Source organism: Anomaloglossus baeobatrachus, chromosome 2 (assembly GCF_048569485.1).
Source record: "Anomaloglossus baeobatrachus isolate aAnoBae1 chromosome 2, aAnoBae1.hap1, whole genome shotgun sequence".
Taxonomy (NCBI): Eukaryota; Metazoa; Chordata; class Amphibia; order Anura; family Aromobatidae; genus Anomaloglossus; species Anomaloglossus baeobatrachus.
This window is the reverse complement of record NC_134354.1, coordinates 381,673,707-381,926,193: the sequence shown is the minus strand read 5'-3', so window position 1 is coordinate 381,926,193 and position 252,487 is coordinate 381,673,707. Positions and strand designations below refer to the sequence as shown.

The 252,487-nt window shown below is 45.8% G+C and overlaps 1 protein-coding gene across 1 annotated transcript; it reads left to right on the top strand.

Annotated features, from left to right (window-relative positions):
• Nucleotides 1-19,250: 19,250 nt before the first annotated feature.
• On the top strand, nt 19,251-222,674 carry LOC142290139 (uncharacterized). The gene is made up of 9 exons (XM_075334076.1): nt 19,251-19,339; nt 48,162-48,274; nt 66,491-66,547; nt 68,474-68,561; nt 89,662-89,843; nt 95,987-96,113; nt 114,800-114,923; nt 120,291-120,527; nt 221,994-222,674. The coding sequence occupies exons 2-9, from the start codon at nt 48,200-48,202 to the stop codon at nt 222,049-222,051; spliced, it is 948 nt and encodes a 315-aa protein (XP_075190191.1). The 5' UTR covers nt 19,251-19,339; nt 48,162-48,199; the 3' UTR covers nt 222,052-222,674.
• The last annotated feature ends 29,813 nt before the right edge of the window (nt 222,675-252,487 follow it).

Below are 252,487 nucleotides of genomic sequence, written 5' to 3'. Positions count from 1 at the left end.
CAAGTATGAAGGAATGCGGCACTCAGTTGTGAATAAAGTTTTTAAAGGGAACCTGTCACCACTTTTTTTTGCCCTATAAGCTGCGGCCACCACCACCAGGCTCTTATATACAGCATGTTAGAATGCTCTATATAAGAGCCCAGGCCACTCTGAGTACATAAAAAAACACTTTATAATGCTTACCCAGTGGTCGCGCGGTTGGCCATATGGGCGTGTGTTGTCTGGTGCTGGCGCCGCCTCTTTCGGCCATCTTCGTCCTCCATCTTCTGAAGCCGCGGTGCATGACGCATCCTACGTCATCCACACTCGCCGGCATTCAGGTCCTGAGCAGGGCAGATCAAAGTATTGTATTGTTGCTGCGCAGGATCGTGTGTTTGTCGTAGACGCGTCATGCACACAGGCTTCAGAAAGAGGACGAAGATGGCCGAAAGAGGCGGCGCCGGCACCAGAGAACAGAGACTCCTATATGGCCAACCGCGAGACCGTTAGGTAAGTTTTCTAAAGTGTTTATGTTCTCACAGCGGCCTGGGCTCTTAAATACAGTATGTTACAATGCTGTATATAAGAGCCCGGTGGTGGTGGCCACAGCTTTTACGCCAAAAAAGTGGTGACATGTTCCCTTTAATAGCTTATTTTGGTGGTCCACAAGAAAACTAATACTTGTCCTTTGTGAAATCAGACCTTTTTTATACCAGTAGAATCCAAACCTGGCCACCTGGTTGGATATAATTGTATAGCCGCTCTACTATACAAGTCTATCCAACCAGGTGGCCAGGTCTAGATTGTGTATGGTTGAAAAGTGTCTCTTTAGAATGAAACGTCATTTACTAAATACAGTTTTCTTGTGGACCACCAAAATATACTAATCACTACTTTATTCCTAATTGTGTGCCACAATCTTTCAGACGAGTTGGTGTGAAAAACCCTGCGTAAAATGTATTTTATTTTTGCATATTTTTCCCCACTCATTTAGTATAGGTAACAGAGGCGAGAATTGACCTGCTGCAGACTTGAATCTGCTGTAAATCTGCAAAGAAAAAAAATACACGTGCATAAGATTTGAAAAACTGATAAACGCAACGTGTGCACATCCCCCAAGTGTGAAAGCTGTTTAAAGCTTTAGTAATCATCGCTTATTCCTCCATCTAAGACATTCATACAAGATGTAGAGGCCATATGTGGTGAGTTCATGTCAGGAAACGTGCGGCTGGTTCTAAAATCGCAGTATTTACATGTGCTCCAACAATTTGTCAGACTTTGAATTGGCCTAAATGTGGTGCAATGAATAAATTTTATTTATTTTTTTTTAATTTTTTTTTTCCCACAGATGAAATGGTTTCTTGCACATTTGACTTATTAAATCCGACCCAATATGTTATCTCTGACTTTTTACAGTTTGTCTATCTCTATTATTTTTGTGATTCATACATGCCTATTCACTGTGGATCTACAAAATAATTAAAAAAAAAAAGTTTGCTAGTTCCTTGTTCTGTGTACGTTACTTGACCCATTCAATACATTTGTTTGACTATCACTGCTACATGAATGAGGTTTATTTTTGTAAAAGATGTTACATAAACTGAAGAACTGATTTAGCTTACATTGAAGACGAGATGGAAATGTCATTAGACCTTTGGGGTTATTCTTCTGCTGGCAAGTGTTACTAAATCATTGCAAATTAGGTTTTTCTTTTTTTCCTTTTTGGAAAAATCTCAACAGGGTCTTTTACACGTTTTAAAGGCATCTTGTGGTATATGTCACCAATACATAATCGGCTGATTCTTAAAGGAGTATTCTTTTCAATCTCCATCATCCTATCCCAATATGTAGTAGGTGTAATATTAGCAAATACCTTCAATTAAGAATGTGGTATAGTTATCCTGATATAGCCATGTCTCTTGCCTCATGTGCAGGGCATTGCAGCAGCTTAGGTATCCATGGTTATGACCACAAACTGTCACTGAGTGGCTGTAACTATGGATACCTAAGCTACTGCAATGCCCTGCACATCAAGTGAAAGAGCTAATCAGGAGAACTAACTAGGTTTGTTTCTAATTGGAGGCATTTGCTAATATTACACCCATCACATATTGGATAAGATCTTGGAGATGGGAATTCCCCTTAACCTCTTATTACATACTATGTACGTCATAGGTCTTTCCCCTCCCTTTTGATGTGGGCTCGCACACTAAGCCCATATCTTTCCCAGAGATAAAGGCTGACCCCCTCATCGGTGTGATTGTGGTATGTAGGTGAAACCACCTGATGAAGACCGCAATCAGCTGTTGAAATGCGTATTGGCCATTAGAGGGTTTTTAACCCCTTCAGCCCCCAGCCTGTTTTCACCTTAAAGACCCGGCCATTTTTTGCAATTCTGACCAGTGTCACTTTGACAGGTTATAACTCTGGAACACTTCAACGGATTCTGGCGATTCTGACATTGTTTTTTCGTGACATATTGTACTTCATGTCAGTGGTAAATTTAGGCCGATATGTTTTGCGTTTTATTTGTGAAAATTTTGGAAATTTGGCGAAAATTTTGAAAATTTCGCAATTTTCAAAATTTGAACTTTTATGCCCATAAATCTGAGAGATATGTCACACAAAATAGTTACTAAATAACATTTCCCACTTGTCTGCTTTACACCAGTGCAATTTTTGAAAAAAAAAAAAATTCCGTTGGGAAGTTAGAAGGGTTTAAAGTTCATCAGCAATTTCTCATTTTTCCAACAAAATATACAAAAAAAAAATTTGTTTAGGTACCACATCACATTTGGAGTGATTTGAGAAACCTAGGCGACAGAAAATACCCAAAAGTGACCCCATTCTAAAATCTGCACCCCTCACTCTGCTCAAAACCACATCCAAGAAGTTTATTAACCCTCTAGGAGCTTCACAGCAACCAAAGCAATGTAGAAGAAAAAATGAAAATTTTACTTTAACACAAAAATGTTACTTTAGCCAAAAAAATTAGTATTTTCACAAGGGTATCAGGAAAAATGCATCATAAAATGTATCGTGCATTTTCTCCTGAGTACGCAGATACCTCATATGTGGTGTAAATCAAATGTTTGGGCACACGGCAGGACTCGGAAGGCAAGGAGCGCCATTTCACAGCAAAATTGGTTGTCATTATTAGCGGACGCCATGTTGCGTTTGGAGACCCCCTTGAAGTGCCTAAACAATGGAGCTCCCCCACAATTGACCCCATTTTGCAAACTAGACCCCTCATGGAATTTATCTAGCTGTTTAGTGAGCACTTTGAACCCCTGGAGGCTTCACAAACATTTGTAATGTTCAGCCGTGAAAATATTTTATTCTTTTTTTTTTTTTTTTTTTTTTTTTTTTTTTTTTACCACAAAATTTGTTTTTTTTTAAACAGGTAGCTTTTTTCACAAGGGTATCAGGAAAAAATGCACCATAAAATGTATTGTGCAATTTCTCCTGAGTACACAGGTACCTCATATGTGGTGGAAATCAATTGTTTGGGCGTACGGCGGGGCTCAGAAGAGAAGGAGCGCCATTTCACAGTAAAATTGATTGGAATTATTAGCAGACACCATGTTGCATTTGGAGACCCCCTGAGGTGCCTAAACAATGGAGCTCCCCCACATGTGATCCCATTTTGGAAACTAGACCCCCCCCCCATACAAAAAAATTAGTTTGGCGAAATAAAAAATACAGACATCAGTAAAAAAAAAAAAAATCAGCGCCTGCCACTAAGACCAGTGCCAAACGTGAGAGTAATGCACGAGTCTCGCATCGCATCATCCACTCCAGTCTGGAAGCGAGCAACTGCGTTGGATAATGCGATGCGAGAGGGCGGGGCGGCAGATGAGAAAGGGCGCAGCGGATGGATGATGGGAAATGGCGCAGCGGATGGAGGAGCGGCGGAGGATGGGGGGGAGGGAGGTGAGATGGGGATACCTACCTTACAGGATGGATCTAGGCAGCAGGATCACAGCAGACAGAAGAGGCAGCAGATGAAGGAGGCAACAGATTGAGGAGTGTGAGAGGGGGCAGTAGATGAAGAGGATGGGAGAGAGCAGGCAGCAGATCGGGGAAGGGGGCAGAGTCTGATGGGAGAGAAAGATGGCACATCTCACACAGGGGGCCCCCCCAGAACATGGAGGGGGGAGGGTGGCTTGCAGCACATGGAGGGGGAGAAGGTGTAGTGGCGATGGAGAAGGTGCGGCCGATCGGGAACAGTGGGGGCCGATTCGGGGGCAGCAGCGGCTGAAAAAGGTGGGTGCGACGGCGGCGGGGACAGCGGTGGATCGGGAGCAGCGGCGGGGCGATCGGAGACGGCGGCGGGGCTGCCGGTGGCAATCAGAGCTGCGGCGGGGCTGGCGGTGGCGGGGCGATCGGAGACAGCGGCGGGGCGATCGGAGACAGCGGCAGGGCTAGCGGTGGCGGGCGGGGCGATCGGAGACAGCGGCGGGGCTGGCGCTGACGGGCGGGGCGATCGGAGACAGCGGCGGTTCTGGCGCTGGCGTGCGTGGCGATCGGAGACAGTGGCGGGGCTGGCGGTGGTGGGCGGGGTGATCGGAGACAGCGGCGGGGCTGGCGGTGGTGGGCGGGGTGATCGGAGACAGCGGCGGGGCTGGCGGTGGTGGGCGGGGCGATAAACAGCGGCGGGGCTGGCAGGGCGATCGGGGACAGGGGCGGGCGATCGGGGGCAGCAACTTACCAATGGGCACCCGCAGAGACCGCTCTCCTCGGCTTTCAGGGATGGACACAGGTCACCGGCCCCAGATCCACGGTGATTGGAGAGATCGGTCACAAGACCTGTCTCTCCAATCAGAGCTGGGGGCGGGTGAAGCACCGATCACCCAGCTCCAGCCAATGGCCAGCATGGCTACAGCAATGGCTACAGCCAATGGCTACAGCCAATGGCTACAGCAGCACTGATCAGGGCTGGATTTCAATGTTCCAGCCATTTTCAATGGCTGGAACATTAGTGACTGTAATTGGCTGAGCCAATCACATCCTCTGTAAGTTCGGGGAGGAGGCACCACCCCTCCTGAGGTCAGGCAGAGGTCCCCTCCTTCCCGAATCTACAGTTTAATTAAATTGGACTCCCCGGGGCTCCGGGACCGCGATTTCGCCATGACGTACTGGGTACGTCATGGGTCGTTTAGCACCATGTCACCGTGACGTACCCAGTACGTCAAGGGTCGTTAAGGGGTTAAATTTAAATAAAAGGTTTGTAATTTTAAAATCCTCCCTGTCCTCCTGCTCCCTAGCGCTCCTATCTGACCGCCACTCCGATATCTCCACATACATCAACCCCTTGAGGGATTAACGGCATTAGCAGCTCTGGGAGCGGCGAGCCTCCACAACATTTACCAGGACCCACGTTTGCTGCGACATCGGGTTGCTCTGACTGCACAGGACCTGCGGTGACGCACTTCGGGGTGCTCGCAGTCACGTGACCAACCCGGAAGGATTCGCTCCACTCTGTTCCCCAGGATTTCAGACAGCTCCAGGCTTCAGCGGGACCCCGTGGATCCTTTATTGCAACAACCGGGGTTGTGCACGGGTGCACCATCTTTTGGAGGTGAGCAGCCTCCAGGCATTGCCAGAATCCCCTTCACCACCAGGTGCTACTCAGCGCATCTCCCTCTCTCTTTTGTAACGATTAAATGGTTTTGGCACACTCTTATCCTTCATGGTATTCCAAAGTTTCTGGTGTTCAATACAGTCAACAGCTTTGTTGTAGTCAATGAGGCAAAAATAGAGCTCCTTGTTATTCCTTTGGCCTTTTCCATTATTTCCTGAATCATGCTTGTTCCTCTGGCAGCACTTTGTCAAAGTCAGGCCTGTTTCACCGGTCAGTGAAGAAAGACGTTTTTCGCTAATGTGTTTAAAAACGCATATGTCCCTCCGTATGCCGTGGGTTGTCCATGTGCAATCCTTGATACGTGATCCCTAATTATACTATACATAGATGTATACTCGCCTGTCCCCACTCCTGCTGTCCGTGGTGCTGAACTCTTCAGCTCTGCTGTGTTTCCACACCCGCTGCAGCTACTTCCGGAATGCATGCCAGTAATTAGCCAGTTCTGAAGCAGAGGACGGAGACGAGCAACGCTGGAGAAGGTGAGTATAAAAAGCTTTTTTTTTTTTCAATGTACGTGTTTTTCTGGTACGTATTTCACGGATCACACCATAGTGCGGACCGTGGGACATCTGTGATGCCAGAAAAAACTGACATGTCTCCATGCGTAGCACACACACACGCGTGTTTGCAGCACGGAGACATGGTCAGTGAAAAATCACTGATGTCTGCACAGACCCATTGATTATAATGGGTCTGCGTATGTCCGTGATTCTGGTCCATATAGAAACGGTCACATACGTACCAGAATCACTGACGTGTGAAAGAGGCCTAAGGCTGTATCCGTGTTGTAGGATCTTCATAGTCTTATTTTGTTGGCATGAGGTCTAAACCCAGTAGTCCGCTAGTTTCCACAGTCAGTAGCATCTACCTTCTTCAGAATAGGAATACACACCGATCTTGTCCAGTCCTTGGGCCATTTACCAGTTCTCCATATCTGTTGACACAGGCTTGTGAAGGCATGAACTGCTGTTTCAGAAAATTTTTAGTTCTATTGGAATATTGTCACATACAGATGCTTTGTTTTTTGACAGAAGCTTTATTGCAGAACCACTTCATTTAAGATTTCGGTTTGCTATCATTTTCAGGCTTTGTTTTTTTTGGGTTTTTTTTCTATTTAATTCTATTGTTGTAGAGGTAAAATATTATAGATTATGGTAAAAAGCAATCTTGTTTAACCATGGACCATGTAGAGCAGAAGTCGGGAACCTATGGCTTGCGAGCCAGATGTGGCTTTTTTGATGGCTGCATTTGGCTCAGACAAATCTTTAAAAAAAAAAAAACAAAAAAAAAAACCTATTTTCCGAATTGTAAGACTCACTCCCCCCCAAAAAAAACAGGGGCAAAAATGGGAGTGCGACTTACAAACCGCGTAAGGCTTACCGGGGCAGCAGTGGTGGCGCAGGCTCGGCGTTACCGTGCGGTGTCGAGGCGGCGGGCGCTGTTGATCTGTGGGCTGCTTTGAATCTCCCGCAGTTGATCAGATCGACTTCAAGAAAATGGCCGCGGAGGCCACGCGTGCACAGATAGGACTCCGCAGCCGTTTTCTTGAAGTCCATCACATTGATCTGCTCACACGCCGCAGCCATTTTCTTGAAGTCGATCTTGTCAACTGCGGGAGATTCAAAGCAGCCAGCTGGCACATCAATGGTCCTCACTGCTGTGACACCCCACGAGCCTGCAGTATCGCTGACCCTCCCCGGCTGCACACTGAGCCACAACACCCCCTCTTCCGAGATCGCCGAAAGACTAATGGTGCCCTCTGTCGTGACACCCAAAGAGCTCACAGCAATATTGTCGACCCTCTGCACAATGACCCTCTTGAGCCGCGACACCCTCTCCTCCGTGCCTGCAGCATCGCCTACCCTGCCACCTGGGACCTTCTGAGCCGCTCCACCACCATAGCTCCCCCTGGTGAGTATGGCCAAAGAATTACATTTTAAAATATGTGGCATTCATGGCTCTCAGCCAAAAAGGTTCCCAACCCCTGATCTAGACCAATAGCCTGGAGATATTCATTGAGTTCTACAAAATAATGTTGCAGGCATGCTCTATAACTAAGCTTTGTCAATCACTTATTGTTAGTAAAGGATCTTGTTATGATAACGAGATGACTGATACCTCACACTTTTCATTGTCAGCCCTCTTGTTATGCAAGTTGAATAGTCTCTAAAATGCCTGATAAATATGGTGCATGGCATGTACATGCAGCTCACTTAATCCCCCTTTATGTCTATGCTTATATTTATTCATATTTAAGACTGTTCACTACTCGAACAACCCCTTCTCAATCACAATGTTCCCTGACTCTCCTGGAGCTCGTGTGACATACAGTTAGGTCCAGAAATATTTGGACAGTGACACAATTTTCGCGAGTTGGGCTCTGCATGCCACCACATTGGATTTGAAATGAAATCTCTACAACAGAATTCAAGTGCAGATTGTAACATTTAATTTGAAGGTTTGAACAAAAATATCTGATAGAAATTGTAGGAATTGTACACATTTCTTTACAAACACTCCACATTTTAGGAGGTCAAAAGTAATTGGACAAATAAACCAAACCCAAACAAAATATTTTTATTTTCAATATTTTGTTGCGACTCCTTTGGAGGCAATCACTACCTTAAGTCTGGAACCCATGGACATCACCAAACGCTGGGTTTCCTCCTTCTTAATGCTTTGCCAGGCCTTTACAGCAGCAGCCTTCAGGTCTTGCTTGTTTGTGGGTCTTTCCGTCTTAAGTCTGGATTTGAGCAAGTGAAATGCATGCTCAATTGGGTTAAGATCTGGTGATTGACTTGGCCATTGCAGAATGTTCCACTTTTTTGCACTCATGAACTCCTGTGTAGCTTTGGCTGTATGCTTGGGGTCATTGTCCATCTGTACTATGAAGCGCCGTCCGATCAACTTTGCGGCATTTGGCTGAATCTGGGCTGAAAGTATATCCCGGTACACTTCAGAATTCATCCGGCTACTCTTGTCTGCTGTTATGTCATCAATAAACACAAGTGACCCAGTGCCATTGAAAGCCATGCATGCCCATGCCATCACGTTGCCTCCACCATGTTTTACAGAGGATGTGGTGTGCCTTGGATCATGTGCCGTTCCCTTTCTTCTCCAAACTTTTTTCTTCCCATCATTCTGGTACAGGTTGATCTTTGTCTCATCTGTCCAGAGAATACTTTTCCAGAACTGAGCTGGCTTTATGAGGTGTTTTTCAGCAAATTTAACTCTGGCCTGTCTATTTTTGGAATTGATGAATGGTTTGCATCTAGATGTGAACCATTTGTATTTACTTTCATGGAGTCTTCTCTTTACTGTTGACTTAGAGACAGATACACCTACTTCACTGAGAGTGTTCTGGACTTCAGTTGATGTTGTGAACGGGTTCTTCTTCACCAAAGAAAGTATGCGGCGATCATCCACCACTGTTGTCATCCGTGGACGCCCAGGCCTTTTTGAGTTCCCAAGCTCACCAGTCAATTCCTTTTTTCTCAGAATGTACCCAACTGTTGATTTTGCTACTCCAAGCATGTCTGCTATCTCTCTGATGGATTTTTTCTTTTTTTTCAGCCTCAGGATGTTCTGCTTCACCTGAATTGAGAGTTCCTTAGACTGGATGTTGTCTGGTCACAGCAACAGCTTCCAAATGCAAAACCACACACCTGTAATCAACCCCAGACCTTTTAACTACTTCATTGATTACAGGTTAACGAGGGAGACACCTTCAGAGTTAATTGCAGCCCTTAGAGTCCCTTGTCCAATTACTTTTGGTCCCTTGAAAAAGAGGAGGCTATGCATTACAGAGCTATGATTCCTAAACCCTTTCTCCGATTTGGATGTGAAAACTCTCATATTGCAGCTGGGAGTGTGCACTTTCAGCCCATATTATATATATAATTGTATTTCTGAACATGTTTTTGTAAACAGCTAAAATAACAAAACTTGTGTCACTGTCCAAATATTTCTGGCCCTGACTGTAGTTGTTACACAAGCCATGCAGCTAATTAGCTGCCACTTCACTCCTCCCTCCTTTTAGAACGTATCTGACATCCATAGGAGGAAGTGAGAAAGCGGCCACTGATCTCACTTCCTCTAGATCTGTTAAGCAAGAGGGAAGTGGCTGGGGATTGGCTGCAGGGGCTGTGTAACATAACCATGTCATGCAAGCCCCAGGAGAGCCATGGAACATTGTGATTGAGAAGGGGTTGTTCGAGTAGTGGACAGTCTTAAATATGAATAAATATATCTTTGTCGTCCTTCTGAAGCTCGTGTGGATGACACGTCTATGTAATCTACACTCGCTGACAGTGAGGTCCTGCACAGGCGCACTTTGATCTGCCCTGCTCAGGGCAGATCAATGTGCGCCTGCGCAGGCCCTCACTGTCGGCGAGTGTAGATGACCTAAAACGCGTCATCCACTCTAGCTTCAGAAGAAAAAAAGGGAACCAGCACGATCTGAAATTGGCATGCATCATATAAAAAGTGAAAATTCACAAATTTATTCCAACTGTACTATAATAAAAAAATGATATTTTTAGCAAATAATTGATCAATTTTTTGAGCCACCCCTGCCAACATCACGGCAAATCTCAATAGGGGGGTCCTACTCTATATTCTGTATTTCATGTGCCATGCGGCCTCCTAGATAAAGTTAAAAGCAGAACCATAATAGAGCACACATACCTGCAACCTGTATATAGCCGCTTCCATGTTGCAAAAAAGGCACTTGTGGATAGAGACCAGCCCAGGTCCCAGCATGTGGAGCAAGCCCTACACATACCAGGACTATATCAGAACTGATCCTCCCAGTGTCAAACAGCAACCATTGATAAAGGCGGACCAGATCCAAGAATGGTGCTTAATTAGCATTGCCTGTGGAAAGGGGTGAGGTAACTGAGTCTGAACAGCTACGAACAGGAGGAATATATTGCAAACCAAAATCAGGCGTGCATGGTATGGTGTTGGTCAGACACCAGATTTGTAGCATAACTACGGTCAAAACAGAGAAAAAAAGGGAACCAGCACGATCTGAAATTGGCATGCATCATATAAAAAGTGAAAATTCACAAATTTATTCCAACTGTACTATAATAAAAAAATGAGATTTTTAGCAAATAATTGATCAATTTTTTGAGCCACCCCTGCCAACATCACGGCAAATCTCAATAGGGGGGTCCTACTCTATATTCTGTATTTCATGTGCCATGCGGCCTCCTAGATAAAGTTAAAAGCAGAACCATAATAGAGCACACATACCTGCAACCTGTATATAGCCGCTTCCATGTTGCAAAAAAGGCAATTGTGGATAGAGACCAGCCCAGGTCCCAGCATGTGGAGCAAGCTCTGCACATACCAGGTCTATATCAGAACTGATCCTCCCAGTGCCAGACAGCAACCATTGATAAAGGCGGACCAGATCCAAGATGGTGCTTAATTAGCATTGCCTGTGGAAAGGGGTGAGGTAACTGAATCTGAACAGCTACCAACAATCGATCAATTATTTGCTAAAAATCTCATTTTTTTTTATTGTAGTACAGTTGGAATAAATCTGTGAATTTTCACTTTTTATATTATGCATGCCAATTTCAGATCATGCTGGCTCCCCTCTCTCTCTGTTTGGTCGTAGTTATGCTACAAATTCTGGTGGCCGGTCACCACCATGCCATGCATGCCTGATTTTGGTTTGCTATGTATTCCTCCTGTTGGTAGCTGTTCAGATTCAGTTACCTCACCCCTTTCCACAGGCAATGCTAATTAAGCACCATCTTGGATCTGGTTCGCCTTTATCAATGGTTGCTGTTTGGCACTGGGAGGATCAGTTCTGATATAGTCCTGGTATGGTGCAGAGCTTGCTCCACATGCTGGGACCTGGGCTGGTCTCTATCCACAAGTGCCTTTTTTGCAACATAGAAGCGGTTATATACAGGTTACAGGTATGTGTGCTCTATTATGGTTCTGCTTTTAACTTTATCTAGGAGGCCGCATGGCACATGAAATACAGAATGTAGAGTAGGACCCCTCTATTGAGATTTGCCGTGACGTTGGCAGGGGTGGTGTGAAGCCCCACAAGTGTTGTCGGTGCATTACCTTCAGGGACTCCACATGGATGGAACAGTCTTGTCACAGGTAGGGAACCTTCTTCTAGGATTGTCGTGACGCCACTCTCAGAATTGCGGTCAGTGGAGACCGCCACTGCAGGTTAGGGGTGCCTGGGGCTGATGGTAGGTGCAGTCAGTTGTAGTAGCCTCCTGAGAGTGAGGCATGCCCCAGGGTCCCGTGTAGGTGTGTAGAACCACAAGGCGCAGAATAACTCAACACAAGCAGGATGTCTTTCAGGGGTTTTACTCACGGAAGGTGGCAGGGTGAGTAACCCGGGCGTAGCTGGGATGAACCAGGCTGGAACCAGGTGTCCTTCAGGCTGACTGATGAGGGTGGCTACCGACTCGCCTTCCTTAGCCCTTTACGTTTTGGGGTAACCCCGACTTTTAGTCCCTATGGGGGTCACCCAGGGAAGTTGCTGGCGCCTCTCTCCCCTTCTTTTTGGCCCGTTTGCTTGTAGCCTGGACCAGGACACTCCGGCTGCTTGCCTCCTGTGAACTATGGGCCCTAACTGTGGCTACGTGGCTGCGGACTCTGTAGTGTTGTCTTGGGGGTGTAAAGTGCCCCCTCATGCAGGTTTGGCAAAGGAAAGGTGAATCTATCCCTGCACTGGGACCTGCTACCCGTTTGGGCCTGGTTCTCCCTGACAGTCTCCTTACTTTCCACTCCGTTGCTCTCTCTTTAGCTGTGTGTGGATTTCGGGTAGCACTCCCAGGTGACCGTTCTCCCCCGTCGGTAGTCACTGCGCGGACGCTGTTAGACTGCCACAGCTCCAGGGTCTGCTCCTCACGTCTGCTTTCCCTGAGCTGCACACTAAACCGGCTCACTCATGGGACCTGCACTGCTGCTCCTGTCTGAGCTCCACTTCCATGCTCCTCACTCCTCCACACTCTGCTTCAGACTGCTCTTCTCCTCCTCCTTCCTCTTTTCCCTTTTGTGCCTGCCTACGCCACCTAGCAACCACAGGCTCTCTACCACACCCCTTGAGTGGAGATGGAGGCTTCGCCCCCTCCACCCCTCGGGTGGAGGTGGAGGCTTCGCCCCCTCCTGGGATCCCCAGGGGTCCTCTCAAAGGTACATGTGTGAGACCTGATCACTATGCGCCTGTGTAGTCACACCTCGGTCAGCCTTCTGGATTACCTGTTTGTACTGTCCCCAGCATGGGTGCAGTACTCAGTGGTGCCTGACCAGGTCAGGGGCGCCACATTCCCCCTTAGTTATCACCAGCACGTCCTCGGGCTGCAAGACAACATTTTAAAATGCATAAAACAGTAAAACATGGTAAAACGTTTTAAAACCATCAGGTACCATACATCACCACCCTCCACCCACAAGTCCGTTAACCCACCCTAAACCCTCTCTCGTTGGCCGCGCCTTCAGCCACTTCTGGCAGGATGTAGAGGCGGCTTTCATGGTCTGGTGGTTTCAGGGTATACCTGGCCTGGTGGAGCCGCGCCTTCAGCCTCTTCTGGCAGGATGTAGAGGCGGCCTCCACAGTTGGTGCTGACCAGGTACCCTGTTTGTGGTGGAGAGCCAGGCCCCATAAACAGGCATGCTCCCTGGTTGCAGGCGAGCCAGGCCCCTAAACAGGCTGGCTCTGGTGGTGGTACCTCTGGGATAACTATTTACACTGCGAGAGTTTGTGGCTATAGCCAGTTCATAGCCTTAAGGTTCATTTTTCAAAGTGCAAAAATAGGTTTCTCACATTAGTTCATGTGGGCACATTTCTTGAACATGTAAACGTTGCAAAACTTCAAACTTTAACTTCTGTACTTTACTTTACTTTACATGCTTTACACAGATTCCTCCTTACCAGGGCTTGGGCCTGTAGGGCTGCGGCACCTGTTGCTTTCTCCATCTCTGTCATCATCTGTAGTGGTCTCATCAATGGGTTCTTTGTCTTTTCTTTCCTCTTCTTCTGTGTCTGTTTCTTTTTCTGTGTCTGTTTCTTTTACAGGATTACTGTAGGGATTTCTGGGACATGGTGTAACATCTAGTGCGTACCATCCGCGTTCTCCTTGGTGCATGGTGAATTCCACTGAGTCTCCCATCTGTAAGTTTCTTCCTGGATGTCCTCTAGGCAAATGGGCTCTAACGTCCCTTCTGTTTACAAAGATACCTTCTCTCATGCCAGGTGCAACTATGAAACCATATCCACTCTTCAAGCTGAAGTCTTCCACAACTCCACGACAAAGTGGGCCTCTGACCTGTGATTTGGCTCTTCTTAAAGACCGTTTCTCTTCCAAGTCTCTGGCTGTTACTTCATCCTTCCTATTCGGAGATTGCTGTGCGGGGGAAAACTTTGTTCTGCTGCGGCGCCGTGTCTTGCGGGCTGGATTCTGCTGGGTTGCTACTTCACTGCTTGCAGGCTCCCAGGTGAGGTTTCTGGACAAATCTTCCTCAGCGGAGGGTGTCGGGCTCTCTTCATCCCAGCGGGAATATGGCAACATCTCTGGCTCTGGGCATGGATCCACTGCTGATGGCTCCGGGGTCAGCTCCTCAGCCTTCTGTTCTCCTCTCCCCCTTAGTTCTTCTGAGCACTCCTGTTGTGGCAGCGCTGGGGATGGGTGTTCATCAGCCGGCCAGGGCAATGGACTTTTTGGCGTGGATATTGCCTGAATCCTTCTGGGGGTGTGCGGAGGGAGCAGATACCGGTCCACCATCTCCTGTGGGAACTGGGCCTCTAGGTCAGCCTTCAGCTTCCAGTATTCGGGGTCCTCTCCCAGCAGGGACTTCCTAGCAGGGACTTCCTTGGACTGGGGAGCGGTGTCTGCTCTGGCCTTGCAGGCCGGGGTAAACAGTGGTACAGTCTTGTCTTGGCGGGCCGCGCCTGACATGGCGGCGGCCTGGTCTTGGCGGGCCGCGCCTGACATGGCGGCGGCCTGGTCTTGGCGGGCCGGGCAGGGCCTCGCTGCGGCGGCCTGAGTCAGCGTCACACCTGCGGCGTGGATGAGGGTCGCGGCGGCAGCCGGATCTTTGCGGGCCGGGCAGGGCATCGTTGCGGCGGCCTGGGCTTGGCGGGCCGCACCTGGCGTGGCTGCGGCCTGATTCAGCGTCGCCGCGCCGGGCGCCTCTTCAGGGACCGCGGGCGTGGCAGCAGGGGTCGGGGCACTCGCGCTGGCAGGGGCAACACTGGACTCGCCCATCGGTGGCATCATCGGGGTCTGAGTCGTCGCCGCTCGGTCTGGCACTCGTCGCGTGGCTCTCCCCTCGTAGGCCTGAACCGCCGCAGCCATCTCCAGAAGCTCCGTGCGTCCCTCTCTGATCTGCTGCACGATCCTCGCCTCCAGTCGGTCACTGAACTGGGCAAGCTCCCGGGCCCACCAGGCAGCGGAACCCGGCTCTGGGCTCCTATCTTCAGACGCCATCTTCACCGCGTCGTCGCTGCTCTCCAGGTCTTCTCTCAGCAGCAGACTTCTGACTTCTTCTTGCAGCCGAAGTGCCAATTCCTTCACTTCCTGCAACTCCTTTCCCAGCAGCAGGCTTCTGGCTCCCTTTCTGTCCCGACGTCTCTGAACGCCTCCGCTCTCATCACTTGCGAGGTCAGGACTCTGCAGGGGATCTCTGGGTAGCCACACCTCTTCGTGGGTGGTAACTTCTCCCAGCGCGGGCTGCTGTTGTTTTTCAGCGCGCTTTTCATGGTGGCAATATGGCGGCGCTTCCAATTTTCCAAGCGGACCGCCCAGGCACATGGTCACCTGTCTGAACAGGTCTAGTCCTTATCCTGTTCGTGACGCCAGATGTGAAGCCCCACAAGTGTTGTGTCGGTGCATTACCTTCAGGGACTCCACATGGATGGAACAGTCTGGTCACAGGTAGGGAACCTTCTTCTAGGATTGTCGTGACGCCACTCTCAGAATTGCGGTCAGTGGAGACCGCCACTGCAGGTTAGGGGTGCCTGGGGCTGATGGTAGGTGCAGTCAGTTGTAGTAGCCTCCTGAGAGTGAGGCATGCCCCAGGGTCCTGTGTAGGTGTGTAGAACCACAAGGCGCAGAATAACTCAACACAAGCAGGATGTCTTTCAGGGGTTTTACTCACGGAAGGTGGCAGGGTGAGTAACCTGGGCGTAGCTGGGATGAACCAGGCTGGAACCAGGTGTCCTTCAGGCTGACTGATGAGGGTGGCTACCGACTCGCCTTCCTTAGCCCTTTACGTTTTGGGGTAACCCCGACTTTTAGTCCCTATGGGGGTCACCCAGGGAAGTTGCTGGCGCCTCTCTCCCCTTCTTTTTGGCCCGTTTGCTTGTAGCCTGGACCAGGACACTCCGGCTGCTTGCCTCCTGTGAACTATGGGCCCTAACTGTGGCTACGTGGCTGCGGACTCTGTAGTGTTGTCTTGGGGGTGTAAAGTGCCCCCTCATGCAGGTTTGGCAAAGGAAAGGTGAATCTATCCCTGCACTGGGACCTGCTACCCGTTTGGGCCTGGTTCTCCCTGACAGTCTCCTTACTTTCCACTCCGTTGCTCTCTCTTTAGCTGTGTGTGGATTTCGGGTAGCACTCCCAGGTGACCGTTCTCCCCCGTCGGTAGTCACTGCGCGGACGCTGTTAGACTGCCACAGCTCCAGGGTCTGCTCCTCACGTCTGCTTTCCCTGAGCTGCACACTAAACCGGCTCACTCATGGGACCTGCACTGCTGCTCCTGTCTGAGCTCCACTTCCATGCTCCTCACTCCTCCACACTCTGCTTCAGACTGCTCTTCTCCTCCTCCTTCCTCTTTTCCCTTTTGTGCCTGCCTACGCCACCTAGCAACCAGGCTCTCTACCACACCCCTTGAGTGGAGATGGAGGCTTCGCCCCCTCCACCCCTCGGGTGGAGGTGGAGGCTTCGCCCCCTCCTGGGATCCCCAGGGGTCCTCTCAAAGGTACATGTGTGAGACCTGATCACTATGCGCCTGTGTAGTCACACCTCGGTCAGCCTTCTGGATTACCTGTTTGTACTGTCCCCAGCATGGGTGCAGTACTCAGTGGTGCCTGACCAGGTCAGGGGCGCCACAGTGGCTCAAAAAATTGATCAATTATTTGCTAAAAATCTCATTTTTTTTTCTTGTAGTACAGTTGGAATAAATCTGTGAATTTTCACTTTTTATATTATGCATGCCAATTTCAGATCATGCTGGCTCCCCTCTCTCTCTGTTTGGTCGTAGTTATGCTACAAATTCTGGTGGCCGGTCACCACCATGCCATGCATGCCTGATTTTGGTTTGCTATGTATTCCTCCTGTTGGTAGCTGTTCAGATTCAGTTACCTCACCCCTTTCCACAGGCAATGCTAATTAAGCACCATCTTGGATCTGGTTCGCCTTTATCAATGGTTGCTGTTTGGCACTGGGAGGATCAGTTCTGATATAGTCCTGGTATGGTGCAGAGCTTGCTCCACATGCTGGGACCTGGGCTGGTCTCTATCCACAAGTGCCTTTTTTGCAACATAGAAGCGGTTATATACAGGTTACAGGTATGTGTGCTCTATTATGGTTCTGCTTTTAACTTTATCTAGGAGGCCGCATGGCACATGAAATACAGAATATAGAGTAAGACCCCCCTATTGAGATTTGCCGTGACGTTGGCAGGGGTGGCTCAAAAAATTGATCAATTATTTGCTAAAAATCTCATTTTTTTTTATTGTAGTACAGTTGGAATAAATCTGTGAATTTTCACTTTTTATATTATGCATGCCAATTTCAGATCATGCTGGCTCCCCTCTCTAGCTTCAGAAGGACAAAGATGGCCGAAAGAGGAGGCCCGTGGTTAGCACTGCAGTCTTACAGCGCTGGGATCCTGGGTTCAAACCCCACCAAGGACACAATCTGCAAGGAGTTTGTATGTTCTCCCCGTGTTTGTGTGGGTTACCTGTTACCCCCGGGTACTCCGGTTTCCTCCCACAATGCGGAATATGTTAGCGCTATATAAAAATAAATATTTATTTTATTTTTTTTTTTGTTTCCACGTGTTAAGCTGCGCTTTGTAGGGAAATATATATATTTCCCTACAAAGCAAAACTTCACAGTTTCATCAACTATATAGTGGCCACAGTGGGGCACAGCAGATCCACCACTATTCACTTGAATAGGAGTGGAGGTACAGTACCAGACTGCGGTCTCTATATTCAGTTGACAAAGCAGTACAAGTTCTGCTCTGCAACTGATCACTTCTGTCTGGCACCAAGAATAGCTGATCAGCAGGGGGTGCCTGGACTTACATACCCACCAATTTGATATTGATCACCTGTAGTGATGAGTGAGCACTACCATGCTCTAGTGCTCGATACTCGTAACAGGCAGTTGGATGCGCAGATGGGAGTGATTCTAGTACCAAGTATAATGGAAATCAATGTGGAACAGTTCCTAACAAAATGCTCGTGTTCCCCATTGATTTCCATTATGCTTGGGTGCTCAAGTGGTGTCCGTCTGAACATTAACTGCTCATTACGAGTACCAAGCACCCGAGCATGGTAGTGCTCTCTCATCATTAATCACTTGTCCTAAGGATGAGCCATCTATATAAAATACTGGACAACCCCTTAAGGCCATGTGTGCGCAGTGCAGTTTTTGATGCGTTTTGGGTGCAGTTTGTTACCTTAAACTGCATGCATTTCCTTCCCCAGCAAAGTCTATGGGAATTCAGAAAGGTTGTGTGCACATTTCTCTTTTTCCTGCAGTTTGGGTTCAAAAAAGATGCAGCATGTAAATTATTTTTGTATTTTTTTTCCTGCGTTTTCCATTGACTATAGGGGGAAAAAAAGGAATGCGCAAAAAACGCATCAAATGCATGCGTTGTTTTTATGCCTTTTTTCTGGCCAGAGGTGCGTTTTGTTTTTTTTTTGTTTTTTTTTTGCTGAAGAAACAAAACTGCAGAGTGCGCGCATAGCCTTTAACACTAGAACTACTGAGGTAGTCATTTTGACTACTTTGCACCATGTATTTCTATATAGGTGTCACGAGTCCAGTAGTTCTAGTGTTAATCTGCCAGACAAGGAGTCTGGGATTGCACATACAATACGTGTGTGATACTACTCTAAAATAACAAATCACAGAGTGTACAAACCAGGAAAACTCTAGGAAGGTTACAATAGGCTAATGATAAATCCATGTATGTATGTATGTATGTATGTGTATATATGTATGTATGTATGTATGTATGTGTATGTGTGTATATATATATATATATATATATATATATATATATATATATATATATATATATATATATATATATATATATATATATATATATATTATATATATATATATATATATATATATATCTCTATCTCTATTATATCCATAAATCCACACAATTTCCATAAGTTTCTAGTATGGAATTGTGTAGCCTGTGATGTGTATTTGTAGAGATCATTTGTGTATTGTACTATGCGTGTGGTTTCTATGTATCCTCTGGTAAATGCTCTTTTTCTTGTGATGTGTAGTAATGCATGTTGTGCTTGGGCAGTGAGTAATGTCACTGTATGTAGTAGCTGAGAGGTTTATCCTAGCAACATTGCTTGTAAACATATCGGAGGGGAAGAATAGACAGCACATTCCTGAATGGGATCGGTGTCCTGCCACTGCGAAGCATTCACTCATACTATGGTTTTAATTGGACCTGCTCAGGAAACAACAGGTAAGTGACCGCTGCATCTGTGTGAACTATTGGGCTACATTTCCACCATCAGTATTTGTTGAGTTTTCTACGCTTCTTAATTTCTGCACTGTACCTTAGTCTACTTGCCTTTTTTTTTATTGTGCTTTTGATACTGCCTTTTATCATTTTTTTTTATTTTTTTACTTTTATTAACAAACCTAATCGATCAAACATAATACAGCATCTATGGTTTATAGCAGCATACAAGCAGAACATAGGAGGGTCTGTAGATAATCATAAACAGAATGGTAAGATGTCACAAAGCCTCCATAGCTTCAGAATTATTAAAGCAGAATTATTTTCTATGCACTTTAGCACTTGACTATCCGATGGATATTAATATGAGAGCTTCCGTGCAAGAGCATCACAAGTGATATGCTAATGACCCTCTGCTGCGAGCATCAGCCGAGAGTCTTGCGACTGATATGATCTTGTGATCGCATTACAGGAGCGGAGAAGATGGAGGCAACACTTTCTCCCATCTCCTCAGTTGTCTGTGTGTACCGCACTGCAGTCGCATAACCTGCGAGTGCAGTGCGATGTTTCACATGCTCCCGTAGACTTGTCTAGGGTGCGTGAGCCGAGACTCTCTGCCAAACGTGGCATGTTAAGATTGCATTGAGAGCACGATTCGTGTCAAGAAATAACAGGAAAGGGGACACTGCCTCATTGATTAACACTGGTGCGAATTGATGTTTCATCGGATTACACTCGAACATGAAAATCGCAGTGGAAAAGAGCCCTTAAACACACAAACAACTCAGTTCAATATACTCTAAGATAACTAAAATAAAAGAAGAAAAACAGTGACCAGTTCATATCAACTTAACCCCTTAACGACCCATGACGTACTGGGTACGTCATGGATCATGTGCCGGTAAGTCCCGCCCCCTGCCACCGGCAGGCGGCCGTGATCCGCGCACATATCAGCTGTTATCAACAGCTGACGTGTGCCTGCTAGCCGCGGGTGGAATCGCTTCCACCCGCGGCCATTAACCCCTTACATTTCGCTACCAAAATGTGGCAGCGATATGTATATGGGCGCCGCCATGACAGTCACTTACCCCGCCCCCGCCGGAAGTCACGTGACATGATCACGTGACTTTCGGTGGTTGCCATGGTAGCACAGGGTCATGTGATGACGCCTGTAGCTAACATGACTCACTTCCTCTCAATGCCGGAATACAGCCGGCATTGAAAGTAAAGCACCAAATCTGCAGTTCTCAGCTCTGTAGCTGAGATCTGCAGATAGTGCAGAGCGATCGGATTGCTGATCGCTATAGCCCCCTAGGGGGACTAGTAAAATAAAAAAAAAAAAAGTAAAAAAATATAAAAAAACCTAAAAGTTCAAATCACCCCCCTTTCACCCCATTGAAAATTAAAGGGTTAAAAAAATACAAAATACACACATATTTGGTATCGCCACGTTCAGAAATGCCCGATCTATCAAAATTTAAAATCAATTACTCTGATCAGTAAACTGCGTAGCGGCAAAAAAATTCCAAACTCCAAAATTACGTTTTTTGGTTGCCGCAAATTTTGCGCAAAATGCAATAACAGGCGATCAAAATGTAGCATCTGCGCAAAAATGGTACCGTTAAAAACGTCAGGTCGAGACGCAAAAAATAAGCCATCACTGAGCCTCAGATCCTAAAAAATGAGAACGCTACGGATTTTGGAAAATGGTGCAAAACGTGCGCCACGTTTTTTGGACAAGCATGTGAATTGTTTTTAACCCCTTAGATACAAGTAAACCTATACATGTTTGGTGTCTACAAACTCGCACTGACCTGAGGCATCACATAGATATCTCAGTTTTACCATATAGTGAACACAGTGAATAAAATATCCCAAAAACTATTGTACGATCACTTTTTTTGCAATTTTTCCGCACTTGGAATTTTTTTGCCGTTTTCCAGTACACTATATGGTAAAACTTATGGTTTCATTTAAAAGTACAACTCGTCCCGCAAAAAACAAGCCCTCATATGGAAAGATTGATGGAAAAAAATAAAAAAGTTACGCCTCTCGGAAGAAGGGGAGCAAAAAACAAAAACGCAAAAACTGAAAGTGCCCGGGGGATGAAGGAGTTAATATACCACTAGGAGATGCTCCAAATTCTAACACCAAGAGGGGCTCTATCTGTATCTCATCTATCGCATTAATTTCCTGATAGTGTACTGGAAGAGGAGTTCCACAGCTCCCAAATTTTATTTAATTTTTCTGGATGCCCCCTATTGTAATATACTACCCGTTCATAAGGTATAGTTGAGTTGACCAGCTTAACCCAGGAATAGTGATGAGCGAGTATGCTTGTTACTACTCGGCACTCGCACGAGTATCAATGTACTCGGGCTACTCGGCGGGGACCGAGTAATCTCGCGATACTCGTGCTGTACTCGTGGTCTTCATGTTGGCGCTCTTTTTACAGCCATCCCTTATGCAGGGATTGACTGGCAGACCACTGCAATGCCACAGCCCTGTTACTTGTTGAATTGCAGTGATTGGCCGGCCCGCACAGCATGACCGTGCCTTTAGCCCGACACTTCCCCGCTCGGCTACGGCCCCTCCCGCACTCAACTCCGCGTCTATATATATATATATATATATATATATATATATATATATGCACGCTTACACACACACGCACGTTTTTTTTTTAATTTACAGTTTTATGGTTTCTACATGCTGCCGTGGGTCATTTCAGAATAATACTCGGGTCTCCCATAGGATAACATTGGGCTCGGTGCTCGGGCCGAGTACACGAGTATTTTGAGATGCTCGGCCCGAGCCTCGAGCTCCCGAGCATTTTAGTACTCGCTCATCACTACCCAGGATCTTACAGTCTGATCTGAACCAGCAATCCACCTCAGGGCCATCCATTTCTTAGCTATGAACAAGGTTTCCCTAAGCAATATTTTCATATGATCCCATGACCCTCCTCCATTACCCTAAACAGACAAAGCAAGGGGTCACATGGAACAGATATCGATACAATGGATGATAACCAAGATGTCACCTCCTGCCAGAAAGAGGATATAATTGGGCAGCCCCATATCATATGTATAAAGTTTTCCCCTGAAAGGTGGCATCACAAACATTCCGATGTATGGGACTGACCACTAGTAACCAGGTGGGTGGGCGTGAGATATGCTTGATGGACAATATAGCACTCAATCAGCCTATTAGTGGATGGGGATACTGTAACCAAGGATTCCAGCACCTCCTCTCCCTGTATGGAAGGAATTAAGAGTTTCCATTTTTCATGAACTAGCAAGGAGGCCGACTCCACCCCCTTCTTTGTTGTTTTTTTTTGTATCATCCGTGATAGCTGTTTTGTTTTTGAAACTCCCTGATATTGACATCAAGTGTTTTTGATGCGTTTCTGCAGCCTAAATGCACCAAAAATGCATGTACGTTTTTTACCTGTCCGAATTTCAGCACCTAATTCAAGTCTATGGTGAAATTCTGCACAAAAGACTCAGTGTTACCCCCAAGAGCAATTGACATGCTGCTAATTTGAAAAACTCTCCGTAGGTACGCTTATGCAGCGTGAAACATAACAGTGGACATGAGATTTCCAGAAATCTCCACTTTGCTTGTACTGTAAAATGCTGAGTTATTAGAGCAGAGAAAATAGTGTCAAGCAAGAGTAAAACTTATTTTGAGTACATGGCCTAACCACTTCAGTACAGTGTCTTGCGCAAGTATTCGCCCCCCTTGAATTTTTCAACCTTTTCCCACATTTCAGGCTTCAAACATAAAGATAAAAAAATTTAATGTTATGGTGAAGAATCAACAAGTCGGACACAATTGTGAAGGTGAACGAAATTCATTGCTTATTTTAAACTTTTGTAAAAAAAAATAAATAACTGAAAATTGGGTCTCACAATATTATTCGTCCCCTTTAAGTTAATACTTTGTAGCGCCACCTTTTGCTGCGATTACAGCTTCAAGTCGCTTGGGGTATGTGTCTATCAGTTTTGCACATCGAGAGACTAAAATTCTTTCCCATTCTTCCTTTGCAAACAGCTCGAGCTGAGTGAGGTTGGATGGAGAGTGTTTGTGAACAGCAGTTTTCAGCTCTTTCCACAGATTCTTGATTGGATTCAGGTCTGGACTTTGACTTGGCAATTCTAACACCTGGATACGTTTATTTGTGAACCATTGCATTATAGATTTTGCTTTGTTTTGGATCATTTGTCTTGTTGGAAGACAAATCTCCGTCCCAGTCTCAGGTCTTTTACAGACTCCAACAGATTTTCTTCAAGAATGGTCCTGTATTTGGCTCCATCCATCTTCCCATCAATTTTAACCATCTTCCCTGTCCCCGCTGAAGAAAAGCAGGCCAAAACCATGATGCTGCCACCACCATGTTTGACAGTGGGGATGGTGTGTTCAGGGTGATGAGCTGTGTTGCTTTTACGCCAAACATATCGTTTGGCATTGTGCCCAAAAAGTTCGATTTTTGGTTTAATCTGACCCAGAGCACCTTCTTCCACATGTTTGGTGTCTCTCTCAGGTGGCTTTAAACAACACTTTTTATGAATATCTTTGAGAAATGGCTTTCTTCTTGCCACTTTTCCATAAAGGCCAGATTTGTGCAGTGTACGACTGATTGTTGTCCTATGGACAGACTCTCCCACCTCAGCTGTAGCTCTCTGCAGTTCATCCAGAATGACCATGGGCCTCTTGGCTGCATCTCTGATCAGTCTTCTCCTTGCTCAAGATTAAATTTTTGATGGACGGCCGGGTCTTGGTATTTTTGCAGTGGTATGATACTCCTTCCATTTCAATATGATCGCTTGCAGGGTGCTTCTTCAGATGTTTAAAGTTGTGGAAATTTTTTTGTAACCAAATCCAGCTTTAAACTTTTCTACAACAGTATCACGGACCTGCCTGTTGTGTTCCTTGGTCTTCATGATGCTCTCTGTGCTTTAAACAGAACCCTGAGACTATCACAGAGCAGGTGCATTTATACGGAGACTTGATTACACACAGGTGGCTTATATTTATCATCATCAGTCATTTAGGACAACATTGGATCATTCAGAGATCCTCAATGAACTTCTGGAGTGAGTTTGCTGCACTGAAAGTAAAGGGGATGAATAATATTGCACGCCCAATTTTCAGTTTATTCTTTTTTACAAAAGTTTAAAATAAGCAATAAATTTCATTCAACTTCACAATTGTGTCCCACTTGTTGTTGTTTCTTCACCATAACATGACATTTTTTATCTTTATGTTTGAAGCCTGAAATGTGGGAAAAGGTTGAAAAATTCAAGGGGGCCTAATACTTTCGCAAGGCACTGTACGTTTTGCTTCCATCCATATGTTAACATTTTTAGTTCACACTTTTGCTTCATAGGTCACAAAAAAAAAATCTGCTTTAAAATCCACCAAAAACTGTGAACGTGGAGTGTAGAAGGAAATGATCCGGCACAAAATCTCCTTGTTCAATCTGCTCGTATTATAAGAGATATATGAAGTCCCACTTCAGCAGCTATCCGAAATGTGCCCGATCTGCTTGTATTACAGAGGATGTATATACTCTCATTTCAGCAATGATCAGAAATCTGCCCGATCTGCTCGTATTATAGGGGATATATAGATATTTACAGGGTAGTTTTTGATGGGCCCCCCTAATCCTCCCCAATATAAGGATACGATTAATCTGATTATTTTTCCAGGTTATTCCCTACCCACTTTCCCCCTTCCCCCCCCCCCCCCATACAGATCGAAGGGAGATTTATGCACACACATATGAATAGTGTCGATCCCCGTATGGGTGTTGATTATATATATATTCATATTAGATTATGTGAATGATTTAATACAGATTTTATACATTGGACATATAAATCTCACTATCCAAAACCCATCTAACCAATTGGTACCATTTTGTTGTTATTTTTACCTTTATTCCCACTTTTATATTTATATTTGTATTTATTTTCATTTCATTTTCATATTTATATTCATATTTATTTTTACACATCTGTTTTTCCCCCCTTTCTGTTTTTCTTTATATACAATTAATCTCACATATTAAACACATATTCCCAATTGAAGGGTGACTCCATCAATCCTGACTTCCACCTGATGATTGCATGTGATTAGCATACCTCCACTCCTCCCTCTTACTTACTCTTCAGATCAGTCTATTTTAGTAGCTCTGCAGTGTTCATGAGACACTTATGATTAAGGACTTTTTTTGCTTTTATAACAGTCCGAAACGCGTTAAGTTATCATGATCCCCATGCCTACCATCTGAGTGGATACTTGGTCTTCACGCTGTTTTTTTTTTTTTTTTTTTAATGATTTTGTGCCGGATCATTTCCTTCTACACTCCACGTTGCCTGTTACCGGTTGGGATAAACCGAAGGATCCTAGGCACCCGCAAGGCTGAGCAGTCTGGGCAGCAGGTGAGCTGAAGTTTCCATTCTATTTACCTCACCAAAAACTGTGAACATGAAGTACCCTTTGGCTGTGTGCACACATTGTGTTTTTGCTGCGTCTTTTTGTTGCTTTTCTTTTTTCATGCAGATTTTCACAAATCTGAAAGGATATCCTGATATCCAACAAAGTCTATGAAAATTCTGAAGTGTTGCACACATGTTCAGGATTTTTTTTTCCCTGCAGATTTGGTTGCGAAAAAAAATCTGCAGCATGTCAATTCTTTGAGTTTTCACCAATGAAAAGAATACAAAAAAACAAAACAAATCGTGTGTAATATATCAGTTGTTCAACACTAAAATTGACTTGCAGAGTAGATTCTAAATCTGCAATATGTCGCTATATGCTGTGGATTTTCACTGCGATTTTATTCGTTGCGAAACGAATGCAAAATTAGCATATAGCAAAATTTTGTTGTTTTTTCATATTTCTTTATGGTTTTTTTTTTATTCCTTCTATGATTTAGCATTTTGTGGACATTCTCTCGCTGTATAATTAGCAATGCTAGATAATGACTTAATTTTATATTTTTGCGTGAACATTGATTTTGACTATAAATTCTGAATTCTGTACCATGAAGAGTTGGTGACTATCACAGGTGAACAAAAACCTTGTGCAGGCTAAGGCTATGGACGCACGTTGCCTTTTTATTGTGACCACAAAGATGCAGCGTTTTTGTTCCTGTGTCCTCTTCGTTTCTTCCAATGCTTTGCATGGGTGGAAAACCACAGAAAAAAATTGACCTGTTGTTTTGTTTTGTTTTTTTTTTTACCTCAAACGCAGCTAAAAAAAACAACAACAAAACACCGTGTGGATAGCAAAAAATTAAAACTCATAGACTTTGCTGGTGAAGCAAAGTCATGCATTTCTGACCAAAAACGCGGCAAAATTCGCAGCATGCGCACATAGCCTAATGATCCTGTATCTACTTTGGTATCCCTCACAGCTAGATTTCTTTGATTTAGGCCCCCTTCACACGTCAGTGATTCTGGTACGTATGTGCTTTTTTTTTTGTACGTACCAGAATCACTGACATACGCAGACCCATTATAATCAATGGGTCTGCTCACACATCAGTGATTTTTGACTGAACGTGTCTCCGTGCAGCGTACACGCGTGTCCATGATTCTGCATGGAGAAAAGTCGATTCATATTGAGTTGATGATGCCCTACAATTTTGTAATTCACTTTTTTTTCTCTGTCTCATTCCGTTTTCGACATAAAAATGCTAACTCCGTTGTTTTCCACCAGGTGGCGTAATAGGTGGTTTCATTGCGTAGCGCATGGATACTTTACTATACCTAGACACCACTTATATGCCTATAGCTGTCGCCATTCTCAAGTTAATGGCGATGGACAGGATATGGGTGGAAACACTGTATAATGTGGGGAGGTGTGGCTTGGCATGTGACCGGCTGCATAGCAGGAGAGCTCCGGAGGTAATCACTTGCCTGTAAGCTCTGCTGGGTCCACGCATTATACTATACGGCTTAGTAGGACTGGGAAGGTCTGCACCCATTAGAGCTGACAGTAAGGCTGGAAGAGTGACCAGGAGGCTGCGGCGCACGCAGAAGAGGAGCCCCAAGATGCCGCCGCTGGCCGATTCCAGGGTAGGAAGGACTGCTGCCGTAAATGATGTTGCAAAGCTGGTTAGTTTTGCCAAAACCCCTCTTAACAGCTTTACCTCCCCCCCCCCAGCATGTTTTCACTTTCATGACCAATTTTTTTTATTTCTGACCAGTGTCGCTTTATGAGGTTATAACTCTGAAATACTTCAACAAATCCCAGTGATTCTGGGACTGTTTTTCGTGATCTATTGTACTCATGATGGTGGTAAAATTTAGGACTATCATATTTGTGAAAATATCGAAAAGTTTTGAAAATTTCTCGAGTTTTTATGCCCTTAAACCAGATGATAATGTCACACAAAATAGTTAATAAATAACATTTCCCACATGTCTACTTTAAATCACCGCAATTTTTTTTTTTTTTTCTGTTAGGTTCAAAGTTTTATCAGCAATTTCTCATTCATAGTATCATAGTTTTTAAGGTTGAAGGGAGACTCTAAGGGCGGCTTTGCACACTACGACATCGCAGGTGCGATGTTGGTGGGGTCAAATCGAAAGTGACGCATATCCGGCGTCACTTGCGATGTCGTAGTGTGTAAATCCTAGATGATATGATGAACGAGCGCAAAAGCGTCGTTATCGTATCATCGGTGCAGGCTCCGACATTTCCATAATGCCGGTGCCGCGACAGGTACGATGTAGTTCCTCGTTCCTGTGGCAGCACACATCGCTGTGTGTGAAGCCGCAGGAACGAGGAACATCTCCTTACCTGCCGCCAGCGGCTATACGGAAGGAAGGAGGTGGGCGGGATGTTTACATCCTGCTCATCTCCACCCCTCCGCCGCCATTGGCCGCCTGCCGTGTGACGTCGCTGTGACGCCGCACGACCCGCCCCCTTAGGAAGGAGGCGGGTCGCCGGCCAGAGCGACGGTCGCAGGGCAGGTGAGTGCATGTGAAGCTGGCGTAGCGATAATTATCGCTACGCCAGCTATCACAAGATATCGTACCTGCGACAGGGGCGGGGACTATCGCGTGCGACATCGCAGCATCGGCTTGCGATGTCGCAACGTGCAAAGCCCGCCCAAGTCCATCTTGTTCAACCCGTAGCCTAACATGTTGATCCAGAGGAAGGCAAAAAAAAAAACAAACAATGTGGCAAACAAGTTCCAATGGGGAAAAAAATTCCTTCCTGACTCCACATCCGGCAATCAGACTAGTTCCCTGGATCAACACCCTGTCATAAAATCTAATACACATAACTGGTAATATTAAATTTTTCAAGAAAGACGTCCAGGCTCTGCTTAAATGTTAGTAGTGAATCACTCATTACAACATCATGCGGCAGAGAGTTCCATAGTCTCACTGCTCGTACAGTAAAGAATCCTCATCTGTACTTATGATTAAACCTTCTTTCCTCAAGACGTAGCGGATGCCCCCGTGTTCCAGTCGCAGGCCTAGGTGTAAAAAGATCTTTGGAAAGGTCTCTGTACTGTCCCCTCATATATTTATACATTGTGATTAGATCCCCCTAAGCCTTCGTTTTTCCAAACTAAATAACCCCAAGTTTAATAACCTGTCTTGGTATTGCAGCCCACCCATTCCTCTAATAATCTTGGTCGCTCTTCTCTGCACCCTCTCCAGTTCAGCTACGTCATTCTCATTTTTCAAACAAAATTTACAAAACCATTTTTTTTTAGGGACCACATCATATTTGAAGTGACTTTGAGAGGCTGAGGTGACAGAAAATACCCAAAAGTGACCCCATTCTAAAAACCGTACCCCTCACACTGCTCAAAACCACATCCAAGAAGTTTATTAACCCTTCAGGTGATTCACAGCAGCTAAAGCAATGTGGAAGGAAGAAATGAAAATGTTACTTTTTCCCCAAAAAATATTATTTTAGGCCCAAATCTTTAATTTGCACAAGGGCAACAAGAGAAAATCTACTTGTTGGGTGCATGGCAGTGCTCAGAAGGGAAAGAGCACAATTTTACTTTTTGAATGCAAATTTGGCTGGAATCTTTCGCGATACAGGATGAAAAAAGAATCGCGGATGGACACTGCCCCAAAGTTTTATACTGGAGCAAATGCAATTCAATAAAACACTTGTCTATGTGAAACGCAAGTGGAGCCGAGATTATAGAGACAGAAACAAAAGTAAAAGAGATGAGCAGGAAAGAGACAACATGAAAGAAGTTACAGATAGAGACAGCAGACAAGAGAGACAGAATACAAGAAAGAGACAGCAGACAAAAGAGAGAATACAAGAAAGAGACAGCAGTCAAAAGAGACCAGATACTGTAATGCCTGCCTGGATCCACAGACTCAGACGAGCTGTAATGGACAGGCTAGAGGGAAGCCACTCACCAAGCAGGACCCCCAAAACCCTGAAACCCTTTAACCCCTATACAGGGATTTGGAATTACACAGGGCCCTGGAGATCACTACCTGAGGAAGGCTGCAGTCCGAGAGAGTAGCAGTCAGGCAAGGTCAAACCAGGAATTTTGGAACAGGGACAAAATCGGCAGGCAAGGATGTAATCAGAAACAAGCAGAGGTCAAAACCGGATCTGGCAGCGAGGTACAAAAAGAGCAGGCAGGCGGGTAGGGAGAAACAAGTGGTAATCAGCACACAAAATCACAGAACAGGACGAAACAGGAGCCAGAATTTTCAGAACTATCTCTGGCAGAGGTCAGCAGACAGGAGGGGCATTAAAAAGGGTAAGGTGTCTTCCCATAAGCTGTAGCTGAATGATGGTACTTCAGCTGGGAGACACCCGCCACCTACAGTTAGCCAGTGGCATTGCAGATCACAAGGAAACTCAGACCAGTGGATGAGCGGAGCCTGCGCCCACCGGCACCGCTGGCATCAACTCCTCTCCCATCACCAGCACCATCCACGGCAGGAACACGGCAGCGCCTGGCGATCGGAGTAGAAGTCGATGGAGTGAACTCCGGTGGTGACGTAACAGATACAAGAAAGGGACAGCAGACAAAAGAGAGACAGGATACAAGAAAGAGACAGCAGACAAAAGAGACAGGATACAAGAAAGAGGAGACAAAAGAGAGACAGAATACAAGAAAGAGAGCACATAAAAGGATACAAGAAAGAGACAGCAGACAAAAGAGACATGATGCAAGAAAGAGAGAAGACAAAACAGAGACAGAATACAAGAAAGCAGACAAGAGGTACAAAAAAAGAGCAGACAAAAGAGACAGAATACAAGAAAGACAGCACACAAGAGAGACCGGATACAAGAAAGAGAGCAAACAAGAGAGAAATAGGATACAAGAAAGAGACAGCAGACAAAAGAGACACAGGATAAAAGAGAGAGACAGCAGTCAAAAGAGAGACAGGATACAAGAAAGACAGCAGACAAAAGAGAGACAGAATACAAGAAAGAGACAGCAGACAAAAGAGACGGGATACAAGAAAGAGGAGACAAAAGAGACATAATACAAGAAAGACAGCACATAAAAGAGAGACAGGATACAAGAAAGAGACAGCAGACAAAAGAGACAGGATACAAGAAAGAGAGCAGACAAAAGAGAGACCGAATACAAGAAAGACAGCACACAAGAGAGACCGGATACAAGAAAGAGAGCAGACAAGAGAGACGGGATACAAGAAAGGGACAGCAGACAAAAGAGAGACAGAATACAAGAAAGAGGAGACAAAAGAGAGACAGAATACAAGAAAGACAGCAGACAAAAGAGAGACAGAATACAAGAAAGATACCAGCAGACAAGAGACAGGATACAAGAAAGAGACCGCAGACAAAAGAGAGGATACAAGAAAGAGACAGCAGACAAAAGAGAGACAGAATACAAGAAAGCAGACAAAAGAGAGACAGAATACAAGAAAGACAGCACATAAAAGAGACAGGATACAAGAAAGAGACCAGTAGACAAGAGAGACAGGATACAAGAAGGAGACAGCAGACAAAAGAAAGGATACGAGAAAGACCACAGACAAGAGATGGGATACAAGAAAGAGCAGACAAAAGAGAGACAGAATACAAGAATGAGAGCAGACAAAAGAGAGGATACAAGAAAGAGACAGCAGACAAAAGAGACAGGATACAAGAAAGAGAGCAGACAAAAGAGAGACAGAATACAAGAAAGAGAGCAGACAAAAGAGAGACAGAATACAAGAAAGAGAGCAGACAAAAGAGACGGGTACAAGAGACAGGATACAAGAAAGAGACAGCAGACAAAAGAGCGGATACAAGAAAGAGACAGCAGACAAAAGAGACGGGTACAAGAAAGATAGCAGAACAACCAAAACTAACTCCAATAGAGGATCAAGATGCAAAAAAATCCCCCAAAATATTAAAATTTATTTTATTCAGTTTGTTAAAATTAAAACAATTAAAAATAAGCAAGGTATCCTCATACTTGAAGACAATTCACACAATTAAATTATGCCGGTGTTAAAAAAAACAAAAAACAACAATTCAATTAATTTTTATATGCTATCCTTTGTTATAGTAAACCCAAAATATTATATAGATAACACTATTATGAGCCCTGCTTTATAAGGTTGTATTCAACGGCTATGATTACATGTAGATGTATTTATAAATTATATTCAGTACATATAAACAATTTTCCACTACCTGTAATATATGTATTATGAACTACCTAGCACATATAAGTGACTACATACAACAAATTATTAACTGCCTGTGAATGTTATAAACTACCTAGCCATACATTTTTTTTTTAATTTAAGATTTCTTCACTAAATTATTTTACAGTAAAAATTAATTGTAATTTGTGTTTTAAGGTCAGAACTGTTACTATTATTCATTAATTTTGATATATTGAGTGTTTTTCAACCATTTACCACCAATGTGAATTGCATACAGTTATTTTGGTGACTATTTGTTGTGTCTTGTAACTCATTAGTGTACAAATTGCATGTCCTTTTAAATTACTTCATGCCACTGGGATATAATTTTGTGTGAATAGTCTTCAAGTATGAGGACTCTTTGCTTATTTTTAATATTGTAATTGTGTTCATTTTAACAAATTATAAATAAAATTTAGTTTTAATATTTTTTTTTTTGCATCTTGTTCCCTTTTTAGGCTAGGTTCACATTTCCGTTTTGCATCAGTCACGTGCATTGCTTGACGCATGTGACTGATGCGTTGTACAACGGATGACAAAGAACAGACTTCCTTGTCGGACTCCGTTGTGTGCTGGGGGCGGAGCGTGAGGGGGGCGGAGTTCGGGGTGGGTGGAGCCGAGCGGGGCCGTGGCACTGAGGACGTCAGTGCCGTGGGGACTGCATGGCCTGGGACAGGTGTGTGTGTGTCTGTATGTGTATATATATGCGGAGTGCGGGAGGGGGCGAAGCCGAGCGGGGAAGTGTCGGCCTCCCTGCACACGTAACCAGTGTAAATATCGGGTAACTAACCAAAGCGCATTGCTTAGTAACCCGATGTGTATCCTGGTTACATGTGCAGGGAGCCAGAGAGAGCATGTGCAGCGAAATTCTACGGATTGCGCTGCTCAAAAAACGTTACAGGCTGCGTTCCTTCGCCCCGCGGTCAGTCGTTCCACAACTGATCAGTCGGGCGAAGGGTGCAACGCAGCATCATCAGTCACAATCCGCCGCTCATACAAGTCTATGGGAACAACGGAATCCGCTAAACGGATTCCGTTGTTTACCAGAGCAGCGGATTGTGACTGATACAATTTAACGGAAGAGTTAATTTTGGTTGTTATGCTTATGGTGCAGAGGCGTATCTAGTGGGGGCTGGCGGGACATCTCCCCCGGGCGCAGTGTCGGGGGGGGGGCGCTGTCGGGCCGACTGATTCAGCTCTCTGAGTCTCACCAGCGGCCAGGGTCAGCGTCAGCACCTTTCAGCAAGGGCAGCCCTCAGCGCTCATGCCGGCATCCGCACTTCCCTGGCTGATGGCTCTTAGGCTATGTTCACATTTCCATTGTTTTGCCTCAGTCACAATCCGTCGCCTTGAGGAATTACGGCATCCTGCAAAATATTTAGCAGGAATCCGTTTTTTCCCCATAGACTTCTATTAGCAACGGATTGCTGATGGCCCTGCATTGTTTACTGACTGACCGTCAGGCGGGAGCAACGCTAAATGCAACGGGGTTTTTTTTGTGCAGCAGATCGATTTTTTTTTTTTTTACTGTGAGCATGCGCACAGTAAAAAACCATGATCCACTGTAAATGTAGTTCCAGCGGCCGGAAAGATCAGCTGTTCGCCCGGCGGCTGGCTTTTGAGAGCAATCAGCAAATCGTTCTCTCTCTCGTTTTTATACTGAAATCATTTCACGGAATCCGCTTTCTCATGACAGATTCCATTTCTTGCCACCTGTTGTACAACGCATCAGTCACAAGTGTCAAGCAACGCAGGGGACTGATGCAAAAAAACGGAAATGTGAACATAGCCTTACATCCACACCTGAATGCAGCCTTCTCTGCGGTCTGTAGGGCCTAAGTTCGTCTGTGGGTGGAGTTAGCATGCAGTGTGAACTGCATCCAATAGAAAAGTTAGATACTAGACTGTACGGGTTCCTTCCAGGTATGACTTGTCATGAAGCTGGTCACGCCCACTAACCTGGAAGGAACCCATACATTCTAGGCTCAACCCACAGATGAAGACTCTGTCAGACATTAGCCGAAGCATCAACTTCACGCTGAGCTGTATGTCCTGTCCCCCACTCCAGTCCTGTATACCCCCAGAACTATCTATTCATCCCACCGCAGTGCTATATGCCCCCAGAACTGTCTATTCACCCCACCCTAGTGCTATATACCCCAGGACTCTCTATTCACCCCACTCCCAGTGCTATATACCCCAGAACTGTCTATTCACCCCACCCAAGTGATTTATAACCCCAGAACTGTCTATTCACCCCACCTCAGTGCTGTATACCCCTCAGAACTGTCTGTCCCCTGACCCCAGTGCTGTTCCCCCACTCCAGAGCTATATACCTCCCAGAGCTGTATCCCCCCCACCCCACAAAGCTGTATACCCCCAAAGCTGTTTGTCCCCCACTCCAATGCTGTATACCCCCCTGAGCTGTTTGTCCTCCACTCCAGTGCTGTATAACCCCAGAGCTGTATGTCGTCCCCCCCACTCCAGTGCGGTATAGCACCCCAGAACTGTATACCCCCTCTCCAGTGCAGTATACCACCCTAGAGCTGTATACCCCCCAGATCTGTATGTCCCCCACCCCAGTGCTGTATACCCCCCAGATCTGTATGTCCCCCACCCCAGTGCTGTATACCCCCCAGAGCTGTATGTGTGGCGCCCCAGGACCTGGTCGCCACAACAGCATTGCCCTCCCAAAGGGTTAATGCTGAGCCTGGAGGTAATTGGGAGATCTATTGGCCAGTAAGTTTAACATCCAACGCAGTTCTCCCTCCGGCCAGCAGGGGGAGCTCTGAACCTGGAATTCCAGGGAGCATTCCTTAAGTCTGACCTGAGGGAGGAAGTAGTGTTCAGTCTGTAGAAAGGAAGCAAAGAGAGCAGACGCAGAGTAGTGCTGCCTTGTGGAACTGGGGCCTAGAGCTGGAATAGCTTGGCCCAGTGAAGCAAGAAGTGCAGAGAGGCACAGAAGAGACTCGAACATCGGAGTCTGTGGTTGCCAGGGTATAAAATCCTTCCCTGGTAGCCGAATCCGGAGGGCAGGAGAGCTGCAAGCCCCCTGGCCCAGAAGCAATCTGAAGGTACAGCTGCATCCCAAGGGCCCGGTGTGGACTCCAGCAGAGAAGCACCAGAGAGGGCCTGCGCAGTCTACCACACAGAAAAAGGGACGAACCACTGGTCCCAGCAGCAGGAGGGCCTTTGCTAAATTCAGAGTGCAAGGTCCTATAGAAGAAAAGAAAGATTAGGGAGTAGGCCTCATACTCAACTGGCCAAAGATCACCCCCAGGCACTTCCAGGCCGGCCGGACCATCTTTACCATCTGTGACGGTCTCCCTGGACTAAACTGCTGCCGAGTAAAAGAGGAGAAGGTAAAGAGACTACTGTTTGTGCCTGTTTCTTTCACTGCCTGTCGGCTCTGCACCGTGTTTTCCACACAACACCATAGACTTTCACGAGCACCAACAGTGTCCCCGGGGCACCGCTCCACCTGTGGGGAGCAGTACCACCATTGCTGCCGCATCATCACCCCGGAGGCCTCACACAGCAGCGGCGGCTTAATAGCAGCAAACCACAGGTGGCGTCACGAAACAAATACTTTAATTGCTCCCAAGTCACCAGCGATATTTACTGACACCCACCAGGGCCACGGTGTCGGGCCCCACCACCACTGACTACCCCCGGACTAGTCCGGCCCGGCACCGGGTGTCCCATAGCCCTGGGGTGGGCGAGTCAACTTTGGCGTCACGAACAGGATTTCGTGCCCGGCGCCCACCGGGTACTGTGCGCCTTTGAAAAGACTGTGTGTTTACTGTTTGAAGACTGCCGCCGCCATTAGCTTCGCTGAGTGCAGGAAGAAGGGTGGTGTGCCCGAAAAAGAGCGCGAAGGGAGCGCGCCATCAGAGCGGAGGGTCGTTAACCCCGCGCTACCCGGAAGAGATTGTAAAAAGAAAGCGGAGCCTGGCAAGGTTCACTAAGGGGGAGGAAGATGTCCGACACCGAGGGAGAGCCGGTGGCTGTAGTAGTTCAAGACGCAGCAGCACCGGCCGATGTAATCCCAGCCGCCGTCGCCCCAGCCCCCGCGGTAGCGCCGGTAATGCCGATCACAATGCCGTACATCCCGGGAGCAGAATGGCTGCCGCAGTACTCCGGGGAGTCACATACCCTGAGCGACTTCAGAGAAAGGCTGCACAGCTTGTTCCGGGTGTATCCGCTGACTGAGAGCCAGAAGGTGGGCATATTAATGGGGCAGCTAGCCGGTGCGGCCCAGCGTGAAGTCCTGGCCTGATACAGATAAAGGGACAGCAACCCAGATACTGGCCAAGTTAAAGAGTACTTTTGACACCCGCACTGCAGCAGAAATAAAGATGAGATTCTTTTGGTGCAAACAACGGGCCAGAGACAGCATAAGGGACTATGCCTTAAACTTGCAGGAGGCCCTGAAAGCAATTAAACAGGTGGACCCAGAGAGTGTACGTGAAGAAGACAAACTCCTAACTGAGCAGTTCATAGAAGGGCTCCTGTCAGATGCCCACAGGACCCAGCTGCTTATCATGGTCCTGCAGAACCCTGCTCTGGACTTTGCAAAGTTTAAGGACCAGGCCATCCGGGTACTGAGGGAATCTACACCGAATGACCCAGTACCCCTCCGGCCTCTTGCTATCACGTACCCAGGGGTGGTGCCTGCAACACGAGCCGCTGCAGGGGCTGAGGCGCAGTCCCTGGATAAGGATCCCACTGCAGAGCTCAGACAGCAGGTCCAGGAGCTGACCAAGACTGTAGCTGCCCTTGCCAGGACCGTGCAGTCTCTACAAGTGACCCCATCGCCTGCAAGAATCGAGTTGGCCTCCAGCCCAGATGACGTCCCATGGATGCGACAGAGGAGGATTCCGCCGACCCGAGGAAAAGACACAGATCGGTATGATTCAACGGGACAACCGATCTGCCGCCGCTGCAGCCAGGCGGGCCATATTGCAAGACACTGTCCATTAAATGGGCCGAGCCTGGGGCCAGGAGCCGACCCCCAGGTGTAAGGAAGCCCGGCTCAACCCCCAGTCACAGCAAGTATGTGGGAGGACGCCCGGTCCTTCCTATTGTGCTGGATGGGGATCCCTTTGAATGCCCTCCTGGATACGGGGTCCCAGGTAACAACCATCCCTTATAAACTGTACAAAAGATATTGGGCTGATTCAGACATTGACCATGGCCCAGATGATGATTTAACAATTGTGGCCAGTAATGGTCAGCCCTTACCTCAAATTGGGTATAAAGAAGTAACCATTAAAGTGGGGCGGGTAGAATTGCCATGTCAGGGGATGATAATTGTAGATATTGATCGCAAAGAATCTGACCCACTGCTAACCATTGGTACAAATGTGATAGAAAATTGTATTGCCGAAGTGATAATTTTGTTGCAACAGGCGTCTGAAACTGCCAGCTCCGGGCAGCAGCGTGCCCTACAGAGGGAGATCAGAGCCCTGATGAGGAGGCAGCAGGTAGAGCTGGCCGGAGGAGAAATTGGCAGTGTGAGGGTAAGTGACCCCCTCCCCATTGCAATACCCCCAAGAAGGGAAATGTTGATATGGTGTCGGGCAGCAATAGGCCTCAAGGGTCAGGATTACCAGGCCTTGGTAGAACCGGTGTATTCAGACAGTAGGCCTGGAGTCCTGATAGCCAGAGGGGTAGCAGACGTCCGCAAGGGGAGAGTGCCCGTCCGTGTCCTGAATTGTGGGGAGGAGGAAGCCAAATTTCCCCGGTACGCCACTGTAGCAAAACTGTACACTGTCAGTAACAATACCATCAAAGCAGTGGAACCCTTGATCCCGTCCGACCAGGCGGAAGACAATGGCTCCAAGGGGCAGCTGGAAGACTGGTGCCAAAAATTACATGTGGGCACCGACTCCACCCCCTCACACCAAAAGCATGGGGTTTACCGGGTGGTACAGGAGTACGAGCGGGTCTTCAGCAAACACCCCCTAGATTTTGGGCAGGTAAAAGGGGTTAAACATCAAATCCCCACGGGTGATCATCATCCCATTAAAGAGAGATACCGCCCTGTACCCCCAGCACAGTATCAGCGTGCCAAAGAAATGTTACGGGAAATGAAGGAGGCTGGGGTTATCAGAGATAGCTGTAGCCCTTGGGCAGCTCCACTAGTGCTCGTAAAGAAAAAAGATGGTACAATGAGAATGTGCGTAGATTACAGACAAATTAACCGCATTACACATAAAGATGCTTATCCACTACCCAGAATAGAAGAGTCACTAACGGCCTTAAAATCAGCTAATTATTTCTCCACCCTGGATCTCACCAGTGGGTATTGGCAGGTTCCCGTGGCAGAGGCGGACAAAGAGAAGACTGCATTCACGACACCAATGGGTCTCTGCGAGTTCAATTGTATGCCGTTCGGGCTCTACAAGGCCCCAGGGACATATCAGAGATTGATGGAGTGCTGCTTGGGCCATCACAATTTTGAAACCGTGCTATTGTACCTGGATGACGTCATAGTCTACTCCAAGACCTACGAAGATCACCTGAGGCACTTAGCAGAAGTGTTTGAGTCCCTGTCGGAGTATGGCCTGAAGATAAAGCCGTCCAAATGTCACCTCTTGAAGCCAAAGGTACAGTACCTGGGTCATGTGGTCAGCGCAGAAGGTGTGGCACCTGATCCGGAGAAAGTCACCGTAATCAAGGACTGGCCAAGACCCACCACGGTAAAGGAGGTGCGGCAGTTCCTTGGGCTGGTGGGCTACTACCGAAGGTTCATTGATGGTTTCACAAAGATAGCAGCGCCTCTTCAAGATCTCCTGATGGGCCAGCCAAAGGAGGCTAAGAAGCAGAGCCCTCCATTTGAATGGAACAGCCAAATAGAAACATCTTTTGTCCGGCTGAAAGGGGCTCTCACAGGAGAAGAAATTCTGGCCTACCCTGACTACAGCCAGCCGTTTGTACTGTATACAGACGCCAGCAACGTGGGACTGGGAGCAGTTCTGTCCCAGGTGCAGGGAGGCAGAGAGAAGGTGATAGCTTGCACCAGTAGGAAGCTTCGGCCCACAGAAAGGAATCCAGAAAACTACAGTTCCTTCAAGCTGGAGTTCCTCGCTATTGTTTGGGCAGTGACTGAACGCTTCAAGCACTATCTGGCATCGGACAAGTTCACCATCTTCACGGACAACAATCCGTTGACACATCTGGCAACAGCCAAGTTAGGTGCGTTGGAACAGCGATGGATGGCCCGGCTGTCTAACTTTGACTTTACCATCAAGTACCGGGCTGGCAAGAAGAATAACAATGCTGATGCGCTGTCCAGAATGCCTCACTTACCCGAGTCTGGAGAAGACCTGGATGAACTCGAAGAGATAGAGTTACCGGCTTTCCATCACCAAGGTGTTTCCCAGTGTGAGCATGCTGTAGGAGTGAAGCGCTCGAGCCAGCACGAGGTCTCGGTCAACCCATTACTCCACCAAAATTGGGAAGAGACACAGAACGATGACCCGGCCGTGCGATTGGTCAAAGAAAAGCTAGCACAAGCTGAGACCCATCTCGGTCCAGATGCTCCACAAGAAGCCCAGCAGTTGTGGAAGGAGAGGGGACGACTGTTCACCTACCAAGGCAAGCTCTGCAAGAGATATGTCAACTGGCGAACGAATGAACTCGTCTGGCAGATAGTGGTCCCACAGAGGGATGCTCCTAGCAGCTTACCATGATAAAGCAGGACACTTCGGGTGGAAGAAGTTGGAGACCCTACTCCGCGATCGGTTCTACTGGGTGCACATGAGAAAGATGATCGAGAAGTGGTGCCGAGACTGTGGTCCGTGTAACCTGAGGCGGAAGGATGATGCCAGCCAGAGGTCTCCCCTACAGCCAATTGTCACGAAGCAGCCCCTGGAGTTGGTGGCCCTGGACCACGTGAAGTTAACACCAAGCCGGTCAGGCTATGTGTACGCCCTCACCATTGTGGACCATTACTCTTGTTTCCTGGTAGTAGTGCCTGTGAAGGACCAGACAGTCAGAACAGCAGCTAGAGCATTCCAGGCATACTTTTGTCGGCCTCACGGTTATCCGGAAAGGGTACTGACTGATCAAGGTCCTGCATTCGAGGCCGAAGTGTTCCAAGAGTTCTGTAACATGTACGGCTGTAAGAAAATCCGAACAACACCGTACCACCCCCAAACCAATGGATTGTGCGAGAAGATGAACCATGTGGTTATTGATATGCTGAAGACTCTACCTCTGGAAGAAAGAAACCAATGGCCTGAGAAGTTACCAGATCTGGTAGACCTGTACAACCATATCCCAGTAAATTCGACCAACTGCAGCCCTGCTTACCTGATGCGAGCAAGACCTGGCAAGTTACCTGTAGACTTTGAGATGGGGACTGTGTCACTTGAAGTGGTTCAGGAGATAGAAGATTGGGATACAGAGCGACAACAGCAGTACCGCAAGGTCCAGGAATGCGTAGAAAGGAGCCTGTCCCAAGCAAGAACAAGACAAGAGCAGAACTACAATCAAACAGCCCCAGCAACTCCCTTAGCACCTGGAGAACAGGTCCTCAAGAAAAAGCGGAGGGCGCATAAATTAGATGATCAGTGGGAGAATGAACCCTACACCATTATCCCCTCCAACTTTGACAATAGTAAGGTATGCCTCATAAGCAAAGATGAAGGCAAGACCTATCAAGCAGTTTCTCGAGACCGCCTGAAAGCGTGCCCTGAACGGTGCAGAACCCAAAAAGAAGTAGAAGTACAAGAAAGTCCCCAAAGTCAAGAAAAAGAGGAAGAGATGATCCAAACAATCCTTGGAAAATTCCCCAAAACTTGGACCCGAATAAACAATGCCATAGTGGTACCAGTCTTGACGTTCCCGCAGTTGGTCGAGCCAGAAACAGAAGAGGTTCCAGATCCACCTAAAGAACCGTCCGCTCCAACACAAGCTGACACGCCAGCAGTAGAACAGGAGGCTCAATCCCCTGCCAGTGGTGACCCTGCCGTACCCTTGGCGAATCTGAGACCCCGTAGGCAACCAACATGCATCCCTGTCAGGGTTAGGCCTACCAATAACACGGGGGGGGCAGACACTCCAAGTAGTCAGGGACAAACCCCAGAGCTACGCCGGTCCCAACGTAGCACTCGGGGACAGTCCCCTCCAAGGTATAGAACATATAAAGTAAAATACCTAACAGAGCGTAAATAGTTATGTGAAAATGTCTTGTATGTAATGTTTTGTTTTAAGTGATTAAGTAAATGGACAATTGGGCCACTGGACTATGGGTGGCCAACACTCTAATTGTACATAGTTAGCACCAGTGTGCTCAACACCCCTGAAGAAAAACCCGTCCGGCGTGCATAGAGTGGGGTCATCAATGCTCTGACGCACGCCCAGAGCCTACGTTGGGGGTTTGATCGCGGCGGGTCCCCCATGGAGCAGTGTAATGGACACCCGGCAGGGAACCACACTGGACTCTTATAGTAGTGTTTAAGTTTGTAACGTTTAAGTAATGCGCCTCCCATAATGGGATGAAATGTTCTAACATGTTTTGTTTGTTTCTACAGTCCGGGAGTACTGAATTTAACTAAGGGGGAGTGTGGCGCCCCAGGACCTGGTCGCCACAACAGCATTGCCCTCCCAAAGGGTTAATGCTGAGCCTGGAGGTAATTGGGAGATCTATTGGCCAGTAAGTTTAACATCCAACGCAGTTCTCCCTCCGGCCAGCAGGGGGAGCTCTGAACCTGGAATTCCAGGGAGCATTCCTTAAGTCTGACCTGAGGGAGGAAGTAGTGTTCAGTCTGTAGAAAGGAAGCAAAGAGAGCAGACGCAGAGTAGTGCTGCCTTGTGGAACTGGGGCCTAGAGCTGGAATAGCTTGGCCCAGTGAAGCAAGAAGTGCAGAGAGGCACAGAAGAGACTCGGACATCGGAGTCTGTGGTTGCCAGGGTATAAAATCCTTCCCTGGTAGCCGAATCCGGAGGGCAGGAGAGCTGCAAGCCCCCTGGCCCAGAAGCAATCTGAAGGTACAGCTGCATCCCAAGGGCCCGGTGTGGATTCCAGCAGAGAAGCACCAGAGAGGGCCTGCGCAGTCTACCACACAGAAAAAGGGACGAACCACTGGTCCCAGCAGCAGGAGGGCCTTTGCTAAATTCAGAGTGCAAGGTCCTATAGAAGAAAAGAAAGATTAGGGAGTAGGCCTCATACTCAACTGGCCAAAGATCACCCCCAGGCACTTCCAGGCCGGCCGGACCATCTTTACCATCTGTGACGGTCTCCCTGGACTAAACTGCTGCCGAGTAAAAGTGGAGAAGGTAAAGAGACTACTGTTTGTGCCTGTTTCTTTCACTGCCTGTCGGCTCTGCACCGTGTTTTCCACACAACACCATAGACTTTCACGAGCACCAACAGTGTCCCCGGGGCACCGCTCCACCTGTGGGGAGCAGTACCACCATTGCTGCCGTATCATCACCCCGGAGGCCTCACACAGCAGCGGCGGCTTAATAGCCGCAAACCACAGGTGGCGTCACGAAACAAATACTTTAATTGCTCCCAAATCACCAGCGATACTTACTGACACCCACCAGGGCCACGGTGTCGGGCCCCACCACCACTGACTACCCCCGGACTAGTCCGGCCCGGCACCGGGTGTCCCATAGCCCTGGGGTGGGCAAGTCAACTTTGGCGTCACGAACAGGATTTCGTGCCCGGCGCCCACCGGGTACTGTGCGCCTTTGAAAAGACTGTGTGTTTACTGTTTGAAGACTGCCGCCGCCATTAGCTTCGCTGAGTGCAGGAAGAAGGGGGGTGACTACCCCCGGACTAGTCCGGCCCGGCACCGGGTGTCCCATAGCCCAGGGGTGGGCGAGTCATATGTCCTCCATCCCAGTGCTATATTCCCCCCAGAGCTGTATTTCCCCCATCCCAGTGCTGTATACCACTTCAGATCTGAATGCCCACCTCTAGGGCTGTATGTCCCCCCATTGTTGTACGTCCCTAGCCTCTCCTGTCATATATATACAGCAGTGTCAGTGTGCTCTGTGTGTGTCCATGTCTGTTAGTCATGGCCACCAATCAGAGCGCAACAGCCACATGCCGAGGAGGAGCTGGACGGAGACAAGTGGGGGAGGTGAACATGCCGAGGAGGAGCTGGACGGAGACAAGCGGGGGAGGTGAGTGAGGCGGCTGCCGGCTTCCCCATATTAATAAACCACCAACCTATACTGGGAGAAGCTGCAGCCGGCTGCGGGCCCCGTTCATCACTCCGTTTGGTTTACCAGAGACTCCAGTGTGTTGTGTCAGAGTGAGTACACCAGTGCCATCAGGCACCGCACTGCACCGCACCGCACCACAACACTTCACCCTGCACCCCGGCCCTCAGCAACCGGGTCCCGGGACCAACACCCCCTACCCACGGAGGGGTCAACACCTAGCTGCGCCATTACACCGCTCCCGGGAGCCCCCATACCTTCACCGCAGCGGTGGTGTCTACAATCACCACAACCCATGGGTGGCGTCACAAACTTACATCCCAAATCAAACCACCGCGGCCCCTGCCGTGGAACACCTCACCCAAATCCCCGCGTGTAGCGCCAACTCCCTTGCAGAGCGACGTGACCCCTGGGTCCGTGAGAGGCTCGAGCCACCACCCGCAGTACGAGCACGGATCCGAGCGGCTCGGCAGTCGCAGCCGAGCCCGCAGGGTGGTACAGTCGCAACTGCCTTTTCTCCCCTTTCTGGCCTGTTTGCTGACAGCGTGGACCAAGTAAAGATGGCTTCTTGCCCTATCTCACTTATGGGCCCCCTCGTTGCTGCTGATGCTGTGGACTCTGTATTGGTTGGTGAGGCACATCCAGCACCCTCACCGGCAGGTTTAGCAGACCGAATAATTGGATTGCTGCTCTAGGGACCTATTTCCCCATTCGGGCCTGGTCTACTAGGATTCCCCGTACTCAATCCCCTCGCTCCTTCCTGAGGTGTCTTTCAGGCTGACTGTGTGGCAACCAAACTCCCCCGCCGACAGCCACCACACGTGCAGGGTTTGACTAGTGACACCACGGACGTCCTCCTTCTGCGACTGCACACTGCGCTTCCTCACTTCAGACTGGTTCACTACTGCCCCCCCTCTGTGCCTGCCACTGCAACCTAGCAACCAGCTTCTCTACCGCACCCCATGAATGGAGGTGGAGTCCACACCCCCTCCTGGGTCTGCCCAGGGGTCCCTTCAAGGTATGTGTGAGACCTGGTCACTATGTGTCTGTGTGTCTCCACCCTATTCCAGCCATCAGGATTACCTGTTTGCACTCACGCTCACATGTAGTACTCAGTGGCGCCTGACCAGGTCAGGGGTGCCACACGCGTCATATTGCTGCAGATATACTGCATAATGGATGCAGTTTTCTTGTACAAAAAAAGCTGATTTCATGCGCTATGGCTGCTGCCCCCACCATAGACAGAGTGGGAGCTGCAACCATAGCGTACGGAATAATTGCCATGCTCATTTTATGAACGTACGGATTTGGGTCAAAATTTTAGCACTCAAATCGCTGTGTTCATAAAAGCAACGTGCGCACGTCTCATACACAGTCTACATAGATTGTGCTGAGGACGCATGCTTTATGCTGCACTGCTATACCATAGAGGGGAGAACAAGCGTTTTTCAGGTGCAAAAATACAAATTTTTATTAGACATAGTAGGGGTGAACATCCATTGGGTCATTAAAAACACATTAAAAAGTTAATGACGGGTTACCCCCATGCATGATAGTAACATAGGCTGAGGTGTACAAATACAGAACATATAAATATAGCACTGTCAATTTACAGGGAAGACATATGGGCATTACATATCAACACGCTGTCTCTCTTAAAATCATACAGCCCATAAACAATGTGGCACAGTACTGAACGCAGCCCGTATTAGACTAATGGCCCCACTGAAATCCCTGCGCAGGCATGTATTAACAATACCTATGGTGGAAGTAAACACCAAATATCAGCCAAAGGAGGTAAAAAGGAGGGGGACTCCGTCAGAAAAGAGCCTCAAGATAACCTACGTACGTTTCGATTCTTATTAAATGGCAATCTTCATCAGGGAGGAGGTGTCTCGTACCGCTCACCCCCAATAGCAGGCTTTATATGTGTGGTGGCAATCATCACAGACCCGGAAATCTCGCTGTCGGCGATCGCGTCAGTGTACCGGGCGAGATCCCGCGAGACGCCGACCGTCAAATCACAATCGCGCATGCGCGGGAGTGGAGACGCGTCACCAAGGCTCCCGCGCATGCGCGTAACACTTAGATGGCCGCGACTACACACGCACGACCCCCGCACCAGGCGCGATCGCACGGAGACAACCGCAAGCCACAACAGAAAAAGTAAATACAATCATCTGTCCCTATACATATAATACAAATCTTATGATATTCAGTATTTTTGAAACATGACAGCGTCATGTAGAGTCCATCCTTAGATTTCTGTATTTGTCAGAAAGATCTTAATTTTCAGATGGCGGGTCATGTGGTTAATTTCTATATCCTATTAATAAAAGGATATATAAGAATTACATAAGCCTGAACGTCAGGGGGAGATGCACGAAAACATAAGAAGTTAAAAAAGTTAAAAGGATTAAAAAGACAAAGGATGCAGGTGAGGGAAAGATGGCAAATTCACAATGTCCTCAGATCATACAAATAAATTTCATATATAATAAAATATGCATAGATATGATCGCATAAACTAGATGCTATGGAGGTCAATGGTCCCCAGGAGTGAAGAGATATGGTCAGTGTCATAATATATTTATAAAAAAGGAACTAGCTCACTGATTCATTTAGACCTTTAGGAATTAATGTATCCAGAGTCACTATCCATTTGGTCTCACACTGCGCCAGGCGTTTCTTAAGATCACCACCCCTGATCCCCCCTGTTACCACATCAATTCCCCTTATCTTTAATTTGGAGGGATCACAGGAGAGGTATAATCTAAAATGCCTGGGCAGTGTTTTGAGTATTGTCGGATCTTCCTCTGTTTTGGCCGCAGCAATATCCCTCACGTGCTACCTGACCCCAACCAGCTTCTCTACCGCACCCCATGAATGGAGGTGGAGTCCACGCCCCCTCCTGGGTCTGCCCAGGGGTCCCTTCACGGTATGTGTGAGACCTGGTCACTATGTGTCTGTGTGTCCACACCCTATTCCAGCCATCAGGATTACCTGTTTGCACTCACCCAGCGTGGGTGCAGTACTCAATGGCACCTGACCAGGTCAGGGGCGCCACACGCGTCATATCACTGCAGATATACTGCATAATAGATGCAGTTTTCTTGTACAAAAAAAGCTGATTTCATGCGCTATGACTGCTGCCCCCACCATAGACAGAGTGGGAGCTGCATCCATAGCGTACGGAATAATTGACATGCTCATTTTATGAACGTACGGATTTGGGTCAAAATTTTAGCACCCAAATCGCTGCGGTCATAAAAGCATCGTGCGCACGTCTCATTCACAGTCTACGTAGATTGTGCTGGGGATGCAGGATGCATGCTTTACACTGCAGTGCTATACGCAGCGTAAATGCATGCAATTTCGCAACGTGCGCCCGAGCCCTTAATCTAAAAATTTTGATTGTGTCAGAATGACTGCAACCAATACTCTAAGTGATACATTGTTGGATTCAGAGTCTCTTTGCCTAAATCATGCTGCTCTCAGATGAAGTAGCAAAAACCATTCTTTACGTTTTTCTGCCTACTTCTGGGTCATGACAACCTCACGGTACACAATGCTTTCTCAATAACCAAGCACTTGGTGTAAATACTCCCTTTTTTTGCTATTGCAGGGTGAACAGTAAGGGCTCATGCGCACGTTGTGTACTGACATGCATTTACGGTGCGTATTGCACTGCAGCGTAAATGCATGCGTCCTGCGTCCCCTACACAATCTAGGTAGATTGTGCATGACACGTGCACACAATGCTTTTATGAACGCAGCGATTTGGGTGCTAAAATTTTGACCCAAATCTGTGCGTTCATAAAATGATCATGTATTATAATATATTGTAATATATTGTAATATATATAATATAATATATTGTAATATAATGTATATGCATACAGTTGCACACTGAAAAAAGCCAAAAATGTACGAGGGAAAATATAGCACTACATTACTGCAAAAGAGAGATATTTAGTTTATGTATTGGCCAATGCATGTAAGCCCAAAAACCATGGCATTTTGCCCAGACACGGATGTTTTTAACCTAGATAGGGGCATTTAAGTTAGGTTCCCGGATTATAGAGATATACCTTGCCGTTGGTTTCCGGGCTTACATGCATTGGCCAATACATAAACTAAATATCTCTCTTTTGCAGTAATGCAGTGCCATATTTTCCCTTGTACATTTTTGGCTTTTTCAGTGTGTGACTGTATGTATTTATAGTTACTATGTTTTTTCAGTTAGCACCTGTTCACATTTGTTGGATGTGCGGATTTTTAGATATTTCATAAAATGAGCATGTCAATTAATTTGTGCGCTATGGATGCAGCTCCCACTCTGTCTATAGTGGGGACAGCAGCCAGAGTGCATGAAATTGGCTTTTTTTTTTAACAAAAAAACTGCATCCATTATGCAGTGTTTCTGCAGCGATTTGATGCGCACATGTGCTGTCAAATTGCTGCAGAATATTCAGCAGTTACATGCACATGAGCCCTTACTGTCAGTAGTAAGATCTTTCTTCTAGATAAACATAGGGGCCTGGTGCATTGGGAAACCAGTCTTTACTAAGGATTCTGCTTCTGAACTGCCATGCTTTGGTAAGCCTGTAATACACATGCTAGGCGTTTCAGCCAATGACTTATAGTAAAGCTTTAGCACGATGCCTTGCACTGCCCCTTTAAGCAGCTTACAGAAAAGACTTGTTGCGAAAAAACATTTCCCCATAATTAAAGGATTTGCTTGCAGTAGCCCATTATGTGCAGTTCATGGAATAAGTGGAAACAGGAGTGAGAAAAGATCTGTGAATACAATGCAAGGTGCGTATTCTGTACCGGCGAGCAATTAGTCTTACATGCTGTGTAAATGTACAAAGCGTAGACCCGCAGTGATCTGTGCTGCCTTGTTACCTAATGTGAGTCCTATAGATAATTCTTGCTTTGTTCTTGTTTCCCTTTTACAGTACTAAGATGATGGCTTAATGACCCTGCTCCTCTAAAGATGGGCATTATTCACTTCTTGTGTCGGCTAAAGAAGATATTCTGCAGTATCCTCAGCCTCTGTAGCATGGCATGGGTAATTTTTATTGCTTCATATTACATAGCCTAGTATAACAGTGTAAACTATTGCCTGATATAAGACAAGAGGGGCCACAAAGATTGAAATGGAATATCTCCTCTCATTTTAGTGTCATTAGGAGGAATTCTGTAGAACAGATATGATTGTTATGCATTCAGTGTTGTTACTATTTTTTATTTTACTCTGCGTCCTGAAGGCCACAAAACTGGGAGTCAGACACTTCCTTCCTATACTGCCTATGTAGACGGGAAAGCAGGCAGTGTCAGACTCGCATGCGCACCAGTAAAATTCTAGGTGCCCCCTCTACAGCTCCACTACATGCATAGACTACTTGTTTTAGGGTACGGTTCCACTAGCGAATAGCTTCCGGTGCGAGATCATCAGAAGCGATATGCTAATGACCCTCTGCTGCAAGCGTCAGCCAAGGGTCATGGTGTGGAGAAGAGGGAGGGAGCACTTTCTTCCCATCTCCTCCGCTGATTGTCTCTGCGTACATTGCACTGCACTCGGATTACATGTGATGTATAGGGGTGCGTGAGCTGAGACTCGCTGCAAAACTCAGCATGCTGCGATTCATTCCGCATGCCGCTATGGCATGAGAATCAATCACAGATGGACACTTTCCCATAGTTTTGCACTCGTGCAAGTGCAATCCGATGTTTATCAGATTGCACTCGTCCGTGCAAATCTCAAGTGGAACCAAACCCTTATGATTGCTCTTTATGCTCACAAAGCATGCAGTAGACAACTGTATTTTGCACTGGACTGGAAATTAGGTTTTAGAAATAGTTTTCCCTAAGGGTGCTTTCACATTGCGTTGTTCCTCACGTTCAGTGGTCCTGTTGAGGCTTACATATGCAGCCCCTACAAAATGGAATTTGGACGTATGCACTGACGGGGCCATTGATTATAATGGTTCAGATAGCATGACCATGTACCCTACCGTGCAACATTTTTGGATGTATACGTTTACTGGAGGTGGACATCCAGATGTAGTCTACTAAAAATGGACCACGACAGGGCACACAATGACTCCGTCTGCACTATTATAGTCAATGGCCCTGTCAGCGCATATGTCCGAATCCCGTTTTGCAGGGGGTTCAGATGTAAGCCCTAATGAGACCACTGAACATAGGGAACAACACAATGTGGAAGCACCCTTAAAGAGAAACAACCACCAGGATTTTGCGATATGAACTAAAGGCAGTGCCATACAGGCGCTAAGATGCTGAATCCAGGCAGACCTGTTGTTGAAAGATCCAGTGCTTTGTTGATGAAATAGCTTTAATCAAAGTTGCAGAAATACATTGCACTTTGATTGATGAGTGCAACGGGGGGGGGCTTTGTGGGTCAAATCCTCAGCGTTTATTCCTCCTCCAGCATCCTCCAGACTTGCCCCCTTTTATTTATTTGAATATCGCACTGTGCTGCCATTGCTGTTGTTTGTGGTGTGTGCACATTGCCACAGTAATTCCTTATTCATTAAAATGGCGTCAGAGTCTGCACATGCGCAAACTGCAATCTCCATTGCCATTTTATTGAAGACTCTGCGGGGAAGACTGAGAGGCATTGGTGCTTGTGTAGATTTTTTTTTTACATCTGTGCATGTGCCCCTACCACTCCTAGTCTTCACCACAGTGTCTTCAATAAAATGGCACCAAAGATCACAGTACACGTATGTGTGGAATCTGTCACCATTTTAATGAACACAGAATTATCGTGGGAATTAGCACTCGCCGCCAACAATATCAATGGCGGCACGATATTCAAACAAAGAAAAGGGGGCACATCATAGAGGAAGATGGAGGAGGATTTAACAATGAGGACCCAACCAACAAAGACCTCCCCCCCGCCGTTACACCCGTCAATCAAAGTGCAGTGTATTTTTGCAACTTTGATTAAAGATATTTCATCAACCAAGCATCGGATCTTTCTACAACAGGTATGCCTGGATTCAGCATCTTAGTGCCAGTATGGCACTGCCTTTAGTTCATATTGCAAAATCCTGGTGGTTGCTTCTCCCTTAATGATCGAGGACGTAGCGGTATGACCTAAATCATGAAGGGGTTAACACCGCCGGCTGCTGTTGTGAGCCAGCTGTGATCTCCGCACATGCCTGCTGATTTGAACAGCACACGTGTGCCTCACACACGTGTGCCTCACAGGCGCAGGTGGATCCACGATCCACCCACTCCTGTTAACCCCTTAAATCATTCTGTCAAAATGTGACAGCATGATTTAAGTCACTGCAGCTGGGAATGCGCCTTTCTCGCTGCCATCGCAGGCCCCGTGATGCGATCACTAGGAGCCGATGGTTGTCATGGTAGCACAGGGTCATGTGATGACTTCTGTTGCTATCAGGACGTAGTTCCTGTTACAGCTGGCAGACCAGCAGCTGAAACAGGGGAACAGCATTTCTGATATCAGAATGACGGAGCTCTGATCAACACAAATGAATCAGCGATCAGACTGCTGATCCATATTGTCCCCTAGGGGGCCTAGTAAAATAAATAAAAGTTAAAAAAATTAAAAACATTTAAAAATGAAACAAAAAAAACCCCTAAAACTTCAAATCACCCCCCCATTCGCTCTATTGAAAATGAAAGAGTTAAAAAATAAAAAATATATACACATTTAGTATCGCCACATTCAGAAATGCCCGATCTAGCAAAATATAAAATCAATTAATCTGATCAGTAAACGGCGTAGTAGCAAAAAAAAAAAATCCAAGTGCATAAATTATGTTTTTTGTCCGTCGCAAATTTTGCGCAAAATGCACTAACAGGCAATAAAAATGTACCATCTGTGTAAAAATGGTACTATTAAAAATGTCATCTGGAGATGCAAAAAATAAGTAGTCACTGAGCCCATATCCTGGAAAATGAGAACGCTACGAGTCACGGAATATGGAGCAAAAAGTGCGTCACTTTTTTTTGGATAAACTTCAGAATTTTTTTAACCCCTTAGATAAAGGTAAACCTATACATGTTATCTACAAACTTGTACTGACCTAAAGCGTCACACCGATACATCAGTTATACCATATTATGAACACAGTAAATTATATATCCCAAAAACAAGTGTGCAATCGCACTTTTTTGCAATTTTTCTGCACTTGGGATTTTTTTTGCCTATTTCCAGTACACTATATGGTAAAACTCATGGTTGCATTTGAAAGTACAGCTCGTCCCACAAAAAACAAGCCCTCATGTGACAAGATGATATACCTGAATTAAATATTCATTACCATTACCTCTCTATTTTCCTGCTTATTTATTATTGCTATTTACAGTTATTTTTTTTTAGTTTCGTTTTGATGATGTTTCATTTGAGAATCCTCACTGTTTGCTGGAATGCTCAAACAAGATGTCACCAGGGGGCCAGGGTTACAGTCATTACCACAGCTGCTTTCCCCACTCTGCAACAAAGCGTCACCAGTGATGTCTGTTTCAGCGGCTATGCTAGTCCCTGCTCTATTGAGCATGTGTTGGTTGTGAATTCGCACTCTCAGTATACCCTAACTTGCTACCTTACTGTATATTTCTTTGAATTCACAGAGACAGTGCGCACCCTTGCCAGCTCTCATAAGAAGCAAGGAGCCGCCAAGAGAGCACACTGTCACTGTGCATTGAAAAAGAGACAGTGCACCAAGTTAGGGGAGCAGAGACTAGCCAAGACCTTACCACTGCAACATCTGTCATTTGTTTTGGGGTTAGGCTGATCTCTGCTACCCTTGCTTGCCATGCCCTCTCCTTTTCAATGCACACAGACAGTGTGCTCTCTTGGCAGCTTGTCGCTTCTCATGAGAGGGAGCACACTATCGCTGTGTATTCAAAGGAATATAGAGCAAGGTAGCAGGTTAGTGCATACTGAGCGTGATCGATCATTAAAATTCAAATTTGGTTTTGGACCACCCCGTTAAGAAGCAGAAGTTCCGGTTTGGCAGTGTAACACCTTCAAAATTCTCCTTTTTAACAGTAGCACTCCTAGCCTGTTTTTCATGGAATTGCAATACTTTGCTTTATTTTTTCCTCATTTTATTTTTTATTTCTTCATTACTACAAATTTCAAGTAAGTATTCCAATATATTTTACATTATTTTGTCATCTAAGGCCGCTTTCACATTGCATTTTCACCTACGTTCACTGGTCCCGTCGGGGCATCCGTCCGAGCCCCCCTCCCACAAACACAAAATGTCTTTCGGACGCATGCGCCGACGGGGAAATTGACTGTAATGGAGTAGATGAAGTCAGCGTGTGCTCTGTCTTGCACCATTTACGTTTTCTGCAGGTGGACATCCGAATCTGGGTATCTGCCTGCAGAAAACGTATATGCCAGAAAATAGTGCAAGACAGAGCACACGCATGCTCTATTATAGTCAATGGCCCCGACGGCGCATGCGTCCGAAACATTTTTTGCGGGGAGGAGGGGGGTTTAATTAACGTAGGTGAAACCGCAATGGGAAAACGGCCTAACTCAGTAGCCCAAAATCCAAGCTCTATGTTATGTCTCTGCTTTGCCCAAGAGTTCCACTTTCGAGCTTTGCTCCTTTTAGTGGCCTAACAGTAAACACTAAATTATATATTTAAACATTAATGTTGCGGGCAGGGGGACAGACCGCGGCAGGGGGGCTGTTCGAGACGCTCGGATCCGTGGTCATTGCGGTGGCTCGAGTGGAAGCCGGACCTGGGCCCGAGCACCCGTCTGTCGCCCGCAAGGGAAAAAGGGTGATTTATATATATAGGGGAGGTTTGTCAGTGACGCCACCCATGATGTGCGGTGATTGTTGGTGACACCGCCGCTGAAGGTGATACCCGGGACCGATGGAGTGGGGCAGCTGGATGTTATCCCCTCCACGGGTAGGGGTGGTGTTGTCCCGGGGCCCCATTACAGGTAGGATGGTGCTGCGGAGCACAACTTGCAGGGTCGGACCCAATGGTGTAGGTGTACTCACAGTTCCTGAATAAATTCACATAGAATCCAGATGGTAAACCAAATTGCCAGTGACCGGTGACCTCCGGCGGGTGTGTTCGGATCCCGCTCCCTGGTACAGCAGATAGGGGGCCCTTCCTCCTGCAATTAGTGTTTGTGTCCTTTTTGTTAACTACTCCGCATGAAATGGGGAAGTCCACTCCCGGTGATACTGTGTGTTGGGAGCTGTGGCCCGCGAGAACTGACCCGTGGGATCTTAGCAGGCAATTGCAGAGCCCTATCCCCCTCCTTGGGCTTCCGTCTCGCTCTATGTGTGCCTCCTGTGGGACAAGACCTGAAATCTTGTCCCCGGCTGGTCAAATAGTAAGGTGTGTGAAGCTGTCCTTGCTCTAGGATCCAGGTACCCTGTCGTACATGGCTCCAGACCGGATTCCCGCTGTCGGTACTGGCGGGCTACAACCCTGCCCCGGTCCACTTAAGGTCTCCCGCGACCAGATCTCCGTCGCCTGTGGCCCTGTCTGCCGACTGCCACCTAGTCACTTGTCAGTAGTCCGGTAATCCAGGAGTTCCAACCTCTGACTACCCTGTCACTTCACACTCCTCACCCCGTCTCTCTCACTGTCTCCTTCTCACTCCTTGTGTCTGACTGTTTCTGACTGACTGACTGTTCTGTCTCTGCCCTACACACAACACGTCAGAACCCTTAGATGGGTGTCACCATCCGCTTGGCCCCGCTCACTGGTGTGTCCCTATTGTCATGGTGGGTGACTAGGGTTTGCTGGCTGGTGTTGTGTACCTGGATGGGGATTGTGATGGTGACTCAAGGAGGAGGGAATCCTGCACCTAGAAGAGGGGTGCAGTCATCTGTGACACCCTGATTTTGTCAGGGTGTCACATTAAATCAACCAGATCACTTTTTTTCTCTGATAGCTATAAATTGTTCAATTTATGAGGGTTGTCCCATAAACATCACATATCACTCATTCAGAATAGGTGATAAATATGATTGTTGGGAGTCCGACTACTGGGACTGTAGTCCAAACGTTTGCTGTGTGACTGAAAAAGAAGTGAACATGTGTGACCTTTTCTGCTCCCTTAAAGGGGTTATCCGCTTATTTTGCCTTTTTCTTGTCATTACACTATTGGGCTACATTGGGGCAGGTAAGTAGATAGTGACTACTTACCTACCCTGCTGTCAGCCCTTCTCCCCCAGCTCAGAGCGGTCATGTGACCTCTCCTGCTGGAATTTTGCTTCTTCCTGTGGTGTCACAACGACAAGTGCAGGAGCTTATGCTCGCCTTGTAGATGGGCATCACAGGAGACGTCATGTAGCCGCCCTGCTGAGCAGGTACAGTGTGTAGCGTCCCCGCTCCCCTTCCCTGCACCCTCCCACACATCCCATAGTGCAGGGGTCTCGCTGCCGGTATGCTGCATGCAGCCCCCATGCTGCTAGTGGCGCACAGACTAATGGCCCCCTTGCTAAACGCTGCCTGTGCTGGGGGCCCGTGCAGTCAGCGCTGTATATTAGATGACTGATTCACTGGCGCTGTGCAGATGGGAGCGCTGTATACAGCTATGATCAGCCACCAGCCATTCAGAAGCCAGCAGCGGATGGATCATTGCAGTAGCAGTATACAGAGCTCGGCTCTGCAGATCACCCGGGAATCTGTCAACTGATATAAAGCGCTGTCAGCTGCAGCCCCTGATTCTGCTTGTGGCGTGCAGGCCCCTTGCTGATCGTGGCCTCTGCAGGGGGCTGTGCAGTCAGCGCTTTATAACAGATGACAGATTCCCAGGTGCTCTGCAGAGCCGAGCTCTGTACACAACTATGATCAGCCGCAGGCAATTCAGAAGCCAGCAGCAGATCACTGGAGAAGCTGCATAGAGAGTGCATCCCTGCACAGCGCCTGGAAATCAGTCCTCTGCTATAAAGCGCTGACTGCACGGCTCCGGCAGAGGCCGTGATCAGTAATAAGGGGGCTGCGGCCGCAAGAGGCAGGACACCGAGGGAACAAGGACAAGTGAGAAAGAATTGTGTTTGTGGGTTTTTTTGTGTGTGTGAATGGCAGACTATGGGGCAATTCTACAGGACAGAGCATTACTACAAGAAGAGGAGCCCAAGGGCACATTACTATATACAGCATGGGCACAAGGTAAGGGGACATTGCTACAGGAAGGGCACAAGGAAAGGGGACATTACTATATTATGGGAACAGGGATGGGCATGTTACTACATTATTTGTGAGGTGATTGTGCTGTCACAGATGAGAGAAGCAGGATCACTGCTCTGTATTTCCAATGATTGAATATACAGAGCAATGATGTCTCATCTGTGCAGCACAATCACCTCACATCCACCGCACATATAATATAGTTATGTGCCCATCTTTGCAGGTTGCGGAGCTGGACAGTGAGGCCGGGCAGTGCCAGCTCTGACTGTGATGTATGGCATAGGAAGATGTCATGTTTGGTTGACCTGAATGTAAACAAAGAGCTGCAGAGAATAAAGGGATAATTCAAGAGGAACAAAAAAAATAATGTAGGGATGTTTTATATGACAATACAGCACAGATTAGCTTAAAAAATGTTTGGGACTTTATGTCGGACAACTCCTTAAGGCTATGTTCGCACATACCTGCTGAGATTTCTGCAGTGATTTGACAGCACATGTGCGCTTCAAATCGCTGCAGAAACACTGTGTAATGGATGCAGTGTTTCAGCAGAATAAAAGTCGATTTCATGCGCTATGGCTGCTGCCCCACCATAGACAGAGTGGGAGCTGCATCCAAAGCACACGGAATAATTGACATGCTGCTTTTATGAACGCACGGATTTGGGTCAAAATTTTAGCACCCAAATCGCTGCGTTCATAAAAGCAACGTGCGCACGTATCATGCACAATCTACATAGATTGTGCAGGGGACGCAGGACGCATGCAATTACGCTGCAGTTCTAAACGCAGCGTAAAAGCATGCAACACGCACATGTGCGCACACAGCCTTAATGTTCCGGTGAAAAGGTGATAAATACATGATGACAAAGTCCTTCATGCGAGTGGAATAGCAGTGAGCATGTGTAACAATTGCTCAATTTTTTCCAGATCTCTCCTTGTTTACTGGACAACAATTTTAACATATTCTGTATAGAAAGAATCACTATCTCAAAACTTGTATTTTGCCACAGATTCTGTTTGTTCTCCAGTTACTATGAAACTTCCGCAATTCTTTACGAGCCTCTCCTTTCTTCAAATTTTTGTGGAGTACCAGAAACCTAGGCTCCTAACTATACAATTTCTAACCCAAGGGCTGTGCCTTCTTGACTGCTTTTTCTATTACCTATGAAGATTGATGCACTTATAGGAGTAACACCTGTAGTAGACCTGTAGCACCTATCCATAGGACAGGTGATCAATGTTTGATCACTGTAGGCCCTGCTGGATATGAAATCTGGGTTCCTGAACATTTCAACTACTTCCTTCTCTTCACTAAAGGATTTCCATATAAATTAAGCTCAGATTTACTTCTTAAAGAGAACCTTTCCCCAGTTTCAGCACGGCTACATCATGGAAAAAAGCCTGCTGAGCTGAGTAAAACATAGTACAGTGGAACCTTGGATTAAGAGTAGCTTGATTTGAGAGTGTTTTGCAAGACAAGCAAAGCTTATTAAAAATTTGTAACTTGGTTTAAGAACAATGATTTGCAATAAGAGCAAATACTCACTGTGTACACTTCCGGTTCTGTCCTTTCACCACTCTCTGACACGCTATGGAGGTAGCTTTCTGTACATATGTAGTGTATACAGTATACCATTGTGCAGTATATACTATAAAACATGTCTATCAGTTTGTATTTGTGGATATAGTATTGTACTTTCTTTCTGCTAACCAGTGCAGCATATTGCTTATCCTGTAATCTGCCTGAGCAGTTTTTCTTCCCCACATTTGGCTTAGTTCTGCCCTTATTTTGGGGAGAATAGATTTGGGGTGTGGTTGTTTTTTGTGTATTGTAGTAGAATAAAGGTTGTCATGTTTATATGTCGCGGGCGGAGGAGGGGACGCCGCGCTCTCCCACTGCTCGGGTCCGGCTGCCGCTGCGGCTGCTGCGGCCTGCTGCTGCTGCTGCTGCTCGGTGGCTCGAGCGATGGGCCGGATCCCGGGGACTCGAGCGGCGCTCCTCGCCCGTGAGTGAAAGGGGATTGGAATTTGGGGATAGTTTATTGTCCGTGACGCCACCTACGGTTGTGGTGATTGAATGTACACCACCGCTGCTCTGGCTGGGGATCCCGGGAATGATGGTGTGGAGCAGCCAGTTGTTGTGTTGCCCCTCCGTGGGAAGGGGTTGGTGATCCCGGGGCCCAGTGATGGGGTTGGGATGGTGGACAGGCGGGTATGGGGCCTGTGGAGGTGCAGGGGCGCGGGGACAGCGCTGTGCCGCACGGCACGGAGGTACTCACTCAGCCAGTAAACACGACACAGTTCTCGGTAAACAAACGGCTGGTTGGACGGGACCTTCGGACGGTTACGGTGCTGACTTCCCCTGCAGTTGACGGTGACGGTCTCTTCCCTGCACCTATGTGTTGTTGTTTGGTAGCGATGGGTTCCCACCGTTAACCCGCTCCCCAGCTTGGATATGAGCCGGAGGAGCTCCACTCTTGCCCGCGGGCGCTGGCCCTGGGAAACTGGTGCCTTGGCGGTGGCGGTGTCTCCCCTTAACGGTTGGACTGTTGCCTTCAAACGGGACTTGGTTGTTGGGAGACAGTCGTCCCCTTCACTGACGGATTTGGCAAATTCGGCGACTCCTAGCCTTGCCGGGATCCGAAAGGCCCCTGCCCTGGTGCTGACTAATCTTCGTATACCGCTCCGGTACCGCCGGGTCACCACCCGTCCACGGTCCTTTCGGCAACCTCCAATCAGTCTCGCCTGCAGACGGTCACCGCCGTCTGCCAACCTTGCTGTCTCAGTCCAGGGCACACACCCGGACTAACTTCAGGCTTCTTTCTGTCACTTTCCCTGTTGCTCTTACTTTAGCTCCTCTACCACTTCCACTCACTTTGAACTCCCTAGCTGGACTCCGTTCTCACTCAAGCTCTGCCTGAGCTCAACTGCCTGGTTCTCCCGCCTCCAGGGCTGTGAACTCCTTGGTGGGCAGAGCCAACCGCCTGGCCCACCCCCTGGTGTGGACACCAGCCCCTGGAGGAAGGCAACAAGGATTTTAGATTTGACCTTGTGTGTACCTGCAGGGAATGTGGGGTGCTTGTGGTGTTGTGACCTGTGACCCCTGGCTTGCCCAGGGCGTCACATATACATCACTTCCTCTCTCTATAGTGTACCTCCCGCACACCAACAATTCTACTGTAAGCTAACGTGCAGTTTGATTTGCTTTATATGTTTTTTACTGTACTGTACAGTATGTTGTATTAGTGTACTGTAATAATTGTATATGCATACAGTACATTATTTTGTATTACTGTAGTAAGTTTGTATAAATACAGTAAATATTTTTGGGTTGTAGAACAAATTGTCTGCGTTTTCAATTATTTCTTATGGGAAAATTTGCTTTGATATAAGAGTAACTTGGTTTAAGAGCACACTGCTGGAACCAATTATGCTCATAAGCCAAGGTTCCACTGTAGTTAATTTCTCCTCTACTTTCTGGATATACTTGCTTTTACAGTTTATTTAGGTTATAATTTATGTTGTAATTCAACTGTGTGTTACCAGAGATGTTATGATATAGAACTCAGCTCTGCTGCATCTCTCCACAAAAAAATAAAACAAAGTGCATCTCCAAATAGAACATAGCAAATGTGAGCAGGTGCCGTCTGCTATAACTACACAAAACACAAGGAAAAGAAAAAAAAGCAGCACTTTGTAAATGCTAATATACCGTATTTGCAAACAATGAATAAATGAAATATAAACTGCTTTAATCAGTGTCCAGAAAGTAGAAATCTACGGCATAAACCATCCACTATTCCAAAGTGCTTTATTTCATTGTAAAGTGCAGTTGAAAGTAGCGTGAAGAGAGCCGGGTGCAGGCCCCCTATGAACGACGGCTGTTTCGCACCTTCATGTGTTTCAACGATTGGACCCATTGAACCACAAGGAGGTGCGAAACGGCAGTTGTCCATAGGGGGCCTGCACCCAGCTCTCTCCCCGCTACTTTTAACTGCACTTTACGATGGAATAAAGCACTTTGGATTACTGGATGGTGTATGCTGTAAACTTCAACTTCCTGGACACTGGTTTGGAATTTTTCTTCCTTTGTCTACGTGCACCCATGACCACTGTTTCCATAAGGAGGACTGAAGCTGACCTATAAATCCAGTGACAAGGTATTGCATGGTTTGGGGCAGAAACCGCTTCTGCATAGTATATTTTATAAACTGCTTTAATGCTATATAGAATATACTTAAAAAAAATGAATTTACTTAGCGCACAAATTGGGCAATTCATGTCTGCCCATCAACCGTGGCAAGGTTCCTTTTCTTTTTTTGGAGCCTATTCTAGTTTCATGCCTCTCCTGGACTAAAAGTCTACAAATACAGTTGTACTCAAAAGTTTACATACCCCGGCAGATTTTTTGCTTTCTTGGCCTTTTTTTGGGGAATATGAATGATAACAGAAAATCTTTTTTTCCCACTCATGGTTAGTGGTTGGGTGAAGTCATTTATTGTCAAACTACTGTGTTTTCTCTTTTTAAATCATAATGACAACCAAAAACATCCAAAAGACCCTGAGCAAAAGTTTACATACCCCAGTTCTTAATACTGTGCTCACATACCCCTTCTAACATCAATGACAGCTTGAAGTCTTTCTGGTAGTTGTGAATGAGGCTCTTTATTTTGTCAGATGGTAAAGCTGCCCCTTCTTCTTGGCAGAAAGGCTCCAGTTCCTGTAAATTCCTGGGCTTTCTTGCATGAAATGCGTTCTTTGATTTCTTCACAGAGTGGCTCAATGATATTGAGGTCAGGAGGCTGAGATGGCCACTCCAGAACCTTCACTTTGTTCTGCTGTAGCCAATGACGACTTGGCCTTGTGTTTTGGATCGTTATCATGTTGGAACGTCCAAGTACATCCCATGCGCATCTTCTTTGCTGATGAGTGCAAATTTGCCTCCACTATTTGCTGATAACGTGCTGCATTCATCTTTTTTTCAACTTTGACCAATCTTCCTGTGCCGTTGTAGCTCACACATACCCACATCATCAATGATCCACCTCCATGCTTTAGAGTAGGAATGGTATTCCTTTCATCATATTCCTTGTTAACACCTTTACACATGTAAATGTGAAGCCCCTGAACTATCAGGCCATCACACGGTACTGCACAAACTGCCCTTCCGGGCAATATTCGAGTCCCTCATGGTTCTGGGTCCCTATCTTACAGTGTTGCCTCCAACAATAAATCAAATCCTAGAGACACACTGCACCACACCCACCTGGAACACCAGTGGACGGCTTGAGCGGAATAGAGTCGCCCATCTGGGAGCCTTTATGATCTGTTCCCACCCGCTCCAGAATCGGGGCACTAGCACGAGGGGGATAAGGCCTTCCATACAAGCAGCCCAAGAAAATCCCAAGCGTGAGCCCTGAGAGCAGGCTCCTACACTTAGCCACAGTGTGGAGCGGGGCCCAGCAAGTTCCAGACTACTGGGCCACCAGGTTGAAGTTAAACTTTGTGCCAGGAGGAAGGTCATGGATCACCAGGAAACACTGTAGGGGACGGGACCCGGACGAGCTCCCCTCTGAGAGACAACGGCAGTCAGAGACTTGGTTTACTCAATTGTCAACGTCTGCTTAATAACTGAGTGAGTGCCTGAGTGACCCCTGCATCCCACGGCATCCCACCGAGTCCCGAGGCCTTCCCCTACCCGTGGAGGGCAACGACACCTTGCTGCCCCACTCCATCACCCCGGGTACTCCCAACGGCAGCGGCGGTATCCCTTTATTACCACACACCACGGGTGACGTCACGAAATATAACTACCCTGTAAATAATCCCCCATCACATTTAGAGTGGCCCCAAGCCCTCAGGTCTAGAGACCCTTGAGCCACAAGTAGCCACATGGATCCAATCGGTTTGATCCGCTGTCGGGGCGGTACATAATGTTTATTGTTGTGGCCAAAAATTTTGATTTTGGTCTCATCACTCCAACTGACCTTGTTCCTGAAGTTTGGAGGCTTGTCTCTGTGCTGTTTGGCATATTGTAGGCGAGATACTTTGTGGCATTTGCATAGTAATGGCTTTCTTCTGGCGACTCGACCATGCAGCCCATTTTTCTTCAAGTACCTCCTTATTGTATTTCTTGAAACAGCCTCACCGCTAGTTTTCAGTGAGTCCTGTATTTCAGCTGATATTATTTGTGGGGTTTTTTTTGCATCCCGAACAATTTTCCTGGCAGTTGTGGCCGAAATTTTTGTTGGTCTACCTGATCATGGTTTGTATTTTACAGAGCCACTGAATTTCCATTTCATAATCACAGTTGGGAGGGGCAGACTGTGGAGAGTAGTGAGACAAGTGTCAGACAAGCGAGGAGTGAAGGTGGAAGAAAAGTGAAGTCCTGACTCTAGTTGACAGTGACCTGGTACCCAGCAGAGTAGTTGCCGGTGGAGTACGGTGGAGTACTCCCGGAACTACGCACCGACTGGGTACAGGACCCTAGTACAGGAAAGAGCTTCAAGCTGACCAGTTAACACCTGCACAGCGAGGGGACCATCAAGGACCTCGCTGACCCTAAGAATCCAACCTCTCAGGTTTCACGCTACCGTCAGGCGGACAGAAGTGAACAAATGACCGGACGGGGACCCCCAGTTGCTCTACACCATGGTGACCCATTTACCAGAAACAGGTGCAGGGGAAGAAGGTACCAGATTACTACACTGGCACTGGGACGAAGGTGATCTAGAGGTGAAACCACCTGGCCTCGGGTAACCTGTTACCACCTACCAGCAGTGAGTAAAAACCAGTTGCACTATACCTCTGTGTGGACTATCTTCTTCCGACCCCCATCACACCCTCTGGGGCCTGGCCCTGCTTGCGGAGGGCCTACCATCCAGGCTGCAATTACCACCAACCCCAGTAGTGACATTCTGCAGCGGCGGCTCCACATACATAGCTGCAACACTGCAAGTGGCGTCAAGTATGAACACTAACCTAAATCCCCTCTAAATGCACCCCATTACAAAAAGGACCCAGGGCACGCAAACAGGCAACGGCCACCACCATGAAATTTCCAAGAGAGACAGTGCCCGGGACCGAGTACCCCATATCTCTGGGCGCAACACACACACACACTGATTACAAGCAAACAGGTCACAGGTGAGAATGTTACCTTTATTAGCCATTCAAACCCATTTTAGTCAACTTCTGTGCAGGTTACCAGGCCAAAATCACCAGGGTATGTGATCAGGGTGAGTGGAAAAAAAAGTTTTTGTGTTATCATTCATATTCTCTGGAAAAAAAGGCCAAGAAAATAAAAACAACTGCTGGGGTATGTAAAATTTTGAGCACAACTGTATATGAGCAAATAGGATCTGTGACTAATTTTTCTTTTGTGTATCTCTCTACAGTAGCTGCATAGTTATATATCATTATAAACACTTCTAGCTCTCATCTGCCAATGCAGTCCGCTTTCACACTCTTCCCACATTAAATGCTGTGAGATGAGATGAGATCTGGAAAGGATTGTAATGATACATATCTCAGCTCTTCTGTATAGCTACACTGTAGCTGCCAAGTTATATATCATTACAAACACTTCCAGATATCATCTTGCAGCATGGTCATCTCTTACTTTCCACTCACACAAACTGCTGTGAGATGAAATCTGCAAGTGTTTGTATTGATAACTCAGCTGTGCTGTATCACTACACAGTAGTTGCAGAGATCAGTGAGTAGAGGAGGGCGTGATCTATTTTCCCCCTGCATGAGGCTGCCTGCTTATGATTGGTCAACTTCATAGATGGAAGAAGTACATGCCGCCAGACACAAATCTCTGGTAACACCCAGATGAACCATGACATAAATTATAACCTGAACTTTACTAGCTAATTTCTCCACTATGGAGGGTAGAAATTATAAAATAAAAACTGTATTTTGCTCTGCAATCACTATGCCATGATGTGATCAGTTTAACATGCTCAAACAGGTGAAAGGTCCTCTTGAAAGGAGTGATTAACAAATCTTTCTACCACTTAGCTTGTATCAAAAAACTGGAAAAAACCTCCATGGACAGAGCTGCCTTTGTCCTATAACATTTACATTTTGTTAACATATCAGATTTTAAGAGAATCTCTTCAAAATGCTCTCCAGGGGGATTAGAACAGCAAACTTAACTTACAAAATTAATGTAACCCTCTCAAAAACATATTAATGCATTGCTGTCCACCCATGGCAGTATGGCATTTACGGTATCTAGTAGGAGTTCCCTTAACTCCTTAATTATTGCAAATAAGAAACATATCTCATGTAAAATTTGTAGCGAGCGCATTTTTCTTTCTACATCACTGTGGGGATATTTGGGGGCTTACTAACACACCTTCTTGCTAAAAGAATATGAGGAACCAGAAAAAATCCAGCTGGGTCTCTGTAATAGCTGATAAAACCAGATGCTTTATTCCAATCCAGGTAAAATATGTAACAGACATTTAACACATGAACATATATCAGCAGTCTCCTCAGACTACGCGTTTCAGTGTAAGAATGCCTTCTTCCAGGTCTTTCTTTATATATTATAATGGTTTGTATAGTTAATCTATCCATGAATCATGTATATATTTTTACTATCCGATATAGGTTAAAGTTTGGCAGCTTCTTGATATTAAGAGACCTGGAAGAAGGTGTTCTTACGCCGAAACATGTAGTCTGAGGAGACTGCCGATATATGAATAAAGCAACTGGTTTTATCAGCTATTATGGAGACCAAGCTAGATTTTTTCTGGTTCCTCACATTCATCTAGTTTGTCCGGTTGGCTGCTGCCTTATCCATGTCGGGTAGTGTTGAGCGAGTAGTTGACTATTCGTACCCGCTATGTTGTTAGCGAGTACTGTCCGCTACACGAATATTCGTTATGAGTAACGGGCACAATGTAAGTCAGTTGGAAATACTCGCTAAGTAGCGAGTAACCTGAAAGCCGTACTATTCGCTACTCGCACAAAAAATACGGCTTTCGGATTACTCGCTACTTTGCAAGTATTTCCCATTGACTTACATTGCGCCCGCTACTCATAAAGAATATGCGAGTAGCAGACAGTGCTCGCTAACAGCATAGCGAATACGAATAGTCAACCACTCGCTCAACACTAATGTTGGGCTCCGAAGCTTCAAGTTAAGAGGAAATTACAGACTACCTCCGGTGTGGTGTGCTGTTCTATTTTACTATGGTGTACTATCTATGGTGTGCTATACTATTTTTTTTTTCTTTCTGCCCTAGAAGAGATCACTTATCAACATGTTTAAAGTAGCAAAGTCGTTAATATTACTGTTTTGATTAGAGTAGCAAAGTCGTTAATATTACTGTTTTGGAAAACCCAAGACCCTCCCTCTCTCAAACAATGGGATTAATTCAAATGGGCTTTTAGTGTAAAATTGAACTTGCTTCATAGGCATTTTTTTTACCTTGGGTGGCTTTCCAATACAGCACAAATTTTAGTTCTCCTACTCGCTCCCCATTAGGCCAGGTTCAGGTGGTTGTTGTTAAAGGGAACCTGTCAGAACCCATATGCGTTCTAACATATAAGCAGGGTATTGTGTGGCCTAGAAACACCTTCCTACCCATCCCTGTGTTGTAATATTGTGTAATATGAATGTATAAAAAACGTTTTATTACTTACATGTTCCCCATGTAAATGATCAGAGGCTCTAGTCCCCTGGGTGTCGCATCGCCCTGTGGGCGTGAAACTATGGATTTACATGGGCGACGTCACCGTTACCACCTAGAAATCCCGCTCGTGTGCGCTTCTCTTTCGCACAGCCTTCTTAGCCGGGTGCACCTTACAAATATGTCCTCTCCGTTTGGTCTTTGGTTCCGCAGTATACTTGAGCCAGGTTAGAGGTTCTGGTCATGCGCTGTGTCGGGTGTTTGCTTGATGGCTTTAGACACGCTCTGTGAATGACCGGAGCCTCTAACCTGGCTCAAGTACACTGCGGAACCAAAGACCAAACGTAGAGGACATATTTGTAAGGTGCACTCGGCTAAGAAGGCTGCGCGAATGAGAAGCGCACACGCGCTGGATTTCTAGGCGGTAACGGTGACGTCGCTCAAGTAAATCCATAGTATCACGCTCGCAGGGCGATGCGACGCCCAGGGGACTAGAGCCTCTGATCATTTACATAGGGAACATGTAAGTAATAAAACTTGTTTTTATACATTCATATTACACAATATTACAACACAGGGATGTGTAGGAAGGGGTTTATAGGCCACACATCACCCTGCTTGTAGGTTAGAACGCATATGGGACCTGACAGGTTTCCTTTAAAATCGAGCTTGTAGCAATTCTGCTCATAAATGTCTCCATGTGCCTTTCATTCTTTACAAAAATGTGAATTTCCAATGGTCTGTGTGAAAAATTACTCTTGTAAACTTAGTAAACTTGCACATTGGTTAAGCTTGGCCAGGGTGCAGTCCATGTGTTGTCCATGGTCCGCACCATTACCAACAATAAGTTTATCTTAACTACTTCATTTAACAATATCTAGACTTGCAATCCCTTGACCCGATTCACTGTTCCATGAACTCAATCTCCTCCATTCAACTTCCTAGCTAGCCATCAAGACATGTCTACTAGTCTGTCCATCTTTCCTACCCCTACATACAAGTGGGGACTTTATTAATCCCTGTATGCCATTTTTGTGGCATCATTTATTTTTTTTCTAAATTGTCTGACTTTAATTACCACCCCACACAAAAAATATCGTTTCAATGCATATGCCTCCCCCTGCAGAAAACTCATCTGAAAAAAAATGTTTTTCAAATGTTTTTGTTGACAGAAAGTTGCTCTCAGAACTCAATGATGCAAAATGTGCAAACAATTACAGTGCCTCTTTTAACCTAGGTTTCATAAATGTCCCCCACAATGCTGCTATAGTAATATGCAGTGGATTAGTCCATAACCACTATGTATGATGGATGTGAACCTACTCTATGGAGTGAAGGGATACATTTCAGATTGTTTTTATAAAGGCAGTATCGCTCCTTGACAGAAATTCTAATAAACATGGATAACTTATCGGTTTGCTATTTCCCACCTGTGTTCTTTTTCTTCCATTCTTTTCCTAGAATCCATTCTTTTGGTACAAATTGACTTGGCGTTTATTTCTGCTTCTTTCTGAAGAGGTAACATCATACATTTTTCTGTCCTTGTTTTCTACCTCCATTCCTCCCTTTTTCTGTGTCTCATATCTGAAGTGGCAGTCTAGAGCAAGGGTAGACTTAGGGGTACTTTGCACACTACGACATCGCAAGCCGATGCTGCGATGTCGAGTGCGATAGTCCCGCCTCCATCGCAGCAGCGATATCTTGTGATTCCTGGCGTAGCGAACATTATCGCTACGGCAGCTTCACATGCACTCACCTGCCCTGCGACGTCGCTCTAGCCGGCAACCTGCCTCCTTCCTAAGGGAGCGGGTCGTGCGGTGTCACAGCGACGTCACACGGCAGGCGGCCAATAGAAGCGGAGGGGCGGAGATGAGCGGGACGTAAACATCACGCCCACCTCCATCCTTCCGCATAGCCGGCGTGAGCCTCGGTGACGTAGGTAAGCTGATGTTCCTCGCTCCTGCGGCTTCTCACACAGCGATGTTTGCTGCCGCAGGAACGAGGAACAACATCGTACCGTCGCTGCAGCGGCATTATGAAAATGTCGGACACTACACCGATGATACGATTACGACGCTTTTGCGCTCGTTAATCGTATCATAAAGGATTTACACACTACGATATCGACAGCGACGCCGGAAGTGCGTCACTTTCAATTTGACCCCACCGACATCGCACCTGCAATATCGTAGTGTGCAAAGTACCCCTTAGATATCAATATTTAAACAAAATGGAAATAAGGTTTAAAGTGAATTTGGAATGATAAAATTCCATTAAACAAGTATATAAATAGTAAATATATGGTCTAATCTCTGTTTCACCATCTTGCCTATAGTTAAGCATTAACCAGATTAATGAGGTTGTCCTATCCGGGACATTGATCGCTTATTGATAGAATATCCCATTAGTATCCAATAGATGAGCGTACCACCAATATATTATATAAAGCTGTATGTGTGTGTCTGTGTATATGTATGTATGTCCACTATTTACATCATATAGGGAACATCATAGACTATGTTTTGACAGGAAATTGTAACCCTGCGCTTTAGTTATTCGCCAAAAAAACCTGCTTACATTTAAGTCAATGGAGCTGAGAGCTACAGCTCACTAATAGCAGCTGTGATTGGTTGCTATAGGCAACAAAGGACACTCTTACTATAAGACAGCTTATGTGTGAGGTAATATGATATCGGTAAAGACACAGAGACCGAGACACACACAGAGACCAAGACATACACAGAGACACACACAGGGACAGAGACACACACAGAGACACAGACAGACACACAGAATCATAGAGATACAGAGACACAAAGAGACACACAAACAGAGACACACAGAGACACACAGAGACACACAGACATGCAGAGACACGCACACAGAGACAGAGAGAGGCACACAGAGACAGAGACACACAGAGAGGCACACAGAGACAGAGGCACACAGAGACACAGAGAGAGAAACACACAGAAAGACAGAGAGACACACACAGACGCACACAGAGAGACACAGAGACGCACACATAGAGACACAGAAATACACAGAGACACAGACACACAGAGACAGACAGAGACACACAAAGAAAAAAAACACACTTACGCACAGAGATCCACACATAGACAGAGACACACAGACAGAGACACATAGAGACACATATAGACACAGACAGAGACATACACATACAGAGACAAACACACATAGAGACACAGAAACAGAGACACACAGACACACACATAGAGTGAAATAGAGGCAGACAGACAGGGAGACAGACAGACACAGAGACATTTAGTTACTCTCCTGGGCAACACCAGGTACGACAGCTAGTATGCTATTGATGTCACAGGTGAAAACAACCCCTTTAAGCTGGAATGAGGAAGCTAAAATTACACATGCATGTGTTTTATGTTAATAAAATAATATATATTTTTATGTATTTCTTAGATCACATCAATTCTACCATTTGGACCAAAGTCATCTCCAGAGGAAAATACACATATGCTATCTATTAATCAGGATAAACTGCAATTAGGTATAGATCATTCCATATTTCTACCATTGGGAAGGCATTGTGAAATAATATTTGACTATACACATGGTATGAATGTCACCTGACCACTCCAGTTTCAACCTGGGAAGAGTCAATGGGGACCTTCTTATTGTCTCTTGGTAGAACATGTGGAGGAAAAGATAGATCACTTATGTTGGAGTTCAATATGTCCAATTCTTTGTCCACATAAAATAAGCTGCTGAGATTTGTCTCCCACTCCACTATACCTAAAAGATTCCCCCTCTGCAGCTCCTGGGCTGCATTCTAGCAATGTTCCTGTTGTTTATGTGCCCCCTTTCTGGCCAAAATAAAGACTTTTGTAAAGTGGTACCTTTTTGTATTCAGATCTTGATAATGGTACACGGGGGCGGGCTCTCTGGTGGCCGTTAGTCTGCCTCCCTGTCGCTTTAGGCCGTCCCCTATCGTGCAATTTCAAAGAGGTGACGTAAGGTAAGCTGGCCAGCGCTTGCGCAGAACGGTGGAGGCGGCGGTGAAAGCGAGCATGAGATTATGGGCGGGTACTTGCTGATGAAAGTCACAACGCCGCCCATAATCTCGCGCATGTGCAGCACGTCACCAGCGGTCACACTGTGCACATTGCACAGTCCCGCGAGAGTGGCACGGCGTATACGCGAGATTATGGGCGGCCATAATCTCGCGCATTCACCGTGCCACTCTCGCAGGACTGCAATGTGCAGTGACCGCTGGTAATGTGTTGCGCATGCGCGCACAAAAAGGTACCACTTTACAAAGTCTTTATTTTGGTCAGAAAGGGGGCACATAAACAACAGGAACATTGCTAGAATGCAGCCCAGGAGCTGCAGAGGGGGAATCTTTTAGGTATAGTGCAAAATTTCTGATGACAGGTTCCCTTTAAGAAAAATGTAATGTAGAAGTTATATGAATATCAGCCTTGAACTGCATGGCAAGGGGGGTGTCTGAAGACATTGATTCTTCCCAGTACATTGACACACCTCAGTGCACTTCCAATCTGATTTACATATGGCTTTTACAATAGATTTCTCATTTTTATTACGGAACAAGTGCCTGTACATTACTTCTATATGTAAAAATGTACTCACAGGTTTCATTTGGGTATACAGTATGTTCACCTTAAAGAGATTCTCCAATACCTAAACATTGATGGCCTATCCTTAGGATGAGTCATGAGCTGTTCCTGGTGCTGGCAGCATAGCAGGCGGCCAGAAATGCTCAGTTCTGGAGCTGTCTCGTCTTCTGATACCGGTTGCTGCGGGGTAAGGCTGCTTACACACATCCGGTTTTTGCCGTCAGGCACAACCTGGTGAATACTGGATAAAACTGATCCAGCGCCGGATGCGTTTTTATCCTCATTGAATTGTATTAGCACTGAATTGTGCCTGACGCCCTTGCGTTTCATCCGGCGTGTCCGGCTGCTGGAAAGGACGCACAAGGTAATGTTTTTTGTCACTGGAAAAAAACTGCCCTGCACCGGATCTGGCGACATGCGGCGTGTTGTAAAATGAAAGCCTATGGGCGCCAAATCCGTTGTAATGAGGCAAAAAACGCATTCCACCGACAGATCAGTTTTTTTTAACTAAGCATGCACAGATGTGTAAATTCCTTTCTGGTTAGAAAATATCTCTCTCTCTCTGTCTGTCGGTCTCTCTCTGTCTGTCGGTCTCTCTCTGTCTGTCGGTCTCTCTCTGTCTGTCGGTCTCTCTCTGTCTGTCGGTCTCTCTCTGTCTGTCGGTCTCTCTCTGTCTGTCGGTCTCTCTCTGTCTGTCGGTCCCTCTCTGTCTGTCGGTCCCTCTCTGTCTGTCGGTCCCTCTCTGTCTGTCGGTCTCTCTCTGTCTGTCGGTCTCTTTCTGTCTGTCGGTCAGTCCCTCTCTCTCTGTCTGTCGGTCTCTCTCTCATCCCCTCTCTAATATTCACCGATCACCGGCGCGGCTTGGCGCTGCACAGCTGTTACGAAGCTCCCGCGACTTCTCCTGCTTTGAAAATGCCATCCACTCATTATTCCATTTCGTATTCGCTGCATCCCCCGCCCACCAGCGCCTATGATTTGTGGCAGTCAGACAAGCCCCCACGCTGAGTGACAGTTATCTCACTGCAACCAATCACAGCTGCTGGTGGGCGGGTCTAAATCTTGCTGTTGAAGAAATAAATAATTAAATAAAACCGGCGTGCGGTCCCCCCCCCAAATTTGATTCCAGCCAAGGTAAAACCACACGGCGAAAGGCTGGTATTCTCAGGATGGGGAGCCCCACATTATGGGGAGCTCCCCAGCCTAAAAATATCAGCCAACAGCTGCCCAGAGTTGCCGCATACATTAGATGCGACAGTCCCAGGACTGTACCCGGCTCATCCCGAATTGCCCTGGTGTGGTGGCAATCGGGGTAATAAGGAGTTAATGGCAGCCCATAGCTGCCACTAAGTCCTAGGTTAATTATGGCAGGCATCTATGAGACACCTTCCATGATTAATATGTAGTGAGAGTAAATAAACACAAACACCGAAAAATTCTTTAATTGAAATAAAAAACAAAATAACACCCTCTTTCACCACTTTATTAGAATTCCCAAATACCCCTCCATTTCCGACGTAATCCACAGGAGGTCCCACAACGCTTTTAGCTCTGCTACATCAGAAACTGAGAGGAGCAGCCATAGAGCACTGCCACTCGCTGTGAACTCCATGGAGCAACTGAAGTGAGTCGTGCTTGTCAGCGGTGATACTCAGGATACACGCAGCCACTGCTGAATTCTCGGTACAAATTGCTACAACGGATCTGTTTTTTTTAGTGGATCAGTCCATCTGTTTTACCACAATCTGTGCCGGATCCATTGCATCAGGCACACACCAGATTGTGCCTGACGTCAAAAACTGGATGTGGCAAGGCGGTCTAATACACATCCGCCTCCCATTCAAATCCATAGGAGGCAGATGTTTAGTACTCGTCCGCCGCCACTATCAGAAGACGGAGCAGCTTCAGAACTAAGCAATTGTGGCCACCTGCTACTGCTGCCAGCACCGAGAATAACTGATCAGTGTGGGTTCTGCATATCGGACATTGATGACCCATCTTAAGGATAGGCCATCAATGTTAAAGTAGTGGACAACCTCTTTAAGAGCTTTGCCATTCTTTTAAATATAGAATATGATCTTAGTCTGTAAATTGATTGAATTGTTGGGTTTTGTTTTTTCGTAGACTTAGCATTATATTATCTGTTACTTTAAATATTCACTCCAATCTTAAGGGTATATACAGATGCAACTGATGTGCTGTAGAAATTTCTACAACGGTTCCATTCAACCAAATGGTGTGGTTCTACAACAGTTCCATTCAACCAAATGGTGTGGTTTTAGCAACAAGCAACAAGCAATTCTGCACACTTTGTGCAGAATTATTAGGCAAGTTGTATTGTAGAGGATTTTTTTTATTATTGATCAACAACTATGTTCTCAATCAACCCAAAAGACTAATAAATATCAAAGCTTAATAGTTTTGGAAGTTGGAGTGGTTTTTTTTAGATTTGGCTATCTTAGGAGGATATCTGTTTCTGCAGGTAACTATTACTGTGCAGAATTATTAGGCAACTTAATAAAAACCAAATATATTCCCATCTCACTTGTTTATTTTCCCCAGGTAAACCAATATAACTTCACAAAATTTAGAAATAAACATTTCTGACATGCAAAAACAAAACCCAAAAAGTTAGTGACCAATATAGCCACTTTTCTTTATGATGACACTCAACAGCCTACCATCCATAGATTCTGTCAGTTGCTTGATCTGTTTACGATCAACATTGCGTGCAGCAGCCACCACAGCCTCCCAGATACTGTTCCGAGAGGTGTACTGTTTTCCCTCCCTGTAGATCTTACATTTTATGAGGGACCACAGGTTCTCTATGGGGTTCAGATCAGGTGAACAAGGGGGCCATGTCATTATTTTTTCATCTTTTAGACCTTTACTGGCAAGCTGTGGAGTAGTTGAATGCATTGTCTTGCATGAAAATCATGTTTTTCTTGAACATTACCGACTTTTTCCTGTACCACTGCTTGAAGAGGTTGTCTTCCAGAGACTGGCAGTAGGTCTGGGAGTTGAGCTTCACTCCATCTTCAACCTGAAAAGGTCCCACAAGTTCATGTTTGATTATACCAGCCCATACCAGCACCCCACCTCCACCTTGCTGGTGTCTGAGTTGGAGTTGAGCTCTCTGCCCTTTACTGATCCAGCCTCTGGCTCATCCATCTGGCCCATCAAGAGTCACTCTTTCATTTCATCAGTCCATAAAACCTTTGAAAAATCAGTCTTAAGATATTTCTTGGCCCAGTCTTGATGTTTTATCTTATGTTTCTTGTTCAAAGGTGGTTGTTTTTCAGCCTTCCTTACCTTGGCCATGTCCCGGAGTATGGAACACCTTGTGCTTTTTGATACTCCAGTAACGTTACAGCACTGAAATATGGCTAAACTGGTGGCAAATAGCATCTTGGCAGCTTCATGCTTGATTTTCCTCAATTCATGGGCAGTTATTTTGCGCATTTTTTTGCCCAACACGCTTCTTGCGACTCCTTTGGCTATTTGCCATGAAACGCTTGATTGTTCAGTGATCACGCTTCAAAAGGTTGGCAATTTCAAGGCTGCTGCATCTCTCTGCAAGACATCTCACAATTTTGGACTTTTCAGAGCCCGTCAAATCTCTCTTCTGACCCATTTTGCCAAAGGAAAGGAAGTTGCCTAATAATTAAGCACACCTTATATAGGGTGTTGATATCATTACACCACACCCCTCCTCATTACAGAGATGCACATCACCTGATTAACTTAATTGGTAGTTGGCTCTCAAGCCTATACAGCTTGGAGTAGGACAACATGTATAAAAATTATCATGTGATCAAAATACTAATTTGCCTAATAATTCTGCACACAGTATAGATTTCTGCTAGATCTATTCACCTTATCGAGTGCACTAATATAGTGCTGGGTAACTCACCTGATATAATGCTAGGAGCGTTATCAATAAGCTGTAAGCCAGACACTGCATCACACGTACCTGTGTGACTAGCACCCTATGCAAACCTATCTGTGTGCATGTCTAATACTAGGTAACCACCTTCTCCATGAATGGACGGCTTGTCAGTGGTTGTGTCATCAGTATTTTGCACCTGAGCTACCCTCATCTTTATCATGGGGGTTTCCTTCAACCTGCAATGCACTGGTATTGTGGCATTGGTAAGGAAGGATGCTATCTTTTTCTGTAATGTTTTCAGAAATGTTCATGCCAGATTTCTCTGCAAATCTATGACATATCCATAATGCAATTCCCATGTTTTACCTGTGGATTTTTCAGTAGTCTTGGATGCAGATTTCACCTTCATTTTTTTTTACTCCTCATTACATAGTTTAAAATCCACTTTAGGATTATTTAACCCCTTAAACAATAATGTACATTTTCATCATAGGCCACTGAGGATTGTACACGTGCCTCTCAATAAATTAGAATATTCTCAAAAAATTAATTTATTTCAGTAATTCAATACAAAAAGAGAAACCCATATATTATATAAAGTCATTACAGGCAGAGTGATCGGTTACAATTGTTTATTTCTGTTGATGTTGTGGATTATAGCTTACAGCCAATGAAAACCCAAAAGTCATTATCTCAGATAATTATAAAATTATATAAGACCAACTGAAGAAATTATTTTAAACTCAGAAATGTTGGCCTACTGAAAAGTATGTACAGTAAATGCACTCTATGCTTGGTCAGGGCTCCTTTTGCATGAATTACTGCATCGATGCGGTGTGGCATGGAGGTGATCAGTCTGTGGTACTGCTGAGGTGTTATGGAAGCCCAGGTTGTTTTGATAGCAGCTTTCAGCTTGTCTGCATTGTTGGGTCTGGTGTCTCCCATCTTCCTTTTGACAATACCCTATAGATTTTCCATGTGGTTTAGATCAGGTGAGTTTGCTGGCCAATCAAGCACAGTGATACTATGGTTATAGAACCAATTATTGGTACTTTTTGCAGTGTGGACAGGTGCCACGTCATGCCGGAAAATGAAATGTCCATCTCCAAAAAGCTTGTTGGCAGAAGGATGCATAAGGTGCTTTAAACTTTCTTGGTAGATAACTGTACTGACTTTGGTCTTGAAAAAACACAGTGGACCTACACCAGCAGATGACATGGCTCCCCAAACTATCATTGATCGTGCAAACTTCCCACTAGAGCTCAAGCAGCTTGGATTGTGGCCTCTTCACTCTTCCTCCAGACTCTGGCACCTTGATGTCCAAATTAAATGCAAAATTTACTTTCCTCTGAAAACAAAACTTTGGACCACTGAGCAATAGTCCAGTTCTTCTTCTCTTCAGACCACTTAAGATGCTTGTGCTCATGAGTAGCTTGACACAAGGAATGCGAAAGTTGTAGCCCATGTCCTGGATACATCTGTGTGTGGTGGCTCTTGAAGCACTCACTCCAGCCGCAGTCCACTTCTTGTGAATCTCCCTCAAATTTTTGAATGGCCTTTTCCTAACAATCCTATTAAGGCTGCTTCCCAGTTGCTTGTGCAACTTTTTTCTACCACACTTTTTCCTTCCACTCAACTTCCATTAATATGCTTGGATACAGCACTCTGTGAACAGCCAGCTTCTTTACCAATGACCTTTTATGGCTTACCCTCCTTGTGGAGTGTGTCAGTGACTGCCTTCTGGACATTTGTCAAGTCAGCAGTCTTCCCCATGATTGTGTAGCCTACTGAACCAGACTAAGGGAGATAACTTTTCTGAGATAACTTTTGGGCTTTTATTGGTTGTAAGCTATAATCATCAACATTAACAGAAATAAACACTTGAAATAGGTCACTCTGTGTGTAATGACTATATAATATATGCGTTTCCATTTTTGTATTGAATTACTGAAATAAATTAACTTTTTGAGGATATTCTAATTTCTTGAGATGTACTTGTATGAAGTGGGCTGTGGGGCAATGCTACATAGCCAGAATTTGCCTGTACCTACAGTGACCAGAGCTTGCTCCAATCACTCTTGCTTAACCTATTAAATGCCCCTGTCAATCTCTAACAGCAGCATTTAAATTACATAAGTGACAGTGCGTCCCTGCTTCTTTTGGCTACCTGTCAGTCAATCCGCCCCAATAACTGCCATGTTAGTGCTCCTATCAAGTACAGCCAGAAGCTAAGCTCCATAGGAAAACTGAGGTACTACAGAATATATTATAAGCGATCAAACAAGCCCAAGTTCAAGTCTTCTAAGGAAAATAAAAAAATAAAAAAATGTTTAAAAAAAAAAAAAAACAAATAGAAAAATTTGAATCACCCACCTTTTCCTCATTAAAAAAAATAATTAAAAAACATTTTTGGCATCATCGTGTCTAGACTTGATGGATTGATTTGTGGGACTCCAATCCATTGGCCAGAACCCTAGTCTCTGGCCGCTGGATTGGATCTCCGAAAATCCCATATCTTTTGGGATCCCCAGCATGACTTTTGAACCTGCATGACGTCCTCATTGCAGAATGATGCCCCGATGATGTCACACCAGTCCGGATAATCAAGAGCCATACTGGGAATTCCAAAAGGTAAGAGATTCGCAGAGCTCCTGTCCAACTGCCATAGACTACTGAGCTAGCTGATGTACCGGAGTCCTACAAATCAATTCACCCACCTCTACCATGTACTAAAATATCAGAGTTTCATCAGCTTTTCTCAGATGAAAAAAAAATGTAGGCTAGCAGTCATTATTTTCTTGAGCTAGAGGCAGCTGAGCTGTTTTTTTAGAGTGGATGCCGAGTTCAGAAGGCAGGAAGATGGAAGAAGTGTCTGAGAAATGGAGAAAGATCTAAATTGCTTTGATAACTTAGATTACAAAGTATATTATATTTACCTGTATAATTGATTTATGCAGTTTGTTGAAAGTGTAGCAGTTTCCCTTAAAGTATTACTGTCCACCACTTATGTACCACTTTAAGCTCTGCTAGCATTGAGTTGCTGGTAGCAGTTAACTCTACAGAGTTAGGCTATGGCTATGTGCGCACTTTGCAGTTCAATTCCGCAGCGTGTAAAGTCACTGCGATTGCGTCTCAGAACGCAGCCGAAAAAGCTGCGTTCTGAGACGCATTCGGCAGAACGCAAAGTGCGGACATTCCTGGAGAGAATTCATGCGTACTGGATGCTTGCTCTGCCATAGATAGAGTGGGAAAAGCATCCAGAACGCACATTTTTCTCAGCACACACCTGCTTGGCTCTGCAGCATCCCCGTAGACTTGCAGCAGAGCCGAGTGGGACCTCACTGTCACTGTCATGGCTGGCTGCGGGACAGTGCTGCGCGATCAGAATGAACTCTGATGAACTTCACACGACTTCATTGTGATCGTGTGGCTTTGTGCCTGAGCCGTGGCTTGATTTGCGGTCACACGTGAAGGACTCACCTGTGATCGCAAATCCCCTGAGTGACTGCAGTGAGCCGCGCCATCAGCTGTGCTTTCACTCAGGTTACTCGCGGCCACAGCTGCAGTCCTCCACCTGAGAGCGGTGGCTGCGAGTAACCTCAGTGACAGCACAGCTGATCGGGCGACTCACTTCAGTTGCTGCATGGAGCTTACAGGAGCGGCGGTGTTCTAGTGCCGCTCCTGTCAGCTTCCGATGTAGCAGAGCTGGGACCTTGCGTGGATTACGTCGGACCTGGAGGTGTTTTTGAGGGATTAATAAAGTGGTGAAAGAGGCTGTTTTTTTGTCTTTCATTTCAAATAAATGATTTTTTGGATGTGTGTGTTTATTTACATTAACTTTCAGGTTCATCATGGAAGGTATCTCGGGGAGATGCCTGCCATGATTAACCTAGGACCTTAGTGGCATCTATGGGCTGCTACCACTAACTCCTTATTACCCCATTTGCCACCGCACCAAGGCAATTCGGGATGAGCTGGTAAAGTCTCGGGACTGTCGCATCTAATGGATGCGGCAATTCCAGGCGGCCGCTGGCTGATATTGTTAGGCTGGGGAGCTCCCCATAACGTGGAGCTCCCCATCCTGAAATTACCAGCCTTCAGCCATGTGGCTTTACCCTGGCTGGTATCCAAATGGTTGGGGCCGCACGTTGTTTTTTTTTTTCATTTATTTATTTTTTTTTAACTGCTTGATATAGACACACCCACCGGCAGCTGTGATTGGTTGCAGTGAGACAGCTGTCACTCAGCGTGGGGGCGTGTCTGACTGCAACCAATCATAGGCGCCGGTGGGCGGGGGAAGCAGGGAATTCGTAATGGATTAATGAGCGGCCGGCATTTTCAAAAGAGAAGAAGCCACCACAGTGTGAACGCCGTGTAGCACAGCGCCGGTGATCGCGGATCGGTAAGTATGAGAGAGGGGGTGGGAGGGAGAGACCGACATGGACAAAGAGAGAGATAGAGTCATAGAGTGAGAGAGATAGACCAACAGAGTGAGAGATACCGACCGACAGAGAGAGAAAGACGAAAGACCTGCCTTTGTTATGTTAAATAACAACATGTGGATCGCAATAATAATGCAATGCAAGCGCACTGCTTAACATTTTGGCAGCGATTTGATTTCAATGGGTGTAGAACGCAGCCAAAATGACAAAAACAATTGACATGCTGCTTCTTTGAACGCATGGTTTTTGACCAAAATTATGCAAATTAAACGCAGCGTTTGGAAACGCAAAGTGTGGACAAGAAATTCACATTTTCCATAGACTTTGCTGGAAAATCAAAACGCATGCCTTTTGGCATGAAAACGCTGCAGTTCAAAACGGACCTAAAAAGCAGCTGAAAAGCAGGTAGAAACGCAAAGTGCGCACATAGCCTAAGTGTGCAGGCTGAGTATTTGGTGCAGACATTTTCAGCCTCAAATCTGCACCTAAGGGCTAAAAACCGCAGGCAAAAGCATACCAACAATTGACATTCTCCAGATTACCAAATCTGCAAGGAAAAATATAAGGGGTAACACATTTTTTTAAACACAGGTGGGGGGAATCCAAACAGTCTTTTAAAAACATTAAAAACATGAATGGCGGTTATCCCCTACATTAGGGCATGGTACAGAAATTAGATTGTCAATACATAAAGTAAATGGACAGCACGTATTCAATGGTGCAACAATAACACCTAAGTAGTATTTAGACAGGCCACAAAGAAAACAGTGATGGTACTTTAACAGGCAGGATAATTATAGTGTTCCATATTTAACACCTGACCCCGGAGTGCATCTGTATAGGAAATGCGGATATAACAAAATTATTTGTGCAAAGGCACTATGTAAATACCAATTAGTATGCTGCCAGAACACTCCCTGGTCATGTTGCCGGAAAAGCACACTACAATGTATATTTGCAGCCGTAAATGAATATTGAGCCCCAATCAGAGCCTGCACACATGAAAAAAGTGCCGAGAAAACCCATTACCAGTCCAACCAAATGAGGGGGAAAGGTCCGCCAGTAACTGCAGCCTCTGGAAGACCTACGTACGTTTCGATATTAAATATATTGAATCTTCATCAGGGAGGAGGCATGAGGTGCCAGCTCTCCCCTGTCACTGGCTTTTAAATGTGCCATAATGATTGCCGCGGACCCGGAAGTCTCGCCCGCGGCAATCACACCTGGCGCCGGACGAAAACGCGCGAGATGACGGCCATCACGTCAACCTCGCGCATGCGCGGGAGCGGGGACGCGTCACCAAGGCTCCCGCGCATGCGCGCGACGTATAGATGGCCCCAGCTACGCGCGCACGAGCGGCACCAGATGCGATCGCACCAAGACAACCGGATACCGCGGCAAGTATAAACAAATCTCACTATAATATAGAACAACAAGATAACATTAATGAATTTGAAAAAGGTGAAACCAAAATCGTGTAAAGGGGTCCATCTTTGGTTGTTCATATGATTTAGGAGAAATGATGAGTCTCAAGCGGCAGGCATGTAATCATTTTCTAGGTCCTATTAAAAAAGGACATGCATAAATCAATAAATAAGCCAGAACAGTAGGGATTACATGCCTGCCGCTTGAGACTCATCATTTCTCCTAAATCACATGAACAACCAAAGATGGACCCCTTTACACGATTTTGGTTTCACCTTTTTCAAATTCATTAATGTTATCTTGTTGTTCTATATTATAGTGAGATTTGTTTATACTTGCCGCGGTATCCGGTTGTCTTGGTGCGATCGCATCTGGTGCCGCTCGTGCGCGCGTAGCTGGGGCCATCTATACGTCGCGCGCATGCGCGGGAGCCTTGGTGACGCGTCCCCGCTCCCGCGCATGCGCGAAGTTGACGTGATGGCCGTCATCTCGCGCGTTTTCGTCCGGCGCCAGGTGTGATTGCCGCGGGCGAGACTTCCGGGTCCGCGGCAATCATTATGGCACATTTAAAAGCCAGTGACAGGGGAGAGCTGGCACCTCATGCCTCCTCCCTGATGAAGATTCAATATATTTAATATCGAAACGTACGTAGGTCTTCCAGAGGCTGCAGTTACTGGCGGACCTTTCCCCCTCATTTGGTTGGACTGGTAATGGTTTTTCTCGGCACTTTTTTCATGTGTGCAGGCTCTGATTGGGGCTCAATATTCATTTACGGCTGCAAATATACATTGTAGTGTGCTTTTCCGGCAACATGACCAGGGAGTGTTCTGGCAGCATACCAATTGGTATTTACATAGTGCCTTTGCACAAATAATTTTGTTATATCCGCATTTCCTATACAGATGCACTCCGGGGTCAGGTGTTAAATATGGAACACTATAATTATCCTGCCTGTTAAAGTACCATCACTGTTTTCTTTGTGGCCTGTCTAAATACTACTTAGGTGTTATTGTTGCACCATTGAATACGTGCTGTCCATTTACTTTATGTATTGACAATCTAATTTCTGTACCATGCCCTAATGTAGGGGATAACCGCCATTCATGTTTTTAATGTTTTTAAAAGACTGTTTGGATTCCCCCCACCTGTGTTTAATAAAATTTGTTACCCCTTGCACTATAAAAACTCTTGTTCTCTTTTTCTAAAAAGTTTATGAGTTTGTGCCATTTGGGCTGGGTCCCAGAAAAGTCTGGGCCCACCCCTACTGTTGTGATGGTATTTTGGAGTATTCCTCCCCTAAGGAAAAATATAAACAACGTGCACACAGCACTTCAATATTCTCATTGACTTTTCTGGCATAAAGATAGGCATGCATATTTGTGCCAAATCTGGACCAAATGTGCATAAAAAAATGCATCACATCAAACCCGCACTGTGCACACACATAGAAAAATTCTCAAAAAATGAGTCATTAAGGTGGACACGATATCCGTATAAATGCAACTGAATTTGTGTCTGCACTACTCAAAAATTAATCAAAAACCAAGAGGATTGCGAGTAATTGTGCAAAATACAGAAATTTTATTAAAGATCACACACAACATAACACAATATCACAGAATAAAATCCTAGGATCTTCCTCCTTGAGAAAGCAACAGTACCACCGCGAAATGCGCGTTGGTGGTGATCCTGCATTCTTCTATGGGCAGTTTGTACTGATGTTTTGACTGGACCTGGGATCCCCTTTTTCTGCACCTGCACTTTAGGTAATTACGATTTTTTTGACATCTATAATTTAATCATGGTTATACTGGAGACCTTGTCCAGCCTTGTGCACATGCACTTTAAAAAAATTCTTTGGTGGGCTTTCATGAAAATTTTTTAGTCTTTCCCTCCCCTCTCTACCCCTTAATTCAACCCTTATCCTGGGTCTTGTCTTATGTCCAACCCACTAGTGCTTTGTGGATTGATGAGAGGTGAATGGGAATTTCTTGCCACCTGTTATTTACTGACCTATCATACATCCTGTACTCCCCCTATATCTCTTGGTAGATTTTATTCTGGAATATTGTGTTATGTTGTGTGTGATCTTTAATAAAATTTCTGTATTTTGCATAATTAAGCGGACTTTACACGCTGCGACATCGCTAGTGATGTCGCGAGGGATAGCACCCGCCCATGTTGGTGGCGCGTCACGGGGTGATCGCTGCCGTAGCGAACAATATTGCTACGGCAGCATCACACGCAATTACCTGTTCACCGACGTCGCTGTGGCCGCTGTACAATCTCTCCTTTAAGGGGGAGGTTCGTTTGGCGACACAGCGGCATCACTAAGTGGCCTCCCAATAGAAGCGGAGGGGTTGAGATGAGCGGCCGGAACATCCCGCCCACCTCCTTGCTTCCTCATTGCCGGCAGCCGCAGGTACGATGTTATTCCTCGTTCCTGCAGTGTCACACAAAGCAATGTGTGCTGCCGCAGGAATGACAACCTGCGTTCCAAACGAGGAACGATTTTTTAAAAATGAATGACGTGTACACGACGAACAATTTGACACCTTTTTGTGATCTTTACTGATTGCAAAAAGGTGTCACACACAACGACATCGCTAACGAGGCCAGATGTGCGTCACCAACACCGTGATCCCGACGATATCTCGTTAGCGATATCATTGTGTGTAAATGGGCCTTTACTCACAATCCTCTCGGTTGTTGACTGTGCACACACAAACTTATACAATTGAAACCAGAAGTTTACATCCACTCTCTAAGAAGACACATCTGCATATTTTTCTCACTATCTGACATGAAATCAGAATAAACCTTTCCTGTGTTAGGTCAATTAGGAACTAAAATTACAGTATTTATGCTTGCCAAATCCCAGAATAATGAGAGAGAATGTTTTAAGGCATTTTTATTACTTTCTGCAAAGTCAAACATTTACATATATCTCAATAATATTTAGTATAATTGCCCTTAAACTGTATGCCTTGAGTCAAATGTTTTTCGTATTCTTCCACAAGTGTCTCACAATAGTTGGTAGGAATTTGGGCCCATTCCTCATTACAGAATTGGTGTACCTGAGCAATGTTTGTAGGTCGCATTGCTCGCCTTTTCATCTTTGCCCATACATTTTCCATAGGAATGAGATCAGGGCTTTGCGATGGCCACGTCAAAACATTGACTTTATTATCCTTAAGCCACTTTGTAACCAGTTTGGCAGTATGCTTTTGTATCATTGTTCATTTGGAAGACCCATTTCCGCCCAAGCTTTAAGTTCCTGGCTGATGTCTTGAAATGTTGCTTCAGTATTGCCACAATATCTTCTTTCCTTATGATGCCATCTATTTTGTGAAGTGCACCAGTCCCTCCTACCGCAAGACAACCCCACAGCATGATGCTTCCACCCTCGTGTTTCACAGTTGAGAAGGTGTTCTTAGGCTTCAAAGCTTCCCCCTTTTTCCCCCAAACATAATAGCCAAACAGTTCATTTTTTTTTGTCAGACCACAGTTCATATCTCCAAAACTTAAGGTCTTTGTTCATGTGTGCATTTACAAACATTAATCTAGCTTTTTTTTCTGTTCCTTTGGAGTAATGGCTTCTTTCTGACAGAGTGGCCTTTCAGCCCATGATGATACAGTACTTGTTTCACTGTGGATAATGACACAATCTTATCAGCTTCTACCAGCATTTTCACAAGGTCTTTTGCTTTTCTTCTTGGGTTGATAAGTGTAACGTGGCGCGGGGTGGTAGTCATGGGCGAGGTAATTGTCTGCTGCACCCCGGCACGCTACATAAAAATGGGGGTCCTGGCTGGGTGTGTGGTGCACTACAGGAGCGATACACCTTTGCAGGCCGTATATTGCCGATGGCTTTGGCAGGCCAGGACCAGATGGTACACAGTTCCAGAGAGGAAACCACAACTTCTTTATAAACACAAAGTCATTACTGAACAGACAGCTGATGATAACACTATACACATGAAAGTGGGCACATTGCTTCTCGGACGTTTCATATGCATTCCTGCAGTGTGTTCATTCTCATATGTCCTTACACTTCCACATAGGTCTGAGCAATTCACCACCACCCAGCTCCACCTGACATCACAGTCCTCTAGAGTCTCTCCGTCCTCTCTGCGGCTCCGCGTCATATTCCTCTCCTGTAGAGATTGTGCCAATATGGCCGGACAAGGCTAACCGCCTCCTGTCGCTTCTGGATCTGCCGCCCAGGACTCTCTATTCGACTCACGCACTGTTTCTTCTAGGCCCGTCCCTTCTTAAGCTATAAGCCATTAAGGGCCATACTGCTCAGCGTCTCCCTTACGGATCAGTCTCTTGGTCACTCACTCACTCAGTGAATTCAGACTCGACTCTAGTCACTCTGTATTGTAGATGGCTCTATTCTCTACTCAGAATCTCACTTTCGTGGCTCTTTGTCTCCTCTCCTTCTACAGGACACCCATATCATGCGGCTCTGCTTCTCCTCAGACCTGACGTCTGTTCCGGTCACAGGCTGGGCCCTAACTGACGTTTCCACAGCAACCGTTTCTCTCCCTCAGCAGTAGCTCTTTCCCTATTGGCTAATCCTAGAATCCCAGCTGTCACCTGTCTGTCACCGGGCAGATTTAACTTTTCACCTGCACCTATAACACCAATAATACCTTATTAAGCATTATTCATTATATACTACATAACATTACACCTTATACCAATACACATACTGTACATTACATCTTCAATACTGCTACACCTCTACATAGTAACATTCTGTACTCTGCTACATCTTCTACATTACAATATGCATAAAACTCTAATACATCCTTATACTATAAAGATTAATAAACACGTTTTAGAACCATGTTATGTCTTCTGGGGGGTTTCTTCTCACGGGGGCTCGACCACCCCCTTACATACCTCCCCTCTTTGACCTTAGCCGTCCCGGCAAGGTCCAGACCTGGAAGACATCACAAAACAAAAACGTACACAGATGCAATATATATACAGTTTTCAAAACATTTCATCAAGTCCTGGATTTTCCGCCCGGATTCCTTCCTGGGAGATCCTGGTCTTTCGTAGGAAAACACCAAGGAAAATGTCCAAATGTCCCAGACATTAATATTTAACACCGTTCCACGAATACTTGAACAGTCTCAGGGAGAGTCCATACAAAGTTCAATATCACCCTCTTCTCGGGCACAGTCTTTCTTTAACATTTCCAACTGTAGATCACAGGGAGCTCAAGTCACATGTGAGTCCTCTCCCTGGGCAAATTTTCTTAAACGTTACAAACTGTTTAACACGCAAATGTCCTGCAGCACCTGTTTAAGTGCTCAGTCCAACCTAGGGGTCGGTCCCTTTAACATTGACCGACACAAACAGGGTTCCACAGTAAGGATCTCACCTCAAGTTGATGTGGTGTTCCTCCTCTGGAAGAGCTTCATTTTCCAGCGCACGCCACGTGGTCTTCTGGGGAGGGCATCTCCCCTCTTTGGGCGGTCCACATCTTCTCGCCTGGACCACTGGCTCCGCTCATGGTAAGTCAATATTTTCCTCTTTTCGGCGCTATGACTTTCCGCCATTGTTGTTTCCATGAAGCTGGCCGCCATAGTACAGGGCTCCTCAAATACCACATAGTCTCTTGAGCGCATTCTTACCAACTGTTACGGGGGAACCGGCAGATTAGGACTAGGGGGTATATATCCTAATCGCCAGTCGGGGCCCACCCTGCTCCAGATGACAATGGAGCTGCTGGCACCTGAGGGTTAGGCAGAGACTATAGAGCTGGATGGCTCTGAGATAACCCAGGAACTCTGGGAACCAGTCACGTGTGTTGGGACATGTCAGACCGGACGACAACCCGATTAGCGTTTTGGTGCACCTAGCGCTACACCAACCACGTGTGCAGGAAACACGTCAGGCCGGGTGGTAACCAGGTAGCGTTGACCGGAAGACCGCCACGAAAGCGCCCTGTCGGCCACGTGTGTAGGACACGTCAGGCCGAGCGGTCCTCCGATTAGCGTTTCTGGCCACCTCTCGACTGGCCACGTGTGTGTAGGACACGTCAGGCCAGATGGGTACACCAGTAGCGTTGACCGGGAAGCCGAGGAGGATAAGGAACACCCTGTTAACTCCACAGGGGTCCTGGGGTACGCTGTCCGTGCGCGTAGGGGGCACAACCAGACAGGTGGCGCAGCAGGTGCGTTGTCCGTGTGCGTAGGGGGCACAATCGGACAGGTAGCACAGCAGCCGCAGCCCAGTTAAAGCCACTGGGCTGCTATAGCAAGACTGGAACGGCAGGAGGGAAGCACGGCGCCTGACCCTGATATGCCGAGCCACGAATCTTGGCGTGACAGGCACCGTTCGCCTAACCCTACCTACTGCTTCCCAACATAGGCTTATGCCGCAATGAGGCTCTAACATGGAGGTGTGCTCTGACTGAGCAAAAGTGAAGACTGCGCACCTCCATGTTGTCTCCAGCCCCTTTTATAACCTGGGTCCGCCCCAAACCCAGGGTGGAACCACCAAGGTCCAATAGCAGAGTGCCGTGTCATCAGTGACGTCACATGCGACCTATCCGGAACCGCCACGTCATTGATGACCTCATGGCAGCCACGCCCCAAACACTTCACCAGTCATCGTCTGACGACCAATACTGAGGTGCCAGATCATAGGGGCGGGCCTCTGCGAGCCAGTCCGGAGTTGCCACGTCATCAGGACACCTGACACCCTCTGCCCTATCAGGGCCTGCCACCTCACGGACATGCTCAGTGAGGTCCATACCGGACCTAGCCTCTGATGCACTAAGTGCCTGAGCATGCCCAGTAGCCTGAGCAACAGGCTCAGAAAGCAGACTATCAGTTTGAGCATGCTCAGTAGGCACATCCCAGAACTTAGACACAGCACGAAGTCCAAGTACCTGTGCAAAGAGGCTGTTAGGGTTAATTGTGGGAGCATGCTCAGTAGCCTGAACTGAGGACTTAGTCTCAGACATAACACAATCAGGCTGAGCATGCTCACTAGGCAAAACACCGGGCTTAAACTCTGGCTGGGGTAAATCGGCGCACGCATGCACACTAGCCGCCTCTCCACACTTAGACGTGGTGGAAGGAACAGCCAACTGGACGACCCGAGGCACGGCCAAGAACGGCAGCTGGCGCCTTGGCGCAACAGGAACTGCAGCAGGCTGCTTGCGGCTATGGCGGCGCCGGTTCGTAACACCATCAGGGTCGCCAAGCTCAGTCCTCCTGACCCCGTGGCAACATCAAAGTCTGTCACTGGGGGCTCGTTCTCCCCGTTTTCAAGCATGATGATCCAATCCTGCCGACTATGCCAAGAGTAACGTGGCGCGGGGTGGTAGTCATGGGCGAGGTAATTGTCTGCTGCACCCCGGCACGCTACATAAAAATGGGGGTCCTGGCTGGGTGTGTGGTGCACTACAGGAGCGATACACCTTTGCAGGCCGCATATTGCCGATGGCTTTGGCAGGCCAGGACCAGATGGTACACAGTTCCAGAGAGGAAACCACAACTTCTTTATAAACACAAAGTCATTACTGAACAGACAGCTGATGATAACACTATACACATGAAAGTGGGCACATTGCTTCTCGGACGTTTCATATGCAATAAAGAGTAACTCCAGACATATTCCTGCAGCGTGTTCATTCTCATATGTCGTTACACTTCCACATAGGTCTGAGCAATTCACCACCACCCAACTCCACCTGACATCACAGTCCTCTAGAGTCCCTCCGTCCTCTCTGCGGCTCCGCGTCATATTCCTCTCCTGTAGAGATTGTGCCAATATGGCCGGACAAGGCTACTCGCCTCCTGACGCTTCTGGATCTGCCGCCCAGGACTCTCTATTCGACTCACGCACTGTTTCTTCTAGGCCCGTCCCTTCTTAAGCTATAAGCCATTAAGGGCCATACTGCTCAGCGTCTCCCTTACGGATCAGTCTCTTGGTCACTCACTCACTCAGTGAATTCAGACTCGACTCTAGTCACTCTGTATTGTAGATGGCTCTATTCTCTACTCAGAATCTCACTTTCGTGGCTCTTTGTCTCCTCTCCTTCTACAGGACACCCATATCATGCGGCTCTGCTTCTCCTCAGACCTGACGTCTGTTCCGGTCACAGGCTGGGCCCTAACTGACGTTTCCACAGCAACCGTTTCTCTCCCTCAGCAGTAGCTCTTTAACCTATTGGCTAATCCTAGAATCCCAGCTGTCACCTGTCTGTCACCGGGCAGATTTAACTTTTCACCTGCACCTATAACACCAATAATACCTTATTAAGCATTATTCATTATATACTACATAACATTACACCTTATACCAATACACATACTGTACATTACATCTTCAATACTGCTACACCTCTACATAGTAACATTCTGTACTCTGCTACATCTTCTACATTACAATATGCATAAAACTCTAATACATCCTTATACTATAAAGATTAATAAACACGTTTTAGAACCATGTTATGTCTTCTGGGGGGTTTCTTCTCACGGGGGCTCGACCACCCCCTTACATATGCACATGTCTGCCCAAGCACGTTCATCTCTGGTACACAGAGCACGTCTCCTTCCTGAGCATTATGGTGGCTGGACATTCCTTTCTTGTTTTTAATTGCATATAATTGTTTGAACAGATGAACGAGGCACCTTCAGGTATCTGGAACTTGCACCCAAGGATGAACCAGACTTGTGCAGGTCCACAATTCTCTTCCTGAGATCTTGGCGGATTTATCTTGATTTTCACATGATGCAGTGTGTTTCAGGTGTGCATTAAAATATATCCACAGGTGTGTCTCTAATTAACTCAGATGTTGCCAATAAACCTATCAGAAGTTTCCAAAGACATGACATCATCCTATGGGCTGTCTGATATTGTTTAAAGGCATATAACTCTTACTGTATGTGTGCCGCCCCTGCAGCGGTCGAACCGCTCGGATCCAGGGGTGATGATTACTCATGGCTCGAGGGTCTCCGGACCCGGGGGCTAGGGGCCACACTCAAATGAAGAAGGGGGTTATTTACAGAAGACTTGATATAGTTTGTGATGCCACCCGTGGTGTACTGTAATTGGGAGTACCGCCGCTGACGTTGGGAGTACCCGGGGTGATGGAGTGGGGTAGCAAGATGATGTTACCCTCCACAGATAGGGGTTGGTTCCTGGGACTCTGTATGGTGATGCGGTGGTGTAGCGCAGGGGTCAGTTGGGTACTCACTCAGCAATGAAGCAGACGCTGACAACAGGGTAAACTAAGTCTCTGGCTGCCGTTGCCTCCTGAGGGGAGCTCGTTTGGGTCCCGTCCCCTGCAGCACTGCCGGTGGTCTGTACCTGCCTTCCTTGCACCAATTTAGATTGTCTGTTGAGGCCAAGTAGCTTGGAGCTTTCTGGGCCCCGCTCCCCACTGTGGCTAAGTGAAGGAGCCTGCTCTCAGGAGCTCACGCTTGTGATTTCAGTGGGATGCTTGCTAGGAAATCCCTATCCCCCTTGTTGCGCTAGTGCCCCCAATCTCTGAGCTTGGGTGGGAACAGTCCATAAAGACCCTGTCCTCCGCAGGTTAATTGTCAGGTCGCCTGAAGCTTCTCCCCGACCTAGGGTCCGTGTACCCCAATGTGCCTTTGGTCCCGGATTGGTAATAGGACCAGGCTGCTGACCGTCCTCCTTGACGGGTTCCAGGCACCTAGTCTCAATCCCTTGTGACCGGGGGTCCGACTCCTCTAAGTCCAGACCACCGTCTGCGACTTAGTCTGCTTCTCCCCTGTGAGCTGCAACTCCCAGCTTCCTCAGATTTCCTCTTAGCTCGAAGGTTCCTACTCGACTCTCTTGACACCTCCCACCTCCCTGCCTGACCACCAGGTGAGCAGCCCTATGCCTGCTTAAGCAGCCCACTGGTGTGCCTGACAGGTGTTGTGCAAAGTGTATCTAGGATTTGTGAATGCTGATGGAGGCAGTACTGCAGGCTAGGTTCCCAGAACCATGAGGGTTTGAATACTGCACGGGGAGGGCAAATTGTGCAGAACCCTGTGACGACCCGAATAGTCCAGGGCGTCACATATGTAAACTTTTGACTTTTCAGAAAGTAATAAAAATGCCTTAAAACATTCTCTCTCTCTTTATTTCAATCATGCATATGTGTCTTTTCAGATAGTGTATGTAAACCTCTGGTTTCAACTGTATGTATTCTTCGTAATTAAATGAGAACTCCGCTTATATTGTCTTTTTTTGTTTTTCAATTGTTGCACAAAGATGATGAGGAACTGAGAGATCAACTGAAAAGGATACAAGATATCAACACATCTTCCATTAGCAGGATAAATACATTTCATGAGAAAGTTGAAAACCTGGAAACGGACCTTTCAGGAGAGAAAGAATTGTGGAGAACAAGATTTCAAGAGCTCTCCTTAGACCAGCAAACACTGAAAGAGCAGGTAATTGTGAAGAAGATAGAAAAGGAAGGCGAATATGAGCTACTCACAGGATTCTTTGTGATTCTTTGTGATTGTTTTATCTCAATCTTTCCAACCCTTTCTTTCTCTTATTACAGTCCACCAGAAATCCAAAGCTATAACAGTATGCTTTTGTTAGCATAAGGGGCCTAGATATGCCACTCTACAGTTTATAGTAACAGACCTATATCGGGAGTTATGTTTGGCCCATATGGCAGATAATTTCCCCAGTGTATACACACAATGTAAGGTCTAAAAATACTATGAGCCCAATGAGCAAGGTTAATTGCTATTTGCATTAATTGTGATATGTATAGATTTATTATTATTTATTAATTATGCATTGATTATTTAGCACACTTAATTCCACAGTGCTTTACAGAAATAATCACTTTCCCTATAGGGGCTCACAATCTAAACGCCCTATCAGTATGTCTTTGGAGTCTGGGAGGAAACTCACCTAAACACAGGGAGAACATACAAACTCCTTGTAGATGTTGTCCTGGGTGGGATTTAAACCCAGGAGCCTAGGCAGTACCAACCAGTGAGCCACAGTGATGCCCACAGATTTAAAGGGAAGCAATAATCAGAAAATAACTGATTGTTTAAATCAGATTTTCATGTCGAATGTGTTTTTGTCCCTATCGCAATCTGAATTTTCAACTGGCATACTGGATATTGTTTTAGACTTTTCTTCTTTCAGGAAACAACGCATGTACATTGCCAAAATGAACAGAACGTGACCCTAGGTTTTATTATTGAAGTGTCTAATGAAGGTTATTGTGAAGTGAGGGTAGCCAGGGTCAGCTGTAGTGGCGTAAATAGAGTTGATGGGCCCCGGTGCAAAGTTTGGACCTGGGTCCCCATTCTCAAGTACACAGACACTCAGGGTACGGACTAAAGATGCCGACACTCGGGGAATGGGATAATGACGCTGACACTTGGCTCTTTCCCACAGCACCCAGGTTTCCCATGATCTGAAATCCCTCTTTCTATCAGCACCCAGCTTTCCTATGTTCTGATATCCATCTTGTTCTCAACACTCAGCTTCCCCATACTCTGCTATACATCTTTCCTTCAGCACCCAGCTTTACCATATCAGAGCATAGTAAAGCTGGGTGCTGAGAGAAGATATATAGCAGAGTATGGAAAAGCTGGGTGCCGAGGACAAGATAGATATCAGAACATGGGAAAGCAGTGTGCTGATAGAAAGAGGGATTTCAGATTATGGGAAACCTCATTCCCTCAGCACAAAACTCTCTGATTCCTTGCTTATATCTTTGTCCTCCCTCGTATATAGTTCTCCACATACAATAATGGCTCCCACATAACCTTCCATATAGCATAAAGGGTCCCACATAACCTATCATATATTATATGCACCCTCATAGTCCTCCATGTATTATAATTTTTTTACCATAGTCCTCCATGTATAAAGTAGCCCTCATAGCCCTCCAAATATTATAATGCAACTCCCATAGTCCTCCATGTATAATAAATCCCCCCATATTTCTCCATATCTTATACTGCACTCCATATGTTATTCTGCCCCACACATGAATTATAATGCCCCCCATAGTCCTCCATGTTTTATAATGCACCATAGGTTAGCCCGTATAATCCTCCATATATTATAATGCAGCCCCCATAGTTCTATATGTATTTAAATGCAGCCTTATAGACCTTCATATTGTATTATGCAGCCCCATAGTCATCCATGTATAATGCACCCATATAGTCCATGTATATGGGGTCCTTCATATTGTATTATGCAGCCCCATGGTCCTCCATGTATAATGCACCCCTATAGTCCATGTATAATGTGGCCTTCATATTGTATTATGTAGCCCCATACTCCTCCATGTATAATGCATCCCTATAGTCCAAGTGTAAGGTGTGCTTCATATTACATTGTGCAGTACCATACTCCTCCATGTATAATGCACCCCTATAGCCATGTATACGATGTGCTTCATATTGTATTATGCAGCCCCATAGTCTTCCATGTATAATGCGCCCCTATAGTCCATGTATATGGGGTCCTTCATATTGTATTATGCAGTCCCATACTCCTCCATGTATAATGCACCCCTATAGTCCATGTATAATGTGTCCTTCATATTGTATTATGTAGCCCCATACTCCTCCATGTAAAATGCATCCCTATAGTTCAAGTGTAAGGTGTGCTTCATATTACATTGTGCAGTACCATACTCCTCCATGTATAATGCACCCCTATAGCCATGTATACAATGTGCTTCATATTGTATTATGCAGCCCCATAGTCTTCCATGTATAATGCGCCCCTATAGTCCATGTATATGGGGTCCTTCATATTGTATTATGCAGTCCCATACTCCTCCATGTATAATGCACCCCTATAGCCATGTATAAGGTGTCCTTCATATTGTATTAAGCAACCTCATACTCCTCCATGTATAATGTACCCCTATAGTCCATGAATAAGGTGTTGTTCATATTGTATTATGCAGCCCCATACTCCTCCATGCAGAATTCACCCATATAGTCCATGTATAAGGTGCCCTTGATATTTGTATTATGCAGCCCCATAGCCCTCCATGTATAATGCACCTCTACACTGTGTGCAGAATTATTAGGCAAATGAGTATTTTGATCACATGATAATTCTTAGACATGTTGTCCTACTCCAAGCTGTACAGGCTTGAGAGCAAACTACCAATTAAGTAAATCAGGTGATGTGCATCTCTGTAATGAGGATGGGTGTGGTGTAATGACATCAATACCCTATATAAGGTGTGTTTAATTATTAGGCAACTTCCTTTCCTTTGGTCAGAAGAGAGATTTGACGGGCTCTGAAAAGTCCAAAATTGTGAGATGTCTTGCAGAGGGATGCAGCAGTCTTAAAATTGACAAACTTTTGAAGCGTGATCACCGAACAATCAAGTGTTTCATGGCAAATAGCCAACAGGGTCAAAAGAAGCGTGTTGGGCAAAAAAGGCACAAAATAACTGCCCATGAATTAAGGAAAATCAAGCGTGAAGCTGCCAAGATGCCATTTGCCACCAGTTTGGCCATATTTCAGAGCAGCAACGTTACTGGAGTATCAAAGAGCACAAGGTGTGCCATACTCAAAGATATGGCCAAGGTAAGAAAGGCAGAAAAACTACCACCTTTGAACAAGAAACATAAGATAAAACGTCAAGACTGGGCCAAGAAATATCTTAAGACTGATTTTTCAAAGGTTTTATGTACTGATGAAATGAAAGAGTGACTCTTGATGGGCCAGATGGATGGGCCAGAGGCTGGATCAGTTAAGGGCAGAGAGCTCCACTCTGACTCAGACGCCAGCAAGGTGGAGGTGGGGTGCTGGTATGGGCTGGTATCATCAAAGATGAACTTGTGGGACCTTTTCGGGTTGAGGATGGAGTGAAGCTCAACTCCCAGACCTACTGCCAGTTTCTGGAATACAACTTCTTCAAGCAGTGGTACAGGAAAAAGTTGGTATTGTTCAAGAAAAACATGATTTTCATGCAGGACAATGCTCCATCACATGCATCCAACTACTCCACAGCGTGGCTGGCCTGTAAAGGTTTAAAAGATGAAAAAATAATGACATGGCCCCCTTGTTCACCTGATCTGAACCCTAGAGAGAACCTGTGGTCCCTCAAAAAATGTAAGATCTACAGGGAGGGAAAACAGTACACCTCTCGGAACAGTGTCTGGGAGGCTGTGGTGGCTGCTGCATGCAATGTTGATCGTAAACAGATCAAGCTACTGACAGAATCTATGGATGGTAGGCTGTTCAATGTCATCATAAAGAAAGGTGGCTATATTGGTTACTATTTTTTGTGGGTTTTGTTTTTGCATGTCAGAAATGTTTATTTCTAAATTTTGTGCAGTTATATTGGTTTACCTTGTGAAAATAAACAAGTGAGATGGGAATATATTTGTTTTTTATTAAGTTGCCTAATAATTCTGCACAGTAATAGTTACCTGCACAAACAGATATCCTCCTAAGATAGCCAAATCTAAAAAAAACCCACTCCAACTTCCAAAAATATTAAGCTTTGATATTTATGAGTTTTTTGGGTTGATTGAGAATATAGTTGTTAATCAATAATAAAAAAAATCCTCTAAAATACAACTTGCCTAATAATTCTGCACACAGTGTATAGTCATGTATAAGGTTTATTTCATGTTGTATTATGCCGCCCCATAGACCTCCATCTATAATGCAGCCCTATATGCCTCTAGCCACTGTGTACTCTCTGATTGATTAAAAAAAACAACAAGTACTCACCTCTCATCGTTCTCCTGCTGCTCTGGTCAGAGTGTCCTCCCGTCCCGCGCTGTGCAGTCTCAGCTCAGCAGTCGTGCAGTGGTGATGTCACTGTGCTCTGCTGCACTGAGATATCAATCACAGGAACTGGGGGAGAATGAGGAAGGATGGAGTGGAGCGCTCCGCTTCATGCTTCATCATTCCTGAGTGCGATGACGGGCTAGGGCCCATGGGTGAGGGGGTCTGGTGTCACTGGTGGCACCAAGCCCCCCTAACTCACGGGCCCTATAGTGGCCGCGTGGTCTGCCACAGAATAACGCAGCCCCTCTCTCACTTAGAGGAGCCGACTTCTCCGCAGGGCGAGCACAGGGACCCTAATCCTGCCGGGCCTGGTCACAACGGCGACCTCTGTGACCATGGTCGTTTTGCCCCTTGTCAGCTGTGACTCCACCTATTGTGATTGGTGAATCCTATGATATCAGTGGTGAATGGAGGTATTACCTGCCATTATAATCTGCCTCTGATAATATGGAGGCGATTACTGAAAGGAAGTATGAGTCTAAAAACATCTGAGTGGTCTGTGTTAACATTCCAAGAATATGAATAATAAAAATTGTGATATGAAACAAAAAAAAAACCTGTGGCAATTTTTTCAAAAATATGTGTAACATAAAAAAATTGATTTAAACTACCGTATGTCATTTTCTGGTGAAAGCCTATTAGATGCAGGCACAACGGCAGATTATAGACTATTAGATGCAGGCACAACGGCAGATTATAGACTATTAGATGCAGGCACAACGGCAGATTATAGACTATTAGATGCAGGTACAACGGCAGATTATAAACTTTTATGCGGGCGTCACACGATGCGATCTATCGTGCGATCACATGTGCGATCGTACCCGCCCCTGTCGTTTGTGCGTCATGGGCAAATCGCTGCCCGTGTCGCACAAAGTCGTTTAACCCCCGTCACACGTACTTACGTGCTGAGCGACGTCGCTGTGGGCGGCGAACATCCACTTTCTGAAGGGGGTGGGACGTTTGGCGTCACAGCGATGTCACACAGCAGCTGGCTAATAGAAGCGGAGGGGCGGAGATGAGCGGGACGTAAACATCCCTCCCACCTCCTTCCTTCCGCATTGCCGGCGGGAGCCGCGGGACACAGGTAAGCTGTGTTCATCGTTCCTGGGGTGTCGCATGGAGCGATGTATGCTACCCCGGATACGATGAACAACCGGCGCAAAGTAAAATAAACGATTTTTTAAAAATAAATGATGAGTACACGATTTGTCACCGATTTGCAATCGCTCTTAGGTGTCACACGGGACGACGTCGCCAATGAAGCCAGACGTGCGTCACGAAAACCGTGACCCCGACGACCTATCGCACAATAGATCGCCTCGTGTGACGCCCGCATTAGATGCAGGCACAACGGCAGACTTTAGACTATTAAGGCCCTGTCACACACAGAGATAAATCTGTGGCAGATCTGTGGTTGCAGTGAAATTGTGGACAATCAGTGCCAGGTTTGTGGCTGTGTACAAATGGAACAATATGTCCAAGATTTCACTGCAACCACAGATCTGCCAAAGATTTATCTCTGTGTGTGACAGGGCCTTTAGATGCAGGCACAACGGCAGGTTGATGTATTGTATACTCTCAAGTCCAACCATAGAAAACATTAAATCTAGTTGAAAAGATAAACAAGGTAAAGGAACAATGCATTAAGAAAATGTGAAAAACTAGTAGCTATGCAAAATGGTGTCAAATAGCACATTTAGTACTTTTTGCATAACGTGTATTACCATTATTTTTCTAATTTTTTTTTAGTATTGTTCTATTTATTTCTTGTGTCCCTCAGCAGCAGAAATGTGTTCATCTTGAAGAATGTAGAAGATCGGATAATCTAATGCCTCAATATACGGATGCTGCTGATGGCATAATTGAATCAAATGTGAACATGAATGATAGTTTGCACAGACGACTTGGTAAGTGCTGTCGAGTTACGAACATGTATTGTTTACACAGATTTTGTATACGTTTTCTTCCAGCAAAGAGAAAGATTCCTTTTTACATTTTTGGAGGTTTAGATTCTACTTCACTTATATTGCAGCCATATTCCTGGCGGATGGTGAGTAAAATTCATAGCGATCCATTCCAAAATCTTGAATGCATTCTAATTGGAATCTGTCAACAGGATTTCACCCCCCAAACTATTCATATGAGCATGTAGCTCTTTCAAAGACGAGTCCAGCAATACCGTTACATGGCTAGACCATTCCTCTGTTACTGAGAAATCAGTATTCAAATTGATATGCAAAGAGGGCTGATGTACTATATGTAGATCTGAAACCCCTGTCACTCCAGCTTAATCACCACCCAGCACTGGCTTTGCCTACTTGACTGACACAACCTGTGTCTCTTCAGGCAAAGGAGATGTCAGTTAAGCAGGAAAAGGCAGCGCTGAGTGGGGAATAGAGCTGGAGTGACAAAGGCTTCAGTTCTATCATAGTCCTCCAGCCTCATTTGCAGATCAGTTCAAGCACTGATTTCTCAGAAACGGAGGAACAAACTAGCCATGTAAGGATATTGCTGCACTTTTCTTTTAACGAGCTATGTGTGCATGTGTGAAATCCTGCTGACAGATTCCCTTTAAATTATTCTTTCACCCACAATTCTATATACATGAAGAATAACAATTAGAGATGGTGAATAGTCACATATTCGGGTTCGGATTCTTTGTGCTGAATAATTATTATCATTCGTGTATTAAAAAAACAAACCTAATGTAAGCCAAAGAGAAACTGGAATCATTTTATGGTGGACCTTGGAAGTAGGTCTGGGATGACTGTAAAAATGCTGCAATGGATGGGAAAAGTGTTGAAACTGAATGGGAATGGCAAGGGGAAGATGCCTGGATGCATTTCTGACTCACAGTTGGTTTTCGGGAATATGATTGTCAGGGTATTATGGTGATTCTCGCAGGAGAATCATACTTCTTACTGAGTTTCCTAAAGGCTGTCACACTGCTTCTGGGTCTGATGATTAAAGTTCATGAATATGCACTGCTTCCACCCCCACCCTCTGTAACAGTGTTTGTGATTGGTTACAGTACTGCTGCCCCCACCCACCCTCTGTGCCGGTGTGTGTGATTGGTTGCTCTCACATTAGCTGACTAGACCCCAAAGTGAAGTGTAAAAATAAATAATTTGAAAAAAAATGGCCCCCGTTTTTTGATACTTAGGACAGATCAAGCAGACACCTGCAGCTTTTTAAAATTATTTAAATAAATATTTTTTTAAAAATATTGTGAGATTCCCTCCCAATTTTGATACCCAGTCAAGATAAAGCAGACAGCTGGGGTTGGTATTATCAGCCTCAGGAGGCCAATGGTTATAGAGCCCTCCCCAGCCTAAAAATAGCGCTCAGTCACCAAAGAAGTGGCACATCCTTTAGATGTGCCAGTTTCGCCACTTGGCCCTGCTCATCCTGATTGCTCTGGTTGTGGTGGCAATTGGGGTAATATAAGGGGTTAATGACAGTTGTGATTTTTTTTTTTCCACTGCTCCTGCCAATCATGGTAATGCTAGTAGCAAAGATAGTTACAGCATTATTATGATTGGCAGGCAATCCCAGCATGTTTAGTGGCTGAAAATCAGGTGCCAAACATGCTGAGGGGGTGACTTGAAACTCAGGAGGCAAATACCAAACTACTTGTCAAGTAACGGATGTTACAAATACCTTAATATTCGTGTGAGTAACAAATATTGCCAAATAAATTTTGCTCATCACTAATATTACATCCATAATGTTCCCAAGCTTGATGCAAAATTTATCACAGTATTTATGTAATATATACAGATGTGTCACAATGAAGATATAATAAACATTTTCTTTTTGGCTTTTCATTGCAGGACGCAAGAATCTTGGTTGTTGGCTGCTGCTAAAAAAAGAGTCTGACACTATGACATATAAAAAAATTGGCTCCTCCTTCTCCACAGGCTACACCCATGTACTGCCACCAAATTAACAGCTGTTTAGCCCAGTGTTGCACATATCTGAAATTCCCAGATCTGTTTCTATCTAGATTTTTTATTAATTGTTCCTTCCCCCCCCCATTTTTATGTATCTTGTGTCTTTTAGGTTGGGTAGGGTAACAGAGTATGATAGGTCACTTGGTTTACTCAATGCAGATAGAGGAAACAGTGCTGAATCAGTCATACAGTCACCCCTTTTATTTCAGACGGCAGGACCACTACACCTGCATCCACAGGCTTCATCATTCCAAACAGTCAGTCCTTACCTTTGTTATTGCTCACCTGCACCACAGAGAGTGAAGCATAGCAGTTAGTGAAGACAAGAAGCAACCACTGTTCCTGGCTTCAAGATAGTCAAGTACACTTTCTCGTTCTTCCCACCATTCACTTGCTCCCTGCACCCCTGCTTCCCGAATGCTCACTGATTCAGCTGCACAAAGGGGCTTTTGCATCTCCTACAGTTCTCTGAACTCCTCTTTCCTTTTCATAACAGTGTGAGCACCAATGCCAGGCCTCAATGGGAAATTATCCCCTGGCTTTGTGACATACTCAGTCCTCCTCCCACTTTGTCTATTTTATTTTCACTGGACCAGCAGTGCAGCCTTTTCCATTGATCATCCAAAAATGGAAGGTGTATGGCACAACTGCCAACCTTCCAAGACATGGCCATCCACCTAAAGTGACATCCCAAGCAAGGAGAGCACTAATCAGAAAAGTAGCCAAGAGCCCCATAGTAACTCTAGAGGATCTGCAAAGATCCACAGCTCAAGTGGAAGAATATGCACAACTATTAGGCCACAGTTACACGGCCTTATAACTTGTCCGAGGATCGCATCACAATGCTCGGACTGGCTGTCGGCTCTCCTGACAATGTATTTCTATGTCATGCTATGTATTTCTATGCTATGTATTTCTATGTCATTCTATGTCATGCTTGGGTTGGGAGGTCCGCCGGCGAGTGCAAGCATTGCGATGCAATCGTTGAATGAGTTATATGGCTGTATGACTGCTCCCTTAGTCATATACTCCACAAATCTAATTTTAATGGAATACTGGCAAGAAGAAAGCCATAATTGAAAGCAAGCCATAAGAGGTCCAATTTGCAGTTGCAAAAAGCTATATAGGGGGCTCAATTATCATGTGGAAGAAAGTGCTTTGGTCAGATGGGACCAAAGTAAACTTATTGGGTTAAATACAAAACACTATGCACATGGCATAGCACCCTTGCCCTGAAAATAACATTCTCACCACCAAACATGGTGGTGTCAGCATCATGCTGTGGGGATGCTTTTCTTCAGCAGAGACAGGGAAGCTGGCGAGAATTGATGGGAAGATGATTGGAGCTAAACAGGGCAATCTGTGAGGAAAAACATGTTAGATGCTTCAAAAGACGAGACTGCGGTGTAGGTTCACATTCCAGCTGGATGACATCCCTAAATACTCTGCCAGAGCTACAATAGAATGGTTTAGATTAAACAATATTCATGTGTTTGGATGGCCCAGTCAGAGTCCAGATCCAAATCCCATTGAGAATCTGTGGCAAGACTTGAAAATTGCTGTTCACAAACGCTCTGCATCCGATCTCACTAAGCATGATTCCATAGTTTTAAAGAGAACCAACCAGTATTTTCATATATAAAGTAAAGCCAGTGCTATACTGCACTAAGATACTGAATGTAAGCTTACCTTTTGTTCAGAAATTGAATGTTTTATTTCAGAAATATATTTAAGTAAAGTTCCAGCAATGCACTGCTATTTGCTTGACAGGTGCAACAGGGGTGGAAATATGTGTGTCTAATTTAGCTATCTATTCCCGCCCCTGTCTGCCTTCCTGGTCTTGGTAGTGCTAGACTATATGGGCTCCTTACAGGTATGATGTAATTTCTGACATGTGATAGGGGCATGTCAAAATTCAGCCCATACAGTGTAGCATCTACCAAGGCCTATAGCCTAACTGGTTGATCCAGAGGAAGGCAAAAACCCCATGGGGTAGACACTAAAAATGTCTTCCCGACTCCACATACAGCAATCAGACTAGTTCTCTGGATCAATGCCCAATCTAATGCACGTAACTAGTAATGTTATGTTCTAAGAAAGACATCCAGGCCTCTCTAAATTTTTAGTAGTGCATTAACCATTACAACATCATGTGGCAGAGCGTTCCATAGTCTCACTGCTCTTACAATACTCTTACAATATCTGTGTCTGTGATTATGAGTAAACCACCTTTCCTCTAACCGTAGTGGATCCCCCCAGGTCATCGTTGCAGGCCAAGGTGTAAAAAGATCATTAGAAAGGTCTCTACTGTCCCCTCATATATTTGTACATTGTAATAAGATCATCCCTAAGCCTTTGTTTTTCCAAACTGAATGACCCCAAGTTTAATAACCTTTCTTGGTATTATAGTCCACTCATTCCCGTAATAACGTTGGTTGCTCTTCTCTGCACCCGGTATAGTTTGGCTATGTCCTTCTTATGCACTGGAGACCAAAATGGTACAGAGTATTGTGTGTGTGGTCGCACTAGTAACTTGTATAGAGGCAAAACTATGTTTTTCTCAAGAACATCTACACCTCTTGTAATGCATCCTATTATTTTAGAAGCTTTTGCAGAAGCTGCCTGACACAGGTCAGTAAAATTGACTTTGCTGTGCACCCATACACATAAGTCTTTTTTAGCGTCAGTTTTACCCAATGTTTTACAATTAAGTACATAATTCCACATTTTATTTCTTCTACCCAAGTGCATTACCTTACATTTATCCACATTAATCTTCAATTGCCATTTCTTATCCCAACTCTCCAGCCCATAAATCCTTCTGTAATATTAAATTATTCTCCTCTGTATTGATTACCCTGCAGAGTTTAGTATCATCTACAAATATCGAAATTCTACTCTGTATTCCCACTCCAAGGTCATTAATAAATATGCTAAAAAGTAGACCTAATACTGACCCCTGTGGTACCCCACTGTTAACTGTGACCCAGTCCAAGTGTGTTCCATTAATAACCACCCTTTGTTTCCTGCCACTAAACCAGTTCTTAACCCATTTACACATTTTTTCCCCTATTCCCATTATTGTCATTTTGTATGCCAACCTTTTGTGTGGCACAATATCAAATGCTTTTGAATAGTCCACATAGGCAATATCCACTGCATTTCCCCAGTCCAGTCTGGATATGACCTCTTCACAGAATATGATCCAATTAGTTTGACAGGAATTATCCCACATAATTTCATGTTGACACTGGGTCATGAGGTTATTCCTCTTGAGATACTCCAAGGTAGCAGCAAACCCTTAAGTATTTTACCGACACTAGAGGTTATACTTAGAGGCTTATAGTTGCAAGGCTCAAATTTTGCCCCCTTTTTGAATATTGGCACCACCTTTGCTATGCGTCAGTCCTGTGGAACAGTTTAGGTTATTATGAACTGTTTGAATATTAAAATTAATGGGTTATCTATCCCCGTACATAATTCCTGCAGTACTCATGGGTTTATGCCACCAGGGCCTGGGGATTTATCTACTTTAGTGATTTTGAGGCAGTGCCATATTCAGGGCCGCCGTTTGGAATTTCAGGGCCCCATACTGGCAAACGTTTTGGGCCCTCTTGAGACTCCACTCAGACTCCAATACAGCTCCACCTCCACCCCTCAAGCCTTCTACACTCTGCACTCTCACTGCCATTCTTGGAAAAATGTGTGCGTTATATATATATATATATATATATAATAGATAGATATAACCCCCACACACTGCCTCTCTGTATAATATACCCACACATATTGCGCCATTGTATAATATCCCTGACACACACTGCTCCTTTGTATAATATCCTCCCATACACATTGCTCCTCTGTATAATATCCCCTCTCACCCCTCACACACACTGCTCCTCTGTATAATATCCTCCCACGCACTGCTCCTCTGTATAATATCCCCCCACACACTGATCCTCTGTATAATATCCCCCACACACTGCTCCTCTGTATAATATCCTCCCACACACTGCTCCTCTGTATAATATGCCCCACACACTGCTCCTCTGTATAATTACCCCCCCACACACTGCTCCTCTGTATAATATCCACAGACACACTGCTCCTCTGTATAATATTCCCATACAGACACTGGTCCTCTGCGCAATATCCTCTCTCACACACACTTCCCCTCTGTATACTATCCCCCACAAACATTGCCCCTTAGCATAATATCATCCTGGTATATATGTACTCCTCCTGGTATATATGTCCCCCTCCTGGAATATATATCCCCATTCTGGTATATATGTTGCCATACTCAGCCCTTCCTGATATGTATGTCCCCATTCTAGGCCTTTCCTGGTATGTATGTCCCCACCTGGTCTATTGTCCCCTTGCTAGCATATATGTCATCCTCCTGGTATGTATGTCTCCATGCTTGAACCCTCCTGGTATATATGTCCACATCCTGGTTTATTTGTCCCCATCCTGGTAAATATATCCCATCCGTGGCCCATCCTGGTATGTACATCCCCTCCTGAGCACATTCTGGTATATATGTCCCCATCATAATTTTTGTCCCCTTCCTTATATATTTGTCCTCCTTCTTGTATATATGTCCCCTTTCAGGGTCCCTACTGGTGTATATATATCACCCTTCTGGGCACATTCTAGTATAATGTCCCCATCCTGGTTTTTATCCCCTTCCTGGTACATATTACTTCCTTCTTGTATATATGTCTCTTCCAGGGCCCCTCCTATGTATATATATCCCCTCCTGAGTACATTCTGGTATAATGTCCCCATCCTGATTTCTGCCCCCTTCCTGGTATATATGTCCTCCTTGTATATTTGTCTGCAAGAAGAAAAAAACATTTTACCCTCCCTGGCTACCATGTCACCCAGCGTCCTCTTTGAGTTGCGATGCATTTCAGCTAGATGGGCCTCCTCACCAACCCTCGCGATCTTCAGCTCACGGAGTGCCTACCTTTCCCCGCTGGATGTCGCATCCTTCCACTTCTATTAAGCGTTGCTCGCAGCACTGTGATGAGGTCGCAGAGCGAGACCTCATCACGCTGGGCCGCGGGATGATGCACTGCCTCCCTGCTCTGCTCCATTCATCTTGCTTCTGGCCACATGGCTAATTTGTATGCGATGCCCTAGAAGGGCTTTGTATGCAATTTAGCTATGTGTGCTGTGTATGAAGCAACACTCTCGGGTCCCTCTGCTGCGGCTGTGATTGGGGCCTGGTGAAGAGGGAGGCCTGGTTGAGGCTTAATAAAGCTAAGTAATTAACCTGGGCCCGGCCAAGTCTCCCTCTTCACCGGGCCCTAATTACCAGTCATGGTTGTAATGCACTTATGGCGGCCCTATCCGTACTTCATGCTGAGTTTAGCAGGTGACATTAAATAGAGAATTTATGCTATCTCTGATCACGTCATCTATTTGTTTTTTTGCATAAATACTGTAGAGACTAAAGCATTTAGAGATTGGCCTTTTTTTCATCCTCTTCCACCATTTCACCCAGAGTATTATTAGGAGGCCAACACTATAATTTTTGAGTTTCTTACTGTTTATGTAGTTAAAGAATAATTTTGGATTATTTTTATTTTATCTGGCAATGAGTCTCTCTGTCTCAATCTTTGCTGCCTTGATTTGGTTTTTTTTCCTCAGAATTTATTCAATTTTTTATGTGTTTAATGCCTCTTTACTACACTCTTGCTTTAATTCTCTAAATGCTTTCTTTTTGTCATTTATTGCTCCCTTACAGTTCTATTTAGCCATAGTGGTTTCCTCCTATTTCTTGTTTATTCCCATAGGGTATATATTGTGCACATGCCCTATTCAGGATGCTTATAAAAGGGTCACATTTGCTTTGTGTACTTTTATTTCTCAGGAAATTGTTCCAATTTATGGCATTATGTTCATATCTTATACTTTGGAAATTTGCCTTCCTGAAGTTAATTGTCCTTGTATCCCCTCTACTTAATAAAGGATACATGAAAACTTATTATTTTGTGATCACTACTAAGTGTCCCCCTACCAGTATATTTGATATGCGGTTCGGTCTATTGGTTAATATTAGGTCCTTGGATCCTTGTTGGGTCCTGATCCAGTTGGGAAAGGTAAGTGTCCTTCATTGTTGTCATAAACCTGTTTCCTTTGCTTGACCTGCAGGTTTCTGCTCCCCAATTTATATCAGGGTAGCTGAAGTCCTCCATAGTAATGACTCATCCCTGATTTGCTGCCTCATATATTTGCTTTATGAAAATATTTTCTGACGCTTCCATTCTAACAAACCCCTATCAATATTTTATTACTCTTTCACCGTTTCCTAATCTCCACTCATTGGGACTCCACATGTTCATTAGCTTTACATATATGATTACATAGGTTTATTTGTAAGTTCATTCCTGAACAGACTGAATCCACAGCCCAGTCACCCAGTCATAGCTATCATCCAGCCATGTCTCTGTTATCCACACTATATCATCATTTATTTTTCAACAATTTTAATTCTAATTCCTACATCTTGTTGGTGAGGCGTCTGGTATTAGTGCACTTGCATGTATTTCTCTGTACGTATTCTTGTGTAGTGCATTCACTATCTGAACCCCTGCCCCCATGCTACCCCCAATTTCATTACTTATGCCAAGGTCACTATCTTACCCTCCTGTACAGTAATTACCCTCCTTGATTCCTCCTTCCTTGATTAAACACTCCTATATACTCCTAGCCATTTTCCCCCAGCACAGTTGCACCCTCCCCATTGAGGTGCAGCCCATCCCTAGTGTGGAGCCTGTAGCCAACAGAGAATTTGGCACAGTTCTCAAGAAACCCCAAACTTTCCTTCCTACACCAATTCATGAGACACTTATATGCCTTTATAATTACCCACTGCCTTTCCCACGTGGCGTGGCACGTGGGAAAGGCAGTATTTCAGAAAATACCACCTGAGGTCCTTGCCTTCAGCTTACAGCCTAATTCCATGAAATCATGTTTACACCTACCTTTAAATCATGTTTACACCTACCTTTAAATTTGTCATTTGTGCCAAAGTGTAACATGACCACTGGGTCCTCACCAGCCCCTCCTAGTTCTCTATTAACCCTATCAACGATGTGCTAAACTCGAGCACCAGGAAGATGGCACACTGTTTAGCTATCTATTCCCCTAATGGTGTCCCCCACTACCAGCGCATGGTCTGCCTTGCGCTCCTATTTCCCTCCTTACTGAAGCAGACACTCTTCCGGCTTACAGAGGATGTGTCTTGCTACAGAAGTGCTACTTCTGAACTGACACCCTCTCATCTGTCAACAGTGCAAACTTTTTGGGATGTACCAGATCAGGACTAAACTCCCTTGCACACTTCTCTTTACCCTACATTCTGTGACCCAGCTAGCTGCCTCCCGTTCCTGCAGTTCCATACAATGATCCTCCCCCACATCTACCTCAGCAAGCAGCAATCTTCTCTTCATACTATCTATGGGTTTCAGTGTTGCCAGCTGTTCATTTAGATCCAGTACCTGGGCTTCCTCTAAAGGGCAAGATCAGGAAGAAATACCAAAAGATCAAAAAGATATGACAAATGTTACAACCAAGACTGGAAATGTTGAAAGACACCCAAAAGATCAACAAAAGATGGAAAGAGTAGGAAGGAGCATCGCTACAAGAATGACTCTGTGATATGGGAAGAAACAGAGATTTGAATTGGTAGCGAGCCAAACATCTTAAAAAACAGTCGTTGCTGAGATAAAGCTTCTGATAATGAACAAAGCACCTGGATGTGACAATATTCTATTGCAACTAATAAAGTCTTCTGAAGAAGCAGCTGATGTCATCACAAGCCTGTGTCAACAGATATGGACAACTGGTAAATAGCCCAAAGACTGGACAAGATCGGTGTTTGTTCCTATTCTGAAAAAGGGAGATGCTACTGATTGTGGAAACTATCAGACTATGACGCTCATAGCTTATGCCAGCAAAATACTATTGGAGATCCTACAAAGATGGCTACAGCTTTACTCTGACAAAGAGCTGCCAGAGGAATAGGCAGGATTCAGAAAAGGCAGAGGAACAAGAGATGTAATTGCTAACATTAAATGGGTAATGGAAAAGGGCAAGGAATATAACAAGGAGCTCTATATTTGGTCCTTCGACTATAGCAAAGCCTTTGACTGTACTGATCACTAGAAACTTTGGAATACCATGAAGGATATGGATGTGACAAACCATCTGATCAGCCTCATTAGGAACCTTTACATGGACCAAGAAGCAGCAGTCTGAACAGAACATGATGAAAGAGCATGGTACAAAGTAGAAAGAGGCGTCAGACCTGTCACCATTTCTCATCAATTTTTATGCAAAAGCTATTTTCAGGAAGGCTGGACTTGCCACAAAAGAAGGAATCAAAATTGCTGGAGGAATCACCAACAATCTTAAATACGCAGACAATCCAAATTGATAGCAACAAGCATAGATGAAATGAAGGACTTATTTTGGAGTGTCAGGATGGAAAGCTCAAACGTGAGACTCTTACTCAATACAAAGAAGACAGAGATATTTATTAATGCCAGGTACGACTGGGACACGTTTGATATGAATGACAATGAACTGGAAGTTGTAAAAGACTTCAACCTTCTTGGATCAATGATCTCACTTAACCCCTTCAGCCCCGGGGCACTTTCCGTTTTTGCGTTATTGTTTTTTGCTCCCCTTCTTCCGAGAGCCGTAACTTTTTTATTTTTCAGTCAATCATGCCATATGAGGGCTTGTTTTTTGCGGGGCAAGTTGTACTTTTAAATTAAACCATATGTTTTACCATATGGTGTACTGGAAAACAGCAAAAAAATTCCAAGTATGGAAAAACTGCAAAAAAAGTGTGATGGCACATTAGTTTTTGGGATGTTTTATTCACGGTGTTCACTATATGGTAAAACTGATGTGTGGGTATGATGCCTGAGGTCGGTGCGAGTTTGTTGACACCAAAAACATGTATAGGGTTACTTGTATCTAAGGGGTTAAAAAAATTCACAATCTTGTCCAATAAAAGTGGCGTACGTTTTGCGCCATTTTCCGAAACCCGTAGAGTTCTCATTTTTTAGGATCTATGGCTCAGTGACTGCTTATTTTTCTCATCTCGAGCTGATGTTTCTAATGTTACCATTTTTGCGCAGATGCTACGTTTTGATCGCCTGTTATTGCATTTTGCGTAAAACTTGCGGTGACCAAAAGACGTAATTTTGGCGTTTGAAATTTTTTTGCCACTACGCCATTTACCAATCATCTTAATTGATTTTATATTTTGATAGATCGGGCATTTCTGAACGCGGCGATACCAAATATGTGTATATTTATTTATTTTTTATCCCTTTAATTTTCAAAGGGGGGAAAGGGGGGTGATTTGTACTTTTAAGCTTTTTTTTTTTTTTTTTAAACTTTTTTTTACTTTTTTTTTTTATTTTACTAGTCCCCCTAAGGGGCTATAGCGATCAGCAATCCGATCGCTCTTATCTATCTGCTGATCACAGCTATACAGCTGTAAACAGCAGATACAGTCACTTCCTGCGTCCCTGGCCTCCGGGCCGGGTGAAAACGAAATTGAAACCTCATATCTGCAGGCGTCATCACATGACCCTGTGCTACCATGGCAACCACCGAAAGTCACGTGATCATGTCACGTGACTTCTGATGGGGGCTGGGTAAGTCACTAATGGCGGTGTGCATATACATCTCGCTGCCAGATTTTGGCAGCGAGATGTAAGGGGTTAATGTTACGGGTGGAATGAGCTTCCACTCGTAACATGCAGGCACACATGTCAGCTGTTGAAAACAGCTGATATGTGTGGCGATCAATGCCGCCTGCCCGTGACAGGGGGCGGGGCTTAACGGGACACGCTCCATGACGGATATATCTGTCCATGGTCGGGAAGGGGTTAACAGACCGCAATGACACCAGAAGTAAATAGGAGAATAGCTATGGGCAAAACAACATTGAAGTCACTGGACCCTTAAATCGAGGAACATGCCACTGGTGACAAAGACATGACTCGTACATAGTCTGGTCTTTTCTTTAGTAATATATGAATGCAAAACCTGGACAGTAAAGAAACAAGACAGAAGAAGAATAAACGCCTTTGAAATGTGGTGCTGGAGAAGGATGTTATCAATACCATGGATGGCAAGAAGAACAAGCAAATCAATTTGAAACAAATCAAGCCAGTCATTTAACTTGAACCAAGGATCACCAAGCTATGGCTTGACTAATCTGGACACATCATACAAAGACAACAATCACTGGAGAATGACAATATGGTCGGAAGAATAGAAGAAACAAGGCGAAGAGGAAGACCAGAAAGTCGAGGGCTTGATATGATCAAGAAAAACTGTGAAGAAGACCCTGATGAATCTATCTAAGCTTACACAAGTTTGATCTTCCTACAGAGCATTCATACATCAAGTCCCCATGGTTCGAGATTGAGAAAGCTGTTAAATAATATTATTGCATGGGCTTCCAAATACACAACATGCATACATCTCACACAGCACTATGCAACCTCAAATAGATGTTCAAGGATTGTATACAATTGACAAGATGTACCGTCGATGGCATTACCAATAATGAAGCACATTTTCCTAATAATTCTGTCTTGTACAATTCCTATTAAGTAATTAAACAAATAAATACAATCAGCGATTCAGTATTAATTACTTCCTTCTAGACTCTCTGAATGCAAACTCACTGAATTACAAGTCACACTTAATCCAATTCACACTTAGAAACAAATCACACTCGCTTGCTCTTTCACGCTCAGAACGGAAGATGATTTAAAAAGTTTCCTTTTCCCTTAGCTGGAATACAACCTGCATATCACTGCAATACTTCCAAAAGACTTGCAGCAGTAATTGCATCAGAAAGCGTTCCTACAAAGTATTGACGCGGGGGCTAAATAGAAAATGCACATCACAATTTTCAGATTTATATTTTTAAAATGTTTAGAAAGCAATGCCTCATTTCCTTTACACTTCACAAATACTTGCTACTTAGTGCTGTTATATCCCATAAAATCCCAATAAAATACATGTATTGTGGGTGTAACATGAAAAAATGTGGAAAAGTTCAAAGAATATGAATACTTTTTGAAAGCACTGTACATACATTGCATAGTACCACTTCTCCTGTCCTATATACTGGGTGTAATTCTCTATATCTGTATTATTCTGTATATATACACTGTTCAGTACCACTTCTCCTGTCCAGTAAATTGGGTGTAATTCTTAGTATCTGTATTATTCTGTATATATACACTGCACAGTACCACTTCTCCCATCTTGTATACTGGGTGTAATACTTAGTAACTGTATTATTCAGTGTATATATACACTGCACAGTACCACTTCTCCTGTCCTGTATACTGGGTGTAATTCTCAGTACAGTAACTGTATTTTTCTGTATATATACACTGCACAGTACCCCGTCCACTGTACTGTATACTGGTTGTAAGTCCCAGTATCTGTATTATTCTGTATATATACACTGCACAGTACCACTTCTCCTGTACTGTACCTTGGGTGTAATTCTCAGTATCTGTATATTATTCTCTTAGGAAGTGTGGTCATTTTCACAGGTGTATTCTTTTCAATTGACCAAGATCTTGAGGGTAATAGTAGGTGTTCATAAAATGTTGGTCCACCTGTGAATTTTGGGCCACCTATGAAAAAAAAAAATTGAATAGTAGGTTGGCAACCCTGCTACCTGGCATTAGCTAGGTCCTGTAGATGGGAGAGGAAGCCAACTTTTTTTATATCTTAGTGTCAGCCTCCTGAAGGCAGCAGCAAACATCTATGGTTTCTGTGTCCCATAATGATGGTTACAAGAAAGAGATTTTAGGGTGAGTAATAAATATCCGTTTTTTCTGTTCAAAAATTATAGAGATTGTGATTAGGTCTAAAAATTAAAAATAAAGAAATGAAAAGTATATATTATTAACCTGACAATCTTCTCTGGCTGCAGGCCTTAAAGGTCATTAGAGAGAACTCTAAACTGTCCAATAATGTTTTTCTACATCGTAATAAGATCACCCCTAAGCTATTGCTTTTCTGAACTGAATAACCCCAAGTTTAATAACCTTGGTACTACAATTCACCTATTCCTTCAACCTTGGTTGTTCTTCTCTGCACCCACTCTAGTTCAGATATGTCCTTCTACACTACACTGGAGACCAGAATTGTATTCAATAGTCTAAGTATGGACTAACTACTGACTTGTATGGAGCTAAACTATGTTCTTGTTATTAGCATCTGTACCCATTTTAATGTATCCCATTATTTTATTTGTCTGGTCAGCATCTCCTTAGCATTGGTCGCTAAAGTTGCGTTTACCACTAATATACCCAAGTCTTTTTCACTGACTCCTATATACAATATTTTAGTTTTGAATATATATGTGAATATTTTATTTCCTTGGCCCAAGTGCATGACCTTGTATATATCTATTCTAAATTTAACATGCATTTTCTCTATACAAGTCTCCAGATTCCCTGGTAGTATTAAAAAGTACCTTTCCTAAAGAATAACATTTCATTTTTTAATTACTATATTTTTGGACTATAAGACAAACTTTTTAGCAAGAAACAAAATATTGTTAAAGTTTGCACACCTTTCGTCTAGAGGTTCCTATGATCAAGCAGAATTCTGACACAGCGTCATTTCCGATCCCTGAGAGACTGCCTTACCAGTAAGGGTCAGGAGAGAAAGCTATTGGGAATTTCATGAATGGTGCATGTCCTGAGTAGTTGAAGGACCTTTCTTTTTTGATGACCTGTATACTGTATGTGTTCGACCCCATGCAATAATGTCCCCCATCATGGGCTCCTGCCTATAATACTATCCTAAGTCCTGGACCCCAGCCTGTAATAATGTCCTCCATCCATTCTGTAGGAAATGTTCCCCACCTTCTGCACTTTTTTATGAAAGAACAATCTAAATAAATAAGGGTGTCAAATTGAAGACCTCTTTAAAACAGAATTTTTATTATTTTCAATTAAAATACATAAAAAAAATTACATACACCTGTGTGAAAACGACAACAAAACAAGTACGTAATTATATAGTCAGAGGGGAGGGACCGTGAGCAAGATTCCCCAGTTTATCCCTTCCTATCTGCGAAGGTTGGCACCCTAAGTAATGCGAGATGGCGCCCCCGCTCAATGAAGGCATTGAAGACAATGAAGTGCATGACATCACTGCTATGCACTATTGCAATACCTGCCTGGATGCACAGACTCAGACGGGCTGTAATGGACAGGCTAGAGGGAAGACACTCGCCAAGCAGAACCCCTAGAACCCTGCAACCCTTTAAACCCTATACAGGGATTTGGAATTACACAGGGCCCCAGTGATCACTAATTGTGAAAGGCTGCAGTCCGAGAGAGTAGCAGTCAGGCAAGGTCAAACCAGGAATTGTAGAACAGGGACAGAATCACACAGGCAAGGACATAATCAGAAAACAAAGCAGAGGTCAAATCCGGATCGGCCAGTGAGGTACATAAACAGCAGGCAGGAGGATAGTCAGGAAACAAGCAGAAGTCAGAACACCAGAATCACTAAACAGAACAGGGCAGGACAGGAACCAGGAATACAAAACTATCTCTGGCAGTGGTCAGCAGACAGGAGGGGAATAAAGAAGTGTGTGGTGTCTTCCCATTGGTTGTAGCTGAATGATGGTAACTTCAGCTGGAAGACACACGCCACCTACACTCAGCCAGTGGTACTACAGATTCCAAGGAAACTCAGCCCAGTGGATGAGCGGAGCCTGTGCCCACCAGCGCCGCTGGCATTGACTCCTCTCCTATCACCAGCACTATCCACGGCAGGAACCCGGCGTCACCTGGTGATCGAAGCATAAGTCGCTGGAGCAGACTCCGGTGGGGACGTAACAACTACTTGCTCACCAATGTCAGCTGCCGGCCTTTATTAGCAAGTAACGTGTATTGCAATGCAGTGAGTAAGTGGGTCTCTGCACCGCAATACATTTCAGCTGAATGTGTGTCCTCAGACACATGTCCAGCTAAAGTAGCCAGTGACATTGGTGATCCCTTTCCAGAATGGGCCCAGTTGCAGTTGCGCCATCTGCAACCCGATCTTTATGCCCCTGTGTCTGACTCCTTGATCGCTCTTTTTTGTCACATATCTTTATTTAATCAGATAATTTTTTCTTATGTTTTTGACGTTTGCGAAACTTTATATATTGCAAAGCATAATCACCATTTATACCAAGACATAACAACTCCCCTCGCCCCTACCCTCCCATTTCTGATCGACAGTCACACACGTACGGGAGCCCAGCTCCCCACTCTCCTCTTAGCCTTAATCATCCTATAGGTATTCATATCTTTAGTTCTTAGAATCTGTAGAAAATATGATTATATGTGAAAATGAATTGTGTTTTTTTTGTTTTTGTTTTGTTTTGTTTTTTTTTTACAAAGTTTAAAGAGTAATTCCCCATAGATATCAAAGAGAAGGTGGGCTTTACACGCTACAACAAATCTAACGATGTGTCGGCGGGGTCACGTCGTAAGTGACGCACATCCTGGCATCATTAGTGTTGTTGTAGCGTGTGACAGCTACGTGCGATTGAACGTAAAACCGTTCATCGCATACACGTCGTTCATTTCCTTAAAATTGCACGTCGGGTTGTTCAATGTTCCTGAGGTACCACACATCGCAGTGTGTGACACCCCGGGAATGATGAACAGATCTTACCTGCATCCCGTGGCTCCCGCCGGCAATGCGGAAGGAAGGAGGTGGGCGGGATGTTTACTTCCCGCTCATCTCCGCCCCCTCCGCTTCTATTGGTCGGCTGCCGCGTGACGTCGCTGTGACACCGAACATCCCTCCCACTCCAGGAAGTGGATGTTCGCCGCCCACATCGAGGTCGTATCGAAGGGTAAGTACGTGTGACGGGAAATAATCATTTGTGCGACACGGTCAACAAATTGAACGTGCCGCACATATGATGGGGTCGGGTACGATCGCATACGATATCGTATGTGATATCGTAAGGTGTAAAGCAGCCTTATGGGGTGCCATCCATTAACCAAAATAAAAGCACACACACTGGCAGATGTGGTGCATTTATTTACAACCTCATAATGATCCATTGGTTTCATCATTTACTCATCAAGAATTCATAGGTGCATGGGAATATTGAATGTTAGGGTAGGTGCACGTGGAGTTTTGTTAAGGCGGTGATGACAACCTCTAGTGGAAATGCTTCAGGAATTGCACTTTCTTTGAGGAGTTTTTCATTTCATAAAGGGGTTTTAAATTTTTTTAAAGACTTTTAGAACAGTTATTTTACCTGAAGCAAATTTTGAAGGCTGTTGATTTTATGGACTCCGTGTGAATTGTATCCCATGGGAAACCGCTTCAAATAAGTGACATTCACATTTTCACATATTTTTCCCGCTTAAAATGGAAAAAATGCTTCATATTCTTGTTGTTAAGTTTTCCCAGGCTCCTTTAGCTTAGATTATTTTCACAGTTTTGGTAAAAAAGAAATGCGTATACAAATGGCACATAAAATGAGTTTACCAGGAAGCTCTCCTTGTCAGCAGTGTGCCAGGTAATGTGTCCTGCACTACTTGAAGAATATCTAACAACCGATGTGACCCATTGACTTTACTGTGAGCTTGTTTTATGTTTCACATATACTGATCCCATTTCACTGAAGATTCTGTCAATGGCTTTTTTCTACAATGACGTGCCCAACCAAAGTCTCACATCGAATTACCCCAGCACGACCGCACACTCTCCTGATAGGAGTGGGTCAGCTGCATGTATGCATCTAAGACCTTCCTCTCCAGAGAGCATCAATCAGGCCATGCTGGGTGATGGGATGCGAGTCACTCGCAAGTATGACTCAGGCCTAAGGGAACTGCCGCCATTTCCGCTTTATTTTGTTCAGATTAGCATAATATGCCTAAAATATAGCTGTAAAATCCTTCCTGAGATTGTATGTATTGGGAAATATGTGAAATAGTACAATGAGCAATGAGATCCCAAAAACCTAATGTCCAAAAAAAAAAATGCACAAATATATTCCTCTCAATATAATGGACATTAATTAATGCCTTAAATCTCTCACCAACAGAATGGCCTTATTCCAGGTAGGAAACTAAGGACTATAAGTGCAATAACTGTAGCAGTGGAGAATGCTAAGGGATACCTATATTTTGGAAGCATCTTCTTTAGTCATATAGAAAAATTGGAAGCACTCAGCCCCCGCATGAGCGTTTGCAGTCTTTGATCCTGTACATGGCTCAGTTCACATGTTCATCTAGGAGTTGAGTGCTTTTGTTGCTTGCAATGAGTGCTCCAAAGAGTTTAATTGATCACTCGGGGTCCCAGGACCCTGACTTCCACCAATCTGCAGAACGTTTAGGGAGATACACTTTAAAATCTCAGAACTGTCTGATTGCAAAGGTAAATCTAAAAAAAGAAAACATTTTATACCATGTGGACATTGTGAATTGAAACATAAACAGATAGTAGAAACCATCTATGAGTGACCAGCTACATTTTTTATTGTGTGAAGTTGACAGATAATGTTCATTATTTTCATATTGACGTCTTAATGTATTTTGTATATGCAGGGGAGCAAGTGAAATCCTCATATCCCGGGAACTGGCCCTTTCTGAATAACGGCCTAGAAGAACCTTCTTCTCCCAAATACTCTTCGTTACCGTCACCATGTTCTTGCATGTTCTCTCCTGAATGGTAAAGTAATAACTAGTTTTCTATTAAATGACACTATCACAGAATTTATAAGATAGGTTTATACACCTCTAGTAGTAATGAGTGAGTACTAAAATGCTCTGGGCTGTGGAGGCAGGAAATCACTGATTTAGATGGAAATAGCGCTCAAATGGAATGGGAACAGCATGGGGACAACACCTGGACACATCTCTGATGCACAAGTTGTTACTGGGAAGAATGTTGTCAGAGTATTACTCCACTTTGGTGAACTGACAATAAAATATACAAAACATAACATGGATTTTACAGGAAAATATATTAGGAAACATTCTCTCCTGTATAATGACTTGTATATAAGGGAAATTTGAAAAGAGAAAAAAACCCACGTCTCCTCCATTCCTTAGGGTATGTGCATACGTGTTGGTTCAGGCTTTTACGTAGCTGAATTTCTGTATGAATCCCATACCTCCAATCAAGTTCATTTTTACTTGTTTTTTTTTTTTTAAGTGTTTTTGTTGCATTTTTGACGCATGCACTTTTCTGTCATTAAAGTTGGTTGAAAGACATGAAGCCGATCAAACAGGAACTTGACCAGAGCGAAGTAATATCCCGCCCCCCTATATATTATACACTTGCATCCTTTAACCCCTTTCATGTGGCACTAAAGGGTGCCTAGCCTGGTTCAACCTAATAAATAATTTAAATAAAATGCATGTGGTTCCCTCTATGTTTGATAACCAGCAAAGGTAAAGCAGAGAGCAAGTGGCTGATATTATCAGACTGGGAAGATCCATGTTTATTGGGCTCTTCCCAGCCTAAAAATAGCAGTCTGCAACCTCTCCAGAAGTGGCACATCTCATTAGATGCCCAGTTCTATCGCTTCACCTTGTGCCCTCCCAATTGCCCTGGTGCTGTGGCAATCGGGGTAATTGTAGTTATGGTTTATGTCAGTTGTGTAGCTGACATTAAGCCCAGGGGTTAGTAATGGAGAATGTCCATCAGACAACCCCATTACTAACCCAGTAGGTAAAAAGAAAAAACACACAAGAATACTTTATTTTCAAAACCACACCCCAACACTAGCCCTTTTTTTCACCAATTTATTTAAAAAAAATTAAAGAAAATTCAGATCCATAATAGTCCACTGAATCTGACATAGTACACAAGTAGGAACCTGACAGACATAAAAAGAAAGACAGAATACTGTCCCTCGTTCACCAAGATATTGTTGTAAAAATAATCCCTTCAGCTCTGACATAGTCCATGACATTCCCATGATGTCCACCGATTCTGTAGTACAACCAATGGAGCCTGTTCTGAGAATTGACGCTTCATAAATCACTACCGGTCAGACAGCGCTCTGCACTTCCTGGCGACTTTGACTATTAGTGATTATGTCAGTAATGTTACCACTCATTATTGCTCACTGGGTCACACAGATGGCAGCATGAGACCCAGAATGTCTGACGGACGGTGAAGTCACTGAGTTACTGATGTTACTGTGCCGCCCCCACGCCTATAGCAGCCGGGCTCCTCGGATCCGGACCCGCTGTATGGCTCAAGGGATCCTCCGGACCCGGGGGTCACGCGGACATGCCAAATGAAAAGGGGGACGTAGTTGTACGGCCTCGGCCGTATTCAGTTCTTGACGCCACCCACAGTGTGTGGTAAAGTGGGACACCACCGTTGCTGTTGTGGGACACCCGGGGGAGATGTAGTGGCAGCTGGATGTTAACCCCTCCGTGAGTAGGGATGGTTGCCCCGGGACCCAGTGTCTCTGTGCAGGGTATGGTGATGGCAAGGGCCTGTGCGCCCAGATGTACCAGGGGATGTTTGGTTACTCACAATTAAATGAATCACACAAGTCTTTTGGTAAACCAAGGTGCTGGTGGCCGGCCGCCATGGCCGGTTGTACTCTTGTCCCTCACCCGGGCTGGTGGTCGCCGTCTTTTCCCTCTGCACTGTGTTTGCTTGTGTTGGACTTCCCGGTATGGAACACGGGATTCCGCTCCTGGCTTGTTGTGTAGCTGAGGAGCCATGCCCGCTGACGCTGACCCATGGGATCTATGGGCCCTGGCGGTTGCCCTATCTCTCTCTGTGGGTGTTTGTCTGCTTTTGGAACTTTGGTTGGGACAGGACCTATAATCCTGCCCTCAATCGGTTGATTAGCTAGGCCATTGGTTCCGGTCCTGGCTTCAGGGTTTGGGTACCCCATCTGTGCACGGTTTCCGGGTCGGGTCTCTGGTTCGGTACCGGCGGGCTCCAACCCTGTCCCGGTCCACCTCGGATCTCCGACTGCCGTCTTCCCGTCGCCTGCCGACGGAGACCACCGTCTTCCACCTAGCCAAGGTACTAGGGCTGCAAACCTGGCACAATTCAACTTGAGCTTCTCCTCTGCTGGAGCTACACCTAGCCCCAGCCTCCACTCCTCTCAACTTGTAATCCAAACGTGATCTGACTCAAATCTGCTGTTTTCCCACCCCGGGCTGTCTAGACCCCTAGGTGATAACAGAGAGTGATAGAAGAAGGGTCTTAATTCCGCGCCAAGGACTCAATGGATCCAGGAAGAGATTAATGCTTCTTTAATAACATGCACAAGTCTACGCGTTTCTGGAGACACAGCTCCCTTCATCAGGACATTGGCAAGAGAACATCAAATCTGGTTTCAAGTGAGATGGTGAAGTATAAAAGCATGCAATGATGTCATTGGAAACACCCATCCTGAAAAAAACTTTGAAAGCGGGCGGGATCCAGATCATTCTAGAAATCTGTATGTTCCAAAAGTTCCCTGAATATTGAATTATGATCAAAAACAGTTATATACACTTCTACTAACATACAGTAAACATGTACAATAATCCTGACAAAGGAAAAACAAAATAGATATATAATAGATATACTGAACGACATACACGGGGTTAGAACCTGGTGTAAAAGGAAGAAAAACAGCACGATGTCATGGAGGAGCAGAGACATCAACCACAGGACTACTGCCCCAGGTCGTAATTTATCATCGTCCTAAGGTGGTTTGTAGTCCTGTGGTTGATGTCTCTGCTCCTCCATGACATCGTGCTGTTTTTCTTCCTTTTACACCAGGTTCTAACCCCGTGTATGTCGTTCAGTATATCTATTATATATCTATTTTGTTTTTCCTTTGTCAGGATTATTGTACATGTTTACTGTATGTTAGTAGAAGGGTATATAACTGTTTTTGATCATAATTCAATATTCAGGGAACTGTTGGAACATACAGATTTCTAGAATGATCAGGATCCCGCCCGCTTTCAAAGTTTTTTTCAGGATGGGTGTTTCCTATGACATCATTGCATGCTTTTATACTTCACCATCTCACTTGAAACCAGATTTGATGTTCTCTTGCCAATGTCCTGATGAAGGGAGCTGTCTCTCCAGAAACGCGTAGACTTGTGCATGTTATTAAAGAAGCATTAATCTCTTCCTGGATCCATTGAGTCCTTGGCGCGGAATTAAGACCCTTCTTCTATCACTCTCTGTTATCAGCCAACTTTGGGACTGCTGCCTGGACCTGGATCTTATATATGCCTGTATAGTGGTTGTGACTGGCACAACCATTATAGGTGAGTGTGTTTTTATTACATATTTTCCTCCCTTTTTGGGGTAAGACCCTATTGCGCTTTTCTTTCCACAGTTTCTCATCTAGACCCCTAGGTGGGCATTTCCTAACCGCCTGGTCCCACCCACTGGTGTACCTGTCTTGCCTTGAGGGGGGTGACTAGGATTTCAGGTCGGCTGTATGTAACCCTGTGAGGGATGGTGTTATGCGGGGGCCTAATGTGGGACTACCTGGTTTTGCCAGGGCGTCACATTACCTCTTGTTAGACATTCCGTGAACTGCAGTAGTCTGACTCAACCTGTGTTAACCTCAGACACCAGACAAACCATTGGGGGAAGTGTCAGAATCTATAATGTCATGACAGTCAGAGAAGTTTGTGAAAAACTCTGTGTGACAGAAGCCTATTCTAAAAATGATGCACAAGAAAGCATGCAAAAAGTTTGTTAAAGACAAGCAGACTAAGGGCATGGATTACTGGAACCATGTCCTGTGGTCTGAGACCAAAATAAACTTATTTGGTTCAGATGGTGTCAAGTGTGTGTGGCAGCAACAAGGGGAGGAGTACAAAGACAAGTGTGTCTTTCCTACAGTCAAGCATGGTGGGAGTTTAATATCTTGGGGCTGCTTGACTGCTGCTGGCTATAGACAACTACAGTTCATTAAGGGTATCATGAATGCCATCATGTACTGTGACATACTGAGGCAGAGCATGATCCTGTCCTTTAGAAATCTGGGACGCAGGGCAGTATTCCAACATAATAATGACTCCAAACACATCTCCAAGATGACTACTGACTTGCTAAGTAAACTGAGGGGAAAAGTCCTGCACTACTAAGCATGCCTCCAGACCTAAACCCTATTGCATCTATGGGTATCCTCAAATGGAAGGTGGAGGAGCGCAAGGTTTCTAACATCCACCAGATCTGTGATGTTATCATGGAAGAGTGGAACAGAATTTCAGTGGCAAACTGTGAAGCTCGAGTAAACTCCATGCCCAAGAGAGTTAAATGGACTCTGTCACCAGGTTTATGCTCCCTCATCTGAGAGCAGCATAATGTACATAATTTAGAGACAGAGACCATCATTCAAGTGATGAGTACCTTACTGAGCTGTTTGCTGTCATTTTGACAAAGATATGCTGGACTATCTGGCAGCATGCTAAGTAGTCCTCTAATGATAAACTACTGATTAATTAGTGATTTTATCAAAACTACACTAAGCAGCCCAGTAAGTGACACATCACTGGAATCAGGGTCTTTGCCCCTACATTATGTTGCTCTCAGAATAGGTGGCAAAAACCTAGTGACAGATTCCCTTAAAGGCAATGTTACACATGGTGGCCACACAAAATATGACTACTTTATATTGTATCAAAGTGTCATATCCTCAGTGTTGTCCCATGAAAATATACTTTAAAATATTTCTAAAATGTCAGGTGTGTACTCACTTTTGTGATATATTTCCTTTAAACTGATGTGTCAACACTGCCTCAAGGTTACCATATGCATGAAATATAACTGTTCAGCCGATAGTTGTTTCTACCAACTTCAGCATCAGTTGGGCACTGAGGGAGACTGCCCTCGTAATATTGGTCTCTGTTTATATGACTATAAATATTGTCCTATTTCTGACATGTTTGTATTTTGTATATTGGGTACATCTATGGCCCCCGCTCAGCATCTGCCCATATTAAATCCACAGCCATATGCGATACATGTAATATAACCTACCTTTTCTCTCTTGCACCATAACTAAACACTGAATAGTTTCACAATTGTCAATTATTTTAATTGCAGTATCAATGCCCAGAAGGCTTCTAAATGTTTCCATGTATTTGTCCCTCGTTCACCCATCGATCTGAACTACGGGAGCAGAGTGAAAGTTCTTTTACCCTCTGGTCAAGTTGGCACTGGGGTAGTTTATAAAGTCGGACACCTGCCTGGAAAAGATGAATTTCAAGTGGCTGTGGACCTAGAGCCTCAAGAGTGCTGGCAACATCGTAGCAAGTTTAAAGCGCAATGCAAGTTCCTCAGGTAAACACAACCCTTTTGTTTACTTATCTTTTCCTGAGACGTCTCAACAGTATTGCCTTTCTTTGATGTAGGTATGAATGAGTGGTAAGTGACCAACTCCTCCATAGGGGCCCACCAGGAGATTCACCTCTCCCCCTGTGGGCAAGTCCAAGCTTACTACAAGGAAAAACCATATTTATTTGTGTAATATTTGCACTTAGATAAGTCAGGTGATGGAAAAATATTCTGAAATACAAATAAATTACATATCAAAATAAAATTCCAAACAAGCATGGCTATGGTAAATGCCCTGCAAAAGATGATATATACAGAGCATAACTCCAGAACAATTAATGAAATGCAGGAGAAAATGGAGTAAAAAATGCATATCAGTAAACAATGTTCAATAGACAATTACACATTTTTATTAATAATATCATTAAAATGAGAATCCACAACCATAGAACAACCAATGTCCATATTTAACAGTAAGTGATCCGTATATTGCAATACATAGATAAGGCAAAGGATGCAAATAAAATAAGCGGACCAGAAATGCAGTCAGATGGTAATGACTTAATACTCCACGTAGAGAGTAAAAGGGGGACAATCTGATCAAAGGTCAAAAAAATTATTGTAGGTACACCAAAACATTACAGCAGCGAACCCTAACTAGCATCATGGAGGTTCAAGCAAACTGACAATATGACCAAATAACCGTCTGTGATTAATCAAATATGACCAAGTAAATGCAGAGACCCCCATGCATGCTAACCAATTAGGTATAAATGTCACCCATTTACTCAGTGTTGGGTAGTAAGAGGACAAAGGTTATCCAGAGCAAAAGAAGACAGGAGACCTAATGTACGTTTCGCTTCTTAAAAATAACCAAATACATGGCTTCATCAGAGGTCATGAAATAAATAACATAGTAGACATGAATCAAGTGGCGTTATCTTTCTAGCATATTCTCTACAATTTTGTTTTTTTAAAAAAAAATAACATTAACCCCTTCACCAACCAGCCTGTGTTTTGAGACAAGGGCAATTTTTTCCATTTCTGACCAGTGTCAATTTATGAGTTAATAACTCTGAAACACTTCAACAGATCCAAGTGATTCTAAGAAAATTTTTTCATGACATATATACTTCTTGATAGTGGTAAATTTAGAATATTTTTTGTGTTTATTTGAGAAAATATCCAAAATTTGGCAAAAAGTTCAAAATTTTCACATTTTGAATTTTTATGCCCTTAAGGCCACTTTACACACAGAGATAAATCTTTGGCAGATCTGTGGTTGCAGTGAAATCATGGACATATTGTTCCATTTGTACACAGCCACAAACCTGGCACTGATTGTCCACAATTTCACTGCAACCACAGATCTGCCGCAGATTTATCTCTGTGTCTAAAGTGGCCTTTAAACCAGAGAGTTACCATGTTTTGCGGATTATAAGATGCACCGTATTATAATACACACTCCAAATTTAGAGGAAGAAAATAGGAAAAAAAATAAAAGAGGGGGTTCGTCTTAAAATTCAAGTCCATTTTATAATCTGAATATAGCTTACTGGGGGGCACAGTGGAGCGGGGTTACGGGGAACAGGGTTGCAGCTGAGAGAAGTTGTCGGCAGCATGGCCTTTCTGCAGGGTCAAGGCTGGGAGGAGGGGGTGTCGCGGCAGCGTGATACAGGCACCATTGATCTCCGGTCAGTGGACAAGATGAACCTCAGGATAAAGGCTGCGCAGGTAGCGCACCCACACATGGAGATCTCAGAGAGCCAAACTCTCAATCTGCGCATGCACCGCCTTTGCAGCCATTTTCCTAAAGTCCATCATGCCGGAACCGTTGCATGCATAGATTGCAAGCTCGGCTCTCTGAGATCTCAATTTGTGCATTCGCTACCTCCACAGCCATTACCCTGAAGCACATCTCGACCACTGACCAGAGATCAATGGCGCCCATATCATGCCACCACGACACTCCCTCCTTCCAGCCTCAGGCCTGCAACATGTCATGCCACCACCGACTTCTTTCAGCTACGACCCTGCCTCCTGTGACCCCGCTCCACCGCACCCCATCAGTAAACTATATCTGCATTATAAGATGCATCCCCACTTTCCCCTAATTTTTGGGGGAAAAAAGTTCATCTTATAATCCAAAAAATATGGTATATCACACAAAATAGTTAATAAATAACATTTACCCCATATCTACTTTATATCAGCGCAATTTCTGAAACACACACACACACACACACACATATATATATATATATATATATATATATATATATATATATATAAGTTCATCGGCAATTTTTCATTTTCCCGACAAAATTTACAAAACCATTTTTTTAGGGATCACATCATATTTGAAGTGACTTTGAGAGTCCTTTATGATAGAAATTCTTCCCAAAGCGACAGTATTTTAAAAACTACACCCCTCAAATTGCTTAAAACCACATTGAAGAAATGTATTAACCCTTTAGGTACTTCACAGGAAATATAACATTGCAGAACGAATGAGTGAAAGTGATACTTTTTCACACAAAAGTTTTATTTAGCCCCAAATTTTGTATTTTCACAAGAGTAACAAGAGAAAATGCACTGTATACGTTCTTTAGAAATTTCTCATGAGTATACTGATACCCCATATGGGTTGGAAAACTACGGTTTGGGTGCACGGCAGGGCTCAGAAAAGAAGGAGCACCATTTGAATTTTGGAACACAAAATTGGATTGAGTCGATAGCGGACGCCATGTTGCATTTGAAGAGCCGCTGATGTGTCTAAACAGTGGAAATCTTCCACAAGTGACCCTATTTTGTAAATTAGACCCCACAAGTAATTTATACAGATCTTTCACGAGCATCTTGAACCGTCAGGTTCTTCACAGAATTTTATAACATTGAGACGCGAAAATGAAAAAATACATTTTCACCACAAAAGTGTTGCTTTAACCCCAAATCTTTCTTTTTTATAAGGGTAAGGGGAAAAAATGCACCATACAATTTGTTGTGCAATTTTTGCTAAGTACGCAAATACTACATATATGGTGTAAAAGTAGTGTTTGAGCGTACAGCAATGCTAGAAAGCAAAAGAGCAACATTTGACTTTTTGAACTCAAAATTGTCTGGAATTGTTATTGGGCGCCATGTCGCATTTAGACAGACGCTGATGTGCCTAACCAGTGGAAACCCCACAAGTGACCCCATTTTGGAAACTAGACCCCTCCAGGAATTTATCTAGATGTTTAGTGAGCACCTTGAACCCCCAGGTGCATCAAAGAATTTTATAACATTGAGCCGTGAAAATGAAAAAATACATTTTTACCACAAAAATGTTGCTTTATCCCCAAATCTTTTATTTTCACAAGAGTAACAGGAGAAAATGCACCATACAATGTGTTGTGCAATTTATTCTGACTGCTCTGATACCCTAAATGTGATAGTACTGTTTGGGCATATGGCAGAGCTCTGAAGGGAATGAGCACTATTTGACTTTTTGAATGCAAAATTTACTGGAATTGTTAGCTGATTATGTGTTGCATTTGGAGAGCTCCTGATGTGCATAAACAGTGGAAACCCCCCACAAGTGACCCCATTTTGGAGACTAGACCCCTCAAGGAATTTATCCAGGTATTTGCTTTAAACCCCAGGTGCTTCACGACATTTTATAATGTTGAGCCATGAAAATGAAAAAATATATTTTTACCACAAAAATGTTGCTTTAACCCCAAATCTTTCATTTTCATAAGTCTAACAGGAGAAAATGCATCATACAATTTGTTCTGCAGTTTCCCCTGACTATGTAAATACCTCAAATGTGGTGGAAAAGTACTGTTTGTACACATAGCAGGGTATGGAAGTGAAAGAGCAACTTTTGACTTTTTGAACACAAAATCATCTGGAATAGTTAGTAAACACCATTTCGCATTGGAGAGCCTTTGATGCACCTAAACATTGCAACACCCCATAAGTGAACCCACTTTGGATGCTAGATCCCTTAAAGAGAACCAAACATCAGGATTTTCGCATATAAGGTAAAGCCAGTGCAGTACTGGCACTATCAGGCACAGTATCTACATACCATTAGTGGGAAGCTCGGATGTTTAGGCTTTGAAATCCAAGTTTGTGAAGTTTAAAAATTCATCATCTTTTTGACTGATCGTTGCGCCTCTGATAATAATATCTGGGCGGGTTATGCACATGGATTCCTGACCCCCTCCCCCCCCCGCCTGTTCCTCCATCTCTCTGGCTCCATGCAAATTTTTCTATTCAGTAACACGGCGTCGGAGTTGGCGCCGGCGCATAGCGCTTATCTCCGACGCCACATTTAGTTTGTGAAGCCCGCATTACCCAGTCTTGTGCCTGAGAGGGTGGCACATGCGCCCTCGCTTCTTCAGATCTCGTTGTGACCGCGGGAGTGCGCATGGTCACAACAGGACTGGAGAACAGCTGATCTCACCGATTAGCTGCAGCAGACGATATCGTGCCACCCCAGGACACCAGGCCAGCACAGCAGCCTGCCAGCGATCGGTAAGATCAGCTGTTCTCCAGTCCTGTTGTGACCACGCACGCTCCTGTGGTCACAACGAGATCTGAAGAAGCGAGAGCGCGTGCGCTGCCCCCTCAGGCACAAGACTTGGTAATGCGGGCTTCAGAAACATGGTGCCGGAGATAAGCGCTATGCGCAAGCGCCAACTCCGACTCTGTATTACAAAATAGAAAAATTTGCATAGAGCTAGAGAGAGGGAGGAACAGGCGGCATGGGGGTGGGGGGGCGGGAATCCATGTGCATAACTCGCCCGAATATTATCAGCAGAGGTGCAACTGTCAGTCAAAAATATGATGTACTTTTAAACTTCACAAACTTGGATTTCAAAGCCTAAATATCCGAGCTGCCCAACCCGGAAATCCAGGGTTGTGACGGGGTTAGAGAGAACCAGCCATCAGGGTTTTGCTAAGTAAAGTACAGGAATCACCATATTAGTGGTATAATACTGATTAAAATGATATAAAATTATATAAGTGGGGAAGAAATCCCTTTTGTGGTTTTTGTGTAATCAGTGTTTGAAGTTTTCCTCTAATCATAGTTCCATGCATTGGGGCAGGCCTATGGGCAAGGTCTTTTTGGTGCTATGGTCAATCGTCTGCCTTCTGTGTTTGAATGACAAGACACTGATCCATCAGGGATAAGCCTAGTATTTTGAATATCATTGCTGGAGCAGTAATTTTTGTTGTCTCCGAAAAAACATTAGATCTACAATAAAATGGTGACACCAGTTGCATGCGCAGTCACAACTACAAGTCATTGTACCAAGTTCTGAAGACTGCACATACTCAGAAAGTGAACTTGAAGCAATGACTTGTAGATGCGACTGTGAATGTGAAACTGATGGTGCCATTTTATTGAAGACCTATTGTTTTTCATAGACCCCAATAATTACTTTTCCAATAAAATGGCGCAGTCAGCGGCGCATGCATGATTGCTTCTACAAGTCATCGCTCAGAGTTCTCAAGGCAGCGCGTGCACAAATTGAGAACAACAATGACTTATAGATGCAACTGTGAATATGCCACCATTTTATTGCAGACGTAATGTTTTTTTCAGAGACCACAAAAATTACTCCTCTAGCACAATATTTAAAATGGGAGGCAGGTTACTGACAGATCATTTCCCAGTCATTAACACAGGAGGCAGACAAAGGGGCCAGAGCACCAAGAAAAGACCTTGTCTACAGGCCCGCCCCGATTCATGGAACTATGATTATGGGAAAACTTCAAAGTCTGATTACATAAAAACCACAAAAGGAATTTCTTCACCACAGCAATAATTTTAATCAGTATTACAGTGCCAATATTGCCATTTCAGTACTTTACTTAGAAAAATCCTGTTGACAAGTTCTTAACAAAAATCAAAATTCAAGACCCCCGCGTCCAGTCAAACTCATAGCACACCATAAAAATGGCAGAAACACCATAACAGAACCCATTATGTCACCATCATGGCAGTGACAGCCTTGATGGTAATAACAGTCCAAGCCACAGGACCGACATGACCGTGAAAGTCACGGGATTGCTTGGATAAATGGTTCCCAATTAGCCTTAAAGGAATCTGTCAGTAGGATCAACCCTTTTAAGCCATCTATATGGACATGGATTTCATAGAAAGTGGAAAAAGCTGATACCTTAATATCTGAGATTAAATGTCTTATTCAAATAAATCAACAATTTTCTTAAAGGGAGACTGTCACTAGGTTTTTCCTTTATGAGCTGCAGCCGCCACCAGTAGGCTCTTATATACAATAAACTAGAATTCTGTGTAAGAGCCCAGGCCACTCTGTATAACATAAAAATCACCTTTTACAGTCCCTGACAGAAGTTCTGTCGCTTATCCATGTTATGTAAATAAAAGCTTATAACTAGAGTTGAGCGATGTTCGAGGTTTGCCAATTTCATGTTCAAGTGATTTTGGGGCTGCTCGAGATCGAACTCGAACACGAGCTTTTTGCTAAAAGCTCGACAGCTCGAGTTACGTTCGAGAACGGTTCGATCAGCAAAAAGCCTAGCTAGTTACTAGCTGGCTTTTCACTGTAATAGTGTGAGTCACTCTGTGATTCACACTATTAACAAATTTCAGCGTATAGTGTGCAGGGGGGGGCACGTTTAGATCAGTGCTGCTGGGATAATGGCGATTACCATTTTTTTTTTCCCTAAGCGCGCGTGCAGTGGGGCGGGCCAGCATGTCAGCCAATCACAGACACACGCACAGCTAAGTGGTCTTTTTTGCCAGACAAGCAAGGGCATGTGTCATAGGCTGTGAATGTCACACGTCCTTGCATAATAAATACGGCCATTTTCCCTCACGGCGCCATTATCTGCTTTCTGCGTGTAGGTGACAGTCACCGCTCACGCAGCTCCTGTCGCCGCTCCGGCTGTGTACGCTATACACACAGCGCTCTACAGATTAGGGACAGAGGTTTTTTTCAGCCCCTTTCAGGGTTCATTTCCTCAGGATCAGAGCCATAGGTGGAAACGCTGTATACAGCTTCAGATAACAGTGTCTGTGTACCTAAGCTGCGGGAATTCCTTGCTGCATTTCACCATTAGGAGGGATAGATAGTGAGGCTTCCTTTCATGTCCACTGACCCAGAGAACCCGGCGACAGTACCCACCTACCCACTTTTGCCACGCTATTTTTATAGCAAACAGTGCTGAAACTTAGTGGCATCCAAAAAGTGACTGCTATACTCCATTGTTGTCCCACTGGTGCCAAGCATTTTCCAGCACCTCTGCATTCAACCCTCATGCACATTTTGCTATGCTATTTTTATAGCAAACAGTGCTGAAACTTAGTGGCATCCAAAAAGTGGCTGCTATACTAATTTTGTGTCCCACTGGTGCCAATCAAGTCCCAGCACCTCAGCATTCAAACCTCATGCACATTTTGCTATGCTATTCAATCTTAGCTCGGCTTTTCCACCAAACATCAGTGGTGCACGGAGTGAATCTCCCAGTTGTAACTTGACAAACATCGGGCGGTCTCATCATCAACGGTCTAACCGTACCAGCAGCTCCGTATCTGTTGCTGGTAACAGCAATTTTATTGAATCGTTTAATAATTTTTTTAGACCATCCTTTGCAAGGCCAACAGAGACAAGAAGTCTGACACATAGTCAACGGCTGCAGAGGATGATACAGGAGTATCTCCAAATGAACATCAATGCCATGACTTTGCAACTGGAGCCTTGCTCATTTTGGGCTTCAAATCTAGAAAAATGGCTTGAGCTCTCCACTTACACCTTGGAGATCTTGTCGTGTCCAGCTGCCAGCGTTGTCTCTGTTGTCTCTGAACGTGTCTTCAGTGCTGCTGGGTGTGTGCTGACAGATAAACGCACACATCTGTCCAGTGACAATGTGGACAGACTAACGTTCATCAAGATGAACAAGTCATGGATCCGCAAGGACTTTACTACCCCTGTGTCATCCTGGGGAGAGTAAAGGCTTGTGGATTTGGAATGTGCTTGATGCAAATGTACCTGTCAAGTTTGCAACTGGGGCACAAGTGATGCCACTGAAGGGGTGTCTGTGTGGCTCAATTTTTGGAAAAAAGGGAGACTCTGCTTGGAGTCTCCTTGTGGTGTTTTTAAAAACGAGCCAAGATGAACAAGTCATGGTTCAGCAAAGACTTTTGTACCTACCCCGGTGTCATCCTGGGGACAGTTAAGGCTAGCGTATTTTGGAATGTGCTTGATGCAAATCTACCTGTCAAGTTTGCAACTGGGGCACAAGTGATGCCACTAAAGGGGTGTCTGTGTGGCCCAATTTTGGGAAAAAAGGGAGACTCAGCTTGGAGTCTCCTTGCTGTGTTTTACATGATTTTAGAAGGGCATGCCATGCCTATATCTGTGCCTCATCCTCTTTTTCCTCGTCCAGCTGTTTTGTTTTCGCAGGAGTATATGTCCTTGTCACTTTCCCATGTGTTTGTGTTGTTTTGGGAGTTGTTTGTCACCTTTTGGACACCTTTGAGGGTTTTTTCCAGGTGTTTTTAGGTGTTTGTTATTGCCTCCCATTGTCTTCAATGGGGTTCGAGAGGTTCGTCGAACGGGGCACCGTTCGACGAACCGAACTCGAACTCTAGGGGGGTGGCTCATCTCGACTTATAACCTGACTTTAAATTCATCCATTGGTTTCATAAATTACTCTTTTGAAAGCTGAAACCCTCCCAAATTTGGCTTAGGTTGTGAAAATAAAGTTGCTGCAAAGCTGAAATATTGATCATTTAATGAACACAGAAAGGTCAGATTTTGGCAAGAGAAAATTTTTGTCGTCTTGTCATATAATGCACCTGATCCTAGTTTACATCCTCACCTGTGCTCACTAAATGATCGGTTAATTAGTGGTTGTGTATAAAAAGAAACCCAGAACTCCAGACCTGCAGTTGAACTGCAGCTTGACCTCTGACAACATGTCAAAAATCCACCCTGCGACCAAAGCCTTCATTATCAAGAGGCTGAAGAACAGATCCACTGCAAAGGGGGCTGGCACCTTTAATCTGTCTCAGCGTCAAGTACAAAGAATTAAAAAAAGATTTGAAGAGACTGGAGATGTTTTTGACAAGCCCAGGTCCGTCAGACCCTGCAAGACAACTGCTCAGGGGGAACGTTTGTTGGTTAGAAAATCCAAAGCCAGACCCTCTTCCACTGCAGCAGAGCACCAAAAGGCAAGGTCACCTCAAGTACCTGTGTCAACTAGAACAGTTTGTAGGATTCTGTCTCGAAATGGCCTCCATGGTCGAATCAGTGCACAGAAGCCAGCACTAAACAAAAGGCAATTAAAATAACGTGTGGCATTTGCCAAGTCACACAGCCTTCTAAAGAGATGGACGCTGGAAAAGTGTCAGAAGGTGCATTTCTCTGATGAATCTTCAGTTGAATTACACTACAGCCGCCGCAATACTGCAGGAGACTTACTGGCGCCCGTATGGATCCAGAAAATAGTTAAGTTTGGTGGTGGAAAGATCATGGTCTGGGGTTACATTCAGTATGGGAGTGTGCGAAACATTTGCAAGGTGGAAGGCAATATCAATAGCCTAAAATATCAAGAAGTATTAGCTACCTCTTATATTCCCAATCAGAAAAGGGGTCAAATGCTGAAGCAGGATGGTGTTCCATCTCATGCATCCATCTCTACAAGAAAGTTCCTCTTGGCAAAGAAGATCAAAGTGCTCAAGAACATGAACATCATTGAGCATGCTTGGGGTAGGATGAAAGAGGAAACTTGGAAGACAAAACCAAAGAATCAAGATGAACTCTGGGAGGCATGTAAGACTGCATTCTTTGCTATTCCTGATGACTTCATCAATAAATTGTATGAATCATTGTTGAACCGCATGGATGCAGTCCTTCAAGCTCATGGAAGTCACACAAAATATTAACTATAGCTCTAATAGCGCCACAACTTCATTCACCAATGTTATACAACATATCTTTGTCTTAGAAGTTAATTATTTGTTTGAATTTAACATTACTTTGTGTGGGCGACAAAACTTTTGTCTTGCCAAAATCTGACCTTTCTGTGTTCATTAAATGATCAATATTTCAGCTTTGCAGCAACTTTATTTTCATAACCTAAACCAAATTTGGGAGGGTTTCAGCTTTCAAAAGAGTAATTTATGAAACCAATGGATTAATTTAAAGTCCGGTTATAAGCTTTTATTTACATAACATGGATAAGCGACAGAACTTCTGACAGGGACTGTGTACTAAACTGGGGGCAGTCCGGTCTGATGGGTGTTGGTCCAGAGCTTCCTCATTCTTGTGTGATTGCCATCCTCTTTCTTCTGAGGCCTGTATGGATGATGCATATTACGTCATCCACACAGGCTGCCATTGCAGACACACTTTGAACTGCCTTGCTGAGGGCACATCAAAGTATTATAGTGATTATAGTGCGCATGCATGGGTGGTCGTTAACCTTTCCTCCTGCCTTCCCATTACAGTACTTTGATCTGCCCTCAGTAGGGCAGATCAATGTATACTAGTGCAGGACCGCAATTCTGTATATAAGAGCCTACTGGGCTGTTGTTCCCAAAGGAAAAACCTGGTGACATGTTCCCTTTAATATGTAAATGAGCTGTTAAGATCTATGGGCTAGATACTGACTCCCTGAGAATCTGCCTCCTGAGTTTATTAAACTGAAAGGGGCAATACCAGTGTGAAACATGTATATCAGGAGAGCAGACTGTCAGTCATTACATGTCTCAGAATGGTAACGCCCCTTTCCATTTAAAATGAGCTGTTGAGGCAAAATCTCAAGGAGACCTATGTCCTGTCCACGGATCTTAACAACTTATTTCACATATTAAGAAAAAAAGTGTATTTCTCTGGAATAAGATATCAGATATCAATGTATCACTTTATTCACCTTTCTATGATCTACATGCCCATATAGACGGCTCAGAAAGGTTGATCTCACTGACAAATTCCCTTTAAGAGACACAGCAACTGGATGACTGTAAAGCAAAAGCCACATGTACCACATAATGGAGATGGTCTATCATTTGAGGTGAAGGGGGGCATTGTACATTTGATTCAGCTTGGCTCACAGTTTATACTGTGTAGTTTCCATATTCTTAGCCTGCAGAGGTCACTGTTGCTTCTGCTATTTAAAAAAGTAAGTACGCATATATATTTCAGTTAACACTTGCCACATAAAGACCAAGTGCACAATTACATGTACACCCATCACATGTTTCACGGAGACTAATAGACATTATATTAATTGGCACTCCACTTTGACTAAAAAAAGAGGGATCCAAGTTTCTGCCACCCTTCTTTTTTATTACATACACTAATATTATATGAACAGGGGATGTTCTGATGGTTCACCACATTTAATAATAATGTTATAATAATACATCTTTATTTCTATATTGCCAACATACTCCACAGCGCTTTACAATTCAGGAGGTTCATATACAAACAAGTAACAGTTATAGAAAATACAATAATTAGAGCAAAAAAGACAACCCTACTCATAAGAGCTTATATCTACATTGAGGTGGGGGACAGGGTACAAGTGCTTAGTTACAATGACAATCAAGCTATCTCAAAGAAATGGAAGATAGATGAAGGCTGCCTGAATCAGTCAGCCAAAACTTTAAGATTCTTTTGGGTGCAGTGGAGTTGACGGGGAGTTATGTTCTATAGAAGTTGTGGAGGGACTATGTGAATTTAATTTGGCTAGGGAGTGTGATAGGCCACCCTAAAAAGATGTGTTTTTAGGGAGCGTCTGAAGCTGAGTAAGTTGTGATTCAACCTAGTTTTTTGGAGTAGAGCATTCCAGAGGATTGGTGCAGCTCGGGAGAAGTCTTTTATCCAGGAGGGAGAGGTTTGGATTAGTGTGGATGTTAGTCGAACGTCATTTGTAGAGCAAAGAGAACGGGTAGGGTTAGACAGAGATGATGGTGGAGATGTAGGGGGGTGACGCAATGTGGAGAGCTTTGTGGGTGAGAACAAGCAATTTGAATTGGATCCTGTGATAAATGGGCAGCTAGTGCAATGACTGGCACAGAGTGGAAGCAATCGAGTAACGGTTAGCCAGATAGGTGACCCTGGCTGCTGCATTATAGATGGACTGTAAAGGAGAGAGTCTAGTTAGGGGGAGACCAATTAATAGAGAGTTACAGTAGACAAGGCGGGAGTGAATCAGGGCCACAGTGAGGATTTTTGTAGTTTCCATGGTGAGGATTCTAAAGATGTTCTTGAGGTGCAAGCGACAGGGATGGGCAAGAGATTGTAGATAGGAGGAGAAGGAAAGATCAGTGTATAACACCCAAACAGCGAGCCTGCTGCTTAGGAGATATTGTCGTGCCACACACAGAGAGGGAGATGTCCAGTTTAGGAAGGTTAGAACATGGAGTGAATAGAAGCAGTTCAGTTTTGGAAAGGTTAAGTTTCAGATAGAGAGCAGACATGATGTTGCAAACTGTAGTCAGACAGTCACTGGTGTTCTGTAGTACAGCGGGGGTGAGCTCAGGGGATGAGGTGTATAGTTGTGTGTCATTAGCGTAAAGATGGTACTGGAAGCGAAATCTACTGATGGTGTGTCCAATTGGCGTAGTTTAGAGGGTGAAAAGAAGAGGGCCAAGGACTGAACCTTGAGGGATCCCAACAGTGAGAAGAAGAGGAGAAGATGTGGAGCCAGCAAATAATACACTAAACAAGTGGCCAGAATTAAAGGAAGAGAATCTGGAGAGCACAGTGTCCTTTAGGCTGATTGAATGGAGTATAGTGAGAAGGACATGGTGCTCAACAGTATCAAAGGCTGCAGAGATCAAGGAAAATAGGCAGAGAATAGTCATCAGTACGTTTTGCTGTCAGAAGGTCATTGGTCACTTTGACAAGGGCAGTTTCTGTTGAGTGCAGGGGGCAGAAGCCAGACTGTAACGGATCTAGAAGCGAGTGAGTGGAGAGCTAGTGGATGAGGTGGGAATAAACCAGGCATTCCAAGAGTTTGGAAATGAAGGGGAGATTGGAGACTGGTCTGTAGTTGTTTGCACAGCATGGGTCGAGAGAGGGTTTTTGTAATATTAGAGTAATGATAGAGTGTTTGATGGAGGAGGGGAAGATACCAGAAGAGATTGAAGATTTTAGTTATGTGAGTAGTGACGATGGGAGAGAGACTGGAGTCGGTTTGAAGGGAAGGGATCAGTAGTGCAAGAGGTAGCACGAGAAGAAGAGAGGAGCCTGGAGACTTCTTCCTCTGTGACTGGGTGATTTAAGATATTAACTGTAGATAATTATGATTTATAAGAATAGCTCAATTGTTCTTATTCTAGTTATTCTAGAATTTAGCTGTGGGTGAGTATGAGTTATACAAAGTGTTGGATGATTGGTATTTTAGATACATTTTAGATAATATTGTTAACATAGTAGTGGCAGATTCCAGCAGGTTACTGTAGCATATATTTTCAGTATTGCTGTGTACATATTCTTAATTAAACATCTCATTTTTATCCTTCAACGCACCCCTCCTCTGCCTCTCGTCTTCTTGTTGGCTGAGCTGGGGGCGGTGTGCTTCAATCATGAAGAATGACAGTTTGGATCACGCCGATGTTGCGCTGCTGGATTGAACTGTGCTCTCTCCCTTACTGTTAGCAGATGCAGCTCTACCTCTGCAGCATGGGAGAAGCCAAGGGGCACTGAATCCCACCGAGTCAGCAATCTGGCCAGTTTCAGAGTGGCGCTTGCAGGCTTTAAAGCAAAGTGTCTGCAAGCGGGTAGCACTCATTGTTTAGGTAAGCGGCCACTCTGAGGCTGCAGGATGGCCATTACCTTAGGAAGTGAAATGTACGCTACAGTTCAAACGTTTAGGGTCATTTAGATATTTCCTTATTTTTGAAAGAAAAGCACATTTTTTTTTCAATGAAGCTAACATTAAATTAAACAGAAGTACACTCTATACATTGTTAGTGTGGTAAATGACTATTCTAGCTTCAAGCATCTGTTTTTTAATGTAATATCTACATACATGTATAGAGGCCCATTTCCAACAACCACCACTCCAGTGTTCTAATGGTACATTGTGTTTGCTAACTGTCTAAGAAGGCTAATGAATGTTTAGAAATCCCTTGAAAACCCTTGTGCAAGTCTGTTAGCACAACTGAAAACAGTTTTGCTGATTAGAGAAGCTATAAAACTGACCTTCCTTTGAGCTAGTTGAGATTACATTTGTTGGTTCCATTAAACTCTCAAAATGGCCAGAAAAACAGAACTTTCATGTGAAACTCGACAGTCTATTCTTGTTCTTAGAAATTAAGGATATTCCATGCGAGAAATTGCCAAGTAACTGAAGATTTCCTACAATGGTGTGTACTACTCCCTTCAAAGGAGAGCCCAAACAGGCTCTAACCAGAGTAGAAAGAGAAGTGGGAGGCCCCGCTGCACAACTGAGCAACAAGAAAAGTACATTAGAGTCTTTAGTTTGAGAAATCAACACCTCACAGGTCGTCAACTGGCAGCTTCATTAAATAGTACCCGCAAAACACCAGTGTCAACGCCTACAGTGAAGTGGTGACTCCGGGATGCTGGCCTTCAGGGCAGAGTGGCAAAGAAAAAGCCATATCTGAGACTGGCTAATAAAAGGAAAAGATTAATATGGGCAAAAGAACACAGACATTGGACAGAGAAAGATTGGAAAAAAGTGTTATGAACAGACAAATCGAAGTTTGAGATGTTTGGATCACACAGAAGAAAATTTGTGAGACGCAGAACAACTGAATAAATGCTGGAAGAGTGTCTGACGCCATCTGTCAAACATGATGGAGGTAATGTGATGGTCTGGGGTTGCTTTATTGCTGGTAAAATAGAAGATTTGTACAAGGTAAATGGGATTTTGATTTCGAAAGGCTATCAATCCATTTTGCAACACCATGCTATAACCTGTGGACAGCGCTTGATTGGAGCCAATTTCATCCTTCAACAGGACAATGACCTAAAGTATACCTCCAAAGTATGCATGAACTATTTAGGGAAAAAGCAGGCAGCTGATATTCTATCTGTAATGGGGTGGCCAGCTCAGTCACAAGATCTCAACCCTATTGAGCTGTTGTGGGAGCAGCTTGACTGTATGGTAGACAAAAAGTGCCCATCAAGTCAATCCAACTTGTGGAAGAGGCTTCTGGAAGCATGGGGTGAAATATGTCCAGATTACCTCATCAAATTAACAGCTAGAATGCCAAAGGTCTACAACGCTGTAATTGCTGCAAAGGGAGCATTCTTTGATGAAAGCAAAGTTTGAAGGAGAAAATTATTATTTCAAGTAAAAATCATTATTTCTAACCTAGTCAATGTCTGGACTATATTTTCTATTCATTATACAACTCTTTTGATAAATAAAAGTATGATTTTCATGGAAAAGACAAAATTGTCTGGGTAACCACAAACTTTTGAACTGTAGTGTATATGTGGCACCCCTGAGACTTCAGTCGCCACAGGGTACTGCATCTCTTTTAAGATACAGTACTCATCCTGGGTAAGGAGAGGTTAATCGCTGGTGTTTCTCACATTCACACACAAAACACAGTTAGGTGCCTTCCCACAGGGGAAATGGCCAAGGGTAGATACGGGGGTGGCCATCACGAAGCATGGGACTTTCCCTGTCACTGGAGCCAGCCACCTGGGGGGCGGGCACCACTTGAGGAAAAGGGAAGGAGAATCTCTACACATAGGCAGTTAGCCCCGGGCACAGCTTTGGGTGAGATGCACACTGGGACCTCGGTCTACTCTCTTCTACCTCACACTTCTGGGAGTGCCATAGGACCCGTGGCTTGGAGCATCCAGCGAAGCCAGGGTTCTTTACAGCTACACGAGATTCCTGGGTTTGCAGTGAGTGCAGGAAGCACCCGCGGCCTGTTTCATATGCTACTCACACCTGGATTAGAGGGACCCTGACCAGAAAGGACACACAGTGGGAACACCGGTAGTGACCTAGAATTTCTCAGGATCGGCTGGGGCCCATCACGGCGGTGACCGGCATCTTCCAGGTACAAACAGGACTGTGAGTAAAGAAAACCTTGAACCCACAGAGACTGTGTCCACCTGTTCTTGCCGTCGCCATCACCCTGCGCTTCGGCGCCCACCATTACTACTACCCTCATCATCCTCCCCATGGCCTGCTCCACCTGTGGGGAGCAGAAACACCTTAGCTGCTACTACCATCACTCCCAGATGCCGGCGACAGCAGCAGCAGCTAATTCCCTGGCCGACTGCATACCGCAGGTGGCGTCACAAAACAATCCTCATCCATCACCCATTTCCCTCCGTGGACACCTCGGGGTCACGAAACCGGGCAGCGCCACCTGTGACATCGCCTGACCCTCACCGACACAGGATAACATGCCCACAACAACCGGGTATGCCCGCAACAACTGGGTACTGTGCGCCTCAAAGAACTGTGTTGAACTGTGTCCCTGAAAAAGGACAGTCACCATTAGTGGCACAAAGTGGGAAACGAGGGGGCATACCTTCGTGGGCGGAGTCCAGAAAGCACGTGAAGAGAGAGCCCTGCTGCCAGAAACTAGCAGGAAACCCTATGCCTACAATGACATGTTGTTACATCACCGCCGGAGTCTGCTCCAGCGACTTCTGCTCCGATCGCCAGGCAACGTCGTGTTCCTGCCGTGGATGGTGCTGGTGATGGGAGAGGAGTCGATGCCAGCGGCACCGGTGGGCGCAGGCTCCGATCATCCACTGGGCTGGGTTAGCTTGGGATCTGCAGTACCGCTGGCTGACTGTGGGTGGCATGTGTCTTCTAGCTGAAGTTGCCAGCATTCAGCTACAGCCAATGGGAAGACACCACACCCTTCTTATTCCCCCTCCTATCACATGACCATTGCCAGAGATAGTTCTGATTTCTTGGCTCCTGTTACGTCCTATTCTGTTGGTGATTCCTGTGTGTTGACTTCTGCGTGTTTTCTGACTACCCTCCTGCCTACTGTTTTTGTACCTCGCTGCCCGATCCAGATTTGACCTCTGCTACATTTGCTGACTACGTCATTGCCTGACGATTCTGTCCCTGTTCCGCAATTCCTGGTTTGACCCTGCCTGACTACTACTCTCATCGGACTGCAGCCTTCCACAGGTAGTGATCTCCAGTGCCCTGTGTAATTCCAAATCCCTGTATAGGGGTTAAAGGGTTTCAGGGTTCTGGGGGTCCTGCTTGGTGAGTGGCTTCCCTCTAGCCTCCCCTTGGAAAAGGAAAAAGGGTAGCGCATATGAGAAGCACCCGTGGGCTGGAGTTATTAATAAAAATTATATTTGCTCAACTGATAAGGTTGTGCGCCCCCGCACAACCCCGGTGGTAGGTGGATGGGTAATCCCTCCGGAGTGGGGGCTGTCTCCGCTGGCGTTGCCGTTGATACGCTGAATGGATCCGGGTTAGGAATCGCTGCTGGCTCCTATGGTTCTCCGGCACCTTCGATCCTGGAGCTCCTGTGCGATCCTCCGTCCTTCAGGTTTGAGTAGTTCAGATTTTGCCTGGCAGGTCCTGTTCCTCAAAGCAGCTCTGGCCGAATTCCCTTAGTGGGAGTGTGGATATCGTGCATTAAAATTTCGGTCTGGTTGAGCGCTAATGAATGGGCTGCCAGTTTTGTGGATAATTTGTTTTATTATTAGTATTAATAAAAAGGGTAAACTCCTGTTTTATACATCGCGTTTCAGCAAAGTCTCTGTTGCTTTCCTCAGGTATAACAGGAGTGATTTACATGCATTAAATTTATAGGTGAAATAAAAGATCCCACAGGTGGAATTTGTGGGTGTGCCGCTAATTTAGATCATTGGGTCCTTTTAACCCCATAAATATAAGAGTCTTATAAAAATCTAGTATATATAAAAACCATATTTATAAACATGTAATAAAAACAATGTTAACTAGGAAATTATAATATATAGAAAAGAAAAAGAAAAATTTGGATAAAAATTGAATAAGAATTGAATAAAAAATTATTAAATCGATATTATAACCACATTTAATAAAATCTATATGGTGTAGGGTAATTGTTATGCCTTAAATTTTGATAAAAAGAGAGATTTCTTTTGGAAAATCATAATGAATTATGATAAATTAGGGGAGCCTTATTTAGATCTATTGTTGTTGTACCACTGTTGGTATACTTTATTTTCTGTTGTTTGGGGAAGGTGGATAAGGGAAAAATGGATTCAAATAGTCTTTTTGTATGCTCACATACAATAAATAACCACAATGTACATATGTATATATATATATATATATATATATATATATATATATATATATATATATATATATACACATATATGTTTTTATTCATAGAAAACTCCTCCAATAGGATCCTTCCCAAAAATTATCCTTCAAAAATTGTTTTTCTAAAAATTCTTTCAAAAAATCCCTCCAAAAATTTTTTTTCCAAAAAACTTTTTCAAAAAATTCCTTTTCTTTCAAAAACCCTTTCTCTCCTCAGAAAGGGAACTCTTTAGAAAGGACACTTCCGTAGGTTCCTTTCAAAATCCAAACAAATGTGTATCGGATAACCCTCCTATTACTGTTTAGCGACGTTATCCAATGTGAGGTTGTGTCCTTCTGGGGCTAGGGTCCCCAATTTGAAGATCCAGTAGCTCTCTTTTCTAATCAGTTTGGTTAATGCTTGTGGATCTTTACTGTTAATGCAGTCTATAATGGTAAGTGTCATTTCCTTGTAGTCCCTATTATGCATGATATTGTAGTGTTTTGAGATTCTATGTAATGTATAACCCGTTTTGATGTTATGGCGGTGTTTATTGAGCCTTGAATGCATCTCTTGTATCATCCGTCCCACATATTGGGTGCCACAGGGGCATTCTAGTAGGTATACTACATGTGTGGATTGGCAGTTTAATTTATGTTTTATTGTGAAGGTTTCCCTTGTAGTTTTGGAAGTAAAAGTTTTTGCCCCTTTTGTAATAATCTGGCAGCATAAGCATTTAGGTATTTTACATGGGTAGCATCCCCAAAGGGTTGGATTGTCAACTATAGTTACTGATGGTCTTATGGAGGTATTGCTGAAACAAACAACAGAAAATAAAGTATACCAACAGTGGTACAACAACAATAGATATAACAAAGGGATGATAAGAAGGTCACGGGGAATAACCCCAAATATAACAATAATCTAAATAAGGCTCCCCTAATTTATCATAATTCATTATGATTTTCCAAAAGAAATCTCTTTTTATCAAAATTTAAGGCATAACAATTACCCTACACCATATAGATTTAATTAAATGTGGTTATAATATCGATTTAATAATTTTTTATTCAATTCTTATTCAATTTTTATCCAAATTTTTCTTTTTCTTTTCTATATATTATAATTTCCTAGTTAATATTGTTTTTATTGCATGTTTATAAATATGGTTTTTATATATACTAGATTTTTATAAGACTCATATTTATGGGGTTAAAAGGACCCAATGATCTAAATTTGCGGCACACCCACAAATTCCACCTGTGGGATCTTTTATTTCACCTATAAATTTAATGCATGTAAATCACTCCTGTTATACCTGAGGAAAGCAACAGAGACTTTGCTGAAACGCGTTGTATAAAACAGGAGTTTACCCTTTTTATTAATACTAATAATAAAACAAATTATCCACAAAACTGGCAGCCCATTCATTAGCGCTCAACCAGACCGAAATTTTAATGCACTCTAGCCTCTCCTTTACAGCCCATCTGAGTCTGTGGATCCAGGCAGGCATTACACATGTTCAGGGAGGAAAGAGACCAAACTGTCCCTGTTGCTCGAACTGCAGCAGTGACTCCAGCTCCGATGTTGCCATTTACTATGTCATACCTCCCGGGAGCAATGTGGCTACCCCAGTATTCCGGGAAGGCATATATTCTGGCTGACTGCAAGGAAAGACTTTACAGTTTATTCCGGGTGTATCCTATGACGGAGGACCAGAAAGCTAGCGTCCTTATTGGTCAACTGACGGGAACAGCCCGTCGAGAAGTCAAGTCCTGGCCAGAGACTGATGAAAGAGTAGCAAAGGACATTTTGACTAAACTCAAGGAGACCTTTGATACCCCTACAGCAGCCGAGATAAAGATGCGATTTTATGGATGCAAGAATAAGGTGCAGGATAGTATTCGGGACTATGCTTCAAATCTGCAGTAGGCAATGCGAGCTGTTCGGCAAGTGGAACCGGAGCGGGTGCTAGATGAGAACCGCTTGCTGACTTATTAGTTCATCGAGGGGCTTCTGTCCGATGCCCATCGGACCCAGATATGCATTGTATCCATGCAAAACCCTGACCTCAGCTTTGCGGATTTTAAAGACTGAGCTATCCGGGCATTGTGTGAGCCGGATCCCTGCAGTGCTAAGCTTCAGCAACCGGAGTTGGTGCCAGCTAAACCAGTGTGGGTGGGAGCCAAGGAACAGACCGAAGGTGAGGATTAAATCAATGGACTGCGGCTCCACATCCTGGAGTTGATTTAAGGTATGGCTACTTTGACCAAAGTGGTGCATTTGAAGCAAGGGACTCAGCAATCTGTAACCGTTGAACCGACTTCCAGTGCTGATGACCACCCCTGGCGGCAATGCGGGAGGAACCCACTGCCTCAGGTTCCTGTTCGTTACAATGCTTATGGGTAGCGATCTGCCTGCGTTGCGATAAAGTTGGACATTTTGCCCGAGGATGTTCTTTGAGTGCCCAGAGCCAGGGGGCTGAGACCAGCCCTCTGGCATCACCACTAGCAACCAAGTAAGAATAATTGTTTTTCTATGCCAATGTTGATGTTTGATTGCACTTGATTTTCTTGCAAACCGGTATAGGTTTTGAAATGTTTGATGCTGCCTCCCATAAAGGGAAAATTGTTCACTTGTTTATTGGATACTAAAAAAAAAAAAATTGCGGAAGTGCTGCCATTTGTAGTGAAGGAATGTGGCACCCTTGAGGCTTCAGTCGCCACAGGGTACTGCATCTCTTTTACGATGTAGTACTCATCCCGGGTAAGGAAAGGTTAATCGCTGGTGTTTCTCACATTCACACACAAGACACAGTTAGGTGCCTTCCCACTGGGCAAATGTCCGTGGGTAGATAGGGGGGTGGCCATCACGAATCATGGGACTTTCCCGGTCACTAGAGCCAGCCACCTAGGGGGCGGGCACAACTTGGGGATAAGGGAAGGAGCATCTGTACACATGGCAGTTAGCCTTTGGCACAACTTGGGGTGAGGCGCACACTGGGACCTCGGTCCACTCTCTTCTACCTCATACTTCTGGGAGCGCCACAGGACTCATGGCTTGGAGCATTCAGCTCAGCCCGGGTTCTCTACAGCTACACTGGATTCCAGGGTCTGCGGTGAATTCAGGAAACACCTGCGACCCGTTTCATATTCCACTCACACCGGGATTGGAGGGACCCCGACCAGAAAGGACCCACAGTAGGAACACCGGCGGTGACCTCAAATTGCTCAGGATCGGCTGGGGCTCATCACGGCAGTGGCTGGCATCTTCCGGGTACAACCAGTACTATGAGTAAAGAAAACCTTGAATCCGCAGAGACTGTGTCCGTCTGTCCTTGCCATCACTGTCGCCCCACGCTTCAGTGCCCGTAATTGCTACTACCCTCATCATCCTCCTCGGGGCACATTCCACCTGTGGGGAGCAGAAACACCTTAACTGCTACTACCATCAGCCTCGGAGGACAACGACAGCAGCAGTGGCTAATTCCCTGGCCACATACAGCAGGTGGCGTCATGAAACAGTCCCCATCCATCACCCATTCCCCTTCGTGGACACCTCGGGGTCACAAAACTGTGCAGGGCCACCCGTGATATCCCCTGACCCTCACCAGCCTGGTGACGAGTATCTTCCCCGACCCCCTGGGGTGCTCCATATACAATAGAACTAAAACTCCCCCCATTATTGAGAACAGGAAATATTTTAAATAATACATTTCAAAGCTGTTTGTTTGGGGGGGGTTTCCATCTTTCCTTAGGAAAAACAATCTTAAAGTTTTTTGGTTGCAATTGCATTTTTTTTAGCAGTTATTTTTTAACCAAAGTCAAAAGAATAATGAATATAATATACTTTTCCTTACTGATGAATTCATTTGTGGCATTGGCTTAAAAACTGCGTCAGACATCACTTCAAGTTTTACAACTGCTCTCAAAGAAAACCAAGATTACAGACTTTATAAGGTTTATCTACTTTATGTTCTTTATAAATTTATTAAAGGACTTGTCCGACATAAACTGAAAATTTTTGGTAAGATAATCTGTGCTGTATTGTCATATAAAACATCCCTACATTGTTATTTTTTGTTTTCTAACTTTTGTTTCTCTTGAATTATCCTTTTATTCTCTGCAGTACTAAATAGGATAACTGAAGTGAGCACTAATATATATTATGAGTGCAAGCCAAAAAAATACATAGTACATAAGGATAAGGCTGCACATCAAAGTTGGATAATAGTATCTATATATATGATTGCCTTATTCTGTCTGTCTGTCTGTCTTGCTCCAAAATTGTGTCCCGGGACATGTCCTTACGGTGACAAACAGCGGATTGGCTGCTGGCCTCGCCATGGCCCTGCCCCCCTGCACGGATTGGCCGCTCGCCTCGGCTCTTCCCCCCCCGCACGGATTGGCCGCTCGCCTCGCCTCGGGTCCGCCCACCCTCGCACGGATTGGCCATGTCCTTATGGTGACAAACAGCGGATTGGCCGCTGAGCTCGCCATGGCCCCACCCACCCGCACGGATTGGCCGCTTTGCTCGCCATGGCACCGCTCACCCGCACGGATTGGGCACGCATTCTTAGAACTCACATGGATTTGCCGCTCGCCATGGACACGCCCCCTCACTCGCCCCAAACAGCAGATTGGCCGATGGGCTCGCCATTGCCCCGCCCCCAACACGTATTAGCCGATCGCCCTGGACCCGCCGCTCGCCCTGGACCCGCCCCCTCACCCTGACGCATTAGACGCTCGCCCCCCTGCACGCATTCATAGAACCCACACAGAGCCGATGGGCTCGCCATTGCCCCACCCCCCCAACACGTATTAGCCGATCGCCCTGGACCCGCCGCTCGCCCTGGACCCGCCCCCTCACCCTGATGCATTAGACGCTCGCCCCCCTGCACGCATTCATAGAACCCACACAGAGCCCCCGAACACCGCCAGGACAAAGTGGAAACACTACCTTATCCCGGCTCGCGGATCATCAGTGTCTGTGTGTGTGTATGCGACCGGATGTGTGTGAGTGTGTTTTGGTGTGTGTGAGTGTATACGATCGGGTGTGTGTGAGTGTGTTCTGATGTGTGAGTGTGTGTGTGAGAGTGTATGCGATCGGGTGTGTGTGAGTGTGTTCTGATGTGTGAGTGTGTGTGTGAGAGTGTATGCGATCGGGTGTGTGTGAGTGTATGCGATCGGGTGTGTGTGAGTGTGTTCTGATGTATGAGTGTGTGTGTGTGAGTGTCAGCAGAGGAGCACGACGTGCTGGGGGATGCTGGGAGGAGAGAGGCTGATCCTGGGGAAGGCTGGGAGGGGGAGGCTGATGCTGGGAAGAGAGAGGCTGATGCTGGGGGAGGCTGATGCTGGGGGAGGCTGATGCTGGGGGAGGCTGGGAGGGTGTAGGCTGATGCTGGGGGAGGCTGAGAGGAGAGAGGCTGATGCTGGGGGAGGCTGGGAGGAGAGAGGCTGATGCTGGGGAAGGCTGATGCTGGGGGAGGCTGGGTGGGAAGAGGAGGCTGATGCTGGGGGAGGCTGGGAGGAGAGAGGCTCATCCTGGGGAAGGCTGGGAGGGGGAGGCTGATGCTGGGGGAGGCTGGGAGGAGAGAGGCTGAAGCTGTAGGAGGCTGGGAGGAGAGAGGCTGATGCTGGAGGAGGCTGGGAGGAGAGAGGCTGATGCTGGGGGAGGCTGGGAGGCGGAGGCTGATGCTAGGGGAGGCTGGGAGGGGGAGGCTGATGCTGGGGGAGGCTGGGAGGAGGGAGGCTGGGAGGGGGGAGGCTGAGAGAAGAGAGGCTGATGCTGGGGGAGGCTGAGGCTGGGGTAGGCTGGGAGGAGAGAGGCTGATGCTGGGGACAGAGAGGCTGATGCTGGGAGGAGAGAGGCTGATGCTGGGAGGAGAGAGGCTGATGCTGGGGGCAGAGAGGCTGATGCTGGTGCTGCATGGGGGATGGAGCACGATGGGGGGTGCGCAGCATGGGGGATGGAGCACGATGGGAAGTGCGCAGCATGGGGGATGGAGCACGATGGGGGGTGCGCAGCATGGGGGATGGAGCACGATGGGGGGTGCACACCTCCCCCCAAAAAACACACACACACTGCCACAAACGCACTGCACAACACACCACACACACACTGGGAACCACAAACACTGCACTACACAGACACCCACAGACAACACCCAACACACAAACACCGCGGCACACACAAATATACACACATACCGCACAACACACACATTGCACAAAACATACCTCCCCCAAAACACACACACACACCCCACACCCACACAAACCGCGCAACACACACACACACACAACGATACAGACACACAGCTCTCCACAAATAACGACACACAACGCAACACACAAACAACACCGCTTTCACCCCCCGCCACACCCAGACAACACCCAGAACATGTACAGCCCCTACACAAAGACTTGGAAACTACACACAACAACATCTATATATATATATAACAAAAATCATACATTAACTACACAATACATAAATTCTAGAATACCCGATGCGTAGAATCGGCCACCTTCTAGTAATGCTATAAGCATACCAAAAAACATTGAAGCATACAATGAAAAATGCCACTTGCTAACTTGAAAGTGTGAATAATGAAATGCATACCTGCCATGAATATTAGGAAAAAGGAGATATTTAGCAATCACATTGATCAATGTAACTGAGCCCCAAAACCTCGTCAAGGTATATCTCTATATTGGGGTCCCTAGCTCTATGACCCTAACTGTGTGTCATCTCATTGCAATTAAAAACTGCTGTGTGTGGAGAGGGGTAACCAAGGACTTTCTTATATAGGAGATGAAAAAAACATGGCCGAAAGGGGCGGAGTTGTGTTCACATTCAGAAAAAAAACTTCATAATACTAAATAGGATAACCGAAGTGAGCACTAATATATATTATGAGTGCAAGCCAAAAAAATACATAGTACATAAGGATAAGGCTGCACATCAAAGTTAGATAATAGTATAATGCTATAAGCATACCGAAAAACATTGAAGCATACAATAAAAAATGCCACTTGCTAACTTGAAAGTGTGAATAATGAAATGCATACTTGCCATGAATATTAGGAAAAAGGAGATATTTAGCAATCGCATTTATTCTCTGCAGCACTTTGTTTACATTCAGCTCAACCAAACATGACATTTTCCTGTGCCAAACCTCACAGTCAGAGCTGGCACCACCCGGCCTCAGTGTCCAGCTCCGGCCCCTGCCCACCCCCTGCACACACAGTCCCTGTCAGTATTCTGCCCCAGCACCCCCCACAACATCGGGCTCTGTGCCCCACACACACATAGGGCTCTGCAGCTTACATCACATCGGGCTCTGCACCCCACACACACATCGGTCTCTGCACCCCACACACACATCGGTCTCTGCACCCCACACACACATAGGGCTCTGCACCCTACACCACATCGGGCTCTGCACCCCACACATACATAGGGCTCTGTACCACACACCTCATCGGGCTCTGTGCCCCACACACATACAGGGCTCTGCACCCCACACCACATCGGGCTCTGCACGCTACACACATAGGGCTCTGCACCCCACACACACACATCGGGCTCTGCAACCCTCCCCCCACACACACACACACAAACATGGCGCTCTGTATCGACCCCCCCACCATCGTTCTGCACTGGCCCCCCCTACCCTCATATGGAACACATGTAGGGAATACATACTCACCCCTCCTCGGTCCCCGCCGCTGTTCCACATTTGTCTGCTGTCTGCTCTGGCCATATCAACACAGTAGTGACGTCAGCGCTGTCCTGAACTGTCAGACGCAGACAGTGGGACAGTGATGAGAAAAAGCTTAGCGCTCCCTCTCATCAGTGCTTTCAAATGTATTGGCATCTATGATGCCGATACATTTAAATGTGCGATCCTGAGCAGGGTGCTCGCAGCTGGCAATGACACCGTGGGCAGCCGCCGCCGGGCCCCTCCCCTCAGCTCACGTGTCCCACAGCAGTGGCGGGGGAGGTTGCAGGGAGAGTACGGGGTGCGGGGGAATGTGTGGGAGGCCAGACGGCACAGTGGTACTTACTCAGCCAGTAACAAACACAGAGTCTCTGATAAAACAAACGGCTGGATTGACGAGTCCCACAGATGGCTGCAGTGGTCACTCCCGGTAGGTTGGCGGTAACTGTCTCTCCCTGCACCGGTATTCTGTTCTCGGCCCCAATGGCTTCCCACTGATAGCCCGCTCCCCAGCGGTATGTTGGCTAAGGGAGCCCTTCCTTTGCCCGCAGGCTCTGGCCCTGGGAGCTCTAGCTCTGGCGGTAGCTTTATCTTCCTCATGGTTTGGACGGTTGCCTTCAGTCGGGTCTTTGCTGCTGGGAAACCCCGGAGGTTCCCGTCGCTGATGGATTTGACCGGTTTTACGGTGACTCTTAGCCTGGTCGGGGTCCGTAGGCCCTGCCGGATGGTGCTGGCTTCTCTTCACTCCCCGGTTCGGTACCGGCGGGCCACCGCCCGTCCCCGGTCCTCACGGTTGTGCGTCAATCGGCCTCTCCTGCAGACGGTCACCACCGTCTGCCAACCTTGCTGTCAAGTGCCCGGGCCACGTACCCGGACACGGTCAGTCAGTTCCTCCACTACTACTTCCTCACTCTACAACTCCTCAAACTGATCTGTCTTCCTTTTCCCGCCTCCAGGACTGTGAACTCCTCGGTGGGTGGAGCCAACCGCCTGGCTCCGCCCCACCTGGTGTGGACATCAGCCCCTGCAGGGAGGCAACAAGGGTTTGTGTCTGACTTCGGTGTTCCTAACCAGGGTGTAGGGTGTGTTGTTGCAGTACCTGTGACGTCCTGGCTTGTCCAGGGCGCCACAACAGAGACTACCACTGAACTTCAAATGTAACTTATATTACTGAAATCTGTAATTGTAGAATCTATACTTCTACTTTTGCTCCTCAAAATTTAGTGATGATTCTTTAAAGGAATAAATCTGATTGTTTGTCACGGAAAATGTATAGTACACCACAGTGGCATAACTAGAGTCTGATAGGCTCTGGTACAAAATTTGGACATGGGCCCCCACCTGCATGTTGAGCAGATGTATGGGCCCTTGTAGCATTGTGAATTCAGGAAAAACTTGCATGTCCTCCTATAATGCCACCATCCTGTACTAATGTCCTCCTTCATGAGTCCCTTCTGGTAGTAATGTCCTCCGTTCTAGGCCCCTTGTCATGATACTGTTCCCGATCCTGGGCCCTTCCTATAATAATGTGCCCTTTGAAACCCATTCCTGATATAATGTCCCCTAGCCTGAACCCCTTCCTGCAATAATGTTCCTATTTTGGCACCTTACTGTTATAATGTCTCTCGTTCTGGAGCCCTTCCAGAAATACAGCCCCCCCCATCCTGAAGTAATGTCCCCACTCTGGGCCCCTACCAGTAATAATGTCCCCCATCCATGTGCTAATGGATATTTGGTTTTGTCACTACCATATGAAGCGCCGCTCACATCAGCGGTATTTCGCCGCAGGGGCGGATCCAGTACAAATGCGTTTCAGCTAAATTTATCTCCAATGGAGTCACGGTGGGATGGGATTACATGCGGTTACGTGCGTCATACGTGGCCACATGTGGCCGCATCTTGCCGCAATTTCATTGAGGGGAATTAAGCTGAAACGCCTTTGTACCGGATCCAGCCCTGCGGCAGAATACCTCTGATGTGAGCGGCGCTTTAGTGTGGAACTGACATAGAGTATATGACCATATGTGGTGGAATGGTGTTATTGCATTTCTATATCAGTACAGTATTGGAGATCATATGAGTGCACACAGCTTAAACATATGGAACCTTTTGTGCAAACTGTATCTAAGTAATACTATTATCATTTGAACATTTATTTCTGTCCCCCTTACAGCTTAATAGTATCTTTTTCATCAATGTAGGGGAATATACTAGTAGTGATGAGCGAGTACTAAAAAGCTCGGGTGCTCGAAGCTCGGGCCGAGCCTCCCAAGATACTCGTGTACTCGGCCCTAGCAACGAGCCCAATGTTATCCTATGGGAGACCCGAGTATTTTTGTGAAATGACCTCCGGCAGCATGGAGAAACCCTAAAAATGGCACAAAAGTCTCAGAAGAGTGCTCAAATGACATGGCAACAGCATGGGGAAGACCCCTTGAAGCATTTATCACTCAAAAGTCACAGCTGTGAACAATTTTGTCCGCGTTTTACGCCATTTTTACGGACTCATCAGAAAACCTTCCAAAATGACCCCAAAATGATTTTTCATGGCGGAAATGTTAAGGGCACATACCCAATAGTGAGATAGAGCTGGTGTATGTTACTTTTTGAGATCAATACATGAAAGATTTTACGTGAAAACATTGTGTGGCACTCCGATGTCCCTGAGAAGAGACGTACATGAAGGCCTCTTGAGTCTAATGTGCCCATTTTGAGGAAGTGAGTCTTTGTAGTATTTTCCTTTGCCAGGGCAGTCCTAAATTGTGAGGTTCACCAATGCCCCTGCATACAGACGTGCATGAGGGCCTGTAAACCTGAAGTGCCCATTGTAAGGAAGTGGGTGTATTATAGTATAGCCCTTAGGCAGGGCAGCCAAAAATTGGGAGGCTCCACGTTGTCCCTGGATAGAGACGTGCATGAAGGCCTGTAAACCTGAAGTGCCCATTGGAAGGAAGTGGGTGTATTATAGTATAGCCCTTAGGCAGGGCAGCCAAAAATTGGGAGGCTCCACGTTGTCCCTGGATAGAGACGTGCATGAAGGCCTGTAAACCTGAAGTGCCCATTGGAAGGAAGTGGGTGTATTATAGTATAGCCATTAGGCAGGGAAGCCAAACATTGGGAGGCTCCACGTTGTCCCTGGATAGAGACGTGCATGAAGGCCTGTAAACCTGAAGTGCCCATTGGAAGGAAGTGGGTGTATTATAGTATAGCCCTTAGGCAGGGAAGCCAAACATTGGGAGGCTCCACGTTGTCCCTGGATAGAGACGTGCATGAAGGCCTGTAAACCTGAAGTGCCCATTGGAAGGAAGTGGGTGTATTATAGTATAGCCCTTAGGCAGGGCAGCCAAAAATTGGGAGGCTCCACATTGTCCCTGGATAGAGACGTGCATGAAGGCCTGTAAACCTGAAGTGCCCATTGGAAGGAAGTGGGTGTATTATAGTATAGCCCTTAGGCAGGGCAGCCAAAAATTGAGAGGCTCCACGTTGTCCCTGGATAGAGACCTGTTAGGTTCTTAGTGCCTCCGTGCTTGCATTTAAAAACCGCACGTGTGTGCCTGTTGGTGGCAGCTTTCCGCTGCATTTGTGTGAGTTTTGCAAAAACTTGGATATAACACACAAGTCTAGTGAATACACATCAGCACAGCATTGCAAAATGCGCAAGGGCGTTGTCAACGAACAAGGAAGTGGACGTGATGGTGGTGCAGGCAGACACCGAGGTTGTGTGCAAGCTCTAATTTCGCCACAACAAAGGGCCACATCTAGTCGCTCGCACGTCCTGTCCCAAATTCTTGGGGACCGCAGCAGTACACCGCTCTTGAACCAAGACCAGTGTCAACAGGTTGTTAGTTGGATAGCGGATAATGCTTCCAGTCAGATTGGCACCACCACAAACACTCTGTCTTCCACACGGTCAAGTGTCAGTAGCCGTGATACTGCACCGCACATTTCAGAACCTGATCCTCCTTCCTACCACCAGGCCGAGTACACGTCCACGGACATTACTGATCCCACACTTGGACACTCGGAATAGCTGTTCGTTCACGTTTCCATTCACAAATTCTGGCCTCTCGCCAGCTCCTGTTGAAGTGGGCCATGACGAGATTGTATGTACAGATGCACAAATATTTGAGCAGCCACGTTCTCACGAAGTTGGCAACGTGTCTCAACAAGGGGTGGACGATGATGAGACACAATTGTCAGGAAGTCAGGAGGAGGAGCAGGGTGCGGAAGAGGAAGACGACGTGGTGGATGATCCAGTAACTGACCCAACCTGGCAGGAGGATATGCAGAGCGAGGACAGCAGTGCACAGGGGGAGGGAGGCGTAGCATCCCAACAGGCAGTAAGAAGCAGAGTGGTGGCCCCAGGCAGACGTCAGGCAACTGTTCCCCGGAACAACACGACACAAGGTGCCTGTACAAATGTTAGGTCTTCCCGAGTCTGGCTGTAATACTATTGTATGTATTGAGGATTTCGATTGCGTTAGGGCAATGACAACCAGAGACGAGTTCTTGGTGCAAGACATTTATAATATGCAACCAGCAAATATGTACATAAACGGAACAAAAACACAGTAGAACATAAATACAGGAAATACCTTCCAGGGACTGAGCGAAAGGGAATTCCCGGGACCGCGCACCGGACTCCCCCAGGGAGACCACCAACAGCAAACCCCTATACAGGGACTGTCTGGCAATCACCCCAGAAGCCCTAAATGCGCAGCAGCCGGGACACAAAAGGGCAATAGGTAAGTCGAAAAATGTCTGTACGTGATGTGAGTCCAGAGTGGTATTAAACGGAAGGAACCGGGCAGAAGTTCCGACCAAAGATGGCAAACGGAGTCCAGGTACAGCTAGATGATACCAGATGAAGTCCAGAGTCGGTGTCGGTTGTTTTCCAAGAGGATCCGAATAACAATCAGGAACCAAAAGCAGCAGGGCAGGAGCACACAGGAAGCAGTATACTCAGGCACTGGACTAAGCTTTAGGGGCGGCTTTTAAACAGATGGACAGGAAGTAGGGCAACAGAACAGAAAACTCCATGTTAACAAAGGGCAAGCTCTTTCAAAAGAAAACTGGAAAACCCGGAACTCTGACACTGGCAGTTTTTTAAGTTGGCTCCAGATGATTCTAAAAAGGCCATTTGCAACACCTGCCATGCCAGCATCAGCAGGGGTACCAAAACTAGCAGCCTGACCACCACCAGCATGATCAGGCACATGTCAGCCAAGCACCCGACTTTGTGGGAAGTACAACAGAGTCGAGGAGCAGTGCTTGCTGATGTCACTGCTACGTCTTCGCTGGTTGTGCATGCGAGCCAATCCCCTGTCCATGCTGCCTGCGAACAAGCCTCCTCCACTCCTGCACCTGCAGTTGCCTACGCAGAAAGAACACCATCATCAAGCACGTCCTTGTCCCAGCGCAACGTTCAGTTATCCATTCAGCAAACCTTTGAGCGCAGGCGCAAATACACTGCCAACACCCCACATGCCACAGTTCTAAATGCTAACATTTCGCGACTGCTTGCGCTGGAAATGTTGCCTTTTAGGCTGGTTGAGACAGAAGCATTCCGCGAACTGATGGTGGCAGCTGTCCCACGTTACTCGGTCCACAGACGCCACTATTTCTCCCTGTGTGCCGTCCCCGCATTGCATAACTAACCACGTGTCACAAAACATCACACGTGCCCTGAACAACGCTGTTTCAGCCAAAGTCCACCTAACCACAGACACGTGGACAAGTGCATGTGGGCAAGGACGCTACATCTCGTTGACGTCACACTGGGTTAATATTGTGCAAGCTGGGACCCAGTCTGAGCGAGGGACGGAACACGTCCTTCACACACCAAGTTTTGCAGGCCCTACCTCAGTCAGGGTTTCACACACACTCTACAGCTCCGGAATGTCATGCTCCTCAGCCTCCTCCTCCTCCTGCGCATCCTGATCCACTTTACCCTCCACACCAGTCCCAAGCTGGAAGTGTCGCTGGCGGAGGAGGGGACGGTGCGCTCTCCCACTGCTCGGGTCCGGCTGACGCAGCTCTACGGCTGCTGCTGCTCGTTGGCTCGAGCGATGGCCGGATCCCGGGGACTCGAGCGGCGCTACTCGCCCGTGAGTGAAAAGGGGTGGTTTGGGTTTTGGGGATATTGTCCGTGACGCCACCCACGGTTGTGGTGATTGTGTGGACACCACCGCTGCTCTGGACGGGGATCCCGGGAGCCTGTGACAGGGAGCAGCTTTGTTGTTATTTCTTCCCTCCGTGGGTAGGGGGGTTGGTTGTCCCGGGGCCTGGTGATGGGGTAGAGATGGATGACAGGCGGGTTGCGGGGCCTGATGAAGTGCATGGTCGCAGGGGCAGCGCTGTGCCGCACGGCACGGAGGTACTCACTCAGCCCAATGATGATGACACAGTTCAGGGTAAAACAAGTGGCTGGATGGACGGGTCACTCGGACGGCTGCGGTTGTTCCTCCCTGCAGGTTAGTGATGACTGTCTCTCCCTGCACCTAAGTTAAGTGTTGGTAGTGATGGTTTCCCAACGGTAACCCGCTCCCTGACCTGGATATGGGCCGGAGGAGCCCCTTTTGCCCACAGGCGCTGGCCCTGGGAGACGGTTGCCCTTGGCGGTGGCTGTGTCTCCCCTTCACGGTTGTACGGTTGCCTTCTATCTGGACTTGGCTGTTTGGAAACCCTGAGGTCCCCTTCAATAACGGATTTGGCAAATTCACGGCGACACCAAGCCTTGCCGGGATCCGAAAGTCCTCTGCCAATGGTGCTGGCTTCTCTTTGTATACCGGTCCGGTACGGCCGGGTCACCACCCGTCCACGGTCCTTACGGCAGACTCCAATCGGCCTCCACTGCAGACGGTCACCACATCCTGCCAACCTTGCTGTCCTGTCCGGGCCACACACCCGGACCAACTTCAGGCTCTTTGCTGTCACTTTTCTCCTCTCTACTACTTTCCTCCTTCCACTTCCTTAGCTTAACTCTCACTGCCTGTGTTTTCCCTCCTCCTCGGTGGGTGGAGACCAACCGCCTGGCTCCACACCCTGGTGTGGACAACAGCCCCTGGGGAAGGCAACAAGGATTTTGTGTTTTGACTATGATATGCCTGCAGGGAGTGTGGGGTGTTTAAGTGTTGTGCTCTGTGGCCCCTGGCTTGTCCAGGGCGACACAGAAGCACTGCAGCACTGCCTCGGCGAAGCGGCAACAGGCAGTGCTGAAGCTAATCTGCATAGGTGACAAACCCCACAATGCAGAAGAGGTGTGGACAGCTCTGAAACAGCAGGCAGATCACTGGCTCACAACTCTGAACCTAAAGCCAGGAAAGGTCGTGTGTGACAATGGCCGGAACCTGGTGGCGGCTTTGAGGCGAGGCCAGCTGACACATGTTCCATGCGTGGCCCATGTGCTCAACCTCGAGGTTCAGCGGTTTCTAAAGTCATACTCAGAGCTGTCTGATCTGCTGGTAAAAGTTCGCCGCCTGTCTGCACATTTTCGAAAGTCACCTACTGCTTCAGCCGGCCTTGCCGGCTTAAGACGCCGTTTGCATCTTCCGGCACACAGACTGGTGTGTGATGTCCCCACGCGTTGGAATTCAACTCTGCACATGTTGGTCAGGATATGTGAGCAGAAGAGGGCAGTTGTTGAGTACCTGCATCACCTAAGCCGTCGGGAAATGGGTCAAACTCCACACATAACACCTGAGGAGTGGAGATGGATGTCCGACCTATGCACCATCCGCCAAAACTTTGAGGACTACAACAAGATGGTGAGCGGCGATGACGACATTATTAGCGTCACCATACCGCTTCTCTGCCTTCTAAAATGGTCTCTGCTCAGAAAACAAACATGATGCATTGCAGGCGGAGCGCGATGAGTTTCAGCAAGAAACAGTAGTGGGTGTGGGTGATGAATGATAACACACAGCCCAGCCTCGTCTCATCACAACGTGCAGTGGAGGACTATGACGAGGAGGAGGATGAAGACATGGAGCAACTCTCTGGCCAAATTGAGGATATGACATGCAGTCATATCCTCGGTTCAGCGTGGCTGGCCAGAGGACAGGGTAGATGATGAGGAGGAGGAGGACAGCATGTTCAGTCATCGTGTTGGTCAGGATACTGAAGTGATGGCTGTTAAGAGTCTGGCACACATGGCTGACTTTATGGTAAGCTGCCTGTCTCGTGACCCTCGCGTTAAGAACATCTTGGCCGACAATCATTACTGGTTGGTAACACTGTTAGACCCACGCTAAAAGGAGAACTTTATGTCTCTTATTCCCGAGGCGGAGAGGTCAGGCAAAATGCAGCAGTTCCAGAAGGCCATAGTCACGGAAGTAGGCAAAGCATTCCCCTCACAAAACGCTAGCGGCATAGGTCATGAATCAGTGGACAACCGAGGCGTACAGCCGAGAGAGGCACAAGTCCAATCCGCCAGAGGTAGGGGAACAGTCTTTAAGATGTGTGACAGTTTTCTCAGCCCCTCACGTACCACAGCCCCTGAGGTGCGGGGTAGTGCCACAAGAAATCCTAAGTTTGCCCAGATGCTGAAGGAGTACCTTGCAGATCGAACAACTGTACTCCGACATTCCTCTGTGCCTTACAATTATTGGGTATCCAAGCTGGACACGTGGCATGAATTGGCTCTCTACGCCTTGGAAGGCCTGGCCTGCCCTGCTGCTAGCGTTTTGTCAGAGCGTGTTTTTAGTGCCGCAGGTGGAATCATTACAGATAAACGCACCCGCCTGTCAACTGAAAATGCTGACAAGCTGACTCTGATCAAGATGAACAAGGGTTGGATTGGGCCAGACTTCACCACACCACCAGCAAATGAGAGCGGAATTTAAAGTTTGCCATGTACCTCCACTCATCCATGGGTACACACTTCTGGACTTTGGATAATCGCTGGACTGCTCCTCCTTCTCCTCATGCGCCACCATGATGATGACCGTTACAAATTGCAATACTTAGGCCTTTGTTTCAGGTATACCCCCAGTGGTAAATTTTTTCGCCCATTCTTTGCAGAATGGACATTACAACGACAGGAGACCCGCTCCTTTGCAATGGGAACAATGTTTTGAGGCCCTCATGCACGTCTCTACCCAGGGACAACGTGGAGCCTCCCAATTTTTGGCTGCCCTGCCTAAGGGCTATACTACAATAGACCCACTTCCTTCCAATGGGCACTTCAGGTTTACAGGCCCTCATGCACGTCTCTATCCAGGGACAACGTGGAGCCTGACGCTGCCACCGACTGCCACACACGTGCTGTTTTTAAATGCAAGCACGGACGCAATAAGAACCTAACTGGTTTTTAGGAGCGACAATTACTGAGAAGTCTGACACTATCAGACACTGCTGACTGACGTGTATTATACACTAGACTTGTGCGTTATATAATAGTTTGTGCAAAACGCGCACCTGTACGCTGCCACCGACTGCCACACACGTGCTGTTTTTAAATGCAAGCACGGACGCAATAAGAACCTAACTGGTTTTTAGGAGCGACAATTACTGAGAAGTCTGACACTATCAGACACTGCTGACTGACGTGTATTATACACTAGACTTGTGCGTTATATAATAGTTTGTGCAAAACGCGCACCTGTACGCTGCCACCGACTGCCACACACGTGCTGTTTTTAAATGCAAGCACGGACGCAATAAGAACCTAACTGGTTTTTAGGAGCGACAATTACTGAGAAGTCTGACACTATCAGACACTGCTGACTGACGTGTATTATACACTAGACTTGTGCGTTATATAATAGTTTGTGCAAAACGCGCACCTGTACGCTGCCACCGACTGCCACACACGTGCTGTTTTTAAATGCAAGCACGGACGCAATAAGAACCTAACTGGTTTTTAGGAGCGACAATTACTGAGAAGTCTGACACTATCAGACACTGCTGACTGACGTGTATTATACACTAGACTTGTGCGTTATATAATAGTTTGTGCAAAACGCGCACCTGTACGCTGCCACCGACTGCCACACACGTGCTGTTTTTAAATGCAAGCACGGACGCAATAAGAACCTAACTGGTTTTTAGGAGCGACAATTACTGAGAAGTCTGACACTATCAGACACTGCTGACTGACGTGTATTATACACTAGACTTGTGCGTTATATAATAGTTTGTGCAAAACGCGCACCTGTACGCTGCCACCGACTGCCACACACGTGCTGTTTTTAAATGCAAGCACGGACGCAATAAGAACCTAACTGGTTTTTAGGAGCGACAATTACTGAGAAGTCTGACACTATCAGACACTGCTGACTGACGTGTATTATACACTAGACTTGTGCGTTATATAATAGTTTGTGCAAAACGCGCACCTGTACGCTGCCACCGACTGCCACACACGTGCTGTTTTTAAATGCAAGCACGGACGCAATAAGAACCTAACTGGTTTTTAGGAGCGACAATTACTGAGAAGTCTGACACTATCAGACACTGCTGACTGACGTGTATTATACACTAGACTTGTGCGTTATATAATAGTTTGTGCAAAACGCGCACCTGTACGCTGCCACCGACTGCCACACACGTGCTGTTTTTAAATGCAAGCACGGACGCAATAAGAACCTAACTGGTTTTTAGGAGCGACAATTACTGAGAAGTCTGACACTATCAGACACTGCTGACTGACGTGTATTATACACTAGACTTGTGCGTTATATAATAGTTTGTGCAAAACGCGCACCTGTACGCTGCCACCGACTGCCACACACGTGCTGTTTTTAAATGCAAGCACGGACGCAATAAGAACCTAACTGGTTTTTAGGAGCGACAATTACTGAGAAGTCTGACACTATCAGACACTGCTGACTGACGTGTATTATACACTAGACTTGTGCGTTATATAATAGTTTGTGCAAAACGCGCACCTGTACGCTGCCACCGACTGCCACACACGTGCTGTTTTTAAATGCAAGCACGGACGCAATAAGAACCTAACTGGTTTTTAGGAGCGACAATTACTGAGAAGTCTGACACTATCAGACACTGCTGACTGACGTGTATTATACACTAGACTTGTGCGTTATATAATAGTTTGTGCAAAACGCGCACCTGTACGCTGCCACCGACTGCCACACACGTGCTGTTTTTAAATGCAAGCACGGACGCAATAAGAACCTAACTGGTTTTTAGGAGCGACAATTACTGAGAAGTCTGACACTATCAGACACTGCTGACTGACGTGTATTATACACTAGACTTGTGCGTTATATAATAGTTTGTGCAAAACGCGCACCTGTACGCTGCCACCGACTGCCACACACGTGCTGTTTTTAAATGCAAGCACGGACGCAATAAGAACCTAACTGGTTTTTAGGAGCGACAATTACTGAGAAGTCTGACACTATCAGACACTGCTGACTGACGTGTATTATACACTAGACTTGTGCGTTATATAATAGTTTGTGCAAAACGCGCACCTGTACGCTGCCACCGACTGCCACACACGTGCTGTTTTTAAATGCAAGCACGGACGCAATAAGAACCTAACTGGTTTTTAGGAGCGACAATTACTGAGAAGTCTGACACTATCAGACACTGCTGACTGACGTGTATTATACACTAGACTTGTGCGTTATATAATAGTTTGTGCAAAACGCGCACCTGTACGCTGCCACCGACTGCCACACACGTGCTGTTTTTAAATGCAAGCACGGACGCAATAAGAACCTAACTGGTTTTTAGGAGCGACAATTACTGAGAAGTCTGACACTATCAGACACTGCTGACTGACGTGTATTATACACTAGACTTGTGCGTTATATAATAGTTTGTGCAAAACGCGCACCTGTACGCTGCCACCGACTGCCACACACGTGCTGTTTTTAAATGCAAGCACGGACGCAATAAGAACCTAACTGGTTTTTAGGAGCGACAATTACTGAGAAGTCTGACACTATCAGACACTGCTGACTGACGTGTATTATACACTAGACTTGTGCGTTATATAATAGTTTGTGCAAAACGCGCACCTGTACGCTGCCACCGACTGCCACACACGTGCTGTTTTTAAATGCAAGCACGGACGCAATAAGAACCTAACTGGTTTTTAGGAGCGACAATTACTGAGAAGTCTGACACTATCTGGACTGTTTTACACTGTGTACACCAGCCCCAGATATGATGAAGGCTGGTATACGGTCACCACTACCCTGCCTGCCTGCCTGCCTGTATACTGGTACAATAGTCCTGACAAGGACTCTTCTGGTCACTAGCCTGTATTCCGACCTGGCTATACCCTGCCTGTATATAGCAACAATAGTCCTGAGAAGGACTCTGCTCCTGTACTCCGACCTGGCTATACCCTGCCTGCCTGTATACAACTAGAATAGTCCTGAGAAGGACTTCTGGTCACACTGTTTGCAGCCCTGCTCCGGAACTAACTATAAAGGGCCGCAAAGCTTTCCCTGAATCAGCGACACTCTCCCTACACTCACTGTCAGAATAGCTGTGAGCAGAGCACAGCGCGCCGGCCTATATAAAGGCTCGGTGACGCTGTGCAGGCCGGCCAATCACTGCAATTCCACAACTAACAGGGCTGTGGCATTGCAGTGGTCTGCCAGCCAATCCCTGCATGAGGGCTGGCTCTCAAAAGAGCGCCAACATGCAGAAATGAAGACCACGAGTAAAGCACGAGTATCGCGAGATTACTCGGTCCCCGCCGAGCAGCCCGAGTACAGCGATACTCGTGCGAGTACCGAGTAGTGACAAGCATGCTCGCTCATCACTATATACTAGCTTTGAGCGGTTTGCTCTATCATTTAATATCTAATTGAACTATTTTGTATTTTAACCAATGTTAAGGAATTAGAACTGTCCCTATGGTTTAATTAACGAGTGGAGGGTATATTTCCCCTCTTAGGTACAGTCCTTTATTTACTTATTATAGTGATTGTTATACACTCTGTATGGTTGCCGGTTTTTCACAATTTTGTGGTTTTTGCACTTATTTTTGTGCATGCAGAAGGGAGAGTTGCATCCTTTTTTCTACCACTTCCCTTCTAATGTAACAGGGACTAACAGGATCCCCATGGATAGCCATGGAACGAGGGCACCAACCTGAACAAAAGGGTCTGATAACTCCGTCGGTAAGTAGGGATTGATAGTGTGAGCACAGATCATAATAGGGCACTCTCTCTCTCCCCACCGTTTCTGCTTGTAATGGTCTTATTGATATACTTTTTTAGCCCTGGTTGTTATTTATGTATGTTTTTTTAGATTATATCAATAAAAGTTATATTTTAATTTGATATATTTCGGTGAACCTTAATGTTATTAATATATCAGTTTCAATCTGTACTTTTAGTAAAAAGTACAATATACAGATATAGCAAAAATGTGAGGTTATTTAATTTTGTTTAATTTTTTTTATATAATTTAAAATATTAATCATTAATATTAAATTAACATAACTTCCATTGTGTTCTTGGTTTGGAAATATTATACTGAGTTATATTTCATAGAAACTGGATCATTTGTGTATCCTATATGAACTAGAGAAAAAAGAACGGTATTCTCATATATAATTGACACCATAGAGATAAAAGGATAAACAATTTCACGCATCAGATGCAAGAAGAATATAGATGCATTAGTAAAAGTCCCAGTTTTTCCAATCATATCTCATAGATATCACAGGGAAATCAATCAAACACCAAAGTTCCAACCTGTTAGAGCCTCTTGTTCAATGTAGTTATTAATGATGAATCAACAGTACAATGCTCGAGTGCTCTTTACTGGAGTCGAGCAGGTCAAATGCTCAAATGGGCTCAACTTGAATAATGAGTATTATGGAAGTCAATATAATATTTATTCACTTATATAGGGCTGTTAATTCCATAGTGCTTTACATACATCAGCAACTCTGTCCCCATTTGGACTCACAATCTAAATTCCCTATCAGTATGTCTTTGGAGTGTGATAGGAAATCGGAGAACCTGGAGGAAACCCAAGCAAACATGGGGAGAACATACAAACTACTTGCAGATGTTGTCCTTGGTGGGATTTGAACCCAGGACCCCAGCACTGCAAAGCAACAGTGCTAACCACTGAGCCACCATTCTGCCCTGAGCCTGAGCCTCAAAGAATATCCATAGACCTATTTGCACCTTTGGAAAAATTAGAAATATTGAGGTGTGAATAACGTACCCAAATACAATAGGCCTATTTTCGGCCTCAGCATCTTGGGACGCATGCAATACATATTTTCCTTAAACCCCTTCAGCCCCCGGGCACTTTCAGTTTTTGCGTTTTTGTTTTTTGCTCCTTTTCTTCCGAGAGCCGTAACTTTTTTATTATTCTGTCAATCTTGCCATATGGGGGCTTGTTTTTTGCGGGACGAGTTGTACTTTTAAATGAAACCATAGGTTTTACCATATATTGTACTGGAAAACAGCAAAAAAATTCAAAGTGTGGAAAAACTGCAAAAAAAGTGTCATCGCACAATAGTTTTTGGGATGTTTTACTCACCGTGTTCACTATATGGTAAAACTGATGTATCTATGTGATGCCTCAGGTCGGTGCGAGTTTGTAGACACCACACATGTATAGGTTTACTTGTATCTAAGGGGTTAAAAAAATTCACAAGTTTGTCCAATAAAAGTGGCGCACGTTTTGCGCCATTTACCGAAACACGTAGCGTTCTTATTTTTAAGGATCTATGGCTCAGTGATGGCTTATTTTTTGCATCTCGAGCTAACGTTTATAATGGTACCATTTTTGCGCAGATGCTACGTTTTGATCGCCTGTTATTGCATTTTGCGTAAAACTTGCGGCGACCAAAAAACGTAATTTTGGCGTTTGGAATTTTTTTGCCACTACGCCGTTTACCAATCAGATTAATTGATTTTATATTTTTATAGATCGGGCATTTCTGAACGCGGCGATACCAAATATGTGTATATTTATTTATTTTTTAACCCTTTAATTTTCAATGGGGGGAAAGGGGGGTGATTTGAACTTTTAGGTTTTTTGTTTTTTTTTTTATTTTTTTAAAACTTTTTTTTTTACTTTTTTTTTTATTTTACTAGTCCCCCTAGGGGGCTATAGCAATCAGCAATCCGATCGCTGATCGCTATCTGCTGATCACAGCAATACCGCTGTAATCAGCAGATTCAGTCACTTTGGTTTTCCCTCTGCTCTCGGCCGAGGGAAAACGAAAGTGAAACATCGTAGCAGCAGGCGTCATCACATGACCCTGTGCTACGATGGCAACCACCGATAGTCACGTGATAACACACGTGACTTCCGGTGGGGGCGGCGGTAAGTAACAAACATGGCCGCGCGCATTTAAATCTTGCTGCCAGACTTTGGCAGCAAGATTTAAGGGGTTAATGGCCGCGGGTGGAAGCGATTCCACCCGCGGCTAGCAGGCACACATGTCAGCTGTTGAAAACAGCTGATATGTGTGCCGATCCACGCCGCCTGCCCGCGACAGGGGGCGGGGCTTAACGGGACACGATCCTGGACGGATAGATCCGTCCAAGGTCGTGAAGGGGTTAATTGTGGGACGTTTGTATCTGCCTCTAATTAATAACTAGCTGCTGGAAGACAGTAGACACATTATGTTTCCTGGCTATGAATAAGTAAATTCATAATAGGAAATACATATGACAGGAATATCTCTAGCCTGGGACACTCAGAGGCAAAGATATGAGGACCATATGAGATTTTTCTGTAGTTCTAAGCCCAGCCCACAGAGCGCCCCATATGAGATCACCAAGGTTTGGGTCAAGTGAGGGGTTAAAAGGTGTCCACCATATTTCTTCATTGTTCTTCTGTGGGGAGGTAACGTCGTGTAACGTGCAGGAGACAACCGGAAAACCCCTAGTTCCATAGGACCTCCCATGTGGCTGCCAGCAACCAAGGTTTAGCATCCAAGGATACTGGTAACTGACTTATGTATATCTGCTTGTTCTTGTACCCTTACCTGTATTTGCAATTCTGACTATCACATTTGTATATCCATCGTGTAAATACTGTTTTTATCTAGAGTGCCCTTAAGGTGATTAAATATGCAGTCTAATTTAATCCTCGGTTGCTCTTTTATCTCGATTCACGAATTTCCACATTTGTGTTCTCGGTTTAATATCACATGCTACCTGGGCTGTTGTCTGGCCCGATATAATTCTGTCAATGGACCAGGCTTATATCTAACAAGGAACTGGTGGTAGTATTACCGGTCTGGCAGGACTGTTTCAGTGGGGCTACTGAAAAGGGTGTAGATCAGTGTAAAAAGGTGTAGATCAGTGTAAAAGGTTGTAGATCACCCTCTCTCTGTCAGAGTTCTGGGATTTCCAGTTTTCTTTTGAAGGATCTTGCCCTTTGTTAACATGGAGTTTTCTGTTCTGTTGCCCTACTTCCTGTCCATCTGTTTAAAAGCCGCCCCTAAGCTTAGTCCAGTGCCTGAGTATACTGCTTCCTATGTACTCCTGCCCTGCTGCTCTCATCTCCTGATTGCTGTTTGGATCCAGTTGAAACACCTGACACCAGCTCTGGACTTCACCTCTCATCCAACTGTGCTCGGACTCTGTCTGCCATCTCTGGTCGGCACTTCTGCCCGGTCCCTTCCGTTCATATCCACCCTAGGACTCACATCACGTACGGACATTTTTTGGACTATATCTGTTGCCCTTTTTGTGTCCCGGCTGCTGCACATTTAGGCCTTCTCGGGTGATTGCCGGACAGCCCCTGTATAGGGGTTCGCTCCTGGTGGTCTCCCTGGGGGAGTCCGGTGTGCAGCCCCGGGAATTCCCCTTTGCTCTGAACCCAGCAGGTATTTACTGTGTTTATGTTCCACTGTGTATATACTGTTCTGTGTGCATATTGCGGTTACATATTACTGGGTATATTTTGTTCTGTTTACATATTGCGGTTACTTATTATTGTGTATATTCTGTTCTGTGCACATATTGCGGTTACATATTATAAAACGTCTTTTGCACCAAGAACTCGTCTCTGGTTGTCATTGCCCTAACACAATCGAAATCCTCAGTACATACAATAGTATTACACTCTCCTTCCCTGTGCCTCCCTGTGCCTGTGTAGACAGGTGATGTCTGTGGAAAACTGTGCAAAGTTGACCTTGTGTATCCCAAAGGGGTGTGGAATGTCACGTGTTGGCGGAAGTGACAAACTGTATCGCGTGACCCCGGCATATTAGAGACGTTAGAGTGGCCCTAAAAGGGCTGGGTTCGTCACAGATTAAATAGGGTGACACCCTTGCTGGGTTACAGACTGCAGGGATATCCTGCTGATAGCCGACTATGAAGCACAAACTATTTTAAATGAAATATATATATAAAAGAGGTGGGGCACCCACCACTTCACATTAAAATATCACTTTATTAATGTTCCATAAATAGAGATTATGGAGACAATTCAAAACTCAACAGTGAGTGCCCCAACTCTCTTGTATTTCAATTATTGACTTTTTCAAGGTGAGCACCACTTGGACATTTATTAACTGCTACTATTTTATAGAAAGAACCACTATGGCTTAAGATTTATTATCTGTACTACTGTATATTGATGCCTTTTATTTAAACCACTAGAAGGTGTCCCGATTCTACGCATCGGGTATTCTAGAATTTACGTATTGTGTAGTTAATGTATGATTTTTGTTATATATATATATATACATATATATATATATACATATACATATATATATATATATATATATATATATATATATATTAGATGTTGTTGTGTGTAGTTACCAAGTGTTTGTGTAGGGCGCTGTACATGTTCTGGGTGTGGCGGGGGGTGAGAGCGGTGTTGTATGTGTGTTGCGTGGTTTGTGGAGCGCTGTGTGTCTGTCGCGTTGTCTGTGTGTGTGTTGCGCGGTTTGTGTGGGTGTGGTGTGTTTTGGGGGGAGGTATGTTTTGTGCAATGTGTGTGTTGTGCGGTATGTGCGTATATTTATGTATGCCGCGGTGTTCGTGTGTTGGGTGTTGTGGGTGTCTGTGTATGGCGGTGTTTGTGGTTCCCAGTGTGTGTGTGTGTGTGTGTGTGTGTGTGTGTGTGTGTGTGTGTGTGTGTGTGTGTTGGGGGAGGTGTGCACCTCCCATCGTGCTCCATCCCCCATGCTGCGCACTCCCCATCGTGCTACATCCCCCATGCTGCGCACCCCCCATCGTGCTACATCCCCCATCGTGCTACATCCCCCATCGTGCTACATCCCCCATCGTGCTACATCCCCCATCGTGCTACATCCCCCCATCGTGCTACATCCCCCCATCGTGCTACATCCCCCCATCGTGCTACATCCCCCCATCGTGCTACATCCCCCATCGTGCTACATCCCCCATCGTGCTACATCCCCCATCGTGCTACATCCCCCATCGTGCTACATCCCCCATCGCACTACATCCCCCATGCTGCGCACTCCCCATTGTGCTCCATCCGCCATGCTGCGCACCCCCCATCGTGCTACATCCCCCATGCTGCGCACCCCCCATCGTGCTACATCCCCCATCGTGCTACATCCCCCATGCTGCGCACTCTCCATCGTGCTACATCCCCCATGCTGCGCACTCCCCATCGTGCTACATCCCCCATGCTGCGCACTCCCCATCGTGCTACATCCCCCATGCTGCGCACTCCCCATCGTGCTACATCCCCCCATGCTGCGCTCTCCCCATCGTGCTACATCCCCCATGCTGCGCACTCCCCATCGTGCTACATCCCCCATGCTGCGCACTCCCCATCGTGCTACATCCCCCATGCTATAATAGTTCTCCTATTATACTCAGAGAGGAGTATAATAGGAGGACTGTAATAGGAGGAGTAGTCCTGGGGGGAGAGGAGTATAATGCCGCCTCCCTGCACATGTGTACCGGGAGTCGGTGTACGCTGGTAACTATGATACACATCGGGTAACTAAGGGACCTTAGTTACCCGATGTGTATAATGGTTACCAGCGTTCACCAGCTCCGTCACGATCCAAGCATCGCAAGGTTATGTCTGGCGAGGCGTGCGGAGGGCCGGGGCGAGCAGCCAATCCATGCGGAGGGCGGGGCCAGGCCGAGGCGAGCGACCAATCCGTGGGGGGGTGGAGCCGAGGCGAGGCGAGCAGCCAATCCATGCGGGGGGCGGGGCCATGGCGAGCCCAGCGGCCAATCAGCTTTGTGTCACCGTAAGGACACAATTTTGGAGCAAGACAGAGAGACAGAATAAGGTAATTTTATTTATATATATATATATATATATATATAACAAAAATCATACATGAACTACACAATACGTAAATTCTAGAATACCCGATGCGTAGAATCGGGCCACCTTATAGTATATATATATATATATATATATATATATATATATATATATATATATATATATATATATAGATGTTGTTGTGTGTAGTTACCAAGTGTTTGTGTAGGGCGCTGTACATGTTCTGGATGTTGTCTGGGTGTGATGGCGGGTGAGAGCGGTGTTGTTTGTGTGTTGCGTTGTTTGTGGAGCGCTGTGTGTCTGTAGCGTTGTGTGTGTGTTGCGCAGTTTGTGTGTGTGTGGTGTGTTTTGGGGGGAGGTATGTTTTGTGCAATGTGCGTGTTGTGCGGTATGTGCGTATATTTGTGTGTGCAGCGTTGTGTGTGTGTGGGTGTCTGTGTAGGGCAGTTGTTTGTGGTTCCCAGTGTGTGTGTGTGGTGTGTTGTGCAGTGCGCGCGCGTATGTGTGTGTGTGTTGGGGGGAGGTGTGCACTTCCCATCGTGCTCCATCCCCCATGCAGCGCACTCCCCATCGTGCTCCATCCCGTATGCTGCGCACCCCCCATCGTGCTCCATCTCCCATCCTGCGCACTCCCAAACGTGCTCCATCCGCCATGCTGCGCACTCCCCATCGTGCTCCATCCGCCATGCTGCGCACTCCCCATCGTGCTCCATCCCCCATGCTGCGCACTCCCCATCGTGCTCCATCCGCCATGCTGCGCACTCCCCATCGTGCTCCATCTCCCATGCTGCGCACTCCCAAACGTGCTCCATCCGCCATGCTGCGCACTCCCAAACGTGCTCCATCCGCCATGCTGCGCACTCCCAAACGTGCTCCATCCCCCATGCTGCGCACTCCCAAACGTGCTCCATCCGCCATGCTGCGCACTCCCAAACGTGCTCCATCCCCTATGCTGCGCACCCCCCATCGTGCTCCATCCCCCATGCTGCGCACTCCCAAACGTGCTCCATCCGCCATGCTGCGCACTCCCAAACGTGCTCCATCCCCTATGCTGCGCACCCCCCATCGTGCTCCATCCCCCATGCTGCGCACTCCCAAACGTGCTCCATCCGCCATGCTGCGCACTCCCCATCGTGCTCCATCTCCCATGCTGCGCACTCCCAAACGTGCTCCATCCGCAATGCTGCGCACTCCCAAACGTGGTCCATCCGCCATGCTGCGCACTCCCCATCGTGCTGCATCCTCCATGCTGCGCACTCCCCATCGTGCTGCATCCTCCATGCTGCGCACTCCCAAACGTGCTCCATCCGCCATACTCCGCACTCCCCATCGTGCTGCATCCCCCATGCTGCGCACTCCCAAACGTGCTCCATCCGCCATGCTGCGCACTCCCAAACGTGCTCCATCCGCCATGCTGCGCACTCCCAAACGTGCTCCATCCGCCATGCTGCGCACTCCCAAACGTGCTCCATCCGCCATGCTGCGCACTCCCAAACGTGGTCCATCCGCCATGCTGCGCCCTCCCAAACGTGGTCCATCCGCCATGCTGCGCACTCCCAAACGTGCTCCATCCGCCATACTCCGCACTCCCCATCGTGCTGCATCCTCCATGCTGCGCACTCCCAAACGTGCTCCATCCGCCATACTCCGCACTCCCCATCGTGCTGCATCCCCCATGCTGCGCACTCCCAAACGTGCTCCATCCGCCATGCTGTGCATTTCCAAACGTGCTCCATCCGCCATGCTGCGCACTCCCAAACGTGCTCCATCCGCCATGCTGCGCACTCCCAAACGTGCTCCATCCGCCATGCTGTGCACTCCCAAAGGTGCTCCATCCGCCATGCTGCGCCAGCATCAGCCTCTCCGTCTCCAGCATCAGCCTCCCCATCCCAGCCTTCCCCAGGTTCAGCCTCTCTCCTCTCAGCCTCCTCCAGCGCGCCGTGCTCCTCTGCCGACACTCACAGATCCGATCGCATACACTCACACACACCCACCCGATCGCATACACTCACACCCACCCGATCGCATACACTCACACCCACCCGATCGCATACACTCACACACACCCGATCGCATACACTCACACACAAAGACACACACACTGACGATATTGCACATACGCGCTGATACAACATCCGGGGATACCACATGCTTCTGGCCATGTGATCCCCCGGCAGGTCCTGGAAGCTCACAACAGCACAGTATCGCCGCCGAGAAGCAAGCGATATCCCAGGATGTTGTGAGTATGTGGATGCGATGTGACGTGTGTGTGAGGGTGAGTGTGATCTGATTTGTGTGTGTGTGTGTGTGTGTATGTTCCGCAGCTGCAGGACCTTGATGTGTGGATGCGATGTGATGTGTGTGTGAGGTGTGTGTGAGAGTGAGTGTGAGCCGGTGTACACTGGTAACTGATACACATCGGGTAACTAAGGGACCTTAGTTACCCGATGTGTATAATGGTTTCCAGCTTTCACGGCCTCCGTCAAGATCCCAGCATCGCAAGGTTATGTCTGGCGCTGCCGGGATCCTGACGGAGCCGGTGTAGAAGCAAGCGATATCCCAGCATGTTGTGATGTGTGAGAGGTGTGTGAGGTGTGTGTGTGTGAGGTGTGTGTGTGTGAGGTGTGTGTGTGTGAGGTGTGTGTGTGTGAGGTGTGTGTGTGAGGTGTGTGTGTGTGAGGTGTGTGTGTGTGAGGTGTGTGTGTGTGAGGTGTGTGTGTGTGAGGTGTGTGTGTGTGAGGTGTGTGTGTGTGAGGTGTGTGTGTGTGAGGTGTGTGTGTGTGAGGTGTGTGTGTGTGAGGTGTGTGTGTGAGGTGTGTGTGAGGTGTGTGTGAGGTGTGTGTGAGGTGTGTGTGTGTGAGGTGTGTGTGTGTGAGGTGTGTGTGTGTGAGGTGTGTGTGTGTGAGGTGTGTGTGTGTGAGGTGTGTGTGTGTGAGGTGTGTGTGTGTGTGTGTGAGGTGTGTGTGTGTGTGTGAGGTGTGTGTGAGGTGTGTGTGTGTGTGAGGTGTGTGTGTGAGGTGTGTGTGTGTGAGGTGTGTGTGTGTGAGGTGTGTGTGAGGTGTGTGTGAGGTGTGTGTGAGGTGTGTGTGAGGTGTGTGTGAGGTGTGTGTGAGGTGTGTGTGAGGTGTGTGTGAGGTGTGTGTGAGGTGTGTGTGAGGTGTGTGTGAGGTGTGTGTGAGGTGTGTGTGAGGTGTGTGTGAGGTGTGTGTGAGGTGTGTGTGAGGTGTGTGTGTGAGGTGTGTGTGTGAGGTGTGTGTGTGAGGTGTGTGTGTGAGGTGTGTGTGTGAGGTGTGTGTGTGAGGTGTGTGTGTGAGGTGTGTGTGTGAGGTGTGTGTGTGAGGTGTGTGTGTGAGGTGTGTGTGTGAGGTGTGTGTGTGAGGTGTGTGTGTGAGGTGTGTGTGTGAGGTGTGTGTGTGAGGTGTGTGTGTGAGGTGTGTGTGTGAGGTGTGTGTGTGAGGTGTGTGTGTGAGGTGTGTGTGTGAGGTGTGTGTGTGAGGTGTGTGTGTGTGTGTGTGTGTGAGGTGTGTGTGTGAGGTGTGTGTGTGTGTGTGGTGTGTGTGTGGTGTAGGTGTGTGTGGTGTAGGTGTGTGTGGTGTAGGTGTGTGTGGTGTAGGTGTGTGTGGTGTAGGTGTGTGTGGTGTAGGTGTGTGTGGTGTCTGATGTGTGTACTCACCTGGGAATCGGAGCTCCGTGTCAGTTGGGCCAGAGCGAGCGTGCATTGCGTGAGGGGGGCGGGGCCTGCAGAGAGCCGGGGCGAGAGGCCAATCCGTGTGGGGGGGCGGGGCCATGGCGAGCCCAGCAGCCAATCAGCTTTGTGTCACCGTAAGGACACAATTTCGGAGCATGACAGACAGACAGAATAAGGCAATTATATATATAGATTGGGTACTGTTGATAGGGAATTGTTGCATTAGTTTTTTAGCTAATTTTATGGTACTCAATTTTATTATTTTAAATCGTAACACTGTGTCACTTTAATCATAATGAGGTTGTCTGATTGGACAATTTTCATTGTAATAAATGTGCACACTGGTGTAAGACATCCGATGAGTAAGGGCGTATGACATTCAAAAAAACAATAGAAATGGTGACCATATTCCTATAGATGATGTTCAAATCTGCACTTTACATCTCTGAGATTAAAGGTAGTAAAGAAGCCTTTACATATTACTAGATGCTGGACTGCACATGTTTGTGTATCATTGTATCCAATAGTCATCCTTTTGGTTGATGGGAACAATACACCTGTCATCCTACAAGCATTAAACCATGCACTTTGCCCTGCTATTGGTTCACTTTCATGAAACTGTTGGTGGTTGGCTGTCATGGCCAGCGTCATCATCGTCTCCAACACACATAAGGCAGTAATGAACATGGGCAAAGTGCTGTTTTTCCTCCATTCTCTTTTGCATTCTGATGATTTTTTTTCCTAGATAATTTTGAGGGTAATGACATTATTGAATCCACAATTGTCCTTCCTGCCAAATTTTTAAGATTTCTTCAAGGGCTTCAATAGGCGACACACGTCCATCATCAGCTGCCAATGATGAGTCTTAAAGTAACCCACGCACCAGTTAGGCGCCACAAGACTTAGTATTTCACTGCTGTACGCTGTTTGTGCAGACGCTTCAACAATTGCAACATCAGATTTCAGTGGTTCTCAATATCACACTTCAGGTGGCGCCCTGGCCGACCATTCTGTTTTTGCAAAGCAAGGAGGGTATGCTTTGCCATTTCAGAATAGCTGAAATCAATTGACATTTTCTTGGACAGATAGACCACATTCCTCAAGTGGGTATATTTTTGAAAGAAATGCTGCACAATTAATTTCAGAATGTATGTTCTGCAGGTAGTGTGAGTTACTTTTTCCAACAATAAGGCAACTAGAATGTTCCTGCATGCTCATCTGCACTTCATGGGGAACCATCCAACATCAGATTTGCTGGATGATGCACAGCTGTATGGCTGTCTCCCATGCTTTTAAACTAATTGCGTTTAGCAATGCTTTATGTTGCATGACTAAAATGGATGATGGCGGTATGAGGAACTAATGCTGTGTTCTGTGGATTTTGGGAATATGGTCATGTTTGTTGTCTAGGATCTGGAGAAAGTTTAGGAGGTGAAAGATAAGTGCTGGCCGGGAATGAAAATAGATATAGCTACCAATCGCAGAAGCTTCACCACCTGTCCTGGTTTTGTCAATGCATCGTTGCTACTCAAAAAATTCACCTAGAAGGCCTTGTGAAACTCGTATATTATCCCTGCCCATATTTGCTGCTGCAGGTAGAAATTGTTCAGAGCACTTTAACCTCAAAGACAAGTCGAGAAAGCAGCCTATGTTCTGCATGTGAGAACCTGACGTACCCCAGGGTTTTGGGGTACTTTGTCCTGGGCCTTGTATTCACTAGGACGTATCACGGGTGGCCGTGGCCTGGTTCCGTGACTCTGAGGGTTGCTTAAAAGGAGATTTTGTACAAGGAAAAAATAAAATAAAGTGTTTTTTGTGACGCCACTTGCTGTTTGCAATAATAATAATAATAATAAAATAATAATAATATGGGGAAAGCCGCCGCTGCAAAGTCACTGCTGGGGCTGGTGGTATTCGAAAAATCACAGAAAAATACTCCTAAAATATTTATCTTTATTGGTTTCCAAAGAATTTACAAACGTGAAGAAGGTCTATATAAATATACCCTAAGGGTCTAAATTACAAATTAATTTACAATTTAGTGGACCAGTCGGTAGTATATCCCAACAAATGGGGAATAGTTATATCGCTCCACCAGGTTATAAAGGAATTTTGTACTGAAATTGGGTTCCTCAGCAGGACCTCTTTTCACATAGATGTAGCCTCACTATAATGAAATATTTCACATCAGAGAAGTCTTGCCTGTAACTGACATAACAACAATATGATCTGACAAGAGAGGAGGATCCTTACATACAGCTTTACAACAGTATAATTAGCTGAAGGGGACTTTTGAGGAAATATCCCCCCTTTTTTCTTCTCTTCATCCTAAGGAGCAGACTAATATTTTATGAGAGATGCAGTCACAGGAATGGATACAATAAGGACTAACTGGTTATTGCAAAATATGGTTCTTATATCAGTTACAGGCAAGACTTCTCTGATGTGAAATATTTCATTATAGTGAGGCTACATCTATGTGAAAAGAGGTCCTGCTGAGGAACCTAATTTCAGTACAAAATACCTTTTATAACCTAAGGAATGTGAATTTTTTATCTTTTTTGATGTGACATAGAATTATTTGACATATTTTGGAATATATGTTATAATAACCTCCACCCAAGGAGACGAAACGCGTCGGGTAAAATATTGGGGCTAAAATGTTGCCTTGGGCATGAAAAAATACTGGATGTAAAATTCACACTAATAGAGTAAACTACATATCTTCCATTTTGTCCTATACAACTAAAACTACATATAGTGTAAAAAAAGTCAACACATATATGTATCCTACTGTCACATGAGAGATATATTGGTAAATCTATTTGTACACCCCCTAGTGACATATACCTCTCTTCTTTCAGTATGCAGATAATTATTGGATCTAGATAAAATTATTTTGTGGTTGATTGCTTTTATAATGATTGTACATTTTTGATTATTATTATTGATTGTAAAGTTGACTGGTGGAGCGATATAACTATTAGTCATTTGTTGGGATATACCGCCGATTGGTCCAGTAAATTGTTAATTAATTTGTAATTTAGACCCTTAGGGTATATTTATATAGACCTTCTTCACGTTTTTAAATTCTTTTGGAAACCAATAAAAATAAATATTTTAGGAGTATTTTTCTGTGATTTTTGTATTCCGGTTACTCCAGGTTTGATCTGTTATTCTGTGAATATTTTAGGCTGGTGGTATTAGGCAGCTTAAATGTGTTGGCTCTCCATAGAGTTAGGCCCCAAGGGAGGATGATGGTAGTTGTAGTCTATAGATGCAGAGGTGTAGGAAGAATTCAGACAACACAGGGGCTGTGGTTTAACTTGTGCTTTACTCAATGGTTTGGAGTTCCTGCAACCCAACTGATGCTGGTCTCTACCAATCCAGTATTCCCTTTGTTCCAGTGTTGGTGTAGTGACCTGGTGAGCTTTACTTCCATGCACCCGTTTGTAGTTGGTGGGTCCCCGTGGCTTGGAGCGTTTTTAGGGACCCCTCCGGTTGTCACAGTCCTGGCCCGTATGGCAGGCAGCTTGAACCTCTCATGGGTTGGACTTCTATCCCCGTTTCTAGGTTCCCTCTTTGCAGCTGTGCCCCGGACACTAATCTTGGTGGTCCCCTCTCTGGGCAGATTCTTATCAGGTGAGCCAGAAGCATCTTCCTGAGCTAGGGCTCTGTACCCCGCTGGTGCTTGGACCAGTGAGTACTCGCACTGTACTCTCCCATGCAACCATACTCCTTTTTACTCAGTCAGTCACTTTACACTCTCCGTCTGTGTACTGACTTCTGACTGAACATCTTAATGACTTTTTATGTCTTCCAACTAACTGTCTGACAAGATGTCCGTCTCCCATCACTCCACTGACTAGCCCCTCCTCCTCCCTGGTTTTTGACTAGTGGATTGGATGAGTCCCGACCAATAGGTGGCCATCCATGAGTTCCGTCTCTAGCTTGTTACCAAGTCTGGGAAAAAGGGCATGGATTTGTGTGTGTTGTGGTGGTTACCGGCACTGGCGTTCCAGGAATCCAGGGTTGGATGTAGTAGTCTGTGGCACTTGACACTCAGGGACACCACAAACCCAGCACAGGCAACCCTTTGTGTTGAAAAATAATGGCAGCTAAGTACGGTATCTTCGAGCAAGGCTAAGCACACACTATCATTACTTGAAAGCCAGCCAAATCCAAAAGGTAGTACAGTAGTGACTGCACCACCAGCAACATGACCAGGTGAGAGTTTAGTTAATATATAAATGGATAACAGGGAGCAAAAAACACACAATCAATGATAGCTTTCTGCTGATGCGACAGAGAAGGAGGAAGAGTCATATAAAGAATATGAGAAGCAGTAGTCTCGAATGTTTATAATAGTGATGATGATGACACTGACCAAGTACTATTTGGGGTTGTGGCTTGACTGACAGAAAGACAAACATGAGGAGAACGTGGAGGAGGACAACTTAAAGCATTCTCTGACTTCTGTCTTTTTTGCTTTACCCAAATGTTTGATGTTGCTGGAGAGCTGTTTTGCCAACTGTCCAGAAATTACAGGAGTCAGTAAAATAAGAGCACTTTTTTGCTCTGTCCCTAAAAAAAATTAAACCGTCTGTGATTTTTTAATTTCTTTATTGTAAGTAAGGTGTTAGATGTGCTTACTCACAATTTCAGACCTTTTAAAGGGAATCTGTCACAACGATTTACTCCCCCGGCCACCCAAATTGTTAATATGGTCACGTTACTCTCTAAATGATAGTGGAAGCTACAGTGGCATGCCATCAATAGAGGCAGGCCACGCCACTGCTATAGGGCCCGTGAGCTGGGGGGCCTGCGGTGTCAGCTCCAGCACTGGGCCCCGCGCTCAGGGTCGCACTTTCAAATGTATCGGCATCTCAGATGCCGATACAGTTGAAACCGACGATGAAACGGAACGCAGCGCTCCCACTCATCATTGCCCTGCTGTGTCTGACAATTCTGCACTGCGGTGACTTCACTACTATGCGCCAGTCACCACCGTGTTGAGCTGAGCAGAGCACAGACAACGGGCAAACGAAGAGCACTGGTGGGGGACCAAGGAGAGGTGAGCATACAATGTCTGACTGGGACAGTGGGGTATCCCTTGAAGGGCCCCGGGTCCTCAGTGGGCCCCCCATGCTTCCTATAGGGTTGGTTAACCCCAGGCTGGGCTTGGGCAGGGGACCCCAGGAAGCTCCACCAACGGCTGTGCCGAGGCAGACTGTTTCTGTGTCGACCGGGGCTGCAGTGCACCTTCACTTGTGCACAGTTAACAGATGATGCTATGTCTGATAACTGGGACTTCACACACCACGCCCTGGACTCCTACTTCCCACCGGAGAGTATCATCAATGGAGCCTGCAGGCTGGACAGGAGACCAAGCTGGGGGAAAGTAAAAGCTCCCCTAGTGTGTGTGTGTGTGTGTGTGTGTGTGTGTATATGTTTTATATATTTGTTCAAATGACTTTTTGTGTATAAACGAGTATATACTGTATCTGTGTACATGTGTGTGTATGTATATGGGTCTATGAGTTTGTGCTTGTCTGTGCATGTGCTTGTCTGGGTTCTGTGTGCATGTATGTGCCTACATACTGTATGTGTGTCCACGTACACACCACATACACTGTGCACAGGCTTGTGTCTGTGTGTCTACATATGTGTGCCCATAGGGGCCCAGGATGGGGCAGTTTAGGGGTCTGGGATGGAGTAACATATGGGCTCAGGATGGGGCAGTTTAGGGGCCAGGGATGAAGGAACATAGGGGCCCATGATGGGGCAGTTTAGGGGCCTGTGACGGAGGAACATAAGGGTCCAGGATGGGAGACGTTATTAAATACAGTGGTCCAGGAAGGGAGACATTATTAAATAAAAGGGGACAGGATGAAGGACTGTCAGGGCCAGGTGGACGGGCAGACCCAGGAGGTGGATCCACTGGGCCGAACTCCTAGATGATGGTAAGGGGTCCGGTAGCTGGAGCACTATAGGCAGCAGAACAGTCCGTGCACACGAGTATAACGGAGAAGTCCCTGGGACCACGGAGTCACTGGTGGTAGTCCGGGTGACGCAGCTCAGGTTCGGAAGCCGAGAAGATGTCAGGCGGGGTCCAGAACCTTTGGAGCGAGATGACGGGTCACCGCAGGGATCCGAGATGGTACGGACTGTCAGGATGGCAGATGGACAGCGTTCGGGGTTCGGGATTCGGTCAGGACCGGATGGCGAGGCAGGCACGGCTCTACAAGAGAGACAGGTGAGTATATCACAGAGACACCAGGAGACCTGACTCCTAGCTTAAGAAACACGAAGATCAGGCCCCGCCCCCTTGGACATTAAACCCCTTTATACCCTGTACCTGTTTTGCATCATTTCCTGTTAATGGACGCTGGCCCTTTAAGAAAGGGTCAATGACCGCGCGCGCGCCCTAATGCGCATGCGCGCGGCCCGAGTGCCAGAAGCCAGAGCAGGAAGCTGCGAGGAGGAAGCAGCAGGGCCGGGCTGGGGCTGTGAAGCCGACGGGCGCCGGGTGCGGGGACCAGGACGCTGGGGACGCGCCGGCAAAGGGTGCTGGAGAGCGGGGAGCGGCGGTGACCGGACCAAGGAACCGGGAAGCGAGGCGGGGGAGCCGGGGAGCGTGACAGGTGAGCCGGAGGGCAGCGCAGGGGACCCGGGGAGCGTGACAGTACCCCCCCCCCCATGCCCCCCTCCCCGCAACCGGGACAGGAAGGCACGGATCAGCGGAGTACCCACATTCTCCCGGGGCTCCCAGGACCTATCCTCAGGACCATACCCTGCCCAGTCCACCAGGAAGAACTGTCGACCCCGTACGGTCTTCATGGCCACGATATCCCTTACCGCATAGATGTCGTCATCGGCAATAGGTGGAGGAGCCGAACTGGCAGCAGCGGAGAAGGGACCCAGGACAACCGGCTTGAGCAGGGAGACGTGGAATGAGTTGGGTATCCTCATCGTGGCCGGGAGCTGTAGCTTGTAGGAGACCTCATTGATCTTGTTGAGGACTTTAAACGGCCCGATGTAGCGAGGACCCAGCTTATAGGATGGTATCTTCAATCGGACGTACTTGGATGCAAGCCAGACTAGATCTCCAGGAGAGAAACATGGAGGGTCCAGACGTCTCTTGTCTGCGTGTCTTTTCATCCGCAGGGAAGCACGCCCAAGGGACGCCTTGACAGAGTCCCAAATGGTTGCAAAGTCACGGGCTACAGTATCAGCAGCAGGGACATCCGAAGAAGGGGATACAGGCAATGGGACGGAGGGCTGAAGTCCGTAAACGACATGGAAGGGAGAGCTGGAGGACGACTCACTGATGTGGTGGTTATGGGAGAATTCAGCCCAAGGAAGAAGCGTGGACCAGTCGTCGTGATGGGCGTTGACATAGTGACGTAAGAAAGAGGTCAAGATTTGATTGACCCTCTCCACTTGGCCATTAGACTGAGGATGGTATGCAGAGGAAAAGTCCAGAGTCACTCCCAGATGTTTGCAGAGAGCCCTCCAGAAGCGGGAGGTGAACTGAGTTCCTCTGTCGGACACGATGTGTGATGGAAAGCCATGCAAGCGGAAGATGTGATGTATATAGGCGTCCGCGAGTTCCTGAGCAGAGGGCAATCCAGCCATAGGGACGAAATGAGCCATTTTAGAGAACCGATCCACCACGACCCATATGACTGTGTGTCCGGAGGACAATGGCAAGTCCGTAATAAAGTCCATCGCTATGTGTTGCCACGGAACTTAGGGTATCGGCAGAGGCAGAAGACGGCCATATGGCAGGTGTTTGGGCGTCTTGTTCCTGGCACAAGAGGAGCAGGCAGAGACAAAAGCAGAGACGTCCGTGCGAAGGGATGGCCACCAGTAATGACGTACAATCGCACCCCATGTTCTCTTCTGACCAGCATGACCGGCTGTTTTCGAGGCATGACCCCAGTGTAACACTTTTTGCCTGTCTGTCTCAGAGACATAGGTCTTCCCGGGCGGTATCTGGGCCAGGGTGACAGGGGCCACCGGAATGATTTTGCTAGGACAGATGATGGGTTGGGTAGTCTCCTCCTCCTGCTCCATGGGCATGAAAGACCTGGACAAGGCATCAGCGCGTACATTCTTGTCCGCGGGTCGGAAATGGAGCTGGAAATCAAACCTGGCAAAGAATAAGGACCACCTGGCTTGCCGTGGGTTCAGTTGCTGAGCGGACCGTAGGTATTCCAGGTTCTTGTGGTCCGTGTAAATAATCACGGGGTACACTGCTCCTTCCAGAAGGTAGCGCCATTCCTCCAGAGCCAGTTTGACTGCCAAGAGCTCTCGGTCACCGATGGTGTAGTTGCGTTCAGGCGCTGAGAAGCTCTTGGAGAAGAATCCGCAAGTCACCATCTTCCCGGAGGAGGACTTCTGCATGAGCACTGCTCCGGCTCCTGAGGAGGAGGCATCCACCTCCAAGGTGAACTGGCGGTTTAACTCCGGACGGTGGAGTACAGGAGAGGAGGCAAATGCCCGCTTCAGAGAGCCAAACGCGGCGTCGGCCGCAGGTGACCAGTCCTTTGGATTAGCCTCCTTCTTGGTCAAAGCGGAGAGAGGAGCAGTCAGAGCAGAGAAGTGAGGGATGAACTGGCGGTAGTAGTTGGCGAATCCCAGGAAGCGTTGGATTGCCTTCAGTCCAGAAGGAGGAGGCCAGTTGAGAATGGAGGAGACCTTCTTAGGATCCATCTGCAGTCCGGTATCAGAGATGATGTACCCCAGGAAGGGGAGAGAAGACTGCTCAAAGACACACTTCTCATACTTGGCGTACAGACGATTCTCTCTCAGTCTTTGTAGAACCAGCTGTACGTTCTCTCTGTGGGTCTGGAGGTCCGGAGAGAAGACAAGGATGTCATCCAGATACACTACCACACAGACGTAGAGAAGATCCCGGAAAACGTCGTTCACCAGTTCTTGAAAGACGGCTGGGGCGTTACACAGGCCGAAGGGCATCACGCAGTATTCATAGTGCCCATCGCGCGTATTGAACGCGGTCTTCCATTCGTCCCCAGAGCGGATGCGTACCAGATTGTAAGCACCCCGAAGATCCAGCTTGGTGAACACACGAGCTCCTCTAAGCCGGTCAAACAATTCGGGGATGAGCGGCAGAGGGTACTTGTTTTTTACGGTGATTTGATTCAAACCCCGGTAGTCTATGCATGGGCGTAAGTCGCCCTCTTTCTTCTTGACGAAGAAGAAACCTGCTCCAGCAGGAGAGGAGGATCTCCGAATGAATCCCCTTGCCAGGCTCTCTGTGATGTAAGTAGACATGGCCCTTGTTTCGGCTGGAGACAATGGATATATCCGTCCTCGAGGTGGTGTTGTTCCAGGGAGCAGGTCGATGGCACAATCGTAAGGACGATGTGGCGGAAGTACCTCGGATTCCTTTTTATCAAAGACGTCTGCAAAGGACCAATAGGCCGAGGGCAGCCCCGGTAGGTTCTCTGGAACCGGAGGTCGTCGGATGGGTTGTATGGTCTTCAGGCACTTCTCATGGCACGAAGAGCCCCATCGGGTGATTTCGCCAGTGCCCCAACTGACTGATGGTTCGTGTGTCCGCAACCAGGGAAGTCCCAGCAGGATTTGATGGGACATGTGTGGGAGGACGTAGAAAGCGATGTTCTCGGTGTGCAGGGCACCGATACGCAGTTCCACCGGCTTGGTGATCCAGGAGATGGTGTCAGAGAGGGGTCTCCCATCCACAGAGGCAATCACGAGGGGCTTGTCGAGTGGAGTTACAGGCACCTGGTACTTGTCCACCGTGGCCTGCTGGATGAAATTGCCTGCTGCCCCGGAATCGAGGTATGCCTCAGCCGTGAACCGCGTCTCTCCCGTTGTCACTTCCACAGTCCACGTAACCGGGTCTGAGAGAGTCCCAGCACCTAGGGTGGCCTCTCCTACCAACCCTAGGCTTTGGAGTTTCCCGGCCTCTCTGGACAGGAGTGTAGCAGGTGTGTGCCCTCTCCGCAGTAAAAGCAGAGACCCTTGGCGAGCCGCTCAGCTCGACGTTGTTCAGACTGCCGTACTCTGTCGATCTGCATGGGCTCGTGGACGGGGACCCCAGCTGTCGATGACTGAAGTACGGCGGGCTTCTGCGGAGGAGAGGAATGCCGTACCGGACGTCTCTCACGGGACACTTCCTTGGATCGCTCCTGAAAGCGAATGTCCACTCGAGTCGCTAGGGCGATCAGGGCATCCAGGGTGGTCGGTACGTCACGACCCGCCAGCTCATCTTTAATTCGCCCCGAGAGTTCTTCCCAGAAGGCGGCGGTTAGGGCCTCGTTGTTCTACCCGAGTTCCGAAGCCAAGGTGCGAAACCGGATTGCGTATTGGCCCACCGTCAGAGTCCCCTGACGTAACCGGAGAAGAGACGAAGCAGACGCGGAGGCGCGTCCGGGCTCATCAAAGGTGCCACGGAATGCCTGCAGGAACTCCTGGATGTTCGTGGTCACAGGATCCCCCTTCTCCCACAAGGGGTTCATCCACGCCAGTGCCTCACCCTCTAGATGGGACATGATGAAGGCGACCTTGGCTTGGTCAGAGGCAAACAAATGCGGCAGCTGCGTGAAATGGAGGGAGCATTGGTTTAAGAATCCCCTGCAGGTCTTGGGGTCTCCGGCGTACCGGGGTGGTGAGGCCAAACGAAGTCTGGAAGTATCTGAAGATGTCGCTTGTAGCGTGTTCAGGCGGGCGTCCACAGAAGACATGAATTGCAGCATGCGGGTCTGAGTCTCACGCTGGCGTTGGAGTTCCTCCTGTACGGCTGCTAGTGCTGCAGCGGGATCCATGGCCTGATCTTACTGTCAGGGCCAGGTGGACGGGCAGACCCAGGAGGTGGATCCACTGGGCCGAACTCCTAGATGGTGGTAAGGGGTCCGGTAGCTGGAGCACTATAGGCAGCAGAACAGTCCGTGCACACGAGTATAACGGAGAAGTCCCTGGGACCACGGAGTCACTGGTGGTAGTCCGGGTGACGCAGCTCAGGTTCGGAAGCCGAGAAGATGTCAGGCGGGGTCCGGAACCTTTGGAGCGAGATGACGGGTCACCGCAGGGATCCGAGATGGTACGGACTGTCAGGATGGCAGATGGACAGCGTTCGGGGTTCGGGATTTGGTCAGGACCGGATGGCGAGGCAGGCACGGCTCTACAAGAGAGACAGGTGAGTATATCACAGAGACACCAGGAGACCTGACTCCTAGCTTAAGAAACACGAAGATCAGGCCCCGCCCCCTTGGACATTAAACCCCTTTATACCCTGTACCTGTTTTGCATCATTTCCTGTTAATGGACGCTGGCCCTTTAAGAAAGGGTCAATGACCGCGCGCGCGCCCTAATGCGCATGCGCGCGGCCCGAGTGCCAGAAGCCAGAGCAGGAAGCTGCGAGGAGGAAGCAGCAGGGCCGGGCTGGGGCTGTGAAGCCGACGGGCGCCGGGTGCGGGGACCAGGACGCTGGGGACGCGCCGGCAAAGGGTGCTGGAGAGCGGGGAGCGGCGGTGACCGGACCAAGGAACCGGGAAGCGAGGCGGGGGAGCCGGGGAGCGTGACAGGTGAGCCGGAGGGCAGCGCAGGGGACCCGGGGAGCGTGACAAGGACATAATTAGTATATGGGGCCATAATGAGCAACATATATTATTGGTTTATAATGGCAAATAGTGGAGATAACGGTAGGGGCAAATTAGGGGCCATTATTTCTGATGAAATATAATTTAATTTTGAAGATACTGTCTTCCATGGGGGGAGCAAAAGTCTGATGTAGTGTAGAAATTGGGGAAAAGTGGGGAATGTGCTCTGGGAGTGATCAGCTATAAGTGACTGTTATTTTCTATAGAGTCGCATCATGGCGGGATGAAGTGATGGCGGTCAGTGCCGGTTGAAGAGGAAAAGCGAAGATGAATAACTTCAGCTAGAGATGTCACTGGTAAGTCAGTGTGTTACATGTACACACACTATACACTGTATACAGAGCTCCTGTGTATAATGTCACTGGGGATCACTGTTTGGAGGGACAGTATATTATACTGTATGTAGACCCATTATACTGCATGGAGCGTTGTGTAGGTGTCACAGTTGGGGATCTTACTGTGTCGGGGGGACCGAAAAAAACACAGTTTTATTTCATATGTAAATGAGGCTTAAGTGCTTTGGGAGTGTCAAAGCACTTCCCAAGCCTCTGCCTCCCTTGCTCTATGTCCTGCCCAGCCCTGCCTTTCTCTGTTTGACTGAGGACACCCTAGTGACTTGTCAGGGAAACAGAGAAAGGGTGGGACTGGGAGGATAACAGGGTCGGGGATCGAGACTCTAAGGAAGTGCTTTGACACTCCCAGAACACATAATCTCATTTGCATATAGATTTAAACAGCAACTTTTCAGTCAGAGAACAATAGATTGCAGAAGTAAAGGCATACATGACAACATCTTTCAACAGCAACATAACCATATAAATAATTTGCGGGGAGGAGGGGTGGGTAGGCTGTATCTTTCCGATAGCTTCTCTTTAACAAATTTTGCAATTTGAGATAATTGAATCTTCTGAAAATCATTATGGACAAATTCACTGGGTCTACCCAGCAGAATTGATTCAGTTTGAAAGAAATTGGTCTGGATTGAAAGTACTATGATTGCCACAAGAAGACATTTATGCTCTGAGGTCTGTCCAGACCCCAAATAATGATGATAATAATAATAATAGGTTAAGTTCACACTTGCAATAATGGAGTTGTCCAGGTTTGAGCGCTAGTCTGCAGTCACTCTATGTGACTGCAGACTTGTAAATCCTCACAGCAAGCAGTGTGCACGCTGTCATAATTCTCCATTGATAGCACCATGAGCAAGAGGGCGCGTGACTGCAAGTGAATTGAGGGAGGCCAGACACATCTAGTCAGAATGTGTCAGAAGTACAGTATGCAAATTGCAAACTTATGGTCACATGACCGTCCGCTCCCAAGGATTCACAAGTCTGCAGATTTATGCCTATACCTGGACAATTCCTCTAAATGTATGCACCTCGGTCGCTCAGTGGTAGCTCTGTTGCTTTGCAAATTCCACCAAGGATATCTGGAAGGAGTTTATATGTTCTCCCTGTGTTTCCATGGGTTTCCTCCGGGTATTTCGGTTTCCTCCTACACTCCAAAGACATACTGATCGGGAATTTAGATTGTGAGCCCCAATGGGGACAGTGATCATTATGTGTGTAAAGCTATTTAAGCAAGTAAAATAAATAAATTTAATGTTTCATTAAGTCAGCAGAGTTTCTAAGGATTCAGTGGGATAAAAGATAGCTGTCATTGTTCCATTCTGATAGCCACGTCTAAATCAGAACCAATCTCTTCTTTAGTCAGACGTCTGGTGGCTCGACACATTGGATAGGAAATGGTGCAAACTTTGACAAAAATCTATACCTGCTCATACATCGTTACATACCGTAGTTACATAGGTTGAAAACAGACCTAGGTCCATCTAGTTCAACCTTCCTCCACCAGTTCTACATTTTGTCCCTAAGTCATTTATAACCAACAATGTTGTGTGTACTGAGGAAATCATCCAGCCCTTTTTTAAAAGCTGTTATAGTATCTGCCATTACTACCTCTTGTGGTAGGGCATTCCACAGTCTGACTGCTCTAACTGTAAAGAACCCTTTCCTATTTAGCTGCTGGAATCGCTTTTTGTCATGATTGACTCCTGGCTCAGCTGGAGCTAAGCCTTTTTTTTAGTTTCACTTCTGATGCAGGTCACGTTAGGGGTTAATCCTTTCTGCCTCGTTCTGGAGGTCAGGCTGCTTTATTAGGGCACTGTTTCTCTTGGACTTCGCCAGTGATATTTCTGGCTCGGCTGTATTCTGCTCTTGAGTGACCTGTTGTCTGCCCTGCCCCTTCCTGACCTCCGTGTTCACCTGACCTGTTAACCTCCTCTTTTGTCTGTTTCCATCAGTGTCTCTCCTGCTGTCTCCCTGTTCGTTCCATATCTGTTTACCTTAATTCTGTCTTGTGTTCTCACTCCCCCTCACTTCTAGGCTCTGATTTCCTGGCTACTGACTATTTGCTTCCCTCTGACTACGTTTAGACTTTGCCCTTGTGTACTTACAAGACCTCATGTTGTGACACGACTTTCTGACGATTCTACTGCCATCTGGTGGGCTTGACTAGTATTACCTCTGCTAGGGAATTCCCTGCTCATACGTTTCCTCCACTTTTACGCCCCCTAGTGGTTTACCAGCTAACTACCTTCTCAGATAGTTTCAGGAATCCTCTCAGTCCCACATTACTGCGCTGTACTGCTATTGTACATCTTAGAGTACAGCGTGACACTTTTCTTCCACTCGCAGTGAGTGCCCCCTGGTCCTTAGTATTGTCTTTGGAAGGAATAAGTAATGTGCCAGTCCTTTATATTGACCACACATGTATTTATACATATAAATGAGATCTCCTCTGAGACTTTTTTTCTAAGCTAAACATATCTAACTTTTTCAACCTCTCATCATATGTGAGGCCTTCCATTCCTTGTAGTAGTCTAGTTGCCACCTTTGAACTAAATCTAACTTCTGAATGTCCTTTTTAAAATGTGGAGCCCAAAACTGGATCCCATATTCCAGATGGGGCCTTACAAGTGATTTATAGAGGGGTAACAATACGTTGGGATCACGGGATCTAATATCTCTTTTTATACACCCTAAAATCTTGTTTGCTTTAGCAGCTGCTGCTTGGCATTGAGTACTGCTGCTCAGCCTACTTGTAATGAGAATACCCAAGTCCTTCTCCTGTTCTGTAGTCCTGAGTTTACTTCCATTTAATGTATATGCAGTTATAGGATTACTCCGTCCTAGGTGCATTACTTTACATTCATCAACATTAAATCTCATTTGCCAAGTATCTGCCCATTCTGACATCTTATCCGGATCGCTTTGTAATATTGTACTATCAAGGTCAGTTTTTAATATCCTACATAGTTTGGTGTCATCAGCAAAGACTGACACTTTACTATCAATCCCATCCACAAGGTCATTAATAAAGAGATTAAAAAGAATTGGTCCTAGCACAGATTCTTGCGGTACCCCACTGCTGACTATAGCCCATTTAGAGTATGTACCATTTATGACTACTCTTTGTTTCCTATCTTTTAGCCAATTCCTTACCCAGTTGCATAGTTTCCCCTAGTCCTTGCTTCTGGAACTTTAGTATAAGGTTATTATATGCTACAGTATCAAATGTCTTTGCAAAGTCCAAATAAATCACATTAGCTGTATGACCAATATCCAGATTTGCATTTACCCCCTCATAGAACCTCAACAGGTCGGTTAGACACGACTTATCTTTCATGAATCCATGCTGTCTGTCAGTTATTATATTATTTTCTGCAATATATTTTTGCACGTTAACGCTTAAAATTCCCTCAAAAATTTTGCATACTACTGATGTCAGGCTTACTGGACGGTAGTTACCTGGATCACCTTCTTACCTTTCTTAAATATCAGAACCAAATCAGCAATCCTCTAATCCTGAGGCACCAACCCTGTTAAAAGCGAGTCTAAGAATTGAGATACAGCGGTTTGTCGATTACTGAGCTCAATTCCCTCAATATTCGTGGATGAATGCTATCTGGCCAGGGCGATTTGTCAATGTTTAATTTACTCAGACGCAGACATACTTCTTCTTGTGTTAAATTAATTATATCGGGTGGTGAACTTTGATTTTTCACTTGTTGAATAATCCATGGAACAGTCAGTTCCTTGGTGAACACGGATGAGAAGTGCCTGTTTAATATCTCAGTCTTTTGTTTATCCTTATAACTAACTTGTTATTATATTTTAAGGGGCCAATACTATGTTTTGTTTTCCTTTTGGCATTATTGTATTTATAAAAGATTTTGGGATTTGTTTTAATGTCCTTGGCGATTTTTGTTTCAGTAGCTAATTTTGCTTGCTTGATTTCTTTTTTACCTGTCCCACTAATATCTTTATACTTCTGAAATGCTATTTCTGTATTCTCAGTCTTCAAGATTTTAAACGCCCTTTGTTTTTGTTTTATTATAATTTGTAAAGTCTTATTTATCCATAGGGGTTTTGGTTTATTCCTGGATTTTATTACCAGAGGGTATAAGTTTTTTACAGGACTCTAGTAGTATATCCTTAAACTTACCCCATTTATGTTCAGTATACCCAGTTACCATGACTTTGTCCCAATCTACACATTTAACCTCTTCCCTTAATTTGTTGAAATCAGCCTTCCTAAAATTCCAGGTTTTAGCATTCCGACTTTTAAATGTTCTATTGAATATTACTTTGAAGCTTACCATATTATGATCGCTATTCCCCAAGTGCTCCCGGACCTGTAGATCTGAAATGGTATCTAGTCTACTTGACAGGACCAGATCTAGCACATTATTATCTCCCCTCATTGGTTCATCTACCATTTAAGAGAGGATATTGCCTTGAATAGTAGATAAGAACTTACAGCTTTTAGCACAACCAGAAGATTCTATGTCCCACTGAATGTCTGGATAGTTGAAATCCCCCATAATAAGAACCCGATTATTATTATGATTAGCTGCATTTTCAATTTGTTGCAGCATTTCACTATCTACCTGTTCAGGTATGTTAGGAGTCTTATAGCAAACTCCAATTAGCATTTTTCCATTATTCCCCTCCCCATGTACATTTACCCATATTGACTCTAAATTGTTGCAGTTCCCCAAATGTCATCATTCAACACAGGTTTTAGGTTAGATTTGATAAATATACACAACCCAACACCTTTTTTGTCTTTCCTGTCCTTCCTGATTATAGTTATAACCCTCTACGTTTGTCACCCAGTCATGGTTTTCATCCAGCCAGATTTCTGTAATGCCCACCACATTATAATCCATGGTTGACATAAGAGTCTCCAATTCATTAATTTTGTTTGCAAGACTTCTTGCATTTGCTAGTAGACATTTAATACTATTAACACATTCCTTACTCCTAGCATCCCTATTTTCCTTGCATGTCCCAGCCCCCCTAATCCTTCATTGACCCCTACCGTCTCACTGTCTCTATCTGCTCTATCTATCCCCTTATTTGCTCCACTACCCTACCTCCCCCCAGATCCTAGTTTAAGAGCTCCTCATCCGTCTGACCATTTTCTCCCCCAGCACAGCGGCATCCTCTCCATTGAGGTGCAGCCCGTCTCTACCGTAGTAGCCGACTGAGAGGTCAGCCCAGTTCTCCATGAACCCGAACCCTTTCTTCCTGCACCAATTTCTAAGCAATGTATTTATCTCCCTAAGCTCCTGCAGTCTTTCTAGTGACGCTCCTGGCACCGGTAGTATTTCTGTAAACACCACCTTGTAGGTCCTGGACTTCAGCTTCTCTCCTACTTCCCTGTAATCATATTTAAGGACCTTCCACCTGCCTTTAACTTTGTCATTAGTACCAATGTGCACCATGACCGCTGGCTTTTCCCCAGCCCCTCCCAGTAGTCTTTCTAGTGACGCTTGTGGCACCGGTAGTATTTCTGAAAACACCACCTTGGAGGTCCTGGACTTCAGCTTCTCTCCTACTTCCCTGTAATCATTTTTAAGGACCTTCCACCTGCCTTTAACTTTGTCATTAGTACCAATGTGCACCATGACCGCTGGCTTTTCCCCAGCCCCACCCAGCAATCTGTCTATCCGATCCGCAATATGCCGAACCCGAACACCCAGCAGACAACACACTGTTCGGCATTCACGGTCTCGGTGACAAATGACCCTGTCTGTCCGCCTAATTATCGAGTCCCCTACCACCAACCTCTGTCTGGGTTTTGCTGCTCTCTTATTTCCCTCCTTCCTACAGCAGCCGTTTTCCTGGTTGCCAGCAGCAACATCCTGCTGTAGTGATCCTAGTCCTGACCCTTCATTCCTAATATCAGCTAAACAGGCATATTTACTAGGTTGTGCCAAATCAGGGCTAGGCTCCCTGACACTTTTCCCCCTACCTCTTCTTCTAATGGTTACCCAGCTACCTACCTCTGGGTCCTGATCTTCCCCACCTCCACCCTCCTCCATAGCACTGGTCCCAGCCAGAGAAAGCTCAGTGAGCTCTAAACTCCTCTCCAGGTTTGCAATGCTCCTAAGTGTTGCAAGCTGCTTATTTAGATCAGTTACCTGGGCTTCCAAATATGCAACATACTTGTATCGAGTGCAGACATATTCACCCTCAAACGGCTGTTCAAGGCATGCATACATCTGACAAGATACACACCTGGTAGCATTGTCCATGTAGTGGCTATTAAATGGGGATAAACAATACAGATAAAACAAGACAAACAAAGAAAAAAACAATGGGAAACTTATAAGGATAACTTCAAACTATGCTCTTGTGTCACACTATGAGATTGTGCTTAAACTATGCACTTACCTGTACCTCCGCACTTCACTGGACTCCCGCAAGCTCAGTGACCCTCGCTTGCTGGCTGGTAAATGTAGTTCTACAAGAACTACCTGTAATTTCCAGAAGATTTTAGAAACAGCTGTGGCTGATACTACTAATTAGGGTGTGTGTTTTATTTCCTTGCTATCTTTGACAAAAACTAAGTGTAACCTACATCCTTCATCAATACTTCAGACCATGCTAGAGGCCATGTTTCAACACTTAATATCTATCATTAATCAATCGCAATGTGATAGCACTATCATTCACATTACATTTTTTAACATATTAAATGTAATACACAAAACACCCTAAAGGGTACTTTACACGCTGCGATATCGGTACCGATATCGCTAGCGAGCGTACCCGCCCCTCGTCGGTTGTGCATCACGGGCAAATCGCTGCCCGTGGCGCAGAACATTGCTAACACCCAACACACGGACTTACCTTCCCTGCAACGTCGCTCTGTCCGGCGAACTGCCTCCTTTCTAAAGGGGCGGTTCGTGCGGCATCACAGCGACGTCACACGGCAGCCGTCCAATAGCAGAGGAGGGGCGGAGATGAGTGGCCGGAACATGCCGCCCACCTCCTTCCTTCCTCATTGCCGGTGGACGCAGGTAAGGAGATATTCGTCGTTCCTGCGGTGTCACACATAGTGATATTTGCTGCCGTAGGAACGACGAACAACATTGTACCTGCAGCAGCAACGAGTTAAATTTTTCACGTTTTTGCGCGCGTTGATCGTCGCTCATTGGTATCACACGCTGCAATGTCTCTAACGGCGCCGGATGTGTGTCACTAACGATGTGACCCTGACGACGATGATGATGATGATGGAGCTGATGCTGCCATGATTTTTTTCTGAAGCTTAGTCTTTGGCGTACTTTTGGTTGTCTTTGCTGCAGCAACTTTGCTGCTGGCAGCTTTCTTTTTAACTGTGTGTATAAACAAGTGAGTGGTGCCTGAGTGGAAGCCACCAGTAGAATGTTCAGGTCACTGCTTTCAGGGGTTTCATGGCTTACAAAGCTTGAAGCAGTTAAAGGATGCTCAAATAGACAGAACATTTGTGCAGCAAAAAATGTTTACATTGCAGGGTATGTGATAATTCTTTTTAGCACGTTTGAGTGCTTTTTCAGGAGGAATCTGCCTGAAAAAGCCTCTAAACTAAAATGCTACTTTTCAATGCAGTTTGTAACTAATTTTAAGGTGACAGCGGGAGGATTTTGTTACACTAATTTATAAATGATGATGGAAAAATAAGTGCAGCTGCTGAAAAACTAATGTATATACATACAAAAAATATTGAATTTACTGACTATATAAGCTAATGTGTATATATAAAAAAATATTGGATTTTTCTGACTATATAAGCTAATGGGTATACAGTACATAAAAAATATTGCATTTACTGACTTTATTGTCAATGACAATCAGCAAATTTCATGAATCAAGTCAGGTTTTAAAGATCTTTATGAAATTTCAACATTTGGTCAGCATAACAGTCAGATTTTACTGTTTTGTGTTGACACAGTTAGCATGGAAGCAGAGTAAACAGGCCATATGTGTGAGGGTTGTACCAATGCCTGCTTCCTTTTTACTTGCCTTTCTGACGCCTGCTGTGGTTAGGTAATAGAAACCAACTTTACTAGCTTTTTGTTAGAAACTTTAGAGCAGATCTAAATAACATAAAGCGTTCATGTTTGATCTAATTTACAGTTCTTAGAAACATGTTACAAATCTGACAGAATGTCAGTGAAAGTAGGGCACTTATGACAAACAAACAAGGTCTTAGCATTACATTAATAAAAGTAAACAATTTGCCTTTGAGGCCAATGGTAAAAAAAATTGAAGAAATGTTTTACAAAATATTCTATGAATTTATATAGAGAAGTTAAATATTACTTTAATAAAAAAAATACCTATGTCAATCAGGTGCAACCGAGAGATGGGAAAGGTTAAAGGGAAGGGTTAGTGAAGCATCCATAATGGATGACCCAGTCTTCCCTTAAGAGCAAGCATTTCCCTCCCGATTCCAAGTGTAGATACACATACATAAGTAAATATATTATTTTCTTCTAAAAAAGCATCTAAACCTTTTGGAAACTATTGACGACTCCTACTGTGACCAGCTCCCTAGAAGGGCTGTGCCACAAATCAATGGTAGAGAAGCATTTTTTGCCCAGATGGAGGGAATGCCATTTTGTTATTTCTGGGGGTTTTACATAGCTTTTGACCATTTTGTTATGGGCCACATATGTACTTCTACAAGTTAATCTTGTCTCCCATTATACATCTCTTGATTGAAGGAAAATAATCTGGAGGGAGAACAGGAGCACAAATAGGGTCTTATCTGTGTTACAGGAAAGTTGGATAAAAATGTACAGGCTGTAAAAACTATTGTGCTGTCTTGCTTTTGCTTTTTAGTGCATTCAGAGTGAAGAAAAATAAAAATGTGTAATTGTAACTGAAATGCAGCAGAACAGAAATCACCTACACCATATCAATCTTCAATCACACTGAGTGTGTCACTGCTCCTGGCACTTCTACTATCTTTCTCTTGTGACTTTTGCCATTTTCAAGCCAGTCCTTGCCAGCTCCACCAAAGGGAGAGAATGGGCAGGACGCATTGTGGTGGTGCCTGTTTACCGTACTCATCAATAGTTATGCCCCTTTAGTTATTTAACTTATGTCTAAGAAGGAGAAAAAATGTACCATACAATTTGTTGTGCAATTTCTCCTGTGAACGCTGATACCACATATGTGGTGGAAAGCTACTGTTTGAGCGCACAGCAGAGCTCAGAAGGAAGGGAGTAACATTCAACTTTTGGAATGCAAAATTGACTGGATTAGATTGCCGATGACATGCCATGTTTATTGAGCCCTTGATGTGCCTAAGCAGTGAAAACCCCCACAAGTGGCCCCATTTTGGAAGCTACATCCCTCACAGAATTTATCTAGAGGTGTGGTGAGTACCTTAAACCTGCAGATGATTCACAGTATTTTATAATGTTACGTCGTTAAACTAAGAAATAACAATTTTCCCACACAAATTTTACTTTAGCCCCAAATTTTGCATTTTCAAGGTTAAAGCCAGCTTTACACCTTACAATTAGGGATGCGATCTCGTATGCGATGTGACACGCCCAGGTCGCATATGCGATCTAATGAGATTGCACGTAGGTCGTTCATTTGCTGTCACACGTGCGTTAGTAGCCTATGTTAAATTGATCAATTTTGTGTGCGATCCTTTAGATCATGTGTTCTGTGACGTATGCATTGGGCACCCTTTTTTTTTTTTATTTATTGACTTGCCAAGCGTGTGTAATGTGTAGGGATGCGTTTTTACTATGTCATCTGCCATTCAGCTCTGCTACATGGCCGCTGACAGCAGACACAGACAGCCATGTAGCAGCGGTGAATGGCAGATGACAGCAGACACAGACAGAGCCGCACTGTCAGAATGAACTCGGGTGAACTTCACCCGACTTCATTGTTATGCTGCGGCTCTGTCTGTGCCGCGTCCTGATTAGCGGTCACCAGTGATGGATTCACCGGTGACCGCTAATCCCCTGAGTAACTGAATTGAGCAGCCCTCTCTCATATACTCACCAATCCCCGATCCCCGGCGCTGCACGGCATTCACACTGCTCCGGCGGCTTTTACTGTTTTGAAAAAGCCGGCCGCCCATTAAACAATCTGGTATTCCCTGCTTACCCCGCCCACCGGCGCCTATGATTGGTTGCAGTGAGACACGCCCCCACGCTGAGTGACAGGTGTCTCACTGCAACCAATCATAGGCGCCGGTGGGCGGGGTAAGCAGGGAATACCAGATTGTTTAATGGGCGGCCGGCTTTTTCAAAACAGTAAAAGCCGCCAGAGCAGTGTGAACGCCGTGCAGCGCCGGGGATCGGGGATCGGTGAGTATATGAGAGAGGGGGATAGACTGACATGGAGAGAGAGAGAGGGACAGAGATAGTGACGGACTGACAGAGATTAGTGAATGACAGACATTGTGAGGCGCCTCAGAATGCAGCTTTTCAGCTGCGCTCTGAAGCAGACCTTTTTTAAGCTGCGGTGCAGAGCGCACACCTGCGCACATAGCATCAGACACCGAAATCGTATGAGGGATGTCACACGTTACAATTCACTAGTTTCGTACTACCAAACGTCCAATGTATGAGGAATAAACGACGTGTACGCGATCACCGTATTTTCGTTCAATATCGATCGCATGTAGGTTTCACACGCAAATACATCACGAACGATGCCGGATGTGCGTCACTTACAACTTGACCCCGACGACGGATTGAAAGATCTATTGAAGTGTGTAAAGCAGGCTTAACAGGAGAAGATTGACCATATAATTTATTGTGCAAAATCTACTAACACATACTTATTAAACGCTTTGATTACAAAAAAATTTTGAATCAGCATATTTTGAGAGCTAGAATTTTTCAGTATTTCCACCTACAGCCATGTGAGTTCTTGTTTCTTGTCATGTGCCCAAACAGCAGTTTTTGATCAGATCACATGGTATCATCACATTTGGGAGAAATTGCCTAACAAATTATGGGATCTGTTTTCTCCTATTTGCAAATAAATGATTGTCCCTTAGAATCTAGAGAACCTGTCAGACATGCTCACAGTGCTCTTCTTGAGAACGCAAGTGACTTAATATGTTATCCATATAAATTACCACAAACCTACCCACCAGAGAGTTAATCCAAATGGCATTACCAAACTGTCAAAATGACCTTCAGGCGCATTGAGACCGGTCTTCCATTCATCACCCTTGTAAATGTATATGAGGGTATATGTCCCTCTCAAGTCAAGTTTGAAAAACCATTTAGCTGCAGCACGCTGATTAAAAAGGTCAGATATAGGGGTAAAGGATAAAAGGATAGGGATTACAAATTGGTACAACTGCAGAGGCAAATTGACACCAAATAGTGCCTCTACTCTGCAGCGTATTCTGTGTGCTTCTGTATAAAATCAGAACCAAACAAATGAATAGTATGGTATTATAAATTGCTATGGAGGCCGTGTCACTGTCATGTGCATGGAAACTACAGATTTATCAAATTTATTTAAATATCTTTGGTAGTGCAGAGTGGGGCGTCCTTCAACGTAATTCCAGAAAGTTACACTTGTTATCGTTTTCATCAAATACAAAGCCAATTTTGGGATGTGCAGGTTTCCCAGTATTACTAATTAATATGAAAGTGCTGGTTTTATAATCTAATATATAAAGCTCAGTGTATGTATGTATGTGTGTATGTGTATGTGTATGTCCGCTAAAGAAATCCGCACCGTTGCATTTACAATCACGAAATTTTGCACAGACGCCTCATGTGACTCAGGGAACGTCATAGACTGTTTTGACAGGAAAATTTAACCCTGCGCTTTACAGTTAAGGCCGCTTTACATGCTGCGACATCGCTCAAGCGATCTCGTTGGGGTCACGGAATTTGTGATGCACATCCGGTCGCTTTAGCAATGCCGTTGCGTGTGACATTTTTGAGCGATTTTGCATCGTTGCAAAAACGTGCAAAATCGCTCATCGGTGACATGGGGGTCCATTCTCTAATATCGTTGCTGCAGCAGTAACAAAGTTGTTCCTCGTTCCTGCGGCAGCACACATCGCTCCGTGTGACACCGCAGGAACGAGGAACCTCTCCTTACCTGCAATGTGGAAGGAAGGAGGTGGGCGGGATGTTCGTCCCACTCATCTCCGTCCCTCTGCTTCTATTGGGCGGCGGTTCAGTGATGCAGCTGTGACTTCGCTGTGATGCTCAATGACCCGCCCCTCTTAGAAAGGAGGTGTTTCACCGGTCACAGCGACATCGCAGAGCAGGTAAGTAGTGTGACGGGTCTGGGCGATGTTGTGCGCCACGGGCAGCAATTTGCCCATGTCGCACAACCGATGGGGGCAGGTACCTCGCTAGCGATATCGGTCACCATATCGCAGCGTGTAAAGCGGCCTTTACTCTCCAAAAAACATGCCTCTATTAAAGTAAATGGAGCCTGGAACTACTGGTTTTAATAGCAGCTGTGATTGGTTGCTATTGGAACAAAAGACATTGTTCGTATAAAAAGCTTATGTGTGATGTAATTTGATGTCGGGGGGGAGATGGCTAGAGAGAGAAAGAGACAGGGAGAGAAAGAGACACAGACAAAGAGAGAGACAGACGGAAAGAGAGAACGACAGAGAGACAGACAGACAGACAGACAGTGAAAGAGACAGACAGAGACAGACGGGGAAAGAGACAGACCTGGAAAGAGACAGACCTGGAAAGAGACAGATGGGGAAAGAAACAGACCTGGAAAGAGACAGACCTGGAAAGAGACAGATGGGGAAAGAGACAGACAGACAGGGACAGAGACAGGCAGACAGGGAAAGAGGAGACAGCCAGAGAGACAGACAAAGATAGATGGGGAAATATACAGACCTTGATAGAGACAGACGGGTAAAGAGACAGAAAAATAGAGACAGACAAGGAAAGAGACAGACAGAGATAGGCAGACAGGGAAAGAGACAGACAAAGAGATGGAAAAAGAAAGACATGGAAAGAGACGGGGAAAGAGACAGACGGGGAAAGAGACAGACCTGGAAAGAGACAGATGGGGAAAGAGACAGACGGGGAAAGAGACAGACGGGGAAAGAGACAGACCTGGACAGAGACAGACCTGGACAGAGACAGACCTGGACAGAGACAGATGGGGCAAGAGACAGACGGGGCAAGAGACAGACGGGGCAAGAGACAGACGGGGCAAGAGACAGACGGGGCAAGAGACAGACGGGGCAAGAGACAGACGGGGCAAGAGACAGACGGGGCAAGAGACAGACGGGGCAAGAGACAGAAGGGGCAAGAGACAGACAGGGCAAGAGAGAGACAGACAGACACAGAGATAGAGAGAGACATAGAGATAGAGACAGACAGACACAGAGACACAGATATAGAGACAAATACACTGATACAAAGACAGACACAGAGATAGAAACAGAGATAGAAACAGACAGACAGAGACATAGAGACAGACCGACAAGGAAAGAGACAGAAAGACAGCGACAGAGACTGGGAGAGAGACAGTTACTATCCCGGGCAACACCCGGGTACTACAGCTAGTCTATTATAAAGACTAATCAAAAAAGAGGGCAGCCAGTTAAGCACATCCACATATTTCATGGAATCATAGAATGGTAGAGTTGGAAGGGACCTCAAGGGCCATCAGGTCCAACCCCCTGCAAATGCAGGCTTTCCTAAATCATCCCAGCTATGTTTTTATCCAGCTTCCGCTTGAAGATTTACATTGATAGAGAGCTCACTACCTCCTGTGGTAGCCTGTTCCACTCTCTGACTGCCCTCACTGTCAGAAAGTTTTTCCCAATGTCTAATCTGAATCTCAATCCTTTGAGTTTCATCCCATTGCTTCTTGTACTTCCTTGTGCTAATGACAGTAGTGTAGTTCCCTCTACACTGTGACTTCCTTGCAGATATTTGTAGACCACTATTAAGTCTCCTCTCAGCCTTCTCTTTTGCAAACTAAACATTCCTAGTTCTTTTAGCTGGTCTTCATAGGACATGGTTTGCAGACCTTCTATCATCTTCGTTGCACTTCTCTGGACTTGCTCCAATATATCGATATCTTTCTTGAATTGGGGCGCCCAAAGCGGTATACAATATTCCAGGTGTTGACTGACCAGGGCAGAGTATAGCAGAATAATGCTGCTCTTGATCTAGATTCAATGCTTGTCTTGATACATCACAGAATTTTGTTAGCCTTTTTAGCTGCAGCACCACACTGTTAGCTCATGTTGCATCTGTGATGTACTATTATGCCCAAGTCCTTTTCCCAGGTACTATTATTACCTAGTTTTATTCCTCCTATACTATATATGCTTTTTACATTTCTTTTACCTAGATGTAGGACTTTTCATTTGTCCCTGTTAAACACCATTCTGTTCTGCTCAGCCAATTGTTCGAGTGTGTCTAGATCCTTTTCCATACGCTCTTTCCTTTCTAGTGTTGGCTACTCATCTGCAAATTTTATGAGTTCCCCAATAATTCTGATGTCCAGATCCTTTATAAAAAATATTAAACAGTACTGGGCCCACCATAGTGGAGCATAGTAATATTGAACACATGTATACAGCAATTTCTTACAATAGAGATTGAGGCATTTTGAAGTTTTGTAACCTTAGTCTCTCTGTTTAAATGTTAAGTTCTATTCTTAGTAGCCTAGATAGTTATGCAATGTAGGTCACGTGTAAAGTAAGTGTATTAGAGTGAATTATTGTCCTATATATGCCATGTTTAAGTTAAAGCTAACATGGAATTAGATTTATTATTCCGACTATACATTTTTTTTGCACATTTTCATTAACAAAGGTCACTATCAGGTAGAAAGTCTTCAGTTATAGATTCCACAGACCTTAGCTAATGGTGTATCTGACTAATAGTTGAAAGATGGTTTGGCCATCAATTACATATTGATCACCATTTTGATCATGAGCACAACTTACTAAAGGAAGGAGATCAGATTGGTCAAGAAATCTCCATCCAAGCTAATCCCATCTGCATATCCAATATTTGAGGGTCTGGTAACTTTTATAGACATCTGATAGCATATCTCACGGGAAATTTTGGCATCTGCCAATAATATCTGAATTACTATGAGTTTTAGGGTAAATGCATATTGCAGCACAATCCCTATGCTTCTGCATTTTGGACTTATATAAACACAATATTCTCCATTAAAAGCACTGACTAGTGGAAAATGTCTCCTTATTACAGGATGTGTGACGCCCTGGACTATCCAGGTCGTCCCAGGTAGTCACACACCACACCACACCCCCCTCCCGGTTAGGTAACACCAGCCAAACTAAAACCCTTGTCACCACCCTCCAGGTTTGATGTCCACACCAGGCGGGGCGGAGCCAGGTGGTTGGCTCCGCCCACCGAGGCGTTCACAGGCCTGTAGGCGGGAACCTAAGTAGTCAAGTTCAAGTTGAAGTGCAGAGTAGTTTTGACAGTGAAGGAGCGAGGTTGAGTCCAGAAGCAGACCTGCGCTCAGGCCCGGTGGCTGGGTCGGAGCCCAGTCACCATTGGCAAGGAGGCAGACAATGGTGGCCGCCTGCAGGAGACCGGTAAAACGACCGGTGGAACCGTAAGGGACCGGGACAGGGTAGTGGCCTGCCGGAACTGAACCGGGGAGCCAACTGGATACCGGAGCACCAGGCAGGGTACTCAGACCCAGCACAAAGCCCTGAACCGACAGGGCCAAGTCGAATCAACTGATTGCAGACTGGACTCAAGGACCTACCCCACACAAGTCCCTTTAGAAGACAACAGCCCAACCACACAGGGTAAAGCCACCGCCAAGGCATAGAGATACAAAGGGCCAGTGTCTGTGGGCAAACGGGCTCCTCCGGCATATACAAGTCGGGGAGTGAACTACCGGTGTCTAGGCATAGAAGTCAAAACATTTACACACAGAGGTGCAGGAGAAAGGCAGAAACAACCAACCTAACCTGGAAGAAGCTGCAGCTGGCTGCGGGCCCCGTTCATCACTCTGTTTGGTTTACCAGAGTGTTTTGTGTCAGAGTGAGTACACTAGTGCCATCAGGCACCGCACCGCACTGCACCGCAACACTTCATCCTGCACCCCGACCCTTACCTACCGGGCCCCGGGACCAACATCCCCTACCCACGGAGGGGTCAACACCTACCTGTGCCATTACATCGCTCCCAGGAGTCCCATACCCTCACCACAGCGGTGGTGTCTATAATCACCACAACTCGTGGGTGGTGTCACAAACTATCATCCCAAACCAAACACCCAAACCCCTGCGTGTAGCGCCAACTCCCTTGGTGAGCGACGTGACCCCCGGGTCCGTGAGAGGCTCGAGCCACCACCTGCAGTACGAGCACGGATCCGAGCGGCTCGGCGGTCGCAGCCGAGCCCGCGGGGCGGTACACATCTGATAGAGTATGCTTCCCATTTCTTTAGGATAGGATATGGCCCAGTGTTACTGATATGTACAACATTTACCTGTACAGTAATGTGCATGATGCCATATTCTCCATTCAACTTATTCTTATTTTCTGGACAGAAACTATATCCGTCTTTATTGTTTATCACTACCTTCAGGGGAAGGAAAGTGACACTTCTACTTGCTTCTCTTTTTTTGTAAAAGACAGCAGGTTTTACAAGATACCATATTTTTAGTAACAGCTTGTTACAGTTGTAACTTGGTTTCTTGCTCCGACTTCTGCTGGCTAACACTTGCCTTTGACTAAGGCCCCTTTCACACATCAGTTTTTTTGCCAGCAGTCACAATCCATTTTCTTGACGGATCGATGGATCCGTCGCAGATTGTGGCTAAATTGATGAGACGGATCCGTTTCTCGACGGATCTGACTAGCTGGTGGCTAAATAATGAATTGGAGCATGCTCAGTTAAAAAAAACGGAATCCGTCGCCGGACGATGGATCCTCCACCCATAGGCTTCCATTCTACCAAACGATGGGCGGCGAAGGATCCGTCGCTGTTTGTTTTTTCGACGTACACAAAAAACGTTACTTTGGCCGTCATCTCCGTCCGACGGACAAACATTTTTCAACGGTTCCGTCAAACGGATGAAACGTAGGGCCATCCGTTGCAATCCATCACTAATACAAGTCGATGAGAAAAAAACGGATCCAGCGGCATCAGTTGCCGGATCCGTTTTTTTCAAAATTTGACGGATTGTGACTGACGGCAAAAAACTGATGTGTGAAAGGGGCCTAACTCTTGAATATAATGTTATGGACATTTTAGTGTACAGTGAATTTGGTGCTAATGATATGAATATGAAGAATATATGTAAACAGATTCATACAGTTAACTTGATTGTTTAAAACAGTTACAAGAGCCAAATACATACAAGTATCCAGTAGTGTCACTGGCCACATTAAATATCCAGATGATATTATAAACCTTTACACGTCCATAACAAAAATTCAGTCTATAAAAGTCATTCTTTCTAGTCTGTGCAGTTTTTCTAGGTTTCCGTTTTTAGTTTCCCATATTTACTATATTATGACTTTCCTCTTGAGACAATTCTAATCAACAAGAAGACCTATATTGTAAGGGAATATGTCCCATTGTATATGAGGTCTGGTCTTTGGATAGTATGATATATAGATGCATATAGAGAAGGAGAATCTGAGCATATTCATATGTGGGTTTGGGGGAAAGAGTTTTGTATCAATTGTGATTTATACATTGAAATCCATGTTATTTGTTTGTGTAGCGCCCCTGAACCCTTCAGGGCACTGCTAGGTACTGCATCCTTCCACAGATGCAGGGCCTACCCCCAGGGACCTGGAGACTCAGTGCCGGTGCCAACCAAAACACATGACATTCCCAGTTCTCTCGCTCAATCAGGGATGGCTGACTAGTTGGGGACCCAATGGATGGCCACCTTGGGGTGGAGCCGATCCAGTTCACTAGCCAACAACCCGGGGGGAGGAGTAAGACAGTAGTTCAGTCAGTAGTGACAGTAGTAGGAGATGGACGTGTCTCGAAACGGGGTCGTGTAGCAGTGACTTGACTGGTACAGGAGAGTGGTTGCCAGGGAGGGTACGATGAGGTACCCCTGGAACCAAAGCACCGATGGGGCATAGGGCGCTAGGTTAGGTGAACGCTTCAAGCTGCCTGACACATACCTGCACAGTGAGAGGACCTTCAAGGACCTCCATGACCCAAGAATTTGGGGGCACCAGCAGTAAAGATAGAGCCAGGGACCGGAACAGAACACTAACCCTACAGGGTTTACACTGCCCGCCATACAGACCAGAGCTTGACAACAAACAGGAGGGATCCCCCAGACGCTTCAAGCTACGGGATTCCACAAAAGTACAGAGAGGTGCAGGGGAAACAAGTCATCAGTTTACCACACCGGCACTGGGACTACAGGGACCAGGGGTCTGAACCAGCCGTCCAGCATTAACCTCGCTATGAGTAAAAAGAATAAGTGCACTGCATTCCTATTGTGTGGTCTCTGTACTTTCCACGCCGCACCCCATCATCTACCCCCTGGGGCTCAGCCATAATTGCGGAGGGCCCAACATCCAAGCTGCCATCACCACCAGCCCCAGTGGCCATAAACTGTGCAGCGGCGGCTCCAACTACTTAGTCGCAACCCGCAAGTGGCATCACGACATAAACTCTTTCATCTCCCCTGTATATAATCCCCTTTTAAAGTGACCCCCTGGGTCGCTGAACCGGGCAACGGCCATAGCACACCCGTGACACAGCATATATATATATATATATATATATACGGCCTGGGACCGAGTACCCCATAGCCCTGGGTAGCACATTTGCATGTAAGTCAGTGGTTGAATCTGTTATGTACAGTTAAAATACATTAATAACTTTGATCTGTTGGTAAACACGAAAAGTAAACCATAAAGTACATTTGTTCTAATATCCACTGGTTTCCGCATAACAATAACCGATATGTCTATTTTTGCTAAAATTAAGGTTTTTTTCTTAATTGGTCAAAAAGCTTGTACTGACTCATTTCATATCTGATCTATTTAGGGGTGAGTACTGTACTATAAATCCTTTTCAATTGTAAAAATATATCTCATCCTCAAGAGTTTTTACCAAAATGAAAGTTGTAATATGCACTAATTTACACATTTTAAACCTTTTTGTTATGCTCTCACATGTACTATCTATATATATATATCTGTCTCTTTCTTTCCCCGTCTGTCTCTTTACCCATCTGTCTTTGTCCGTCTCTTTCCCCGTCTGTCTCTTTCCCCGTCTGTCTCTTTCCAGGTCTGTCTCTTTCCAGGTCTGTCTCTTTCCAGGTCTGTCTCTTTCCAGGTCTGTCTCTTTCCAGGTCTGTCTCTTTCCAAGTCTGTCTCTTTGCCCATCTGTATCTTTGCCCGGTTGTCTCTTTGCCCGGCTGTCTCTTTGTCCTTCTGCTCTTGCCCGGCTGTCTCTTTCCCGGGCTGTCTCTATCCCAGGCTGTCTCTGTCCCGGGCTGTCTCTGTCCCAGGCTTTCTCTGTCCCGGGCTGTCTCTGTCCCGGGCTGTCTCTGTCCCGGGCTGTCTCTGTCCCGGGCTGTCTCTGTCCCGGGCTGTCTCTTTCCAGGGCTGCCTCTTTCCAGGGCTGTTTCTTTGCCCGTCTGTCTCTTTGCCCATCTGTCTCTTTGCCCGTCTGTCTCTTTGCCCGTCTGTCTCCTTGTCCGTCTGTCGCTTTGTCCAGCTGTCTGTCTTTTTGCTGGGCTGTCTCTTTCCAGGGCTCTCTCTTTCCAGGGCTGTCTCTTTCCAGGGCTGTCTTTTTCCAGGGCTGTCTTTTTCTAGGACTGTCTCTTTGCAGGTCTGTTTCTTTGCCCGTCAGTCTCTTTCCATGTCTGTCTCTTTCCAGGTCTGTCTTTTTCCCGCGCTGTCTCTTTCCAGGTCTCTCTCTTTGCCGGTCTGTCTCTTTGCCCGTCGGTCTCTTTCCCCATCTGTCTCATTGCCCGTTTGTCTCTTTGTCCGTCTGTCTCTTTCTCCATCTGTCTTTTTGCCGGGCAGTCTCTTTTCAGGGCTGTCTCTTTCCAGGGCTGTCTTTTTCCAGGACTGTCTCTTTCCAGGTCTGTCTCTTTGCCCGTCTGTCTCTTTGCCCGTCTTTCTCTTTGCCCGTCTTTCTCTTTGCCCGTCTGTCTCTTTGCCCATCTGTCTTTTTGCCCATCTATCTCTTTTCCCGGCTGTCTCTTTTCCCGACTATCTCTTTGCCCGTCTGTCTCTTTCCAGGGCTGTCTTTTTGCAGGACTTTCTCTTTCCAGGTCTGTCTCTTTGCCCGTCTTTCTCTTTGCCCGTCTGTCTCTTTGCCCGTCTGTCTCTTTCCAGGTCTGTCTCTTTGCCTGTCTGTCTCTTTACCCGTCTGTCTCTTTGCCCGTCTGTCTCTTTGCCCATCTGTCTCTTTGCCCGTCTGTCTCTTTGCTCGTCTGTCTCTTTGCCCGTCGATCTCTTTGCCCGTCTGTCTCTTTCCAGGTCTGTCTCTTTGCCTGTCTGTCTCTTTGCCCATCTGTCTCTTTCCAGGGCTGTCTCTTTCCCGGGCTGTCTCTTTCCCGGGCTGTCTCTTTCCCGGGCTGTCTCTGTCCCGGGCTGTCTCTGTCCCGGGCTGTCTCTGTCCCGGGCTGTCTCTTTCCAGGGCTGCCTCTTTCCAGGGCTGTCTCTTTGCCTTTCTGTCTATTTGCCTGTCTGTCTCTTTGTCCATCTGTCTCTTTGTCCAGCTGTCTCTTTGCCTGTTTGTCTCTTTCTCCGTCTGTCTTTTTGCCGGGCTGTCTCTTTCCAGGACTGTCTCTTTCCAGGGCTGTCTTTTTCCAGGACTATCTCTTTCCAGGTCTGTCTATTTGCCCGTCTGTCTCTTTACACGTCTGTCTCTTTGCCCGTCTGTCTTTTTCCAGGTCTGTCTCTTTGCCTGTCTGTCTCTTTGCCCGTCTGTTACTTTGCCCGTCTGTCTCTTTCGCCGTCTGTCTATTTGCCGGGCTATCTCTTTCCAGGGCTGTTTCTTTCCAAGGCTGTCTCTTTCCTGGGCTGTCTCTTTCCCAGGCTGTCTCTTTCCCAGGCTGTCTCTTTCCCGGGCTGTCTCTTTCCTGGGCTGTCTCTGTCCCGGGCTGTCTCTGTCCCGGGCTGTCTCTGTCCCGGGCTGTCTCTATCCCGGGCTGTCTCTTTCCAGGGCTGTCTCTTTGCCTGTCTGTCTCTTTGCCCGTCGGTCTCTTTGCCCGTCTGTCTCTTTGCCCGTCTGTCTCTTTGTCCGTCTGTCTCTTTGTCCGTCTGTCTCTTTGTCCAGCTGTCTCTGTGTCCATCTGTCTCTTTGTCCAGCTGTCTCTTTGCCCGTTGGTCTCTTTCTCCGTCTGTCTTTTTGCCGGGCTGTCTCTTTCCAGGACTGTCTCTTTCCAGGGCTGTCTTTTTCCAGGGCTGTCTCTTTCCAGGTCTGTCTCTTTGCCCGTCTGTCTCATTGCCCGTCTGTCTCTTTGCCCGTCTGTCTCTTTCCAGGTTTGTCTCTTTGCCTGTCTGTCTCTTTGCCCATCTGTCTCTTTCCAGGGCTATCTCTTTCCCGGGCTGTCTTTTTCCCGGGCTGTCTCTGTCCCGGGCTGTCTCTGTCCCGGGCTGTCTCTGTCCCGGGCTGTCTCTGTCCCGGGTTGTCCCTGTCCCGAGCTGTCTCTGTCCCGGGCTGTCTCTTTCCAAGGCTGCCTCTTCCCAGGGTTGTTTCTTTGCCCATCTGTCTCTTTGCCCGTCTGTCTCTTTGCCCGTCTGTCTCTTTGCTCGTCTGTCTCTTTGCCCGTCTGTCTCTTTGCTGGGTTCTCTCTTTCCAGGGCTCTCTCTTTCCAGGGCTCTCTCTTTCCAGGGCTGTCTCTTTCCAGGGCTGTCTTTTTCCAGGGCTGTCTTTTTCCAGGTCTGTCTCTTTGATCGTCTGTCTATTTGCCCGTCTGTCTCTTTGCACGTCTGTCTCTTTGCCCATTTGTCTCTTTGACCGGCTATTGTTTTGCTCGTCTGTTTCTTTCCAGGGCTGTCTCTGTCCCGGGCTGTCTCTTTCCAAGGCTGTCTCTTTCCTGGGCTGTCTCTTTCTCGAGCTGTCTCTTTCCCGAGCTGTCTCTTTCCCGGGCTCTCTGTCCCGGGCTGTCTCTGTCCCGGGCTGTCTCTGTCCCGGGCTGTCTCTGTCCCGGGCTGTCTCTGTCCCGGGCTGTCTCTTTCCAGGGCCGTCTTTTTCCAGGACTGTCTCTTTGCCCATCGGTCTCTTTGCCCGTCTGTCTCTTTGTCCAGCTGTCTCTTTGTCCAGCTGTCTCTTTGCCCGTTTGTCTCTTTCTCCGTCTGTCTTTTTGCCGGGCTGTCTCTTTCCAGGACTGTCTCTTTGCCCGTCTGTCTCTTTGCCCGTCTGTCTCTTTGCCCGTCTGTCTCTTTGCCCGTCTGTCTCTTAGCCCGTCTGTCTCTTTGCCCATCTGTCTCTTTGCCCATCTATCTCTTTTCCCGGCTATCTCTTTGCCCGGCTATCTCTTTGCCCGTCTGTCTCTTTCCAGGGCTTTCTCTTTCCAAGGCTTTCTCTTTCCAGGCTGTCTCTTTCCAGGGCTGTCTCTTTCCAGGTCTGTTTGTTTGCCCGTATGTCTCTTTTCAGGGCTGTCTCTTTCCAGGACTGTCTTTTTGTCCATCTGTCTCTTTCCAGGGCTGTCTCTTTGCAGAGCAGTCTCTTTGCAGAGCTGTCTCTTTGCCCTTCAAATCTCTTTGCCCATCTCACTCTTTGCCCGTCTGTCTCTTTGCCCATTTGTCTCTTTGACCGGCTGACGTTTTGCCCGTCTGTCTCTTTCCAGGGCTGTCTCTTTCCAGGGCTGTCTCTTTCCAGGGCTGTCTCTTTGCCCATCTGTCTCTTTGCCCATCTGTCTCTTTCCAGGGCTGTCTCTTTCCAGGCCTGTTTCTTTGCTCGGCTGTCTCTTTGCCCGTCTGTCTCTTTCCAGGGCTGTCTCTCTCCAGGGCTGTCTCTTTGCCCGTCTGTCTCTTTGCCCGTCTGTCTCTTTGCCCATCGGTCTCTTTGCCCGTCTGTCTCTTTGTCCGTCTGTCTCTTTGCCCGTCTGCCTCTTTGTCCGTCTGTCTCTTTGTCCAGCTGTCTCTTTGTCCGTCTGTCTCTTTGTCCAGCTGTCTCTTTGCCCGTTGGTCTCTTTCTTTGTCTGTCTTTTTGCCGGGCTGTCTCTTTCCAGGACTATCTCTTTCCAGGGCTGTCTTTTTCCAGGACTGTCTCTTTCCAGGTCTGTCTCTTTGCCCGTCGGTCTCTTTGCCCGTCTGTCTCTTTCCAGATCTGTCTCTTTGCCTGTCTGTCTCCTTGCCTGTCTGTCTCTTTGCCCGTCTGTCTCTTTGCCTGGCTTTCTCTTTGCCCTTCTGTCTCTTTGCCAGTCTGTCTCTTTGCCCGTCGATCTCTTTGCCCGTCTGTCTCTTTCCAGGTCTGTCTCTTTGCCTGTCTGTCTCTTTGCCCATCTGTCTCTTTCCAGGGCTGTCACTTTCCCGGGCTGTCTCTTTCCCGGGCTGTCTTTTTCCCGGGCTGTCTCTGTCCGGGGCTGTCTCTGTCCTGGGCTGTCTCTGTCCCGGGCTGTCTCTGTCCCGAGCTGTCTCTGTCCCGAGCTGTCTCTGTCCCGAGCTGTCTCTGTCCCGGGCTGTCTCTTTCCAGGGCTGCCTCTTTCCAGGGTTGTTTCTTTGCCCATCTGTCTCTTTGCCCGTCTGTCTCTTTGCCCGTCTGTCTCTTTGCCCGTCTGTCTCTTTCCCCGTCTGTCTCTTTGCCCGTCTGTCTCTTTGCCCGTCTGTCTCTTTCCAGGTCTCTCTCTTTCCAGGGCTCTCTCTTTCCAGGGCTCTCTCTTTCCAGGGCTGTCTCTTTCCAGGGCTGTCTTTTTCCAGGGCTGTCTTTTTCCAGGGCTGTCTCTTTGATCGTCTGTCTATTTGCCCGTCTGTCTCTTTGCACGTCTGTCTCTTTGCCCATTTGTCTCTTTGACCGGCTGTTGTTTTGCCCGTCTGTTTCTTTCCAGGGCTGTCTCTGTCCCGGGCTGTCTCTTTCCAAGGCTGTCACTTTCCTGGGCTGTCTCTGTCCCGGGCTGTCTCTGTCCCGGGCTGTCTCTGTCCCGGGCTGTCTCTGTCCCGGTCTGTCTCTGTCCCGGGCTGTCTCTTTCCAGGGCTGTCTCTTTGCCTGTCTGTCTCTTTGCCTGTCTGTCTCTTTGCCCATCTGTCTCTTTGCCCGTCTGTCTCTTTGTCCGTCTGTCTCTTTGTCCAGCTGTCTCTTTGTCCAGCTGTCTCTTTGTCCAGCTGTCTCTTTGTCCGTCTGTGTCTTTGTCCAGCTGTCTCTTTGCCCGTTGGTCTCTTTCTCCGTCTGTCTTTTTGCCGGGCTGTCTCTTTCCAGGACTGTCTCTTTCCAGGGCTGTCTTTTTCCAGGACTGTCTCTTTCCAGGTCTGTCTCTTTGCCCATATATCTCTTTTCTCAGCTGTCTCTTTTCCCGGCTATCTCTTTGCCCGTCTGTCTCTCTCCAGGACTTTCTTTTTCCAGGACTGTCTTTTTCCAGGTCTGTCTCTTTGCCCGTCGATCTCTTTGCCCGTCTGTCTTTTTCCAGGTCTGTCTCTTTGATCGTCTGTCTATTTGCCCGTCTGTCTCTTTGCACGTCTGTCTCTTTGCCCATTTGTCTCTTTGACCGGGTGTTGTTTTGCTCGTCTGTTTCTTTCCAGGGCTGTCTCTGTCCCGGGCTGTCTCTTTCCAAGGCTGTCACTTTCCTGGGCTGTCTCTGTCCCGGGCTGTCTCTGTCCCGGGCTGTCTCTGTCCCGGGCTGTCTCTGTCCCGGTCTGTCTCTGTCCCGGGCTGTATCTTTCCAGGGCTGTCTCTTTGCCTGTCTGTCTCTTTGCCTGTCTGTCTCTTTGCCCGTCTGTCTCTTTGCCCGTCTGTCTCTTTGCCCGTCTGTCTCTTTGTCTGTCTGTCTCTTTGTCCAGCTGTCTCTTTGTCCGTCTGTCTCTTTGTCCAGCTGTCTCTTTGCCCGTTGGTCTCTTTCTTTGTCTGTCTTTTTGCCGGGCTGTCTCTTTCCAGGACTATCTCTTTCCAGGGCTGTCTTTTTCCAGGACTGTCTCTTTCCAGGTCTGTCTCTTTACCCGTCTGTCTCTTAGCCCATCTGTCTCTTTCCAGGTCTGTCTCTTTGCCCATCTGTCTCTTTGCCCATCTATCTCTTTGCCCATCTGTCTCTTTCCAGGGCTTTCTCTTTCCAAGGCTTTCTCTTTCCAGGCTGTCTCTTTCCAGGGCTGTCTCTTTCCAGGTCTGTTTGTTTGCCCGTATGTCTCTTTTCAGGGCTGTCTCTTTCCAGGACTGTCTTTTTGTCCATCTGTCTCTTTCCAGGGCTGTCTCTTTGCAGAGCTGTCTCTTTGCAGAGCTGTCTCTTTGCAGAGCTGTCTCTTTGCCCTTCAAATCTCTTTGCCCATCTCACTCTTTGCCCGTCTGTCTCTTTGCCCATTTGTCTCTTTGACCGGCTGACGTTTTGCCCGTCTGCCTCTTTCCAGGGCTATCTCTTTCCAGGGCTGTCTCTTTCCAGGGCTGTCTCTTTGCCCATCTGTCTCTTTGCCCATCTGTCTCTTTCCAGGGCTGTCTCTTTCCAGGCCTTTTTCTTTGCTCGGCTGTCTCTTTGCCCGTCTGTCTCTTTCCAGGGCTGTCTCTCTCCAGGGCTGACTCTTTGCCCGTCTGTCTCTTTGCCCGTCTGTCTCTTTGCCCATCTGTCTCTTTGCCCATCGGTCTCTTTCCCCATCTGTCTCATTGCTCGTTTGTCTCTTTGTCCGTCTGTCTCTGTCTCCGTCTGTCTTTTTGCCGGGCTGTCTCTTTCCAGGGCTGTCTTTTTCCAGGACTGTCTCTTTGCCTGTCTGTCTCTTTGCCCGTCGGTCTCTTTGCCCGTCTGTCTCTTTCCAGGTCTGTCTCTTTGCCTGTCTGTCTCCTTGCCTGTCTGTCTCTTTGCCCGTCTGTCTCTTTGCCTGGCTTTCTCTTTGCCCTTCTGTCTCTTGCCCGGCTGTCTCTTGCCCGGCTGTCTCTTTCCAGGGCTTTCTCTTTGCCCTTCTGTCTCTTTACCCATCTGTCTCTTTGCCGGGCTGTCTCTTTGCCCTTCTGGCTCTTTGCCCGTCTGTCTCTTTGCCCGTCGATCTCTTTGCCCATCTGTCTCTTTCCAGGTCTGTCTCTTTGCCTGTCTGTCTCTTTGCCCATCTGTCTCTTTCCAGGGCTGTCTCTTTCCCGGACTGTCTTTTTCCCGGGCTGTCTCTGTCCCGGGCTGTCTCTGTCCCGGGCTATCTCTGTCTCGGGCTGTCTCTGTCCCGAGCTGTCTCTGTCCCGAGCTGTCTCTGTCCCGGGCTGTCTCTTTCCAGGGCTGCCTCTTTCCAGGGTTGTTTCTTTGCCCATCTGTCTCTTTGCCCGTCTGTCTCTTTGCCCGTCTGTCTCTTTGCCCGTCTGTCTCTTTCCAGGTCTGTCTCTTTGCCCATCTGTCTCTTTGCCCATCTATTTCTTTCCTCGGCTGTCTCTTTTCCCGGCTCTCTCTTTGCCCGTCTGTCTCTTTCCAGGACTTTCTTTTTCCAGGACTGTCTTTTTCTAGATCTGTATCTTTGCCCGTCTATCTCTTTGCCTGTCTGTCTCTTTGCCCGTTGATCTCTTTGCCCGTCTGTCTCTTTCCAGGTCTGTATCTTTGCCTGTCTGTCTCTTTACCCATCTGTCTCTTTGCCGGGCTGTCTCTTTGCCCTTCTGTCTCTTTGCCCGTCTGTCTCTTTGCCCGTCTGTCTCTTTGCCCGTCTGTCTCTTTCCAGGTCTGTCTCTTTGCCTGTCAGTCTCTTTGCCCATCTGTCTCTTTCCAGGGCTGTCTCTTTCCCCGTCTGTCTCTTTGCCCGTCTGTCTCTTTGCCCGTCTGTCTCTTTGCCCGTCTGTCTCTTTCCAGGGCTCTCTCTTTCCAGGGCTCTCTCTTTCCAGGGCTGTCTCTTTCCAGGGCTGTCTCTTTCCAGGGCTGTCTTTTTCCAGGGCTGTCTTTTTCCAGGTCTGTCTCTTTGATCGTCTGTCTATTTGCCCGTCTGTCTCTTTGCACGTCTGTCTCTTTGCCATTTGTCTCTTTGACCGGCTGTTGTTTTGCCCGTCTGTTTCTTTCCAGGGCTGTCTCTGTCCCGGGCTGTCTCTTTCCAAGGCTGTCACTTTCCTGGGCTGTCTCTGTCCCGGGCTGTCTCTGTCCCGGTCTGTCTCATTCCCGGGCTGTCTCTTTCCAGGGCTGTCTCTTTGCCTGTCTGTCTCTTTGCCTGTCTGTCTCTTTGCCCGTCTGTCTCTTTGCCCGTCTGTCTCTTTGTCCGTCTGTCTCTTTGTCCAGCTGTCTCTTTGTCCGTCTGTCTCTTTGTCCAGCTGTCTCTTTGCCCGTTGGTCTCTTTCTCCGTCTGTCTTTTTGCCGGGCAGTCTCTTTCCAGGACTGTCTCTTTCCAGGGCTGTCTTTTTCCAGGACTGTCTCTTTCCAGGTCTGTCTCTTTACCCGTCTGTCTCTTTTCCCGTCTGTCTCTTTGCCCGTCTGTCTCTTTGCCCGTCTGTCTCTTTGCCCGTCTGTCCCTTTGCCCGTCTGTCTCTTTCCAGGTCTGTCTCTTTGCCCATCTGTCTCTTTGCCCATCTATCTCTTTTCTCAGCTGTCTCTTTTCCCGGCTATCTCTTTGCCCGTCTGTCTCTCTCCAGGACTTTCTTTTTCCAGGACTGTCTTTTTCCAGGTCTATATCTTTGCCCGTCTATCTCTTTACCCGTCTGTCTCTTTGCCCGTCAATCTCTTTGCCCGTCTGTCTTTTTCCAGGTCTGTCTCTTTGATCGTCTGTCTATTTGCCCGTCTGTCTCTTTGCACGTCTGTCTCTTTGCCCATTTGTCTCTTTGACCGGCTGTTGTTTTGCTCGTCTGTTTCTTTCCAGGGCTGTCTCTGTCCCGGGCTGTCTCTTTCCAAGGCTGTCACTTTCCTGGGCTGTCTCTGTCCCGGGCTGTCACTTTCCTGGGCTGTCTCTGTCCTGGGCTGTCTCTGTCCCGGGCTGTCTCTGTCCCGGGCTGTCTCTGTCCCGGGCTGTCTCTGTCCCGGTCTGTCTCTGTCCCGGGCTGTCTCTTTCCAGGGCTGTCTCTTTGCCCGTCTGTCTCTTTGTCCGTCTGTCTCTTTGTCCAGCTGTCTCTTTGTCCGTCTGTCTCTTTGTCCAGCTGTCTCTTTGCCCTTTGGTCTCTTTCTTTGTCTGTCTTTTTGCCGGGCTGTCTCTTTCCAGGACTATCTCTTTCCAGGGCTGTCTTTTTCCAGGACTGTCTCTTTCCAGGTCTGTCTCTTTACCCGTCTGTCTCTTTGCCCGTCTGTCTCTTTGCCCGTCTGTCTCTTTGCCCGTCTGTCTCTTTCCAGGTCTGTCTCTTTGCCCATCTGTCTCTTTGCCCATCTATTTCTTTTCTCGGCTGTCTCTTTTCCCGGCTCTCTCTTTGCCCGTCTGTCTCTTTCCAGGACTTTCTTTTTCCAGGACTGTCTTTTTCCAGATCTGTATCTTTGCCCGTCTATCTCTTTGCCTGTCTGTCTCTTTACCCATCTGTCTCTTTGCCTGGCTGTCTCTTTGCCCTTCTGTCTCTTTGCCCGTCTGTCTCTTTGCCCGTCGATCTCTTTGCCCGTCTGTCTCTTTCCAGGTCTGTCTCTTTGCCTGTCAGTCTCTTTGCCCATCTGTCTCTTTCCAGGGCTGTCTCTGTCCCGGGCTGTCTCTGTCCCGGGTTGTCCCTGTCCCGAGCTGTCTCTGTTCCGAGCTGTCTCTGTCCCGAGCTGTCTCTGTCCCGGGCTGTCTCTTTCCAGGGCTTCCTCTTTCCAGGGTTGTTTCTTTGCCCATCTGTCTCTTTGCCCGTCTGTCTCTTTGCCCATCTGTCTCTTTGCCTGTCTGTCTCTTTGCCGGGCTCTCTCTTTCCAGGGCTCTCTCTTTCCAGGGCTCTCTCTTTCCCGGGCTGTCTCTTTCCAATGCTGTCTCTTTCCTGGGCTGTCTCTTTCCCGGGCTGTCTTTTTCCCAGACTGTCTCTGTCCCAGGCTGTCTCTGTCCCGGGCTGTCTCTGTCCCGGGTTGTCCCTGTCCCGAGCTGTCTCTGTCCCGAGCTGTCTCTGTCCCGGGCTGTCTCTTTCCAGGGCTGCCTCTTTCCAGGGTTGTTTCTTTGCCCATCTGTCTCTTTGCCCATCGGTCTCTTTGCCCGTCTGTCTCTTTGTCCGTCTGTCTCTTTGTCCAGCTGTCTCGTTGCCCGTTTGTCTCTTTCTCCGTCTGTCTTTTTGCCGGGCTGTCTCTTTCCAGGACTGTCTCTTTCCAGGGCTGTCTTTTTCCAGGACTGTCTCTTTCCAGGTCTGTCTCTTTGCCCGTCTGTCTCTTTGCCTGTCTGTCTCTTTGCCCGTCTGTCTCTTTCCAGGTCTGTCTCTTTGCCCATCTGTCTCTTTGCCCATCTATCTCTTTTCCCGGCTGTCTCTTTGCCCGGCTATCTCTTTGCCCGTCTGTCTCTTTCCAGGGCTGTCTCTTTCCAGGTCTGTTTGTTTGCCCGTATGTCTCTTTTCAGGGCTGTCTCTTTCCAGGACTGTCTTTTTGTCCATCTGTCTCTTTGCAGAGCTGTGTCTTTGCAGAGCTGTCTCTTTGCCCGTCAAATCTCTTTGCCCATCTCACTCTTTGCCCGTCTGTCTCTTTGCCCATTTGTCTCTTTGACCGGCTAACGTTTTGCCCGTCTGTCTCTTTCCAGGGCTGTCTCTTTCCAGGGCTGTCTCTTTCCAGGGCTGTCTCTTTGCCCATCTGTCTCTTTCCAGGGCTGTCTCTTTCCAGGCCTGTTTCTTTGCTCGGCTGTCTCTTTGCCCGTCTGTCTCTTTCCAGGGCTGTCTCTCTCCAGGGCTGTCTCTTTGCCCGTCTGTCTCTTTGCCCGTCTGTCTCTTTGCCTGTCTGTCTCCTTGCCTGTCTGTCTCTTTGCCCATCTGTCTCTTTGCCTGGCTTTCTCTTTGCCCTTCTGTCTCTTGCCCGGCTGTCTCTTGCCCAGCTGTCTCTTTCCAGGGCTGTCTCTTTCCCGGGCTGTCTCTTTCCCGGGCTGTCTCTTTCCCGGGCTGTCTCTGTCCCGGGCTGTCTCTCTCCTGGGCTGTCTCTTTACCGGGCTGTCTCTTTCCCGGGCTCTCTCTTTCCCGGGCTGCCTCTGTCCCGGGCTGTCTCTCTCCTGGGCTGTCTCTCTCCTGGGCTGTCTCTGTCCCGGGCTGTCTCTGTCCTGGGCTGTCTCTTTCCAGGGCTGCTTCTTTCCAGGGCTGTTTCTTTGCTCGTCTGTCTCTTTGCCCGTCTGTCTCTTTGCCCATTTGTCTCTTTGACCGGCTGACGTTTTGCCTGTCTGTCTCTTTCCAGGGCTGTCTCTTTCCAGGGTTGTCTTTTTCCAGGGCTGTCTTTTTTTCGAGGACTATCTCTTTCCAGGTCTTTTTCTTTGCCCGTCTGTCTCTTTCCAGGTCTGTCTCTTTGCCCGTTTGTCTCTTTCCAGGGCTGTCTCTCTCCAGGGCTGTCTCTTTGCCCGTCTGTCTCTTTGCCCGTCTGTCTCTTTGCCCGTCTGTCTCTTTGCCCATCGGTCTCTTTGCCCATCGGTCTCTTTCCCCATCTGTCTCATTGTCTCTTTATCCGTCTGTCTCTGTCTCCGTCTGTCTTTTTTCCGGGCTGTCTCTTTCCAGGGCCGTCTTTTTCAAGGACTGTCTCTTTGCCCGTCTGTCTCTTTGCCCATCGGTCTCTTTGCCCGTCTGTCTCTTTCCAGATCTGTCTCTTTGCCTGTCTGTCTCCTTGCCTGTCTGTCTCTTTGCCCGTCTGTCTCTTTGCCTGGCTTTCTCTTTGCCCTTCTGTCTCTTGCCCGGCTGTCTCTTGCCCGGCTGTCTCTTTCCCGGGCTGTCTCTTTCCCGGTCTGTCTCTTTCCCGGGCTGTCTCTTTCCCGGGCTGTCTCTTTCCTGGGCTGTCTCTTTCCCGGGCTGTCTTTTTCCCGGGCTGTCTCTTTCCCGGGCTGTCTCTTTCCCGGGCTGTCTCTTTCCCGGGCTGTCTCTGTCCCGGGCTGTCTCTCTCCTGGGCTGTCTCTGTCCCGGGCTTTCTCTGTCCTGGGCTGTCTCTTTCCAGGGCTGCTTCTTTCCAGGGTTGTTTCTTTGCCCATCTGTCTCTTTGCCCGTCTGTCTCTTTGCCCATTTGTCTCTTTGACCTGCTGACATTTTGCCCGTCTGTCTCTTTCCAGGGCTGTCTCTTTCCAGGGCTGTCTCTTTCCAGGGCTGTCTCTTTCCAGTGCTGTCTTTTTCGAGGACTATCTCTTTCCAGGTCTTTTTCTTTGCCCGTCTGTCTCTTTCCAGGTCTGTCTCTTTGCCTGTCTGTCTCTTTGCCTGTCTGTCTCTTTGCCCATCTGTCTCTTTCCAAGGCCGTCTCTTTCCCGGGCTGTCTCTTTCCCGGGCTGTCTCTTTACCAGGCTGTCTCTTTCCCGGGCTGTCTCTTTCCCGGGCTGTCTCTTTCCCGGGCTGTCTCTTTCCCGGGCTGTCTCTTTCCCGGGCTGTCTCTTTCCCGGGCTGTCTCTTTCCTGGGCTGTGTCTGTCCCAGGCTGTGTCTGTCCCAGGTTGTGTCTTTCCAGGGCTGCCTCTTTCCAGGGCTGCCTCTTTCCAGGGCTGCCTCTTTCCAGGGCTGCCTCTTTCCAGGGCTGCCTCTTTGCCCGTCTGTCTCTTTGCCCGTTTGCCTCTTTGCCCGTCTGTCTCTTTGCCCGTCTGTCTCTTTGCCCGTCTGTCTCTTTGCCCATCTGTCTCTTTGCCCATCTGTCTCTTTGCCCGTCTGTCTCTTTGCCCGTCTGTCTCTTTGTCCAGATGTCTTTTTGCCGGGCTGTCTCTTTCCCGGGCTGTCTCTTTCCCGGGCTGTCTCTTTCCCGGGCTGTCTCTTTCCCGGGCTGTCTCTTTCCTGGGCTGTCTCTTTCCTGGGCTGTCTCTTTTTAGGGCTGTCTCTTTCCAGGGCTGTCTCTTTCCAGGTCTGTCTCTTTGATCATCTGTCTCTTTGCCTATCTATCTCTTTCCATGTCTGTCTCTTTCCAGGTCTGTCTCTTTCCAGGTCTGTCTCTTTCCAGGTCTTTCTCTTTCCAGGTCTGTCTCTTTCCAGGTCTGTCTCTTTCCCCATCTGTCTCTTTGCCCATCTGTCTCTTTGTCCATCTGTCTCTTTCTCCATCTGTCTTTTTGCCGGGCTGTCTCTTTCCAGGACTGTCTCTTTCCAGGTCTGTCTCTTTGCCCGTCTGTCTCTTTGCCCGTCTGTCTTTTTGCCCGTCTGTCTCTTTGCCCGTCTGTCTCTTTCCCGGTCTGTCTCTTTCCAGGGCTGTCTCTTTGCCCTTCTGTCTCTTTCCAGGTCTGTCTCTTTCCAGGTCTGTCTCTTTGCCCATCTGTCTCTTTGCCCATCTGTCTCTTTTCCCGGCTGTCTCTTTGCCCGGCTGTCTCTTTGCCCGGCTGTCTCTTTGCCCGGCTGTCTCGTTCCACGGCTTTCTCTTTCCAAGGCTTTCTCTTTCCAGGGCTGTCTCTTTCCAGGGCTGTCTCTTTCCAGGGCTTTCTCTTGCCAGGGCTCTCTCTTTCCAGGTCTGTTTGTTTGCCCGTATGTTTCTTTTCAGGGCTGTCTCTTTCCAGGACTGTCTTTTTGTCCATCTGTCTCTTTCCAGGGCTGTCTCTTTCCAGAGCTGTCTCTTTGCCCGTCAAATCTCTTTGCCCATCTGTCTCTTTGCCCATCTGTCTCTTTGCCCGTCTGTCTGTTTGCTCATTTGTCTCTTTTACTGGCTGTTGTTTTGCCCGTCTGTCTCTTTCCAGGGCTATCTCTTTCCAGGGCTGTCTCTTTCCAGGGCTGTCTCTTTCCAGGGCTGTCTCTTTCCAGGACTGTCTCTTTGCCCATCTGTCTCTTTGCCCATCTGTCTCTTTCCAGGGCTGTCTCTTTTTAGGTCTGTTTCTTTGCTCGGCTTTCTCTTTGCAGGGCTGTCTCTCTCCAGGGCTGTCTCTTTCCAGGGCTGTCTCTCTCCAAGTCTGTCTCTTTGCACGTCTGTCTCTTTGCCCGTCTGTCTCTTTGCCCGTCTGTCTGTCTCCAGGGCTGACTCTTTCCAGGGCTGTCTCTCTCCAGGGCTGTCTCTTTGCCCAGCTGTCTTTTTGTCCGTCTGTCTCTTTGCCCGTCTGTCTCTTTGCCCGTCTGTCTCTTTGCCCATCTGTCTCTTTCCAGGACTGTCTCTTTCCAGGACTGTCTCTTTCCAGGTCTGTCTCTTTGCCCGTCTGTCTCTTTGCCTGTCTGTCTCTTTGCCCGCCTGTTTCTTTGCCCGCCTGTTTCTTTGCCCATCTGTCTCTTTTCAGTGCTATCTCTTTCCAGGGCTGTCTCTTTTCAGGTCTGTCTCTTTGCCCGTCTGTCTCTTTGCCCATCTGTCTCTTTGCCCGTCTGTCTCTTTGCCCATCTGTCTCTTTCCAGGACTGTCTCTTTCCAGGTCTGTCTCTTTGCCCGTCTGTCTCTTTGCCGGTCTGTCTCTTTCCAGGGCTGTCTCTTTTCAGGTCTGTCTCTTTGCCCGTCTGTCTCTTTGCCCATCTGTCTCTTTGCCCGTCTGTCTCTTTGCCCATCTGTCTCTTTCCAGGACTGTCTCTTTCCAGGTCTGTCTCTTTGCCCGTCTGTCTCTTTGCCTGTCTGTCTCTTTCCAGGGCTGTCTATTTTCAGGTCTGTCTCTTTGCCCGTCTGTCTCTTTGCCCATCTGTCTCTTTGCCCGTCTGTCTCTTTGCCCATCTGTCTCTTTCCAGGACTGTCTCTTTCCAAGTCTGTCTCTTTGCCCGTCTGTCTCTTTGCCGGTCTGTCTCTTTCCAGGGCTGTCTCTTTTCAGGTCTGTCTCTTTGCCCGTCTGTCTCTTTGCCCATCTGTCTCTTTGCCCGTCTGTCTCTTTGCCCATCTGTCTCTTTCCAGGACTGTCTCTTTCCAGGTCTGTCTCTTTGCCCGTCTGTCTCTTTGCCTGTCTGTCTCTTTCCAGGGCTGTCTCTTTTCAGGTCTGTCTCTTTGCCCGTCTGTCTCTTTGCCCATCTGTCTCTTTGCCCGTCTGTCTCTTTGCCCATCTGTCTCTTTCCAGGACTGTCTCTTTCCAGGTCTGTCTCTTTGCCCGTCTGTCTCTTTGCCTGTCTGTCTCTTTCCAGGGCTGTGCTCGCTTGTTTCTTTGCCCATCTGTCTCTTTCCAGTGCCATCTCTTTCCAGGGCTTTCTCTTTTCAGGTCTGTCTCTTTGCCCGTCTGTCTCTTTGACCGTCAGGAAGACTGGGACTGACCTTGGTGATGTTGGGTCAACTGGAGGTTGACATGACATCACTGCATCTCAGAGGTCACGGAGCCCGGGGGTCACTTCATGGGGATGAGCTTAGAGGCAGAATTGGCTGAAGAAGGTATTTAATAAAAGCCTTTCCTATCAGTTTTACAGAGATGTGGCCACTATTTCAGAGTAATGAACCACCTCATTAAAGTTGATATTTTTGTGTTTATTTCTTAAAATATCAGAATTTTGGCAAAAAAGGTTTAAAGTGCCACAACTTTTAAAATATAATTTTGTATATTCTTAAACTGTTATAATGATGTTGTAGCCCCAAATTTCAAATCTTAATAATTGATAATAGAAAACAACAGACCCCATAATTTTTTAGACAATTTCTCCCAAAAGCGATGATACCCCATATGTGGTCAAAAACTGCTGTTTGGGTACATGGTGGGGCTCGGAAAGTAAAGAGCACTATGTGATGGTTGGAACGTAAATTAGGTTGGAATAGATTTTTAATGCTTTATAACATTTATATGTGAAAAAAATTACATTTTTTCCATGAAAATACTGTTTTATAAATTACTCAAGTGCTAATAGGAAAAAATTTACCCCATTATGTTTTATGCATTTTTTTCCCGAACACTGATATGTGGTAAAAAACGAATGTTTGGGCACATGCAAAACTCGAAAAGCAAAGAGTGCTATTTAATAATTGGAATGCAAAATTGTATACTGTTACATTTGTAGAGCCCCTGAGCTGCCAAAAAAGTAAAACACCAAAAGTGACTCCACTGTACAAATAGCACCTCTCAGTAAACTCCCCAACAGTGACTATTTTGTACCATCCATTGCAAGTATGCCAGTTTAGTGCCCACACATTGTGCCCCCATATATTGTAGCGCCCGCATACAATTTGCACAACTCGTACTTCTGGAGATATGCACCCCGTAAATTGTTAAATGGGCTCTTCCAGCTAAAATAAGGGCACTCAGAATAGCTAAGAGCAGTTTAGTCACAGGGGGCTCAGAACTCAGAAGGAGGGGGGTATTTAGATTTGGGATCACAGACTTCAGTGGATTTTATTTGTGGGGTGGGAGCCATCTCTATTCCAGAGTCTTTGTTTTACTAGTAATGAGAGAGCCCCCTATATTTCCAGAGACAGACCTGAGTAAGGGCTGTTTATTTGTGGAATAAGTTAGTGGTTTTATTAATAACATTTTGGGGTACAGAACATTTTTGATCATTTTCAATATAAAGCCGAAGCACATTCTTGTGTTCTACGCTAAGCAGTGAGTCCAGGTTTCTGTGTATATCCCCCAACAGTGTGATTTAGATGAAACCCCAGACAGAACCACTCACTCCGAAGTAGATGGAGACACTTTGGACTCCGTTTGACATCTGTTCCAGTGGTATCCATCTTTATAAGGCATGCACAGAACTGTGGTCAACCACACTGGGGAACTGAAAAGCGACCTAAAATGATGGGACACCATGGGAATAGAGACCAGACGGAGTCCAAAATGTGTCAATCTGCCTCATTATAAAGAATAGTTTCGTCAGTGGTTTTATTTGAATAGAGAGTTTTGGGATTTACACAGAAACCCAAGCGAAGGGCGCAGGATAAATGTGAGCCAAGTCGTATTATGATGGAATGGAAGATGGAAGGTAGAATGGTCAACTAGAAAGCAGTTCAGGAATAGTTCTTATTTTTTATTTTTGCACGGTTAACTATGCGGTACCTTAACTATGCCTACCTTATTGGCCTTCCGTAAAGACCTCAAGACTTACCTATGCTAGCAGGGCTGGGACCATTAGTGTCGGATACAGCTAATAAAGTTGTGTCGGATGCGGCTAATAAATTATAACTGCGTTAAAAATTGGTCTAAATGGGGTATGTCTGTTGGGGGTTTTAGAATTTTTAAGGTAAAATATTGATTTTATGTTAACTGTTTTTTATTTGTTACAAGCTTTGTAATTTACATTCATATGTTGTGAGCCGCTCTGAGTCTTTGGAGAAGGGTGGCATACAGGTTTGACAAATAAATAAATAAATTAATTAATATAAGTGATAAGATGGCTTTATTCTTTGTGTTGGTGCGATTACAGTGATAACATACTATATTGTTCTTTTTTTTGTTTTGCTGCTATAACACAGTAAAAATGGTTTTTTTTTATATATAATATATAGTTTTTTTCTGTTGCCATGTTGTTTGAGCTGTACCTTTTTTAGTTTTTGATGAACAGAGCTGTGTGATGGCTTATTTTTTGCATGACGAGTAGATTTGTTTGCTTACATTTTGGGAGCTGTGTGTTTGATTTGCTCCTCCTGCACCTGTGATGCTTCCACTTTAGTGGGGGCTTAGCTGTATCCTGGTAGAGTACTAGTTTTTGTCCTGTGCGATGTACACACTGCAGTAATTCATTTTGGGATATACAACATTTTTTTATTGCTTTTTATTCAGATTTTTTTAGATGCAAAATTAATAAAAAAAACAGCAATTCAGGTTTTTTCTTCACAGTTCACTGAGCACTAAAAGTGAGAAAACCAATTTATTCTTCGAGTCAGTACAGTTGTGTTGGTGAACATTTGTTAGGGTGAACACTTAACCAGAGTCCACTCTTGTTATCTACTGCCTGATTCTAATTGGTGGAGATCGAGTGCATGCTTGAAAAATGAGATCAGACACACAGTCGGATATTCATCTTTCCTCGATCGAGGTCGGCCCAAACTGACTGATTTATTCCAAGAACCTGCTCTTGTAAAAACTAGGAAAAGGGGCATGGTCAGCCCTACAGTGGGCATACTTGGATGTGTCCATTGGTCAGTGGGTTGAACAATGTGTTAGTCCATGAGTTGATTGGTGGGCGTCATCGTAGGCAGGTCTATGACGTCATTGGATGGATCCGTGGTGATCCTGATGGGAGGGACGTCATCTGGTGGATCCATGCTGATGGGAGGGTCTATGATGTTATCGGTGGCCATCTTAGTTAGCTCTGAAAACTTGGTTCATGTAAGGCAAATCGACACACTTTTCACAATCCCCTGTCAAGATGTTAATCAAGTATTTGATCAACACGGTTACAGCGATACAAGACATATTGCTTTTTTCTGCTTTTCTACTTTTACACACTACAAACAATATTTTACAAAAAATAATTTGTTTTTGTATTGCCATATTCTGAGAGCTGAATTTTTTTTAAATTTTTTTTTGCTGTTTGAGCTATATTAGGAATTGATTTTTGTGGAATGGTCTGCTGTCTTCATTTATACTATTTTTTTTACGTATAACATTTTGATCATTTTTTTTTAATTTTTTGTGTCAGTATGATGAAAAAACAACATTTTTGGTACAATTTTTTTTTCTTTTATGGTGTTCACCTTACAGGAGAAATCACATGACTAGACTTTTATTTTTGTTTAACACAAAGGCTGCATTTTTAGAGGTGTCTTCGTGATTTCTGTGGCTTTTTTGATTTTCTTTTATTTTTACATATTTTATTTAACTGTTTTATTTTTTCAAATAGTCCCACTGTGGGACATAAATATTTTTCACTTTGATCACTGGTCTCATGCACTGCTGTACTCGTGTACAGCAGGAATTAATAGCCTACCATACCCTGGGGTCATCAGATGACCTCATGGCAATAATCGGCAGTTGCAATGACAATTGCAGGGGTTCAATCCTGCCAAAAGGGGTCTTTAAACGGAACCTGTCAGGTGCAATATGCACCCAGAACCACGAGCAGTTCTAGGTGCATATTCCTAATCCCTGCCTAACCGTCCCTGTATCTAGTAGCATTGATAAAGAGAATTTTAGAAAAAAGTATTTCTAAAGATCTTTTATCTTATGCTAATGAGCATGGGGACTCGTCGCAAGGGTGTTAATTCTCTTGGCTGGTCGGCCCACTGTGGGCGTACTAACATGCTAATGTATACGCAACGACGCCGCACAAACCTAACTGTTGATGGCAGCCGGCGGAGGATGGGTGCGCAGTGCGCATGATCCAGAGTACCCAAGGCTTCTGATCATGAGCATAAAATTGATGCCAGGAGAAAGCTTCCCGGCATCAGTGAGGTACAGTGTGCATGACCGGAAGTGTTGAGGACTCCGGATCATGAGCAGTGTGCATCCATCCTCTTTCGACCGCCATTAAGAGTGAGGTATGTGCGGCGCCGCTGCGCATTGTTTAACATGTTAGTACGCTAGCATGCTATGTGGGCCGACTAGCTAAGGGGAGAAACACCCTTGTGACTAGTCGCTGGCTTCATTAGCATAAGATAAACTATCTTTAGAAATACTTTTTATAAAGATCTCTTTATCTATTCTACTAGATACAGGGACGCTTAGGCAGGGATTAGCAGTATACACCCATAACTGCTCATAGTTCTGCGTGCATATTTCACCTGACAGGTTCCCTTTAAACCCATTTCAGTCACTTAAATACCACTGTTGCAATTGACAGTAGTATTTAAGAGGCAATTGATGCCCGCTGGTGTCAGGTGATATATACGGTCAGATATTCTGTTGCAGGGAGCGCAACAGAATTATTACCGATCGCCATTTTAAAACATGATGAGGGAATAAGGCACGTTAACAACCGCAGTTTTAATGCATATTTGCGGTCATTAAGGGCTTGTGAACTGAATGTGTAACGTGGCGCGGGGTGGTAGTCCATGTAATTGTCTGCCGAGCCCTGGCACGCTACATGAAAATGGGGGTCATGGCTGGGTGTGTGGTGCACTACAACAGTGATACACCTTTGCAGGCCGCATGTTGCTGATGGCTTTGGCCAGCCACAGTAAACACAAAGTCTTTACTGAACAGATGGCTGATGATAACACTATACACATGAAAGTGGACACATTGCTTCTTGGATGTTTCATATGCATTAAAGAGTAACTCCAAACATATTCCTGCAGCGTGTTCATTCTCATATGTCCTTCCACTTCCACATAAGCCGGAGAAATTCACCACTACCCAGCTCCACCTGACATCACAGTTCTCTAGAGTCGCTCTGTCCTCTCTGAGGCTCCGCATCATATTCCTCTCCCATAGAGATTGTGCCAATATGGATGGACCAGGCTAATCGACCCCTAACGCTTCTGGATCTGCCACCCAGGACTATCTATTCAACTTGTGCACTGTTTCTTCTATGCCCATCCCTTCTTGAACTATAAGCTGTTAAGGGCCGTACTGCTGAGCATCTCCCTTAGGGATCAGTCTCTCGGTCACTCACTTATTCAATGGATTCAGACTCGACTTCAGTCACTCTGTATTGTAGATAGCTCTTTTCTCAGCTCAGAATCTCACTTTCATGGCTCTTGGTCTCCTTTCCTGTTACAAATGTACATTTGGTATGCTCTGAAATCTCTCCAAACCTCCATAATAAACATATGCAGAATATATATTGACCAGGCTCTAACCTATTGCACCACACAGATTCGTGTTTCTTCTTCGATCCGATCACTGGTGTGGTTTTCATTTGGCCATCTTCAGCATTTTCTGCCAACTTCAACCATTTTCATTACCTGGGCTGATTAGGTGGCAATGTTTTTCTCTTTTTATCCAACCCTTCTCAATCCATAAAAATGGGGGCCTGCTGCCTGATATTTTGCTAGATTTGCCTTGAAGTGAGTTGCTTATCCCTAACCCTAGAGGCATGGGATTGGCGAAAAAGTCAACTTCAACAAGAGTAATTCTTTGCTGAACCTGAGACCCCAAGGTTGTGTCATAGCCTGGCTCCACTGGACGGCCTCATTACAGCATTCTACAGAGACAAACATCTACTAACAAAATGATCAGCACATTGCAATAATTAATAAATGCATGAATTTTACTATTACTACTCACATAAAAACGTGACGTACATAGTTAATAGTTTTTTTTATCTGAAACTGTATAAGGCATCCCATGGGAAGGTGGACCTAATGGATGAACACTAGCTCTTCTGACTCATCTCTCTCTGTGCCCAATGGCCCCATATGTAATGGGGAAAATATTGGACTTGGCTTCATTCTAATTAAAAAGTGGAAAATCTGGAAAAGATGGTTAGATAAGCATGCATGGTGTGTACCAATAGACATATCATAGCGTTGTATCATGGCTTTGTACATTGGAGAGCTTACAATTAATTTTCTATGCATATGGCAACAATACGTTCCAAATTATAGAGCATTTTAAGATGGCTTTATGTCTGACATCTTACTACAATGTTGATGTTTGTGTTGGGGATATGTTTTTACAAAGAATGATGTGTGATATTTAACCATCTTATATAGAATACAATTTGTATGTATGTAACACTAAAGTACAATATAGATCATGTATGATTTGATTTAGACACTGTTTTTTGCTTTTATTAATTCCCAATTTTTTTTTCATTTTTCTATGTTACAGTGATCCATCCTCAGGCGTGATTGTGCCATTTAGTAAAGTACTGATGGTTTGGAAATGAAGAGATTTACGACACTGGTCCCTTTTGACTTGATTTTATAAACAGAAAATGAATTTAATTTCTGAGACTAATCAAGAACCATATAATTGGCATGACAGTGGTTTTCTGGGTGGGACTTTTCACTAAGAATGTACATTACTATGGATTTAGCTTGTTGAAACATTGAATGTCAGTATTTTGCATGCACTGCTAGTTACTTAACCATGCACCATTACTAATAATATAATGTATGACACTCACTTATTGGATAGTGACTGTTCCTCTCTTAAGTTAGTTACCTTTCTTCCTAATGCCTTCCCGCCTTGATATCCACTTTTTAAACTGCCCAATATTCTCATTATTGCTACTATTACTTTTGGCTCTTGATATGTCAGAGAGTGTCATGGTGTATAAATCAATCAATAAATTAAAAACTAGGAAGCCCTAGCCACCCGATGTCAACTGGGCATTAACTTTCCATTCACTGATTCTGCCCAATAAAAGGGGACAATGTCAGGCCAGCTTTAGTAGCCAGATTTGCATGCCACCACCTGATCATGCCATCTTCTTTCTGTGTATAGTGGGACCTTCAGATCATTGCTCATTGATGTGATGCTGTATAACCAATAAAACAATCTAATTGCTTTGAGGAAATACTTCATTTTCAAGATTACAGAGGTTGCTGTTCAAGCTGAATAAAATGTTCTTTCTCATTGGACGTTGTCTGTAGTCTGGATCCGTGCGGGTTCAAAAGTACAGGAGCATTGGCCCCAGACCCAGAGTTCTCAGGGAACTCCCGGTAATGATACGGGTCCGGAAACTCGGGTGATAATTAAAAATAAAGGAAAAATAATGAAAAAAGGGGAAAGCATGCACGTTATACTTACCGAGTCTCTTGCGCGGCTGTACACTGCTTTCGGGTCTGCTCATACTTGTTCTGAGACTACTCATTCATCTCATACATATGCACTGTTTCCTATGCCCATTGGCAGTCCCTGTGTCTCCAAATGGTTTCAGTCAGAAGCGCCCGCACCCTACGTGATAGCTTGTCTGACTGCAAAAAAATCAGAGGTGCTGTTTCTATATATTGGTAAAAAAACAAAGAAATAAAAAATTGGCATAGGGTCCCCCCATATTATGATACCCAGCACAGATTGGAGCTGGTACTTGGACCCCCAGCCTAAAAAGAGAAGCCTGCTGCCGCCCAGGATTGTCACAACCATCAGATGCAACAATCCCGGAACATTACCTGGCTCATCCCAATTGCCCAGGTGTGGTGGGGGTAATAAGGGGTTAATGACAGCTCACAGCTGTCACTAAGCCCTAGACTAGTAATGGGGAGGGTCTATAAGATCCCCATGACTAATCTGTAAGTGAAAAGAAAGAAACACAAACACCAAGAAATATAAAAAAACACCTTCTTTCACCCCTTTACTAAGCAAAAAAATATACAGGTCTTACATAATTCCCACGATGATTCCAGATATACTACATTACTGAAGTCACAGTGCGCAGCCATAAAACATGACCATCTGCTGTGTGCTTGAGGGAGAGATTGAGCTGTGCGATGAGCGGTGATGTCACTCAGGTTATTTGCTGTCACAGCTAGAAGTTCCGATGGTCCTCTACCTGTGACCGCAGTGAACCTGACCTCAGGTAACCTCATTAAACTCAGTGACCTCAGTGAGGTCACTGAGTTCACAGACCTGTATTTCCTGGCAGAAAACTGCCTTTTCTTGCCAATAGATGCAGATTTGATGTTGAAATGTTTACACCATATTCCTGCACCTAATCTACTCATGGCAAAAAAAAATCGCATCAATACCACATCATAATGCATGCAGTTTTGATATATTGTTTTGCAAAAACATGTAAATTGGGTGCAGAAATTTTGTGTAAAAATTTCAGCACCAAATCTGAAACCTCTGATCTGAAAAAAATGCACAAAAACGGGTTTGATGCCGTTTCAGTGCAGTTTTCTGCAAAGAGGTGCAAATTTGGTGCTGAAATCTGGTGCAGACAAGTATAATGCATCTGCTCCAATACCCCTATCACTTCTATCACCCTTTTAAGTCACCAGATTTTGGTTGTCACAGACCTATATGGGGACCGGTGTCCAGCCAGATATCCGGGATACATTCCTGATTGGAACTGTTTTTTTTTTAAACCCAGTTGGGCCCACCGATCCCGGGTATTTGCGAATCTGCCCATCACTAGTGAAGAAGCCTCAACTTCAATATCATCACAAGAAATGTCAGCTCCAATTTTCAAAAAAGTGAACAGTAGATGACTGGAAATGGTTAATTTGCAGTGAGGAGTCAACGGACTAGGCTCTGATGGGTGTAAATGGGTCAGGAAGAAATAGGGGAAAAAGGGATTAACAGATCAAGAAATTGAAGGAACTTTCAAGTTCAGTGGAGGAAGTCTGATGATATGGGGTTGTTTCACAGCCAAAGGTGTTGGATACTTGACCAGGATTGATGGTGGTCTCAATGATGAGCTATCTATCAGTATTGTACAAGATGAGCTACTTCATACACTCTAGAACTATTGGTATGAAAAGAACGACATAGTGTTCCAGCAGGACAACGACTGGAAGCATACTTTGAGATTCTCAAAGAAATGGTTAATTGAACTAGACTTGATGGATTGGCCCCTACAGTCACCAAACCTCAAACCAATCGAACACTTGTGGGTGGATGGGTTAGGAAAAGCAATAGCTCACCCCGTATATGTTTTTAATTTGTGATGCATTGGAATCCTCTACATGTCATTTTTAATAGATAACCAATAAAGAAGAATTTTACTTTTCATTATCCAGATGGATGTGCTGATTTTCTTTCTTAAAAATACTCACTTGTGGGTATAGTTGAAGAAAATGTTTTATCCTTTCGCAAGTACACACCAACATTGGGAACCTTGTAGAAGACACCTGGAATCAGATTCAAGTCATGCTTGAAGCATTCAAGCAGTTTTGAAAGCCAAAGGTGGATTTATAACATACTAACAAAAAAATAAAATTAAAATTGTCATTTTTTTGGGGGGGGGAGTACAGTAACAATGCGGTGACATGACAAGAATCTCCATATCTAAATCATATGCTAAATAGTTGCAAGTCAAATTTATATATGGGATAGCCAAGATTATTGTCTATGAAATGTAGGTAGTCTCACGCTCAGAGCTGTAGTGGATGGTGAGATATGGAACCTGAAAGTCAGAAGTTCAAACATTCTTACATTTTTCCTCGTCAGTGTATTTGCAAATACCTCCAATTAGAAATGTTGTCTATAGCCATGTCTCTTACCTCATGTTCAGGGCATTGCAGCTTAGGTATCCATGGTTATGACCATGAGCAACTAGCTGTCACTATATGAGCGGACACAACCATGGAACCTAAGCTGGAATGCCCTGCACCTTAGGTAAGAGACATGGCTATATTAGAACTACATTTCTAATTAGAGGTATTTGCTAATATTATTATTAATATTATTATTATTATTACACCTACCACATATTGTTTTAGGATCTTGGAGATGGGAATACCACTTTAAGTTAAGTTTCTCTCTAGATTAACCTAATCAGATATATAAGGAATTTTCAATTTCCATCAATTGCTCTACAAATCAGGAGACACAATCTCCTTTATTTCATCCTTCAAATATCTTCAAGAAGCTTGTTATTTTGTCTACATCAATACCTGACAAATACAAAAGCCCATTGATTTAGAATCCTGTGAGTTTTTACTTAGAAATAGAGTCATGCATACTGACTGGTTAATAGGTTAAATACAAAATCACAAAATTGCCAAAATTTACAGATAAATATTTCATTGTGAAATTCGGCACTCAATATATTTTCATGTCTGAGGGTCTTAAGGTAATCTATCATCTCTTCAATCGTAGATTGGCTGAATAGAAGTTAGTGATATAAAATGTCTTCTTATTTTAAGTGTTACATATGGATTCTGGACCACTGACCTAGCATATACTATACCTTTTGAGACAATTCTTTTACAAATATCAATGCAGATAATTAATCCGCAGTAGGGGATAAAATGGATTCATTGGCGACAATGTGTTTTTGTTTTTTTTCTTTTCAGCTATCGGCAATATGTCAGTGCCGTCATTCTAACGGATACTTGCTGGTAGTGCACACCTAACATACAGCCAATTCTTTTTAATCAGATGTCAGAGGTATAGTCTAAGCCACCGGTCTATTTCAAGCTACCCATGTCTTCAGCTCGAGGCAGAATTGCTAGATAACTGGAGGAAGAGAGACCATAAAAAGATTTTTTAGTGGTTGAAGATGTGTGAGGGAATCCTTTCTATTTCCAGGCTTCAAGTGATTAACCTTTGTTGAGAAATGTCAGTGATGTCATTGCCTAGTGACGAAGATTATATAGATAGGCCTGAATTCCTCTACATTGGGTCACTGTCTTATGTCACTTGAAATTTAAGCCAAGTGATAACCTACAAAAATCCATTTCACTTTCTAAGGTAACACATTTTCTTTACATAGAAGGAATGTTCTAGAGATTGTCATCTTTCTCATATAGCAATGACTAATATACTGAGTATGTCCAGTTCTTTTACCATAAGCAATCCAATAATGGCTAAGAATAGAATCATACTTAGTCTTTTATGGATGTAAATTACATAATGTATGATATATTTTAGCTCCTTAGATGGGTTGTATCATGAAACACCTTTATCATGCCACCAGCTTTGTATGTGCAATAAATGGTGTTTTCACTACCTTTAGACATCCATTTTCTACTTGCCCTATTGAGGTTAGGTGATCCTGCGCTTAGAAAATGATGTTGTCACTCTGACTTGATTCTCACCATTTTTATGACTTATGTAATCATCATATTGCAAGGGGATAGTGAACAAAAGACACTTGGATAACACCTTGCAGTTTCTGCAAATGAATATTGAATCTGTTGGTTGGATAAGGCAAGCAGGAACTGAAGATTGGAGTGCGTGTTTCCTCAAGGAAAGAGTTTAGAAAAGACTCTTTGTTAGGTGACAGTTGAAGCAAAGTGGATAATTACAAGAGCTCAGAATGATCCAGAAGAGGAGGAGTTGCATGAACAGTGAAGTGGCTTGCAGTCATCATTAACTCCAGAAGGAACCTGAAGACCGAACATATACTCTAAAAGGAACCCAAAGACTGAACAATGAATACTGACTATTGACTTCAGAAGGAACCCTAAGACCAAATACCAAACATCGACTGGAGAAGGAGCCCAAAGACTGAATACTAAATACCGAACATCGACTCCAGAAGGAACCTAAAGAATGAACACCGAATGCTGAACATCGATTCGAGAAGAAACCTGATGTCCGAATACCAAACACAGACACCAGAAGGAATGTGAAAATCGAACAGCCAAAAGCAAACACTATCTTCGGAAGAAGCTAGGAGATCTGAGAGACCAGGGCCATTGCTTCCTGTCTAGATGCACTAAATGAGGAAACTTGCCAACTAAAATTGGACTTGCAGCCGAGTTGGTTTTTCCCTAGCTGTTAGGGTCTGTGTGCTGTTAGATTGGGTTATATAGATAAGGGGGAAATTGTGCCAGAAGCCGCAGTGACACTGATGCCTTCCTGGCAGAGACAGTAGGACTAAGATAACTTAGTGATACTTGTTATTAGTGTTATATGTAAATAAATGTAGTAATATTTAATTTGCATCTTGTACTTCTCCTATGTATTAATCTTTCATAATTGTCACTCATACTGTTCCCTGATCGCATAATATGGCCTATACTCCTTTATTTGTGTAAAATAAATAACTGTTGTTGAGTCACCACTGAGTCACCTTTACTGCATCATTGCATCCTTGTAATCTGTTTACAATATCATATAAACTTTTGCTGCTCAATTATCAAAGCATAATAAAAATAATAGCTATGCAGGGTGCAGACTTTAGCAGACACTGTTACCATTTAAAGGGGTAAATTACTTTTTATGCAATGCAAAAGAGTTTGAAAGGGGACGTTTTGCCACATACTAATTAATCTTTATTTGACATTTCCATAAAGAAGTGCTGCCACAGTGATCGCTTCATCATTATCATCTAATAAAGAATTGGCCAGTTGAAATATGCTAGGAACACAGATCCTAATTTATTAAGACCGGCAGTGTTCATGATGGCCTTAAAGAAGATGTATGCGGCAATCAGACACTCTTGAATCATTAAGAGGAGTATGCCTCTTAATCAATCAGAAGTGTTAAGCTTTTGCATGCACCTCACCACAAATCTTACTGCAGCCAGACACTGAAATAACATTTGTAGTGTTAGCATATCTATGTCCCCATCACCTACTGCCATGCCCCATCGTGACCTACAGTTAGGTCCAGAAATATTTGGACAGTGACACAATTTTCGCGAGTTGGGCTCTGCATGCCACCACATTGGATTTGAAATGAAACCTCTACAACAGAATTCAAGTGCAGATTGTAACGTTTAATTTGAAGGTTTGAACAAAAATATCTGATAGAAATTGTAGGAATTGTACACATTTCTTTACAAACACTCCACATTTTAGGAGGTCAAAAGTAATTGGACAAATAAACCAAACCCAAACAAAATATTTTTATTTTCAATATTTTGTTGCGAATCCTTTGGAGGCAATCACTGCCTTAAGTCTGGAACCCATGGACATCACCAAACGCTGGGTTTCCTCCTTCTTAATGCTTTGCCAGGCCTTTACAGCCGCAGCCTTCAGGTCTTGCTTGTTTGTGGGTCTTCCCGTCTTAAGTCTGGATTTGAGCAAGTGAAATGCATGCTCAATTGGGTTAAGATCTGGTGATTGACTTGGCCATTGCAGAATGTTCCACTTTTTTGCACTCATGAACTCCTCGTTAGCTTTGGCTGTATGCTTGGGGTCATTGTCCATCTGTACTATGAAGCGCCGTCCGATCAACTTTGCGGCATTTGGCTGAATCTGGGCTGAAAGTATATCCCGGTACACTTCAGAATTCATCCGGCTACTCTTGTCTGCTGTTATGTCATCAATAAACACAAGTGACCCAGTGCCATTGAAAGCCATGCATGCCCATGCCATCATGTTGCCTCCACCATGTTTTACAGAGGATGTGGTGTGCCTTGGATCATGTGCCATTCCCTTTCTTCTCCAAACTTTTTTCTTCCCATCATTCTGGTACAGGTTGATCTTTGTCTCATCTGTCCATAGAATACTTTTCCAGAACTGAGCTGGCTTCATGAGATGTTTTTCAGCAAATTTAACTCTGGCCTGTCTATTTTTGGAATTGATGAATGGTTTGCATCTAGATGTGAACCCTTTGTATTTACTTTCATGGAGTCTTCTCTTTACTGTTGACTTAGAGACAGATACACCTACTTCACTGAGAGTGTTCTGGACTTCAGTTGATGTTGTGAACGGGTTCTTCTTCACCAAAGAAAGTATGCGGCGATCATCCACCACTGTTGTCATTCGTGGACGCCCAGGCCTTTTTGAGTTCCCAAGCTCACCAGTCAATTCCTTTTTTCTCAGAATGTACCCGACTGTTGATTTTGCTACTCCAAGCATGTCTGCTATCTCTCTGATGGATTTTTTCTTTTTTTTCAGCCTTAGGATGTTCTGCTTCACCTCAATTGAGAGTTTCTTAGACCGCATGTTGTCTGGTCACAGCAACAGCTTCCAAATGCAAAACCACACACCTGTAATCAACCCCAGACCTTTTAACTACTTCATTGATTACAGGTTAACGAGGGAGACGCCTTCAGAGTTAATTGCAGCCCTTAAGCGGGCTTTACACGCTACGACATCGCTAATGCGGAGTCGTTGGGGTCACGGAATTCGTGACGCACATCCGGCCGCATTAGCGATGCCGTTGCGTGTGACATCGATTAGCGATTTTGCATCGTTGCAAAACAGTGAAAAATCGCTAATCGGCGACACGGGGGTCCATTCCCAATTATCGTTACTTCAGCAGTAACGAGGTTGTTCCTCGTTCCTGCGGCATCACACATCGCTGCGTGTGACGCCGCAGGAGCGAGGAACGTCTCCCTACCTGCCTCCCGGCCGCTATGCGGAAGGAAGGAGGTGGGCGGGATGTTACGTCCCGCTCATCTCCACCCCTCCGCTGCGATTGGGCGGCGGTTCAGTGACGTCGCTGTGACGCCGCACGGACCGCCCCCTTAGAAAGGAGGCGGTTCGCCGGTCACAGCGACGTCGCCGGACAGGTAAGTATGTGTGACGGCTCTGGGCGATGTTGTGCGGCACGGGCAGCGATATGCCCGTGTCGCGCAACAGATGGGGGCGGGTACCCACACTAGCGATATCGGGACCGATATCGCAGTGTGTAAAGTAGCCTTTAGAGTCCCTTGTCCAATTACTTTTGGTCCCTTGAAAAAGAGGAGGCTATGTATTACAGAGCTATGATTCCTAAACTCTTTCTCCGATTTGTATGTGAAAACTCTCATATTGTAGCTGGGAGTGTGCACTTTCAGCCCATATTATATATATAATTGTATTTCTGAACATGTTTTTGTAAACAGCTAAAATAACAAAACTTTCCAAATATTTCTGGACCTAACTGTAGTTCCCCCAACTTTGCCACAGCTGGGCAAAAATGGAGTAAGAATACCACAAGTTGCAAAATTTTAATGCAGCCTTGTGTGGTGGTAATTTTTTTTTAACTTTTCCAAGTTTGTTCCAACAGAAAAGCTTTGGTGAATTGGGTACACTGTTGCAACAGTTTTCATGTCATTTTTTAATGTCAATTATATTCACACATGTAGGAATCCTTAAAGGAGTATTACAGGATTTGTCATTATAAAATAATTAAATAAGTGTTATACCCTACTGCGGAAGTACCACCTATCTGGTGGTCTTGGCCTGTATCAGAAGTTCTCATATCTTGTCCATCAGTCATATGACGTCTTAGGCTTCTGATTGGCTGAAAAGTCAGGTGACTGATGAATGGGGCATCATCCCAAGGAAATTATGACATCCTGTCCTCAAATCAGCTGAACACCAATTTTAGAGACAGACCTTAGTGGATATCAATAATTTTGGTATTAGCAGAGACCAGACAGCGGTGGAACTGGAGCTTCAGGGATTTGGTGTAGTAAGTCACATTTGATGCAAAGGAACTCAAAGAAAACATGAGTCAATCTGAAGTTGTTTATCTCGGGAGAAAATAAATGTAAGATAAGTTTTCTTTGATTCTGCAGAACACCGGCTCCCCTTTCCTGGAAGGATAAATCTTCCTGGCTGTAATTTGATTGTCTCTTTATTGCTGGGTTGCATTCTAGAATAGCCATTCAGCATTCAGAAAAAGTGTGATAACATCGACTAAAGCTGAAGTTGCCATTTCCTAATGTCAGTTTTGAAAAACACAGAGGGAAGAAAAAGATATTACTCTGGAATGGCTGAACAGAATATTTTAGAAACTTGGGATAAAGAAACTTGAGTTTTTCTCTTATCAGTCTTTAGATTTTAGGATCTTAATCTCTTTGATTTCTTTAAACATGCTGTAGCGCCTTCCTGGAACCACAGACTCAGACTGGCTGTAACGGACAGACTAGAGGAAATATGCTCACAAACCAGGACCCCGAGAACCCCGAAACCCTTTAACCACTATACAGGGATTTGGAATTACATAGGGCCCCGGAGATCACTACCTGTTGTAGGCTGTAGTCCGATAGGAGTAGTAGCCATGTAGGGTCAAACCAGGAAATGTAGAACATGGACAAAATCAGGGCGGCAAGTATGTAATCAGAAAACCAGGCAGAGGTCAAATCTGGATCGGGTAGCGAGGTGCAAAAACAGCAGGCAGGAGGGTAGTCAGAGACAGGCAGAAGTCAAAACACAGGAATCACAATCCAGAACAGAGCAGAACGGGAACCAGAAAGAGGAATTCAGAACTATCTCTGGCAGTGACCAGCAGACAGAAGGGGGAATTAGAAGTGTGTAGTGTCTTCCCATTGTCTGTAGCTGAATGGTGGTGACTAGAGCTGGAAGACACATGCCACCTACAGTCAGCCAGTGGTACTGCAGGTCTCAAGGAAACCCAGCTTAGTGGATGAGCGGAGCCTGCACCCACCAGAGCCACTGGCACAACTCCTGTTGTGAATGTTGTCTGTGTGGGTGCTGTTCTGAAGCTCCCTCTGGTTGCCAGGAATAGTAGTGGAGCTGAATCTGAGCCTGTGACTCATACAGGTGTCGGCGTTAATTGGGAATTGGGAATTGGGGAAGTCCTATTGCAGATAAGTCTGGTCTATATAGGAGAGCACTTTGTGCCCTGCGGGTGTCGGTTATAATTGTATGTTTCTCAGTCTCTGTTCCTGGCCTGGAGTTTTGTCCTTCTCTGTATTGCTGAGCAATATTTCTGCAGATAAGTTTTCAGTTTTTGCCTTGCTTCCTGGTTTACACCTTAATGTGTTGTTTTTCAATGTCTTGCTTTGTATCTGTTTTCTTGCAGGTGAAGTTCTGTTTCTCTTGTGTTGTGAGCATGGAAGCTCCCCCTGTGCTAGCTCACCTGCAGGAAAAGGGATTTTTATCCCTGTCTAATTTGATTATTTGCTCTTCTGTATTTTGTGTTCTTTATTGGTATTTTGTTCTCCCATTATTTGTAGGAGTACCTGATATAGTGAGGGTGAGGTTGTATGACCTCCAGGGCCATTTTTACTATCAGTAGTTTGGTATTTTTCTATAGGGATTTTGCACTGACCACAATCAGTTCCTTTCCTTTGCTTTGTATCTAGTAAGTTGGGCCTCGCCTTTGCTAAATCTATTTTCCTGAGTATTGTGTTTTCCTATATCACTGTCATCTTTGTATGTGGGGGGCTATCTACTCATTTGGGGACTACTCTGAGGCAAGGTAGACTTCCTCATTTCATTCTGTGAGGCGTAGCTAGTTTCTCAGGCTGTGGCGTGGTGGTTTTTAGGAACACTCCACAGCTACTTCTCAGTCGTAGGAAATCGTAGGTCCCATTGTAATACCACAGAACATCATAGTTACATACAGTAGGTTGAAAAATGACCTAGGTCTATCTAGTTCAACCTTCGTCCCCCAATTATACATTTTGTCATTATGTCATCTTTAGATACAATGTTGCAATTCAACATTGAGATTTGAGTGTCGAGTGATACATATAACCATATAGACAGGCTTATTATGAAGATTTCCGCTTCTTTAGTGGGGTTTGCATTGTGCTGCCATGCTATTTTGGTTCCTCTTTAATTATTAGTGTGAGGGGACGCCCCACCGCTCTTGGCATTTGACCGGCTGCCTGTTGGTAATATCGTTTGTGATTTGAATGATTACCTATTTCATCTCTATTCTCTATACATATGGATATTTGATACTTGTTACATACAACTTTATAACAGGCAATGTCTTCCTCTCCCACATATAGTTGATTCAGATTGGATGTAACTATACAACTATGATCACAAACTGTTAAATCTTTATTGTGGGTGCTGGTTACCCATATCGATACCATCCGTCATTTGGGGTGGTCCATTTGGGTTTTATGTGTTTATTAAATTTTATTAATAAAGAATTATTGATTTTTCTGAAATTGTCTTGCTTGTTGTTAATTGGTTTTGCTATTGTTATTGCATATAGCCTTCCATACTAGTTGTGGTATTGTTTTTTTGGGGTTTTTTTCCTCTTTAATTATGATATGTAAACTTATAAAATGAATTAAAGCGATGACAGGAACCGGATGACAAATTTTCCTTTTGCCAAACCGATTTCACTATTCACATCTTGTCGTAACCTATGTGTAAATTTGCAGTCCTGTCTGGATGAAATACAACACAGGCACATTACAACGCAGACAATTAGTACTGATGAATAATGAGTTATGATATGAACTACATAGAATGTATCAACTATTGTTTTACAGGATGTAGTATAAACATCAAATCTTAATGAATTGAGTTGAGTTGGCTGGTACTATTATTCATGAATAGACATTTAAAGTGTGACTCACAAAATGCAAATAATGGAAATGTATAAGCAATGTTGTGCTCTCTATTATGTTTTTTACTTCCTTTTACATACTGTATATGTTATCAGTGTGCTCTCCATTTATTATTTCAGTAACTTCTTGAAATCAGTCACGTTTTCTTTTTTATTTGCAGTGAGAAAATGTAAGTCAGGTTCTTTACTTTGAACAAAGTGGACCCCCAAACCTTGCGGTCATGTAAAATAACAAAGCAGATAGTATTCACCCTGCCCAGGTCGAGTATTGGTTCTCCGCCACTGCTCCAGTATGTGTTTTGGTTGAGGGGTAACATCAGTTTGACACATCACGGTTGCAGCCAATCATTGAGCTGATTGGCTCTGCCGATTTAGAAGGCACCATCCACTACGCTCAATAATTGGCTGCAACGGTGATGCACACTTTGTGACTTGCAGCCAAAACATAAACTGTAGATCAGAGGAACGGCAGAGAGCCAGTGCGGGACCCAGGGAGGGTGAGAATCATCTAGGGTTGCTAAATGACAATACTGCAATTGTCTATGGTCCACGTTGTTGAAGGTGGAAAATTCATTTTAAGGAACATTTAAACAAAATACTTATTTTTAGATATAACCTCTTTGTTGTTAATGTTAACAATGTCAAGTATTTCACTAATGTTGCCTGTTCCATATAGAATTTCATTCTCACTTTCGACATAAATTCTGCTAAACTGCATGTTTTCTCTTGAAATACCTATATGTTGTTCATTATGGTCATGGTTAAGCTTGTTAGATACTTTACCTAAGTAACAGCTAATGAAAACATTAAAAAGAGATTTAAAGCCATTTGTGAAATCTAGCAAATGCATGTAAATGTATAGTCTCCTGAATCTAGAGGCAACATGTGTCACTAGAGGCTATGGGGATAGTGGAAAAACAAGACTCCTAAGCTGACCCTTAGACTAGGGGGCTCTGCGTTATTGCTATTCTCAGATATATCCCTAATAGTGGGGATGTCTTAGTCTCCTTCCTGGCCCTGCTCCTGATCAGCCCTAATCTTATACCCCCTCCCCAGTGGGGCTCAGGACAGGAGTGTGATGTAACCCACAGAAATAGACAAACAGGGAAAAGCAAAACTCTGTCACACAGCACGCACACACAAAGGTATAAGACAATAAGAGATTAGGAGGTAAACAAGAGCAAGTTGGAAACAACAAGACGATGGGTACAACAACACCAAACAACTTTTTCTTTAGCAAGTCTGGGACACCACAACACACACGTCAACACATAATAACCTATATTTGGCATAGGTAGAAGATTTCCTCCACCCTAAAAATGAGAGGAGTGATATCACCTGAGGAAGACAACATACTGGTTGTTGAAACGCGTTGTGGCATATAAGGGACCACGAGGTGTACAGAATGGAGGCATCACAAGGCATACAGAACGGAGGAATGGAGAGTGGTAGGGATGATAGAGGTAGTAGTTGGAGGTTAGGAAAGTCTATTAGATGATCGTGGCAGATGTTGGTTACAGCCGGGATGGTGTCGCTCCCCACAGGCAGAGCAGTATTACACCGGGAGGATGGAGGGAGTGATAGTAGTCCCTGTTGGCGCCGCAACACTGGGCGACGGCACTTGTAAAGGAGAGGCAGAGGCATGGGCTGCGGTTCCAAGTCTTTTTACTCACAAGTCAGTCAGGTGCTGCCCCAGAATACCGGTCTCTGCCACGATGGGCTCCAGCCGATCCCGGATCCGTAAAGGTCAAGTCCGGTGTGTGTGTCATCCTGTTAGCTCTTTCCTCCTTTGATGCGCAAAGTATCGGACCTCCGTGGCGTGAAGCATTTTAGGGTCCCGGTGTCAGTAAAGTGTTCCATTCTGTATGTTGTTAGCGCTGTTCCGTTGTGGGGCCAATCTTCAACCCTGGATCCTAAATGCTATTTTCTGCAGACTCGTTGGGACGGGTCTGGTGACTGTTCTAGCCGTTTCCCACGACCCTTGCAGAGTTGGTAGATAACATGGAGTATATCTGCCCTAGGATTCTGTATCCCGACAGCGCCAGTCCTGTGGAAGCCACCGCCTGCTTTCCCCCAGCGACCGTGTTCAACACCCTGTCCCATAGAGCTGCTTGCGGCACATCCACTCTGCTCTGCTCTGTGCCTGAAGCTGTTCTCCTTTTTTTGTTGTAGTTGTGTTGTGTGTTCTGAGCTGTTGCCCCAGCCACTTCCCTGGTTTCAGTGGATCGAGGAGCCCCTACTGTAGTGGCGTCCTGTAAACCCAGCGCTGTAGTGACCCCCTACTGTGATCCGACCTTTGCCCGATCCCCATTGGGGAGGGAAACCCACTGACTGTATGTTGGTGTTTGTGTAAACTGGCATTGACGTTCCCAGAACCCGAGATAAGTACTACACTCTAATGGGGGTGCAGTACTCTGTGGCGCCTGAAGCTGCAGGGGCACCACATATACATCCAGCCCCACAGCCTCCATATTATATATACAGCCAGCCCTGAAGTCTTCATAGTATATATACAGCCAGCCTCGCAGCCTCTTTATTATAAATGTGGCACTCCTGAGTAAATCAGGGTGCAATAGGGTACTGCATCCTTACCCAGGGTGCAGGGCCTACCCCCATGGTTCCAGGTTCCTAAGAAACCGATGTCACTACCAACAGCACCGCAAATCCCAATCAACACCTCACATCATGATGTGCCAGACACACCAGTGGGTTGGTCTAGCTGGAAAAGAGCCACCCACCTAGGGGTCAGGCTGGTGGGAGGGAAGTGAGTCAGTTGAGTTGAGTTGAGTAGAGGAGAGGAGAGGAGTCGATTGAGAGCCCTCAAAAAGTGAGGAGCTGGGGAGAGTGAGCTCCCGGGGAGCTAGACCGTGGTTGGAACGCAAACGGTGGTCCGGGACCAGAGGAGTCGGGGACTGGTGGCAGTGACATTGGAAAAGGGTGCGACGGACATAGTCTAGGAGGACTGTCGGCACCAGCAAGCCCAAAAGAAACTGACCTGCCGAGCACAACCTTCAGGGACTTTCCTACCGAGCTCAGAGATTGGAGGCATCAGCACAACGTGGGGGACAGGGTTTTCCAGCCAAAAGCAGCCCACTGAAGTCCCAACTGCCAGCCCTCAAGAGCACAGCTACGCTTCATAAAGGCAGTGGGGCCCTAACAGCTTCAAGCCGAGGGGCCACAAGCAGACTATTAATTTGTGCATGGAGGTGGGCTCCGGACTATCAAGTGACACCGGTGGGAGCGGACACCTGGACGGGCTCCCTGTAGTTACTGTGGCACACACAGAACTTGGTTTACTTGCAGCGTGCCTGTCTACTTTATAATCCTCATCCTGCACCACGACTACCCACAGTGAGTACCCTGCTCCCCTTCACCATGCTCTCCCAAGCAACCACCTGAGCCCGGGACCATCCCTACTTGTGGAGGGTCTAACATCAGGCTGCTTAACTCCATCTGCCCCGGTACTCCTCACAGCAGCGGCGGTACTCCCATTACCACAACCCACAGGTGGCGTCACAAACTTTTCCCTTGTAAATACCCCCTTCATCGAGTGGCCGCTAAACCCCGGGTCCAGGGACCCTTGACCAAAATTTTGGACACACCTTCTCATCTCTAGAACAACTATTAAGAGGAGACTGTGCAGCAGGCCTTCATGGTAAAATAGCTGCTAGGAAACCACTGCTAAGGACAGGCAACAAGCAGAAGAGACTTGTTTGGGCTAAAGAACACAAGGAATGGACATTAGACCAGTGGAAATCTGTGCTTTGGTCTGATGAGTCCAAATTTGAGATCTTTGGATCCAACCACCGTGTCTGTGTAGAAAAGGTGAACAGATGGACTCTACATGCCTGGTTCCCACCGTGAAGCATGGAGGAGGAGGTGTGATGGTGTGGGGGTGCTTTGCTGGTGAAACTGTTGGGGATTTATTCAAAATTGAAGGCATACTGAACCAGCATGGCTACCACAGCATCTTGCAGCGGCATGCTATTCCATCTGGTTTGCATTTAGTTGGACCATCATTTATTTTTCAACAGGACAATGACCCCAAACACACCTCCAGGCTGTGTAATGGCTATTTGACTAAGAAGGAGAGTGATGGGATGCTACGCCAGATGACCTGGCCTCCACAGTCACCAGACCTGAACCCAATTGAGATGGTTTGGGGTGAGCTGGACAGCAGAGTGAAGGCAAAAGGGCCAACAAGTGCTAAGCATTTCTGGAAACTCCTTCAAGACTGTTGGAAAACCATTTCCGGTGACTGCCTCTTGAAGCTCATCAAAAGAATGCCAAGAGTGTGCAAAGCAGTAATCAAAGCAAAAGTTGGCTACTTTGAAGAACCTAGAATATAAGACATATTTTCAGTTGTTTCACGCTTTAAATATTTCATTCCACATGTGTTAATTCATAGTTTTGATGCCTTCAATGTGAATCTACAATTTTTAGAGTCATGAAAATAAAGAAAACTCTTTGAATGAGAAGGTGTGTCCAAACTTTCCGTCTGTACTGTAATATATATATATATATATATATATATATATATATATATATATATATATATATATATATATTTCTATGAAGAAAATCCAGCAAAGACTTGGAAACACTGGTGCTGTAATAAAACTTCTTTATTTGTAATGTCCATAAAAAGTAAACACGACCCACAAGGCTCAGGAACAACAAAGTATGGTTAGCAGGAGATATCGCAGATGGGACTACGCGTTTCGGCGGCCTTCTCTGCCTTCCTCATGGTCCTAACCTAGTCTGCTCCTTGTGAATGGAAAACTATTTTAAAAAAAATGACGTGAGATCACAGAAGCTCCCACCCAATGGCAGATTTTTTGCATCAGAGAGATGCTTCCGGATGCGGGTTTTAGACATTGTTCGCACGTGCCTGCTGAATATTCTCCAGCGATTTGACAGCATATGTGCGCTTCAAATCGCTGCAGAAATACTGCTAATGGATGCAGTTTTTCAAAAGAAAAAAAGCCGATTTCAAGCACTTGGGATGCTGCCTCCACCATAGACAGAGTGGGAGCTGCATCCATAGTGCACAGATAATTGACATGCTGCTTTTATGAACGCACAGATTTAGGTAAAAATTTTAGCACCCAAATCGCTGTGTTCAAAAAAGCAACGTGCGCACGCATCATTCACAATCTACATAGATTGTGCTGGGGACTCAGGACACATGCATTTACGCTGCAGTGCAATACGCAGCATAAATGCATGCAATTAGGCAACGTGCGCATGAGCCCTTAAGATAATTTATTGTACAGCCAATGTATTGAAGTCTGTAGCTGTTGCAGTTAATCAAGTAAATAACATTCTCAGTATTCCAATTTATGAAAGATGTAACAGTAAATTGTTTGTTTGAAAAAGATGAAAACATTTTTTACTTATTTGCATACCCGCAACACCTGCAGACATTAGCTCCACATTTAAAATAAAAAACATCGTTTTTAACTAGTTGCTGGAGTTTTTGTTTGAATCAATAAATAAACTTGGTGACAAAAGGGATGCTAGAGTAGGTGCTCTTCTGGCTACAAAAGCAACATTTTGATTATCTACAATATTTTTTACAGTACTGTCTTGTGTTAAAATTGGTAGATATTTTTTTATAATCCCGATTATAGTATTAAATTGTGGACTAAAATTGGTACTAAACACAACTTTTGACTCTAGTCTCTCATGTGATTGTTTTTCCCTTTTGGGTTTGAATAGAGAATTTCTATCAATGTTAGACACGATTTTTTTTAGCTCTATTCAGAGACCACACTGGATAGCCTCTTTTTTGTAGATTATGACATGTTACCTCTGATTCCATTTCAAAATCTCTATTTAATGTGCTATTTCTTTTGAGTCTTATACGTTCTCCTACCATAATATTTCTGACCACATGTTTAGGATGTGTCGAATATGCCATTACAATGCTATTACAAGCCATGGGTTGTTTGTAGGCAGCTACTATCACTTTCTTATTCGAGTTATCTATAGAAAATTTTAAATCCCAAAAATTGATAGAGTTTTTATTATGCATGTTAGTAAAACTCAGATTGTTATCATTTGAATTCAAGTATAAAACAAATTTTTCCAAATGTGTGGTCAGAAATATTCTGGTAGGAGAACTATTAAGACTCAAAAGAAATGTTACTCTCCCCTCTTTGAGGTCCACTCTGTCTGCATCTACTCCCCCTCCAACCTCCAACCTGCTATTATTTACCGTCCTCCATGGCCAGCCACCGCCTTTTAGGACCATTTCACCACCTGGCTACTACAGAGGGTGGCAGTTGAATTGGTGCAAAGGAGCATTGGTCGGACAGGAGCAAACCAACTCGTCCACCATGCTTGTTATTGGGGCGAGGGGTGTGAGAGAGATGGAGATCACCATAAGAAAGTGCAGCAGGAGAGGCTGTGTCAGAGGGGGTGAGCCAGGTTTCTGTGATGCCGAGGAAGGAGAGTTTATTAGTGATGAGAAGATCATGGGTGTAGGAAAGTTTGTTGCAGACAGAGCGAGCGTTCCATAGAGCTCCTGTTAATGGGATTGGAGGAGTGGGGGCTGGGTGAATGGGTATGAGGTTAGAAGGGTTGAGAAAAATTGTCTTAGATTGTGGGTGGCAATTAGATGTGACAATGGGGATGTGGTGAGGAAGGCCAGGATTAGGAGACATATCACCAGCAGTGAGGAGAAGCAGAGAGAGTGTTAGTAGGTGGGAGCAGGAGAGGCCATGAGGTAGTCATGTGTGTCTGGAGACACAAGGTGTCATGTGCAGGAAAATATCTGAGGATAAGGTGAAATGGGTGGGGATTATGGTGGGAGAGATGATCAGCTCCTTACTGGGTGTAGGGATCAGAGGGGTGTGTAGAAAGTGAAGTATTATTGGGGTGATAGTGAAGAGAAACAAAAACATTGTTTACTGTGACTATGCATCCAGTTACCTTCCAGTCCATTCCGGCCCAATTCGGGTCTAATTCATTTTCTGCACACTTATAGATCCACACGCATCTGTAATATATATATATATATATATATATATATATATATATATATATACAGTGCCTACAAGTAGTATTCAACCCCCTGCAGATTTACCAGGTTTGATAAGATGCAAATACGTTAGAGCCTGCAAACTTCAAACAAGAGCAGGATTTATTAACAGATGCATAAATCTTACAAACCAACAAGTTATGTTGCTCAGTTAAATTTTAATAAATTTTCAACATAAAAGTGTGGGTCAATTATTATTCAACCCCTAGGTTTAAAATGTTGTGGAATAACCCTTGTTTGCAATTACAGCTAATAATCGTCTTTTATAAGACCTGATCAGGCCGGCACAGGTCTCTGGAGTTATCTTGGCCCACTCCTCCATGCAGATCTTCTCCAAGTTATCTAGGTTCTTTGGGTGTCTCATGTGGACTTTAATCTTGAGCTCCTTCCACAAGTTTTCAATTGGGTTAAGGTCAGGAGACTGACTAGGCCACTTCAACACCTTGATTTTTTCCCTCTTGAACCAGGCCTTGGTTTTCTTGGCTGTGTGCTTTGGGTCGTTGTCTTGTTGGAAGATGAAATGATGACCCATCTTAAGATCCTTGATGGAGGAGCGGAGGTTCTTGGCCAAAATCTCCAGGTAGGCGGTGCTATCCATCTTCCCATGGATGCGGACCAGATGGCCAGGCCCCTTGGCTGCGAAACAGCCCCACAGCATGATGCTGCCACCACCATGCTTGACTGTAGGGATGGTATTCTTGGGGTCGTATGCAGTGCCATCCAGTCTCCAAACGTCACGTGTGTGGTTGGCACCAAAGATCTCGATCTTGGTCTCATCAGACCAGAGAACCTTGAACCAGTCTGTCTCAGAGTCCTCCAAGTGATCATGAGCAAACTGTAGACGAGCCTTGACATGACGCTTTGAAAGTAAAGGTACCTTACGGGCTCGTCTGGAACGGAGACCATTGCGGTAGAGTACGTTACTTATGGTATTGACTGAAACCAATGTCCCCACTGCCATGAGATCTTCCCGGAGCTCCTTCCTTGTTGTCCTTGGGTTAGCCTTGATTCTTCAGACAAGCCTGGCCTCGGCACGGGTGGAAACTTTCAAAGGCTGTCCAGGCCGTGGAAGGCTAACAGTAGTTCCATAAGCCTTCCACTTCCGGATGATGCTCCCAACAGTGGAGACAGGTAGGCCCAACTCCTTGGAAAGGGTTTTGTACCCCTTGCCAGCCTTGTGACCCTCCATGATCTTGTCTCTGATGGCCTTGGAATGCTCCTTTGTCTTTCCCATGTTTACCAAGTATGAGTGCTGTTCACAAGTTTGGGGAGGGTCTTAATTAGTCAGAAAAGGCTGGAAAAAGAGATAATTAATCCAAACATGTGAAGCTCATTGTTCTTTGTGCCTGAAATACTTCTTAATACTTTAGGGGAACCAAACAGAATTCTTGTGGTTTGAGGGGTTGAATAATAAATGACCCTCTGAATAAACTTTTCACAATTTAAAAAAAAAAAAATAAAAAAAGAAATAACATTCTTTTTTGCTGCAGTGCATTTCACACTTCCAGGCTGATCTACAGTCCAAATGTCACAATGCTAAGTTAATTCCGAATGTGTAAACCTGCTAAATCTGCAGGGGATTGAATACTACTTGTAGGCACTGTATGTATATATATATATATATATATATATATATATATATATATATATATATATATATATATATACACACACACACACACACACACACATATTCAGCCCACAGAGCAAGAGAATAGCTTACAGAAAAGTACAGAAAACACAATAACAATCTGGAATGACAAATACAGATATATATATATATATATATATATATATATATATATATATATATATATAATCACAATCTGGTTTCAATTAGTTTAAAAGTTGTATGGGACCCATTCCCTTAAATAAACAAAACAAGAAAAATGGATTGTATATTTTAAGAAATTTCGATCAGGTTACAAAGAACAAAAGCTAATGTCTAAAGGGTGCTTTACATGCTGCGACATCGCTACCGATATATCATCGGGGTCACGTCGTTAGTGACGCATATCCGGCGCCGGTAGCAACATCGCAGCGTGTGACACGTCGCCCCTTTCCTTAATATGGCTGCTGCCACAGGTACGATGTTGTTCGTCTTTCCTGCAGCATCACACATCGCTATGTGTGACACCGCAGGAACGACGAACATCTCCTTACCTGCGTCCACTGGCAATGCGGACAGAAGGAGGTGGGCGGGATGTTACGTCTCGCTCATCTCCGCCACACCGCTTCTATTGGCCGGCCGCTTAGTGACGCCGCAGTGACGTTGCTATGACGCCGAATGCACCTCCCCTTTGAGGTAGGGATTGTTCAGCGGTCACAGCGACGTCGCTGACAAGGTATGTGCGTGCGACGCTGACGTAGCGATAATGTTCACTACGGCAGCGAGCACCAAGTGTCGCACGACCGACAGGGCCGGGTGCTATCGCGCTCGACATCGCTAGCAATCACTAACAATGTCGCAGCGTGTAAAGCACCCTTAAGTATGTGAACTGTTAATGTGTGACTGGTGAGGACGTGGTGCTGAAGTGGAGTTTTTCCAAGAGTGGTGTTGGGACTCGCGTAGTGGAGGTGGAGCTGGGGTGGAGCCTTGGCGGAGTCTTAAAGAGACCCGAAAATGTTGCCATTATGTGTCCCTAAAGCCCGCTTTACACGCTGCAATGTATCTTACAATGTGTCGGCGGGGTCACGTCGTAAGTGACGCACATCCGGCATCGCAAGTTACATTGCAGTGTGTGACAGGTACGTGCGATTGCGATTGAACGTTAAAACGTTAATCGCATACACATCGTACCTTTCTCTAGAATTGCACGTCAGATTGTTCATCGTACCCGGGGTAGCACACATTGTAGTGTGTGACACCCCGGGAACATTGAACAGATCTTACCTACGTCCTGCGACTCCCGTCCCACAATGCGGAAGGAAGGAGGTGGGCGGGATGTTTACCTCTCGCTCAGCTCCGCCCCTCCTCTTCTATTGGCCGGCTGCCGCTTGACGTCGATGTGACGCCGAACGTCCCTCCCACTCCAGGAAGTGGACGTTCGCTGCCCACATCGAGGTCGTATGGAAGGTAAGTACGTGTGACAGGGTTAATCGTTTGTGCGGCATGTTCAACAAATTGAACGTGCCACACATACGATGGGGGCATTGCAAATCGCATACGATATCGTATGCGAAATTGGAACGTGTAAAGCAGGCTTTAGATTTGTAGTGGCAACCCTGACACTGAGAAGGCATGGTGATGGCTTTGCATCTTTTTTTGCAGATCACTCAGCTAGATAAAGGACACTGCAATAGCATAATTCTACAGTATGTGAAAGTGTACATTTTCTTTTACAATTATTGGCTGTGGTCAAAAATTATTTTTCTTTTATTCTTTCCTTTCCAAACTTCTTACTTTAACACTACATTAAAAAATCTCCATGCTAGCTATTTACCCGTTATTTAATTTTTTTCATTTACCATACCCGTCATGCTTTCAGTAAATAATGCTCATTCCTGTCCATTTAACACAGCGTAACAGTGTCCACAAGGAAATACAAAAGAATTGAGATTAGGACATCCTGTACAACATTGCAGTTACAGGAATACAAAGTGACATTGTTGGGAAATTTGTTTTTCTAAAAAGGTATAGAGGTTTAGAGCAGTAACATGGAGAGAACAGGTAAGCGTCAGTTTACTGAGTAATGACATTTTGCAAAATTAATTGTGTACAAAATGTAATTTTTCTAATCACAGTGGGTCAAGACTTTACGTTTCCATCCATATCTTTGAAACGATCTAATGATCGCAGATTCAAGCCCTCTAAGGAGACTATTAAATACAGTAAAAACAAAAGATTTTAAAAACAATAGAAAGACAAAACTTCATCCTCCTTTTGTCCCATTAAAAATAAATCAATTTAAAAAAATTAAAATACACATATTTGCTATTGCTGCATTCGTAAACGTCACATCTATCAAAATATAAACTGAATTAATCCACTTGATAAATGGTGTAACAAGAAAAAAATAGAAAACACCAGAATTACATTTTTTGCCTTTATCAACATTGCAATAAAATGCAATTAGAGGCGATCAAAATATGGTATATACTCCAAAATTTCATCAGAAACAATACTTCTCAGGGAGCAAAAAATAAACTTCACACAGCCCTAGATCTAGAAAATTGAAAACGCTACTAATTTTGGAAAATTTCAACAAATTTCAAAATGTTTTTCACTAATTAAAGGGAACCAAGAAGCAGGATTTTCATATATAAAGTAAAGCCCGTGCTATATGCTGAATCTAAGAATACCTTTTGTTCAGAGATTGGATGTTTTATTTCAGAAATATGTGCAAGCAAAGTTCCAGCAATTCACTGCTATTTGATTGATAGTTGCTATAGGAAGGCAATATGTGGGTGATGTTGTGCTATCTATTCCCGCCCCTGTCTTCCTGCCTGAACTTGGTAGATTCTAGACTGTGTGGGCTCCTTCCAGGTACGAATCATTTGTCACGTGATAGAGGTGTGTTCGAAATGCAGCTATACAGTCTAGCATCTACCATGCTAATACATGGCATGGCTGCAATAGCTCCAGTAGTGCCCACAGCCTAAAAGTTTGGTGATTGCCCTCGACTTCACTGTCAGCGAGCAGTGGTGTGTCCAAGTTTTTAGTAGACCGTGAGAGATGTCTCAGCAGAAACTTGACTTGCATAGTCAGGGGTGCAACAAATTCAAGTGGATCATATAGCCTATTCACCACTGACAGAAGTCTGTGCTTAATAAATGTTTTTTCTGTGCAAATAACCTGAAAACCGAAGGAGTTCTTCAACAAGTTCCATCTCAAGCCTAGACTTCTCTGTCCTGGTAGATTGTTAGAGCATAGATTAAAGTCTCTGAATTCTGCATTATGATTGTTAGGGTTAAAGGTCTGCCCTTCAGGATGACAACACTATTGGATGAAATTTTATGCAATCTCAGACGATCTTTAGAAAGTACATCTTGCATCCGTTTGAGCAGATCTTTGGATTCTTCTGCTGTGGGAAGCGATTTCAGTCAATCATCCACGTAGAAATCCTTTTCAAGAAACTGTTGTGCGTCCTTTTCTTACTCTGATTCACCATCTGAGGCAGTCCTACATCAGTATCAACTGCAGGAGAAGGACTGTTTCCAAACAGATGCACCTTCATGCGGTATTCAACCATTTCCTTGTTGTGTCATTGCCTTTGCCATAGAAACCTGTAATGCTCACGTGTGCAAGCAGAAGTGGACCCACTGGACCACAGCACCGATTCATCTGAGGGATGTAACTACTAGGTTCACACTGAGTTTTTACCAGAGCCTCTGATGGTATGGTTGGAAAGGGCTGCCAGTAGCCACCAGTTGCTAATCAGGGAGACACAGTACTGCAAAAGTTGGCTCCAGGGCACAGGGGTATGGAAACGTAAAGTATCTGATAAGAGCGAGTGCAGCTGGGACAGCTGCACAGGCTAGACTGCAGGGCCCAACAGGTATGGAATTTACTGGGATGGCAGGAACTGACTGGTGCAGCGGACACAGCTGGAACAGCAGGCACGGCTGGTATGGATTTATGCAGCAGTGGATAAAGCAGGTACTACGAAACAAAACAGGTATAAGTAACACAGCAGCAGCATACAATTAAGGAACCAGAACAACTAGAAATAAGTCTCTAAGGTTAGACCACGTTGCCCAGGTATAACGCCCCTTAAGCCATCAGGGAGCTACAAGTTTCTGCATCCTCACCAGGATGCAGGGCCTAGCCCTTGGGCCCCAGAAGACCAGTGCCGGTCACACACAAACACTTCACAAAATTCCAGTTTTTCCCCAACAATCCCCCATAACATGGTACAAGGTTAGGATCGGACCAATGGATGGCCGCCTAGAGGTGGAGCCAGTCAAGTCCATTAGTTGACCAGGTGGGAAGGGCAGACGGTGGACAGTCAGTCAGAGTTGTCAGAGGAGTGAGAGAGTGAAGGTGGACGTGGGTAGATGCACTGACTTGGAGTGAACAGTAACCTGGTGCCCATTAGGGTAGTTGCTGGTGGAGTACTCCCGCACACCAATGGGGTACAAGACCACAGGTCAGGCAGAAGTTCCAGGCAGGCCTGATACCACCTGCACAGCGAGGAGACCATCAAGGACCTCGCTGACCTTAAAAATCCGAGACTCAGTAGCAATGGGAGAACCGGGGACAGGACCAGAGACTCCAACTCCACAGGGTTCACGGTGCCGTCATATGGACAGCAGTGGAAAAACACCGGACGGGGACCCCCAGTTGCTCTATGCCACAGGGACCCACTAACTAGAGACGGGTGCAGGGGAAGAAGGCACCAGATTACTACACAGGCACTGGGACAAAGGGGACTTGAAGGTGAAACCAACCAGCCTCGAGTGACCAGTTACCACCAGAAAGTGAGTAAAGAACCAGTTACACTGATCCCCTTGTGTGGACTACCTTCTTCCGACACCCATCATTACACCTACCCTCTGGGGCCCAGCCTTGCTTGCGGAGGGTCTAGCATCCAGGCTGCCATTAACACCAGCCTCAGTAGTGGATATTGCGCAGCGGCGGCTCCATCTACCTAGCTGCAACACCGCAAGTGGCGTCACGTGTGAACACTATTCTAATCCCCTGTATATATTCCCCTTTTTCAAAAAGGGCCCAGGGTTACGGAACCAGGAATCGGCCACCAAAGTGACATTCCCCAGATATTCACTGCCCGGGACCGAGTACCCCATAACCCTGGGTGTTACACCCTTTTTCCTAGCGCACGAACAGGATTGAACTGGACCCGGTCAAACCAGGTGACATGTGCCTTAAAGACTGTGTTTTATGGACTATGCTTTATTGCTTGAAAAACCGCCGCCATTTTGCTGTGTAAAGTAACTGCGCCACAGCAGAGAAAAAGGCACAAAAAGAAACCATGCTCACGACTCCTGTAAGCGTGGGCGGAAGGGGGCAGTAACCTGACCCGGAAGTTCCCAAGGTGCTCCAGTCCCGTGAGAAAGTGGTTGGAAATACAGAGGGGGAACGGAAAAATGCAAGCGACTGATAGCGGGAATGCAGCGGGGTCTGCTCCGGTAGACCAAGCGGCAGCACCCGGAGCCGGAGCGGTAGTACCGATCATGCCAATTACCCTGCCATATATTCCCGGAGCGACGTGGCTTCCCCAATATGATGGCAAACTGGACTCCTTTCCGTGTATAAAAACAAAATATGCACCGCGCTGAACATGTATACAATGACCAGTAAGCAGCGAGCGTCTGTTGTGCTGGGACAGCTAACGGGTGCAGCAGAGCTGGAAGTAGAAACCTGGTCAGATGTGGATCGGGAATCTGGGCCCACTATCTTTGAAAAATTAAAGACTGCCTTTGAAACCCACACAGAGGCAGAGCTGAGGATGGAATTTTATAACTGCAGGCAGAGACCCCAGGATAGCATCAGAGACTATGCGTTAAGATTGCAAACAGCACTACGGACCTTCAAACACATAGACCCCATCGATGACCTGGCAGGGAACAAAATAATGGTTGAACAATTCCTACAGGGGTTACAAGCCGTAGAGGACCATAAACAACTGCGCCTGTGGGTCCTAGAACACCAAAACTTGGACTTTGATGTTTTAAAAGACCAAGCTATAAAAGCCCTGCAGTTCCCTGCAACCACAGACTCTGCTTCCCAGTCCTGGCAAACCAGTGCCTCACCTGTAAGGATGGAACCTAGTGGCATACCGTCAATAGAGGCAGGCCACGCCACTGCTATGGGGCCCATGACCTGATAGGGGCCAGTGACGGCTGCCCGCTGTGTCTGTGATTTCACTTTACTCATTCGCAGCATGGGCTGCCCGGTCACCAAGCAGCTGATTAAGGCCGCAGGGGGCCCGCACTATTTGTATTGTGACACCCTGGACTAGCCAGGTCATCACAGTTAGTGCCCCGCATAACACTTGTCCCTTAAAAAGGAGTTATAAGCCAACCACAAAAACCCTAGTCACCTCCCTCAGTGCTTGATGAACACACCCGTGGGTGCGGAGCCAGGCGGTTGGCACGCCCACCAAGGAATACAGAGGGCCTGAGGCAGGAAAACAAGTTCAGTCTAGTCTGTAGTCAGTAGAGAGTGGAAGCAAGCCTGTGCCCAGGTCTGCGGCGGTCTGACAGGTGTGAGGGTCGTAGCCCGCACACCTTGGCTAGGAGGCAAGCGGTGGCCTCAGCCTGCAGGAGCCGGGAAGACGGCTCGGTGGAACCGTGGTGGACCGGGACAGGGTAGTGGCCCACCGGTACCGACACGGGGAACCGACTCGGAAACCGGAGCACACAGGGGGGTACTCAGACCCTGAAACGAGGTCCAGAATCCACTGGACTGAGTTAATTAACTGATTGCCGTCTGGACTATAGGTCCTTTCCCACCCAAGTCCCGACTGAAGACAACAGCCCACCGAGGGGGATAGAAAACCACCGCACAGGCAGAGAGATCCCACGGGCCAGCGTCTGCGGGCAAATGGGCTCCCCCGACATACACAAAGCCGGGAAGTGGACTCCCGTCGCTGAAGCGCAGGCAGTCTACATCTACACAACACGGTGCAGGAGAAAGGCAGAGACCACAATCCGGGTGGGGGACCCGACCGCAGCCAGCTGCGGGCACCGACCACCATCAACTTGGTTTACCAGTGACTTGTGTATGTCAATAACAGTGAGTACAACAGTGCCCTCTGGCCGCGCACATCACCCTGCACCGCCCAGCTATCACCAACGGACCAGTCTAGGCAGTGCTGGTTGCCTGTGCTCCTGTCTTGTGACTGCGTGCGATGCACTGGGCAGCGCAGGGCCTGATGCTCGCTGGGCACCACAGGGCCTGACGCTCGCTGAGTAATGCTGCAATAAAATAGTCATACAATTACCAAATAACACATACTTTGAAGTGTTACTGAACAGCACCCACCATACTCCTGATCCTGAAAGTAAAGCAGATCCAGCCGGAATCCAAGCCATTGGAAAAGATCCAGTTAGCTTACTGCCCTGAGGACGACCTATGGATGCGAGGTAGGAGCAGCGACCGCTACGACTCGGCTGGACAACCCATCTGCCGTTGTTGCAATAAAACCGGCCATTTTGCATGCAGGTGTACTTTAAACTAGCAAACCCTGGGTCCAAGCACCAACCCCCAGGATTAAGACGACAAGGCCCAGCTGACTGGCGAGACCAGTATGTTGGAGAACAACCGATTCTGTCCTTCACCCTGGATGGAATTCCCACTTCAGCATTGCTGAATACCAGCTCCCAGGTAACCACTATACCATATGTACTGTACAAAATGTTTTGGTCAGATGCTAAACTTACCCGTCCAGACTCGGGCCTCACTATTTATGCTGTGAATGGACTACCAGTAACTCAAGTTGGGTTTAAGGAAGTAACCATAAAAGTGGGGAGGGTAGAGTTAAAGGGCCAAGGCTTAATTGTAGTTGAATCTGATGTAGATGACAGCAATCCGCAGGTAATTCTGGGTACCATTGTAATTGAAGACTATTTAGGAGAAGTGTTGTTTTTACTCCAACAGATTGCTGAAACTGCAGGTGCTGGGCAGCAGAGGGTTCTGCAGAGAGAAATCCGAGCCCTCCTGCAAAAACAACAGGTAAACCTGTCTGGTGGAGAAATTGGTAATGTACGGGTAATAGACCCTGGCCCCATTGTGATACCTCTCAGAAGTGAAATGATGATCTGGTGTCTGGTGGACATAGGCTTAAAGGGGCAGGACTACCAGGCAGTAGTGGAGTCCATCTATTCAGAAAATTGGGCCATGGTCCTGACAGCTAGGGGAGTGGTTGATGTTCACTGGGGAAGAGTACCCGTGCAAGTGTTAAATTGTGGGGAGGAGGAAACCAAATTCCCCAGGTACGCCACCATTGCCAAATTGTTCACCGTAGCAGATGACTCCATCAAGACAGTGGAATCCCTGGTCCCTCTAGAACCAGCGGAGGTTGACAACCCCCAAAACTAGTTAGAGGATTGGTGTCAGGAATTGCATGTAGGTACTGATTCAACCCCTACACACCAGAAACACGGGGTTTTACAGGCTAGTGCAGGAATATGAGCAAGTCTTCAGTAAACACCCACTAGACTTTGGGAGAATAAAAGGGGTACACCGTCACATACGCACAGGGAATCACCCTCCCATTAAAGAAAGGTACAGACCTATACCACCTAAACATTACCAGTGTGCCAAAGAGATGCAAAGGAACATGAAGGAGGCTGGAGTTATCAGAGACAGTTGTAGCCCCTGGGCAGCTCCATTGGTTCTAGTAAAGAAGAAGGATGGCACCATGAGGATGTGCGTGGACTATAGGCAGATCAACCAGATAACATACAAAGATGCCTATCCACTACCCCATATAGAAGAATCCCTGGCTGCATTGAAGGCTGCTAGCTACTTTTCTACCTTAGATCTCACCAGTGGCTATTGGCAAGTCTCTGTCGCAGAAGAGGACCAGGAGAAAACTGCATTTGCCACTCTGATGGGATTGTGTGAGTTTAACAGCATGCCCATTGGACTCTGCAACGCACCTGGAATGTTTCAAAGGTTGATGGAATGTTGTCTGGGACACCGCAACTTCGAGACAGTACTGCTCTACCTGGATGACGTAATGATATATTCGAAGGCCTACGAGGACCATCTGGAACATCTGGCTGAGGTATTCGAGGCACTGTCCAGGTATGGAATGAAGTTGAATCCATCAAAGTGCCACCTGTTGAAACCCAGGGTCCAATACCTTGGACACGTTGTCAGCGCACAGGAAATAGCGCCAGACCCAGAAAAGGTTACAGCCATCAAGAACTGGCCACGACCAACCACTGTCAAGGAAGTCTGTCAGTTCCTGGGCCTAGTAGGATACTACAGAAGATTCATCAAGGGCTACACAAAGATGGCAGCGCCTTTACAAGAACTTCTGTCCTGGTAGGCAAGACCCAAAAGGGCAAAACTTTTGGTCCTCCATTTGAATAGGGTGAGGGAGAAGAAAACTTCTTCAGACAGATGAAGTTGGCCCTGACTGGTGATGACATTCTGGCGTATCCTGACTACAATTTACCCTTTGTGCTGTACACTGATGCCAGCAACGTGGGATTGGGCGCTGTGTTGTCCCAGGTGCAGAACGGTAAGAAGAGAGTGATTGCATACGTGTCACGCTCTCCGGGTCCCCTGCTCTGCTCCCCGGCTCACCTGCCACGCTCCCCGGCTTCCCTGCTTCGCTCCCCAGCTCCTCTGTCAGGCGTTCCCCGCTCCACGGTCTCCAGCCTCCATTACCTGCGGTCCCCAGGCAGCCCGGTCCCCGCTCCCGTCGGCAGCCCTGCTCCAGGCCGGCTCCCCAGCTTCCTATACACTGCTCCCTGCCCTGGCTTCTGGCACCCGGGCCTCGCGCATGCGCATTAGGGCGCGCGCGCGGTC

Bases quoted from the DNA above. Each gene is read 5' to 3' on its own strand.
- LOC142290139 (XM_075334076.1), top strand. From the start codon at position 48,200: ATGGGCATTATTCACTTCTTGTGTCGGCTAAAGAAGATATTCTGCAGT. The intron at 66,548-68,473 runs GTAACATCATAC...TGTATTTCTTAG, and splicing joins TTCTGCTTCTTTCTGAAGAG to ATCACATCAATTCTACCATT. The intron at 68,562-89,661 runs GTATAGATCATT...TGTTGCACAAAG, and splicing joins TCAGGATAAACTGCAATTAG to ATGATGAGGAACTGAGAGAT.